The 288,358-nt window shown below is 33.2% G+C and overlaps 1 protein-coding gene across 1 annotated transcript; it reads left to right on the top strand.

Annotated features, from left to right (window-relative positions):
- Positions 1 to 50,526: 50,526 nt before the first annotated feature.
- On the top strand, positions 50,527 to 286,565 carry LOC143909138 (protein O-mannosyl-transferase Tmtc2-like). The gene is made up of 13 exons (XM_077427039.1): positions 50,527 to 50,612; positions 98,977 to 100,087; positions 122,021 to 122,031; positions 153,249 to 153,261; positions 172,023 to 172,670; positions 172,722 to 173,028; positions 216,889 to 217,003; positions 263,799 to 263,884; positions 267,471 to 267,715; positions 268,061 to 268,192; positions 275,892 to 276,015; positions 286,329 to 286,449; positions 286,532 to 286,565. The coding sequence occupies exons 1-13, from the start codon at positions 50,527 to 50,529 to the stop codon at positions 286,563 to 286,565; spliced, it is 3,033 nt and encodes a 1,010-aa protein (XP_077283165.1).
- The last annotated feature ends 1,793 nt before the right edge of the window (positions 286,566 to 288,358 follow it).

Below are 288,358 nucleotides of genomic sequence, written 5' to 3'. Positions count from 1 at the left end.
ATAAACAATTATATATAAATATTAAATTAAATATATATAAAAGGTATTTGAAAAAAATACGAACGCGTGTGGCTCGAACACAGGACCAATACATTAATTTTTATTTTTATTTAATAACTTAATATGCCATAGCCCATGCGATAATATTTCATCGGGCACAACACTAGTAAATAAGATATTGGTACAAAAACATAATTTGTTAAATAAGATAACAGTACAAACATGTAAAACGTAAAACTAGTCTTAGATAAATTTATTTTTATGACCAAATATGTAAGCTTGGGGTGTATGACCATGATTTAAAGGTAATATAATATGTACACCCCAAGCCTTTATATTTGGTCATATAAAGAGATTCTTCTAAGACTAATTTACCCCCTCATTTTTTACTGTTGTCTTGTTTTACTAAAAAAATTACATTTTGTATTATTATCTTATTTTTTATTACAATTTTAATTTTAATTTATCAAGTTGCATTTATACAAATAAATATATTTTAAGAATGGAGCAAAGTTTGACTCAAAATCATGCCGCAATCGGGTAATAGGGCAATGTACTATACATATTTTATTAACATTTGTTTCAATACTTTTTGTTTAAATATTTATTAAAAAAAAAAAATTGTAGCCGTAAAGTTTTTTGGTAACGTCAAAGTAAAGTTATCAACAAACTTCGAGGGCAAGTTTTAATCGTTCGCGCTCGGCGTTTAGCGTCTTTTATCACGTAAATTTTATTAATTTAATTTAACGCACCGTTCCCGGATGCTTCGGATTAAATTGTCCGTAAATCAGGACCGCAACGGCGGCGAAAATTTGTCCTTGTACAGGAGAGACATTATAAACAAAGCGATTAAGGCGACGCCTCGAGACGCCAACGGCAAAAGCGAAACATACATACGAGAACGGGTGTCTGTCGTAAATTTTAAAACCTTACAATTAAGTTTTAAGCCCCCCTTCCCCCTTCGCGAATATTCTTTGCGCTGGGGAAATAGTTGAGAGTGGGTTGGGAGGTCGTAGGGGACGTGGCCAGGGCTTTGGGAGTCCGAAGCCTTAATGGGCCGGAACACTACAGGCTGTAAGTTTAATTACATTTCTTGACCCTTGTGCTGGGAAGGTAAATCACGGATCTCTCTCCCTATCTTACCCCCTACTCCCCTCCCCCCATCTCTTTCACCCAGTCGTTCCACATCCTTGAAAGCGTCTCGCTGTGCATTGTGACTCCATACTGCCCCCCAGAAATACAAGAACCTCTTCACGACAGCCTGTACATTGTTGGATTCACTTCAATATGTAGTAAATCTTGTCCACATACGTACTAGAATAACTTTAAATATACTAAAAGTTTCTAAGTTTAACCAACAATATAACTATATATACATATGTTAATATGTATTACATTAAAAATGTAATTTTTAACCACACATTTTTCAATTTGTTTTTAAATTTTAAAGTAAAATAAAAATTCTACTAATCGATTCTAAATTTTAGTTTAATTGGATTAATTTTTTTCAAATTATCTCCAAAATACACAACATAGCACTCAAATACACACAGACCATAGAAACGTGATAAGTGATAGAGTCTGACTTCAAATCGCAGCATATGTAGCTCAGTGGTTAGCGTATAATGCAAGGCTGTGGAGTTGAAGTCGTGTTGTCGGATATTTGCAAGCAGAATCGGAGTTGAATTCGGAGTCGTAATAAGTGGAAGTAAGAAGAGGTTAGTAAAAAATTAACCAACACTGACTCTTTTTTTTGTTATTATTTTAAATTATTAGTATTACGGAATGTGTCAACTAGATTCTCTAATTTTATTGATGTAAATCCACCAATAATTTTAAAATTAATGATATCTTTATAAAAACCATCAATTTAATTTGCATTATAACTAAGATCGTTATTGTGATTTGTTCTGGCCAAAACCGATGCTTCCTCCGTCTCATACTTTTTTTACCGTCTTTTTTAATTAAATTGATTTTTTTACGTATGAAACTCATACACATATATGTACTATGAATGTACTTACTTTTATTTATACCTATTACACCAATAATTCAATAAATTGGGTTACATGTCAATTTTTACATACATACCTCTTTTACGTTTCACTTACGATTACAATTCAGGAAAAAGTTTGCTTCTTATCCGATCGTTATCATACTTTGCCATATTGCTCATTTTGGCCATCAATATAATTGGTGATGTCTTTAAATTCCTTTATATTTTTAAATTTATTTTTTATTTTTAAATTTATTTATAAAATTATTAATATTATTTATATTTTTAAAATCGCTATTATTTTTACTACTAATAATTTTATACGTTGATAAGGAAAGTCCATCTTACTAAAATCGTTCAAGTTGGAGTCGAAGCCAGAGTCAGAGTCGGTGTCGGAGTCGGTAAATTTTTATCCAACTCTACAGCCCTGACCTTGATTTGATGGTCAGATTTTGGATATATATGTACGTGACTATCAGACTTTTGTTATTGAAACGGTTCCTACCAAATAGGCCAACTACCCTCATTTGTCACCATTATTTGAATTTAATTTCAAATTTATAATAATATTATTGATTTATATATGGAGCATATAAATATGTTAAAATTTGGCCATATGTGTCGTTTTAGGGTAGCAAGTAATGGCACCATAGTATATGTACATATATAATAATATATAAATAAATAAAATAAAAAAGCTCAATTAAAATTTGATTTATGGTTAATATGAATGGATATGCATCGGTGATAATCCTCAGAAACTGGTTTTGACATCTTTGCATTTTTTCGATGTTGGATCGCTTACTGCATCCCCACAGTTGTATACCATATGTCACTATTGGCTTGACGATTGCCTGGTATATCAGTTTTTTGCAGTGTAGGTCTAATTTGGAGTGTCTTCCTATCAGCCAGTGCATTTGTCTTTGTTTCATTCGAATGTGTTCTATTTTTTTTATATGATGCCTCCACGTAAGCCTTGAGTCAAGATGCAGTCCTAAATATTTGGCTGACAAAGCTTGTGGTACTTGGATTCCGTTTATGAAAGCCTGAATGCTGATATTATTTCGTCGCAGTGCAAATGTGACCTGCATTGATTTTAGCTCGTTGAGTTTCATCTTCTATTCCTTGGTCCATTTGCTGATCTTATCCAGTGCACGCTGCAGGCGTTCAAATGCTTCCGCTTGCGACTCGCTCGATGACATAATGACTGTGTCATCTGCAAATATTCCAATGAATGTCTCTTCGCTTGTCGGGATGTCGGCAGTGTATATCAGGTACAGTATAGGCCCTATCACACTTCCCTGTGGTACTCCTGCAGAGGCTGTGAAAAAGTTAGAGAATGCCTCCTCATGAGCAACTCTGAATTTGCGTCCGGATAAGTATGATTCCAGTAATTTGCCAAAATTTCCAGGTAGTGACTTGCTGATTTTGTGGATAAGTCCTTCGTGCCATATCCTGTCGAAGGCCTGTGAGACATCAAGAAATACAGCCGGACAATACTTTTTTTCCTCTAACGATTGTTCTATTTTTTTAATAACACGGTGAACTTGATCGATGGTAGAGTGTTTCAACCTTAACCCAAATTGGAAGTCGGGAACATCGATTAAGGGATTGAGGCTTTTCAATAATAATTTTTCAGCTTAGAGATCGCAGACAACAAAGATATCGGTCTTTGAAAAGAAAAAAAAAAGTGATTACATTTTCCGTCAAATTTTATCCTATTTACAGCCATTGCGTATAATTCAAGGAAAAACAATTTTACCTACAGGTTTTGAAAGAGTTAATATTACTCGTAATAATATTCAATAATCAAATTTGGCTTTTAAGACGTTTCAAACGTATATTCAATAATCAAATTTAGCTTTGTTAAGATTCATATTAGCTCATTAATTTTCGTAAACAAAATTTACTAGATGATTAAATTCGTTAAATGGAAAATTAATATTTTAAGTATTTGTTCTTGGAATAAAAAACAAAGAGACGTTATACATATAGCAATATATATAAATAGGTATATTTACGTAAATTCCAATAAGCATGTTAAATAATACGAGTTTCATATGACGATATTTTACAGCAGTTAAGAGGATAAGGCTGCGGCTATAATCACATTACTAGGTACCAGCTCTCGTACTAAAACACACTGACAAAGAAAAATCTACGAAATACAAAATCCATTAAGGCTTTCGCCCCGGATATGTATTAATGCTGCGCCAACAAAGAGAAACAAACATAAACTATTCATGGTTCGCGTTATACATCTGAAGGATGCTAAAATTCACCCAATCCCGTGAAAGTTTTATAATGATATGATCCAAAAAATTAAACAATATATATGTGCATTTATTTACATGTATGTATTTAAAAAATATATTAAAAATTTATATTAAAAAATGTATATATTAAAGTATTCATCTATACAAAATAGCAAAATAATTTGATATATTTCAATGTTTAAATTTTCAAATAATATCATATATAAATAAAATGTGTGTAAACATATGTTTAAAATATATTAAATGTAGACTTATTTTTATAATACATGAAAATATTTACATACATATGTATGTATGTACATATGTAGATACGATTGAACGACAATTTCGAACTCAATGTCAATATTTTTTGTTCGATCAAACGTGTAGCACACTCACACAAAAAATATAGCTAATTTGAAACTCGAAACAATATGACGTCTCTTTGAAATATGCACGAATTGGAAAATTACCTACATATGTACAAATATACACACAGTATATACATATATAAGCACATATGTGTTCATAAATTTTGTATATAACAGTTGCGAAGCATGGAAAATTGTGCTTCATTTTATGTTCGCAAATATCATTTCAAATATTTTAAATAGTGGAATATTAATTGAAATTGAAACAAATACCCTCGTCGTATAAAATAATAAACGTTTTTTAGAGCGATTCAAATAAAACGATAATACTGTCTGGGAGGAAAATTTTAATAATCCTTTTCATGATATTTTCCATAAAAGTATTGTTTCAGGCTTTAGAGACTTTAGAGATGAAAAATTATTAATAGCATTAATTTTGAAGTTTTAATCGGCTAGTAAAAGTAATATTTTTTGCGTGCTTTATGCAATATTGTATTAAATTTCTAGAAGAATTATGAAATCCTAACGAATTTTCGTTAAAAATCGTTCGTTAGGATACTTATATTATACTGTTATGATCAGAAATCGGGCTTTAAGTCTAGCGGTCATCATAAATTAAATTTAATTAACCGTGGAAGAGCAATAAATGAAGATGAGAAAAAGAAGAAGAAAATAAAAAAAAATGATGAAAGTAAGGAGGTCGCGCTCCCTTGTTTGGCCATCATTAATCAACCGAAAAGAACACTTGTCCAACGCTTAGCACCGTATTACTCGAATCTTTGGAATATTTATCCCATTAATTTTGACGTGGTTCACAAACGGGAAAGACGGGAATAATTAACCCCTACAATGCCGAACCGCTGTTCTGCCATAGTTACTCAATTACTCAATTCTTATCTTATAATAAACTATATCAATACAATTATTTATCAAATACTAATAATCGTATTCTTGACCTAGCTATTAGTAGTTTCCCCTTATATATTTCTCGTGCTGACTCTACGCTAATCCATGAAGATTCTCATCATTTATCCTTTTGCATCTCAATAATTTACAACAAATCTTCACCCTTGAATTATAATTATAATAAAACTTTCCTCTTTAGAAAAGCTGACTATGCTACAATTATTCCAATTTTAAGCGATATCAATTGGAATTCACTTTTGTCCAATTTAAATATTGATTTAGCTTGTAAAAAATTTTACGATACCTTACAAAATATTATTGAATGCCACGTCCCTTTTACTCTTAAATCTAAACGTACCAAATATCCCCCCTGGTTTACATCGTCTCTTATTAAAATAATAAAAGAAAAAAACAAATTCCATAAAAAATTTAAAATTTATTCAAATCCCTTAGATTATCAAAGTTTTTCACTATTAAGAGCTCGAATTAAAAAATATTCTTTAATCTGCTTTAGAAATTATATTTCTCTTATTCAAAATAATATTAAAACTAATCCCAAATCATTTTGGTCATATATAAATTCAAAAAAAAATACCTCCTCTTCATATCCTTCCGTAATGTATTATGGAAATAAGTCGGCTTCACATGGTTCTGAAATCTGTACCATTTTTGCTGACTATTTTGACTCCACTTTCAATAGTGATTCTACCATTAACCTTTCTATCTCTAATACAGATACTTCTTCTTGTAACTTATCTACTTTTCATTTTGACTTATCTACTGTACTCAGTCACATCAACTCTCTCAATGTTAATCTTGGTGCGGGTTGTGATGGTTTGCCTTCTTTTTTCCTTGTTAAATGTGCTGTCCCATTATCTCTTCCCATAACAATCCTTTTCAATCTTTCTATGTCTAACGGTATATTTCCTGACTATTGGAAATTATCTTACATCACCCCTATTTTTAAAAAAGGTGATAAGAATCTTATTGAGAATTACCGTCCTATATCTAAACTATCTGTCATTAGTAAAATCTTTGAAAAAATTATCTATAATTTCCTTTTCTCCAATTTCAAAAACTACATTATACCTGAACAACATGGTTTTTTTAAGGGGAGATCGGTAGAGACTAACCTGCTTAATTTCACTAGTACTCTCACATCTTATATGGACAAACGAATCCAAATAGACGTCGTTTATACGGATTTCTCTAAAGCTTTTGATAAAATCAATCACAACCTTTTACTCAATAAACTTTGGTCCCTCGGAATCCGAGGAAATTTATTTCGTTGGATCTCTTCGTATATACTAAATCGTCACCAAATCATAATTCTCAATGGTTTTAGATCATCACTTAGACATATTCCTTCCGGTGTCCCACAAGGGTCGCATTTAGGTCCCTTATTCTTTTTACTCTATATTAATGATATCTCATACATCTTCAAACATTCCTTTATACTTCTTTACGCTGATGATTTAAAAATTTACAAACCTATATACACCATAGACGATTGTCATAAGATACAAGAAGATCTAGATAGATTCTCTATATATTGTTTAAATAATGATCTTTTTATTAATCTAGAAAAATGCTCTATTTTAAATTTCACTAGAAATAAGTCAATTATTACTAATCAATATCAATTAAATCATTCAATCCTTAACACGTCATCTTCTATTAAGGATCTTGGTGTAATACTCAATAATAAACTAGATTTCTCTGAACATATTTCTTTTATTACCAACAAAGCATTTAAATCTCTTGGATTCCTACTCCGCTCAACAAAACCCTTTAATGATCCTTATGTACTAAAATTACTTTATTTTTCCTTTGTAAGGTCTCACCTTGAATTTGCCTCAATTATCTGGTCACCTTTTTATTTATCCCATATTAATTGTATTGAGAAAGTTCAACTTAAATTTATTAAATCCTTACGCTACCTTTTTCCTACCTATACCCATTCTACTGTTTCCGACATTTTAAAAATCCTTTCTTTTAACAATCTTTCTGTCAGGCGACGACATTCTGATGCTATATTCTTCTTTAAGCTCATAAATGGTTTTCTTGATTGTTCTGATTTACTGAATAAGGTTAATTTCAGAATCCCAGTTCGATACTCTAGACGCGTTGCACTCTTTTCACTTGATCCTTTCAATACTAATTCCCAAAAATATTTTTATCTGCAGCGCGTTTATCGTATGTTTAACGGAGAGCTGAATGAGGTTGATCTGTTTGGTATTTCCCTACATCAATTCAGGTCTAACATCAAGAGAATCTTGACCGATTGATTCATTTTTTCTCCTATTCTATTTTTTCAATATTTCCATTATTTTTATACTTTAGTTTAGTTATGTAATGTGCTATTTAATCATATTATAGCTTTCATTCTTTTCCTTTTCATTTGTTTATTTTGTATTTACCTTTTTCATTTGTTTTTTATATTTGTAAATTTCAATTTCTTCTTATATTCTATCTTATAACCTTTTCCAAATATTTTAATACTATAGTTTAATTATGCAATGTACTACATATTTTGTCATGCCTTTATTCTTTACTTTTTAATTTGTTTTCCTTATATTTATCTTTTTCATTTTTGTAAAAATCTATTATTGGACTCGGATGTTACATATATTATTTATTTACTTTTTGTTTTTTTTTATACCTATCTCTGTACATCCTGTCTGTTGATTTTTCAATTAATAAAATAAAATAAAATAAAATAAAATAGTTGCTAATTCATTCTTACCAGGCGAGCGAGTGCTCACTACAACCTGTTTTATAAATCGTTCAAATCTAAATTCGGACGTTCATTGAGCGAAATAATTCCGCGAATAAACAAAGTCGTGGAAAATGTGATATCGGTCTTTTTCATTTTTAAATATTGTCGGTCCGTTTTTCCCGGCGGTGTAACAATAAAGATCATTTTTAGGTAGCGGTAGGTTCGCAGTTGTATACCTGCCGTTGCGTAGTCTGATTATAGCGCCATTTATCAGTGGAAATTGGAAAACAGGCCGCGGAACGTGTAATTTCGTTATGCGGTCTGGTTTTCCCCATTTTACCCGCACAAGGGAGATTCTCAAAGCTCTCACGAAAATGCCTATAATATTGTAAGACTCAAAGAGTACTCATTACGAGCGCCTCCTATAAAAAAGTATAATCGCCGGAAAATATACATATTTTACGAGGGAAACTAATTTGATATCAATAAGTGCTATATTTCATATATACGAATATAACGTGTGATCCTATGGTTAGAGTGTGAGTTTTTACAAGTTAATTTTAAAACGAATTTGAATTGAATGAAAATTGAAAATCATTATTGAGTCTCAAAGTTTGATTTTTGATTTTTAAATGCTTTTTATTATTACTTAACTATGTTTACAATACATCTTATGTATGTACATATATCTATTTTAATCGCTACTGATCTACTGAATATGTGTCTCAAAGTTTGATTATACGTGGAACACAGTACTGCCCATGTAATACTACCAACCATTTATTCATTTATAATCATTCCTCTGTAATTGAAATTTATTAAAAAAATTTAAAGCCCTATTTGAATGATATTATTAACTCGTTTGAACAAGGCGTCGTCACATAATAATCGTTTTATCACGTTCGAATTTCAATAGTCCAACGATAATCCTTCATATGCAAATTAATATTTGATTTGCATACTGCAATTTTCAACGCAGATTTTTTTTTTGTATTTCAATTTAGACCGTAGACAAAAAAAATCCCAAAATGCTTTTTTCAATTTTATCCCAGAGAAATGCCGATTAATTTGCCTTGTATGTATTATGTGGAAGTAGTTCATCGATTTAAATAAAAACAATGAAGTTTTGTGAATATTAAATTCGTTTAATTTAAATTGATAGTTACAAAATGTTGCAACGCAATGTTGAATTTCGTCTCAAGCCGTTATGCCCAAAAAGCTGAAATATGTCGGAATGAGTATGAGTTAAATCTAACTATTAAAATATGCATCAGGTTAATAAATGTTCTTAGTGGAAATTTAACCATTGTTACAAAAATTTAAGAGAATATTTGAATGAAACAACTTTTAAATAAAACGTACATATTTTATTAAAACTAAGCACTACATGTTTTTAAGATTTTTAAATAGAATACTTTTGAACACAATGTAAAAATCTAGACGCATTTATACGCTTTCTCTAGAAAGCTTTTGCGAATGAGGGATAATAACTCTTGCACCTAGTTTTTTTACTTAAATAAATAATGTATATTTTTATGCGAGTAAATTCTTTTAGTTGGATGAAAAATATTAAATAAAAATTTACATGCAGATAAAATTATGCTTTTTCTGTATAATTTTAACTGTACATGGCACAATATTTGTGAGCTGATATTGAACCACATCCACTTTTCCAATCACTTAAAGATTTAACCGACATACGGAAATTAAAGTAAGCAAATGTTTTCAACATAAAGTTAGAAGATTTTAATCATAAACGAAATCATCAGAATCGACTATAATATCGACGCGATGACAGCCGGCTATCAGATGTGCTTGATCACCCCCCTCTATTTAATTTCACAGGTCATACAGTTGGATGTATTTTTACTTTATCTATGTATGTACGTAGTAACAATAGATGAAGTTTTGTGATCATGCGAAAATTTTGCGAAAAAAAAATGCGAAAACTCAAGATTTTGACTGCTTCGAACTCAGAATCGATCACTGATCATGTTTTGGTGATCTAGAAAAATGTTTGTGTGTGTTAGTATGTATGTCAGTATATTTTGGGGATGTTTTGAACACTTTTTTGTCCTATCGAACTGAAACTTAGTATCGGTTACTGAAATTTTTATCGATACAACCGGAAATGGTACCTCCCCTTATAGGTGTCCTCTTTTTTTAGTTTTTAATTCATTTGTATCTCAAACCGCTAACCGAATCAGACTGATTTTTTTTTATTTTAATATAATTTTCATTGAATATTCTTTTTTTTGTAAACCGCATTTGAATTAAAAATCTAACTCAAATTTTGATAAAAAAAACAGTGTAAACAAACACAAATTTTTATTAACTATGAAACTTGATCAGTGACCAATAAATACTACACTACAGTAATTAAAAACCAGTCAAATACTATCGCAAAACTTCACTTATTGATTTTTTATACACAAAAATTAAAAATTGTTTAACTATAGCTACTTCTATGTACATACATATGTACATATAAGCCAGCAGCATAGCTCGGTCGTTAAGCTTCTGCTTAGCGTCGAGAGGCGTCGGGTTCGATCTCATGAGCTGACCTCGATTGAAAAGAATTTTTATGAGTATATCTGTAGTAGTGCTGGTCAGACCTGGATATTTGTGACTCCAGGTTGATCGTTTGCAAATTTTCTCTGTTTTCATTGTTGAAACGGTTCCCGGTAAAATTGGTCACCACTATTTGAGATTGATTAATGTACAATAAAATGTATATAAAATTCATAGATGTCTCGTTAATTTGCGAGTTTTTCAATGTCTCGTAATTCAGCGACTTGTATAATAAAAAAAAATGCTGCAATGTTTGTTATTGGCCAGGATGGCGCATTGGGGTTACCTGTAAGGCCTTCCTGGTATATATGTAAAAATAAATAAATATAAACATTATGTGCAATGATTTAATTCCGTGCCTTAATTACTGCGTCAAAAAGAAGCGTGAAGTAGTTAATCGTGTAAACGTGCGAAAATAATTATTTTCGCAATTAAAACTACACAAAGCTTTTTAGAGAACTGCACACAGACATTTAGCGTTAAATTGCGAACGCAAATAAATGAAATTGTGCGCAACCGATTCGCATTATTACGCGGCGAGCTTATTCGACGGGTGCGCCGGCGGGAGCTTTCGGCGCGATGATACCCGGGCCGCGTTAATAATATACATTCAAATTACCATTTTGAGGATCCAGAACGTGCCGGTCCACGGGGGGTAATTACGTTCTTAAAATTAGGGGTTGGATTATTTTTCAGCCGACTACCCTGCTCCCCGGCGACCGTTTCTTCGCAGCTTCGTTTCGGCCAGCCTGAGGGAGCCCCGAGTGCCATTTGCAAACCGCAGGAATTTCATTAACAAATAATTTAAACACATCTGCCGTGCTCGCTGTGCCCTCGCACAAACATATATAAAAATATAAATATATTATTTTTTTTTCCAAAACAAATACTAAAATGGCCATTTAAGTGTATAAGAATTGAATATTTCACTGCTCTTTAAAATAAACTGAACCACTTCTTCCACCATTACACTCTTTCGGTTACTTTGATACTGTTGCGTAGGGGTGGGTTCAGGATCCAAATGAAAGGCCAAAGTCGCTTCACGGTAATTATCCACACGTAACCACCGCTCACTCCAGAATAATCTGATCTACCGTGTGTACCTCCTTAAAGGACAAGTTGCACACCACAGCTTCCCCGATACATTTTTGTATCTATTGTCTAGGCACGTAAAAGGTCTACCGTGGTGAGTATTGTTTATGCACGCACTTGCCCGGGTCTGAGAACTCCAGCGTATAATTTGTTCGGGCTCTTACTGAATCCCGCTAGCCCAATCTGTTGTTTATATTGTTCACCCATAAATGCACTTAGACAATAGATACTCTCTCTCTCTCATGTTCCCATATTACAATACTTTACCAACAAACGGGGGCCAGATGTTAATAAAACAGGCAAGCCTTTCTGACATGACACTAGAGGAATGTAATCACTAAATAATACATTAAAAATTACATCGGAATTATGTTTCATATCAACGTGATGACAGCTGGCTATCCAGACTAGACTTCTGCCGCCCTCACTACGTAAATGTTTTAATATTTCAAATATAAATAAAGTTAAAATATAATTTGACGTATGTTTGATAGTCGGTAACATTTTACTACCTCGAATTGGTCATGGAAAGAGTAATATTATTGATACTTACGTAGTTAAAATTTAAATAAAAAATGCGACTTTGCCTGAAGAAAAAGATTTTTGATCATGTGATTTTTGATTTTTGATTTTTGGCATGTGCCATGCCAGTGATGATGTATGGATGTGAAACTGGGGACATTGAACGCCAAGTTCCACTCAAAGAAGTATGGAACGTTTTATGCTTGGCATAACGAGAAAAGCCAGGAAACGGAATACGTGGGTGAGAAGTATTACAAGGGTAGTTGATATGGTGGATAGACTGAAGAGATTGAAATGGCAATGGGCAGGCAGCGTGGCTAGAAGAATGGATGAAAGGTGGACAAAAGAGTGCTAGAATGGTACCCGAGAGAATGCAAAAGGGTAAAAATAAGACTTCGGGGAAGATGGGTGGACGAAATTAGGAAAATGTGTGGGTCGAACATTAACCAAAAACTGGTTCTACCAGTTTTTGATTAATGTTCAACCTTTAATTACAACCGGTAGTACTAAAATATAATAATTTAAATTTCATGTTAAAAACGTTTAGAAGAAACTCATAAGTTTTTTTAATACTACATATCTTTTAAACTTAAATGAAAATGTTTTACAAGGCTATTCTATGTTTCATTTCAATTATATTCGAGATATTGTAAAAGATACATACGATTTTGATGGTAATTTCTAAGAAATTGGTTGAATTAGCCCAAGAGCTGCTTGGAGAATTATTGATATTTAAATATGGGACGAATATTGATAAAAATTAGTTCAGCGAAAAATGATATTAAATTGTATAATTTCCCTTTCGCTATTAACGATATATATAATTTAAAAATCGATAATGTATGATATAACTTAATAAGTATCGTACATAGGGATATTCTCGAACGTTCGTGAAATTATCAATATTAAATGTACATGGTATAAAATATAAAAAGGGATGTAATAATGTGAATTTTTACAAAGAGATGCCGTACGTTGGCGGAAAAATATGGTACATATATGTACCTGTATGTATATACATATATATATATGTGTACGTATGTACATATATACGTATGTGTACATATGAACCTACTACATACGAGTCAATTTCATTATACGATTTTTTGACACTTTTATGAAGAACATAATTGCGCACACTTCAGATTATTATTCCCTTTGCTCAAAAATTCTCTTTTTCGCACAATCAGAAGGTGAAAAAGGATAAAGAGGACATTTTTACAAAAAAGGGTCTCGCGCGTGTCAATTTATTATACAACGATGTCAGAAGTCACACAAATAGAAGCTTTTGTTGTGATATTCTCATGATGCGATACCTTTTAAATTTACACGTGAAAGGAGACAATATCATCGCATATATTTTTTATGAGTAAAAAACGAATGACGCATATGAATCCAGAGATATCAGTTAATATCGTGTAATGCTAGATGTTCTTCTAAATAAAGCTTTGAATGAAAAAAATACGATATTTTTATTCAATTTAGAATATTACTGTGTTTTTTCAAGGTTTTTATTAGTTTCACTTGGATTAAATGAGATTCCTAACCGGTCGAAATTTGGAAGCTGATTTTGAACCACTTCTATGCTTCCGATTGCTTTGATACTTTACCGACATACAAGGGTCAGATGTTAATGAATTTAATCATTAATAATTACTTTAATAACTTTAAATTCATTAATAGGAATCATCTGTCAGATCGACATGATGACAGCTGTCCATCCAGACAGGTTAAATAATTCATATTAAATTTATATTATTAAGAATATGTACATATGTTTTATGTATGTAAATGTACTTGAAATAATTTAAACTCGGCATAAATTTAAGGTACCGAGCAAATATATACATTTAGCGTGTTTCAATACGTTTCGCATAATGCTGAAATTCAGTGTTAAAAACGAGGTATTCGTATCGCATACGCAAAGGGGATGTACAAATGAACCGTAACTAACAATGGATGAAATGTTTCGGTGGCAAAGCGTTTCGCTTAAATATGAACGGCGTCATGTAAAATTTTGTTATGAGTTTAAACATTCTCGTACCTGTTATTATTCTATCCCGGCACATACCTATGGAGTTACACAATGAAATTTTGACCCTTTCGGCGCCATAATACACAGCACCGGTCGAACACGGCACAATGAAAAAATTCCTGGAAGTCGTTTCAGAGTGAAACGCGAAAAAATACCGCAATGAGTATTTAATATGGCAAAATTAGTTACATACAAAAAAATATAGTGAAATGTATGTATGTATGTATATGAAACAGAATAATACTTATTATTATTTATGAATATTAAATAACTTAATTTCTTATAATAGAATGTGGGATAGCACTACGAATACTTTTTCTAGTGTTAATCACTTTGTAATGATAAAACCAGACAGAATATTCACGGCATTTTCATAAGTTTTTTTATCCATCAACATACATACATACATACTACATATGTATATACATAGACTTAATATTGTTTGAGCTTAGCTTTGAGGCATAGGATTTGAATATAAGATATGATATCGTGTTCTACCATATACCGATGAGCTTTTGTATGATTGACCGTTGTGAAAATCTACAGTTTTCAATTTAAAACTATCAAAATTCATATATAAAATCTCATGGATTTTGGTTTTTGGAAGGGATCAAAGAGCTTTTTCGAAAAAGTTCCGTTATTAGCTTTAAAGAATTCAGATGGTAATAAATAAATGGTTTATTTTCAATCCAAATTAGATTCAGAATGATCGTCAGCAAATTAATTGAAATCAAACGTTCGCCATGACATGAGAAATAATTGAATCGAATAACTTCAAACAAATAGGTAGTGAAAACCCTTTTTACGATCCACTAGCTGTCATCACGTAGATTTAACGTGATGTTATTTATGATTTGTGGTTTTTTGAAGAGTGTACATGTTTAAAGGATCAAAAAAATAGTGAAAGAAAAATCGAACAAAATTAAACTACCACTTCCGGTTGACAGATGCTTCATAAATTTTATACATAACTTGATTTTAAGCTTAAACTTTTAGATATGAAATTTCAGTTCAATAAACCAAAAAGTTTCTGAGAAAAACATAAAAAAAATGATTTTTTAGAGTAAAAGTACTACTTCCGGTTCAGTTAAAAATATTCAAAAAATATGAGGTTATAAAATTTATAATTTCTATTACATGTAAAAAAATTGAAGTCCGATTTAATTAGCGGTTTGGGATGTTAAACTGGTCAACATATATTATAAGATGTTAACAGGTAAGATGGCGAAGTTAGGTTTCCGTGAAAATGTCACTCGACTAGTAAATTGAGTTGAAAAGTCACATTTTTGTCTTAAACACATTCTTATTGTATCGTAATACAGTACTCATTACTAGTCACCGGACCCAGAAGGTGCCGCGTATTGTTCAAAGGTTGTAAATGCATTGTTAAAGGTTTGCCGAACCTTTTTTACAAAGGATTTACAACAATGGAACAATGGATAGCACTGTGACTATCCTACCTCTACTCATTACCTCCACTCGTAATCTTTCGTAAATATTTACGCATTATTGAAAGCATTCGTAGAAACATCAGAGCTGTCAAAACTCAATTGTTATATTATAACTGGGGCACATTATAGAAAGTGTATTTATGTTTGTAGAAATATAGCTTACTAGTCGAAAATACACTTCGACTGTGATATATACATACATGCATACATAAACTAGTGTTAAATCATTATAATCTAGGGCGAAACACTCATGTGAACAAATTGCAGTCAATCTCACAGTACCTTAAGGTAAAGATTTTCTTTTACAACTTACACAAAAGACGTCGAATGTATCGTACATAAGCATATGGGCATTGCGTGCACGCGTACAAATGCGACTAAGTGGTTGAAATAGAATGCAAACACGATGAATAATAAATGGTGCGAGTGCGCGCGTATCCCAAAGCAATTATAGGGTTAACACGACACGACGTGCGTGCAGGCGACACGCCGCCACGGACTTATCGCCAAAACACGATCTGTCACACGAATTGGACTCTTTCACATTCAAACCACTGACGAATGACGACTGACTAATGACCCGCGTCCATCGACCTCGCATGCAACGCCCCTGGATCCGTGCACTTGCCCACCAAATGCATCCGGTGACCCTCAACCTCTCAACCCGCCTTCATCTTCTTTCAACATCGAATCGATGAGATTTTTGTACGATATCGGTATTCCTTTTATACATGTTAGGTGTAGCTTTGTATTTAAATTTGTAGTGATTACTTTGAGTAATACTGTTTAATTTTTATGTAGAAATACATCTAAATACATATCGAAATTTTGGAATTTGTAAATAACTTAAGTTGGAAAAGATGATCTGTATCATGAGGAGTTGCACCATTCTAATAGAAGACATCTAATACCGCTGTCTTCAAAGTTCGCAAATGGCGAAATGTATCAAATGCCTATCAAAACAGGCATTAAAATGAATATTTATAACATCAGTGAAATCAGAACAATTGATTTGTACTTTTATTGGACTAAAATCTATATTTGGATTAGCTAACATTGTAGAGCTATTAGCTAATTAGCTAACATAGGGAGTTCAATCGTTCACGGGCTCACTAAAAATTATATTGGAATCTTGTGAAAAGTCGAAGCGATGACAGCTAGCTATCCAAATATGGCTTTCTACAGCCCCTTCCCTACTCACAGCTTCATACTAAACAGTTATTTTAGTTATTGGTTACTGTCGTTGCTATTTTTTGATGTTGATTGGGCGTAGGGCTAGGACTTTCACCTGGAGCTTTTTTATTATCTAATTTTGTACATTTTTATTAAAAAAATAAGCAAAATTGTCAGCAATATCAACTGGCTTAGGATTATTTATTGAAATTATTATTTAAATCTAGGTAATTCTCCAGTCAAAAGTTTAATAAAATAAAGTACAGTTTAAGAACTGTTATTAATTCAAATCTTCATCATCTACAGCCACTCATCCATCATCTCGCCATACACATTTTCTTAATTTCTTCTACCTATTTTCTTTATGGTCTTCCTTCCACCCTTTTACATGCTCTCAGGTACCATTTTTGTCAATCTTTCGTCCATTTTTCTAGCTACGTGACTCACCTATTACCATTCCAGACTCTTAATTCTATCCACTACTCGCTATGTCGAGCAATGGCGCTCCATACTTCTTCGGGTGTATTAGACTTTGTGAGATCTTAGCGTTCAATGTTTAAGTTTTAAATTCATACGTCATCACTTGCAAAACACATTAATCAAAGATTGTTTTTACTTCAGGCAAAGGTCATTTTTTATTTAAAAACGGCGTTCATTCGTTCAAAAGCACTCCATCCTAATTTTATACGTCTCTTTATTTTTTATTCTTATCTACCAGACAGGTCTATTATTTTCGCTAAATATCAATAGTTACATGTTTGTATAATATGTACAAATGTATAAGAATGTAAACGAAATATGTTTTTAATTGGTTTATTAGTATAATATTTGAAGTTGAAGTACCTATGTACATATATCGATTTTTAGGTAATTTTAACTTTTAAATTCTAAAGGAAAAATTTCATATTATACATATGTACATACATATATATATATATATATATATATATATATATATATATATATATATATATATATATATATATATATATATATATATATATATATATATATATATATATATATATATATATATATATATATGTAGGTATAATATCTGTTCCCTAATCGGGGTTGAGTGTTCTCCTCGAGCTTTTAAAGGGAAAGGGGTCCGTATTCCATTACACCTGATGGTTTGTCCATAATGTTGTCCTTGTTATCTGGCAGTGCTCAAAATTCTAAACGGCTTCTTTATCCTTTACTGATTTATGTCAACTTTTGTAAGGAGGGTTGTTCCCCAGTCGTCTTATTGAAACGGCTCGCGCACAATAATGTACAGGTCGGTCGAGAGTATGGGCACTCCTCTCGGAAAATCTCGAGAAAAGAAAAGAAGAGAAGAAAAAAAAACCTCTGCACAAACACGGTACCCTCTTGTCCTTTCGATATTTATCCCGCTGTTATTCGTATATTAGATTTTTGTGAAGGAAAGAAGTCCGAAAACGGAGCCTCCCATTATAATATATGTATTCATGTACGTGAATGAAAAACCTTTTCCTTTAGATACCTACATATACATATGTATAGCTTGTGCATTATAAGAAAAATACTCAATTTTATGAATTTAATTATACAACAGGAAAAATTAATCAAAAGTAAGATCTCAGCTTTACTTTATAATTTCAGTTATTATTTTAATAAATACACAACGTGAAAAATTGCAAGGAAATCCAGTTTCCTTTACAATGCTAATTTGATATTCTTACTTGTCGACGTATTTGATTTATTTGATAAAAATGCGTGTAAGTACTCTGAAAAAAGCACCGAAAAGGAATATAATAAAATACACGGCTATTTAAAATTTACCTTTCGTTCGAATTAAGTGGTATTTTATGATCTTCGCAAAAGATATATGAGAACTGTAAATTTTGTTACCTTGTTATTACGCCATGTATTTTGCGGCTAGGTTGTAACGGGAAGATTACACGTTTATTCTATCGTTGATCTTTCGTGGCCGATTTCAGCTACCGCTGAAAGATTGAATTGAAAGGGAGCGTTACATAGTTTTTCAGATCGCGTGATTTTCATTTACCAACTTTGAATACGTGGCTTAAGGGATTTATATACAAATTTTCATTCGAAAATACAAATCGTCATATATGTATTACAACGCTATAAATTTATTTGCTCCAATGACGATGCATGAACAATTTGTACACGTAAATATGAATGTAAATTTTACAATATTTATTTAATTCAATTAAAAAATGCGTAGACTTGAAACGTCTGGTATATAATATATATGTACGTATTTGTTTTTAGTTAGTATATGATCTTGAATTCAATAGGCACTGATTCCTCTCAAGTACATATTATATGTAGAAATTCAATACATGAATATGAGACGAGAAGTCGTACACTGAAAAGCGAGATAGGGCGTGTGTGGTATCTCCTCTGATTGTTCGGGATTCACCGTTTTTGGGTAATGACGATGACATGGCGTGATGAATAGGGGCAAGATACCACCGAAGAGTTCCGCGAACTCGAATGGGGTGTGCCTTTCGCGTGCTTTGTTTCCTCAAACCTCATTATTGATTGGTTTGATGGTGTGTTGGAGGGCTTTTCCCTTTCCCGCATTATTCAGTTTTACCTAATTGATAGTTTGATGGGCTTTATCGGCCTGTTTTATTGCCCCCGACTAGCGAGAGATAAAAGATAGGAAAATAGTTTCCTACATCAATCGTTTGTTTTTCCACGGATTGCGGTCGTACTAGTGTGCAATTAAAATGATGTACGACTTGCGATGCCCAGCCCACCGTGATGATGGAGGCTTCCGAAACACTCGATCTAAAACTTGCGATACCGAAAAGGAGTTCAAATACAATATATAATTAAATATATGAAGTATATAAATAGAATGGTTGAAATTTTCATTGATAATCAAGAATTTTTTTTTAATACGAGAGCACATTGGAATAAATAATATATATATATATATATATATATATATATATATATATATATATATATATATATATATATATATATATATATATATATATATATATATATATATATATATATATATATATATGCGGCGGTGTCGAACTGGTGAACTCAACAACACAAATATTCTCTTATAGGTATGTATATCTGAGTTTGGTGAGCTAACCGAATACGCCATCGTCTAATTTTGAAATCTTCCTTTTTAATTGAAAATTTTCGTTCTCGCCATATAAAAATACGTAATTATAATATTTTATTTAGCGAGGCTTTGAACCATTTTTTTTGCTTTCAATGAATTATATTTAACGATATTTGAAAAATAAAGTCGCCGCGAGGAGGTGTCGATCTCGGGACCCTCTCGGTGCTTGTGCCCAGGAAAGGCGTTAAAAATACACATAATGTATGTAATGTGCTATCGAGTTGCAATCTATATTATGTGGAACTAGTGGTGTACCCGTTGAAATTTCAACGGGTGGTTTCGGAAACAAATTGATACATGATTTAAAATAAAGTTACGATACGTATAGTCATAATGAATCTGAATCGGAACTAAAACAGAAATCGGTAATCGGAACTGAAACAGGGATCGGTATCCGGAACTGAAAATGGAGTCCGTATCCGAAATAAAAAGGAATCCAGAATCCGGTGGCCCCCCCCGGCGCCCCCCCACCCCCCACCCCCGCTACGTCTTTCTATGCAAAAAACGTCTTTCACCGTTTCACAAAAAAATAATGAATTTAAAAAATACAAAAAACCCCTGTAACGTGACAATATGTAGATACATATGTATACATTTATAATATAAGCAGCTGGCCCTCATTGATAGAGCAAGAAAATTTAAAATGAAAACCTTTCTGAACCAAATAGAAATATAATGGAAATACCTCTGACAAAATCTCCACGCTTTTATAAATTGTGAAAATGTGAAGCTGAAATTGCTTTGCATCCCAGCCAAGTGAATGAGCATTTGATACAAAATCATGGATGTCGGATTTGATGATATGAATGCGAATGGTGGCGTTGGAGATTGAATTCGCGGTTTTTCTTGAAACACTAATGGCTGTTTAGAAACACATTATCGTGCATTTTTCTTCGCGTTTACACTACATTTGACGCGCGGGATTTTCCATGTATTCATGCGGTTCGCGATCTTACAGCGTTGGTACTTGTATTTATGGTAAAAAGTTTATTAGGAATATTTTTCGCAACATTGGTCGACTAATGGCTCGCAATAATAATCTACTGCGCGTATGACCCGCATACACAACCGTACACATAAGTATAAAACGATGGAAACAATTCGTTAGAAATGGAAAATATTGCGCAATATATTATCTTGCGCGAACGTTACGTGAAATTAGTTTGGCTCGACGTTGCTTTTCCGCATTTTAGTTTATCAAACTCATAAGTTTCTCGCTCTAAATGGCAGTTGGAAGTTGAGCGCATATTTCTTCCATAAATATGCATGCATATACACCGGGAAGTGATCCAACATCCACTCAATAAGGTCAATGCACTGCATCGGTTAGTTAAACCATTCTCGTCCGGTGTTGTTTAGGTCAATATAACGCGACACTTCTTTTTGGCCTTCAAAACTATTCCGAAATGACGTTACTCTTGAAGTCATGTTTGCCTACACCGATATACATACATATTTATTTTATTGTACGATATGATCGCAATGCTAGACTTGAAACGAATTTCTCCTAAAGGCTTATGAATAAAAATATGTACATTGGTAATATCTAATTAGGCTGGAGTGAGGCTTATGCAAAAAAATTCTGAAATTAAAGTAAAAAAAAACAACCAGACTTTGAAGGTTAAATTTGATCTCCCTGCGACATTTTAAGGAGTAAAATGAACTCATACATATGTAAATGGATTGTTGAAATTCGCTTATATGTGGGGCTCAAAAGCTTTAAAATATATTTTGTCGACATTGAATTTGACAGTCTGTCTACGATCCTTTATAAGATTTTTTTGGACTCGAATGAAAATAAGATACAAAACTTTTGTGGTTTTGAATTATTATTATTACATTATCTATGTATGTACGTAGCATGAATATTAAAATATTAAAATTATGAATATTTAAAATAATAAAATTAGAATACGAAAATCTAGATTTGGCACATATATTTCCAGCAATGGAAAAACTTTTAGTTTCGGTCGAAGTTGGTTTAATTATAGTTAAAAAGGACGATAACATTTTTTAACGATTTTTTGTATTTGATAACTCCTTATTAAACTCTTCGTTTATCGTCAAACACACAATTGTCTCATCTTCATCAGAATCTATAAGAGTTTGTCCTATCGTGGGATCGTCAAAACAAGAAGGATACACTCGATCCATCTACAAATTGAAGCCAGCAGTTTGGCTTAATGGTAACGTATATGTTTAGTACCATGCGATCACTGGTTCGATCCGCCAAAACTGCTGGTTAGATTTGGGGGTTGGTGACTCCAAATCGATTGTTTCTCTATCAGAGTTTGCCAATTTTTTCTGATCATTGTTGAAACGGTTCCTCTAATTGGAAAATAAATCCTTTTGTCACAAAAAATCTTATGTATTATTGTGTATAATTTAAACATAATAATTATGTGCGTGGTAGACATCATCATTTGATGGTTGTACCTCCTGCTCGCACAGTTCTTTTGGGCTCCTTTACCAAGAGCTATTCGACCTGAATGTGATATTTTCCACCTTGGTGAGCGTAGATTATCGGATATTATTTTAATATATTTATCTGGTAACCTGCGCTCATCATTGTTTTCATAATTTCAATGTGATGTATGAGTGGAATCTTGATCTACTCTCTTCCATTTGAGCCTCGCTATGATTTTATTTTTATTTATATATTGTTTTATTTTATGTTACTTTTTATTTTTATTTCTCCTTATGTACATTTTTATGTAGGTATTATATTTCTTTTGTTAATATGAAACTAAGAATGTGATTTTTGGATTTCATTTTTGCTTTATACACTTTTGTACATTTATTCTTTTTCTTATGTATTATTTTTCTTTTGTTTTCTGTTTTTTATTATTTTTTATTTTTTCATTTTATCATGTTTTTCTGCTTTTACATTTATGCTTTTTATTTTATGTATTTTATTTTTTATTTTTCTGTTTTTCTTAATCAAATGTAGGTCATTGTGGCGCATTAGGTTCTTCCTGTAAAGCCACAATGGTCCAAAACTACTACTATAAATAAATAAATAATGTGAGTAGTACATATTTATATTGAACGCCACTGGTCCAGACGAATTACCCATAATGACCCCTGTCTTATCTGTACGTATTATCACTGTGTGAGTAGATTCAGAGCCCACCATCCTGCATGTGTGTTAAGTGGGTAACGTGGTAAATTTGTACCACGACATGAACGGGTACCTCTGTACTGACGTGCAATTACATCCACTAAGCGAACGTCAGTCACAATAAGCTTTGAATAGAGATCTCCCTAATAGGTAAAACCATTTAACTAATAAACTTGAGAGTTATGAAAAAATACGTATTATCTCAAGGAATATGATTATATATGTTTGTCTTTCGCAGTTGAAACTATGGACGGATCGAAGGCTTGGCGGACATTTGTGACAGTTTTGAGCGAAAATTTTCGGTATTGGTGGGCTAATAGGCAAAAATAGCGAAAGGGGCATTGGTGGATGTAGGGCAGGAAGGGTGTGAGGGCCAATAACAAAAGCTCTCCACATTACCTGGTAATACTCGCCGACAAAAAGGAACGAAACCGCGCTGTCAAAATGAAAGCCCTTCCACTTAACATGACAAAAGTGGTTCAACAAAGGCAGGGCCCACATCTTCGCCGAGGCGGACAAGGGGGTGCTTTCATTATATTAAGAAAAAGCTTGTCGCTTTTTTGTTTTGTTCGCGGGGAAATTAACAGCGTCGTAAAGTATCATTTGTAAAAAACGCGAGCTCTTTTGACGCACGTGCCATTAAAATTTAATAAAAAACATAAATTAAAAGTTCGAAATCAAATTCATAATTTTTATAGGCCTCTGTTGAAAATCCTAAAAGAAAAAAACGAGTGAAAATTTTATTATGGTTGTTTTTTCTAATATGAAAAAGCATCAAGTCGAAAGGAGTGCGTATTAAAATCATTACTATGTATGTATGTATTTATGTACTCCGTTTGAAATAAGAAACATTTTTGGACTTTTTTTTAATTAAAAAGAAAATAGAAAAATATTTAAATAAAGAGTATAAATGCAGCAACTCAAACGTTTATTTAAATATTAATTGAAAAGTGAAAACATTCAAGCCAAAAAACTGTATCAATAACAAGATAATCTTATAAAATTATGTACTAGCTGAATTTTAATGGATGGCGATTTTTCTTAAATAAGCTAATATATAATTTCGAAAGAGACTTTGTATGTAAGTTTTGCTTCGTAGAATCCGTGACGTTAAATTTAATAAAAAAACAAAAACGTGAATCATTTATTTATTTATGTATTATATATTAATTTCGACCATAGGTACCACTACAGGTTGCCCACGGCGACATCTTTGGTCAAACTTGTACATATGTACATAAGTAACAAATAACATCATTACACATAGTATTTATCCACAAAATATGAGTTGAAAGCACTGTGACAAACCTTCCATTAAACTCTTCCACTGCGGAAGCCACTATAATAGCTCAGTCATATGTAGATTTCCTCTTTACAATTTAATATGTTTGTAGATGGAAAATGGTATAAAGTTTTGAGAGGGGACTCTGCGCTTGCTGTCTTATTAATAAGAAGACTACTACCTACTGAAAAAAAAATTTTGGCATTAAGAATAATAAATTAAATTCTAAGTAATAATATTTTTCGTAACAGATAAGTGTCCATTTTGTTTTACTCTCATCGAAAATGATATTGAAAGAAATGGTGGTAACAAATTAGAAATTATAGCGAGAATTTTTTCATTTGAGAAACCTTTATAATATCTGTACTATTTATTCTTGTAGTATGTATAAATGGATACAATTATAGTACCATGTGTTTGTATAGGTACATATGTATGTCGTCAGTTAGATAAATCTTGAATTTTCGGTCCCGTGTGGATCTCAAGGGATCCTCATACTTCAGGTAGAAAATTATTGATCTAAATACATACATACATATTTACAGACATAGTCTTTGTCTTCTCGTAAACGATACTGACCTATACGTGCTACATATATAATAATATATCTATGTGACATTATGACAATATAAATGGCGTAGGCGTTCACTTAGCGCGCTCGATCGCGCGTAACAAATCCCGCGCGAGCTTCTATCTAATCCAGCGAGAGCAAAAATTCACGACCGAAAAGTATGAGATGCTATTCTTTTTTTTTCTCGCAAAATTCGCATTCCCGAACGGGAAAAGTCCCGGTTCGTCAAATCGATGCACGCGTCATTTGGCGCCGAATTGATATCGGGTTTATTGGGCGCCTCGGAAGAGACGTCCATGGTAAAATGTATGGGAGATGATATTTACGATCTCTTACGGCGATTACAATAAACTATCGCGGTAAATATACGCAGCACTTATTTAAAAATAATAAACGATTTTTCAAGCTGACTCTTTTCTATTTGACCTACATATGTATATAAACATAATGAACTGCATCTCATATAAATTAGAGTGGCCCTCGCTTTGTAATGTTAAGTGTTGCAGTATAATTTAGTATATTACATACATACATATGTATATTTTTCATAATCAATTAAAATATTTTTCCTTTTCTGATAAAATTTTCCAAGCCCAGAAACGGACATCCTTTTACCATTATTTCAAGAAAAAAATATGCCAGTTTTCTTTTTTTTTTTTGCTGAAAGCTTTAAAATCTAATTAAGCTCTCTTCAATATGTCATCGTTGCTCATGTGACATGTTATATGTGATGTAACTGAGCTGATCCATAAAATAAATATTATTTAAAATGTCTACTATTTATATAAGTTGTGTAAAATATATACATACATATGTATGTACATATGTACATACATATGTACATATATATATTTACACATTTGCATATAAATTCCTGCATTATAAGAAAAATATTATATATGTTATGTAGAGTATAATAAATATGTACATACATATGTACATATATATGTACATATGTATGTACATATGTATGTACATTAGGTAATTCAAATTTGATTTATGAGAAAAAAATAAAAAGAAAAAACAAAAAGAAAAACATTTAATATAAGAAAAAAAAGCATCCCCTCGAAACGATTTTTAATTATCTCGTGCTCGCCAAATGTTTTCGAAGCATCTTAAGTGTGGTGCACTTATGTATATTATTCTGGGTTTTTGGTACGCGTAATTAAATTTATTGCTCTCGACGGATAAGCTCTCTTTTGGATGCGAGTACTGTGGCAAATGTTCTGCGAAATGTTTGATAATCGTCGTAATAAAAAAATTAAGCAATTTGAATTTCGGAAAATAAATCTAGGTTGAGATAGGTCGTTTCATAATATAAATAGCCAGTGTGTATCAAAACACAATATTGGACAAAACCTAATTCGAACGAGCCGCATTAATTTGTGAAAATGGCAGATAAAATGATAGAAATACCTATAGATAAAATAATTTCGGTGCTAAAATCGAACAAATTTTCATATTACATATCTAATCTATAATTTGTAACTATGTAACTATGTATGTATGTGAGACTTTGTAACTATGTATGTATGTGAGACTTTGTAACTATGTATGTATGTAAGGTTTTTTGGGAACATTGAAAACAAAATAAAATTTCTATGACGACGTAATCGATATAGATTCAAATAAATTAAATAAAAAAACACACGAATGTTTACTAATCTAAGTACAAACAGGCGAAGAGTTTGAATAGAAATTGTATACGGAAATAAAAATTGTGGAAAAAGTATTGCAATATTTGTCCAAAGTATTTCAAAGTTTCCAAAGTATTTTTTAGAGTAGCTATATAACTTGAAAACAGCTCTTTTGCAATATTTTCCGAAAACTAGTTAGGAAGATTCTTGGGTTTGGAATCCACATTCCGTGACAGCTAAACCAGTAGGATTAAGCTCAAGTGATTATGAAAACTCCGATTTGAAACAAAAATACAAAGATCAGCTATTAAATGACTTCTGTGCGAGTTCGTCAGAAGAATACCCCAATATGTCAAAACAAGTTATTTTTGTTTTACTTCCGTTTTTTACATCCTATAATATTGTGCCTGATATCAAGAAAATGCGATTCAAAGACTCAAAATCATCAAAGTCGTTAAGAGCTTTATTTACTATATTTAAAAATAATTATGAAATAAATAATAAGTGTTTTAATAATATAATTTATTTTATATTTACCCAACTTTAAAAATAAGCCAATTGTTCAGTTAATATTTCCGGATTTGTGAAGTGTTCCATTGCGGAAAAAGTTTGGGAAACCTTGTTACAAACCGTTCAACGGATTGAGTCGAACCATATCTGTACATGCATATGTAGTAATTTTACTCTAGTTTTAATGATGCGGACTAACTGGCAGTCACCCGATTCAAAATTCTTTTCATATTGCTAAATTTGTTATGGACTAGCTGAAACCGGCATGCGTTGCAATGCCACAATAACGCATGAAATTCCCGTTCCCGTTCCCGTTGCGTTCCCGTTCCCGTTTCAAGTGATGGTTGGAGCTCAACTAATGTCTCACAAACCAACTGCTAACGTGGTTACCAACGAACACATTTCCTTGACTAGACAATGGCGCTTCAAACTCTTGCGTCGGTAAAATCATAATTATGAATATTATTATTAAGAGGTTTTTTTTCACAATATGCTTCCCGGACATGCATACAACAAATCCTGAAAGTTCCATCGTAATCGTTACGATAAATAACGATGAATAACTTTCATGTAACAACACGAATTTTATATTCGATAAACAACCACAGACATCTATGGTGAGCAATATGGCGAAACCTAAGATATAACAATAACTAAAGGTTCGCAACAGAAAATTGGGAAGGAAACGCCAATTTTGACAGGAACCGTTTCAATGAAAATTTCAGCAAAATTGGCAAATTCTGATAAGAAACGATCGACCTCGACAAACCAAGGTCTGGCCAACAACGAGACGATATATATATATATATATATATATATATATATATATATATATATATATATATATATATATATACATACATAGGTTGCTCTATTGGGTGTCCTATGTATATAGGCCGGCGCGACTTTGGGCCGTTCATTGTTCATTGTTCGCCGTGCATTGTTAATTTTTATGGTGAACTTTTTTTTTGCTTTCTAGCTTTGTGGTTTGCCCTGTTTCTTGGAAAAAGCACGCTTCCGCGCCTATGTATAGTAATAGTGACACTGCGCACCAGTTTTCATTTTTATGGTGAACCTTTTTATTTCTTTGCTCTCTAGCTTTGTAGTTTGCCCTGTTTCCTGGAAAATAGCCCCAGAATACCCTCTTTCCTGGAAAAAGCACGCTAGGCCGCCTGAGACTGGTGATTACTAGAGGTTTTGGGTTTTTTTTCCAGGAAACAGGGCAAACTACAAAGCTAGAGAGCATAAAAAAAGGTTCATCATAAAAATGAACAAAGCACGACGAACAATGAACAATGAACGGCGCAAAGTTGGTCCGCTATTTAGTGATTACTATTGTTGAAAAGTTTGCTGTTTTCCACGATGTAAGTTTTATTTTCAAAGTTAAGGCGATTTTGAATGCGTCATTTTTTCATGTCGTGGAAATTGTCAATGTGAGCCCTCGCCAATGTATGTACTTGTATGTCAAAAAGCAAATTGTATACGGAGATGTGGAAATTGTGAGGTTATGTGGCACGCGACAGGTGAGCGTGGCTCTTGGCGGTAACCACCTGTATGTGTGTGGGGGCGGCGGGGGGTGTTTGAGGATCGGGGCGAGAGGGGGCGGAGGCCGCGTCTGCGCGCTGCGCCCCCGAGTCGAGGGGCGGCGCCCCCCTTGCGCGCTCGGCCAATCGATTAGCGGCAGTCACACGGACTCCCGGCTTAAATACGAACCCTTTTGTGAGCGGCGCGCCAGTTCCGGCGCGGCGCGCTGCCCGCTCACACGCCGCGCAAAACCGCGCGATCGCGCGCGATTCCACACCGATACACGCGCGCCAAAAACACCGCGAACGCGACTTCATCCCAATCAACTTATCAATCTCAAATTATTATCACATCACTTTCCAAGTATTTTCGAATTGATTTTACTTTCTTCTCCTCTCGTTATTTGAAAAACAATTTTTTGAAACATTATCAAAAAATAAATATTTTTATTTATTTTAAATATTTAATTCTAAACTATTTATATATGATTTGGTGAAACATTTTAAAGTTGATCGTTTCATTAAAAATAAATAAATGAACGTAGTGATGTTCTCATCCGGCACGCCGATGACTATCAGGTAATGTCACTTTTGTTTATAAGATTTTGTATTTATTTTAAAATATTAAATTAAAATACACGCATTGAAAATTCGGCCGACGTAAGATTTCAACTATATTATGTATATTTTTATACGTATACAACAACGCAAAATAGTATCTAAGTTGAAAATTTTTAATGTCCCAAAAAAATGTTGGCTTATTGCTAAAATTAAGATGAACGATTCTCTTTCAGGATGTTAGAAAAAAACAATACAAAAGATGCATAAAAAATATGATAACGGTATTTTAAGAATTATAAAAAAATGCTTTAAGGTATTTTCCTGATTCAAACGACGCTTTCCTCACTGATCTTCAAATCAAACACAGCAAAAGGAAATCTCTTGTAATATGGTTTTTTGCGAAGAAATTTTGAACAAAATGAGCTGAATTTAATTCTGTCACATTTTCTTTTGTCTATAAATAATTGTAGATCATATATATGTATATACATATACACCTATGTACATACCTATCAAATAAATAATTTATAAATGTATTACAAAACCATCAACGCTCATACCGTATGTATGTTCTTATAAAAATATACATCTCCTTCATCTATTTGCTAATTTTTGAATGCGAACAAGTCAACACAATATAAGATTTTCTAACATCGATGAAAATGCATGTTTTTTTTTCAGCGTATAAAAAACAGCTTATTGTGGGAGTAAAATAAATCAGATGAATTTGAACGAAATCATCTAGAGTATTTTTAACTATTTTGAATGACCAGGTTTATTTTAAAGTTAATTTTTTTTTTATATACTTACATTACATATACAATATATATATATATTTAAATTCTATTCTAAATCATTTCTAGCTAAAATTCATATAACATTGAAAATGTTAAATGCCGTATGTATATGTATATTAAGCGTTAAGAAAATTGGTAAATGTTTTGAAAATAAATTGGTGTAAGGATTGTTTTGAATTTTGATTTTTGGCAAGCGCTCACCTGATTGATGAGCCAGCGATGGACCGTATAAATCGAAAGGGGACTTTCAACCCCTGCTCTAGCAGGGTTATAAAATTTTGTCTTTCATTCGTGGCAACAAGTAAAATGTATTAGTCACCCGATTGTGCGGCCTCACCGCGAAGGGGGCGGCTTTAAGTTCGCTATTGCGGGGTCGTTTGAGGGTTGGGGGTGGCCACGACCTGCCCTTACATGTTACCATTCTTACAGTTCCGTCGCTAGCACAAAAATTATGGATTTCGTCAAGTGAAAATCGCAGAGATGGAAAATAATTTATCTTAATACGTAACGCTACGAAAATTCACTGGAACGATTTATGCAACGGCTGTTAGTAGGCTACGGCACGTTGAATTTATTTCAATAATAAATATGAGCTTTCATTGAGGCTGAAATTAATTTTCCTTTGCTAAATATAGAATGTGTTCATAAATATTGTATTGATAAATGTTCAAAGTAGAAGCATAACTGAAGTAATCGTAAATTTAATGCTTAATTTTTTGGCTTGTTATTTCTACGTCATTTAGTATGTTTTAATAATTAAATTTAAAAAATTACGTTTTAAAGTATATTAATAGATAAATATATTATCATTTTGGTCTTATATTTTATAATAAAAATCAATTAATTATATGTTAACAGAACATAATATAATATATGTAAGTACCTCATGTTTATTAATTTGAATCAAAATTCTTTATGCGAAGAATTTTCTTTTAAGTATTTCACGAAAGGATGTATTATATCTGTACGTATGCTTTATAAAAACAAAATGTAATTTTGATGAAAAATATTATTTCTGACAATTCATCCTGAGAAAGTATCTGCAATCATTTTGCACATCATGGTTTCATCAATGAGGCAAAAAGAATATCGAAAAATTCATCTTTTAAAAATGAATGAGTCATACCTTATACCTTATATATTGAAATGATTTGTTTTATAATTTTCGCATATGTTTGTATGTATAATCTAGATCATTTTCGAATATGTTAATGTACATATGAATGTATAAATTTCGATTTAAAATGGACTGCTCCAATTAAAACGTGTTAATTGCGATATTAAAAAAATAAAAAATAAAAACAAACGATAGAGAATTCGAAGTCCCAATATTTTTGTTTGAAATCAAGCGGGCTCGCGCCCGGAAAGTAATTAGTCTCGGTGAGTTGGAAAACGTGAAAAATTTGGTTGACCTTTACCGGTAGCGCCGGAAAAGCTCCCTCTCGCATACATCATTTTACAGTCGCACGATCAAAGCGTGTTCACTGGCACTTGACATGCTGATGATTTCGTAATGAATATCAAAGCCTCCACTGACTAGGCACAAGGTCGTAGAGGGGACATGGGGTGGCATGAGAGTGGCAGAGGGCTTTCCTGATCCCTCGCCGGTCGGGATAGAGGAGGGCTGGCCCTTTGAAAACGACCCGCTGATAAAGCGTGCAAATTGTCTGCTCACAAATTGGCTTATTAAAGCCAGTTTTTCTCAATTTGGGGTGATTTCGTTTCAAAGCACGCCGTCATTATAATTTTCGAAGATCCCACTCTATCGCGATTACGCGAAGAGTGGCGCAAAGGTCGTCGGATAATGTGAATATATGCTTTTTTGATCTGTTCGAAAATTGCCTATATAGGAAAATTCTCTTAAGCCGATGTAACACTTTTTTGCACCGAGGAAAATATGATACACTTATACATACATACATACATATATTCATTTTCCATAAATAAAATTTCTGCCCTATTTACATAAATATAATTTTTAGTACAAAGGAATATTTTAATTTAAAATAGATAAAGTATTTACAATGTTAATAAGCAACAACGTAAGTTTGTTAGAAAAGTGTTTTACGTTTTTGATATTTATTTTTCAATACGCTTTTTCCAATTAATTTGCTTATTATTATATACTTGAAATTTGCATCAAGTCAGCTTTCCGTTGAAAATAATAATTATTTGTTTGGTACAAGTATTAAATTTAAAGCATTTAATGAAACTAATTAAAGTGAAGAACATTTTGATTTGTATTGAATTTCAACGCGTTAATTGAGCACGTCTCTCCTTAAGACTATGTACAAGTGAAATTCAATCACTGAACCGATTTGGGTGTTTTATTTTACAATAGATGTTCAAACAAATTTCCTCGTGTATTTTTTATATAAATATCTTTAGAATTAATTTTAAATTTGCATGTTTATTTGAATGAAACGAGTGAAAGATAAAAAAACAAGATTAATTAAATGATTTAAAATTTTATAGTAGATTTTTAGCATAGTTTAATATATCATTATTACATTACAAAAGTTTTGATTTTTATTGTGCCATTTTAAAATGACCTAATGAAAGGTTGTTTCAATTAAGGAGACACTGGCCCGCCTCCGTGACGTGAATAAGAGGAAATTTTCATAGAAATGATAAAACAATTCAACTGGGAGCCGTACAGTCAAGTTAAACATAACTAAAGTGACATTAATTGGTTCAATTGTAATTGAAGTTAATTCACGGTGAAGTTTAACGAACCAAATATATATATATATATATATATATATATATATATATATATATATATATATATATATATATATATATATATATATAAATATAAATATAAATATATATATATATATATATATATATATATATATATATATATATATATATATATATATATATATATATATATATATATTTATATATATATATATATATATATATAAATATATATATGTATGTACATATATACATATATGTATGTATATATTTTATATTGTATGCAATGCGTTGATAAATAAATGTGTGCGAATGTGTCATTGCTTGATTGTTCAATTGAAGCAAATTTCAACAACAGTCATGCGGTTCTAAAAGTTTTGACGCACATTCATATGTTTTTTATTGCGAAAAGATTTTAAATTACTCTGTAGAGACGATTATTTTTTATGGAATACGTGCGAATTAGTTTTGAATACGATTCTATTCAAATATTTTACGGAAAATATACATATTTGTTGTAGGTACTCAAATTTCCATTCGAATCACGCCGCTCTCTTCCAGACTAGAAGTTGGACGATTAAAAAATATTTTCCGCTTTTTTTCCGGACAGGACCGTCATCTTCTTTCTACTCTCCCTCTTTGGAGCACTCTCAAAGTAAAATAAAATAATCGAATCGGAATAAATTACGGATATTGCTGTTCTTCAACGGGGCGTGACCGCTCTCGGTAATATTTCCTGTATTAAGGTGTGTTGAACTGGAATCCTCCCTTCAGATTGATACAAAATCGAATTAAACAGAAAAGAATTAGATCAGCTTAAAATTATTGCATTCCATGGATTTGGCGTAAAGTATAAATATGTTTTCTATTAACTTTCAAACGAAAATCGATTCCGGATTTATCGAATTACTACAAAATATTGCACTCCACGGATTTGGCGTAAAATATTAATTCATTTTTCTATTCATTTTCAATCGAAAATCATTAAATCGATTCCTTATTTACGATATCGACTTGAATTACTACAATACAATTACTATACGTGTTTATTAATTTCATAGCCGTAAATTTACTTATATATAATAGATGGTTACGCATATGCTAAACGATATATAATTACATTCATATACCGATGTGAGAATTTAATATTCATGGAATGAGAACTTCAGTCGGCAATTGGGAAATATTAGCTTAAGCTAAAAATCAACAAAGTTTATTAATTTCTTTCCTTTATGATTAATATAGGTACCATACATAATTATGCAAAATGAATCTAGGTCACATTAAAATACTTTTTGAATAATAATAATATATTATTTTTTCCTTTTTGGTTGGGTTTTTATATTGTAAAAAAAAATATATGAATTTGTGACTGTTGAAATTTGCAAAATTATATCTACCTACATATAAATTTGGTGTGATATATTATCTGTACATATTTATAAATGTACGTACATGAATATTTCTTTATAGAAATATTTTTAATATCGAAAATCGATTTTTAATTGTGCCCATCTAATGCTGGGCAAGTGACTACCCTCCATTCATTCCGGGGATACTCTTCGTACTCTTACTGGGGTGACTGAAATTCCGGAAATTCCATCATTAAAAGCGGAGATAGTCGCGTTCAATGATCGAGGCCGCGCTTTGAGACTTAAGATGGATGGCTTCTAAGAACTTCCTGCCGATAAACGCATACATTTTATAAATTACTTACGCCAAAGAATACCTTTTCACTTTCAATGGGATGTTCTTCTGTATGTTTACATGCGTCTGTATATACAATACTGAATAAACTTGGCATTTGTTTACTTCTGCGTGTTTTGGTACGACTCAACCATCTACGAAACTCATTAGCCGTTTTGTTTAAATGCGCTATGTCGTTCCGTACCAAAAAACAATTAATTGGTGTGTTGCGTATACACGAATACAAATTAATGTATTCATTTCTCGTGCTCGATAAATACGCGGTCTCGTTTATCCGGATAGCGACCGGTTAAGGCGTGCTCAACAATAACGAAACGTTTAATTGAAACGTTCTGCGAGCATTCGAAACGCAAGTGGAAACCCTTTGGACCCTTTCTCATTTCTCAATTACATCCGAGCGACGATAATGTTGTCTAACAGCCATCTACCCCTACCATAAACAATGGCCACTCTCTTCGCGCTTTCTTCACCTTTTTTTCGTTTTTTTTCCTTTCGTTCTTCGTTTTTTTTTTGTTAGGCTAATTTGGCGTGGTCTCGCCTGTCAGGCGACATTACTTCTGGCCATTTCACGCCAAGTTTCCAAGATTAAAAACGTTCAGACATAGACAATGGTCTACGATCCGTCCCCGCGAGAAGATTGGGTCAACCCTCCTTCTCGCATTGTGCGTGTATTTTGTGCGTATATTTTTTCAGAGGGCTTCGGTCAGCTTTGCCTCGGTTTCCCTCGTTCCATTGCCACAATCTCCGAGGAGGATCAGGTAATTTATGTCGAGGAATTTGAAAGTTGTAATTAAAGTTGTATTATCAGGCGGTCGCAGGAAGTTGTACGAAGGCTGTCGGCTCTGCAATATAAAAGAGGAGTGTTGCTCGCACAAAGCCTGCCCGGATGGTGATTAACTGTTTTATAGACTTCATGGAAATTTTTCGCACTAAGCCATTGCTTAGTAACGAAGACCCTACATTTTTTACAAACTATGCCAAGTGCGCTACCAGCCGTTAGGGGTATAAAAGCAAAAAGCAAGATCTATAACATATTAATATTTATACATAAAAGTACAGTTTTTCCAAATAAAAAAATACGATTTTTCGAAAACAATCGTTTTGAATTTAGATTTGAAATTTTTCGTATAAGAATTAATTTGCTTAACCAAAACTGTGACGAAAACTGATTTGTATTTTAATTTGAACTCATTGATTTATTATCTCTTTGAAAGTCTACGTGCCATTTCAAGTCATTTCGATAACCAATTTAGAGCTTTACATTTAGGTACTCTAGCTTTCATTGTGAAAACCTCAACTCAACTCAATATTTACATATGTACATATGCATGTTCATATATAATGCTCGGAGATGTAGAATAGAAAAGATATTTATTAAAAACGGATTTAAAGTTGAACTTGTGGGCGAGCGTTATTTAAAGTGGGCGTATCAAGAAGATAATTTAGTTGAAGTTATGTGAATATATTGGAGGCAAATGAAAAATAATTATAAGATATCGTGTGAAAAAGATTAAGTTATAGGCGTTTAAGCAATTGAAATCTGACAAAACGAGTGGGTAGCAGAAAGTCAAACATATATGGCCATATTGGCACTATTCATATGTCATCGTCTCCAAAATTTTTGCATTCAAACGTCTTTATTACGACTATTTTTCACCATCGAACTATCGGAAGCGATTTAAAATTCTATCGGTGACCAAACCGCGCAAAATGGCACAGTTTCAAACCGATCGGAAGAATGTAGGAATATTGCCTGAACCATTAGCGAAGTGAAACACATAAAAGCCTTGTAAAAATAGATAAAGTAAAAAACAGATGAGTGTCAAAAATGTTTAAATGATTTTTATTTTAATTAAATTAAATATAAAGAACCATTTAGTAATTATAGATGAGCAGAATTTGAGATCGTATTGAAAATATAGGTTAAAGGATTGTAGAAAACATATAAAAGAATAATCTTTGAATATTGAAGATAACTGTATGGTCCTGTTCTGCAACAATCAAAGGAATCTCGTGAATAAGCAAATGAAAAGAAGTATCGCTGACAGAAACGCGGCTAAAATTTCAGTACAAGTAATTACGAATTGTTTTCCTTTGTCTTTGGTAAACGTCCGTGGTCGATTTCAGATGGCAAAAAGTGGGCTTTGAGCAGCTGTATCGAGTTTCATCCGTAGCACGCCGTGGTTCGTTAAGTTGAAGTAAAAGAGAGCCAAGGACAATTAGCCAGAGGGCCCTTTATATTTGGCTTCGGCTCTGGACTGCCACTAGTATTATATTAAGGGAAGCGAAGGTGAGTTTCTGAAGGTATGGAAGACAATCTTATTACGAGTCGATAATGACGCAGTGTTCCATCGCATAAGAAATTGGTCGGTTGGTATCTTAACTAATTGACTTTGCCGTTCAGTGTGATACCCGATACCGAGCTGATAGTGTTGACGTAATCTATTTGTCTTGGGGGGTCTCTTTCGGTTGCCAAGATATAGATGAAAAACACATATGTTTCACATATATTGCTGACACGCTAAAGCATGTATCGGCTATGTTCACCTTCTCAGATATAAATTGGGAAAACATGATAGGCAGTCCCTTCAAATTAGAGTGTATTGTAATGGAAATTATGTACATACTCCGAAAATCTGATGTCAAATTAAGCGTATTTCGTGGAGGCAAATGGAAGAATGCCCTCATTAAGGGGACGAACAATAAGGACTGATTATAATAACAGTGCTATAAGTAATATTATACTATTCTTGGTAGATGCATTTTTTAATAACAAAGTACAAAATATTATATAATAATAATAAATTTTTCATTCTTGACGATGACGAGAATAGTGCAAACTCCATCCTCCATAAAAATAAATATACATATGTATAGATAATACAAAAATTATTAAATTGATTGTTGATTGTTAAATATGCTTTTCTACATTTGTAGAATGTGTTTGGCTATAGATTTCGTTATTTGTAATATCTTTGAAATATTGCTCGAGTATTTATGTACATTGCATGTATAAAAGTGTGCTCATAGGTGTCGCCTTAGGGCAACTTGTTATAGCACCTTTAATAAGATAAATATAAATAAACAAATATTTCACGGCAGATTATGCGATTACATGACAGATTTAGTCTTTAGTCTAGTTTATTGAAAGATATAAATAGGTTATGCCCGGCAAATTGAAGCATCATATGTGAAATTGCTAGTAGCAAAGGAGTGTTGCATATTAATTTCCGAGTTAGATTTTGATAAAATTCTTACTTTATCTATGTACGTAGTAACAATAGATGAAGTTTTGTGATCATGCGAAAATTCGAACTCGAGATTTTGACTGATTTGAACTCAGAATCGATCACGTTTTCATGATCTAGTTCTTCGTTAAAGCGCCAAGAAAACAATCTTTAAAAATAGGGTACCGTTTATCGGGCCAGCAAATAAAAGGAATACCCCTCTCTAAAATAACCCGCACGACAGATTCGGTTTTAGTTCGACAAATCAAACGTCAAATGGGGTGCCAGTAACAAAAATAAATACCGACCCTAACAACCTAGTCTTAAGTGAATAGGGCCAACCATAACTTAACCTAACCCGTAAATAAATAAGTGTTGGCTACTAAGATATAACCATTATTCATTGAAAATTTTCTGAATGAAGTTATGATTTCGCTGAAACGTCAAATTTTATTTTTGTTACTGGCAACCCGTTTGACGTTTGATTTGCCGGGTGAATGCCTATTCTGTCGTGCGAGCTATTTTAGAGATGTTAATTTGACATTAAATGTCTTTGTGACATTTTTCGTGTAATTTATTTTACAGCCGTGCCAAAAATATTATGCGTAGTTTGGCTAAAATATGGAACGAAAGGGATGAAGTTGTCAGTATTCAAAAAATTATCGTGCAAAACCAGATTCTGTCGGGCGCACGAAATTTCGTGAATTTGATTTTGATTTTTAAATGCTTTTTGATATCACTAAATTATGTTCACAATACAACTTATATCTACATATTGTAATAGTTACTGATCTACCGATCATTTTCTATTTTACAATTTTAATTTAATTTTGTTAGTAATCATAGTATTATATTATTCTAATGTACAGCATAATGGGAATAAGCTTATTCTAAATCATATTAACAATTAGATACAACATAACTTCTTATTGAATACTTATCTCGCAGATAAAACCGACTGAGGAGATATACAGTGAAATGTCAGATTTGACATATTTGGCCAAAAATCAATATATATCGTGTATTACATTACATGAAGCTAGACGCCAAATTTGAAATTTATAAATACATATGAGAGTTATAACTATAAATATTTAAATATTAGAAATAACGAGAACCTATAGAGCAAATTTTATAAAATATAGAGTGAATTATAGGCGTTTAAACAATTTAAATCTGAAATAGCATATCAAGGCGAAAAGGTTGAAGATAGATTATGGTAGCCTTACGTACCGTCATAAACGTCAACGTATCCGAGATTCTGGATATTTGTTACGCATTGTATACGATATTTTATCTCCAACGTAATGGCAGACGATACATTTACGTATATTGATGACCAAAATGAGCAATATGGCAAAGTATGAAAACGATCGGATAAGAGATAAAAATGACCACTGACACGAAAGCCATGTGAAACGTAAAGGAAGTATGTAAAAAAGAGCTCAAACACCTATAATGTCGTGAATTTGATTTTTGTCGTTCATCGTTTGTCGAACAAATAACTGATTCTGATGTTGTAAAATATATTATCTCAAATTACATTTGATCTTAGTATCGCTAAAGACGCTGGGCTTAGGCCAATGATATCGTTTGATTAAAGTATACACGTTGGCTAAATGTTTATTTGAAATTCAGCTATTGCTTGCGCTTGAGCTGTAGAAGGGAAATGTTTTGAATTAATTAGAACCAGAATTAAAAATAACAAATGCAAGTTGAGAGACGGCAATGTTTCGGATTTCTCCGCGTATTATTCCGTTCCGATATTCTGTCGGCTCTGCTTTCCTCGAGGGCCGCATCGGCGAACGATAATAAATATTAACGGCGGCCAGGGACGCTCAAGCGGATGTTTGAGGCCCGTAATTTGACCCCGAATTCGGATGCGACGAAAACGAGCGTCGTTAGTGCCATATTCGGTGATAAATGCACGAAAATTCTCTCGTACGCGCCCTTACATACATGTTTACTTATTATATTGCTGTGAAGTGTTACATATATTTCACTTGCAGCCGTATATTTTTATACTTTATTTTTTATACTAAATTTCTTCAATTTTAATCCGTTTAAAAATAAATTTAATGAATAAGATATATGGATTATCTTGTTTCATAATAGGAAACCAAATGATATTTTTTAATACGCCAAATAATATAATGTATTTTAATCACTTAGATAAAAAAATTAGCATGTCTTATTTTTATTTCATTGTTATACTAAACATTGGAAATAAAAATAGTAAATACTTGTTTATCTTTCATCAGTTTTTCAAGGACGTTATTATGATAATGATAGCAAATATTGTACATAAATGAGCTCATACATTACAACCTTTTTGAATAGATTTTCTATAGAAATAGCACAATGTGATTTATTCCATATGTTTATCGAATATAAATGACATCATGATTAAATACGTATTCACATTAGAGCAGTGCTCGGCAACATTTCGGGTGAGTGGAAAAATTATTTGAGTTTTGAAAATTTTACATGGTTAGGAGACAAAAGTTGAAATTTTATATTTTTCGACATACCTATTGGTTATCTGTTCAGTGGTTAATTTGATTTGAAATATTTAGGTCAATTAAAATGCTCTCGTCGGTCATAGACTACCGACCACTTTCTTAGAGTGCTCTTCATTTCAATATAAAATCATGAAATTTATTTCACCGCGTGGTTGATATGGTATTCAGTTGATTTATTGCACACTTTAAGCATAAGTAGTCCACTTTCGACTTAAACCTGAACAAATTTATTTATTTATATTTATTTTACAATAGGGGCCTTGACAGTTGCCTCAAGGTGACACCTATGGCCAAACTTATACATAATACTAAACACATTCTACAGTGTAGGTAAGTATATTTTAATAATCAACAATTTCGATATGAGACGAATTTGCGAGTAACTGGGGAAGGGAGGATGCTGGTTTTTATTGTATTCGTCACAATAATTAAGTAAGACAAATTGGAAAATTAAAATAGAGGCGGTTGATCTGAGCTTAATTCTTGCCGCATCGTAATGGATACTGAGTGAACAATACTTATATTTTATTTTATTTCTCAAAATATACTGAATTCAGGGTCTTCATATTTTTTTTATTCCTCATCAAAGCCTCTGTGATTCGAATTATGCCATACCGAATAAAAATATTGATTAATATCAACAGAAATAATTATTTTCACGGGAAGGCCCTTGTACATGTGCCTGAGAGATGCAAGAGAGATCGCTGTGCTCAACGGTCCATGTAAGAATGATATCCGCCTTGGATGACGACTGCTTCATCCATCATTGTTTTCATTTCTTGTACTTATTTTATATTATTTGACATTTAATATACGATAACATGATTTTTATAGCTAATTTACAATTAGATTTGACCTTAAGATTTTGCATTATTTTAACTTAAAACACACATTTTTAACTGGGCGCTTGGCGTTGGACGCCAACTTAGTGGAGTTGAAGCACAGTAAGGTAAGTTTTAATAACCGTTCAGATCTCACTAGAAATAATGAAAAATAAATAAATGAAATGATTACTTGATTCCGTACTCTATTTGTAAACAATGGCTTTACTGGTGAGCTACGCCGTGGCTAGTAAATAAGTTGATGCTTATAACCAGTGGCGGCTCGTATATGCTCGCTGCGGCGCTGCAGAACCAACAGAAAAATTACGAAAAAATCACATTTGTATACATTTACACTAATGAATATAATGAAAATAGAAAAAATTTGATATTTTATATTTTCATTATTAATGCGTACGTCAAATCTATAAATCTATGTGGTAAATGCGCAGCTCCTATGCACGAGCTGCCATTGTTTATAACCACAAATTATAATGATAATAATAGAATGCAGTATTTTCAAACGAGTCTATTACAATTATTTTTCACCATCGTAATGGCGGATGACACTTTCACTTATATTGATGACCAAACCGAGTAAAATGGCAAAGTATGAAAGCGATCGGATAAGAACCCAAACTTCGTCACACGACAAAATCGATTTCGAATTAAGAAGAGGTTAGTAAAAAGGCAATTGGATTAAAGCATTCTTCACTCCCGATATAAAATCGTGAACTGTGGTACTCAGTTGATTTATTGTACAATATTATTTAGAGGCACATTTTAGAGGAAAAGAATTAAATCTGAACAAATAAGTTGATATTTATAACCCCAAATGAATATAAAGTGTAAGACGATAAAAAGTCAAAAGACAATACAACTGGATTGCGTGCTCCATTCAAACTTCACACTTTAGAAGTATGTAGGAGCGTGCCGAGCCAGCACACACTCGAATTGGGAATACCCAAATCGGTTAGTTTCCTTTTTTTTCCTCGTAGCTTTTTTCTTTTCCCCGGCTCGACTTTTACCTACTTGGTTTTATTTTCTTGGACGACTTTTTTTTCGTTTTCGCCCAACCACCGGTGGTAGCTGGAACGTTTTTATTATCGATGAACACTTCGCGATTGAGCTTCGCACACCCACACCACGCTGCGGTAACTTAGGGACAAATTTTTCCATTACCGCCCTTTTGTTTGCCCAGCAATATTCGTCGCCAGTGCCGAACTGTTGACACTGGCTCGCGAGCGCGCGCCCCGTATTGTGTTCATTTGGCAAATTGAAAACGCCGGATATATATTTCGGGCTGGCCTGTGTCGCCACGATAAAAATGAAAAAGGGCAATATGGGGACGGTCCGTAATTAATACCCCTGTAAATTCGACCCGCGCCCCCACCCACCACACCGTTTACAACCCCCTTCTCACCCCCCGAGTCGACGGTTTTCGTGTTGACAGTTGGACGTCCGAGGTGACGTGGCGTTCGCGTGACGCATCCGTGCGCAAACACGTTTGACCCATTAGCGGGTATCATGGTAACCCTTTGGCGTACAAGATGTCGCGCGATAGCCGCTCGGTTTGCGTGCTGTTGGTTTGATTTGTCATCGAAATCGTCTACATTTGTATCTAGTATTGATTTGTGATATTTATTTATTTATTTTTTACGTTTGCCTCATATTATTAGTGTTGCGTAGGAGGATCCAAATAAAAGGCCAAAGTTGCTTCACAGCATTTATTGGGTGATTAAGGAGATACACGCATAGACAGTGCTCCGTCTAGAATGCCTTGGTATGGCCTAAGTACCTGCTTATACAGTGCAGGACACTCAGTGCATCTTTCTTGACCTATTCTTATAGTCACCTACCAGATATGTAGTCCCACTCTTTCTCAGTCTCGGCACGCAGTCCCACGCTTTCACGCAGTCAGTTCTGGGAAGTGGCTGGGTGCCGTTACCGATCACTAAGTCTATTTGGGAGGGGTCTCCATTGTTACCTGACACTTGATGAAAATTCAACAATGTTTAATAATCTGCACATTATCGTTCTGACGTCTTTAAGAACAATTCTTAGATAATCTTTATGAAGTGTGACAAAACGAAGCATTTTATATAGATACTAGTGTTGTGCCCGTCGATTTTAACGGGTGGTTTCGGAAAGGAATTGAAACTGGAATTAAAATAAAGTTATATGTTATATATACATTTTTATTATAATTTTTTACATACATACATACATATATATCTATAGATATATAAGTATATATAGATATATAAGTATATATATATATATATATATATATATATATATATATATATATATATATATATATATATATATATATATATATCTATATATATATATATATATATATATATATATATATATATATATATATATATATATATATATATATTCACTAGATTTTAATATTTTATCAGATATTGATTTTTCAACTCAAAAATTTTTAATTAATTTGAATTATAAGACTGAAAAGATGCAAAATTAAAACTGACATATTTTAATTTTTGTTTTAGTATTCATTGATGGAAATTATGCGAATCTGAAAAGTTTCGGGACTTATTTTCATTCGAGGAAAATTTGCATGCCGTCGTCACGTCTTAAAATTATTTTAGTTTATAGGCAAAGAAAAAAACCTCTCAATGCAACTTTATCATTAAACTTAAGTTCAACTCTGTTTTAACGTAAAGTGTTTCCTTTCATATATATTCAAGTTCCATTTCCCTCTTTTTTTTGCTTATGAAATTTTCAATTAAAACTTTGGAAACAAAGTTTCCGTCATGCCTTCCGAATGCTCTCGAATATAATGTTCTTTGGTTCAACTACTGCTATGACTTTAAAGTGTTTCTTTTGTCGCTTGCCGGATCTATTTTTTCTGCAATCTTTATGCGAAGCATTTAATTGCTTTGTCGACGCGTATTTTGTTTGAGCGACCGTCCATTTCACCGTATTTTTATAGTGAATTCGAGTGTACAATAATTTCGTTTTTCTGCCCGTTTGTTTTTCTTTTGCTTCGCCATTTATATTTACATTTCGACTCTGGACGAATGCCGATGAAAAAACTGGACTAGGTCGCCGATGTGAGGGTGAAGTTGGGAAACGAGAAGGGCTGAAAAATAACTAATATAATTTTGGAAGTGTGCTGGAGTGAAAAATAAAACGGCGATCGTCCCAAATTTTCGCGAAAATTCGGTTCGAGTTTTATGCGCAAGTTAAGAACAATATTTATTTTTCCAACATGATCGAATGCGGATTCTGCCTTACGGCTTCGGGCAATTGCCGTTTGACTGTATACGAGTTGGGTTCGGGCTACTCGCGTAAATAATATTAGAATTGGTAATAGCGAACATATTCATTTTTTTTGCCTGCATTTTGGAATGCCGACTGTATGAATATATCAAAACCCTCGAATTAAATCTAGAAAAATATCTGACTTTATTCCATTTAAAATTTCATAAAAAAATTTCATTCTTATTTAAGTCTAAGATTTATTTTATTATATCATAAATATCACTCTAAATCATCACTTTTTAATAATGTAAGTTTTTGTTGATGTTTGTTATACAATACGATTATTAAATTAAATACGATATTTGATGTTTGATCCAATCCATTTCGTTCGAAACTCGTACATATTCATCTACATAAACATATGTACATATGTATATACTAACACAAATAAGCTGTAGATGTGATTATACAGGATGTGTACTAAAGTGCGGCGACCTGTTGTCTTTTCCGTGTCGGTAGCGCACGCACGAGCGAATTCGGCAAACTGAAGAGGTGTAAAGTCGGGAAAACCCTTAGTCGCATTTTCCTCCGTCGGGAAAAATCTATTCGTGCCTCACACGGAACGAAAACGAGGATAGAATCCGTATTTGATTTTCTCTGCGCCGATAGTAGCTCATTTTCACGTTCCAGAACGAATCTATCACCGATGAAGCGTTTGAAATCGAAGTCTTCATTTGAAAGTGCCACTTTTATTACTATTCTTGAAAAATCGTTTAATAAAAATACACATGGATAATTAATTGGATACGATCTAATGAATTTTTGAATAATAAATTAAAAAAATTTTGGTAAAGCTATAAACTATTGCTATCTAGAAATTGAACTTCATACAAATTTACACATTAATAAAGGTAATAAATAGCACAAACTTCATTTAAATTAAACTTTTTAATTGCGAGCATATCTTATGAACGGTAAAAAGCTTTCAAATAAAATAAACTTTTTAATTTGAATGAAACTAACATACATTTATGTTATTCAAAAGCTTTTATCTGTTTTTATACGTAGCTAAATTCGTAAAAAAATATATTGAATAATTTAATTTAAATTATTTTTCTCAAACTTGAGTCTATTGGATTTGCCGCTTCCCCCAAGTATATTTAATAAATAAATACCTAAAGTAATATCTTAATTTTTTTTTTAAATTATAAAATATTGGGGCGAAATTTAATGAGAATATGTTCCAAGCTTTTATCTAATGATCTTACCCCGCTTGCCAGACTGCAAAGAGTTTTGATACTTAATATTATATTTTATTTTTGTAAGAGTTAGAGAGCTATCGTCTTACATACCAGAATAGATAAATTATTATTACTTCATATGTTTTGCAATTTCTCTACCAGGCACCATACACCAAACATAAGAACTTTAAACTTTTGACAGTTGTATACAAGCAAAATTTGGCCATAAGACATAAAACAATAGGCTCATGTCAACATTTTAACTTTATTCGATTCTTTATATATAAAGTATTAGTGAATTGAAATTGTGTATGAGAAAGTTTGAAAGCTTGCTATATCAAGTTAACATATATGAGAAAAAGTAGCTGTTATAACTGTTCAACTGTTTAATCTGTGGGCTGAGCAGGGGCAGTAGAAAGGTAAGTATGGATAGCTAGCTGTCATTGATGATTAAATTTATCTAGCTTAATTTCGGAAATATTTGCTTACTTTAATGATAGCTAACTACTGTATGTCGGTAAAATATCAAAGCGATAAGAATGGTTAAAAATCAGCTCACAAATTCCGGATAGTCGTATTCTTATATGCGTATGTATACATATACATATGTATGTATACAAATAATATTTTTGATTATAAAATATAGTTATTTTTTCCGGATTCACTCAGTATTTGTAATAGAAACAGCTTAAACATGGCGAATCTAATAGTAAATATTCATTTGTTTTTTTATTAAATTTATTTGAATCGAAAAAAAATATATCGAATCATCATAGAAACTGTTTTGTTTACGAAGTTCCCAATCAAAGATACGAAGCTTTTTCGAAATTATATATTATACCAGAATCCAATCCAAGGCAAATTTATTTGAATAAAAAAAATATATATATATTGAATCGTCATAGAAATTGATTTGTTTTCGATGTTACGAACCAACATTACATATTTACATACTTACAAAGTCTCTTTCGAAATTATATATTAGATAATATAATGTTTAAGTCAAAAAATTAGTTTATATATTAGCCGTTATATTTGAAAGTGGCGATTGTCCAATTTTCAGTTCCAAAAACACTATTTCTGTTCAAATTAATTCACAAATTGTTATCACTAATTTTAATTCGATGTGTCCAGAATCTCGGAAAAGCAGAGTAAACGTATTACAGGTCACCTGTATTTTTAAATATTGTAAAACGCAAAATAATATAGTTAAGAGGGCTGTACACCCAAAACCTTAATTTTGTTGCCGTTCCTTTCTTCGATATATATATTGAGTGAATGCGACAATATATATCAATATATATATATATATATATATATATATATATATATATATATATATATATATATATATATATATATATATATATATATATATATATATATATATTGAGTGAATGCGACAAATGCGCTTCGACCAGATAAAACGTATTTTAAATTGACAAAATCGAGGTTTCGTATTCTCATATTTTCTCCTCTGAAACTGGACCAATTTTAAAAAAAAATCATCATCGGTATGAGAAAGTTATTTTCTATGTATTTTTTTTAAATCGACCGTTAAATAAGCACGCTGGACTCTTTTCGTGGGTGTAAAAAAGAGGCGATTTTATTGATGTTTGGCGGCTCCTAGCTCCTATAAAAAATAACTAATTAAAAAAATAAAACGATAGATGCAACCCAATAGTGGATATCCATAGCATATTAAAAAATAATTTCTCTAGTGCCATAATTGAGGAAGGGAGAAGTCTAATACGTTTGTATTAACAAGGCGCTGGTGTTCAGCCCTCTTAATGTTTCACGAAATATTTCTCAAAATGAAGAAAAGTAAACTTACAAATGTATGTGCATCATTTCCAACTAAAGTAGTATTATAATATGAACGTATCTGTGAGTCCTTTTCCAAATGTGATTGTATTTTCATCAAAATCCCGTTGAATAGAAGTGGGCATACGTGTGCGAGTGTGTGTGTAATTTTTTGCGGGTTTATGGTAATTTAATGAAGTATTTTATTAGAGACACAGTGGGAGCGGACTGCCAGTGAATTTGCGTTAATTAAAATGTAAATTTCAAGTGTCAAATCCCTCACAAACCCTTATCACTGCGAGGGTGGAGACGCCAGTCGCCATGACGACCGTGACCGGTGGTCGTCGACGACGCTTTCCACTTCCGGTGCTTTGTATGCGGCGTCGCATCCCACACACACACATGTACATATCTACCTTGAAAACAATGCCATAAGATTCAGATACCATAGATCAGGGGTATCCATAATTCGCAATAAAGTCGATCACGATTAACACGGCACAAATCATCATCTAATATATAATTTCGAAAGAGATTTTGTATGTATGTATGTATGTATGTAACTATGTGGGTCTACCTCACGGGACCGAAAGTGAAATGGTCGAAAAAGCAAATATCGGAAGGCAAAGATCGAAAATCGAAAGATCTTAAGTCGAAAAATAAAAAAGGGTGCATGGTAAACGGTACTATGTATATATAATATATATCAGTGGCATGCAGTGAAATTATCTCTCTTTTTGTCACACAGCCCTGTTTAATGTGCGCGCGCAGGATACGGGAGTAAAATCCTGTTCCTCTTGTTCCTGTTGTATCCTGCTCGCACAAATTAAGTGAGGATGTACATACGTCGTGGGGAGAGAGACATTTACCGCACGCCACTGATATCTATACCAACCGATTTTCATATGTATGCATGATAAACGAATATTTTTGACTTTTTCACGGTCACCCCCCATATACATATATCCCATACAAAGCACGTCACGTTCACCACGGCCATTCATATGGCAGAAACGGTCTTTTCAAGAATTCGTAATTTTTTTCATGTTTTGAATTCAAAAGCTGTTAAGAGCTTCCTTGGCCTTTTATTTTTGTTATACATACAAAAAATGTCCGAAATTAAGAATATAAGCAGGCCAAAATTCATATTTTGACGTATTACGCAGATGACCTAATGTAATTCAATATTTAACTACTTTAAGGTATATTCTTCAAAGTTTAGCAGAACTTAATATACATATGTACATATATCGTCGTTATACTGACAGAAAGCTTCAAGTCAAAAATATTGTTTTGAGAAAATCGATTTTTTCAATTTTGTGACCTATGTAAATCATTATTCATTTTTCACCTTAAAATCTCAACAACAGATTCGAAACATCCAATTTTTCACGTTTTCTGCCAGTATACCAACGATATGTACATAATATAAAAAAAATGCATTACAATCTTTGAATAAAGGTTTATTGAATTCAAATTGAAATATTAACTAAAATTTTATTGCGCTCCATTTGTGTACGTCAAAAATCAGTTGATATATTAACTGTCATATTTGAAAGCGGCAGAAGTCCAAATTTCAGTTCCTAAAACGCTATCTCTGTTAGACTTAATTCACAAATTTTTATCACTTCTTTTAATTCGATATGTCTGGAATCTCGGAAAAGCAGAATAAACTTATTATAGGTCACTAGTATTTTTAAAAACCTCCTTTACGTTTTTAAATATTCTAAAAGGCAAAATATTATATTTAATTTTTTGCGAAATATTTTTAGAAGCGAAGAAAAGTGGACATTTCAATTTTAAATGTAACGGCTCATATCTTGTTATTTACTTTTATTTCAGTGAGAGAATTAACACTGTTTTTCTTACCATTATATTGTATCACTTACATCGAGCTTTATTTGATCTTATTTTTACATACCTCTTCTTACTTACTTTGGTCGTGTGGTGAAGTTTGGGTTTTTATCCGACCATTTTCAAATTTTGCCATTTTGTTCGGTTTAGTCATCAATATAAGTGGAAATGACGACCGCCATTACCATGGTGAAAAATAATCGTAAGAGACACATTTGAAAACACTGCATCTTCCCTCACGGTGACGTCTATCGTCCACACTGTCCCATTAGGGTATGGCAGATTGAGCACTTTGCCATACTCATGATCAAAGTTTACGGAGAGAATTGGTGATTTCTTAATTAGGCTTTTAATATATTGTCATAAGGTCTGAAATCACTATGCGTCAACCAAACGATCCAACATTTCACAACATTACGCGACCAAATATTGTTTCTATGAAATTGTATGAGACATAACGCACTGCGCGACAGTCGCATGACGTAGACGACAAAGTTGACTTTCCGACCAACTTTGACGCAAGGTGTCGTTTGCAACGTGTTGCAAGTGTCGTTGAGTAGGGTTTGCCTTGCGACAATTATTCTCCTTCTTCATATAGTGACTTTGAAATAGCATTAAGCCATAATATTTTGGTTTTTCTCGACTGTTCTTCTTCTTCGCATATCAGAGATACTATAATAGCGTAAGTTTCGTCCATCTTGCTCCGAGGTACCAAACGAATGATTGACATAATTTACTGTGTAGTGTCGCATCGCTGTCGTTCAAGTGCGGTTTACCTAATATTGTCGCACGCTGTTGTGAAGTGTCGGATCATTCAGTCGACGCATAGTGGGGTCAGACCTTTAGTTTTATAAACAAAATATAGAAGAGGTTAGTTTTTAAAAAATATTTTTTTATTTAAGTTCAGTTTTAAAAAGTTTTAAGCAAAGGGTTACATAAAAATATTGTTCTTGACCAAAAGTGAATTTACGAGTTATACAACTTTATCGATATGCTTGCATAGATTATTTTATAATGTATTTTTATTTTATTTCAGGTGAACTGTAAAGCTAGAGGATATGAACTGGCCAACGAGGATGTTGAACAAATCCTGTGAAAAGCCATCGAAGTGGTCTTGAGTGTAGGTGCGGTCCGCGGCCGGACGGCGGTCCACGGCCCGCCAAGACCATGGATTGGATAAGCCTGGCCTGCTGTCTGCTAGCATTCCTGTTGTACTATAACACCCTCGACGCAGGATTTGTGTACGATGACAGGTGAGTTTATTCAATCTGAAAACATTCTCACTATGGGAGTGCTTTCACTTACAAAAACAAACTAGCACGACCAAGTCGGGAGTATTTTTTCTCAGTTGCTGGCTAGCATACACTGCTTTACGTTTGGTATCTCATAAATTGAAATTTCAGCTGAAAACGTATCGCTTGAAAGTTAATATTGCCTTGGTGTATTATGCGGTCGCGCGCTCTGAAAGCTTTGTCGACGTGACTTGCGAAAAGCTCTCCAGCTCCAAACTGGCCCTAGCTGTTGAAAGGCTTTTGTATGTACATTCTTCGCTATTCAAATTTACAATGTTGTATTGTACGCGTTTTCGTTCTGTATCAATCGACGGTAATTTGATGCAGTGTTTCGCTATATAGCGATGTTGTTTTAATTCATTCGTTGTTTTTAATGTTGACAGCCGTTAATGGATTTATTACCGATGAAAATGTGGAACACTATTAATTTAACGAAATAAAAGCACTTTATTAGCGTATCAAATAAAATCATTTTATTATAAATATGAGTATATTCATATATGCATGTATATATTCAATTATAAAATTTAAGAAATAAATAAGTCTACTATGCAATACTAGCCATATAATTTATATATATTTTACAGTCCAAATTACAATTCGTTCTTTCATGAAAATACTAGTTTATTATTATAAGTGCTAACAGTCAAAAGCTATCTTCAAATAAACTCACCAAGGTGTCACATGAAACTTTTAACTGTCAAAACTTTAGAGCTTTCAAAACCTTTGAGATGTCAAAACGTCCATGTTGTTAATATTATTCAATTACATAAGAAAAAAAAGTATTTTCCGAATGATTGAAAATAAATTCTAAAAGTATGATTAAGTAATTTTTTGATATTTAAACTTTTATTTTAAATATTGTCATGTCATAAATTGATATAGAACCGTTATATTCTAGTATTATTTTTGACTTTTATGGCTACGTAGGATGACCATACGTCCCGTTTTGGCCGGGACACTCCCGTGTTTTACGTGCTTTAGGTTCGTCCCGTCGTTTTCTGAAAATCATTTGGTTAGTCCCGTTTTATCCGTTCACTGATCCTCAAGATTTTTTTTTTAAAAATCGCTTTGTCCTACTTATTTGAAATAACTATAAAATACAATATTCTATTTTACATATTTCACTTTTTATCTTGTTTCATTTTCTTCTTTTAAAGAAATGTACGTTCTGGTGAAAAAAAAAAATTTTAACAAAAGAAGAAATGAAGAAAGTTATTTTACATTAAATTAAATCACGCTGCGGCGCATGCACATCGCATATTATATATTTTTTATCTCATATATATTTTTCTTGTACACATGAGGTGTACATTCTGAAAAAAAATCCTAAACAATATTAATCCTTATTTTAGGGAAAAATTATAAATTTATTGGACGTGCAACACATTTTTTATAGGGACGGACGGTAATTTTTTTTGCGGAGCGTCCCGTTCAGAATCCTGGAAAATATGGTCACCCTATTTATGGGGGTCAAAAATAAATAAGGCATTGATTTTGACAATAAGTATAAGCCATTTATTTAAATGTAAAATTAGGAAGTAAATAATATGACTTCATTAATTTTAATAGGCTTATAGGAGATGGCTTTTTTCTATTTGGAAAAGCAGTCCCCTGTTTGCTTATTTTAAGATTTTTACTTTACAGTCAAATATTATATGATGAATACTGAAATTGCTAGCATAATGAATCATTTCGTAGTCCTAAATTACTAATGAGCAATTTTGATTTTTTTTCAGTTTCATTATAGCGAATATTTAATACAACGAAACGATCCAATCAGTCGTTAGATGTTTGTAATATTTGAATTTGATTTTGATTATTTTTTTGTATAAAGTTAAGAGCATACTAATAAATATTTGAAAAGGGATACCGATCTTAAATTTTTTCAGAATTAACTTGAAATAATATTTCAATTAAATAAATAACGCATTGATCGCCGTTTAATTAAATTAAATAATTGTACACGAAACATTTTAGTTAGTGGAGAAAGTTCAATGTAGGAGTTGTAGACTTCAAGTTCAATTTGTATCCATGTAATTTAATTATTTTACAGACCTCTCGAAATTCAAACATTTTGTTATGTACATATGTATATATGTATAAGACGATCACGACTATTATATGAATGTCTGAAGATTGCGCCAGACGGAGATTTCAAGTCGACGCAGCAAAGCGCGAAACGCGAAAAATAATAAAAGCGGAACGCTCTCTATGCGAAAATTTATTCGGAAAAGTGCGGAAAAGTGGAAGAGGGGAACCTCGTCCGTCTGTACACGGTTATATGTAGAAATAAATATGTACATATTTATTTTATTTTATTTTATTTTATTAATTGAAAAATTAACAGACAGGATGTACAGAGATAGGTATAAAAAAAACAAAAAGTAAATAAATAATATATGTAACATCCGAGTCCAATAATAGATTTTTACAAAAATGAAAAAGATAAATATAAGGAAAACAAATTAAAAAGTAAAGAATAAAGGCATGACAAAATATGTAGTACATTGCATAATTAAACTATAGTATTAAAATATTTGGAAAAGGTTATAAGATAGAATATAAGAAGAAATTGAAATTTACAAATATAAAACAAATGAAAAAGGTAAATACAAAATAAACAAATGAAAAGGAAAATAATGAAAGCTATAATATGATTAAATAGCACATTACATAACTAAACTAAAGTATAAAAATAATGGAAATATTGGAAAAATAGAATAGGAGAAAAAAAATCAATCGGTCAAGATTCTCTTGATGTTAGACCTGAATTGATGTAGGGAAATACCAAACAGATCAACCTCATTCAGCTCTCCGTTAAACATACGATAAACGCGCTGCAGATAAAAATATTTTTGGGAATTAGTATTGAAAGGATCAAGTGAAAAGAGTGCAACGCGTCTAGAGTATCGAACTGGGATTCTGAAATTAACCTTATTCAGTAAATCAGAACAATCAAGAAAACCATTTATGAGCTTAAAGAAGAATATAGCATCAGAATGTCGTCGCCTGACAGAAAGATTGTTAAAAGAAAGGATTTTTAAAATGTCGGAAACAGTAGAATGGGTATAGGTAGGAAAAAGGTAGCGTAAGGATTTAATAAATTTAAGTTGAACTTTCTCAATACAATTAATATGGGATAAATAAAAAGGTGACCAGATAATTGAGGCAAATTCAAGGTGAGACCTTACAAAGGAAAAATAAAGTAATTTTAGTACATAAGGATCATTAAAGGGTTTTGTTGAGCGGAGTAGGAATCCAAGAGATTTAAATGCTTTGTTGGTAATAAAAGAAATATGTTCAGAGAAATCTAGTTTATTATTGAGTATTACACCAAGATCCTTAATAGAAGATGACGTGTTAAGGATTGAATGATTTAATTGATATTGATTAGTAATAATTGACTTATTTCTAGTGTATATATGTATGTATACATATATATGTATGTATGTGTAGTCATTTGTTCGCGTAGGGCCCCTGCTGAAAAGAGGGTAAGAGCGTCGTCGTCTGAAATTGTAGAGTCATAATGGAAATATGTTGCGGCCGTCGAGATTAGGCTCTGAGGGTGGGTGGATGGGTAGGTGGATGGGTGGGTGGCAAGTCATGGCCCCCAGCGTCGGATGTTATTAATTGTGAAAGTCGGCGCGTAAAGTTGCCTCTAGCCGCTAATATCCTCGGGATAGTTTGTTATTAGTTTTCAGAGGTAAATAGCCGCGGACGTAGCGTCGCGCCACAAACGACATCACTCAACTCAAGATCTACAAATAAATACATTGGATTCAAATTATAGTTACCACATCATATTTAAAAGTTTGAAACTCATGTTCTGTATATGTACATATGTATAATATGTATGTATGTATGATAGAATAAATAAATTTTAATAAAAAAAAAAAAAAAATTTAATTTTTCAAATATCAGTCTATATATTTTTGGTGTACTACATATGTACATACATATGTATGTATATGAATCACATTTATGTATATTGATTCATTTTACTAGTTTGATGCATATATTTTCTTGTAATTTTCGGATGTTGGATAATAATCGAATTTCAAAAAAAAAATTTTTTTTCAAAAGATATAAATCTGTTGAAATATACTTATTTTTCTTCTGAAATTCGAGTATTATGCAACATCCGAAAATGAAAAGAAAATGTCCGCATAAAACAAACTTCTATATAGGTACTAGTAAAATTAATCAGTTTAAATGTGATTTATTTTAAGTCATTTTTACTAAACTCTTCTTAGTTCAGAATCAATTTTGTCGTCTGACGAAGTTTGGGTTCTTATCCGATCGTTTTCAAACTTTGCAATTTGCTTGGTTTGGTCATCAATATAAGTGGAAATCACGTCCGCCATTACCATGGTGAAAAATAATCGTAATAGACACGTTTGAAAATATTGCATCTTCCTTCACGGTGACGTCTATCGTCCACACTGTTCTGATCGTTTTTTTCCCTTTTCGCCCCCTTCTCGCTATGTCGGATTGAGCACTTTGCCATACTCATGATCAAAGTTTACGGAGGGAATTGGTGATTTATTAATTAGGTTTTTTATATATTGTCTTAATTTTATAAACAAAATATAGAAAAGGTTAGTTTTAAAAAAAAAAAAATTTCTTATTTCGGTTTGACACTTTTTCCTACATTCTTCCGATCGGATTGAAACTTTGCCATTTTGCGCGGATAGTTCTTAGTCACTTAGTCACCGATAGAAATTCTAGATTCTTAGTCACCGATAGAAATTTAAATTGCTTCCGCTAGTTAGATGGTGAAAAATAATCGTAATAAACACGTTTAAGAATCCAAAAATTTTGGAGACGACGACAGCTCATGGCTATTAGGCTTTTTTGTTTGACTTTCCTCCCTCCCCAATCTTTTTCTCAGATTTTAATTGTTTAAACTTGTTTAATTGTTTATGCGCGGTATAATATTTGTGATTTTGAACCCCTTCCACACTTTCTCCAATTAAAGTAAACAAATTTCTCCAACGTAACGTTTAAGGAATTTAATCACTAATGAAATCATCAAAGATCCATCAGAATCAACTGTCAGATTTATGCGATGACAGCTGGCTATCAGATGTGCCTGCTCGCCGCCTCTAGTAGTAAACTTCACAGGTTACACAGTTGAAAAGTTTTAAAGGTGAAAATAAAGGGCACTTGTTTTCATTCAGATAGTTTTGCAAATGCAAAAAAATGACGATAACCTCAACCCTTGGATTGTTTTTTGGTGATATTTTATTGACATAAGGTTCACATATTTGAATAAATGTGGGAGAAATAATAAGATCGAACGATTAGCAATGAAATGAAGACACCTCTATCACAACAGAAGTCAACCTTCGCGTCCCGTGCTGCACTTTTGGGCCTGTTCTACCATTACAGTTACTGTTTTCATATAAAAACAGAATTCAAACTATTATATTCATTTTTAATTCACTAATAGATTATTTAATTAACTCGTATCATTTAAAAACAGCAAGTGCGTAGAAAAGTTCAAGATTTAAATTTCACGAAATATTATATAAAATATGGAAATTATTCAGGTAGAAATATTATAGTGTGGGACGAAAACAATAAGATGATAAGTATATTGAAAAATAATGTCCCATTTGAATAGTTGACTGGATAAATCAAACTTTATAGCATTATATATGTATGATACTAGAAAGTAATTTTTTGAAGATAATATTTAATAATTCGAATGATTTACTATTTCCAATTTTTTTTTCTAATACGTATACTTCTATTACTTATAAAGTATTCAAATATAATAGCTATGATATAATATTCTTTTTCTTGGAGTTACCATCGATTTGTACATAAAAGCTTTGACAACATTGGGTTTTATTCCATCTCAAAATACGTATTCACATTTATGCGTTTTACTTTATCTTTCTTTAGCTGCTTTCAGGATACTTCAATACTCTAACGATTTTCAAAAATACATACATATTTACATCCACCACTAAAAATGGTTTTTCAACAGCAGTAAAGGCGATAATCTCTCAGTTATTCCGAATTCCAAAAATGTTAACGAGTTTCATAATTCGGGACAATGTACGCGATTAATATTATCTTCATAGCGTATAAATTTATTAGGGACGTACATAAATGGTAATATTATGGTCGCAATGTGGGCAGTTTGTGGTCGATCGTCCTAGCGTTTGTAGGTACACAAACACGGCTAGACGTGGCGAATTTCCGCAAGAGCTTGGAATGCACGCGAAGCATCTCCACGAAGCATTTACACCCTAACCCCTCCTCCGAAATAATTATAAGCATAGCTCAATATCACTAAAGCATTCAAATGGTGCCCCTTACCCGCCGAATATTTGTATTGTGTAAGATATTTCATAACCACATGCCTTGGGGGTAAGAGGGCCCCGTTTGCTAACCTCTCATCGCGGGCTTGTGGAATTATGTCTGGCCGTACGGACGAAACAATTAATCAATGTCTGGTGGTCGGGGGTGGAAGAAGAGCCAACGGTCGGGCTGGCTCTCTAAATATAGGAATTTTCGGTTCGGAAATAGAAAAATTTCTAAAATAATTGCTCACGTGGACGCGAAACTTGACGAAAATAGTATTTCGAGGCCAAAATAAATGTTTGTCAAGTTTATACATATTTGGCAATTCTAGCATTTTTTTATTGTACTTTATCAAATATGATATATTAAAATAGCTGAAATCATTATATGTTCATATATAATACAGAGATATACTTTCGTGTACGAAAAATGTTACAAAAATTCAACTTTTTTAGCTTGGTTATATTTTACGATATGTACGTGTAATTGTAATTTGTAATTTTAAATCCTCAAAATATATTTATATATGATACAGTTGCTTCACAATAAATTCAGTCAATTCCAGTAAATTTGTATGTAAGTTTTTACCAACAGATGATCCGCTAAATATTCATAGAAACAATAAGTTCTCATCATATGATGTTACTTCGTTGTATTCCGTTTCTTTCATCCACTTTTTGAATATGATTGTCTAGGCTTTCGAGGCGACCTGGTTTTGATGTACATATTTTATTCACAGTATTACTGGTCATGAAATCGTCACGAATAGTAATTTGAGTCGTATTTTTGTTTTAACACATTTTTATATAAAATATAAAAATAAAGTCGTGATTTTTTTTTCATAATTCGTTATAGTAGGTTAGTATTAACGCATTGTTATATCCTAAAGCATTCTGTAAAAAATATGATTTGTCACAAATCAAGTGTCATAATTAATTTATAATTACTGGCGAGCAACGATGAATACTGTATTTTCACCTGTAGAAATATGTATCTACTAGTTTATTTGTGTTCGAATATGAATCTTCTAAAACACCGGAAAAGGCATATTATAACTGGTAATAAACTTTGAAGGTAACATATGAGCCGTTATATTTGAAAGTACAGATATATTTAAAACTAAAACAAAATTTACTTTTAGGTAAAATTAAAAAAATAGCTTTAAAATGCTTTAAAAAAGATTGATCCAATATTCTCCACGGTAGATGTATATACTTTATTTTGTTTAGATATAAATATTAGTGATTAAAATGTAATTGTGGCTTTACGTGTTTTCCAAGTTGATGTACACAAGTATTTATACCGGCACTTGTCAAATGTATGTACATATACATAAGTATGAATGGTTTTAAGTATTTTATCTCATAAATATATGTACATACATACATTAAATATGTTCGTTGTATGATTTATTAAGTTAATTATAAATAATTGCGCAAAAAAAATGAAATATGTAAAAATTTCTTCTTATTTGGAGATGAAAATCATTGAATAAAAAATTAAAAAATTGAAAAATGCGTATATGTTATGAATGTTATTAAAATGTTTGTTTGATGAAAGTCTCAATGAATTTTTTTGATTATGTATATGGGAAACGTAAAATATTATTTTCCTTTTTGAAAAGAAAAATAAGAGTTTTTGGAGTTTGTATTCAATCTAAAAATATTATTTAAACCTAATGAAAACAGAAACTTAATTCAAATAAAAAAAAAACACTCAGAATTGAAATAATTTTAAGATGAGAAACAAAGGAATACATTATTTTAAATAATATTATATATGTAGTTCAAAAAATGTACATATGCATATGTGCATGTGTATTTCAGTCCTGTAAATTGATTTCTGATTACACCATAACATTTTCAATATCGCATACTCATTTTTTTTAAATTATAAGCCGCCCTTTTTTGATTCTTTGACTGATAGGGTTTTAATTGATGATTAAACTTCTTAAAAAGGTCGATTTCTTAAAAAAAAGAAGCAAACGTACACAGAAACCGGCAATACCAGAGCGGGTAATGAATAAAAATTGGATAGTGAATATAAAATTGTGTCGCTGAAAATCCGTGTAATGTCCATACATGTGGGTCAAAAGCGTAATAAGGATTTGTAGAGCGTCCCCAATCGACTTTCCCCAATGAAGGTTCGAATTATTTTTCCCATCCCCACAGCGAGTGGCGGGCGCGTAAGCCTTTTCTTCGGGCGTGATTTGCACGTAGGACATTTCCGATGTAGAAATAAAACCCTGGGGGGTCCGAAGGGTTTTATTGGGATGTAATAAGGGTGCGGCCGGCTCATATTCCCTGGCCGTTCGGTGTGTATTTAATAGCGGTTTGTGCGCACTACAAACGGCCGCTTCGCACGTGGAAAGATAATGGGGCCAACTTTTGTTTACGACCCCTGCAATAGGAACCACCTGATCGTGGATACCGGAAAATTGAACTACCTCAGCCAGCTGAAATAAAGCCATAATACCAAGACCCTTTAATTGTCAGCATACCGAATATTCGGCATAACAAGGTCACGCATCGACGCTACGCAAATACTTACAAGCTGTTCCTATTTAACGATACGCCATTTTTGTATGTTTTATTTATTTTTTGAATAATAACATTTGTCAATCTCACTGATAACCTGAAGATGATAAAATACGAACACGTTTAAATTTAAAATCACAAAAAGGTCCAGTGCACTCAAAAAAATATGAAATGCATAACGAAAAAATATAGAAAACGGAATACGAGGGTGAGTAGTATGTACATATAGCAAAGATAGTTAATGTAATGATGAGAATTAAAATATTAAAATGTCAATGAGCAGGTAGCGTAACTAGAAAATCGGGCGATAGATGGACGAAATAAGTGCTCAAACGGTACCCGAGAGACTGTAAAAGGGTACAAGGAAGGCCACAGAAGAGATGGGTGGATGAAATCAGAAAAATGTGTGGTATTTATCTATACATATACGGCCGCAAGGACCATGAAACCATAATATAATACAATAGAACAGTAATAAAATACAATATTAATATAAGAATAGAAAAATAGGAGTTTTAAACAATGAAGATACCCGAAGTGAATAAATAAATGAAATGAAAACAATAAAATAAAATGCATTTAGCCTTTGTGCATATTAGTGAAATGATAATATAACCATTTTTCAAAATTCTGTTTACTTATATCAAATAGATCAAATTGGCTAAAGTCATTTCCCAGTTTATGAAGTCTGGGTAGTGTTGAATTTTTGTTAAAATTTGTGGCATAATTTTGGTTGTGGAATAAATAGTTGCATCTAGTAAATCTCCCCGGTGTATGAACATTTATGAGGTCCACTAATTCACTACAGTCCATAACGCCGCTGAGAACACTAAACAGACATAATAGATCATTGATTATTCTCCTGTCACAAAGTTTGATCATATTCAATTTCAGGGCCAGATTTAAAAAAAAATTATAATCAATGAATCTCAATCTCAATGGAATCCTTATTACCTGTGAACTAGGGGACCATATTGACGAATTGTATTCATTTTGATTCCTTACTAATGCGAAAAATAATAATTTAATTGTGTTAATATTGTTAAAATGAATTGAATTTCTAATAACAAAGCCTAGGATTTTTGGAGAATTTTTAGTGATATAATTAATATGAGGAAAAATGTAAGTTTTTCGTCGAAAAAAATGCCTAGGTCTTTAATAATGGATTTATATTAAAAATCTTTAAATAGTATGTATGTATGTGTATGTATGGAGATATATCTAAATCTACTGTATCATGGATTCCATGATAAGTTTGGTTAGATAATGTATGAATCTTACTTGTAATGAAAAATCTATTTAACATACCATTTTTAACTATACATATGTATATGTACATACATACTTAGCATACTCAGAAAATGTGCGTTGTATATAAGCATTTCGATTAGTTTCTATTGTATTGTATTGGAAATTCACGTATGTACTTTTGTATGGTTTATACATAAATGTGTTGAAATGTAGATGGTTTGTTTTTGACATGTGTTTGTTTGTCTAAAACACAATTTTTCCCGCCATATTGTAAGTAGCTCTTAAATGCAGGTCGGCCGGGACTATATAGTCCCTTTGTCGCGAGGCAAATAATAAAACCAGAGGGCGGCTGCGATATAGCCCTTGCCTTTATTGTGACTTATGGATTTGGATATGCGGAATTGAATATCGACAAACTGAAAACGAATACAAGCAGGCATACAAATGGGAATATATCGGTGAGGATTACAGGGCGGTGCCGCGAGAAGCACATGCCCCGGGGCGGCCCGGATCCGGATCGCAAATCCGACCGGTCTAGTGGCAGATTATAACTTTACCATTAGGTGCGAAATGGATTTGAAAGGTGTCGGAGTAAAGAAGGTTTATGCGACGAGAAATTCACCCAACCCACCGCCCACCCTTTGGAGGATATTCTACCGCCTTTCAGTGCGAACAGAAAGGGACTTTCCTTACTTTCTTAGACGCTTTCTCGCTTCCCGGCCGCGTACACTCAAGCTCTCTCTCTTTTCCCTACTTTCTTTGCTTTATTCTCTTTTGCAAAGGCATTAGGTGAAATTCAATTTCGCGCCTAGCGATTTTTTTCCCATCTCTGGTCTCTCTTGACACGATTTGAAATTAATGCTAATGGCGCTCGTTCACTTTTGCTCGTTCGCTTCCCTTATTGGAGCTCGTTCAAAGGATATCTCGCAGGTCAATAAATATTCGGAGTCGATATTATTTTTTGGTGCCAAAGCACACTGTTGATCGACGCTTCGTCGATCCAAATCATAATTTATACAACGAGTACCTTATACATACATGAAATCAACCAATTTTCCTAATAAAATATGTCTATTTAATTGCGAATTTAATAGATATATGCACATATTCTGCAATATTTTCACTTCGACATCTTTGGAATCCAATTGAAAGGCTGTTATTTTAAAAGTCAACCATGAAAAACTATGGAAGAAATGAAAGCTTTTATATTTGTCCAATTTTCAGTTCTAAAAACATAATTCCGTTCGAATTCAAAATCATGTATTACAATTTTAGAATAAAGGTTTTTTGAATTCAAATTTAAATTGAAATTTCAATTTTAAACTTTCAATTGGTTTATTCTTGAAACGCCAAAATTAATACATTCATACACATATTAGTCGTTATATTTGATAATGGCAGAAATCCGAATTTCAATTCCAAGAACATTAATTCTGTCTGACTTAATTCACAAATTGTTATTTACTTCTATTAATTCGATATCTCCAAAATCTTGGAAAAGTAGAATAAATGTATTATAGGCCACCAGTTTTTATTTAAATATTATTAAATGCAAAACATTATATTTAATGTTTTGCGAGATATTTCTCGAAATGAAGAAAAGATCGTCAACATGTTTAGGAAGGCTTCGAGGCCATTGGAAGGATTTTTAAAAATAATAAATCATCATAATTATCAATATTTTGTGATTTTAGCTATTCAGCATTTACGGAACAAAATTTGGAGTATAGATGTAAATTTGAAGAAAATATCAAATTCGTATATATGTATGTACTAAATGTGGTTAGATTAATTAGGACTGATGTTTATTGAAGTTTAGTATAGTCCAGCGATCGTAGACAATATGATATATTTTCGTTAATAATAGCTTTCATACGAAATATTTATATGTTTATTTCAATGTTTCGATATAATAATTGGTAGTCATAGTTTAAACGAAGAGACTCCAAACGACAACTGTACTCCAAAGTCTCATTGGAATTAAATTCTGAAAGTATTGATTGGAAGGAGCTGGAAACCCATATCTAATCATCCATCAAAATTGTAATTATCGAACAATGTGCGTAATGCAGAGTCAATTAGGTTAAGAGTCACTTAATGAAATATTAACCACATTTGAGTGGCACACTAGAGCCGGTCCGCTGCGCCGCACGTTGATTTGATTTGGCCGCTCTCTAGGAATGTGCGCGCGTGATAAATGGAAACGGATGACAATTAATATCCTTTGATTAAATTCGCCACGTCTGGTTATGGTATTACGTTTGACGGGCGTTTTAATCAAGACAGATTGTGTCGTTCGGCTCTTGCAGATTTGTGTTGCCGGGGTGGGTTTGAAATATGCACGTGTGTGTGTGCGTGTGTTCGCGAGAGTTCGCGCACGTCGGTATGTGCAAAATAAGACAAAGCCCTCGACAGACAAAGGCCTAATGTGTAGGCATTAGCGATTAGGCAAAAGCCTCGAAAGCAGCTTAGTCGAATGTATGTATGTATGTATGTATATCGGGATTCAATAAGAGCCAAATCTGAAAACGCGCTTATAATATTGGATGTCTTCGCAATGCTCGCGGAAGACGTCTATTAACTTCTCGTTGGGAATTATGTTTGGTGAAATTAATTGCGGTTATGCATAATATAAGGTCTTCATTGGATTCAGATGGATTTTTATTGAAGTTCAATTATGAACATAATCATTGACTTGGTAATGTTAAATTATTCATCTTTATTAATCTAATCTTTGTAAAAATATTATATAATTATTTTATGTTTAAAAATATTTTGTGTTCAGTATTCAATATACGGCACAAAACAAGTAAATTTTCTTACTAAGCAAATTTTATTTGAATTTAAATATAAATATTCAACAGAAACAAAAGACGATCAGTTGAAAGAAAATTTATAAATCCGTTGCGCATTCTATGAAGCACACATATTATGATATACTATCTGCTTGGATTTTAAGGTTCGTTTAAAAATGTTAGCACTTTATTTCATTGGCTTAATATTTGCGAAGTGATTCAAATGCACCCTTAAAAGGAATAAGCTAGTGTCAATATTATTTTTATTACATACCTCCTTTACGTTTCACTTACGATTACAATTCAGGAAAAAGTTTGCCTCTTATCCGATCGTTTTCATACTTTGCCATATTGCTCATTTTGGTCATCAATATAAGTAAATGGATCCTCCGCCATTACGATAGAGATAAAATATCGTTTAAGAAGCGTTTCAAATCTGCCCGGCGAGATACTCGGTGACGTTTACCGTTTGTTTATTAGTTTTAAACATACATAGATGGCGGTAGAAAAAAAAATCATTGGTGTTTTTATTCAAAATAATAATTTTATATACAAATTATAGAAGTGGTATGTTTTTAAAAAACTTTTTTTGAAATGAAAACCTTATTGTACAGGTTCCCATTTTTACTGCGGTTTTTTCTCACATATCCTTCATTATTTTAATTTAATTACTGGTAAGCATGAAATTAAATTGTATTTACATTCCTTTATTCACATATTTCATATTGAATTTTTGCATAATAAATTCGTACCCAATTTTTACATACCTCTTTTACGTTTCACATGGCTTTCGTGTCAGTGGTCATTTTTATCTCTTATCCGATCGTTTTCATACTTTGCCATATTGCTCATTTTGGTCATCAATATACGTAAATGTATCGTCTGCCATTACGTTGGAGATAAAATATCGTATACAATGCGTAACAAATATCCAGAATCTCGGATACGGTGACGTTTATGACGGTACGTAAGGCTACCATATCTATCTTCAACCTTTTCGCCTTGATATGCTATTTCAGATTTTAATTGTTTAAACGCCTTTAATTCACTCTATATTTTATAAAATTTTCTCTATAGGTTCTCGTTATCTCTAATATTTAAATATTTATAGTTTTAACTCTCATATGTATATATCAATTTCAAATTTGGCGTCTAGCTTCTTGTAATGTAATACACGATATATATTGATTTTTGGCCAAATATGTCAAATCTGACATTTCACTGTATATCTCCTCAGTCGGTTTTATCTGCGAGATAAGTATTCAATAAGAAGTTATGTTGTATCTAATTGTTAATATGATTTACAATAAGCTTACATACATTTAGTTTTTTACAATAAGCTTATTAACGTTTTTTAACAGTAAACGGGCATGAACTTATGCAATCATCCAATATTTATAAACATGTCATATATACATAGATTCAACTAATTATTTGAAATTTTAATATTATATTCATTGTGAGGCTTTTTATTTATAATACATGTAATTTATTCCATATAAAAACTAAAACCAAGAATAAAATGAAGCATCCATGCGATCAAGTTAGTGTTCGTTTTAATCTGAAAACGTTAATTCTTTGCGGCGTCAACTATCGTCGAGGCCCTGTGTAAACCGCTTAGCGACAGTTATCCACTCATCCAACTTTCCCATCAATATATACATATATGTACACTCTCTCTCTACCTTGGCAGGGTATTAAAGGGGCTTTAGTTTCTGCACCATGGCGTCGAAGTTACACAATTCTCGCTTTTTGCGTTTATTTTCTGCCGTCTTTTCTGACTAACTACGTAGTACATAACTGTGGAAAAATTACACACACTTGTTTGCGCGTGCGCCAGTAGTTAATGGTTTACGTCTTCTAATCACGGATTAGGTCACGGCTTCTGGTCGAAGGGCAAAATTACAGAGGCTCGATTGAGGGGTGCCCTTAGCTGCGGGGGACCCTTCGGCATCAGACCGCTTTCAGTATCTGTCGGGGGCGCCATTTCGTGCTCGGACCCGGGGGTTGTGTTAATTATGGTCTAAATCAAACAGATTAATCAATCAACGTGATGTTGACTGACAAATCGATTTATAACCGCTGATTTATGAAATCGGCTCTGAACGGCGATGGATCCACTCAAACTTTCCTCCGCACACTTACTTTATAGGATTATAAGAATTCAAATATTTCATATAATAGACGTCGAATATTTTCATTTATGTTATTCATTCAAAAACATTTAGTAAACTTTTTTCGATGGGCAAAAACTAAAATTGATTTTATAATTTCGACTCGCATTAGACGAGTTTGTCTATTCGGTAATGTTTTCAAGTTTTCTTTTTTGTATAATTCCTCAATTTGAAATTCGTAATTTTAAAGGCTATATATATGTTCATACATATAATCAATAGTCGAAATACTTGCATTAAATTTTACTTCAAAAATAATTATAATATGTAAATATTCCATATAAATAAATATTCCAGATTGGCTTTATTTATTTTAAAAACGCGGTGTTGTTTTTTTTTTATAGAAGTTAGTAATTTATTAAAATTATTTTACACTGTAGCAAAAATGTGAGATACAATTTAATTTAAAAACTACAAAATGGAGAAAAAATTTGATAATTATTTTATTTCTTGACTTTTTAAATCATTAAATATTTTACGGAGAAGATTGGTGACGTGACAATTCCGAAAATCATCATCATCATAATTCACAATCCACTGCTGGATGAAATCGTTTCCAACTTCTGTTTGTTTTCCGCAACTTTCATCCATCTCACCCCACACAATTTATCTAATTGTCATTTTAATCTCTTCACTCTGTCCACTATATTCATTACTCTTGTCATACTTCTCACTCACGTATTCTGTTTCCTATCTCTCCTCGTTATGCCTTGTTCAATGTCTAGTTTTATATTCATTCGTCATCATTGGAAAAACATATTTATCGAAAATCTTTTTTATTCAGGCTATGTGGCGTTTTTGATTTAAAAACGGCGTTTATCGTCCACACTGTCCTATTTGTCCCATTTTTTTCCGTTTCACCCCCCTCTCGCTATGGCAGATTGAGAACTTTGCCATACTCATGATCAAAGTTTACGGAGAGAATTGGTGATTTCTTAATTAGGTATTTTATATATTGTCTTAATTTTATAAACAAAATATAGAAGAGGTTAGTTTTTAAAAAACATTTTTTTTGCCCTTAATATAAATAAATTCCGAATATACAGTATCATAAATAGAATGTAACGTATTTGTATTTTTAGATTAATATGACAAGTAATTTAGTTATGTATATGGATATATGGAAATTTTTGTTGACATACTAATGAATTTGAAATATTATACGTTTAATATGTTGCTAGGCGGACAACGTATAATTTGAAGTCGATTATTTTTTCATTCTTCTTTAATTTGACTGTTTGATATTGGAATCATGAATGAAAGATGAACTTTTTCCATATGAATGTTTTTTAGTATTCAGAGGGGCGTGGTTGTGTTAGCGCCCCATTGTTTGGGCAGCTTGGAAACACTCGCCGGTTCACACGACGATCTCGCTTGCTAATATATGCTAAACCCTCGATACTGCCGAGACGGAAAGGACTAGATATTTAGGTTTAAGGTTTCGGAAAATGATGTATGCATAGTGTGTGTACTGTCGTGTAGTGTAATCTTGAGAATGAGATTTGAATGTGCAAATCGCATCGGAGGTTATCAATATCGAGTATACATGTATAATACATGCACACTCGAGTCCATTCTGGCCGCATTCGTTCCGAGGTGAGGGCACGACGACAAAAACATAACCCGACGACGTATATACATACATAAGTGAAGGTAGAAGTGATGAATAGCGACATTGGAAAAGCTTAGGATATTGCAAATTTTGAATGATGGACTGTCCAAAGCAGGTGGTGCTACATTCCACGCTTGTAAGTGTTATAAGATTGATCGATGCCCCATAGTGAGAGCGAGCGTTCTTAGTGCCGCTGAGAGCAATGTCAGGTTCCCTCGGATACCGGAAAATTGAAAAGCCAACATCAATAATCGTATACGTGTGAAAACTCGGGAAAATTTGTTGAAAACTCGCCCGGCCTCGCAGCGGCGGCAAAAGCTCGCGCACAGTAATGGATTAGTTAAACTGCTCACATTCGCTACGAATCACTCAAAAACTTGACGGTCTACTTGTAATATGGACACGGTTTTTGATATTGATGTAATACAAGTGGAGTGGTCTGGATATGTTTATATAAGTGGCGTGGGAGGGAGGGGTGGTTAATTTTTTTTTAAATGTATTGGATATTTGAAAAAGTTTGACATGTTGTGCACACACAAGAGAAATTTCCTTTTTGAATATTTTATATTTTTTAGATAAATTCTTAGTTTGTAAATATTTTTTAGTCTATTCTAATATATAGTGATTCCAGTGCTCATTATCTATTTTACAAATTGCATATATTATTTTAATGTCAATGTTTCAGACATAAATAAATAAGGTTAAGAATGTTAGATGAATTGAAATGGATGAATATTAGAAATAGTCTTTAATTAAGCATCTTAGAATTTGTTTATAAATTAGATAATAATCCATTATCTAGTTATTATAATAATAGTATTGTAAGAAATACAGACATGATTCTTTTATAGAACTAGAAATATAAATAAATAAGTTATCGTTAGGGTTAGTAAGCATGAACTGCAGGAGGTGTTTTTCCACAGGGGTGCACAAATCTATACTTCCCTTCCTGAGGAAATTAGGGGGATGAAATACAAAAGTGTCTTCTTTAAGGATGTTAAGAGATACCTCTGTGAAATATGTATATGTATATCAAATTAAATTTATGTAGAGTGGATGTGTAGAAAGGTTTCCGAGATCGGAGTGAAAGAAGAAGTAGTAGTGGTAGAAGTAGTTTATTCTTCTTTCGACAACGATCCAGCTCCAAATGAACGACGGTCCAAAACCACCCAATATTTATACTCATCATGTACTTTCAACAAAGATAGATCATTGGTCGATGGGCCGCGAGACCTTATTGGTTGTTGTATACGGCTCGTTTATACTCTGAGGTTTTTTTGGCATGAACGCGAGATCAGGTGATGGTAAAGCAGCAGTCTACGAGCACCAATTACCTAATCTGTGTGTTACATCAAGATAAATCAAATTAAATTTAGATTAATTGTTAAGTACGTAGGACATTATATTAGGAGCTATTTATTGTGCTTGTGCTAATTTTTTTGTTCGTGCTTTCTAATCAAAAATTTTCTGAATCAATAAAATAAATAAATAAATAATAGGAAAAAAGTACAAAAACCTATAAAGTAATCGTGTGCATATGTATAGACTTTATCCAGACCCATGAAGCTTTTTTTTAATTATACATACTGAGAGAAATTATAACGATGATTCAAATATATTACGTATTATCTACTACCCAAAGTGGGCTTTGAATGTACATATGTATAAGTATATACATATACCTATATGTATCATCACTTTATTGTTTCAATCAAATTGTTTGAATAAAATTTCTACTTGTGTAATTTTAGGAAAATATTAATTCATTTTAATGTTGATAGAATTCATTGAAGGTGTGGAATGTCCGAGCGTAAAATAATATGAACCGGAAATTGTATTTCGTTGAAAAGCACTTGACGTTTTGAAAGAGTTTCACTCAAACTAACGATCAGCTCGAGAGGGGAGATTATAACTTTTGCCTCGTTTTCCCGTTATTAACTCCGAAACCCGCTCTCATTATATTTGGGATCGATCAGGAAAATAATAAAGGATGAAGGGGGGGCGGGGGTGAGGAAGGAATAGGATGGTATGGAGAAAGGGGTGTAGAAAGTTGCGCCCGATTGAGTCGAGTCCCGCTCACCCACCTTCCCGATACATTTGAATATGACTGAATCGAATGTTCTTGTCAGTACCTAATTATATTTTCGCCGGAAGTTTTGCAACTTTTGATATTTGAATCCTTTTCAAGGGAGAGAAACTTTTTCAAAGAAAATTTCGTTAAATTGGAGGAAAGTTTTCCCGCCCGAGGCTCTGTAATCATCCTGCGAAAGTTGCCGTAGCCCCTTCCCCGCCCCGTCACTCCCCCTTTTCCTCTCGAGTGCGACTCTCGTTTTGCAAATCGCCTCCCACCCACCCCCCGATTTCACCACTAACTCCCCCTACCTCCTGCCCCCCCCCCCACCACCGAAGGATATTTCGATGGGCGGAGAATTTAAACATTATTCGGTATTTATCAAATATTGAAATACTTTCGTGTTTCGTTCAAAAATACAAAACTTTTTCCAATCATTATATTATATATTTAACATTTATATATACGAGTATCTACGTGTGTATGTATATATTTGGTACTATTCGATACGCTATTGTGTCTGTACGTATGTTTATATTTTATAATAGGGGGGGGGGGGGAGGGTGGTGGTTGAGGCTGTTGGCTTCAGTTTGCCACGAGGGCGAGTGAGCAACGCGCGAATTTATTGCCGGTACATGGCACATGAAAAATGTGCATGTGTAATATTTTCGCTGAAATATTATCTGAAGTGAGAGAAGAGTGGAGTGTGTATGGAGACGTTCCGGCTGATATATGCGCCCCCCCCCCTCTATCCTCTCTCTCTCTTTTTCTCTCATCCCCGTCGACCCAGGGGCGTCCTGGTCCCTTGCCAGCTAGGGGCACTTTTACACACTTCTTGTGCGACGGCTTTCACTTCATGCAATGATACAAGATTGCCGCTCTGTTCACACCACGTCGCATTATTTTCGGCTTTTGCTCCCGACGGATTTTGCTCCACTTGATATTTTAACTTTTTAAATAAGTAACATTCGCCAATAGACGTACATATGTATGTATGTAGACAGGCGAAAAATAAAAATAAATTGCAGATAAAATTTATGAAATGCGTTAAATGAAATACATTTAGTGTATGCTATTTTCATACTATATATGTATACAAATGTATATATTTTCTTAATCTATACCAGGAAAACCTAACAGGTAACTTGTTCCTGGCCAGAAACATTGTCCATTTGCTATTATTATTATTCGTATTATACAAAGTAAATACAAGTCAATTAACACCCACAGAGACATACATATATGGTCAAATTTGTAAATTTGTAACATTTTTTTAAAACAATTAAGCGAACTTCAGTAAATACTTATCAATCAATTATAAATTTGCACATTTATAAATTTGCTGATTTATACAGTTCAGCGAAATTTTCTGAAAACTCGAGATTTGCAAGAAAATGGATTTGGAGTCACCAGTCCAAGGTCTGGCCAGCAGAAACCAGTGGGATTTGATCCCGTAACCACTTTGTTCAAAGTTTCATATGCTAACCACTAGTTTATTCTGCTATATGGATGGTTTATTGGATGCTAGAGAGCATTAAAGATGTATTTTATTTCAAAGTTCAAATTAAAATATCAGTTTTGAATTGTTCGTTAACAATATTTTCGTGAATGCATTATAATAATTTATCATTGAAATAATATTTGTATGTAGTATGTAGGTCTTTTAAATACAAAATGTTCTCTATGTGATGAAAATATATGTACATACATACATGTATGTATGGACATATGTATGTATGTATGTAAAATATGGCGTGTCCGGGCATTTCATCGCAAGGACAACTCACTGACAGATTTCATGCAAATATTTTTTATCCACAATATTAATCTTTAATTTTCATGCTGAGTGTATTGTTATTCAAATATATTGAGCAATGATTTATTGAATAATATGTACTCTTTTTTAATAAAATTAATTGAAAACTTTCAACCTTTCTTTTATCAACAAAACAATAAATTATATATTTTGCTCGAAAATTTATTACCGCATAATATAATTAAAAAATAGTTGCATGAAATCTGCCAGAGAGGTGTCCCTGTGGTGAATATCATTATGGTACATAAAAACAGCGAATTTCGGAATTTGGAAACAGCTTCATATCAGATAAGACGTTCTGTATCATGGGGAATCCGTAGAAAATATAAATAAAATGCACTATAAGAAACGATGTTTAAGCAACATAGACAATGGACTGCAGACGTGCTGATACTACGTTTGAAGTATGCGCGACAAAATTTCAGAATTTCATACTTCAGCAATGTGAAAAAACATGCTATGTGAAGTTTTTTTAATGTAAAATTATTCCTTTTATATGCTCAAGTAAATAAAAACAAATAAACTACTAAATATAGCGGCGTTTAAATCTGCTATATACAGCGGCGTAAAACCACGATTTCTATAAACTTTACCGTAATTTTTTTTATTTTTAACAGAACGTAATTTTTTCAACATGAGCTGTTTCCAAATCCGGAAATTTGCTGTTTACCATATTTACATAACCTGCTAATATTATTCCTAAATGTTAAACATATTCTTATAATACATAAATACTTTGGAAAATTATCATCACTTCTAATATAAATGATGGACAGCCAAAACATTTTTATTGACATTTATCATTTGTACATTATGTATATTTATATTGGCATATTTGACAATTTTTTCGATATTCCGTCAGTTGCAAAAAGGCTATTTGACAATACAGCAGGTATATTATTATATTATTATCTATTGTACATTTATTTGAGTCTGCACAGAATGAACGTCTGTGTGTATATGTACATATGTACATACATACATATGTATATGTATAATAGTAGTAATGTTTTGAATTACATAGATCGAAATGTTTTACGATGTATTATATGTATATAGTAAATGGATATTTGCACCGTTTCTGAGAGTGTCGGATGATTTCACGTCACTTTATGTTCATAGGAAATTGATTTTCCTAGACGGTGTCAAACTTGGGGCCGGCTTTCGCGTAATTCATACACTCGGCCATACTCTACGTTTATATGTTTGTTTATCAATATATCAAAGAATCGTCCTAAATGCGAGCTGCTCTCGTATACCACACATCTATACGAGTTTGATATGTCCTAAATGCGTGATCCGAAAACATTTCCAACGAAATCGGCAGCCGTGCGACGAAAACATAAACAATACCATAACGCCGATTTTACGAGCCGCCATTCACTGAGTGCGGAAAAACACGTCCGGGAAAATTATCGTTTCTTTGACCCTTCGAATGTGCGAAAATGATGGGTATGTATTTTATCATTGCATTATTTTTTTTCAAAATCAGAAATAATACCTTCTCCAATACTCTTTTCTTTATCTTAATTTAAATTGTCTTAAGTATGCTCTAAAAATGTGTGGTTTGCAATCATGCAAATGGTATGTGTTTTTGTAGTACATATACAGGCATATAATTGCATAATATCATATTAAAAATCGATGCAAATGGCGTATTGTGGATTTAGGTTGTCTGGAATTTGTTTATTAAGTGTGGTTATTTCAAATTGATAAATTTACTGGCAACACAGACCAACCAAATCGTAGTAAATGCAGTCAGACGTTTTGTTTCAATATTAACTGTCAAATGATACAAACTTTTAATAAATAAATATGATTGATTAAAAATAAAAAATAAAATGTATTTTTTATTACAAATTTACTTTAATGTATTTATAATAAGTTATTCACCTGAGATTTATTTTTAATTATTCACGATTCAATCTAAGCTAACGTTTTTAGGAATAGTAACCACATTCAACTATCTAGTCCACGAAAAAAAAATTATTTCATTTACCGGTAAATATCGATATAACGGTGGAGGAAAAATCATTCAAATCATATGAAATTGAACGGTAAATTGCAATCGCCATTGAATAGAAACTTGAAGAAAAATTAATATGTGTATTTTTTGTTATATGTATGTATGTATATTTATTTTTAAGTGAATATTGCGTATTGAATGATATGAGTCAATTTTTAACATGTATTGTAGTGAAAATCTGACTATTTTCAATCAATATCCCTCACTTTTCGTTAGATTCGAACTTTCTTGCGTCTCGGCGAATGATCGCGAGTTGCCAAACATTAATGGCACAAGTTTTCAGATTTGTTTATGTTTGACTCAGTTTTGTTTATATATAAACAAAACCAAGTCAAACACGATCCGACACCGCACGTCTAATGCAAATGGAAGTAGAACTTTTAAAGCGCGTATACGCGCTTCACATTCAATTGTGAACGGCGGAAAAAAATACATAAAAAAAAAACACTTTTCGACAAATCATACTCTATTCTTTTACGTGTGTGTGTGTGTGTGTATAAAATGTTTTTTTTTCGTGTTACTTCTAGAACGGAAATCCTCTTTGAATAACGATTTTTTCAAAGCTTTTTCATCGGAGACGACGTTTCGCGCGCGTACAAGTCGTTTTTACCGAATATAGTAAATACCTATGTATGTACGTCGCGTTTATATTGGTATATAAACATAGGTTATATGTGTGTACTTATTTGCAATTTTTTGCCAAAAGTATGAGTTTGATATGAAAGAATAATAAAAAATAAATGGTGAAAATATTTTTATGTGAATTTTCATCACATAAAAGTAGGTAAGGGCGAATGGAATGTTGGATATCAGAGTGGTATAACAAAGATATGTGTGTGTGTGTGTGTGTGTGTGTGTGTGTGTGTGTGTGTGTGTGTGTGTGTGTGTGTGTGTGTGTGTGTGAACATTTAAATCATCACTTGCATATGTATGTATTATGGATGTAGTGATGAATGAGGGCATTTTGGCGGGTATTGGGCCGTTTGTCCTCATCGGGGCATTAATCGTGACCGCCATAAAGGGGACTTACCTCAAAGGGCCCGCTGGCCTTACACGGTTTTGTCTCGAAGCTCACCATATCCGCAGGCGGGCCCGCCGTGCTAAAAGGGTCATTGTGATCATTAAATTAACGCGCCCCTATACGGACGCCATTTTTCGAATTAATATCGCCCTTTGTTCTAAAGGCGACGGGTCGCAGCTCGCTCAGACTCGATTCGAATACACGTCATAGCAGAACGGGGTAAAATATCTCATTTTATTGTATCTGTCTGTGTATACCATATTGTATAGAATTCATTGTTTCGACTTGTTTGATATTCGATGCTAATATTAATTAATCGTCTTTTAATACATTCTAAGTGTGTTGAGAATGATCAATCAATTATTAATAAGTTTGCTGTGTAGTTCAAAAATTTTCCTGAAAATGTACACGTGTGTGTACATACATATATACATATGTATGTAGATAAGACTTTTAGTTTTTGTTTATAATTGTAACGTAGTGCTATTTTCTTTTCGATAGCAGGATCATTTTGTTATAATTCTTTTATTTGAGATACATAAGTACATATAACAAGTACGTACATACATAATCATCTTTTATACCTACATATATACATATATGTTATAAGCACAGTATCTATAAAATAATGGCTAGGTAGTAAGTGCTTCGTGATAATTTTTGTATTAATATAGTGAAAATTTTCGGGATAGAAATTTTATACTTTATTTTAAGTGCATACATTTTTAAATATCAAAAAATGTATGTATTTATCATCTTGTGTTTTCTTTTAACAGATTTTCCTATCGTAACCGGGAAAGCGTCTTACAGAAAGTTTGGATTTATTTTTAGTGGTTTCAACATTTGTATTAAGTCGATTCGACATTCAAATAGTAATGGGAAACACACCTAAAAGTGTGGCACGGGATGCGTACGTGGTTTCCATCTTAGATGGGTGTATCTTAATGTTAGTGTTGATTCGTGAGATTTCATTATTTCGACAAGTTTCTACATTTTTAAAAATATTAGAATCGCCGTTATCGACAAAGGATAAATCAACACCAAAAACATTCTAAGGGGTGAGTTTTACAAAGATTTTAATAAAAGTACAGATTTGACGAACCGGCACTTTTTTTTAATGAAAAAAAATATCTAAAAATAAATGAGAGTGTCCTTTCGTCCATTATTCTAGCCACGTGGCCCACCCATTGCTATTTCAATCTATTTACTCTACATATGTATATACACTATGTCCGCTACCCTTGTCATACTTCTCACCCACGTGTTCAGATTTCTGTCTTTCCTCGTTATGGTGAGCATACAGCGTTCCATACTTCTTTGAGTGCCTTGGACTTTGTTTAGCGTCTTAGCGTTCATTGTCTAAGTTTCACATCCATACGTCATCACTGGCAAAATGCATTGATCATAGATCTTTTTCTTCAGACAGAGTGGAATTTTTGATTTATCAACATTCATACATCCAAATGCACTACATTAAAATTTCATACGTCTCTTTATTTCTTCATACACATACATATATCGGTATGTATTTGGGAATAATATTGTATGAATAGCTGAGATGAAATTAGTAAAAAAAAAAATATATGATTCAGTGCAGTTTCTCGTTGCGTAGGTTTATTTTAATCCATACTAAAAAAAATAGAAAAAGAAAAATAGAAACGATGTCGAAATATGAGCTAGGAATCGTTCAAGACAAGACGTTATTTCACGCTTGGCGTCCAAATCCCAAAAGTGATTTAGTGCCCGAGGGGCAGCGTACGCTCCGAGTATTATTCAATTTCACGCGGTTGTGCCGTCATGTCGCGAAAATGCGGGAAAGTCGAGAGATCGCTTCCGGGTCATCTTGGTCCATTGTCAGTACCTGCGGCGACGGGTCGATCTGCGGCCAGATAGTCACCAGGTGATTAATCAATTTGTGAGGGCAGACCACTGCATGGACTGGCCGCCATGTTCGGGCGGGCACAATGGGGCGGTCGACCCACCCACCCACCCACCCGCCTCATCGCAGCACAAAGCACGTGCTCTGGAGCCGATCGATTTCCGGAAGTTTATTTATTGCGGCCGCAGCCGCTTCTCATCGCCGAGTGGACCGGACGCCCCTGCAAAATGCGCGTGAAAAATCGCCACCGGAAACAATACCCGCCATGCGTCTATATTGATTTAAAAAAAAACGCGGAAAAAATACAAGCCGGTTTAAGTTTAATAAATAATTAAAAATTATTAAATTGGATTATTTAAAAAATATTAAATAAATTTGCACGTGCGTAGAATTTTTCGCGGAATTGAAAATAGCAGAGTTAATGTCTTGTTAATTGTTAATTGTTTTGTGTTCTTTTACGGGCCTCATATAGAATTTCACATATTTTAGAGCAACTTTGACTTATTGAAAACTAGTGGTTTCACCCGGCTTCGCTTGGTATTTGTAATATAAACCGCTTAAACATGACTAATCTAATAGTAAAAATTTTATTTTATTTATTTGAATACTCGTTTGTTTTTTTTATTAAATTGAGTGTCACGAACAAAAAAACATATATGTATACTAAGACTCTTTCGAAATTACATGTATACCAGAATCCGGCGCCTTCGCCCCCGGGGACTCCGGATCCTTTGAATCGAAAAAAATCGAATCGGCGCCTATGAATTGTTCTAAATAATATGAGCTATCAACCCTTCACGGCTTTGCACTAACACCCTGTATACACATATATATATATATATATATATATATATATATATATATATATATATATATATATATATATATATATATATATATATATATATATATATATATATATATATATATGTATTATTTGTATTATTTGCTTGTCGTGATTGGTTTCGGTCAGTCCGGATGACAAATTTTGAAACTCTATCTATCTATCTATCTTATGGAATTCATAACTTGAAAATCATATTCGAGAAAGAATATTACGAAATACAAAAACCTTGTAAACATAGAATGAATTCAAGACTATAAACGATATATAATAATAATAATTATTATTTTTAGTTGTTTGTGTATATATATGTTTTGTTTTTGTTATGTCTAATTTATTATTTTGTTTCTTGTCTTTTCTGTTATATTTTTGACCATTGTGGCGCATTAGGAATTCCTGTAATGCTACAACGGTCCAAACTTTAAATAAATAAATAAATAAATTAAAAAAAAAATATATATATATATATATATATATATATATATATATATATATATATATATATATATACATATATAGACTAGATACATTTCTCGCTTAAGTAATTCATAATGAACATTTTTAGAAAGTTAATAACCAATGAACTGAATTTTTATAACAACAAAATCATTGTTATATTCTGGTAATATTCATATATGAAACATGTGAAAATCTTGCTGTGTAATGGAATTCTGTATTGAGGGTTGCCAAGCAATTGACCAATGCGGTTTAAAATAATGAATTCTATTTAAATGCGGCTTAAAATAATAAACTTTTAGTATGGAATGGCTAAGAATTAGACCATGAAGAATTGTGTTATTCCGCTCAAAAGGAACTGTCCATATATCAACAGAATCTTTGTACTAATTCGAATGATTTAGCTATGGGTACGTAGTGATATTCCAAATTCGAATTTATCGACGATTGAATTTAAGTGGGTCATGAACTATACAGTCTTCTATCAATCCTTTTAATTTATTTAAAAGCGGTATTGCGATAATACAATATTTACGGCATTTTCACGAGAAATTTCTTCAAATTTCCCCCATTACAAAGCGTTCGTCTATTGTATCATTCTTGGAATTAAATATTGACCGGATTGACATTGCCGTCAATATCAGATGCTTTGTGCTGTCACCCGATACGTATATATGTATGCAAAATGTGTCTGGTGGAGGGGGGAGGTTGTCTGCCATCGCTCGATTCAACTAAACTGAATATTAAATGCATCAAATACGTTCAATAATACGTTGGAGTACGTGTCTGTGAGGAACATTCCCCAGTGCCGAATATCACCCGGAGACGTTCTGGTATGTTGAATAATAGAGGTGTACTTATATAGGGCTGGCAAGGGGTGTCACTCATTGTACGCAGGTATGTAATTGTACTTATTTGGAATTCAACACATGACATTTAATAAATTAATTTCAATTTGACGTGAAAAAATCGGACGGATGTTTGAAATTTAAGTCGTTTTATGTTGACGCAGTATCTGTCTGTCGGGTTGAGGGTAGGAAATTCTCAATTTAAATGTAAATGTATATAAGAAAATATGTTTACCGTGAAATTTTATTTTTTCCATGCAAATTAAGGACCTTCATTAGAATATTTTGAGGCTTCGCACGTTCCATCCCTAATTAGAAATATATTCCTTAATGTTATATATGTATGTATATTTATTTTTTATTTTGTTTTAATATTTCGTTTCATGTCTCAAATTTTTAACTTGATTATGTTGTGCGTAAAAGTCCGTCAATAGAGAAAGCTTAATTGTGATTATTTTTTACGGTTTCTTTATATAATAGTAATGAGTTAAAGAAAGCAGTATAATTTTTATAATTAAATTTCACTGAAAAATAATCAAAAGTAAAGTTTGAACGTTTATTTTAAAGTTAATTGTTACATAAAGTGCCTTAGAGTTATTTATTATATCAAAATGAAGTTTATTTTAAAATTTATACCTATATTATATACAAAAGGTGTTTCAATATGAGATGAACGATTTTAAAATATTAATTATAGTATATAAATATATATATTAATTATAGTATATACATTGTTTATTTGTGGAATAGCGTCATTCAAATATCTACTCTGATGACTTCTTGACATTTTTAATTATTTACCGCTGAAATTAATACGTTCAGATAAAAGAAAAAAAGTACTGAAATTAAAACCGCCCCTTGAAAATTTAGTGAAATTATCTCATAATATATAAAAATATATATTTTTAAAATTCACTAGATAATTAATTATACGTATTTTATACAATAAATATCACAATCGATAGAAAAAATATCTGAATATTGATTTTAATACTCACTTTGGGCACAGGAATACTAGATTTTGAATGAATGGCTGCAAAAGCAAAAACTCGGTAAAAATTGCACCTTTGTAAACGTTCACGTCTCTTAAATGAAAGCAAGCCAACAAAATTTATTGTCATATTTGATTTTAGTGGGTCAAATATAGTAACGATACATTAGCCTCCGCTTCGAGTAAGAAAAAAACGTGATTTTTTTTGCTCAGTGTATTTGACTATACAATATCGGAATATATTTTATCTTTAACAGGGTCCGAAAAACAGTTTAATGGCGTAAAATCTCATGATCTTTTGTAAGAAAACTGTGTCGTAATTTCTCGAAATTAAATAGCGGGAGAGCTTGGAGAACTTGGGAATTTTACTTGACAAAGTTTGACATTTGAAAGACATTTTGCAATTCAATTCCTTCACCTCTTGATGAGTATTTTATTGAAGTATTTTATTTATATACATAGGTAAAATAGTCTATACTATTTTTTTGTGTCTAATTATTTGACATACGATTAATTGACTATGGTTTGAAGCTTTCGTACATAATTTATATATTCATACATACGTATTTTTAAATCACAAATAGTGAAAATTTTCGAAATATCAACCGAATTTATTATATTTGCACGAAATCACATCATGGAGAATCTATAGGGTGGAATCGTCTCGCCGATCTACTTTGGCAACATTTCGATGCGTTTCTGTTATAATGCAACATTTTATTGGGCATTTTGCGCAATAAAAGGTCCTCTATTCGTTACTAGGGTTTCAACGACCGTTAGCCAGATGGAACGTAGATCGAGGTACTAAGGTACAAGGCACGACCCTCGTTCGGCGAGATCGTAACGCGTTATTATGCGCATAACGTCGAAACAAATTAGGCGAAGTACTCCGGCTACCGGGGCTAACTAACGTCTGCAGGGCGTAGGCGTCGCGACGCTCTCTCCTCTTCATCTTCCCACTCCTCACGTAGTAATTAGACGTCGAGGGCCGTGGTCCCCGTCTTGGGCCACCCTGGACTAATTATGGCTCGTTAACACGGTGAATTTAATCAACTCTGGACAATAATAAGAGGTATGTAAAAATACGCGAACACGCGAACCTACCTCACTGCGAATCGACTGACCCGACTGAATTCGCATAGTAACAATATTTCATTACCGTGAATGTATAAATTAAATATACAATATATAGACAAATAAATGTACAAGAAATGAATATAAATATACAATATAAATATAATATAAATAAATTAAAATATAAAATAAAATTATTATTCAAGAAAAAGTCGTATTTTTAATGGTTTTTGCTTGATTTCAGCTTGTTTATCGCGGGGTATGTTTTTCGAAGTTTTCCATAAAATTTAGCCTCTATCAAATATGTTTTTTAAATTAAAATTATCGAATAATAATAAAAATTATATTTTTTATGATCGAATAAAAACGAATACCATTTCAAAATTGTTAAAGAAAAGACATTTTTTTTTTGATTTTTAAATGCTTTTTATTATTACGAAATTATGTTTACAATACATCTTATATCTATTTTAATAGCTACTGATCTACTGATCATTTTCTATTTTACAATTTAATTTAATTTGGTTAGTAATCACAGTATTATATTATTCTAATGTTAATCTAAAGCATAATAGGAAAAAGAGCTCAAAAACCTATTTACAATCCTTATAAATGTTCATAATACATCTAATACATAATATTAATTAAAGACTCTCTAAAGTCGATGACCTAAAGCAGATTGTGTTTAGGTAATCTGTGTTTATACCTGAAGGGTATAGACTTTTTGTTGTAATCACCGAGACTCTTCACAAGTGTGTTAGTATGGTTATTAGTGATTCTGTCATAGAATCTACTAGTTAGTTTGTTAGTAATGTCTGTAACAAACGGAATATTATATATGGCATGCAGTTTTTTCAGGTTAGTATATATGGGTGTATTATAAATTATTTTTAGGGTATTAAATTATACCATTTCAAAATTGTTAAAGAAAAGACACGAATTTTTTGACTTATATTAAAAATCATTTCCCTTTTTAATTTTAATAGTTTTCACAAAAATTCACGAGGATATCTGATTTGCTATTTTATACTTCCCGTGATGCCGTTATGGGTTTCCCCTGAGCAACACCAATTATATTACGCTTGTACATATATATGTATATAAATTTATAAATAAAAAATTTTAAATCATATTCAAACGATTGTAACAGTGGGTCGATGGTTTTGGCCAATTTGATGAGGTACCGTTTCAACAATGAAATCTGATAAATTGGCAAACTCAAATAGGAAATGATCGACTGAAATGAAATCAAAACGACTCTCAAATATCTAGTACTACAGTTTTAATACTTCCAAATAAATTATTTTCGATCGAGGTCAGTCCAGGGCTTGAAGCCGGAAGCTCTCGTTGGTTGGCATTAACTCAACCACCGAGCTTTAATTTTTGTTCGTTTATGGAATTTTTAATAAAAAAATAATCCAAATTAAAACTTAATTCCAATATGTATTCCACGTGCATTCGTAAATATATACATGTAGGAATGTTTGTATAAAGAGGATAGTTTTTTCCACTTTTGCTTTAGCTCGGATATAATAAAAGTTGCTCGAAATGGAAATGCAGTCTAATAGTAAAAAAATCGTCAAACCACGAAAAGAATCTTTATTAGTTTTTTTATTAATTTTTTTCAATCGAAAGAAAAATATATAATTTAACGACCGACCAATCACAAGCGTCTTTGACCAATTCTGCTAATCAGAAATGACTTTCACGACAGCTAATCAGAAACGAATTATAGACATCGTTTCGGTTTTATATATATGTTTCAGTGATTGATTTTTCAAGTTCATTTTTTTAGTAATCATTGTTTAGCTTATTGCGTAATTCAAAAATAAAATCATAATAATACTCTTATTACATCAATTACATATAAGACGCGTGTTTTTGTTTACGTTTTTGGTGTCTCTGGATTTGGGGAATGATTATTACGTAAACGTAAAAGTTCTTCCTAATTAATTTTAAACGCTTTTTGTGGGATGGAAATTTCGAGCACTTTTGTATGTATGTATATATGTACATATACATATACATTGTATGTATAATGTGTCCGGTTGGGTTTACAGAATCCGTGGACCACCTCCTTTCAGTTCGGTTGACCGTGCGAGGGTTGATGTGCAAACATCTCTTCATTTTTTGAATAAATAGGGTGGCTAGATGCCACTTTTTCGTCCTTTGTTTCACGACCGCGCCAGGAAAGAATTAATTATGAAGAGCCGCGATAAAGGACAATGAGTGCTCATTTTTACTTCACTTTATGCCTGTAAGGAAATAAACCCTTTCTCTTCGGTACCAATGCGTATTTATCGCGCTCCGGTTTTCCTAAAATATCTACAAATAAATTAATGATAAATTTGATACGGAACGAATTTATCGATTGATGGTAATATTGTGTCGTTTATTGCGCTCATAGTTTGCGTTTGCGGGTGGTGACATTTAAAGGTTAAAGTGTCGCTGATTATCAAATAACGAATTTGTTAACGATTTTCACGAAATGTTATACAAACATGCGATTGAATACTGTATTTAAATAAAGTATGACTTATTTGGGTAAAGTTTCTGTCATGATATGAAATATGCACGATAACGTGATATGAATTATATTTTGAAATAGAAGTACGAAATTCGCGGCCATTCAATTCGATTTTCCGGTGCTTTCGCACGAATTCAGATGTACTTTGATAATCTTACAGTAGTAATATTAAAGGCAGTAAGTAGCCAGGCAACCGGCACCGACTCTACATAGTAATAATATGCTAAGTAAATTAGTTCACCATCGGTCTCCGCTGGGATGCACAATGGTTGTCTAACAAGCGACGAGACGCAGTCGAATATAGCACTATCTACCAACTCTCAAATCAGACTTTTTGCAGGGAGGGTAAATTATTCAGAATTGAAAAGATTTCTATGGTGCTCCATGCCAGATTTCCAGAAAATTCAAAATAACCGTCTCGTAGACAGTAATTTAAAAAACGCGTCTACGTAAATCTATTCAAATTATATTCCAATATGTTTTTATTTTGATGTTTTCGATCTATGTAGCAGTAGTTAATATTCCATTGTTATAAATAGTGGATTTTACTGTCTGACAGTGTAAGATAATAGCGTTTCTAATTAAACTAGTGGCCTGTGTGCACATACTTGTGCACTCGGTAAAATATCACAATTCGAATCAAAAGAATATGCCAGTTTATCGCTTTTTGGGCAGCCAAACTAAAGTTTTACGTCTGACTTACATCTGTGAAACATATTTTTTCATAAAGTGATATTAAGCTTCAATTTTGAATCGGTAAATTATAATTTAGACGTATGTTCATATATCAGTCTAATTTAGAACTTTGATACATACATACATGATGTGTTGGGCCCAATTGTAACAGACTGTTACTATCTATGGTGAAACAGAAACAAAAGCTCCACGTTATTAAATCACTGGAGAAGATATGATTCCCAGCACGTTTAGTTAAACATTTTTACCGGTAATTACCACACCATTTATGAAAGTACCACCTATATTGAGCGATAACGATCGGAGACAAAAAAATGAAAACTGTAATATATGGGTATACAGACACACTAGAGAAGGATGATATATAGGCTGAATTTGATAACAGGGAAAAAACAATTGAAAATTAACTCCGAGTCTAAAAACCAACATACAAAACAATTAATAAATAAATAAAAACTCACCAAATTGTGATAAATTGCGCTTTCATTCCTTTTTTCCTTTTTTCATGTCACTAACATTATAATTGATGTCCTCGAAATTTCTAATGTTATATTACCAAACTAGGCTACTAGTGTGTTTTTAATAACAGTTTGTTACAATTGTCCCCGAGTAAAGGTCAGTTGTAACAATTTATCAATCTTAATTTTAACTCCATTATTTTTTTGCATAAGCCATAGAAAATAAATAAATAAAATTATGTGTCCCTGAATATATGATTTTTTAATGTAAATCTAATATTGAAATAAAAAGTAAATCCCAAAGTCAAAATGTTATTTTTGTCCCCGGTCTACCCTATATATGTTTTGATGTAAAATATCTTTTAAAATACATACGTTAAAATTTAGAAATTTTATTTTAAATCGTGTTTAAAAAGTGCAACGTGGATCATACGAATGAGAGAGGGGGGCAAACTGAACGTGGGGTAATATTAACGAAAGTTTTCAAATATTTAATAAAGCAACCCCCCCAATATCTTTTTATTCACGAGATAAAACTTAACTCTCTTTTTTCTAATATTTGTCCAATTTCTTTCGTCGCATCGCATCGGTTAGTTACGAGATATGCCATTTGCATAATTACTTAGAGGCAAGTCAGCCGAAGGTAAACAAATTCCAGTGGGAGCGCAGGGGCGCGCTTTAATATAAATTATTTATTCTTGTACCAACTGTTTCACCCCCTTCAATTTTGTAGTCATAAAGGTGGGGGGGGGGGGGTCGTTCGAGTCTGCTCCCGCCGCTCCAACATCTGTTGCCGACTTGTAACGACTGATTTTTGACAAAGCTCTTTATTAAGTTGGAGAAAAAAAAATGTGTAGGAAATTTCCCATCTCACGTCTCCTCGCCTAGCCTTCAATTTTGCGTCTTAAAACGGCCAATTTGGTACGATAATAAAATATCGCGACAGATGTAACGGCTTCCTCGTGGATCTTCACCTTTTTTTACACGCTAAATTTCATCTGACACATGTGCGTAACGGTCTTGCGCTCCTTCTGTTGTAGCACTTCTTTTTAAGACAAATAATAAATTTTTACAATATCAATCTCGAGACGCGTACATAAAAAATGCCATAATATAATTTTGAGCGCATCTGCCAGTACAATATGCGAATATGGATTTCTTATAACACAAGCGAATTCACTTAAAATTTCCCACATACATATACATATATTACAGTGTGTGTTCAATCGAAACTTTAGAGCCTTCTCAATGTAACGACTTCCGTTCTGGGTTTGAACAAACAGCCGCTGCTCCTCTTCACCACCCCCATCCCTACTTTTCCCTACGCTCGAGTGGTTCGCTTCAAGTGTCCCGTTTCGCAGGCAATGCAACGATCAGTGTTTTTAGTAATTTTAAGGGCTCTCGAATGGAGACGATACAGTTTTATTATGTAAAAGCTCGGCGAGGGCTCTCATCACTAAGGGCCGAAACGGAGAGACTGTGAATTGGGGTGGGATGGGTTATAAGGGGGGGGGGGGTGTACAGTGTGCTTAAGTTACGCAGCGCAGGGTTGAAACGGAAACCTGATGATTTCCCCTGAGGGTGTGCACAGCCCACGCACAACGTCCCGACAAAATGTTTTTTTAATCAATCAAACAAAAGGACCCGTTCCGAGAAACGGGTTTCCTTTATTTAATACATAGTAAATTGTTATTGATTCTATTTCATTTATTACACTCTTCGTCGGTAATAATAATTAATCAAAAGTCAACTTGAAAAAAAACAAAAGCTCGAAGCATCAATAAAGAATTTCATTTTGTATTGTACGTATATATATTATATGTAGGTATAGTTGTGTATTTGTACATGTACGTACTTGCATTGGAGGATGGCGCAATTGCAGTTACTCCACTAGGAAATTAAGCTAAAAGGCAGACAGTTATTCCTTGAGGGATACGGTTGCGTTGTTTGTTTTCTGTGCCTCGTAAAGATTTCCTCTCTTGGCAGTGGCACCTTGGAAAAGTCGCAATTTGAAGGGCTCATTCGGTGAAGATTTCGTGGAAAAGTGCGGAGAAACGTCGCGACATTGGAATCGAAAGTTGGGCACGTTTTACAGATACCTACTCGTAATTTGGCAATTTGGTTTCGTGCCATCACGCGATTTTATAATTTTGTTTGTTTGCCGAAATTCCGTACATTGAACTCCACGGGTGTTAAAGTAATTAAAACGTTTCAATTAAAATAAAATTTATTAGCTGTATTTTCCGCCGCATGAAAATTTGGCGCACGTGTTTGTATGTGTATAGTTTTCATTTCGGTGTTGAATAAAATTATGCAAAACATGTTTTTTAAGGCAATTGCATTTTTTTTTTTTGGTGTGTAAGTGTATTTTTTTGTACTGAAATCGGTATTTCAGTGAAAAAAATAACTGAATGAATATAAATATTTCCTTTGCGAAGAGAGAAGGCTGCATCAACATTTAAATTCGGCACGAAATTAATGTAAAGTTGGCCTTTTCATCGGCTCACGTCAAACAAAAAGCTCCACTCCTCTTGCGACGCAAGCAAATAAGCTTGGCAATAATATTAAAAACATTTCTTTCACTCTCGAACGTTTCGCTCCCGAGAAAACATAAAGAAGCGCACGTTTTATAGATAAAGACGTGGAAATAAAAAATAAAATAAATATAAATGAAAAAAATGAGCGGGAAGAAACGTAATTTATGATGCAAACTTTTTTGGTTTCACTCGCTTTTCTACGTGAAGTAATACGGTCTTCGTCGGTAATACATTAAAATTAAGGCAGTTTTTCCTGGCCGACCATCTTCCGCACACCCCCCTCTCGTGACGTCAAAGTATACAAACAAGTCAGCTTATAACATTTGTTTATCGCATTTTTCCATGGATAGAATTCCTTATATTAATTTGCCGGCGGTGATTTATGACTGGGTGTCGTAAAGTTGCGAGAACATTTGTATACGCGAGAGCTTTTCGCGTAGACTCTCATCAAAAGCTCCACATACATACATACATATGAACACATAAGGAACGAGTCGTTTTCTTTTTGACAGAGTTATAGCCGAGAATTTTATGAAATTTTCAATTGTGAATTTAATTTAAAGTCAAACCAGTTGTGTAACAAAAGCTGGTTGGATTTTGGTTTGTCCCTCATCTCCGGGGTGTGGAATATTAAGTATTTGTTCGAGCTCGAAACGAACGTTCAAACTGGCGTGTTTCAGGCCATGTTTCAACCATTTTTGTAACTATCGATTGAAGGTTTTCATACTGTGTGACTGTCTAGGTCGCAGAATATGCGAGAGGAAAATCCATTTCATATAAAAGTGATAAATGAAGATTAAACACACGCGCACGGAGTTTTTCGCATACGTAGGCGTTGGAATGTATACTATGTATATAAATGTACGTGTATAAAAGTATGAATTTTATATGTTATGGATTCTATACGTGTTACGATTACTTTTTAGTACGTTAATATATCGTGAAACATTTACTAAGCCTTTATTGTAAAATAATAAACCAACATTATATTCTAACGAATGTTAAAAAATCTACTATGCATAGCTACATACATAAATGGAATGATAGGAACGTTTACGATGAGAAAGCGGGAGGGGGTTGCAGAAAAACTGTTCATCTGTTCGTGTGGAATAAGCTCACATGGGATGTGTGTGAGCAGCCGCACAATTGGCCCAGGACGTGACAGGAAGGATGAACTTTGGCAAACTATCTTAAGTCCATGTAGTCAAGCGACCTGCGCCTTGCTAAGGAACTTCCACCCCCTCACCTCTCGACTGAATGAGTGTTCACTTCGTTTGTATGCTCGTGCATACATATGTATGTATGTATATTAGAAGATATATGGGGAAGGACGTGCCGATGGGTCTCTCAGCTTTGGATGTATTCCGAAGTGGGTCACCGAAACTATGTATATTAAAAACTGCGATGAAATTTGCTTCGGAATACTACGTCAAAGTACCGATCGGTGTGTTTGTATTGACTGGAGGCCATTTCAATACAGTTTGAATAGTTTGACTGAGAAAGGACAGTGGCGGGTTGCTGTCCGTTTATCTTTTGCATTGCTCAATTTGCTGGTCTGTGTTCTAGTTGTTGTTGTTTGCTCGAGGCCGTTTCGACGAAATAGGTCATCTTGTATGAAATTCCACAACATTAGTTTTCAGAATTGAGATACTTGATAATTTTGAACTAGGCTTTATACAAAATGTGTCACATGTAAAGTGACAATTTTAGAATAAAAAATAACTTCACATTAATAAGACATTTGTTACTTTTCTTCATGACTTGGCCATGAAATTTGTTACTTCTACACACTGAATGTAAATTTAGTGATGAAAAATAATTAGAAATTGGATGAAAACGAGGCTGAAAAAAGTAGTTTCGAGATCTTTTAGAATTGTTATTACAATTGTATATTATAATGTACATAAAATATAATCATTTTCTTTTATTTGCTTATATCATCATCATAATTTACAGCGATTCACCGTCCACTGCTGGATGAAGGCTTCTCCAACACGCTTCCATTCGTCTCTGTTTTGCGCAAATTTTATCCGTCTCACCCTACACATTTTTACAAACCTCCTTTACGTTTCACATTAAGACGTCTTTTTTATATCTCTTATCTCTTATTCGTACTTCGTCTACCCATGTTCTATGCAGCCTTCCATCCACTCTCTCGGGTACCATTCTAGCACTTCTTTTGTCCGCCTTTAGTCTGTTCTTCTAGATACGTATTAACCCGCCCTATGTCATTTCAATCTCTTCATTGTCCCCACTATATCTATTATCTTTGTCATACTTTTTACCCAAGTATTCCATTTCTTATATCTTCTCATCATGACGAGCATTCAGCATTCCATGTTTCAGTTTAAAATTAATACTTAATGATCAAATTAAATCACAGTAAATATAATTTGTCGGAAAAACGCAGGCGGCGAATAGCTGTGTCGTCAGGCGGCAAAAGCCATGACGTCATAAACCAACTAGTAACGTGGTTACCAACGAACACATTTTCTTGACTACACAATGGAGCTTTAAATTTTCGCGTCGGTAAAATCGTAATTACGAATATTATTATTAAGGGATTTTTTCCCGTTTTTTTTTCACAGTAAGCTTCCCGGACATGCATACAACAAATCCTGAAGGTTCCATCGTAATCGGATGAGTAGTTTAGGAGACTATACGAGACAGACAGACAAACAGAGATTCATTTTTATAAACATAGATATAAAGTTATTAGTCCAGTCCAAATTATAAGTCAAATATACCCCAAAGCATTACTAAGTATGTAGCATTATACAAGGTTTTATTTACATTAAATGTGTAATCAAATACAAATCAAATTACAGATTTAATAAATGTATTATATAATACAATCTGTATTATAAGAAATATCCTTTTAAGGTAGAAACTCCCTTTCCTTAAAATAATATAGGTAACGGGTATCACGATTCATTTCGAAATTAGTACGGCAATAATTCATCGCACGACGATCTTGATAAGGCTTTAGAGTAACTCAGATCGAAAATTTTCTTTAAACAAATCGTCAGCTATGAAAAACATACCTAATTATAATCATAAAAGGTACAACGATGAATATATGTATATGTATATGTATAAATATATATATATATATATATATATATATATATATATATATATATATATATATATATATATATATATATATATATATATATATATATATTTATATATATATATATATATATATATATATATATATATATATATATATATATAAATATATATATATATATATATATATATATATATATATATATATATATATATATATATATATATATATATATATTTGTTGTTGCTAGGTAGCATACTAACTAGCTGGTTCGTTGTTTTGATTGTCCGATATTCGGATGCTTTTTTCGAATATATTATCGATTAATAGTGTCGTGTTTTTGCATTGTGTGTAGTGTTATTGGTGTTGCTTTCATTTTTGATAAAAATTTTGCAATTGTGATTTAAATACAGTGGTTAAACTGATTTCTGAAAATATATATCGATAAATTATTATATACTTAGTACGGTTAAAAATAACAAAAGAAGAAAGAATAAGAAAAAATTGTCATTTGTTATTTTTTTTATTTGAATTTTTACAATGGGCGATTGTTGTAACATGTGGCGTGAACTATGTGTCAATGCAATTGATCGTATTGAGAAAAGATTTTCATCCTTAGAGCAGTTAATACGAGGCTTGAATTCTCCTGTACTTATTAGAAGTGTTGTGCCTTCTCCTTCTGTTTCTCTCGTTGCTGATGCAGCCGTGAAGATGGGCAAAAAGAAAAGAAACAGACGTAAATCTGGTCTGCAAATTAATCATGAAAAACCTGGACAACCCGCATTACCTGACCGACCTTCGGCTGAACAACCTCCACTTAGACGTAAATTTGAGGTGGGAACAGCAGCTTCTGGAATTATTATTTCCGTCAAAAGGAATGTCAATATACATATATGGAAGCTCTCATTGGACACTTCGTGTGACGAGGTTTTGACTCACGGTAGTGCCATCTGTGGATTAAAGGATGGCATTGTGGTTTCCCCTCTTAATGCACGAGGATCTTATACATCCTTTAAGGTATCTGTTCCTGCTTCTGTCGCTGGCCTGTTATTTTCTGCTGGTTCTTGGCCTGCTGGTGTTCATTTTGGTAGATTTAAAGATTGGGGAATGAGCATTAAGAATATAAAATCGAATACTAATACTACTTCTATGTCTGCCACTGACGTTGTTTCATCATTAGAGCTGCGCCCAAGTGTTTCATTTGCTGATGTTTGTACGGGAGCTGCTAGACGTTTGAAGCCTGATATTAAAACTACGTCTGCAAGTATTAGTGAATCTTCTATGGAAACGGTCGCAGTGACGTCGATGTTTGCCTCTTCTCCTACATCTGCCTGCTCAAATGGTCCTGATAGTCGTGATTCTGTTGTGACTGTGTTGGCTTCTTCTTCTGCTTCCTCTTCCGTTTCGTTTCCATTGGCTCAACCTTCGTTGGCTCAATCAAAACTGCCATTTCTTGTCTCAAAGAAAGTCACGCGCCAAACTGGGAGACCGAAAATTGGTAATTTATTACCAAGATGCACGAGGTCTCAGGACAAAGCTGGCTGCGTTTAATTCAGCCGTTTCTACTACATATTTGTGATGATATGGTAGCACTAACGGAAACATGGTTGACTTCATCATTTTTTGATGCTGAACTTTTTGATTCTTCCTGGAGGCTGCATCGTCGCGATAGAGTAGATCGACGTGGTGGTGGTGTATTATTTGCTTGTCGTGATTGGTTTCGGTCAGTCCGGATGACAAATTTTGAAACTCTATCTGGTGAGGACTTATGGAATTCATAACTTGAAAATCATAATCGAGAAAGAATATTACGAAATACAAAAACCTTGTAAACATAGAATGAATTCAAGACGATAAACGATATATAATAATAATAATTATTATTTTTAGTTGTTTGTGTATATATATGTTTTGTTTTTGTTGTGTCTAATTTATTATTTTGTTTCTTGTCTTTTCTGTTATATTTTTGACCATTGTGGCGCATTAGGAATTCCTGTAATGCTACAACGGTCCAAACTTTAAATAAATAAATAAATAAATATATATATATATATATATATATATATATATATATATATATATATATATATATATATATATATATATATATATATATATATATATATATATATATATATATATATATATATATATATATAATATATTTTTAATGAGTATTAAATCAATAAATTCATTGAATGATACATTGTTATAACGGCTCACGTCATTTCGCAAACATTTACATGTACTGATTTTGAATTGTTCGATTATCGGAATCGAATCTATTGATATAATACGCGGAGATTGTAAGGAATTAGTGTTGATGAGTTTGCTCGCTCGTTTATCGCGTATTGTGCGAGAGCATCGTACCGTAAATTTCAATGTAGCAAATTTAAATACTTCAAACTTTAATGCGCGAAATCCGCCATCGTTTGTGCGCGTTATACAGGTTACGTATAACGTAAATAAAAATAAAGCTCCCCGCCTCGCTTTTGTTCGCGTAACCCTACGACCGGGGTGGGTGCGTTTCGCGTAGCTCTCGCATCAAAATATCATCCCCTTGTTCCGTCATTTGTATAATAAAAAAGGGAACCTCCGACAGTCTTTTTTTTTGCGCTGAATAAAAAATAAAGGTGGTAACATTTAGTAATAAAGGGATGTCTCGAGTATCCCCCCGGCACTTTGTCAAGTTTGTGACTTATACTTCGCGGTACGTGCGGCTACCGCACTGGGGTTCTGCTATTGCTATTTCGCTCCACGGCTATGCCGGTCGTTGATATACGTGTATTTAAATATGTATTTAGTCTGCAGTGCTAATTTCATCTCGTTTTAATATTTATTTTTAATTATTATAAAATAATTAAACCGTATTTTTATGGGTTTGTTCAATGTAGCGCATGGTTTGTTGATTCAATCAACTGCTGCAGTTGATTGCTTATGTTCTAGTCATACGGAGAACATAGTTTACTAAGTGCTAAGCGCACACAATAAACTTTTTGGTTGAGGGACTATTGGCCGAATGGACACTTGGCCGGCGGACATTCGGCTGAAAAGACACTTGACCAAAAGGTTATTACACCGATGCATATTTGGCTGAATGAAATTTTTAATTGTTTACATTTATAAAAAATATTAAATTTTAATGAGGTCGAGGAGTTTGTGAATAATGTATTGGTTTTTTTAGTGATTTCATAATCGGCTAAATGTCAGTTCGGTCAAAAGTCCGTCAGATTTATGTCATTTCGGCCTAGTGTTCTTCGGTCAAAAGTCCGCGCATGGAATAAACTGAGTTCACGTTACTATAAATATGTAGCCGCTCAGTCTATAACTTATCGAAATTAGCAGTATTATTGCTTGGTGGTTACATTCATGCTTACCACTGAGAAGTTCCTGGGTTCAAGCCCTGGATTGACCTCGATTGAAAATAATTTATTCGGAGGTATTTTTGTAGTGCTGCTAGTCAGAATTGAATATTTGTGATTTCGGGTTGATTGTTTTCTGTCAGAATTTGCCAATTTAACTGATTTCATTATTAAAACGGCTCCTTAAAAATTGGCAAAACCATTCTACCTACTATTTGTCACCACTATTTGAATATGATTTCAAATTTATAATCTAAAAATTTATATATGTTCAAGTTTAATGGGCGTCGCTTGGGAGGTGTGTCCAAAACAATCGCAAAGTTAAACTAATATAAAACTTGTAAAAAATATATATGTATGTTTACTAGCTGAACCTGGCATGCGTTGCAATGCCACAATAACGCAAAAACGCAGGCAGCGAACGCATTTGAAATTATTGCGTTGCAATTACACTCATTCCCGTTTTTCTCGTTTCCGTTCCCGTTTTTGGGCGATTTTTTTTTCACAGTAGTCTTTCCGGACATGCATACAATAAATAGTGAAAGTTCCATCGGAATCGGTTGTGTTTGAAGGAGCCTATACGAGACACACAGACAAACATTCAATTTTATATATATATATATATATATATATATATATATATATATATATATATATATATATATATATATATATATATATATATATATATATATATATATATATATATATATATATATATATGTATATATATATGTATATATATGTATATATATATATATATATATATATATATATATATATATATATATATATATATATATATATATATTCATATAGATATATTGTACATATAAAAAAATGTTGTCCAATTCTCTGACATATTCGATGAGAAGTCGATCATAGGTGCATAGAATAAAAAAAAGTTCAGTGTACCGATTTATATTGCTTAGTCCACTAATCAAAAATAATTTGTTAGTGTTTTGATATATTTATTATAAATAGTAGTGTTACAGTCTTAAAACCAGCAGCTCTCATTGAATTTTATTTTCATATTTAATTCATAGAAATTATTATGTGAAATGAGAAAAAAATCGTTTTTATTTAACTCGAAAGTTTTCAAAACAAACAAACGGTTTCGCAATAGTATGAGTGGATATATGTACATATGTGTATGTATGTACGTATCTATATCTTTATTGAGACATCTACATATACATGTCTATGCTTATCTTACGAGTTTGATTTATTTTTTGCTAGCCTCATCTAACTTCGTCTTCGATTTTTACGTCTGAATTCGTTTGACGAAATTTGGGTTCTAATCCGATCGTTTTCAAACGTTACCATTTTGCTTGGTTTAGTCATCAATATATGCGGAAATCAAGTCAGCCACTACGATGGTGAAAAATAATCGTAATAGACACGTTTGAAAATACTCAATTATCATTCTTGGTGACGTCTATTTGCAGGATCCACGTCGCCGCATTTTCCACACTGTTCCGATTGTGTTTTCCCTGTGTCTAAACGTCTATAACTTTTCCTTTTTTCACTCTATATTTTATAATTTAGCATGCTTTAAGACCCGTTGAGGATTGTAAAGAACGTATGTATGTATGTATATGTATATATGGACATATATGATGAGTCAATATATGTACTCGATGTTAAAATATTCTAAAATTCTATTATCCAAAAGCAATATCATATTTGAATGGCAATTCGTTTAATCGTGGCTCGGTGACGTGTCTCGCAGCGGTGGATGAAATCAAGGTGTGTATATGTATGTATATATGTATGTAGTTTTGCATATCGCAGTCAAAGTTTTATTGCACGCGCGTTTGCATCCGAATAGTATCTCGGTTATAAAGTGGAATGACATGCACACAAGGGCTAGACTCTAAAAGTGTATATGTAGTGCGCCTGCACACAATATCTGTGTGTCGGAGGGGAGACGAGTATGACAATTTTTTATGTCGTGTCAAGACGAGCCACCGTCGCAGAACTCTAATGGTTTTCTTCTGTTGCGAGGAACCATAAAATGGGAAACGTGCAGTTTCTGGCTTTCTGGTAACGGGAATGCGCGCTCAAGGGGAAACCGAGGAGGCAGTTCCGAAAACATTTGTACACGTATGTACATGTACATATGTATGTATGTTCATAGGCACTATATGTACATTGAAAAACGTACATACATACATATAAATTTGAAATCGATATATTAATTATTTTTCAATATACGTACATATGTATCGTTGTTTTTGCCCTCGGTGCTTGGAGCTATTTTCAAATGTAGCAAAAACATCTAAAAAGCTTTATTTTATACGTGTAATTAACACTATCGCCTCCGTGAACGTTCGCAGCTCCCATCGACTTAGATAACATAAGTACGGCTCGGAGCTTTTCCTTCAGATACGGGCGCGCCGAAAAGCTTTTCATTATCAGGCAATAAAGATTTTCCACTGGCTGTAAATACGCGAGAAAATATTTTTATACTAGGCGGGCAATGATCGCGATAAAACTCGACGGTCTGGGGAATACGTTATCTGCGAACCGACCTCGTGTAATTTGCTAAGTTTCACGTGAGATTTTTCCGACTGTCAATATAGTGAGTGGATTGGTTTATTTTCGTTAGTTTGAATTTGAATTTTACGCCTCTTGTGTGAGAAAATATGTAGACGTAAATATTATTCTCGCAAGTGTACCGCGAAGCGTTTTGTTCAGATCTCGCTCTCCGATTGCCCAGTTAATAATGGAGTCGCAGATTAAGCGTAAGTTTAATGTACATTCGAGAAGTTTGCCGTAAATTTAAACTTTGGTAATTATATCGAAAAACTTCTGAGAACTTCGTTTTATTTATTCACCTGATAAACTTTCGCACCGTTAGAAAACTTACGTGAATTTTCATTATTATACCGTTCGATTCGTCGCGTTTCAAGCTTTCGCGTCTAAATGTTATTATAGCATATTTCGCTACTGGGACAAATCCTTTGCTCTCTATGTAGCTTGATAGAAAAAATGGCTTATAAAATAAAGTATGTAAAATATCGCAGTTCCGAATAGACGCTCTCAGTCCAAAATCAAGCCAAAAAGCCAAAATCAGAGGGTTGAAGACAAAGATCGACTGGTTCGTATGGAGAGACGTCAAACAGTTACCGTTAGCGTTTTGGCCATAGCACGCATAACGTACCGTTTCTCGATATGTTTCGATAAGTGAATGTTTTAGTTTCAAATTAAATCATAGTAATGATAATTTGTCGGAAATCTCTATCTGTGTCAAAACCTCGCAAAATTGCAAGTTTCAAAGCGATCAGAAGAATGTAGGAATTTCGACAAACCGATTGGCGAAGTGAAGCTCATAAAAACCCTGTAATGAATGTATTAAAATATAAAGTTTTTTTAAAATACATTACATATCAGTGTCCACTAAAACTTCACTCTTCCCATCGTAAAGTATTAATTTGTGTGTTTGAGCACTATACAAAAGATTAACTGATTTGGCATAGCTTTTCAACCTTCGTATGTACTCGTAGACATACAAATAAGCCTGTGTAATAGACGTAGAAAAATTTTCACCGTTTATTTATAATATAATATATGTACATACATATATAGTAATCAAATCAGATTCAAGATTACGCAGCTTATTTTAAGTAATTGATTAATTAAATTGAATTTTTTTCAGTAGATTGAATACAGGAACTTACTATCGTAATGTCAAGTATAAGAATATAAATCATATGTTACTATCACTTGGCGTTTATCAACATTTTGTAAACGGATTAGCTCTGCACGCGATCTATATTTAAAAGTACTTTGAAACCATTTTTCAGTCTTTTTTTACGATAAATAAGCTGAAAAAGATATATTTTACGTTGTTATTTCTACAAAAATATAATATGCTCATATTTAAAATGACACAATATGAATTAAATCTGTAATCTCAGTCTGAATCAATACCTTGTGCTTTTGTGTACTCGGCGTAGGTACATCTGGGAAACTTTATCATTTTGACAAAGTTTATCCACATAATACAGCCATTAATATTCATAAATTCAAATCACAATGATAAAGTGCTGTGATACAACGTTTCTGTATAATCTTTTCGTCTGTTTAACAGAAATTCGCAATGGGACAAAGCTTCGCGTCTTTGTCTTGCGATATTGTATTGAAAAATATAAATAATTAGCATTTAAAATGTCATCGTTTTCATAGCATGGATATGGTTTTATTGAAAAAGTTTTTTCATTCATATTAAAAAGAGGGCAGAGACGTCAACTTCACGATTCAAGTCTTGGCTGAATTAAGGGTGTCTAATTGAATTTTAAATAGATTTAGATTTTTTGGCTTGAATTAAGCCTCGGAATGCTGAAATTAATTACGATTCATAATGGAAAATTATGCCGCTGAATTAAATCATCATTATTTTTGAATTATAAAAAGAAAATTTAAATTTAAGTTGAAAAAATTCTTAATCTGATAAAAATATTTCATAATTGAAAACTCTTTCATTTGCATTATATGATTGCCATATATTATTATAGAATTTCCCCTCTGATAAATTTGTATAATGTGTGTGTATTTAGTCCCAACCGTTTGATTAATTTTCAACTAAAACTAATTAACTCGATCAGTAATCGAAATCGAGTTTTAGAACGAGAGCTCGAATGTGGACAAGTTGTGCGAACAAGACAAAAATTAGCCACAGTTAAACTGAAGTTTCGGGCAAAAGCGTTTCCTTTTTTTTGTAGGGCGTCCATTTTATCACCGGACAGTTAATTTAACGGCTCTGATAAGATAGCTGTACCCACTTCATACATCACTAGAGTCGCCGCAGGGTTACGGGTGGTATCTCCCCTTCACTTGCTGGGGGGTTAGAGTTGGAGTAGTTTTACCACCTGTCAGTCGTCAGCTTTTGAACCGGAAGTGCCTCGATAGTACCGCGGCTGATAGTTGTAAATTATTGTATACATAAACGTTTGTATGTATAGTTGATCGGAGTGAAAAATGAAAACCTTTGCCTTGACGATAGACCTTGTTCAATTTTAAACAATGTTCTATGCTTCTTACACGACTAGGCCAGCAGATATTTGGCCGAATGGACACTAGGCAAGTAGAAATTTAGCCGACTGACATTAGGTCGATGTAAATTTGGAAGAGTAAAATTTTTAATTGTTTAAATTTATGGAAAATATTAAATTTTAATGATTTCTGAATAATATATCTGGTTTCAGTGAGTTTTGAGTAATTTTGATACACAAATGTCCATTCCGCTTCAAGTACGCGGACGGAATATTTTACACAGCGTGTACTTTCAATAAAGATAGATTATTGGCCGATGGGTCGCGAGGCCTTATTAGCTGTTGCATACAGCTTATTCATACGTCGAGGTCTTTTTTGGCGTGAAACGCGAAATCAGGTGATCAGCGCTAGTAAAGCAGTGGTCAATGAGCGCCAATCACCTAATATCTCTGTACGTTACAATATTTTAAATATTAAAAATATACATACATGTACATATATACCAAAAATCACTTATGTATTTCGATTTAAATCAATCAATGGTAATATTTTTGATGTCGGTAAAATTTTGAATATAGACGCGATATACTGTATTCGAATTTTTTTATTGAAACAATAAGTGTGAGGTTTATTCCGTATTATTTCTCCCAATTTTAATTCAAAATAATAAATCTTAAGATTTGCTTACACAAAATGGAAGCAAAACAAAATAATAATAAAAGAACACCACTCGGAGATGATTAATTTCAGTTTTTGCGGACGAAATCTCACAACTCGAGCAATTATTTTGTTTGAGTATTCACATCGAGTAAATTAATTTTATGCAAATGGTTTTGAATTTAATTTTTTTTTTTTGTTTCGTTTATAATTGTTTCCTTTTTTATTTGGATAATATTTGCTGGAAAGGCAACGCCTCGAGCAGTTTGGAATAATTTGTTTATTTTTGTTTTCGTTTCAGGCGAGCCATACTGAGTAACCCAGATCTGTTGCCGAGCACTCCCTGGTGGAACCTTTTGGTCAACGACTTTTGGGGTACTCCTTTGACCGACAGCGGATCGCACGGGTCGTATCGGCCTTTGTGCGTGTTCACCTTTCGCCTTAACTACTTGCTGGGAGGCTTTCAGCCCTGGGGCTACCATCTGGTCAACGTGCTGCTCCATTGTTTGGCCACCGCTCTGGTCGTGAGGGTCGCTCGAGCATTACTACCCCCGGCTAGAACCACCCTCGGATCGGCCATTGCAGGTCTCACATTCGCCTCCCACCCAATTCACACGGAGGCTGTGGCTGGGGTTGTAGGAAGAGCAGACTTGGCCGCTTGCAACTTTTATCTGCTAAGTTTTTTAGTGTACGTGGCACACGTGAAGTACCGCGACACGTCTTCGTACAACATCAGCGTGAACCACCTACCCGGCACTTTGAACGGATGCTGTATACCGAGGTGTGTAAGCAGAATTAATGGCATATCATCATGTAAGAAAAGCTACAGAAAGCCCACCAGGCGTACGACGACAACAAATGGGCACGTCGTACCCAACGGCTACCACAGCGACAAAGACGTATTGAGCAACGGAAAAGAATCCTTCATATTAGCAAGCGAGAGGCTCAACTACCACAACATCCTATTTCATCTAATCGACAATATCAAACAGTGCAGCTGGTTCGGAAAAGTCGAAGATTTCAGCGCTTGCGGTGCTATAGTTTGCGCTGTGAAGTTTTTTCTATCGTGCGGCATTAACAGTTGGCAACTCAGGAAGAACCAATACAACGGAGATGTGAATAGTAACAGTTTGATCTGCAGTACATTGGTGAACGGCAGTGCTAATAATAACGTAGTGTATAACGGCAGTGTTGTGAATGGGTCTGTGAAATATAACGGGGACGATGGAAAAGTGTGCTTGGACGGGTTCACCAATTCCGTTCAGAGGGGATGTTGGAGGTGTAAGAGTGGTGGTAGATGGGGTTGGAAGAGGCACGGTGCTCTCGTGGGATGTGTGCTGCTAGCCGTGGCAGCTACTCTCAGCAAGGAGACGGGAGTTACAGCCCTGGCGGCTTGCGCTCTGTACGATCTGGTCCGAGCTGCCCAAGACGCCACCTGGAATAATAAGGTATGTATTTAAAATGAAAACCTTAAATGTAGATGTGCCTAATTCAGTTAATTAATTAGGTTTGACTGAGTGTAAATTGTCACAGAGTGACGCGGGGCTGGAACTTTCGGGGCCGGAAAGGAGACGTTATGGAGTTGAAGGGTGCGAGGAGCCGGACGGGTTAGAGATATGGCGGCAGTGATGCTGCTCGCGTTAAATGAGAAAAGTTTCAGAGCAGTGACGTTTGGTAGACAGGAAACTCACGCCCGGTGAACTTAACGTACGCCGCTCCGGCTCCAGGATTAAAGTCTTTCGGTGTAATTGCACATCCGGTGTGGCGCGACCCAGCCGTCACAGGCCGGTGGACTCTCCCCGACCCGACTTCAAACCGGAAGTGGACGATTTACTTCGATATACCGTGATACCTATCTCGATTCGTATCGATATCGCAATTCGTAATACGTACCCGAAGATAATCCAGCTCCGTTTCCGGCTAGTCTGGCTTTCTGCTTTCATTAAATTTTAATTTCATTCGGGATTGTCATTCAGACGAATTAGCGAAAACTACGCTGTCTCAAAAGTCAGAATTAGTTAAAATTAAAATTTATTATTTTAAGACTGGAGTATTTATTTTATTGTACCTAAATATATATATGTAGATTTCTTTTGGTATAGAATTGTACTATGAATAGCCTTAACATCAAAATGTATTGCATTTAAATTCAAGCAATAATAACACTGAGCAACAAAAGAAAATTCGGATGTCGATCAACCTACGACTTTTTCTGTTTATTTGAGGAATATAAAAAATAAAACTCGATTATGAAACATACATACATACCCGCTATGAGAGCATTTTCGATACAAATAGAGCGCAAATGTAGGAAAATTCTATTTACGGCTGTCGGATTTTGTTAAAAATTTTTACTTTGTCTATGTATGTATTTATTAACAATAAATACGTAATAATAGATACATTTTTATGATCTTTTCCGTCATATCGATAAACAATTCAGTAACCGATACTAAGCTTCAGTTCAATAGGAATAACGGTGTTCAAAAAAATTTACCAAAATACAAGAAAATTTCAGTATAATCCTTGTATCAGTGTGATGAAAATAAAAAAAAATCATTAAATTGAATAAGCCAGAAATGGGATTTTTCCCTCTTAGAAAAGACAAAAATGTTGTGACCACATCATTTTTCCCACACCACTGAACGTATCAAACTAAAGATTTTTATTTGTATTATTTATGTACTAAATTAGATATTGATAAGGTTTTGGTTAGAATTCGTAAGCCAGAAGTAGTAATTTTTTTAAAAAAATATTTCATTATTTTATTTTGATCTAATAAACTGTTTCTATCTTTTTAATATTTCATGCTAAAAATATTTATAGTGATATTAAGTAATAAAAAAATTTTGAACAAAATCCGACATTGGAAGTACGTAGAACTTTTGTCTTGTGTAAGTTTCCCTACATTTGCGCTCAATTTGTATCAAAAATGCTCTCATAGTCGGTATACTTCGGTAATACTTCCGGTAATACTTCCAAATAGACTATTTTCAATCGAGGTTTACCCAGGGCTAAAACCCGGGAACCTCTCAGTGGTTAGCATTAACGTAACCAAAGAGCTATGATGCTGGCTACATACATATTTCACTATAATACTCTCACTACGAAGAATTGCAATCTCACCTAGGCGAGAGGTAAATATCGATACTACCTGATCGGCATCAGATGCTTCTCTCTGAACACGTTTTGACCATTTCCGAAAGATGTCTACAAGTTTGCGAGTGTGTGCAATGCAAAGGCGGCAGCGAGTCGTGGGAGTGGATTCACATTTGACGCCTTTTAAAGCGTTTCGCTCCAGGGCACGTATCCCGGACTTGCACACATGCATACTGGAACGGGAACGCTGGGATGGGGTGGGCTATAATAGTTTCGAGTGCATTACGCGAGTAACCACATTACGAGCCGGCGAATTTGGCTGCGACAAATTCAATTTGGAAGTGAAATGCCGGTGCCGTCCGACGGATTGTTGCGACTGTTTAAAATGGGATTTAATTAGCGGACTGCGCCACGCGACGTAAGGGTTGTTTATCTAGCCGCTTCGGACCGTGTTCAACCCCTTCCTCTCCAGGAAGCCATTAGGTGTGATGAAGTCCCCCTTCCGTCTGTTTCGTTCCTCGGTCAAATGTTGTTAGTGCATTCCAAGGCTGGATTGTTTTGCTTTCTAGTTTGCATCGCTTGTACTATACCATAGTACATATGTATGTACACATATCACAGCTAGTCGGAATTGACATTTTTGAAACACCACTACGTATTTTTACAAGCTTTTTTATTAGTTTCACTTTGTTAGTTCAGTGTTATTCTTGCCCGTTAAAAAATGTGATTTGATTTTGAACCACTTTCACTCTTTAGATTGCTTTGATATCTTACAGACATACACGGGTTAACTTACATTCAGGTACGCCAGTGTCTCCGACATAAAGCTGGAGAGTTTAATTATTAACGAACTCATTAAAATTTACATCGGAATCTTGTTCCACATCGAAGCGATGACAGCTCGCCAACAATACGGGTCTTTCTACCACCCCTTCGCAACTCACAGACTAAGCAGTTATAACTAGTCCTCGGCGGTGGAGCGTGCTTTTTACGAACGTAGCTTTTTATTGGTTTCTTTGTGATACTAATTTTTAACAATAATAATAATATTTTTTTATTCCAGATGATAGGGAGAATATTACAATCCCCATCGTCCATATAAATAATGTATAGATGATACAAATGATCAAATAAATAAATATAATATAATGATTATTATAATGTACATACATTTAATAATATTAAATAAATAATAATATGAAAATAAATTTATGGACGAATAATAATAAGAATATGAAAATATGATATAAATTTATAATAATAGTAATAAGATATGATAAATTTCTTACGCCAGTATTTTTAAAAATATTTTTACCTCAAACGGAAGTTGTATTTTTACATACCTCCTTTACCTTTCACTTACGATTACAATTCAGGAAAAAGTTTGCCTCTTATCCGATCGTTTTCATACTTTGCCATATTGCTAATTTGGTCATCAATATAAGTAAATGGATCCTCCGCCATTACGATGGTGCAAAAATATCGTTTAAGACGCGTTTGAAATTTGAATTTCTGAAAAGTGACTGACGTCTATCCAGTTCTTAGTTTTAAACATAGATGGCGGTAATAAAATAAAATTATTGCTATTTTTATTCAAAATAATAATTTTATATACAAATTATAGAAGAGGTATGATTTTAAAAAACTTTTTTTTTAATTAATTATCTTTACTGGAGAGAATCAAGGTTCTTCAAGTTTTCCTCAGAAACCTTTCAATGTATTGAACTAACATTTCATATTTAATAGACAAAAGAACGGGGATCCGGTACTTGGACAATGCAATAAAACAATTTATATCTCTGTGGTTATACATTCTTATGGTGAGGATGAGAATTCCTACGAATAAATTTTTTTTTAAATTTATTTTCTGTTTTTTTTTTTTTTAATTTTATATTCTCGTAAGTGCAAATGCACTTGCGGGACTTACTGGACCGCCTCCCTGTTTAGTAGTGGTTAATTAAAACGAATATTCTATCTCAAAGTTGATCAATGAAATGCTCACCGTGGAGTTGCACCGTGGAGATGCAGGACATTTTGAAAGCCGTTTTGTATGAAAATTTCATGTAATGCGATCCGGATATCGTGACTCAGTTAACTTTGACCCAGTCTCCAGAAATCTCCAGTGCCTCTTGCCTACCTTGCGATTATTTACAAATGCCTAAGTGTTCCGATGCACCGAGGGGTTGGCTGGGCACCACTTGTATGGGATCGCGTGCTTTCAGGTGCTTTCGTGTTGAAATAGTTAAGTGTTCGAGCGACGCCGTCACTGAAAATATGGGTAAATATTCACAATCGATACTTCAGCACCAGCTCTCGGAATACGAATATGTATTTCCAACCCGTATTATATTTAGATGTATCCGGTATAAGAAATCGCCACGTATATTTATACATATACATATGTATTTATGTAGCTTTCGATATCGTTTATTAATATTAAATAATAACGATTGCTTTTTATATGAATGTTATTGTTTTTTTTTGTTGTATTATAGGTAGCCACTGCTAGCCATTGGGTCACTTCAGCTACTCTGTAAAATAAATGTTTACTTTTCGCTCATTTCATACGACCGGCCGCAAAACAAATACACGTTCATAAATAATGTGTGTCGTTTTTCATGCGACCTTTTGAGCTGTTATTTTAGAAAATGATTGAATTGAACCTTCCAAAAATATAAATAAACAAACTTGATATCGATCGTTGAGGAAATTTCTTATTCGATTATGTAATATTATCACATAATATATTATGTATGTGAGTATGGCAATGTTATGTGATATTAGCGAATTCGGAAATAACGAGTTTTTCCGCCGAGGTTTTTTATGCATCAATAAAAACGCAGTAGTTAGCCCGGAGAAGGATAGGGTGGGGTTGGAAATATAATATTTTTATTACACCACCTTCGGATTTGGCGTAATAAACCAGAAACGGGGAATTCGTACGTGTGTGGGTAAAAAAAAATTTCACGCCTCGCCTTATCTGAGCCATAAAAGAGACGTTATCACCTTCTACAAATTCGTACGCATGCACTTCCATATAATAATACTTTATTAGATTGCTTTAAAAATTAAAATAATTACAGGGTGGCGGAGTGGGGTGGGGGTGGGGGTTTATAATATGTGCGTAAGCGCGTACGGATATGCACACTGCCATAAAGGAGGTATATAAAAGAGGGAATAAAAATCCCTACAAATCCTTCGGAGCTTTTGTCCGGCTCTTTTTAATGGTCCGAATGAATCATCCGAAACGTATTGCCCGCGCAGATTAGTGCCGAATGTTCCGAGTCGTAAAAGTTTAATGCACTGACATCCATTGCTTAAAACCCTCTCCAGACACAAAACGAATGCACGTGTATACTACGTGTACACACGTGGGCGATGGTGGATGGTAGGACGTGAGGGTGTGTGAGATTTAGTGAGTGTGAGTGTGGTGTGAAGGGAGCCATGTGGCCAGCCGGTGACAAATGCGACAAGTGACCCTTGGCTAAAGGGTCCGAGAAAAATGGCATCGAAGCCTCCTTTTTACTGGAAGCCTTGTCCACGCACGAGATTATTTATTAGTGAAATGAATACTCCTCCCCTATATTCCTCTGCATTTTCTTATTGAGGTTCATATCAGTATTGCATGTGTATGTATGATTTATGAAAATTTACAAAATATTTAAAAAGTGACTCTCATGATTTTATTTTTTGAATGAATAATTATTTATTTATTTTTAATCTATACCAGGAAGGCTTAACAGATAACCTCAATGCGCCTTCCTGGTCAGAAACATTGTACATTCGATACAAGTATTATACAAAGCAAATACATATCAATTACCACTCACAGAGACATCAATGGCCATTTGTAAATTTGCATCATTTTTTAACAATATAATATGCTAACCACTAGTATATTCTGCTGGTTATTATGAATCATATTATGAATCTCGGTGTACTGATTTTAAAATAGGTGAAATTTTGTAACCACAATATTTAAAGTGTAATTTTTGCAAGGAATTGATATATGAACCACACCTGAGGCTATTGTCGCTAGCAGTTTTAGTTTCGGTCAATTTATATTGCATTCTCACTTCCCCTCTCCGTACTCCCCCTTTATTAGCGATCGGTGTGATCTCTTGCATTATTATGTACTCTTGCGACTCGCCTGACCGTCCACGTACAAATGAGCATCTGGATGTATATACATATGCCATACAACTGGCAACTTCATTTGTGAATTAAGTCAAACAGAAATAGTGTTTTCGGTACTGAAAATTCGAGTTGAATATTGCATACATACATTGGAATTGGAATTGGTATATTATGTATGTTTAATAAAATTTCTATGAATTCAATTTCAATCAAACGGGCTTTGATGTAGATATATAATATATTAGATGTATATTATACGTGTTTGGTAGACGGAATAAACAGTGCAAATTAATACATTTTGAAAATATTCAATTTAATATTATTTCTTGGAAAATCATAGTATTTTTTGATATCGTGATTTGAATTAATTTTATTTATAAGTTAGCGAAGAAAATAATTTAATTTCGAACGTTTCGAACCTACCCACCATATATGTACATACATATGTTTGTATTTTTCTACCATTACTGGTAACTCAGATATTTGATAAAATATAACAATGTTTTATAACCAAGCATTCTGTGCTAAAACGTTGCTTAATTTAGTATAGTAGTACCATTAAAAAGAATGAAAAATATTAGCCCCGAAATTTATTACATAATATTTATTAAAATTAAAGTCGTTCATTTTAGTCGTGTTTGTACTTAAATATAATCGTTTGCAATTTACTATTTTTAGCAGAGTACATATATGTTTATGTATGTATATTATAAGCCGAGCCAATTTTCTTTCAAACATAAAACTGCACATTGGAGGTGGAAATTTTGCACTATTGGGTACTTTATTTTCATAGCGTACAAAATTTTATGAACTTCAAACGATTTTGAAGTTCATAAAATTTTGATAGATTCTTTATTTACGAGTTTTAATTTAGATTGTTATGACAAAAAAAATACACATTTCTTCCATCTCGATCGAATTTAATTGAATTTGCACTGTTTAATTCGGCGAGTGAATTTTACGATAGCGATTTTATATACGTTTCGCACTAAAAAAAGAATGGATTATTCAGCGTCCATAACATTTTCAATTAGCATAGATAGGTGCTTTGGCATGCCAAGCCATCGTTAGGGTATTTACAAAACGACGACAGCTCACTAGGCCAAAGTCATTAACACCCCATGGTAAAATTGGAATAATTAATATCGAGCTGCGTATGTTTCATAATTAATCAAAATTTTATGAATATATATTCTTTAATATATTCATATTTTTTTAGTGAATTTCTTCGATGCACGGAAGCTGGGTTAGCTGGAAAAAATCCTCACAAACCTAACATGTTTCTTATATTTTGGCGTGTCTGTAGATTTTGCGTAAGGAAATTTCACTTATGTATGTAGTGCGTAGTGTAAAATATATGGTTTTTAATTTGCAATATTAAATAAATACATATATTATTATTGTAAATGGTTATTAAAGTAAAATACATGGTGTACTTCTGGTGTGGCATGTCCGATGATTCTTATAAATCGTTTTCTAAAGCTGTGCCTGAAATTGTTCGGGCACAACTCGCTTGGGTCTAGCTGTCTCTTTTCCAACTTTATTATGCCTTTTTCGAAATTTACGGAAAGTAAACAAGCTCTCGGACGATTACAAAGGTTTTTCAGCGGGCGAAAGAGTCTCGACGATTGCGCCCTGTGCCTGGGTGAAAAAGCTCTTCCTGGAGTGGCGAGCTTCGGCGTCGTAAGAAATTAGCGCTACTGCAATTTCATCCCTCGTAAAGTTTTTTCGCCTCGGACAGATGCCAAGCTTTTCCGCTCCACACACATACATTCATTTCCACGGGAGGGCACGTGCTTTCCTCTGTATGGGATTTAATATGTATCTGACTTACAAGTGCATTTTATAAATTCACACCATCCGATTCAATCGAAATATGAATACTTCATACCGTATACGTATGACATACATATGTATGATGTAGGTTCATTTTCATTCCCCCATCGTTCCTCTATAATCAAAAAATGTAATATGTGTAATTATTATCAAGTAAATTTTGTACTGGCATTTATCGATAATCGACTCATCATTTATGTATCACAAAAATGTGAGGTACATTTTCGATTTTCCATTATTTGATTATCTTAATATATTATATGTATATAATTAAGAGTGCCACTATTTGACGAATTCATTCTTTTTTCTACTGTCCATTATTGATATTGATTTTTTGAAATCTTCTGAAACTAGGTATGGAACAGTCTTAAATGCCTCATTGTTATTTTGTGGCATAAAGAAAAAAGGACACATCTTTAGCCAATTTCATTCTTCGGCAGATTGGAATTTTACATTATAGTGACAGCTCATCTGCTGCAGATTAGAAAAGGAAATCGGAAACTTATTATTAGAATCGCTTTGACGATTAAAATCGTCAAAGCGATGTACATATGTATGTATGTCTGTACATTAGGCCGCGAATTTTGGATTTTCATCGATGGACCTAGTAAAAAATGTATCAAGGGATCGTAAAATCATAAAAAACGTATCAATAATATAATATTAAAAAAAATCTCGAAAAAATTTTCAAAAGTACGCTTTTTCATATATGTATCTCTTTATTTCAAAGATGGTTTCTTTATTTTTGCTATTTAAAAAAATAAACGCTTAATATTCACCTATTGAAGTTTATTTGGGTTGATTATGATAAGTTTTAACTGATTAACGATAATTCAAAGTCACCGTTTCGCTTGAAAGTCGCCATACAAAGCACGCCGCGATTCCAATGGATATTTGTATGGAGGAAGCGCTATTTTTGGAAAATCGTCATTTTTATCATGTTCCCGTGATTATTTTATTTTTAATTTTATTTATTTTATTTTTAAAATAAAAGGAATGAGAGCTTCCTAAGTATATACTTTTAATTTGGACACAAAATATTAAGAAAAAAAATTAAGAATGACGTATTTTGACGTAAAATGTCTTTTTTTTACAAAAATCAATTCAAGATTCGTTGATTACAATTATTTCTCAGGCTTTCATACATTTTAAATACTGTGGACTGACTAAGTAACTATTTATTATATATTTCATCTATTACTATGCGAAAAGTACTATTGCTATGCGAAAGCTTTTTTTGGATTTTAAACAACATATTTTCGTGCCTCAGCTACTTTTAATATTGTATAGTTAGAAAATTAAGTTACACTCATAATTTCTTAATCCAGATCTTTTTCATATTTTTCCATAATATCAAAAAGAATCAGTTATTGTAAAACCAAAGCAAAAGGAGGAGGAGCCTCCTTTCTTTCCCCTTCTCTGGTCAATTTTTATTTTTATTTTTAAATGCTTTTTATTATTACTAAATCATGTTCACAATACATCTTATATCTATTTTAATAGTTACTGATCTCCTGGTCATTTTGTATTTTACAATTTTATTTTATTTTTTGTTAACAATTATAATATTATATTATTCTAATGTTAATGTACAGCATGATTGGAAAAGAGCTCAAAAACCTATTTACAATTCTTATTGCATAGTGTAAAATAGTAAGTTTAATGTGAGAAAGTTTTACTTCTGTTGTGTGTAGTGTGAAGGGTAGATTATTTTGTATCGCGGTTATCGCTTATATGTATATTGTGTATGCATGTATGTGAATTCTAAGGAATGTATGTAGTACCATTTGAAAAGTAGACAGACATATGAGATGTATACAACATTTTCTACGATTCATGCTATGAGCGATTTCTTCCGTTATTTTTTTCATAGAAAAGTGACGTAATATTTAAGTGGCTCTGTGTTAAATAATAAGCGAGCCATAGCAGACAGTATGAAATGGCCGATGGAACAATGGCACCGTTTAGCACGGATAACACACGACCCGGTAAAGCCGAATGGCGAATAAATCGGCGACGGCCACTCGGAACTGCTTCACCGGCGACAAACGGAGGCTCTATAATTTTGGCGTGAGCTCTTTCGAATGACTGGGGTGGTGCCGACCCCGGGTTCAATACTCGCATTACTCTCGCCCCAACGACTGGAGAAAAACCAAATGAAGGCTCTACGGGCGACTCTGGCTCTTGTGCACTCCCGGTCGACGGGTGCACGTGGTTTGGCCCGCGGGGTCCACGTGCTCTCGGGAGTGATGATCCCCCTTTTCCCGGGAGTCCTGGCCCCGGGAGATATATCGGCATATTAAAACGGACGATTTGTTACTGCGCGCACGCTGCACCGACGGAGATATTCAATTTCCATTTCTTATTCTGTCGTGATTCATGTCGAATTGTGTACGATTGATATGTGTTAACCGCAGAATCTTGTGCAAATATGTAATTCGATCAAATTTTCCGTCAATTTTTTGTTCCACGTTCAATTTTATATTCATGTTTTATTAATAACTAGTTGAACCCGGCATGCGTTGCAATTCCAGAATAAGGCATGTAATTCCCGTTCCTGTTCCCATTCCCGTTCCCATTGAATTCCCGAATTTTAATATTTTTTAATCGGTGAATGTGTGTGTGCGTTTGCTGTTTAGGTATGTGTATGTATTTGTGGTTTGTGTGTGTGTGTGCTTATGCACGCATATACATACATACCTGTATGTTTACTTGAGGTGTGCGTGCATTCGCACGGTACATTTCAGGTATTAATTCTTAACGCATGCGCGCTTTATGTGTTCATGCGTTGTTGTTTATTTAGTACTTGGTTATGAACAGTTTGGTTTTTTTTATTAGAGCAGTGATGTGCGGTTGTTCTTGTGCGATATTCATGAACAACCGTTTCGTTCTCCGACGAAAGGGTCTCTTAGACTGTATTCGTTGGGGAGGAGGGGGGTTGTTGGTTTCATGTTTATGGCTTTAAGGGTCAAATTCCTTGACCTTTAAAGCAGGCAAATTGGAACTCGTCTCTTCAACGCTGTGTCGTCATAAACCAACTGGTAACCTGGTTACCAACGAATACATTTCCTTGACTACACTTCCAACTTTCGCGTCCAACTGCTTCCAACTTTTGCGTCGGTAAAATCGTAATTAAGAATATTATTATTAAGAGGTTTTTCCCGTTTTTTTTCACAGTAAGATTCCCGAACATGCATACAACATATACTGAAAGTTATGTTGTATGCATAAATATATATATATATATATATATATATATATATATATATATATATATATATATATATATATATATATATATATATATATATATATATATATATATATATATATATATATATATATATATATATTTATATATACATATATATATTCACTTTAGTTGTATAAGTGTTCTTGGTTTGAATTAAGAACAAATTCTGATGCAAATTCCTCCGGGGCTTCAGGATGCTTTCTAATATTTGCCTACCGTCTGTTGGATAGCCCTGGCGTACAAAATAATATTTTTTATTGCATTATTTTTGGTGTGTTTAATAGAACGACATAAATTTAGATGGTTCATCGGGAAAAAAGGCGATTGTGTGGTGCTGATAGCTCTCAAAGATTAGGAACACGCGAAAGCTCGATTATATGCATCCGTACGTTCGACGTTAAAACTTTGACACAAGTTTTATATATTGCCCTTTAATTACACTTGCTGTAAAGCGAGCTTAATTCGAATTTCACGCGGTTATTTGTCCATTTATTTTTAACGTCGAAAAAAACCTCAACCTTAATTGGTTATTCATTTCATAAAATACTGGGTAATTTCAAATCGGTATTGTATTACGAGAATATTACGGAATGCGGACACGTTCGTTCACTTCGTGCGTCGAAAGGTTCGATCAATAGGGTCAGATAGTATCTCTATAAAATTACATTATTTGCTTCTATCAGAAGTGTATACTAATGTAGCGCAATGATTTATGGCCAAATATAAATCGTTTGATTATGCTCGGCCCCGTTACGTTGTGTGAAAAGAAAACCGAAATATGCCAATCAATATGGAAAATATCATTATTTATGGTAACGATTCATTCACTGCCATTTTCTCTAGAATGTGATCAAATTAAGCTATTTTATGTTTTTATATATATCTAAGTAACTACATTCATATGTACATTGTTTTATTTTTTTGTACTTTTTGAGTTATGTTGTGATTTCGATGATATTTTATTCAGACTCTCATAATATTATGTACGTATTCACCATTTGCCGTTGGCACCGATGCGTGATGTACATTTTGTCAAAATTAATCGACCGGAAGTGACAGGTAACTAGTGAACCATGTTTGACGTTTGCTCATTTTTGCGATGGCTTTTGACTATAATCTCTTTTGCGTGTTCATATAACATTTAGTACGTATAAATATTATGAGTTATATTCGGAATAAAACGAGGTTCTTCCTTTATTTTACGCGCATGTACGAATTGATCTATTTTTTTTCCAACGCCATTTCTGTGCATGAATTCTAAATCGGAGCAATGTCGTTTGAATACTGTAAAAGCTTTCTAAAATTTTGAAAAGGGGCTCCGTAAGGATTCCAAGTGTCACCTTTATCCCATTAGGGTGTGTATTCATAGAGCTTTTGTGTCCATTCAAGAATTCGACTAAATCACCATATCAATATATTTTTTCAAACCAGTATTATTCACTACAAATAGGTACATATATATATATGAAAGTAATGCTGACATTATAAATCTATTCTAAAATACATACCTGACTTTATTTCAATCTACGATTTATATTCCGTTAATTCCTGTTTCATTTGAAACTAAGGAACTACGATCGAAATTTTTGTTTTTACATATTATAAAGTATGTATAGTGGTTCTACTTACCTACATACATATGTATGTATATGTATATACAAGCAATCATCATCATGTATATACAGCCAGCCACCATCCACTGCTGGATGTAGGTCTCCCCAACATACTTTGATTCTTCTTTGTTTTGCGCAAATCCCATCCATTTCACTCCACTCATTTTTTTTAAATTTCGTTCACCAGACTTCCTTTTAAATTCCCTCGGGTACAATTTCAGCATTTCTTTTATCCTTATTTCATCCATTCTTTTAACTATGTAATCCGCCTATTTCCATTTCAATCTCTTCACTCTTTCTACTACATATACATATCTACTACTCTTGTCATAATCAAGTATTCCGTTTCCAATATCTTCTCGTTATGCCGATCATACAGCGTTCCATGCCTCTTTGAGTGACTTATATATACATAGGTACATAATAAGTGTGTACATATCAACGTATATGTTAATGTTTAGCACCGAGAGGTAACCGGGTTCGATTCCCTGCTAATCTGATTTTCAGTTTACCAATATGATTTCATTGTTGAAACGGTTCCTCCATTAAAATTGGCAAAAACCACCCTACCCGCTATGTCAGAAATATCTGAATTTGATTTACATATGAAAAAAAAATTGTACAAATCTAAATCCATGGATGTCTCGTTAATTTCGTGTACTTCAGCCTCTCGAAAAACAGTAATTTATGTAATAAAAAATCATGCAATGTAATTAATTGTCTAGGAAGGCGCATATGGGTTTACCTGTTAGGCCTTCCTGGTATATATCTATGTAAAAAAAATATTGTTTAGGAAAAATGTAGTTCAAATTTCTTTGTAATGTGACGCATTTTGATAAATCCTTTTATCGCATTTCGCATGTTACATTAAATTACGTTACGTTGTTAAAATTTCAATATGTGATATTCAAATAGCATATAACCCATGCAAACTCTTGCCTAAAGCCCAAAAGTTATATCGCGGCACATGTTATATACAGATATATGGTTCCGCGCTCTGGATATTTAATATCGCTACCAAATCCTTTGATATTCGAGATAAAGGCCTCTTTTTCGCGATATTGCCCATTTTCCTTCGCAAAACCACAAAAAATAAATAAACAATGTAGAGTTGACAGACACAGTGCGCTTCCGAATCAATAAAAAAAATTCACAACAAATATGTCCAACATTGGATTGGAAATGGAAGCAAATTTCAGATGTTTTTAATAATAAAAATGTAAATGGCAAGCAGGTCATCTTAAAATGGAGATCGTCAATGTATGATTAATTGAAAATAAGTTTTGAAAATTTGGCAGCGAAAGCATCGCGCAAAAGAGCTAGGACCGGATAAAGTGCGAGAAGATTGCCGTCCAGGCGGATTCAGTATATCATCAATTCATCCGTCATACGTTACGCCGCTCTCTGTTTTCACTTTGTGGAAATCCCATTTCCTGGGCGAAGCTGAAAAGGCGACCATCTATCTGTAATATAAACGATGGAAAAGTTCAGGATATTGACCTCTAAAGTGTCCAACATTTTTAGGCAACAAAAATGTATTCAAATATGTAGGTACATGTACATATGTATACTGGGTATAATTTATAACAAAGGTTTTTATACACATTAAAGCTATTCAAATCAAAGTCCTACTATTATCTAAATAGAATCGTGAATTTTATATTTGCAATAATTATTCATAAAAATTCGCGTTTCTTATTTTGAATCCATCAAAGATAAATTGGTTAACTAATGCCGGCCACACACCATCAAGCCTATCGACAAATTTTCATGATACAATAGATTTAATCAAGTATACTTGGAGGTGTGTGGCTGTTAAAACTCTTTTTAACATACCTCTTCTTAGCTTGTTACCATAATTCCATTACGGGGTTCCTCTGGGTGACACCTATGGTATATAACTTGTAAATATATAAATTTAAAATTAAATTCAAACAGTCGTGATAAATAGTAGGTACGATGGTTTTTGTCAATTTGGCGGGGAACCGTTTCAATAATGAAATCAGATAAATTAGCAAGCTCTGGTAGGAAACCATCGACTTGGAGTCACAAATATCAAAATTTTGACCAGCAGCACTACAGAAATACTTTCGAATAGACTATTTTCAATCGAGGTCAACCCAGGGCTTGAAAACGCAATCACTGAGCTATGCTTCTGGTTAATTTACATGCCAAGTGTAAACTTAAAGCCACACACCTTCAAGTACACTTGATCCAATCTATCGTATTATGCAAACTTGACGACAGACTTGATGGTGCCTGGCCGGTATATATGTACTTAGGTACACTGTATTTATTAATCCTATTTCCGAAATGAATTTAATTTTAAATGTTAAAAGATAAGTCAAAAGTATGATAATGGACATACGATACAAATGGCGAATGCTGTAGGGAGGTTTAAGCTTTTGAAAATATAATGTGAAATATACTTCGCTCAAAGGGGAACGTAAGCTGATACCAAGGGGATGAAAATAAGTTACGAAAAGGCTGACATGTATGAACAAAATTTGCAATTCGACGAATATTAACGTATATAGCTGCTCCATTATCATAAAACAGATCGAAGGCTATTTTTTTACTTATTTTTCTCTATGAGTTGATAAAAATTTAAATTTTTTCCAAAGTTTGGTAACCCTAGTTGTAGGCACTTTTACACGGTGACGCTTTATACTCTCGGTCCGGTTCATATATAACCGATATGATAAAAAAAAATTGGCTCAAAGTTTTGCCGGGGGCCTGTATTCAGTTCCAAACCTCGACTCCGCCCACCGTCGCACGTCGGTCGGTTTTTTCCGGATTTTTTACCCGGTATCAGGCCATCTGTAGTCGGCGTCGGAAACTTTTCGTGGGGAAGTTTTCGATTTTGGGGAGGCTGGGTGTGTCGTGGTGTGGAGGGTGCAGTGGGTGGGTGGATGCGGTGGCTGTAATCCAGCCCCGGTTCTGTCACGTTGCGTGATGATGATGAGGGACGTCACGTGCAAGGTCCAAAAAAGGCGGGTTCTGGACCCGTGTGATTGAAATCCGATGACCCTTTTTTGTCGCTAACCGGCGATCGGATTTGTCTACTCGAATGCCATTATCTTACAGGCACATGTGTCATATCGAATGGGTGCCGCTCATAATTCAAAGCGGCTGGATTATGCGTATTATTAAAAAAATATCGGAAACCCTACCCATGTGTCAAACTATTGGATTCAATCGTGTATTAAGATAAACCGGAAGTGTAATATCTGGTTTTGATTTATATTATAGTTAGTATTTAGTTTTTGCATTAATTTGGTTTTTTTTATTAATACTTGCTTGTATTTTCTCATCTACATATGTATGTATATATGTATATTATTTAAAAATGAATGTCTGTGTGTGTGTCGCGAATAGGCTTCTAAGCCACTGAACCGATTTCGATGGAACTTTCAGGATTTGTTGTATGTATGTCCGGGAAGATTACTGTGAAAAAAAATTGCCCAAAACCGGGAACAGAAACGGGAAAAATGGGAATCAGTCTCATTGCAACGCTATAATTTCAAATTTTTTCGCGTCGCGACCAACCTGTTCGCTGCCTGCGTTTTACTGACAAATGGGAACGGGAACTAGAACGGGAACGGGAACGGAAACGAGAACGGGAACGGGAACGGGAATTGCATGCGTTATTGTGGCATTGCAACGCATCTCAGGTTCAGCTAGTTATTTCATAAAATGTTGACTTCACGATATTGATTTTCAAATATATTACACACCATTCTTTGAATTAGTTGTTATTTATGTTAAAATATCATGCTTACGTCAAAATATGACATTTTGGCTTCCTTATATGTATTTCATAAACTTATTTAATATTTTCAGAATTTTAATGTTTAAATCAAATTTTATTCACCTAAGGAAGCTCTCAACGACTTTTATTTTCAAAATAACGATTGGAACATGAAAAAAATACGATTTTCTGAAAAATACGCGTCTGCTATATAAATGGTCGTATGTAAAAGTTTCTGGTAAAATTCACCAGCTCCATCGATATAAATCTGAAATTTACGTTTTTCGCTTCGACCTATATGCATACTCAACTATATGTATAAAATATTTAAGAAAATAGGTTTGACATTTACGAGAGTTTTATTGTAATTTTATTATTATTATAATTATATAATTTATTTTAAATAATCTTTTCCTGGTAATATAAAGTGTGCATTTTCCGGTATATGTATGTATGTATGTGTATGCACATACATACATACATACAATGTATAAAACAGTGATTTTTGAGCTGAAATTGTATGTATTAGGTTTATGAAAATTTAAATGGTTCATATAAAAATATCGAGTTAATGATGCCGTGAGGGAGATTAACTCGATAACTTGTATTTACAACGCCATTAAAGTCATTATATGTATACTATCAAAATGTGAGTCTAATGGGAAATAAGCACCTGTAAAGTTTTTATGAATTTTCAATGATATAATAATTTACTATTTTACCTATCTAAAATAATTGAAGGTAAGAAAGATATTACATTTACTATGAGCAGACGTTAAAATTAACTCATTATAAGCTATCGTGAATTTTCAATGATAGAATAATTTGCCATTCTGACACCTACATTAATTGTAGGTAAGCTGGTGGCAAGATGATTATTGTGCTTAAATTTCGAGCCTTTTGATTGGTTTAGGACGTTGATATGTATGTATGTATGTACATAGGTAATGTTAGGCTAGGTTTGGTGAAATTATGAAATAGAGCTATGAAATCAGTAATTAAAGAAAATAGATTAATGAGTATTCTACATGAATGAGTATTAGAAATAGTTTAAAAAATGAGTATGTTTTTTTATGTTAATGTTTTTCTTAACACTTGCCGCACTGCGATGGATATCGAGTACCAGAACATATATTTTAGTTTATTCCTCTAAATATACTGAATGCAGTGTCTTAATATTTTATGGATTCCTCACCAAAACCTCTATGATTCCTATTATGTCATTACGAAAAAACAAACATTGATGAATATTAACAGAAATAATTATTTTCGTGGGAAGCTTTTATACACGTACCTCACAGATGCGAGAGAGGGGAATTCAGTAAGCGCCGCACTCAGCGGTCAGTGTGAGAATGATATCTGCCTTAGAATGATGACTCTACAGCCGTTTTTTCTTCAATTCTTCCACGTTTTTTTTATATTAGACATTTAATATATGATAAAATAATTTTATAGCTCTACTAGTGGTGTTATCCGACTTTGATCGGTTCCACTTTTGACAATCTCTTCCGTTTTAGCACGGATATAATAAAAGTAACTTGAAATGGAAATGCAGTCTAGTATAGTGAGAATACCGTCGAACGATGAAAAACAATTTTCATTTGTTTTTTTATTAAATTTATTTGATTAAAAAATGGGATGGGTGGACCAAATTAGGAAAATGTGTGGGGTGAGATGGCTGAGAGTTGCGCAAAACGGAGACCTTCATCCAGCAGTGGTTAGCGGATTTTTTTAACACAGTAAGTCAATTTTTAAACAAAATAAATAATATGTTATATTCTTATGTGCACGTGTTGCAATGAAAAGTGTCGAAATTTTCACGGTAGAAAAAAAATTCCTACGTCATCAGCAACCAGTACATTTTAACTCGCTATTATCATCAACGAATTCATTCATTCGAGAACTTTAAATGGTAAGCACTTTGAAACTATGTATGTATGTAATGCGAAATCGTAAATTTCCTCCTCCGATCGACCACACGGTGGATTCGTGGATGCTGCGCTCGCCCACTCGACAAAGATACGTGCGGCCCATTAACGCCGGCCGTTATTAATTCAATTCGCCGTGTAACGCGACCGGCGGGCCGAATTAAATTTATATGAGCGGCGCCGGCGACGGTTAACGGTTAACGGCCATAACGGCCGGCCCGTTTGTAACGGCTGTTGGCGCGCTTCCACGGCCGCGCGAGAGACGCCGCTTCTTGCGCCGCCACTGCCACTCGTGTTTACTCCTCAAATTTCCATAACCGTATCATAAATTCGCGGCTTTCGGTCCGTTTGCGGGGATATTTTCGGTAATTTACGCCCTTAAAATTCGCACATTTACGCGCTCTGATACCCCAACGTGTGCGCTGACTTCCGTACACCGGCCTAATATACGCCGCAGCCGCAGACTGTGGTGATCTATTTTTAAAGTAGCCGATGATATGTTGTCGGGATGTCTAGGAATTCGTTTACATTGTGTGGATATTTAAGCGGGGAAATGTACACAATTATATATATTTATTTTTCCTCACATATGTACCTACATATGTGATGTGACTATGTCACATACGTCACTAAAATCTCGATTACGGAATGTCTGATACTCGAAAACTCCCCCGCCGAGAGTACGGTCCATCATCCATGTGAACTATCATAATAATAATGAGAATTCGAATGCCAGATATTCCGTATTCGCAATTTTCGTGGCAACGATTGTCGTGTGCGGGATTTTCATATGCAAAATTGTCCTTTTGCCATATAATACTTATGTATATGTACTACTTGGATATTTACTTAAATAATCACACATTTCTCTTATATTACTGCCCATTATAAACTATATATAAAAATAGTTGCATCTTCTACTGATTAAAAACTTTAATAAATTTTGTTATGTTTAAAATAAATATAAGAAGTTCTAATTCGGATCCCTGTGGTACTCCATGAGGGATTTTTATTTTTTATTTATTTTTTACCTTCGCCTACTAATAAATAAAAAAATATCTAAAACAATCTAAAACTGTACTCCTATAGTTTCTACAGTCTCTATAGTTTCAAACGCTTTTTAAACGCCTAAAAAATTATCTCTTACATTCATGTTTAAAACATTCATCACCTCCTTTCAATTTGAAACAGTTTTATAACAATTTATTTACAAATCCATATATACATACTTATGTATATGTGAATTTATTCATTACAGTTTTAGCTTTTTTATGCAAATGAAGCAGGTTTAATTGTGAAACGAAAGTCTTTCGTCTGGTCGTAATGACGACCTTTATTAGTTGTTAAAACGGTTTCCGCTTAGCCTCTGGTCTTTCGATATTCATTCGGTATTTGTGTTTATAATGCTTGAGTACAGGGAAAGGGATGCGAAGTGTCGCGAAATGGTAGTGTGAATTCTCAATTTCTGAAATATTATTATTATATGCTAAGATATTCGAAAATGGTTTTGTTATTCTCGTTACTTTAAGGTTAGTTTTTTTAATTCATTCTGTTTGAAATAAAAGTTGTGTTTTCTCGATTTTGCAAACTATGTAAATACTTTTTCTTTTATTTAATCTCATCAAACTCTCAATTAAACCAAGCCTATATAAGAACATTATAATTCTTAATTTTAAAGAATAGGATTAAATTAATAAAGAAAACAACTTCTAAGAATTTCTATTTTCATATATTGAAAAACTTTAGTTTTTCACGGAATTTTCATGTCAGTTAGGCCACTTAATTTCAGTATTTAGTTTGTGTTAGCATTTTGTCTAATTTTATTTTTATAAATAATATGTACACGAACATTTGAAAACTTTGAGCTCTTAGATTACAAAAGATAAATGGGGATAAATTTAGTGGACTTGGGAATTTCACTATTGTTAGGATAATTTCAGTGCACAATCTCAAAGTTTTCTTTTGAATATTGTGAAATTTATGGAAGCTTTTGTTAAATTATTCAGATTTGAATTTAAATATTATTTCAATACTTAACGCCAAATATTACAGCAATTAAATAATTTATTTATTTATTTATTTATTTATTTATTTTAAACAGACCATTGTGGCATAACAGGAATTCCTAAAGCGCCACAATGGTCAAAAAATATAACACAAAAAAGAAAAAAAACAAAATAACAATTAAACATAAACATAAATACATCTACATACATAAAAAATAGCATTTATAATAACAGTAAAAATATCAAATAAAATATAGCATAAGGAATGCCTTGCACCTACAGCCAGTTTCAATAAATATGTAAGAAACAACTACAAATACAAAACATCCCTGTAAGGCCCAAATGGAAGAGAGTTAATCAAAATTTCACTCATAAATCACAATCAATCATGAAAACAATGATGAGCGCAGACTACCAGATAAATGGGTTAGAGTAATTTCCGACAATTTACGCTCACTAAGGTGGAAAATATCACATTCAGTCTCGGCAGCAACGATTTCATTAAGAAGTCGGATAGCTCTTGGAATAGGAGCCATTCGAAAAAGGACTGTGCGGGCAGGAGGTACAGCCAGCAAATGATGATGTCTACCACGCACATAGTGAATAGGGACATAAAGCCCCAACTGCTCCAGCAACAACGGGCATGACGTATTACCACGTAAGAGCAGGAGAACGAAACGAATTAATGAGAAGTTTCTCCGAAGTTCAAGGGAATTATACCCAAGCATGCCCAAAAGGAAAGGAGTGGGGTAGAGATATGGGTAATACCCATATTCTTTCCTATATAGGAAACGAAGAAATGCTTTTTGCACTTTCTCAATCATCAGATAATGCTAGTAATAATAATCAGATAGACTGTGTTCTTTATATATGTTTTAATAATTCACATTATGAAAATTCTCAGTATTCAGTGTATGTTCTTGTTTTTGCGGCTCTAAGAAAAGTATTTTTCATTTGTTACTCGTTTCACAAATACGCTCTCATCCCCCACGGACATTTCATCTCGGCTCTTTGCGGATGTATCAAATATATAGAATGAAAAACGACGAACGCTCGCTTTATCTCTTCCGTTAGGCGCATCATTATATACAAGGTTTTAATAAAAATGGAGATAAACATAAGCACATACACATACGTACATACAAACATACATATGTTGGAAAATAATTTTAAAAATATCAACTATCCTATTTTATTATAGCTATTTTAGAAATAGCGTTTGTCGTCTCCACATAGAAATACGATACTTCACTGAACTAACCAACGCGACACTGCGCGGAAAATGCGCTTTCAACGGTATTGGAAAATGCTACATATCTATTTTTGTATTCATTTATTTATGAATCTTTATCACTGTATTATTTGTGTGGATAAAGCGCGATCACAGTAAATAAGGCTTATATTTAATAAGCGACGAATAATGTTTATTTGATGATCTTTGAGAATGTATTCATTTTCACGACGCGCAAACATAACATCCAAATTTGAACGGCAAATAAAGGCTACACATAAGCGGAAAAGAAGAACGGACAAAAGCGGAACTTTGCCGAAATGACAATATTTATTATGTACCTTTATACGTTTTCTCTCACCCTGACGGCAGGGTTTTGAGCACTTAATGACGTGTGCGCGAATTGGTATGGCCTTCCTCCTAGTTCTCCCCATTCGACGGGGTGCCTGGAGAATTTCATAGAATTTCAGTGAAAGTCTGTGCGAACGAAGCTGTACTGTCTGTGTGTAATGGGTGTAAAGTGAAATGTTTACTCAGTTTTCCCGTCAAATTGGGCCGTCGCCCGTTATGGGGACCATTTCACGTGGAAAGCGGACAGATTATCCGGTTCGAGTTTATTTTTAATGGCGTTTTCTCCACCATCTCGTCGGAGACACCCCTCCTCCACCCCCCACCCACCCATCCGATTTCTTCCATCCCCAGCCTCCCTTCGCGCTCGGATGTCTTGCCGATATCCGTCGTAGTCGGCGTGTAAACACGACTTTCGATAATTGGATAGGGTTTCTTTTGAGAAAAATTTATTTTTGCGTCGAGGCGTACGTATAAAATTTGTTGACACAATTTGTCGTTATTTAAAAGTCTTTGAAATGCGAGAGCCTGGCGTCAGTTTTTCTCGTATGCTCGATACGTATCCCGAAATAAAATCAACGTTGATTGAAGTTGTATTGCTTGATGTGCTACTAATGCGATCGAATTATTTACAAATACATACATATATTTATTTTTAATTGAAAATTTTCATCTCTAATGTATATTTAGATTCAATATTTTTTCACACAAAAATCAATTGTGTTCTAACTAAGGTTTGTATTTCAAAATTCCGAATCAAAATATTTTATGAAAATGTTTTATAATTTAGTATGTTTATTTTATTAACACTTGGTATAAACATTAAATGTTATACTAGGCTTATTGAAGCAAAAAAGTTTTCAATCCATATGCTATATATTTTACTTTATCTATGTTTGTTCGTAGTAATAATATATGAAGTTTTGTGATCATGCGAAAATTTCGAACTCTGATTTTTTACTGATTTAGAACTCAGAATCGATCACTGATCACGTTTTTATGGTCTAGCAAAAATTGTGTGTAGCGTATTTTAGTATGTGTGTATTTGCATTTTGGAGGCTTAGTACACTAGTTTTTAGAACGGAATTTATTATCATTACGACAAAATTATTTTTCAAATTATTAAATTGACCCGAAGTAGAACCTATCCTTATATGTACCATTTCCCTTATTTTTGATTTATGGATTCAATTACATATCTCCTAACGGAATAGACTTTTAAATGTAATACGGAACGGAAGTTCTTTTAAATGTAATAGAAATGATAAATTTTATACACTAGTATTTTAAAAATATTTTTACCTGCCGGAAGTAGTATAAAAATACTACTTCCGGTAAAACCGGCAGTAGGTTTTTTTATATTTTTTCACATAAACTTATATTGAACTAAAATTTCATATATCTTACATATAAAACACTAATGTTTGCCAGTGCGTGGTCGTTACGTTGGTTGGGTGGTTGTTGGTTGGGTCCGTCGTTGGTTGGGTGGGAACAACACGTTCGATTTTTTTTTGCGCAGGGGGCCCCACCGAAGGGGGCGCACCCCCCATGGGGCCCGGCCGAAGGGAGCGCAGCCTCCATGGGGCCCCTTACGGGGGCACCACTCCTAATAAAATAATTTTAAAAAATTAAAAATATTTTTATATATATTATTTTTTTAATTTTTTTTTTGATTTAAAAAAAAAAAAATATATACCCCGGGCAAAGCCGAGTAATAAAGCTAGTAAACATATAAATTGAGGCAAGTCAACTGGAAGTTGCAGTATATTTCGTTCACATTCCAGCGTTCAGTTGATTACTTTTTGGATGAATTCCTGCCAGATTCTGTTCAATTCAATATATCATAATGAATAGCATGCAAACAATAACATGCATTTTTATTTTGTACTGTATTATTCTCATGATTATGTTGTAACATTTTTTAATTAACTCAAGTATTCTTGAGTGGGTTTGTCTGTTTGATTTGGAGTCGTTATATTTGTAAAGATCCACCCCTACTCCACTACTTGCATTTTAACTGTTGCTTTTGCACACCTTCTCCGAAAACTGGGGGTCAGCCTTTATAAATGGAACGGTCTCTAGCCATCCACAATTCTTCTTTTTGTTCGTGTGTCGTAACCATTCGCGAACTTTCAACCGAATGGACACTTGGCTAACGGACGTTATGCCCATGGACGTTAGGCCGATGGACGTTAGGCCAACGGACGCTTCGCCAAACGGAAATTTGTCCGACAGACAATTAGCTGAACGGACATTTTAGACCGACGGACTTTTCACCGAATGGACACTTGACCGACGGACGTTAGGCCAACGGACGCTTGGCTGAACTGATATAAGACCAACGGACTTTTAGTCGAGCGTAAATTTAGCCAACGGACGCTTGATTGAAAGGACCGTCAACCACTGTAATGTACATATGTATGTACATATGTGACTAACACTACCAACAGAGTTGAGACAAACGTTTGAGTTTAATTACCGAAATATTAAAAAATATGAATTTTAAACTAGATTATTTTGAGTTTTCATCCGGAAATAACACCTTTCCGATGATTTATGCAAATTGTCTCTTCGCGGCCGCAAAAGTAAGTCGGTCACGCGCGTTAACGGACGTTAACGACGCGCCATAACGAGCGCTCAACGGTTAAATGATATAAATTAAGACGTTATTGACTTTGCGGCGATTGTTTTGAGATCGGGCCGCGTTTTAAGCCGCGCCCTTACTCACACCCCACGATTTTCCGGACACCCGGGGGCGTAAGTGGCGCGGTGAAAAATAATGTTCCTAATTTGCCGATAATTAGCGCCGAGCTCGGGGATGGGAAGGGGAGGGGGGTGGTGAAATAGGAGGACGGTGAGAAAAGGCGCGGGCGTTTATATCTCAGCGCGTATATTTTATATACGCGAGGGTCTGAAAAAATTAGACTTGTTAATGAAGTCCCCTGTTCCCGATCCCGGGATGATATCCGCGCGAGTCGCTGTCTTAGAGAGCCGGAATGCAAATTACGCGGGAGCGGTATGCAAATTCGTCTGACACCGCTAAACGTTCCGCCATTCCGCAGCAGCCGGCTGCCAGGCACGGCCGATTTAAAACGTCGAATAAATTTTCATAAATTTCGGCACAGCCCTGTGTGTAGTTGTAGGTGTCGAGAAAAGCTCGCGCCGTAGTGCAGTGTTGGCTTGTGTCGATTAGCACCGGGGTGGGTTACTTTGCCACTGTTGCGGGACCTTGATACCTTCATATTTCCATTTCAAATCGACGCTAATCCACGCTGATAAATATTGACGATTAAATCTTAAAGTTCAAATTTTAGCATAAAAAAATCGTTGGAAATAAATCAGGGGTTTTTAGCATTTTTCGGGCTTGCCTTAATAAAAACGCTCATTTTTACTAAGACTGTATTGTTTTGTTGGAAATTTTGATTGATATTCACGATAAAATTAAATTATTATCCTTATAATAATAAAAAATTATATATTATAAAATATATAAAATTAAAGTACTTGTATCAATTTCTACGTACATATATTGTACAAATATCGTATAGATCATTTTCTTAGTTAAATATTTTTGTAAGGTATTCTATTAACATACATAGCTCTATACTTTTGTATTTGTACTTTGAAATCGATACTTACATAATAAATAGTTACATAATAGTAACCGGATATAATTTATCCAAAACGAGATCTGTTTGCTTTTTTTGGTGATTTAACACGTATTCAATTTTGATTTAAATTTTTTATTCAGTAGAAAGATTTTAAATATGTGTGTTCTAAAATTTAAGATAAGCTTTTAAGTAATCCAAACATTGTTAATAAATTCGAAAAGTACAAAAAGAAATTTTGGCCTTGAAAAAACTATTTTAATTATATTTACATATACATACATTAACCCTTTTGTAATTTAATGTTTTGAATGTAATGTTGACTTTTCATTACTTGATATAATTAATAAACAAGTGAGCAGTTATCATTTATTCAATACTATGTATTTTGAATGGAACAAATTGATTATAGATTACAATTAAATAACATTATTTTTGTAGGGAAGGGGGGGGGGGCTGAATTATAGGCGCAGCCCCTCCTCCAAGCATTTTTTCAAAAGAAAAACGATGTTTATGCATCATACAGCGAATTATCAACAACAAGTTTACGTTTTCATACTTATTTAAGTGTCTTTTTCTTGAAAAAAAAAAATCAATATTATAAGATTAAAACAAAAATTATAAATTAGTTTCAAAAAGTTTTTTTTCTAAATATTAACTATTTTTTAACAGCCCCACAGTCCCCCCTTCCTGACTTTTGAAACATTTTTTACGGGAAAATGTGTGTTCAAAAATTTAAGATGTTTTGAAGTGGGTCGAATATTTATGTTAAGATTAAAATTTAACATTGCTTTTAATATTGCCAATTTATAATTAAATATGTGGAAAATAATATGAAAATTTATAGACATTGTAATTTTAACGTAATTTATACATGCAGTGATGTTTAAATTTAAGAAAATTTGCTGTTTTCATATATATGTACATATGTAGGTATATAAAAGTTTTTCAAATGGATTTCATTAGCTACTAGTTAAAAATCCCTGGCCAAAAGTCAATTTGCGTGATCGTGCCTACGATTTTATGTATACCTAGGTATGCAAACCATTACAATATGTGACGAAAAGTACCAATTATCTAGAAGTAAAATTTGAATTTTACGTTCGAGTTGAAATACATTTTCGTTTCAGTACATTACGATTTAATTGAAAGTCACATTAAGTAATTACATTTCGACATTTAGCAGTAGAATTTTGTTCTTTGGTTATAATTTGGACTGTTGTGACCTCATAAACAATACCTATGTATAAATATACGTCAAATGTTATTGAATTCGTAATATATTTATGTGATATATTTCATAAACATATTTTTTTCCTTTTCACCACTTGGTCTAGTCTAGATCTGAACTGAATAAACTTCTAGAGGTATTACCGGACCAGAAAATATATGACGGCAAATCGCTGCGAGCTCACTCCTATTAACTGAAATTTATTACGTCTTTGTGTAACACCTCCGCCACCAGCAAACACCGCTCATTATCATATTCATTCGGCCAATCTTCGCCGAAATATATAGTTGGCTCCGGACGTAAAAGTTTTCAAAGTGCAAATAGACCAGGAAGCCGCCGCTTCTGTGTCGTACATATTTTACGCTTTATTGCTCAAGCGCTCTTTTTTATTTCTCCGTAGCTTTTTTTTCTGGAGCTTTCACCGCGTAAGCGATTGAATGCTTTTTATAATTTCAAATTTTCAACCCATTCCCGGCGGGTGGTCATATCGTGTCGCGGGAAAATGAGGTCACGTTGTGTAAACGTTTGTCCGGAATGTGATCTACGTGTTTTCCATTTCCTTTTACACGGTTTAGAAACAAAGCAGTTTCATTAATTTATATTTTGTATTTATATTATATATAGGTACAAGAACCATCACTTCCGACGAATCAAAGTGAATATTCAATATACGGGTAAACTTCCTGGGGGTCGTATCGATTGCTTTGTATTTGTCGACAAAGCGAAGATGTGTCAATGGAATGGATTGAATTGTTGAAATAGCTAGGAAGAGATAGCTTGAAAGTAAAATAGCTTTTGGACAAAACTCGTCTTGAACTAATATATGTAGTACAAAGGGTTTGAAAGGAAACTAGAGGGACGAAGACAATTATTCCGTGAACGTGATTGGGTAGAAACGGAATGGAATTTCATATATTCCGTCTTTAATACTAAATAGTAATATTAACTTGACGAAATTTTGCAGATTTACTTCCCATAAGTATATTTTATATCGAAATTGTGTTACAATACCGAAAATTTAAAATAGTATTTAAATAGTATAAAATTTAAGTATGTTCTGGAGTAAAGTCAAAATGTAAGACTCTCAACATCTATGTATGTATATATGTTACACCGAATCCATGAAATTCTCTATTACAAGCATTCGGCAAGAGAATTGCCGAATGCATGAAAAATGCAAGCACGTTGCCCAGTTCACGGATTCCGTAAATTCTTTGCCGAATGCGTGAACTGGACAGCGTGTTATATTTTAACCAAGTGTCAAAGTGACAGCTGAATAAGGATGTTTAATTTACATATTATTTTGTATAATATGACTACATACATATGTTACACTGTTAAAATATTGATCAAAATGTATAAAAATGACATTAATTTATGTATAAGTCATATGAGATGATCGAAACAAATGTATGTAGTCATATTATACATAATAATATGTAAATTAAACTAAATTAAACATCCTCATTCAGCTGTCACTTTGACACTTGTCCACGCTGTCCAGTTCTAAAAAACAACACCGGAGAGCTGCCGTCTATTTGCCGACACCATGCTTTGAACAGACAAATTCTTGGCGAATACACGCATTCGCAAAGGAATTTATGGAATCCGTGAACTGGGCAACACGTTTGCATTTTTCACGCATTCGGCAATTCTCTTGCCGAATGCGTGTAAAAGACAATTTCACGGATTCGGTGTAACATATACATACATACATATGTATGTATAAATAAAATAAAATATTATTTTCTTATCGTTAAATCAATGGATTTATGGAGTATTTTGACGTAAACTTCTCGCATAACAAATTATCAGGAAGAAGTACTTTTAATCTTGAGCATCAAATGAGTGCTTTTCATGTTTTTCCGAAGCTGTTCATTGCATTATATTATTATTATCATATTATTAAATATTTACGGCTTACTCTTATTCGTAACTTTTTAACTGTTTTTAATCCTAACAACAAATTAAAAATTTTATCTTTATATTAATAAAATTGAATAAAATACACCATATCTACATATGTATATGGTAAACTAGACGTGGGACTTCTTCCTTTTAAAAAAATCTAAAAATATTTATACTACCTCAGAGTTGATATTTTAACAAAAATTGAAGAATTCTTAATTTTTACAAAATTTTTATTAGTTTAAGTTACTGTGTGTACATGCGCGATATTTCTGAGGGATTTTTAACCACTTATATTCTTTTGATCACTTTTATACATACATACAAACATATATGTATTATACATATGTACATCAAAGAAATCATCAGAATCGGTTGTCAGATCGACGTGATGACAGATTGCTAACCATTGGGATTTTCATCATAGCTCACAGTTTAAATAGTTGAATAACAGTTATTTAAAATTGGATGCAAATATATGTGCCCATAATTATGAAAGTTGTCTAAGTCAAGAAAAATTTTATTTTTTTTAAATTCAAATTTATCGTTTAATATCGGTCATATTGTAATACGTAATTGATTAAAAAAAAATTTTTTTTTTACTTAGACCACTCACAATTATGGGCACATATTTTGACTAATTTTAATTCAATCGCCCAATTCTGCCCATTTATAATCGACCTTTACACTAATTTTACTACTTCTATACTTTATGCCTTTTGATGAAATAATTTTCTTGGAAAAAAAATGAATGTAAAAATTATTACACTCCAGTTCATGATTTACTAAGATAGCCTTAAAAAGTAAGAAAAACGGAAAGTAAATGTCCGAACTTCCCGGAATAAAGGTGGAGATGAATTTACACCGCAACAAGTATTTTCAGAAGTCGGTGGGTGCTATTGACTGAGCACTTGAAAATAGTAAGAAAGAGAGAGGGATGAAGTAGGGGTGGAGAGAGTGTAGATAGGGTGGGAGGCAGACTTGTGGCACCTGCGTCCAGGGCGAATGAGGGATGGCGAACAGTTTGACGTGAGTCGGCTTCAGTTAACACCGGAGGACGAGTCTTAAATCAAAGGGCCGCCTTTCGTTGGCCCTCTTCGACCCTCTCCAGGAGGCTAATGGCTTCACAGGGAAATATTTCATAATCTCGCGTGGGCTCAAGGGGTGGCAGTCAGTCACGAGCCATTTATGTGTACACCCCAATTCCACCGTGTTGGATTTAAAATTTATGGTGACTAAATCTTCTCCTGACTATTTATTATATCACATCGATGAGAAAATTCCATTTCCGTTACAGTATATATTTGTAGATATGTAATACTGTATATACGGCAACTTTATAACGAGGTTTGAATCCGTAAAGGCACTCACGATAGCAAATTCTACACTTGTGATGCCTGGAACAATGAAAGCTCGTACGAGGATATACAAATGAATATGTATGTATGTATGTAGGTTAATATTATATGCACACTACTTAAAACATGAACTTTCATACTTTGACTGGGAATTCAATTAATCTTAAAATTATGTAGTAAAATGTATATGGTGCAATTTTTAATAGTATAAATATGTATATCTGTGGTATTTGACCTAAATGACAAATATTTTAAATGAAGAATAAATAAGCCGAACCTTGACTTACTTCTGCTTTTAATAATTTTAATGAAAATGAAATAATCATAATTTTCATCGCGTTTAAATGATATTGTTTTTTTATGTGAAATTTTCTTTCTTATGTGATATATTAAGGTCCGTTTATATTATTCAGCACTGCACGTTGACAGCTCGGCACAACACTGCATGGAAAAGACTTCTATTCATACTATACAGCACCGCCAGATTTTGGCACGTTTATATTATATTTGTTTTGAACGAGTGCAAATTAAAATCAGCTTACATATACATATATTATAGAGCGTTACGATATGGTGCAATATTGTTTACGTCGCATTGTCACAGTATAACGTTTCCGAAAATATGCATATGTGCATGAAAGCACTTTCCTTAGTATGGGTGCACTTACCACTATGACGTGACGTCACGTGTGAATATTTCCACAGTTCCCAAAGAAAACTGGTTCTACTTGATATGTTTCGGTGACATGTACTGCTGTATATTACGAATAGATCATGTTGGTTACATTACGAAACGTATGAATGTGTCCATATAGAATGTAGTAAAGAATTTTTTTTATACTACTGTTAATGCAGTTGCTGGCTTGAGCCGTACTGGTATAAACGAAACTTTATATCTAAAAAAACGTTTTTTCAATTCAGGATTGACGCGTTTCAAAAATATCTCTATGGAAAATATTGCGAGGCAATTTATTGAGAAGATTATGAAATTTTATTGTTGTCGGCCTTGGAATAAATCATAAGAACACGAGTTGCTCAGTAGGTCAAACGACTTCTGCAAAACTCAATAATTCTGAAGGATTTTTCATGTTCGTGTACATATATATCGATGCGAATTATGTACACGTCGAAGGATATAAAAAATAAACAGAAACGATATTTATATTTGGTACGAAAACTAATAAAGTAAATTGTTCCAGGTCGCTCTTACAAGTTGAATGAGAGGGATTGCCTTTCATTGTGATTACAAAAGAATGCCGGACGTATTATGATGGAAACTTTTTGGATTTCCCCGCTCGTCTTTTTATATTCCTGTCATAACAATGGAGAGGGTATGGCCATCTTGCTCGAGGTGGCGGAGGAAGCGCGAGAAAATGTAAAGCGCAGATAATTCGCAAACTTTTAATGTCGAAGAAAGTTTTCAAGGCTACAAAACTCGAAAATGTTGCGAGATTATGGAAATATGGATAATTAAACTCGGCTCTCCACGATTACCCGTTTTTACTTCACGCTCACCGCAATCTTCTTTAGCATAATTAAAATGACACACACACACGAAACTGTACGTATATATATGCTTAAAGTTTATGTGATGAAAATTTCCGAAGGAGGAAAATATGGAAAATTTTACACCGTAAATATATTTAATGTAATGAATATCTTATTTCGTTTGAATGCTTTACCACATACATATGTATAGGTAGGTACAACAGTCACTTTTCATTTGAGTATTACTTACTCACAACTGTTACCTCAAAGGGAATTTTACTCAAGTTACTAGGTCTATATGTATGTATATGTACATATTATATAAAATTCATCAGAAGTAATTTGAAGGATTTTTGATCTATAAAATGTTTCTTTTAGATTTTTAATAATACAATTTTTTAACTGTCTCGGTTGCATGCGATAGTATTCACGTTTCACCATATTTACAGAAGACGGTGGGCCATCAATTAGGCTGTAAATGTCGGTGTGCCACCGTACAAAAGACGTGCTCGTGTGTTTTTGAGCTGTTTTTGAATTCATTACGAACGGTTCGAGCTACTCTCGTAAAAATGTCGACCTTATCTCGCCATATTTATTCTTGTGCTACTTCTTTCGGCGTGTGTGCGAGCCCGGAAGTGCAAAAGAGCATTTCCTGACTCACAATTATGCATCGCGCACTTACGTAAGTTATTTCAGTTCTGGGTTGCTTCCAAGCCGAAAAAATCCAACGTTGCTATTAAATATCCGGTGGAATGGAAAAGATCGTAATTCCTGTAATATGCATTTATGTACATATATATGTACGTATGTATCTATGTAAATAAGTATGTTTGTATATATATACAGTTTTTGGTTCACACTTGTGTAGTATGTACGTATGTACATACATATATAGATATATTGAAAATACTAAGAAAATTATTCTTTTTTCGTAATAAATAGTGGATTTCCTAATAAAAAAATATTCATTATTGAATAATTGTACATTTGAAATGTAATTTCTTGGGTTTTATCATATACATATGAATAGGTATACGTTTTTATAAATAGACCTGTCTTTAATTGGTCAACTATTATAAATTGTCAGAAAAAAAACATTTAGCATCAGTTAGTCAGTATTTTATTTATGTAAATGGTCAGTTTATCATGAGTTGGGTATACAATATTTTATTGTAAAAGTATACATATTGAAATGATTTTTGAATCTTAAAACATTGATTTTATAATTTTATAGTAAATATTTTAATTTTCAATAAAAGCATTTACATAAAAATTAATAAATCATCTGACCAAATTCGTTTATTTTTACTGATTATTTCATTTGAAAGCCGTTGACTATTGACTATTATATATGTATAATAATAGTGTAAAAATTTAGTTGCCATATTTATCGTTATAAAAAATAATATGCATTCACTTTTTGATTTATTTTATATATATTTAGTAAAAACTTATATTCATACTATGTAATTTTTTTTTAAATCACAACGAATTATTAAAGGCAACAATTATTATTTAGATATGATTTCATAAATGATTATAGAGATGAATTAGTTAAAGGGTAGAATTATTCCCAGTGCATATATTGAAATCAACCCATTTCATTTGAGTCGTATCTTATTAATTTTCCAAAGCATTTCTTGTTTACTGACATACAGACAGGCGAAACTCAAATATAACAAAAACAACCCTCCCGCCCCCAAAGGGGAGAGTGGTGAAGGCGAGACGTTAATTTTGCAAATTTTCCTCGCGAAATCCCTACGCGTCCATTAAAGTGCATGACGAGTTTTCCGCTATATTTAATTATGACTTAGGCGGGGTATATTCGAGAATTGCACACCCCGTTTTCTGAGCTATTTGGGTAGAGGGCGAGTCTGAAGTTGGGCTGAAGTCGAGGGTGAAGTCGAGGGTGGGTCGGGAACCGAAAGGGCACTCGTTAAGTGAAGATAGTGAAAGTTGACTTAGCCATTATCCGAGAGTGGAGTCGGTCAAAGCGGCTTTCATACGCAACACTGTTTGCTTTGTTACGGTTCTCTTTTTTTATTTATTTATGTTTTTATCGCTAGCCCTTACTCATTTTATTCTTGCGTTTATTTAATTCTCTCGATTTGAGTTATCTTTAACCGAATTTCTTCCGTTAAAATAACGAAAAAAAAATATTGTAAGCGGTTACGTTTTTGCGTAATGAAACATTCTTTTGTAAAACAAAGAGTGGAGGAAAAAATGTATTTGGCTGCGCTACGAAATATTTTCAAAAAGACGTTTTCGCTTTGTTGTGTTTAATATGGAAAAATTTGCGGGGAAACAATTTTAATTTCCCTTTTTTATTTTATTTGTTTTCAACAACATTTATAGGATGCTTTTTAAAATTTTAAATGTTTTAATCAATAACGACAAAATACAATACCATTACATGTAATACATTTTCAAATAATCAGAATTACAAAACAACGCTTTACACATATGTATTATTGATCGTTTACGAGAGTTCTTGAATCCTTTTTTACATATGTACCTCTTTTATACTTCACTTACGATTACAATTCAGGAAAAAAATTGCCTCTTATTACAATTTTATTATTTTATTATTTGTAGATCGAATTTTAATGAAAAAAAAGATAACAATTTTTATGAAAAAATTCACATTGAAAATATATCAAATAAATAGAAAAATAATCTATTGCTTTTGATTTCATCCTGTTTATGAATAAAAAAAAATTGGAAATGAATATAAATTTAATAAAAATATTTGATAATTTACGTATGTATGTATATACATATATAATATTATCCATTACAACCGTAATGGAAATTCGTTTATCCATATTATACACAAACGCAATGGGTTCTATTTATAACTTCTCAATATGTTTTATTAATTGGAATTAATTTCTAATAAAATTGCGGCAAGTTAGTGTTTGTATAAATTATGGATTTAAAAATTTAATGGAAATGATTTACCATGGCGGAAAAATCTTGTTGAAAGTCAGTGGCAAAAGCTATTTTTTTAAAAATGAAAATTTTCGATAAAGTTAATTAAAATAAATTCGGTTTTAAAAATGAATTATTATATACATATTATTTTATTTATAATAGCAATTAATTTTTTGATCAAAAATACTTCCTTTTTTCGGTATGTATATAAATTTTAACATTATATACCTATTCAAATGTACATATATGTACATACAAATATTAACAAACAGGAATTTAATTAAAGGAAATAAGTCTGGCATTATGAAAAAACAAAAGCGAAAATAAATATTTGTGTAAATTTTCAATAAAGACAGAACCGAATGAAAAGAATATATGTATACGCATTTAAATTTAATAAAGCAAAATATATTTTTCCGGATATTTAGATATCATGTTTATTAAATGCTACTTTTCTTCAAAATACGAACGATGTTAGGGCGCGCGCGCGCACTCGCACACAATCCAATAATGTGGTGGATGATAGTACCACAGCTCCGGGTCGAAATTCCCGTATAATACGGGGAACTCCCGAATTTGGAAAGTGGAGGGGCGAAGGGGAGATGCGGTCGGGAACTTCGGGGTGAGGGGTGGGAGACTCTACGGTGGTGATGGGGGCCCATTTATCCCGACGCCCTTATCGCCGGGGGCGCTGAAATCAGTTTGCGGGGGCCGCGGACCTCTCAGCGGGGGTCCTTCCTACAACCGCCCCCTCCCCTCTGTACACCATTCCACCGTCTATTTTAGGCTTTCATTATTTCGCTTGGGAAAGTCAACTCTCTCGTTATTATTATTTACTCCAAGTTGACATTCACTTCTGACGACCAGTTTGCTACCCTCTCCATTGTCATTGTTGCAACCCCGTTTATTTTTAGAGACGAATATAACTATTGTATGTGCCTGTATTTTTATTAAACGCACGCTTTTACTTACTATCAGCCGAACGTGCAACGAAAGTATGTACTTGTCTCAGGACCCTGATTGGACAGGGGTCCTAGCAAATAGGGCCCTTAGCAGGAGCCCTTGAAAAATAGTTGTTAAAATTTTTCTATAACAATCTAAGACGACATCTTGTAAGTTGAATCACCTTCTGAAGAAAAAAAGCGTTCGTTATTTTACAAAATACACCATATTACTGAGAATCTCCTTATTTGCACTTATTGGCCTGAGCTTATTTATAACAGGAGTTTACATACAAATATACATATATACCAGGAAGGCCTAACAGGAAAATCTCAATGCGCCTTCCTGGCCAACTATAAAAAATGCAGCATTTTTATTACACAAGTCACTGAATTACGAGACACTGAAAAACTCGTTTTTAACGAGACATCTATGAATTTAAACTTGTACCTAAATCATACTTAAAAAGTGGTGACATATTAGTTGAATGGTTTTTAAACAATTTAATGGAGGAACCGTTTCAACAATGAAATCAGAAAAATTGGCAAACTTTGATAGGAACCGATCGACTCTGAGTCACAAATATCCAAGTCTGACCAGCAGCATTACAGATAATATATTCAGAATAAATTCTTTTCAATCAAGGTCAACTCACGGGATCGTACCCGGCGACCTCTCGGTGCTAGACAACAGCCCAACCACCGAGCCAAACTGCTGGCTCGGTGGGGCTCTATCGTTCTCACCTTGAACTTGGCGTGCGGATAACGTTTTAATTTAAACAAGTGTTGTGTCCGTTCAGGAATTGATACACGAATTGAAACAGTTATATTCTATAAATAAATATAATGTAAGGTAATTTATAGGCACGCGCATTTATTAAAATAAAATTTTTGATTGCGCGCATTACGCGCTCGCCAATCCAACTCGTTCACCAGTTCGAAATGACGAATGAATGTGTGTCTTCTTGGATGTTTGTATGTGTACGCTCCAGTGCAGTGCATTTGACGCTGACGTAACCCGTTCCAAATCAGGTGCTCAATATCAGGAGCACATGTCAGACACTCAGGTTCCCACTTCCCCGCTACCTTACTTCCCCACGTCTCCTCGACATGATCGGTCGTCACTCCACAGCTCTATGCATAACGTACATATACTCCTGGTATTCTAAAATTTGTTTTTTTTTTAAATCTCCATACTTGTCCATGCACTCGCACATACCCACAAACATACATTGCGTCCGTTTTTATATAATCTAAATATTTTATCAAAATATCATAAACGAAAAAGTCAATTGGCACGCACGTACGCATTTCCGAAAATGAACCAAGCACAGCATTTATCTTCCTTCCGTAACCAACAGGAAATTTTTAGTCCGTAAACAAAGCAACGGTTAATAATCGTTGTGTTTTGTTTATCATAATAATATTTCCGTATTATTTAAATATTAATTTAGCAGCGCTTTGATAAAAAAATAGGTTTGCTTCTAAGAACGAATAATTTTTGCATATTTTATGTAAAATTAGGGAAAGGGTAGGTTTGGAATAAACATATGTACATATATTTGTATTTATATATGAACCCCCAGAAATTTGTAATTCCTCGGGCCCCTACCGAAGTAAATCCACCACTGTGTGTAAATATGTTCTTATTTAATATTTAATGAATTAATGACATGGTGCTATGTATGTACATACATATGTGTATAATATTTAATCGGCCAGCTGAATTAGTGAGTCTTTAGCTAATAATCTTAGGAAATGATCATAAAAGTACATTACATTTAGATCTGTAAGCGGTGATGCATATACATACATATGTATCTAATATCTAATATATTTCATTGTCACGCTTAATTTGAAATTCGTATTGCGACCGCAATATTTGCAGCATGTATCAAAACATATGGGGAGAGGGCCTTAAAAATGCACCTTTTGTAAATTTGAATATTGTTTACAAATAAAATGGATAGAATAATGTCAGTGAAGGAATGAATTAGTATTTATATAATAGCAAATCTCTTTTGTATTATCATAAAAGCAAGAAATCAAGAAATGTATATATGTATATGTATTATACATGCGCTAACACTGCTGAATATCTTTAATTAACACGAATTATGTATCTACATAATAAGCACGAATCCTTCAAAAGAGTTATTTTTCTTAACGGCATGTTTATAAAACAATGCTTTTCATCAACCGAACTCATGAACACGTTATGAAAACCAATACCAATTTAGTATTCAAATTGCGTTACGTTTCCGTTGTTCGTAACACTCACCCTATGGTGTATGTATATTACCAATATATGTATACTTATATACGTATATTTTACAAGCACACTCGAATATTTATAAATGTCACTTGGTACTGAGCGCCTACAAAATTTCGAGAAGACGTTCCTAGGTGGCCCTCTTCGGACTTAATTCAATTTATCTTGAGGAGCGTTTCGCGTGACGGACGACAATGATCGCGGCCCGCCGCAGCCCTGTCATATTTTTTTCCCTTTCTCCCTTGACTGACGAGAAGGGGTGGAAAAGGGACAGACGGTGTGGGTGCAGGGGAGTGAAAGAGTCTTTATGGCGAATTCTGGAATAGCTGGATGCGCCGGGCAATTCCGCCTGAAATATAGTGTCGCCGTTACTGCCGGGCGCAGCCTCCGCGTAAAACATCTCGAGTGGTACAAATTTCAAGAAAGGATACCAGTTAGAGAATGTATACTTATGTGTGTGTGCGAAAAGTTTAAGGTTTTTCCACACGTTTTACGCTTATGCTTTTATCATCGGTGAAAATACATTTTTTTATTGTGTTTATTTCGTGTGCGCGTTGCCGTTAACCGCGTCGTTTAACGCGGATCGCAATAAATGCTCGCATTTCTTCTTCTCCTACGCGTGGCCCACATTTTAGGGGAGGGTGTGTGAAGATTAGGATTTTGTCGGATTTCCAAATCCGGTTCAAAACCGGATGATGTATGGCTGTTCGGCGCTGACGCGAAGATGTATCGGTCGCGTGACCGAAGGACGCTTTATTGAATCTGAAAGCATGCGGTTAGAATTTGCCGTTACATGATATTTTATACAGAAAAATTTGTTTGTTGATGTTCTTCAATTTGTTCATCTTAAATTCTACTTCTGCGCGTATGTTTCACTTAGCTTTTTACACATATTAATTTGAACTGAGTTATTAGTACATGTACGTACCTATAGCCTACAAATTTTCAAATATCTAAATCTATAATCTATATTCAAAATTTGGTAGTAATTATATACATTTCTATTTAACTCACATAAAGTTTAAAGAAAATTTAAATAAATTCTTATTAAATTTACATAAATAAATAACTCCGACTACTGCGTTCTACGAAATTTAATTTCTATTTTATGTCGTTGAAATTAAACTTTTCGTAATATTATATTTGTCTTTTGTATATTATTTGAGTATATTTTGACTGTTTTGAGTTTTGATCAAGACAAAAAAATAAATTTCATGAATATCGACGTAAATAATTTCCTTTGAAGATTTTTTAATAAAAAAATATATCGCCTTTTTTTACGATTGAGTTGGAAATTTCAAAAAATCTATTGTTGAATTTATAATTACAGTGTAATAAGTTATAAAGAAATGTTTTTAGTATTTAAATTTGTTTAAACTTGAAGACAAATTAAAATATCAAAAATGAAAAACTACGCCTTAATCAACCTCATTACAAAAGAAACTTTTTAGTTATGAATACTTTATCTGTACGTAATAACAATAGACAAAGTTTTGTGTTAATGTAAAAAGTTAACCTTGAGATTTTTAGTAATCTGAACTCGGTTTGAATCTGAAAATGGTTATTAAAAACGTCGGTCTGTATTTGGAGATAGTTTAGATACCGTTAGTTCTACGAAACTGAAATTTAGTACCTATCCGCTACTAAAATATTAATCATACGTTTTTCCCAAAATTTTAGGTTTACCAAAAGTGGAACCTCCCCTTTTCCTGTAGTTCATTTTTTAGTACATGTTTTTAGATCTACTCCCGATTTTGACTGAAAATTTTTTACATGTGGAGGTCTTTTTATATCATCCAACAATGCACGACAACAGATCAGCACGGCGGTACACGGAAAATACTACTTCTATTCATACTATACAGCAGCGCACGTTTCGGCACGTCCAAACTTGTTTTGGCCAAGTGCAAGGAAAAATCAGCTGATATATACATTACAGAGCGAAACGGCATGGCGCAATATTGTATCGTCGAGTCATCTATGAATTTTAAACTTGTACATAAATTTTTATTGTACTTTAATCATACTCAAATAGTAGTGACATAGTAGGTAGGATGGTTTTTAGCCAATTTTCAATGGAGGAACCGTTTTAACAAAGAAATCAGAAAAATTGGCAAACTTTGATAGGAAACGATCTACTCTGAGTCAAAAATATCCAAGTCTGACCAGCAGCATTACAGATAATATACATACTCAAAATAAATTCTTTTCAATCGAGGTCAACTCACGGGATCGAACCCGGCGCCTCTCGGTGCTAGGAAAAAGCCCAACCACCGAACCAATCTGCTGGCTTTTATAAAATTATATGGCCGATGCTGTATATTCATTCTATAGCCAAGACGCGCGATTTTAGTGACACTTTCTTGACGTTAATTAACTTAATCAAAGTCATTAAAATAATAAATAATCATCATAATTATCTTATGTCCACACTCATTAAGTTCCATGAAAACACTCATCTTTGAGGTCACACTCTCAGAAAGTTTGAAATAATCTTCCCTACAATGAAAACAATTCTGAACACTATAACATTTTTAAAAACAAGCTAGAAGTCTTACTTAAACTTGAAGATTTTTGTAATTCTTCTTTTCCAATATCTTTTGTACATTATTGTTTTATTTAAGTTATAATGTTACTTATTATTCTGAAGTTTTAAGAAAAAATAATTTCAACAAGAATATTTGTTGATTAGCATTTGATTATTTTTATAAATATTTTAACTACCAATATTAGGATACATATTTTTTAAGTGATGAAAAAAGAGGGGGAGGGGGCGTCATAAAAATTAAACACCACCCTGGTTCTTTTTTATTTAGCACTACACTTGACTTGACAGTCATCGGTGAATACATATGTATGTACATAATATTAAATTAGTTAATCAATCTGTTTCTACAGTTTCTGATTGCTTAAATCAGTTTCAATTTTCAAGATTATATTTTGAAGAATTCAGGTATTTTGAGTTGACCAAATGTGGTACCACCTCTTATTTTTCAACCGTAACACATTTTGATTTTCAATTCAATTTCTTAGTACATACAATTTGCATATAAAACGCCTACCAGCACAGAGGCAGAAGCGTATTACGTGTAGATTTTCAATCAATTCTCGAGCGGAATGCAACTGTATTGTAGATAGTGTTGCGTGAGCGTCTCCGAGGAAGTCGAGCGCATTCGCGCACGCTTGCTCGCCTTGAGCAGGGGTCGTCATCACGTGCCGCGGACGAGAGAGGAATTCGCAACATAAAACTCATCTGTATCATTAATATTTACGAGGGTAATAAAGTAGAAACTTGAAAACGGCGTCTCGGCTACGGCGAACACGTAACGACACAACCCCGTCGCGTAAAACAATGAAGTTAAGCAAAAATAAAAAATAATAAAAACACCGTATTGACTACCGCTGTTCATTGGCATGGAACGTGACGGCGCATTCAGTTGGCAATTTTGTATACACATGTGTAATTACCAGCGAGCTGGTGTGATACATTGAAAACTTTCACGTTGAACGTACAAGTATGTATGAAGTATCCAAAGTGTATGAAGCAATCTTTTCAAAAATATGCAAATTGTATATTTCCTCAATGTTATCAATGGCTTGAGCTCCGTCTGGGCACGTCAACTGGGATGTGTATGTATACATATGTACATAGGTAGATACATCAACGGATGCGATATAAGAAGGGACGTTCCGTGCACTGCCAGAGCTTTCCGTCGTTCGTATAATATACACGTAGAAGAAAATGAAGGAAAAATCGAGCAAAAAGTAACCGTCGCGTGGCGTAATGTTAATAGGGAAATGTACGGGGGACGACAAAAACGTTTTGCATACAGATTATAACTTAATACTCGGCGAACGGGGGGGGGGGTTGTCTCCGGTGAAACATTAGGACCAACCAGCCCGTGGATGTGTAATATAATGTGTAACTCGTCTCGATTTAAACAAGAAGACCAAGCCGAGCCCGGTGGCTGAGGGCTTACCTCAATATCGGTGGCTCGGCTTTATGCAAATTTATTTAACCTGGGTTTTCCGCACCACCACCGCTTTTCCAACCTTATTCATATTGGCCCCGTGCAAAAAATAATCTTAACGTTTCTCTTGCCGATAGTAAAAAAAATGAATAAACTTTAAATTATAACAGCTGTAGGTATTTGAATTTGAAATATAAATATTTAAATTAAAAATGTATTTGAATTTAAAATATAAATATTTAAATTAAAAATGTATTTGAATTTAAAATATGATTATTTAAATTAAACATTTATTTGAATTTCAAAAAAATTACATATATTTAACAAAAACTTTCTTCACTTTTATTTTTTTATGTACTTTTAAAATATCACGTAATAATTTCAAGATACAAACACAAGTCGATGTTATTTAATTTTTAAATTAAGCCCAGGGCTTTGGTTTAATTAAGTCAAGTCGGAGTTTTAAAAACTCGATTGACTCTTTTAGTCCTATAAAATTCCTGACCGTCAGAAATCTGATTTTGAATATAATTTATTAATTAAAATTTATTTGAATCTTTTGGTCGCTTTGATGTTCCACCGACATGCAGGGGTAACATCCAGGTAAGCTAGTGTCTCCGACATGAAGCTTAAAGAGTTTAATCATTAATGAAATCATAAAAATTTAGATTGGAATCTTGTGTCAGATTGAAGCGATGACAGCTACTTATCCAAATCTGGCTTTCTATCGCCACTTTACAACTAAATTTAAGAAGTGGTGAAAGTTACTTTTTTCACTTTGATTTACTCTCATCTCGTATAGACTATATTACAAGTATTTTTTTAACGCTTTGATTGTGGAGAAATGATGCAAATTTAAATTTAATTAAATTTTACTTTACATATGTACAATATGCATATTTATTTTACCTGCAATCTTACATATATCATTATAATAAATCAATGAAAGTAAATTTATTATTTTTTGCTTAATTTAACTTAATGATTTTTTAAAACCATTTTTTTTTATTTGAAAATCGTTCATATTATTTTAATTGCAATTAAAACAATGTTATTAAATATGCAGACAACACAATTTTATTAAAAATTGCTAAAATTGGAATCGTATAATGAGATTCGGAGTCGGTGTGTGGTTAAAACTTTTACTAAATAAATATAAGATTATTTTGTTTTTATTTTTACTTTAACAAGGGATGTAAGTCTTCATAATTTATGTATTCCTTATCAAAACATATATAATTCGAATTATGTAATCACGTAATAAAAACTTTGATCAATATCGATAGAAATAATTATTTTTGCCGGAAGCCCCTTTTACACGTGCCTCAAAGATGCAAGAGAGAGGGGTAATTCAATACGCGCCACGTTCAACGGTCAATGTGATAATGATATCCACCTTCGAATGACGATTTTCAGCCGTTATTATTTTTATTTCTTGCACTTATTTTATATTATTCGACTCTTAATACGTGATGATATAATTTGTATAGCTAATATAAATAATTAACCTCGCAGATTTTGCAACAACTTAACTAAAAACGTACATTTTTAACTGGACGCATGGCGTCAAGCACAGCGACGTATTTTTTACAAACCTCCTTTAAGTTTCACTCACGATTACAATTCAGAGGACAATTTACCTCTTTTCCAATCATTTTCATACTTTGCCATATTGCTTATTTTGGTCATCAATATACGTAAATGTATCCTCTGCCATCACGATGGTGCAAAAATATCGTGTAAGACGCGTTTGAAAACGCTCTCATGAAATAGTGTTTGACGTTTATCCAGCGTTTGCTTAGACTATTCTCACTTTTCGCCATGTCAGATTTCAATTGTTTAAGCGCCCATAACTTTTTCTTTTTTCACTCTATATTTTATAAAATTTGTTTGATATGTTCTCGTTATCTCTAATTTATAAATATTTATAGTTTTAACCCTCATTTGTAAATTTCATAAATTTCAAATTTGGCGTATAGCTTCGTGTAATGGCATATAGCCGCTATGTATCGATTTACGGCCATATGTGTCAGATCGAACATTTTACAGCTAGAACTACATCTCTTCACTGAGCGTTATCTGCGAGATAAGTATTCAATAAGAAGTTATGTTGTATCTTATTGTTAATATCATTTACAATAAGTTTTCCACCAACAAACAAAGCTGGGCCCCATTTGACGCTTAACCCATAACCTCAAATTTCAGTTGTTTCTTCCTCCAAAACAAACTTTCTAACCAATACAGGCTTAATATATGTATGTACACAGATCAAACAGTGATAGCCTAAGTACGTATGTGATGATATAAAAGCGGCCCAAACCTCTTAGTAATATATTTAATTACATTAGTTTAAGCCGGGATCATAATTTTAATTGAAACCCCAATCATTGAAAACTCTTTGATTGAAATATTAATCATGAAATCCCACATATTTGTACATTTGTTGTTGAAATATTGTTTAAATTGCCTTTTTATTTCATTTATATTTTAGTACATTATTTTATTACTACAGTTTTATTAAATACATTTTTTTTTACTTCAGTTTTTTTATTTCATAATTATATATCTTAATTTTATATACAAAACTAAAAGGAGGTTTGTATTTAAAAAAGTTTTTTTTAGCACAGTAAGGTGTTAAAGATACTTACATAAATAAATGCATCTACTGTAGAGTAGATATTTAGTGTTTGTAAAATTGTAATTATCACGAAAAATCACAAAATTTTCGATATTGCATTAAAATGATCCACCCCTGTATTATCTAGTTATCATTTTGTATTTGATTTTTTTACAACTGTTCGAGTTTATTATTATGGAATTTGATACGCAATAAAGAAAAATACGACGTATAAGGAGCAACGTAAGATTTTTATATTGCCCGTATTGCGAAGTATAAATAAAAAAATTGACGATGAATACAATTTTATTACGAATATACAATTTTTTTTTATTAAAAATAAAAGCACAATCTTGTATTTTTTTTATTTATATACATATGTACATACATATGTAATACATAAATATATAAAAAAATATTGGTATACGCCCGCATGCAATTAAACATATGCAGTACGTACGTACTATGTATGTACATATTTGCGACATCGTATTGATCTCTAGTTTTACCGATGGCTTCTCCAATGTTCGCCGAAAGCCTTAGTGCAATCTATATGCAATTTTGCACTTTGGTATGCTGAAGAACAGTTGGTGCATAATCGAGTTGATGGAGCACTCGGAGCAGCGGTAACTCCGTAATGCAATGTAAACATTCTTGGCTTAAATCGTACTTCGAACCATTTTAGCGGAAATAAATAGTTAAATTCACCATCTAATATCATGGTAATTTATCCTCCACATCATTGGAGTTATGGATTTACATTACAGTCAATGTTTCAATATAAGTACATATAGGTATAATATATTCACAATTAAATTATATTTTATACATATGATATATAACGTGATATTTAATCAACAGGAACATACGAGTATGTATATTACACTTTCATTTAATTGTGTAAAGCCAAAGTAATCGGATTGAATCTGATAATTCCATTCTATGAATTTCAATTTGAATGCTCAGAAATGTGGTGGTGCTTTGTAGGGCTTTGATTTCAATTTAGTACGATGGCTGGTATGTGGCTGACGCTAATGCTGAGTTCAGGGGAAGCCAACTTTTTGCTGGTTCAGTCCATAGTTCGTTTGCGAATGAAAGTTCGTTGCGGTCTTAACAGAATGTAGTGCGGCGACAATTATGAGTAATAACCAGAGAGCTTTTCCCGAGAGCTTTTACTCGTTTGACTGGTGCGCTCACCGCGATGGCTAAAAAACAAAAGCTCGCACTACTCTATGTAGATGTGAATAGCATGACGAATATGACCAAGTTGTATTTTTCTCATTTGCAACAAATTTGCATTAAGGTCTACTGGGATTTCCCTTAATATATTCATTTGAAGTTGAGTTTAACATGTGAAAGGAATAAATATAGAAATGTAATTACATTGGGTATTTACAGTTTGTTGTAAATACCCTATGTAAAGCAGTGATTTCAAGTTTAATTATTAATATTTATATTAAGATGAAAGTCTTTGAACATTGATTCCTGGTCTGAGAAAATTCCATAGAAGTAAATACTATACACGTGTAGAATTTTTAGCTTTGATCTTAACTGGCTAATATTTTGTATCGTATTTTCTTTCTCCCTGAAGGTTTTCTTTGTCTCGTGCATTATACATTAAATTCTATTAAAGCATGTTGCATATACTTTTTCAACAAACTTTCCCTTTGTTTATAGAAATTATATGAATTTCAAACGAATGGTCAGATACGTCAATTGCTGCTTCTAATTGGAGTAACTTATTTTCCTTTATCTGAAAACTTAAACAAACAATATAATTTAGCACACCCATTCCAAATTCAACCTTCTTATAAATTTTGACGTAAAACCTGACATTTTGGCTTGCTAATATTGATTAAAGTCGTAAGTTTGTGTTTAAATTAAAGGTATATAGCCAAGGAAGCTCTCATTGAATTTTATTTTTATTAATAATTACGGCAACATGAAAAAAATTAAGATTTTCTGAAAAGAAAACTTCCGCTATACAAATGGGTGTTGTGAGCGTGTCACGCTTTGTATGGGAGTTATGTACTAGTAAATGGCGGTTTTGAATTCTCACCAATCAGTCATAACATAATCGATCTAATTAAACTGTAATAATTTAATATAAAACAATTATTAAAAATGCATCCAGCACAGGATTTTTTTTTCACTCTATATTTTATAAAATTTGCTTTATAGGTTCTCGTTATCTCTAATATATAAATATTTATAGTTTTGTGGAGGCTTGTTGAACCAACGGTCTTTGGTGTTGCCACACCGGTCTTTATGCAGGGTGGCAACACTGTTCAGTGAATCTGATAGAATGACGTTTAACCCATAACCTCAAATCAAAACAAACTTTCTAACCAATACAGGCTTAATATATGTACACAGATCAAACAGTGATAGTTTTATTTTTAGTTATTAGTTATCAGCTGATTTAAAAGTTCTACTCCGGCTATTTTTATTTTAGGTTTAGGTTTGATACAACTAGATTTCCACTAGGACCATTGATGGAAATCCAAAACTCTCGTTTTTCGTTCCAGCCCAATTTACATACATACAAACATAATTAATATATTTACTACCTTAAAATAAAAAAATGAAATAATATTTGATGTGATTATATGTACCTTATTAAATAAGACAACTCTCTTACACAAATAAATAGATTGACAGACATTATTTAATAATAACACATGTTGCTTGGATTGTGTGAGTAAATTACATCACCCATAAGCCAGACGTATTCTATCAGTTGACCCTGTATTAGAGCATGTTAGTACATATGTACATATGTAGGTATGAAGTATTAAAATACATATACATACATATATGTATACGTATATAACTTTGTCGCCTATTGTTTGGGCGTTGTAAGGTGAGCCTGTACGAGATACCAAGCCCAGTAGCATACACAATGGAAATGTCTATTTACATGTTTATCGGTTGGATGTAAATTTATAGAGAGAATGTGGAAAGGAGAGAAAACTATTGAACCGGCGTCCGTGAATAGAATGAAAAATGCAACAGTGCCACACTTAAAAGATTCACTGGCGCTTTCGCAGAGCTTTTTCCAATAACGAGCTTTTTTTTATTTCCTCTAGACCTCCTCTTCTGCGTCTCAAACGCCTGCGTTATTAATAAAAAGGAAATATGTATCTACATATGTTTGCATAGGATAAATATGGGTAAACATTGTTGATGCCAGGTAAAGTATAGGTGGTCGGATAATATGGTTGTACACGATAGTATAGATCTTGTGGCTTGGAAGACTGCGGTATAAAAAGGTCTTAACGTCTCTCTTTCCCATTCGAAGCCTGCCATCGCCGACAAAAAATTGGCCGCTCTCTAAATGGACCTATTAAGAAAAACTATCGGAGAATGTGCTCTGTCAGTTCTTTTTATATTAAATTTCTTATACCTAATGCTTCCATTACATAACCGTTCTGTTTCCTTTTTCGATGAGTTTTTGCATCGAGCCAACATTAACGACATACATATACGCATTTTCTCGTTTATACTTACTAAAGAGTATATCATTAGTTTTTGTATGACAGCATTCGCTCCGACATAAAACCGCACACATTAACCGAATCATATCTATTTATCAATCCAGCCCAATTTTTGATCTTAATTTTTATTTCATTTGTATTTAAATATCTTTTATGTAGATATTTACATATCTATAATATTATACTAAATGTACGAGTATATATTATATAATATTTAAAATATATATAAATAGAAATGTTTTACTACCATTTTCAAATTTTATAAGAGTGAATTCTACTTCTGATTTCAAAATTATTTTTTACTACACATATTGCCATATCTTCTTCCTCGTTTGCTTAATACTTAGCGTAGTGGTTATTAAATTTGTATCATCTGGAATCCGGTGAAAAATCTGCCCCTATTGCTGTCGGTCTTGTGCCAAGTTGAAAGCAGAGTTTAGGGACGATTCCGTCAGTTCTTAAATTTGATTTGATCATCTTATGGGACATCATAAGTAGCGGCTAGTCCATATGGGTTGCGGGCTGCAGCCTCCCAATACAGTAGAAATGCATGCTATTTTTGTCGTCCATATGGGCTGTGGGCTGCAGACCTTCCAGTATAGTACATATTCAAGCTATTTTTGTTTTCATTCGATCACCGGTTTGGTTAACGAGCTACTACAGCCTGAATAATCTCTGCAGCCCCCCCACTATGAAATCTCACGAGCCGCTACTGGAGATCATCCTCTTGTTCGCCTTTCTTGTAGTATCCTAGCGACTCCCAGCTTCTCTAGACTCTCCACATTATTCCTGGCAATATATCCAAAGTTGGAAAGAATCCTTTTCTTACGTGTTGTGGAGAGTCTTGCCAGTTCTTTGAGGATGGAGATGTTCGTGATTCTTGTGGTTCAAGAAATGCGCAGCATCCGCTTTCAGCACATTTCAAAAGCATCTAGCATGTCCCTTCCTCTCTTTTTAGGCGTACATGTCTCAACTCCATACAATGCGATAGGGATCACCGTAGATCGTACCAGACAGACTTTCGTTCTTCTCATTATAGAGCGGTTTTTGTCAAACTGATCATCGCCGTTTTCGCCTTACCTATTCTTCTATACCTCAAAGTACCTAGGTAGATATAATCTTTGATTTTCTCATAGTGTTTCAAAGAATTAGACTTTATGAGAGACTCGAATCTGACAACGAATAGGAATTTTGTTTAGGTGTTCAAATAACGGATTATAGTTTAATTAATTGCAACGATGGTAAATGTTTATAATGTCAAAAAATTACGAGATGGATCATGAATAAGTTTGAATGAGAATGGGATCATGAATAAGTTTTCACTTTAGGTTGACGGATATTTATCAAATTTATTATGTTTTAGGTTAAGATCTTACATTCAAACTTATAGATAAGAAATTTATGTTCGATATACTAACCGGTTTCAAAGAAAAACTTGAGAAAGTCTCAAACTCAAGAGTAAAAGTTACTTTCGTTTAAGGAAAATATTTAAAAATACTATTTTCTGAAACTTTTATGTTCGTTATACCTACATATAATACATATTAAATATCGTCACTGTACATGCCGATTTCCGTACCCCTTACTTTTCACCAAAATTAAATTTATACCAAAATAATTCAATCATAGTCTTGAAACCATTTGATACAAAATGCCTATAGGACTTACTGAAAACTTTGATGTTTGAGGAATTTTTGCTCAATCCATTATAAGAAGATGTATAAAAGAAGTACATTCAACTACCAGTCGGTCAAATATTTGAAAAAAAATTACAACGTAACAATAAACATTTCAATAATTAAGACGAAGTTTCAGTATTTGAATGATACACAAACATATACATAAATGTAATCAAAAATAGAAAATACATCTAGTATTAACAAACATAATAATATCTAGTAATAACAATAAATTTATTTAAAAATAAATTTCATATTATTATATCATCTAATTGAATTAAAATTTCCTTTTCAGGTAAATGGATTCAATCATTCGATAGAAGAAAGTTGAATTTCGGTAAGTCTACCTTATTTTCGAGACCGATAAATGTTCACCATGCTGACGTAGACGATGCCAGTACATGATACGTGTACGTTGGATCTAAAGTTTACAATGGCTCTAGCCGGAGCGAAAAAGGTGAGAGCGATATCGAAAGTTGCCGATTACTTTTTCAATTCACCATCGTCGGAGTCGTTTTTGCACGTCAATACTTTGAGGAATTTTCATTCATATGCATGGGTGTGCCGCGAATAAGCACACATACACACGTTCGGGTCTTCACCTTTGCCGCGGTGAAAAGGTATCGAAAACCTTCAGATTTTCACACAGCCGATCTCTCGGGTGGGGCGCGAACGATAAAATAAAATAGCTCGACCACAAAAATATATGTATCGCGTTAGAATATACAATATATGGGTACATATACATATATATGTATATATAAAAGAGAAAAGAGAGAGATATCTGTTTTCCAAATATAATATTATAACCCGGGGTGCGGTCGATATTGAATGTTTTCATCGTGGCTTTTCCGACGCCGACTCCGGAGACTGCTGGACAAACTAATGTCTTTTTTTGCTGCCTGAACAAACCCGACCTTAAATTTTCGGTGGGAAATGTTCGTTTGTTCTCTCGTGATCCTACGTCATTGTGTATTATTCTCTCTCAATCAAAGACAAGGTGAAACTATTATTCGCAGCAGCTTATTTATACAATAAATTTAGAGTAATTTGATTTCGATTTCGTAATTGATTAACTGCCGAAAATTCTTAAACTTAGATTATTTCAATGATTCTAGTCGAAAAGTCTTTGAAAGTGTTAAATTACACTTTTTCATTGATGTATTATACTTTTCATCAAAAGAAAAATCCTTGAAATGCAACAAAAAGAGCTTTCAATTTGTGCTTTATTTCGTTTTTTCATCATTTATAACTGACAATATGAAGAGAATGAAACTGTAATAAATCTTTTGAGAGTGCGTAAGCGTATCAGAACGTTCGCCAACTCCTATTTTGATTTTAAAAGCATTTATACATGATACATTTATTATGAAATAACAATGTATTAATTTTGAATGTGTATTTAAAATATTCAATTTATTATCCGGTTGTAAATTGTCAATTTCAAAACAATCGTTGTAAGATTCCAAGGTCTCAAATCTGGTAGGGGTATAAGAAATGTGTGGCAGTGGAAATTTTATCGTGCGATTCGCGTGATTTGTACTCTCTGGCATTTCTATCGGATTCAGGTCGATACGGTAACGGAGCGTTTGTCCAAAGGAGGAAAGTATTAGGGCAAGCAAAGGGGCGTGCTGATACAGATTTATCTGGGTAGAAAGATATGGAAGAGCAGGCCCGTGCCGGATGAATTTATTGGTTTCGCAGGGCCGATAGCGCCCCGGAACCAGGGGACAATGGCGGGCCAAGTCAACCTCTCTCTCCTTCTATCTCACCCTTCTACTGCTCTCCATTGTGCGTGCGGTCGGATTTGAATACTAAAATATTGTCATTTTGATATATAAAAAAAATCGCGACCGAACTGATAAGCCTCATGCATAAATGAACGACGTCGTTTCCACGCCTTTTCTCGTATCCAGGCAGGTTTTCCGGGTTCCAATACCAATTTTGCACAAACCGATACGTATGAAATCTTCCCTTTTGAACTATTATTCTCAACTTGTGCTCGAAATTTTCAATAGCTTTTTTATTGTAATGTATAAATAATTCAATTCCGAGACCCAATTCTAGTCCAATTTTTTCCAATATATCTATTAAGTATGTACATATATTTTAACACATTAAATGTTTTTTACTTTATCTATGTACGTAGTAGCAATAGATGAAGTTTTTTTTTGTTATTGTTCATTTATATATATATATATATATATATATATATATATATATATATATATATATATATATATATATATATATATATATATATATATATACATATATATACATATATATATATATATATATATATATATATATATATATATATATATATATATATATATATATATATATATATATATATATATTTATATATATATATATATATATATATATATATATATATATATATATATATATATATATATATGTATATTGGTTTTTATTATAATGTTTTTATTATAAATTCTTTAACAAATCAAAATGAAAAGGTATAATTCATTCATATATATGTAGGTATCACATGTTTATTTAATAGTCAAGGATTTAAGGATCAAGATTACTCGATTATATATTGACATCTTTACAGTGCTTATGCGGAAAAACGGAGACGACTTTACGCTTCTTTTATAACGCCATAATTTTTACGCCTTTCAGCGTAAGTTTTGCCATACGATGGGCCGTATAAAACGTTTTTTGATACCACTTAATAAATACGCTATAAGTTAAATATATACATAAATGAAATACGAAACAGATTTATGTATATTTGATGTATACATATAATATGTTGAACAACCTAAATCGAAGACATTTAAGTGCATACATACATACATACTTATATAAATTTTACACCAATGCATCTAAAAGTCCTACCATATAATCAAATTTTAGAATAGCTTTAAATCTCTTGTCCTAAAAGTGATTTCAAGTTTAAATCGGTCAACTTATATACATACATATATGGGTCACTAGTCTAATGCAAATGTATGTATGCACATTAATATCTTTGCATTTAATTGCCATTTCGACAAGTGTAATCAATCATTTCGCCACTGTGTTCAATTATTGACCGGTGCGATTACTACATATAGTGGGGGTCTGCTTGTGCGACCGGATGCACCGAGAGGCTGGCGTGTTCATCGGCCGGAAATGCATGCGGTCGCAATCAGCGCATGATTGGAAATCGACCATATATTGTGTTGCATCTCTGATGGACCTATTAACTGCGGCGCATGTTAACTGCCAATTTCGCTGCGATTGCGTAGCTATCCAAAAATGGAAACTCTACGTTTTTCACATTTTAATTCCGATTTATAATTTAGACTTACATACGTTCAGTGTGATGATTCAATTGAACTTACATATGTTCAGTGTGTTTTTGCGATCTGTTTTCGATGTAAATACGAGTAACTACTAGTACGAGCTTTTAGCTCGCAATTTCACCGATTTAAAATTCAGCACACTTCCAATTAACCCTTTTAGACGAAAACAAAAAATAGTGTGGCCAGAACACTATCTCAATAAACATCTTTCAATAGAAAAAACTCAATATTAAATAGTATTAACAGTGGGAAAAAATACGTAAAGTAAAACGTAATACGTAAAAAGTGAAAATACGTACTTTTGACTTTTGATTTGAACTGGACGACTACTTAGAGATTTGAAAGCTAAGAAGTACTATAAATGAAAGAAAAAATTCCGGACTATAGATTCCAATATTCATTTTGAACAGGAAATTGACAAATTTTGAGACATCAACCGAACAACACCAAGATTTAGAAAAATCGCGCGATTTAAAAAACACGTATATCTCCGAATCTCGGGCCAATGAACATTTTTTATTACCATATTCGTATTTATTGGACATAGATCTATAAGAAAAGTCATATCTCGTCTCTGAACCAAAAAAAGTCGTCATTTGTCGAACAGTGTAATTAGTAGCATGTAAAATATTAGGATATTCCTATAATATTTTAGTGTTGAAAGTAATATCCAAAATATAATTTTAACGTATTGCAAATAATTTTCAGACTGAAGCCCTTTCCGGTATATTGGAAAAACGAATTTAACTCTCTTAGACCCCCCCCCCCTGTTCCGGCATGAGCCCCTCTCACATTCATTTTCCCGATATTCTAATTAAATTCCTACGCGAAAATACGTTCGTTCGTTCTCGAGTGCCTACTACGTACACATATACGAGTTCTCACTAATCCGTATACATTATTTGATTTGATAGATGCTTTAAACTTGACACGGAATCCCGTTTGAATAGCAACAAGATACGCCTCGCTACTAATTTTGCCAATGAAGTGAAAATCGTGCTCTGGATACCAACGACTTAATAATACCCACTCGGATACGATGAAACGGCGTGTTCTAAAATTTGTGAAGCTCTTCATCGTCGTAATATTAAACGTGTACTCGTAAATTGAAGTTAAATTATCATACCGATTTTTTTCAACGTTCATTCGCTCGCGATAAAATCGAATGTATATAATTTCTAAATGCATTATTTTTTATTTTGATTTTTAACATAGATCAATAGGTAATCGTGTAATGCTTTTAATTGTGTAGTCACAGGTTCAATCCCTGACTGTGCTGCTGGCCATACATTGGATATGTGACTCCAAACTCGATCGTTTCCTGTCAGAGTTTGCCAATATATCTGATTTCAAATTTGCAAGCCTGTCTTATTTCTTGCAAAATTTGTAGCTTGCAGCATCTTGAATTTGCTGATTTATAAAATGCTACAAATTTTTCCACAGATTTCTCTATGGTTGTTTGTAATATAGATGTTTTTAATTGGCCTTGAATAATACTTACAATACTTATGCACAATGTTTGACTATAGATGTCATGTCATAAATGGATGTATACCTGTATAAATAAATAAAATGCTTTGTGTTGTCCATAAATTACATATGTATGTACACATATTCACAATGTGTACATATTACACATGTGCATATATTCACAGTCTTAGATCGAGTGATCATTATTTATGTTACTCATTATTTTTCCCGTTAGTATTTATAGTAAATAGTATCATTCTTTAATATTATTGCATTCAGGATAATAGTAAAAAAGCCTAAAAATTTATAAAAAAATTTAATTTTGTATTAATATATACATATGTACATACTCTTAGTATGTAAGCTGGATTCTGCATATACATATATTATAATTTAATATTCAAATGAAAAAGTTTGAATGATGCCTCGCTTTTATTAGCTTTTATAGCTCCGATTAAAAATTCCAATAGTTGAAAAAAAAAAAGCACTGAAGAATTTGTTCACATTTTTTGGAATTTTCTCATTTTCATATCGACTGGAAAAATGATTAAAGGTTCGTTTATACCAGTACAGCTGAAGCCGGAAACTATGTACATCTAAACAGCAGTACGAATAATATTATTTAGTACATTCTATATGGACACATTCATATGTTCCGTAGTGTAGTAGTGACGTACCGAAACTGCAGTCACCGACACGATCTATTCATTATATACAGTAGTACGTGTCGCCGAAAAGTATCAAGCAGAACCGGTTTTTTTTGTGTACATGCATATTTTCGGAAACGTCATATTGTGACAATATTGACTCGATAAAACGACGCAGACAATATTGTACTTTGTAATGTATGTACATATATGTAAGCCGATTTTACCTCGCACTTGTCCAAAACAAGTATGAACGTGCTGAAAACGAGCTGTGCTGTGTATGAATAGCAGTTATCTTTTCCGTACAGTGTTGTGCCGAGCTGTTGATGTGCAGTGCTGGATAATATTGTAGATTAACATTTCTTTAATACATGCTGTTTTTTACATTGAAATATTTGATTTTGGCTTTTACTTTTTTTATTATACTCACAGCTCGTTCTACATAGTCTGGTTCCATTTGGGCGTCGTGCTTTTAATCGAATACCGAGTATCACCGAAAGAATGTTTCATTTACATTTTCTCCTTTTGCTTTTATTAAATGTTTCACATACTTCGAACGCTTTCGGATGTGGAAAAGCAGACTAGGAAATTGAGTACGCATTTTGTCCCTTGCATCATTCGCATTGTGTAGTAGTTGGTAGATAGTTTCGACACGTTTGACCGACTCGCAAATACATGTACACATACATATGTTTAATGTACATATGTATAACAGTATGTTCGATATAGTTCACTCTTGTATGCCATTTGTATAGATACATATGTAGGAAAATACGACTGAAGAAGTTTCGCTCTAGATCGATTGTTCTCGGTGTGGGGTAACGTAAACAGGGGGGCGGATCTATTTGTGCTTTTGCACCCCCGAGCAGAATGTAAATTAAAGCAGTAAAGTTAGCACATATTTTACAATAGCAGTTTCCCGGGATCAGATGTTTAGATAGCGTGAAACCGTCGAATCAAACTCCGAATGTAATTGCGAATAAGCGGTGATCGTAATTAATGTCTTAACTAACAGTGTGCGTAGGAGGGCACGCGCGTAATGAAGAGATGTGTTATCGAGTGACACGCACCCTGCCACACTAAACAACTACACGATCTATACCAGTGTTTCTCAATTTGGGAATACGACGTACATACTCGGATTTATTACGATAAAGCACAATGTATAAATCGTCTAAATCGACTGTAGTGAATTGTTTTGATGATGGCGTCAGTCAGGGCCGGTACGATGTCCCTCAGGTGAACGATGGAAATTTATCATTTCATTTTCGTAATAAAAATTACAAGAAGGTCTTTCAAAGTATTTTGTATACTAGGATGAATGAATGGAATGTATAATAATTAAATATATTACTTAAAGACTAGGGTCGCCTTTATATCATATCATCCTTTCGCGAGCCAAAGTTTTACGTAATATATTTAATTACATGAATCCACTTGTGTACATCTACATATATATGTATATATAAAAATGAATGTCTGTGTGTGTGTCTCGAATAGGATTCTAAACCACTGAACCGATTGCGATGGAAATTGCAGAATTTGTTGTATGTTTGTCCGGGAAGATTACTGTGAAAAAAAATGGGAACGGAAACGGGAAAATCGGGAATGAGTGTCATTGCAACGCTACAATTTCAAATGTTTTCGAGTCGCGACCAACGTGTTCGCTGGCTGCGTTTTTCCGACAAATGGGAACGGGAACGAGAACGAGAACGGGAACGGGAACGGGAATTGCATCCGTTATTGTGGCATTGCAACGCATGCCGGGTTCAGCTAGTATTATATAATTATATGAATCAAAATCATGATCCTGGTTTATATTAATGTAACTAATCCTCGTCTTTTTGCAGTTTTAAATAATATATTTAATTACGTTAATCTTATATTATAGTTGTATTTGATTCCTCTAATATTGTCATTTAAGCCGGGACTATAACTTTTGTTTTTATATTTATTTTTAATATTTTAGTACTTTTTATATTTATTTTTTTATATTTTAGTAATTTTATATAAATACATTTTTTATATATTGTTTTTTATTTACTTTTTTTTATAAAAAACTAATAATTTCATACGTTGATATGAAAAATTTATCTTACTAAAATCGTTCAAGTTGGAGTTTGGAGTCGAAGTCGAGTCAGAATCGAATCCATTAAATTTGAACTGACTCCACGCCCTGGTATGTAGGGATGCCAAACTATTAAGTATTCGGGTAGTACGAGTAACTACTATTAAATTACTACTCCGAGTATGTACATATATAATATTTTTAAATTAGATGTCGTTTATAACCCCCTCCATTAAATTAATATTAGGCCCTCCCCTAATATTGTACATATGTGTAATATCTTATCGCGTGTTCGCGTGTTCGCGCCAAAACGGCCTCGGCAAATCAGTTAGCTGTATGCAACAGCCAATAGCGTCTCGCGAAGCATTGACCAGCAATAATTCGGTACACGTTGTGTATAAATAGTCAGCGGATTTGTTCCGTGCTTCATTCGAAGCTGGCAAGTCAACGATGGAACAATAAACTCCTTAATGCATCTTTCACTTCGATATTGGAAACCCCTCTTCACGTCCACGAAACAGTTCAATGGGTTTTACCTATATATGCAGATCAGCGTTTCCCAACCTGTGGTACGCGTATCACTTGGTGGTACGCGAAAAAAAATCAGTAATGGTGGACATGCAGGAATGAATGATTTACAATGATAATAATTTGTATATAAAATTATTATTTTGAATAAAAACACCAATAATTTTTTTTTACTATCGCCATCTATGTTTAAAACTAACAAACAAACGTCAACCGTAAACGTCAAATAGAATGTCGGCGGGCAAATTACAAACGCGTCTTACACAATATATTTGCACCATCGTAATGGCGAAAGCTCCATTTACTTATATTGATGACCAAAATGAGCAATATGGCAAAGTATAAAAACGAGCGGATAAGAGATAAAAATGACCACTAACACGAAAGCCATGTGAAACGTAAAGGAGGTATGTAAAAATAGAAATATTTTTTATATCTAATATATAATTTGGAAAGAGACTTTGTAAGTTTGTATCTTTGTTTGGGAACTTCGAAAACAAAATAAAATTTCAATGACGACAATTCAATTGGTTGAATATTATATTTTTTTCGATTAAAATAAATTTAATAAAAAAACAAATGAATATTTACTATTAGATTCTCCATGTTTAAGCTTTTTATAATACAAATACTGAGCGAAGCCGGGTAAAACAACTAGTAATTAATAAACATTATCTTAATTAGTCATCGTTGACGTCAATATGTACAGTCGATTATCGAAAATCTGGCAATCGATACGTTTTCCTGACATCCGGCATGGATTTTGGAGTGCATTTTTAAATTTACCGTGTTCACGCTCCAATAAATATGTAAATTTGACACTTGAGAACAGTTCAATAATAATATTTAATATTCCAGATAAAATTAAAAGTACATATGATTAGAAAATTAGATTTTTGGAATTTATGTATCGAAAATGATCAAACTGAAGTATTTGAAACTTTACATAATTTCTTATCTGAAAAGAAGAGTCGTATGTCTCGGGATAATTGTACGTGAAAAAATAATTGAATATTTAATAGGGCTGAAATCGTCTTTTACGCAGTGCTTCCCCAAACCTTTTAGAAGCAAACAATTTGATTTCAAACCCCTTTGATAATGAACATTTTTGGACAACCACCAATTTATAATTTATACGTATGCGAGTTATAATCTTGATTTTATTTCAATCTTAAAAGCGACATACATATGTATGCATTTTCGTATCTAAACTATTGTTAAAAATCACTCTCACAAACAAGTACATATATGTATGTATATACGAGTACATATATACATATATGATATCAAAAGTTTGTCGTTCAAACTACATATATATTTATAGATGTCAAACAATATATAAACGCTTGAACGTACACACATACATATATACTACATAAATGAATGTACGTTAAGGAATGTTCTAATGAAAGGTATGTTTACTTCTAGCACTTACTCTTAAATTGATTGACGCGTGAGTTGTCGTCGTCGTCGTCGTTTGTGTGATCTTCCCCTTTTCAGTACGTCAAGGACCCAATTAACTCGTCAAACAGTAATTGACCCACGCAATTGCTTCGTTCATTGAATTGAACATCGTCAAACCGCGCCCAGCTCATTTCCGAATGACATGAACCGAGTGTTATACTTCTGGATGTATTCGCTTTTTATATTTCTTTACTATTATCTCAATACATTTGCGTATTTACATATAAGTCGTTTCTATTTTACATAAACACAGTTGCTAGTACAAATCGTTCTGAGAGACTCGCTCAACAAACCTAATGGGGAAATTATCGTTGTTGACCTGAGGGGAAGGGTGGTAGCTCTAACTTCAACTTAAATAAGTGAAAGTTGCATTGTTTATTCGAAAAATTATTTTCAATAATATTGTTTTGTATTTCATGTATGAATAGTTTACAATTAGTAATATTTTTCAATAATTGCAGCTGTGAAATTTAATATTTTCTTATTGATATTATATTTAGGGAAATGAATCGTACATAAGTATAGGTATATTCACATCGTGAATAATTTATACATAATGGATCGTTGAAACAGGATATGATTGACTTTGAAGGATTAACGTCGGACCAATATGAATGATTTATCATTTTATTAACAATGTAGCGAAAAAAGAAAATACAAATGAACTTCACCTTTCGCATTTAATTCAAACATTTGCGAGTTCGTTCCGAAAATGTGAATATACATATGTATGTTTTAAAAATTTCAACACTTAAATTGTGTTAAAATATTGTATTCAAAAATATTATTTGTGATTTATTTTCTTTGAAAACAAATTGCCAAAATTGGAGTGTCTAAGAATATAAAATACAGTCTTACATAAATATCACTCATTATCACGCTCGGAATTGATTCTGCAATATTTTTATTCAGTCTGTCTGAAAAAAATGTGTTTTGTATTCTATCGCATTGTAAATAAACATAACGTATTATTATCGCCATTGTAATAATAAATAGTTAGTAATGAGATTATCCACTTAGCCATCAAATAACTTTCGACGTTCTCGTAAGTTCTTTATAATGGTCAATGATTTATCCTAACGCATTTATGTCTATTGTGCCTTATATATGAAAGCATGTATATATTTTTCGATAGTAAACATAGCGAAAATGTTAAGAAAATGGGTCAATGGGAATGTATTTTCATTGTGGGGGTTTCCTGTTTTTTCCGAAACGCCAACGCATGGTGCAATACTTATATCAAATATATGAATTTTAATTATAGCTCAACTTATAATAGAAAATATTGATTCCATTTAAAATTTAATACCAAAATCATAAAAATTTGATAACATAAGCCCGAATTTAATATCTTATTTGTCAAAAAATATTTTAAGATGAATGTAGTAGTAATAAACCCACATTTATTTCAATTGTCAAAAAAAAAAAGTCAAATGATGAAAATTTCGATAAAATAAGAGAGTGGGATTTTCGTTAATAAAGTAATATTTTATGATAGCGATGATCCAATCGTACGAATTTCTCCCTCGTAATACTAGTCCTCGTATCGAATTACGTATCAACCGCAATCCTGACAGTGAAAATTGGAAATTGGAAGTTCGAAGCGGAGAATTCGACAATATTTCCATATCGATTGATCCATTCACAAAAGTAATCATACCTTTTTCGCGGATTTGCGACGGAAAAGGCGCCCGTCGATGCGAAGTGTTTGTTGCCCTCATCCTATCTTCCTTTGAAATAAAGACACCGCAAGCTGAATGCTTTTCTTGATTGATCTCGATTTTTTCTTCCTTTTTTTTTGAAAGTAATACCCAAAGTCAAATCGAAATTTCTTTCTTCCTTGCGGTAATAATGATACTTATCCACATATAATGTAAGATATAGAATGAAATGAAATTCCCTATCATTTAATTTTTTAAATTAAATTTTTCATGAGATTAGATTTCAAAAGATAATTTCAGTACTATCAAAATTAGTTATAAAAAAATAAAGTGAAAACAAGCGCCTTTGTGTAAGAACAGGGGCGTGAAATTTGAGTCAAGCACTAAAAAAATTTAGAAAAGCTTATTATCGACTTTTATAGTCCAATTTTGTGTGATAATAAATTTATAACAGCCACTCGTTTTATCGATCACAATATAAACTAAGTTATGTATGAAGAGTGAAAAAAAAGAGATATTTAAATATATACATATATTATAAATATAAAGTGAAACATTCAAAATTATTTAAAAGAATCATAAATTGATTGACGGTAATAAATTGCTTTGATAGTGACGTCAGCATCGTGAAGCTGAAACAATGCTGAAACATTTATTTATTTATTAAAAACATAAACAAATAGCATTACAACGTAATTAACGTTATAAAAAAGTTTTTAAAAATAAATGACAATAATAAAATAAACAATGAAGTAAAGCACTGAATAGTGAGATATGGGATATATGTAAATACAAATGTAAAACTAAGAATAATGACCAAATAATAGAAATTTAAAGCAATGGATCTATATGAGGGGGTCAATTGTTATTAAGAAAAAAGCAAGATCTATTTAATAAAAAGAAATTACAGGAGTAATTGGTAGAACAGGAATTAATAAAGGATTACGGAGGGAAAATATTCCAAATTGAAATAGCGTATTGAAAAATTGCATGGAAATAACCCCCCTCCTTTCTATTCACCAGCCCCTCCCTTGCATTGTGTATGCAGTGGATTTTACACAAGATAGATTTTCTTCTATAGTGAGTAATGTACTTTTGATTTTTTGTTCTTTTTTACTTTACCTATGTACGTCGTAACAATAGATGAAGTTTTGTGATCATGCGAAAATTCGAACTCGAGATTTTGACTGATTCGAACTCAGAATCGATCACTGATCCGTTTTCATGATCTCGAAAAAATTTGTGTGTGTCTGTGTATTTTGGGGATTTGAACACCGTTAGTCCTATCGAACTGAAACTTAGTATCGGTTACTGAAATTCTTATCGACACGACGTAAATTTTTAAGTTGACTGGAAACGGTACCTCTCCTTATAGGTGTCCTCTTTTTTTTAAGTTTTTTGAATTCAATTATCTCCCAAACCGCTAACTAAATCGGACTGAATTTTTTTTACATGTAATATAAATAATAATCTTTATAACCTTATATTTTTTAAATATTTTCCTTCGTTCGTAGACGACAAATTCGATTTATTACTTTATCTATGTACGTAGTAACAATAGATAAAGTTTTGTGATCATGCGAAAATTCGAACTCGAGATTTTGACTGATTCGAACTGAGAATCGATTACTGATCACGTTTTCATGATCCGGAAAAAAGTTGGTGTGTGTCTGTGAGTCTGTGTATTTTTTAAATACCGTTAGTCCTATCGAACTGAAACTTAGTATCGGTTACTGAAATTCTTTTTGACACGACATAAATTTTTTTCAAATTTTTAAGTTGACCGGAAATGGTACCTCCCCTTATAGGTGTCCTTTTTTTAAGTTTTTGAATTCAATTATCTCCCAAACCACCAACTCAATCGGACTGAATTTTTTTTACATGTAATAGAAATAATAATCTCTATAACTTTATATTTTTTAAATATTTTTATCCGAACTGGAAGTAGTACTTTTACTATAGAGAATCGAGGTTTTTTTTGTGTTTTTCTCAGAAACCTTTTGGTTAATTGAACTGAAATTTCATATCTAGTTTAAATAGACAGCATTGGATGTGACCCAAATACTTTATTCAATCAATCATGTACACTCATATTAACAGATTACTCCAATCCAATGAGTGTGCTATACAGATTAAGAATTATTATTAATTCTATATAATATGTCATCTATGGTCATTGTACTGTAAGTATTATACAAGGCAAATACAAACAACGATAAAAATCCATAGAGACATTAGCAATCGAGTTTGAATTTTGCGAGAGAGATAGAACAGGGATACAAATTTTTTGGAACTATTTCAATGAAATCAAATAAATTGGAAAACTGATAAACCTTGGAGTCACATATTAAAGGCCTGTCTAGCAGCAAACATCAGGGATAGATCCCGTGATCCCACAATTTAAAGCATTACATGCTGATCATTGATTTATTCTGCTGGTTCTACATGTTATCCGAAAGTTGCAAGTCTGCCCTAATATCGACGAAGTTTGATCGCCCCTGCAACAGAGCGTGTACCGTGGGAGGAATTGGGGGTTGAGCGAAAAATTTAATTATTTTCCATCACGAAACCTCTTCGTGTCACGATTGGTGATGTAGAATTAATTACATCCCCACTACAGTTTTTACATCGTTCGACGTTAATTATTTCCTGTTTCCGACTTAATTATATTGAAATAAACACGTTGGAGTTTTCGATCATGAGCCCAATCTCGACCTGTCTAAACACATCGATTTTCTTGATGGTGAAATAAATTAACATCCCACGTCAACTTCGAAATACGAAACATGATATTTCATACAATCTATGTATGTACAATATATATGCTTATAACTTTGATGTCTACTTGAACAAACGTTCACCGTTTGTCAGTACAATGGACGTGTGCGATGCGAACGGCACGGACGACGTGGTTCTAGCATGTAACCACGTGCCATTAGCACAAGGTTTAGTGCAGACTCGAACTACATCCTCCCTCCTTTCCCCATCCGATAAATTGTGCACCGATCCTGGGTGCGCATTGTATTGACTTAACTAAATCAGGTCTCCGATTTCAGCAATTTCACGGTGCATGTGGCCGTACTGACAGCGCCTGCATTAACTGCAGCTGTCACGGTGAATTTCTCAGCGAAATCGAGATGAGGGGGGGAACACTATCATTTGAGAACAATTCTCAGCTGTTTTCAACACATGTACGTACATATATTGTAGTTGTGAAATTGAATGTGCGATGTATTTTTGCCTGTGATGTAATGTAAGTAGGGTTTGTTCAATCAAATCGTGTCAGTTTTACGAAGATACATACATATGTATGCACAATTGTACTGATGGAAAATAGAATATGTATGTATGTAAATACTGTAAGTATTAGGCGTGACTACTCATGAAGAAATTTATTTGCAGAAAAGTCAGCAAAGTTTTTCGAAATTTATCTAGCAGCAGTTTCTCACAGGCCAAAAATTAGTCTCTTTGTTTATTTATTTATTTATTTGGATCATTGTGGCATTACAGGAATCCCTAATGCGCTACAATGATCAAAAATATAATAGAAAAGAGAAAAAAATATATACGGAATCGTATATAAATAATCATTAAAAACAATAGAATTAATAATAGTAGATACAATAAAAATATCAAATAAACAGAATACATAGTATGGAATGTCTTGCATTTACAGCCAGCACCAATATATAAGAACCAGCCGTAAATACAAAACATCCCTGCGAGACCCAAAAGGAAGAGAGAAGATCAAAACCACTCATACATCACATAAAATTATAAAAATAAGGATGTGCGCATATTAGGTTAAAATATTCTCCGATAATCTACGCTCACTAAGGTGGAAAATATCAAATTTAGGCTCAGCAGCAACGATTTCATTGATAAGTCGGAAAGCATGCTCAAAAGGAAAGGGATGGGGTAGAGATATGGGTAATACCCATACTCTTTCCTATATAGGAAACGAAGAAATGCTTTTTGCACTTTCTTAATCATTAGAGATTAATTTTCTTCATGTGAATTCCACAAAATCGCTTGAAGCAAAATCCACAAAATCGCTTGAATTCCACAAAATCGCTTTATACTCTGGCTTGCTTCTCACAGGCGAGTTGTAAAGCAAGTAAGAAGACGAAAGGTTGGAAAATAGCCTAGCATATTTAAAAAAAAATCCGAGTCGACTTGATATGTTACCCGAGAGCAGGTAATTGCTGCAAGAAAGACATCACGGGAGATGAGTGGATGAAATTAGAAAAATGTATGGAATGAGATGGATAAGAGTTTCCCAAAAAAGAGATGAATGGAAGCTGCTTAGAGAGGCCTATGTACATCCAACAGTAGACGGCGAATGGTTATAAATGATGATTATCATATTTATGATAGTGTTTTTGTTAATACGATTATAAAGTCGTACCTGATAAGGTAATTTTTTATTAAATTAAATATTTTCGGAAATTGCAGTTGTCGTAGTTATGATAGAATTATCTGCTGAAAAATCTCTATAGTGAACATTTTTATTGATTAGTATTATTAGGTAGATTACCATTGTTACTTATAACGTTAAATGAATAATACACGAATGTTTAATATATGTAATTACATATTATGAAGTAATTAAGAAAAAAATTAAACAAGCTCATGTTTTATGTAATATACGTCAGTCGAAGGCATTAATTGCTGAAAGTCTATCGTGATTGAACGGTCTTCGTGGAGTTTCCCCATTTGGCACGCTATGAAAGAATCAATGAATGGCCATATTCAAGCTTTGTATCACCATAATTATCATGAGGGTTTCATAAAGCTCGATCCTATCTCTGCCGTTATTGAGCGAAGTTATTGTCTAAAGTGGCTCACGTTTAGCTTTCTTCACATGCTTACTTGCACACGTGAAATTCACACGACAACCCCCACCCCCCTCCCCGAATAGGTTTATTTATTTAAACCTCTTCTACCACTTTAATGTTTATTGTGTTGCACGCGAGCTTATTACGGTGCGGGGACTCGAACTTCCGATGCGTCGTGCTGCGGCTAATTGCCGCGATTTCCTGTCGGTTTAATCGCGAGCTTTACGTTCACGCCTAAATGATCGATTAATTTCTCGTTTATTACTACCCAAACCATCCCCTACCCTTCATACTATTCCGCCTCTAGTCAAATCCGTCTATTCGAGAAGGATGCGTGTTTGGGGAGTTTCCTGTGCGAGCTAAAGCTCTCCACATTCAGTCAAAATATTCGAGAGGTAAATCCGGATTTATTTTTTTTAAATAAACCAGCTTAAATTAAATGAAAAAAGTGGTTTGAAGGTTTTCAGGAATTATATTGAATTTCAGTATTAAATTTATGTATTGAAAACTAAGCATTCTTTATTATAGGATTAAACTGTATTAAGCTTTTTGTAAGTTCAATGGCGCACTTAAAAGTTATCTGATTAAATTTATTAGAATATTTTATTTAAATACAATTTTATTTTTAATTTACATTGTTGAAAATAAGAAATGATTTAAATTAAAAAGTTTAAGGGTACTTAATTATTATCTACATAAGTGAATTGTTGAATTCAACAGTATTAAGAAGTATTTAATTTAATCTGGGTAGAGAATTATGATTCTACTTCATAAATATTATTTTAATAAAATTTTCTTGGAATTGCTATTATAAGAATATTATTAAAACAATGTATTCTCGAAACAATTATGAGAGAAACAAGAATCAACATCAATACAAATATTTATTAATTACTTATGTACATATGTTGTTGACAAAAAAGAAAACGTTTGAATTAAGCTTCGAAGGGGAAAATTTTCCGAGAATTATCTTATTTTGATGTTCGTATATTGAATCACTTCAAAAACACCTTTTTCTCTCTGATTTTTGCGTCACGTCGCAAAGGTCTCGGCTAATATGAAAAGTAAACTATTTTCTATGTTTGATCTATTGGTTTTGTCTGTAACGGATTTATCGTTCCCTTCGGGCATCGGGCACGATTTCTTGTTTGCACATAGAATATTCGGTGTACACAGAAAATAATCTCTTTATTATTATTTATACGAATAAAGAACACATTACGAGTGAATCGCCGAATCGTGTGTACGCACACAAACTACCTATATTAAATATCAATGTATAAACTCATATTTCGCCATAAATCATTGCTTTGTTCGAACAAATTTCATACTTAACATGTTAACTGTGTAGTTACATATGTCAATATGTACAACTTTTTAAAAAGATTATTTACAATAATTTATACTACACGTAATTTCAATTTAAATAATATTAAATACTATGATAATGTTTGAATTATATTCAAATGAACAATTGCTAGGAACTAAAGTAATTCGTACAACACTTCTATACGAGAGCGATTAAGCTCGTACGTGATTTCCGGCTGGCGAGCGAGCTTTCGACGCATAAAGGAGAGCTTTGTTATTTTCAATCATCAGAACTTCACTTCCTCCACACCGGTCCTTTTTTTGTTCTATAAAGGACAAACTCACCCTTCAAATAAAACACACATATAAGATGTACTAGGAGTACTTTGTATTCTGTAAATATTCCGTGTTTCGCCGCTCGACATTTAAGGGTGTTTCCTGTGAGAAAAGTTCCGGATCGGAAGAGAATTAAATTGATTCTCGTCGGGAAAAGAAAAGCTATCGAAATTCGAATTCAATATTTATTGTTCTGTTGAGCTGGCAATCGAAAATCTTTTAACGATAACAATGGAAAATCGGACGCTAAATAACCATTAACAAAAACCCAATTATATTTGATTATAAAATAAATCTTTTTATCAAGTGGGAACCGAATAGTTTTATGAAATACGATAAGGGATTAAATACATTATTATTAATAAATTCAAATTTTTATTTTATTTTCCAATAACGTAGTACGTGTTGACAAATTATAGCCTTGTTTGTCGAAGTACTATTTTCAGTCAAGATTATTTTTTTTGATAAGAAATCTTAAGCCTATAACAATTTCTAACAAAATGAAGTAAATATTATATGCTTGAATAACAATTGTAATATATTTTTCAATTTTTTCCAATGTTCATTTTTATCTTTCAAATTTTATATTAAAACGTCATTTCAGTTACATATGTATGTTACAAGATAAAGTTATAACCATCGTTTTGCCTTAAGTTGTAGTTGAAAGTACATATGAGTATGTTACACCGAATCCGTGAAATTGTCTATTACACGCATTCGGCAAGAGAATTGCCGAATGCGTGAAAAATGCAAGCACGTTGCCCAGTTCACGGATTCGGCAAATTCTTTGGCGAATGCGTGAACTGGACAGCGTGTTATATTATAACCAAATATCAAAGTGACAGCTGAATAAGGATGTTTAATTTAGTTTAATTTACATATTATTATGATGCTTCTATTCAGTCTATTCAGTCTTCAGAAATTCATACTGAATAGATTTTAATACATAATTAAATTATTAGTTCGAAGCATTTTATTGATATCAAATACAAATAAACGAATGAAAAAAATCAAAATTCATAGTATTGATTCGGACACTGAGCTTTACATTCAAACACATGTAAATATCTATTATATAATGTCTAATAATAGATGTATGGATAGTTGAACGCTATTGAGAGTGAAGTCGAATTGAAGTGGGCTAGGAGCGGTCGCCAAAGCAGCTATCTGAGGGGGATGTTGACAAGCCCTCGATCTGCATGCATCCCCGTAGGATCATTATATTTGTATTTCATGCATGCCAGCCGCGTCTCTCGGGGATGGCCGCCCACCCTTGCCGCCCCCACGTCCTCTCCACGCAATTTTTCCTGCACAAAAGGGGGACCCGAACCGTACACTGATGACGTATTCAGGGCAATAAGAGGGACGTGTGATGCGAATGGCAATTAAGGTCTACTCGGCGGGGGGGTACGTGCCTTTTGGTCCTGGCCATGTGGCCCTGTGTGCTTTGGTTCCGTATCGTCGGTAATTAGGAGTTTTTCGAGCAATTAACGGCGTTTTCCGTGCCGTGAAGCTCTTCGTTCGCCGCCGTTAATTGGCGTTTTCTTTTTTTTTTGCTCACATATCGCGAAAGTGAACCAAAAACATTTTTTTTATTGATATTATTCAACTTGATCCATTGGATAATAAACCAAATATTAGATATTAATATTAAATCTACAGTAGTAAGCTATACTTACTAGTACATAAAAGTGTTGTGCCCGTTGATATTTCATCGGGTGGTTTCGGGATGAAATTGATAATTAAATTGCAGTTATAGGTTGGCGTTGTTGAACAAACATGTTGCTTTGTTCTCTTACTTTGTTAACTAATGGAGCGGTCTATTGTTATTTGAAAAGCACCAACACCTAAGTCTAATAATAATAATAACAAACGATATCTATGAATACGGGTGAAAACACACTGATTGGTATGAGACGTCACGTCCCTGGCTCGTAAACAGTGAGTATTCCCCAAACCAAATTCGGGTGCAGTTGCACGTGCAGAATGCATATGTTTGGAAGGTCGTACGTGTATGCATATCCATATGCAACCGACAAGTTTTTCCTACATTTCTTCAAATATGGGATTCACCATTATCGATCACTATCAAATCAAGCAATTTCAAATACAAGGATAAAATATCACCGAAAACACTCCAAAGGGTGATTTTCAGGACTGTGTACCAAGGATATGGGCTAGGGGGGAGGGGTGCGTTTTAAAAGTATCTAAAAAAATACGTACCACTCAGTGTGTTTTCACCCTATATTATCCTTTTTTAAAGCTTCAATTTTAATGTGTAATGCAATATTTGTACGCATAAAAACGTTTGAAAATCAATTCTTTCTACTCAATCAAAATTCAATATCAATTTCAATTTTTTTTTAATGTATAAAAGCTTCTATATCTTTAAGCAAACTAAAATAGCTCGTTTAAGATACTTGAATGTGCCATCACTTTAGAATGCTCGTTAGATTATAAAAGTATATTGGTTTGATAATATTTATGGTAAATACATACATATATTGTGTTGTCATTATATTAATTCGTTTGTATCACATTGCATGTAAGACAATATTCCATTTAATATTGAGAAGTCAATTTTGTACGACAAAAATATTTAGTATTATTAAATCAACCACGATAAGTAATAGGACAATAGGGGAAGCTTTACGTAACGCACGTGCGTTAAGTTATCGCTTATTTGTGAAAACATTTATGATCTGGAAGAATATTAAATCGAGCGTGGCCGTTAAATTCGGTACAAACAGACAATACGGTTATTTATTCATACGATAAACACACCGGCAGTTACCGTGACTAGCAGGTACACCAGCAGAAGGTATTACATAGGTACTAGTGGTAGTTATTTGAAATTGTTTGCGTAGCTGAGAACCATTTTATGAATAAGTAAAGCGGCAGTCCGAGGTCGGGACCGGTCAAACGTCGGGGATGAAACCCCTGCCATTACATGTATGTTGGCTTTTTAATTAGTAATTAAGCACTCGATGTAAATATAACATATGTATGTATATATGCAAGGGGCGGTCTTACTTTTGATTTGAAATAGGGGTTCAACACCAACGATGTATGTGTGTGTATTTTATATACAATATTATGTGTATCTTATACATATAGAGGAAGATTTCCCTTCCGATGAAGAAATCGAGATGTACCCCGTTTGAATTATTTATGAATGGCTTAGTAATGCGTTATGTGGGTTGGGGCGGGTCTCAAAGGAAGCTCGCTATCCCGGCTTTAAGACCCGGCATCATTTTACAACTCGATCAGAAAGTCCATTAGAATTCTTAAAAGTAGTTTTCTTATTTATTCCATTGAGCGGGTGTATATATTCATTTAAGTTCCGTTGACTGTTCGATCGTTTGGTCGGACGAAATGTTTGGAACTGTTTCGATCCCATTCAAAGTGATTAAATTTCATAGTTCGCTTTGTGCTTTGTTGCTGTGTGTGTGTGTGTGTGTGTGTGTGTGTGTGTGTGTGTGTGTGTGTGTGTGTGTGTGTGTGTGTGTGTGTGTGTGTGTGTGTGTGTGTGCGTGTGTGTGTGTGTGAACTGGTGACAATTTCATGAATATATAGTTTTTTAATGTATTTATGATTTCATAATCTTATATACTGGTTAGTATGTGGAAATTTGTATTTTAAGTTGTGGAAAATATTCAGTGGGATTTCCGTGGAAAGGTCGATTTTTCTTTTTTTTAAAAGCATTTTATTGGCTTCATAATCAAAATCAAAAAAATTATGATCTGATTTTGAACTTTTTCCACTCTTTAAATAGCTTTGATATCTTACCTAGGATTGCAATATTGCAATACTGGTATACCAGTTTACCTGTAAATCAGCAAAGTTTCGCTATCGGTAAATGTCTGTTAATTATAAATTTTACCGTAAACTATTTTATCGCGAATGAGTACATATACAGGCATATTATTACATTAAAAGTTTTAGGCTAGATTAGGTTGTATGAAATTTATTTATTCTCAGTATTAAATGTGGCAATTTCAAATTGATAAATTCACTGGCAACACAGTCTTATTAAATCGTAATAATTGCGATCAGGCGGTTGTTTAAATTATGATTGAAACTTTCAAATGGTCCAAACTTTAAATAAATAAATATGATTTGTTGAAAATGAGAAATAAAAAAAAGTCATCTATTGTTACTACTTACATTATGTTACTACGTAAAATTATGAAATGATCAGTATTATATTAATAAATATCAGTATAAATAGAAAATTCGCCAGAACAAATAGCATTGCCTGTTGGATAGAATTGTCTATCAAGGTTGTACCAATCTTGTGTTGATACCAATCAATGAAACGTAAAGGAGGTATGTAAAAAGTAATACTGGCCATTCGTCCAAATAAAACTTACCATTTAACATTAATACTGACCATTTATGTATAAATACTGAGTTTTTATCATTTATACTGACTATTTTGTATACTTAACGATGGTTACTGGCCATTTAATATAAATACTGACCTTTCATATTTAAATACTGACAAAAATAGACTTAAATACTTATCAGTAAAATACAAGCCTTCACGAAATAGATGACAAAGATTTCAAAGAAATGCAACTGAAAAATAATACTGTAATGTAGAAATTAGGTGATTGGTCGAACAATATTTTATTGAAAAATAAAATTTGAAAAATTTCGCTCCTTTATACCCAATTGGATTGAAACGATCAAATGAAGTGGCATAAAACTAATTATTAACATTTTAAAATATGGTATATTGAATTTAGCCAATCAAACTTTTTAATAATTGCAATTTAATATGTGATTAATAAACTAATTGAAAATAAATCAAATGTTCTGTTAGAACGTTTTTTTTTATTTGAAACAAAAACAATTGAATCTTTAAATAAAAATCAGCAGGCAATTGTTTATATATTTTTTTTGCGATTTCCATACACTTACTGGGTAGTTTATTTGATTTATTCGGTTTATTTTAAGCGAAATGTATTAAAACGTTTATTTTGGTTTTTGTTACAGAGACGGATCGTGAGTTTGGGGATGCTGTTTGCCGCCTTGGTCGCTCTGTTAGCGGCTCGCGTGCCTCTGAGTGCCACTCCTAAGTTCGCGAGGGCCGATAATCCGACAGCTCGAGAGCCTTCAATTGTAACACGCTTTTTAACATTTTTCTATCTACCCGTATTCAATTTTTTGCTACTCGTGTGCCCTTCAACACTGAGCTTCGACTGGTCGATGGACGCCGTGCCGAGAATAACGACACTGTTAGACATCAGGAATCTCCTGACGATAATTTTCTACTTCGCCGTCATCAAGCTGCTATGGCGAAGCGCTTCCATCTTATACAAACAGGGCGAGAACAAGACGAGCACGTCCAGAAAAGACGGAAAGATCAACGGCTACGCATATCCAAAGAACAGGTGCGTGAAGGTGAACAGGAACGGTATCGTTTATCAGCTGAACGGCCTGTGCGGCTACACGAGTGTCGTCAAGAGCGGCAAGGTGATAGTTAGTGGTAGTGCTGTGAATGGCAAGAACGGAATTTGCCCGTGTCCTGTATGCAGACACGTGCTCACCGACCACCATTCGAACTCTTGCAGAGCTGTCAACAACAACAATTCGATGACGCAGCATTCAACGTGCACGTGTTCGGCTTACGTGTCGCCCCACGTGGTCAGACCGCACGTGGAGAAGCCGGTGAGATCGTCGCACGCAAAGAAGAGCTCCCACTCGGCGGTTCTGTTGGCCGCCTCCTTTTTGACTCTGCCCTTCTTGCCCGCTACAAATTTGTTTTTTTACGTGGGGTTCGTGGTAGCCGAGCGCGTGCTCTATTTGCCCAGTGTCGGTTTCAGTTTGCTAGTGGGGTTGGGTGGTGCTCGAGTGGGCGCCAAGCTAGGAAGCAGGGCGCGCACTGCCGCCCTGGGCGCTCTGCTGTTGGCGCTCAGTGCTAGGACACTGGCTCGCAACAGGGACTGGAGTGACGAGGAGAGTCTCTACAGGAGCGCCGTTGGTGTCAACCCTCCCAAAGGTGAGTTTTTTTTTATTAATTTCATATGATTTCGTGATATGTTCATATATGTATTATGGTGATCGAATAAATGTACTCAATAAAGCCGCACTCTCGAGACATTCAAACTTTCAAAATTGCTCAAGAAGAACTAATGCAATAGAATTCCACAAAAAAACATCAAAGAGTATTTGTATGTTATCCAAGGGTGCCAACCATTTTTTGTTGAGTTATATTGCGTAAGTTCTTCTTGAGCGCCTTTGAGAATTAGAATCACTCGAAACTGCGCCGCTATTCAGTGCAATTCTGTGTATTATTCCGGGAACAATATATAGGTATTATATATTAATATACATATGTATATGATGAGACGTAAGTGTTTCCAGAAATTGTAGCATACTCATACCTCTTTATAGACATGCGCTTTAGCGATGTACCCCCAAATTTGACAAAAATAATTAGGATAGATATAGGGTGAAGAAGGGAGTTTGTATGATTTTACATATACAAGTATGATGTGTAATTTCGCTTAAAACTATTGAATATTCAAATGTATAATAAATTTTCTAGCTATTTTTCTTCTTAGAGAGCATTTGAACACAAGTTATGGAAAACTTATTATCGATTCAAAATTGTCGTTTGATTTTTTTAAATATTGGTATATCTACATTATAAAATTTCTTTTGCAATCATTTTTTCATTGATTGTTAGTATAAGATATGTATGTTATTATTACGCTTTCAAGGTGATATAAATAATTATAAATTTCACAGCAAAAATCTTGAGTATATGTATTTTTATTTTTTTTTGCCTAGTAGATAATATGGCCACGTTTTCTATAAAATCATTATATTTGATTTTTAAAATCTTTTTATCGTTCAAAATACATTTAAATACAGACTGGATGGAGCTATCAGCCTGACATACATATGTAAATGATAAAATAATGATTTTAATATCACGTTTGAATGGTTGATTATTAAGAAAATAAATATTATGCATTATGCAATTTTTTTTAAATTGTAAACAAATCAAAACCCGTTTCATATCTCTTTCTAAGTCGGTATCTGTTCATCTGTCCCATTTTTATTTAGAAATGCAATTTACTCTTCATAAATGAGGTTCATATAAATCACCATACATCTTGGGTCTATTTTGATAACGGCTGATACAGCATTTATTATCTCTTTTACAAATTATTTTTCTTGTTAATATTTATAAGATTTATCTTATTATAAAGTTAGTGTTAAAAGCAAAATCGACAATATCTATAATATAAACATTCCTATGATTTTATTTTAAAGACTCAACGAACTATTCAAATGGATTTAATTATATCGAAAAAATATTAAAAATTTTGATTTTTTCTTTATTATAATTATTGTGCTTTAGCGAAAATGACAGATTTTTTACAGTTGTGAAAATGGTGAGCTATGTATTATAGTTTCATTATTTTATATGTACATACAATACTACATCAATGAAAATTGATTGGATTTTTCTATTGTCGTATAGCATTCAAAAAAATATGTAGATACATATGAAATATGTAAATATGAAATTTGACACGTCAGCTGTCAAACGCAGCCCCTTAGAGGGTCCACTGTTAAATAGAAATGAGAGTCGTAATTCGCGCAATAATTCAATTAATTATCGCTCACCGGAAGGAGTTTTCGTTTCATAAGAGGATGGTGGAAAACAACTTTTCTCCCAGAATTGGCTTCAACGGCGCTTTCTGGTGAGAATTGGGAGTGGGAAGAAGGGGAGAGACTTCCTTATTTCATTACCCTCAGACCTTCGTCGGGTAAAGCTAACGGAAAATCACCTATGTACGGAGCGAACATAACTTAAACACGGAGCTAAATTAGTTTTATGAAACTTTTGCCTTCGGCTTACGTTTACGCCACGCCACGCTGTAACGCGCGCGAAATTTCCTCTGTGGCACAGCGACAATTATTACACTATTATTCAATATATTATACTTACATATGTGTGTACGCCCATATATGTACATATTTTTATATATTTTTTAACTTATATACTGCTGGGGAAGTATTGTGAAATTGGCTATTGTGAATTATTCATAAGATCCCGTGAAAGCGTTCCCCGAATCGCGTCGTAGTCGCGTGCGACCACCTCTCTCTCTCGTCCCACCGGTCCGGTCCATTCGGGACTGTTTTGGGGGTGGGTGGGAGGGGAGGGAGAAGTCATAAATCCGAGTGGAAAAACTCACATTGCCCGTTTGGCAACGAACAAATCTCTGTTTAAACTTGAGCAAGATTATGAGTTCAACAAGTAAATTTGACGTTTTCATTTTGCCCGGCAAATTCTCGCTCGTTTGTTATATTGCCTCGTGTTCTCCGCAGACACAAAGCCGAGAGATAGAGCGCCTGCACATCCGCATGAAATTGCATGCAACTGCAACGTCCCAGATGAACACAATAACAGTCGTATAATATATTCCAATTTTGTATGAAATGCACGCGCGCGATGATCGTTGAATTAACTTTTTTTTTCGCAAAGGGTTAAAATTTTGTATGTTTGTATGCATACATATATACGACTAGCACGTTCTCACTGTGAAAGTGTCGAGATGAAAAACAAGCCGTGTATAATGATAATGATCGTAATGGAAATATATATTTAGAAAATACATAAAAATTGACTGAATAAATATTAAAATATGACTGCGGAAAATATTTTCTCGCCTTGTGTTAACATTTATTTATTGTTCATTTTAATTGAATTTTTTGTTTTCTTAGGATTCTTGAAAATATGAAATTTGAAAGACAAAGATATTTTTTAAATTAAATATAAAAAAATAGCTGTTTGTGCTTATAATTGCAAAAACGAAAGGTGTCATTTAGCTGACGGTATCATGTGCTTTAAAAATATTATATTTACATATCTGTTAGTTCACACTTCAACAATTTTGGAATGTATATTTGTGCAACCATTATAGATATTTATTTGCTAGGAATGTATTAACCAAATCGGCTGTTTTTTATTACACTGTTGTCAATTTTACCTAACTAAATGGTTGATACGATTTCAATGTAAAATTGGTTGGGTACCCATCTTTTATTCTCACAAATTCAGTTCGCCTGTATTTGCTGAAAAATATTATTTGGTTTGTTTGTGATTTGTACATATTATTCAACGTGATTTCTAATGTGAAATTAGTCGGGAATTGAAATAAAAAAATTATTCATACGTACAGTATACAGTATATAATTTTTAAATAATTTATCTTATTTTACAATATACAATGTTTTATATTTTTTTCATTCCCTAGTAATGTGAAGAAACATCTATTGTAAAGTTTTTTCAATGTAAAATTATTTCATTTATATTATTTGATTAATTAAAAAAAAAGCAAGAACAGAGCTTAAATTAAAAAAAAGCCTTCGAAAATTGGTAAAATTTATTATTTTCACAAATTTAAATGGCAGTGCCAAAATTTTTATTTTATTTTTTACGAATTTCTCTTGATACAGAACGTCTTTTCCAACTTAAACCGTTTCAAATACCAAAATTCGCTGTATTTGATGTACCCTAATGTATACGTACACGTTTGTCTAGCCATAGTGGCATAATGTTAAAGCCTCTTACTGTTAAAGATAGAATTTATATACATCCGAATCGCATTATGTTAAGAGCAATGTGTAAGTATATAGATGTGTATAGCAGCTTTTTACATCGTTATTATTAAATAGTGACTATAATTTTAAAAGGATTCGTGCAAGTGTCACGTAAAAAATTGAATATTTTTGATTTGTTACCCAGTTTGGCACAAAAACATAATGAAAAGTGACACATCGCCGGGGGTGTGGTGTATGTAAGCAGAAAATTGATAGCGTAATATTACGCTCCCAACACACAATGTGCATAGATATTACAGATACATGTGTGTACTACACAATATGTATGTATTTCTTGTACACACACACACACATACACACAAACGTAGCATAGTAGTCACGTAATAAATTATTTCTTGCACGTTTCAAAGAACTGAAACTTCAGCAAAAGGGGTGCAGCGGCGCACATGTGTATTTCCGTTTCCATTCTTACATGAGGATATTTCAATTTTCGGAAAACTACCACGCTCTGCATTGCGAATCATTTCACACTGTACCAGATTCCGTTCTGTTTTGCGACCGTTTGCGAAAATATTCGCGGCATTTTTAAAAGGAAACGGATAGCAATTTGGCGATTTTGTATTCATTTGGCGGCTACGCTTAGGAAACAGATCTATAAAGCTCGGTACACGGACGCGCGCCATGAATGATAAAGAAGATAGCTTTCTGTCTAATTCTATCATTTCTCATTCTGGCCTTGTTTCGTATTCATTTTTTACCCAGCTTCGGGTAAACATGTGAACTCGTCGGGGGAAATGTATATGAAAAGTTTTCGAAAGCGGAACGGAAAAGTAAGATAAATGCTTATCAACTCCGTGAAGCACATCTAAAAAGTGCTTTCCCTCTTCGTTCGCGGTTGTGCGTTTGCGAAAATAAGCTCGCATACACATTCGCACGTGTACGTATATTTCTTCGATGTTTGTCAATTTTTTACATCCCACCTACGGCCTACGTATGTGTGTATGTATGTGTAATACGCACATATGTATGCACTTAAATACATACCCGTGTCATGGAAGAAACATTTAGAGTATTCAGCATTCAAAGACAACATCGTATTTTTATGAGTGCTTTAAATATAATATGTACATTTGTGTAAACAATGAGGTATGTATTTAAAATTTGTCAATGTATGTATATATGTACCTACATATGTATATTGTGTTTTGGAAATATAAATATATAAATTAAAAAGTCTATGAATATGAAATTGAGATGAAGTCATTCGTTGGGCTTCAAAATATGTTCTAGAAGTATCGTCTAATTGAAGTTATAAATTTTTATTGCAAAGCGTGAGCGATAACGAAGCGTTCGCTTGGAAAGAGAGTATGTCTTCATCATTAAGCGTTCGGTGATTTCACGAGGAAAATTTTTTCCTGAAGTTCTTTATGTTTTTATTTGTCGCGCTCGTTTCTCCTCATTATGCCATTTCTGCTCTCGAAGCACCCACGTACATAGATAAACAAAAATATAGGTACATAGACGTGAGTGTATGTATGTGTGTATAAATAAATGTAAGGAAAACGGAAAAATAATGAGAGGACCAATTTTCGCCTTTGATAGCGACAAAAGCCGACGAAAATTTGTCGTCTCGGCAAATTTGTACGATTTTTTTACGATCTCGTTTGTAAAATAATGGTGTGTAAACTTATGCAGATTCGGCACTTTATTTCCGAGTATTTATTTTCATTTCTCTTGTAACTGTCGCTGTAAAAACAACTTTTCATTTTTGAAAAAAAAATCCCAAGTAATCAATATGTATTGAGTTTGTTTCCGTTTTGTCAGATAAAACTAAAAAAATCCCAAAAATCAAACCCTTCCAAAGATAAATAATTTTTGTATTTAGATCTTGTTTGATTATAATTAATAGAGATTTATATAATTTGACATTGTATATATGTACATACATACATATGTATTGTGATTATTAAACTCGTGAAAAGCTCATATCCAGAAATGTATACACTGAGAATTAATGAAATGCTCATTATCATTTGTAGTAGTGCTTTTAAAATTGAATCAGGCATTTATTTTTTTTAAATTGAAATATAATGAAAAAGCTATGATATATTAGTTTTATATATTTTACAAAATGTATGTCTCATCATCATCATTTACAGCTGTTCACCATACTCCAAGGGTAACCAGCTTTTTTGGGGTTCGGTGCTACGTTTCATCTAAATTTTCATGGCGATCGATTTTTTTGTTGTTGTTTTTTTTTAGTATTCAAAAGTTGAAAATATTCATTTTAATGGGCAAAATAACGTTGAATAACTGCAGAATTTATAAATATAAAATAAACGTCTTTTAAGTATCAGCTTTTTACAAACCTCCTTTACGTTTTTTTGATATTTCAATTTAGTGTAGTTTTGTAATTCAATCAACTGTAATTCTAAATTTCCCACATCCATCGGAAAAATCATTGCAATGGTTGTTGCTTGGAATTTTGACATTATTTTCATTCATATTCAGAAGTTCATATTATAAAAAACTGCCAATTAAAAGCCAGCAAACTTTCTGTTAAATTGATCCAATATTTCTCATTTTAAAACCATTTATTGTTTTCAAGATAGGTTGCACTATTATGCTTTTTCTCAATTAAAAATTTTGTTATTTCAGGTAAAAACTATCTAAATCTCACAAAAACATATCTTTTGCTCAACACCATACATTGTAAATCAGCAAATCTTTATTTTAAATAAATAAATGAATTTGTTCTCTGAAGCCCTTTACATCTAATAGAATTTTCTTTATTTTTTATTTTAAAATTTGGAAATCATATTTATTTTAAAAATCGTAATATTGTGATCGACCAAATATCGCTTCGCGGCCGACTGGTTGGGAACCCTTGCCATTCACTGCTGGATGAAGGCCTGTCCAATACGCTTCTATTTGTCTCTGTTTTGTCCAACTCTCATCCATTTTAATCCACACATTTTTCTAATTTTGTCTACTCATCTTCCTTACAGCCGGGTACCAATCCAGCGCTTCCTTTCCTCCTTTCGTCCATTCTTCTCCTTAATCCGCCCATTACCATTTCAATCTCTTCACACTCTCCACTGTATCCACATCCCTTGTCATACTTCTCACCCACGTATTCCGTTTACTATCTTCCCTCTTTATGACCAGCATATACCGTTCCATACTTCTTCGAGTGCATTGGACTTTGTGTAATATATTGGCGTTCAATGTCCAAGTTATCACATCCACACGTCTCACTGGCAAAACATTGATCGAAGTTCTTTTTCCTCGGGTAAAGTGGCATTTTTTGATTAATGTGTAGTTAAATTTTAAGTATCATATATATATGGGTATATGTAGTGTGATTTCTCTTAATTGATTAACTTCATACATTGGTAAGGAAATACGAACGAAATCATAGCGTTAACGTTTGATAAAGTGGCCCTATAAGTGGAGTCGTAAATAGAAGTAACAGTCGGGAAATGATCTATTTTTTTCTCTAATAAAGAAATATGCGTTGTATAAATGTTGGAGAAAGCTCCTCTCCCCCTTTCCATAAGTCCCGCAAGGCCCCTCTTCTACTGCCAGCAACTAAAGATGAAACTTTCTGACGTCTCTTCCGACTCGTGATGAAGTCCCGGGGGATTCCCTCAGCTTAAGATGATGTATGCTCTCTACCCGCGATCACTGTATCACATTTTTTCCATTTCCCTTTCGCATGACCGGATCTCTCGTATACATACATACATATGTATGTACATCCATACGAACGTACTACATATATCGATTTTAGTATATTATACATATGGTTTTCATCAATCAATTATGAAGAGTGTCTCAAAGTTATATATCAGACGCGTTGCGAAATAAACTCAATTATTTCGTCACTTCAATCGTTTGGGTGGGGGGGGGGGGGAGACTTCAGACGTTTAGACGAGTTTGACGTCAGTTGCCGGTCCCGTGACATTTCAGTTGATTTGAATTGATTTTGCTGCTAAACTTGATAATGTTGCGGTGAACTTCTTCCGAAGGTCTGGACCCACGAGGGTTCCTCTCCCGCCAACACCACCCACCCCGAAACTCTCATCCTACCCTTGTTTATTCTGAAAAATGTTCACGCTGAATTATGATTTATATCCGGGGACGGATCGTGATTTATAACGACAATTTCGCAAGCTTCCCGCTAAAAACAAAATAACACTGGCTAATATAGTAGAATACTCTTTCGTCATACGTGTATTATACATATGTATGTACATACATATCATACATGCAAAGTTCGTTTTAATTAAACTCACCACAAAATCGTAATTTGTCATGAATTTTATATACATAGAACTAATATTAATGGCTGATCTGCATATATTTTATGCTGTAATGTGTGCCATCAATTTTGTTGCTTTTGTAGAATGGGGGAAAGATGGTGTTTGGCCGAGGACCAAGTGCGTCTACGAACACCTATTTTATCATTTTCGTTCGTGAGATCTAATTGCCATAAATCCCATTCAACGGAACGATTTTACATTTTCATTATTCACAAGATGAACCATTTAATTGCACAAAATGCTAGCCAGAAAATTACTCATGTACATACATATGTACAATTCATTTAATCCACCGATTCTAAAGGCTTTTAGATAATTAAATATACTTAAATATTTATTTATTAAAAACAAAAACAGTACTACTATATTTTTTCAAAACATTGACACCAAAAAAAATTCCACATATTTATTTATTTATTCATTAAATATAAGCCCCGATCATAGGTGGCACTACAGGTTGCTCAAGGCGACATCTATGACCAAACTTGTGTACCTAAGTACTAAATACCATAACTACCCACAATGATTAGAAACAAAATATGTATGAGTTGAAAACAATGTGCGACAACCCTTGCCATTCAACTCTTCCACTGCGGAAGCCGCTATAGCTGCTCCGTTATATTTAGATATTCCTCTTCCCAATTCATCGAGCAAAACTAAAGGGTTGATGGCAGTGCGCCTTAATATTGCTGCTGCTTCAATGAATTTAACAAGGAAGGTCGAATGTCCCGGCATTACATCGTTATCGTCATCGCCTGTCTTGCAAAAATGTTGAGATATTTGATGCAAATTTACAATTGCGAAACGCTTAAGATTTTATTCAAACAATTGAATTAATCTTTCACTATCACTTATTTTCAATACAATAATAATATATATATATATATATATATATATATATATATATATATATATATATATATATATATACATATATATATATATAAACGGACACGATGTGTTTGTATGTATGTATGTGGCGGACGCGTGGACAAGTATGGAGATTTAAAAAAAACAAATTTTAGACTGCGAGGAGTATATGTTATGCATAGGGATGTGGCGTGACGACCGTAGAGGAGACGTGGGGAAGTGGGGTAGTGAGAAAGTGGGGAGTGTGGATCGTCTGACATGTGCTCCTGATATTGAGCACACCTGACTTGGAACGGGTGGCGTCAGCGTCAATACAAAATATAACATTTTATTTTATTTTATTCGCGTATCAATTCCTTTCCTATGATATTATTTAAAGATGAAAATCTTTCACATTATGTTTTATTATTATATATGTGCTTAAATTCGTTTTAATTATTATGATAATAGCTTTATGTTTTTGAAAATAGTTAGTACTATTCAAATAATTGTTTTCGAATGTTCTTCTGAGATAGTATCAAATATATCTCGCGAAACGTGTAATAAAAAAAATAAAAAAAGACCGTACGACCGGCTTACGCACACGTCGTGACTGCTTTAACCCATTAAGCCTCATTTTCCTTTGTGGAAAGCGCCGTCGTAGGGATGGGGTTAGTAATATAGCGGGAAACATATGGTTACGTTTTCGTCAACATTTCTGCAGCAGATGGCTATCGCTTATAACAAAGTTAAAGCCATACTTTGTCGTTAATAGCCACTCGAGGCTCGGGCCTTACCCCCCACAACAAATGGCGACTCGTGATATAATACAATATAAATTTATGATTGTTGCACACAAAGAATGTGGAAATATTATATACACATGTGCTCGCGTATATGCGTTATTACAGTGCATACGTATGTACTTGCCGTGTGGAGGTCGATCGCACTCTCATAGATTTATTTCTTAAAGTTTCAAAAGCCATTTAACACCACATTGCCCCCTAATCTAATCCATCCATCGGAAAATTGATGTTTTATGTGGTCTCTCCAACCCCTCCTTTGGGATATGTTTCATCGGTTCTTTTGTCCATTTGATATCTTTCCGGATACTTTCGTCTATCGCATATGTTGTTTGTTCGGACAATCGTCGACTTCTAGATTACGTATTATATTTCATTACGAAATTCCTTATTGAACTGAATCGGTTAAGTTATTGTTGATGTTTGTGTATTTGATATATTGTTTTTTTTGTATTAAATATAGATGGTTTGAATAACTCTTCCGTGTATTAAGAAATATTATATAGTATATGAATTTTACAGGCTGAGAATTTTCTTTGTTTAGTCACGGCTGGCTTAGCAAAATAATTTAAATAAACGACTCTAGACTTGAAAATACACAGAGCAGCTGAAAACGAAGATAAATTATTTAATATGGCGACTTAAGACCTCGTCTACTCTACGGGATACGTAATTAGTCTGTCTAGCGACGGCACACTGCGATACGGTCCTTCGTTGTGCATTTTCAGTCGGAACCCTGAAAATTAAGCCAAGTAGACATTTAGTGTGTTTTTATTTTTTGTCTCTTCTGAACGTTCACGTTCGAAACATCTGTGTCCTTTCGCATTTTGTCGTTTTTCCGGGACGTATTTTTGTGTGTCATCTTTTTTTATTTTATTTTGGTGTTCAAACTTCACGTTTTGTTTCAAAGTAATTTAGCGAAAAGTTGCGGCTTGTACGTGGAGAAGAAATCCCATGGGCATTCTGCTCGAACGGTTCAGGGTCCAAGTTTTCTCCTCCTTTGAAGAAAGTTCCTTGATCAGTGGATCCAGTCACTTGCCCTTTTTCGGTCTATATAATAATCCAGCAGCTGGTTTTTTTTCCATTTCAATGATTTAAGTTTGTTGGATTCTCTGTCAGAAGTTATATTTAATGAAAACACGTCAACTTGGTTTGCCTAAAGTCGGGATTAAATTTTTTGTTGATTATGTGTTTAATTATTTTTATATGTGAATTTGTAAACTTTGTACCATGTGAATATTGTACATTAAAATGTGTAAACAAAAAGTACACTGCTCTACTCGTACCTTTATTATGTAAACAACGCGGAGGATCCCTTTATTTTCCGACGAGAAACTTCTGCCTTTCAGTTATATTTTACACCCGATATAAATTCAGGATCCCATTCCACTTTCTTGGCAAGAACGAGGAAAATAAAGGAGCTCGAGGGGTGAAAAGGAGCCCGGATAGCCGGTCTGCGATGTGAAATTTATAGGAAATAAAATGGACATCGCATTTTTCCACAGCGTCCCAATGACCGTCGCACCATTTTCCTACTTCATAAAACTCTCCTAAACACCGATTCAATATTTGATTAAAGTCTAACTTTTCCAATATGTCGCGTGTGAATAGTTTTCCGACAAAGCCTACATCAAATGCAATCAAAAATTTTTCAACCGAAAAAGCCTCTTGTTTTTCACCGAATCCGTTGCGCAACAGTTCATTTCTGCTAAAAATTTATTGTACAAATCTTTTTCATTTATGCACATATACACATACATACATACATTCATTTACTATAGAATCACGATAGATATTTATGTACGTAGCATTATTTTTAATTAAGTTTATTTCACATATTATATTGTGTACACTCGTTCAATATAAGTCGTAAAACCAAGTTTCTAGGTGGCGGTCATAAATTTCCATCTCAGGCATTTTATATTGTCGCGCTCGACACAGACCTGTGTACAGCGCACTGGTATCAATTTAAAATAAAATTAAGCAGACCATGGAGGTTTTACCACTTGCCGTTTATTTATAGCATCCAAACCATGACGTATAAGAGCATCAATGTTGCGGAATTCTTCTGAAGCATCACTCTATGGCTAAACGAACAAAGATCGAAAATCGAAAGATCTTAAGTCGAAAGATAAAAAAAAGGGTGCATGGTAAACGGTATATACTCACTTAATTTGCGTGGGCAGGATACAACAGGAACAAGAGGAACAGGCTTTTCCTCCCGGCAATACGGGAGGAAAAGCCTGTTCCTCTTGTTCCTGTTGTATCCTGCTCGCGCAAATTAAGTGAGTATGTACCGTTTACCATGCACCCTTTTTTTTATCTTTCGACTTGAGATTTTTCGATTTTCGATCTTTGCCTTCCGATATTTGCGTTTTCGGGCGTTTCGCATTCGGGCCCGTGAGGTAGACCCGTATAGGTATAACCGAAACTAGTATATATTTTTTTAAAATACATCTCATAGCTGTATTTTCAAATTTTTGTAGTCTATTTTTAATTGTTAATTTACTATATTTAATATGGTACCGCAATACATAAAATGTGGTCTGACAATAATTACATTATATGTATATTAAAATTTTATATGACTTGATAATATTTTTCTTAATCTACATATATAATAACTTTTACTTTCTTAACTGATTTTTTTTATAATAAATTCACCATGTTAATTAAAGTCTAACCTATCATATAATATAATACCCAGGTATTTGAATTGGCAAACTCTGATAGGAAAATATCGATTTGGAGTCACAAGTCTGTCCTGCAGCATTACAGATAATTCTCAGAATAGATTATTTTCAATCAAAGTCAACCCATGGGATCGAACCCGCCAGCCTGTTGGTGATTAGAATTAACGCAACCACTAAGCTATGCTGGATTTTTGCTATCGGTTTATTTTTTATTTATTTTTCGTTTTTTTTGTGTGTGGGATTCTCGTGGGAGCAATATTGGATACTCTTGTGAGGAATATTCATAGAATCGTCATACATGCATACATATGTAATTGCTATCTGAGAGTTTTAATCTCAAATTTATTGTGATTTATGAATGCGGCGTATTTTTCTGTCGCAGCTACTGCGTACCCTCGGGAACGGACGTAGTTCTACAACAAAATGGTCTTATTACTAAGAGTAATTAGTAAAGTACATCTCGAATGACGCCGAGTCACATTAGTTCTACGCGTTTCACTAATTTTCTGCAAACAGTCGCTTAGGCGAGTTCTAATTTGAGTCATTCGCTGCCACAAAGTAGCCGCAAATGAAAGCTTCTTTGGTGACCGGAGCTTTTTATGGGCAGACACGCGCGCTGCGAAAGCTCCCGAGAAATATATTATTCTGCGGCAAATTTACATAGCCGTAAAGTTGTCCCGGCGTCGTCCCGTGTCAAAAGCGCCGCGACGCCGTAAAAGCACATCGCACGTGTAATCTCAGAGGCACACATGTACCGAACTTTGAGTTTTGAGTACCCAAGCCAAGTTCACCCCTGGCCTACGGGGGTGGCGATGAAAATTGGACTTGCATCTATGTATCTACCACATACTCGGACGGTGGCATCTTAATGCATAATTAAGCTGAATGCTTTACACGAATTGCGACTTAATGTTTGTGTTCGACAACATTTATGTTAAATTTAATATGGGTATATGAATTATATCTATGAAGTATCAATAGTTACTCAACTTTTATTCTGTATCGACCCTCACGCTTTATTTGAATGTATTTAAAAATATAATAATCTATTTGCGAAGTGAAATTATACATACATGAAAAAATGTGACAGCTGATTTTTTTTTTATTTTAATTATATTTTACCATGATGTCAATACGGTTTCTACCTCTGAGCGATACCTATGATATTGAACTTGTACATAATATACAAAATTATAGATTATAAATTTGAAATCATGTTCAAATAGTGGGTAGGATGGTTTTGCCAATTAGATGAGGAACCGTTTCAACAATAAAATCAGATAAATTATCTTCAATAGAGGTTAGCCCAGGGTTTGAACTTAATAACCTTTCAGCATTAATTTAACCACCGAGCTATACTGCTGGCTATATATGATTATAAATGTTCCACCATGTACAATATGAAGATGCGAATGTGTAAAATGAATGGTTTTACTATAAGTCAGCTATCATCGCGTCGATGAGAGCCAATTCTGATGAAATTTGAATATGATTTCATTAATGATTAAATTCTTCTGGCGCTATGTTGAAAACATTTTTTTTTCTTTAATTGGAACTAACCATCGTATATCGGTAAAATGTCTTAGCGATTTGAAGAAGTGTTGCAAAATCAGCTCAAAAATATTGCACCACGGATTCACGGTATGTTTTTAATTTATGTTTTATGGAGAGTTCTTTAAAGGCTCATTTTCTACTTACAAATGTACTTATTAGCTTAGTATTTCAATTGAAATTCAGAGTGCGACATCCAAGACATCAACAATTGTTTATATTGAATAGAAAATAGTACGACTTTATTCTCAATACAACTAGCATCGCTTAAAGCTTTTGCTAAAAAAACAAAAAAAGAAACCGTTTTATTACAAAGTTGTTTTTCGTATTTGTTATTAATCAATGTTTATTATTTCATACAAAAGTACTCTTTTATTTGTGGTATTTAAATATAATTGCTGAAATTAATTATACATAATTAGATTAATTGTACTTAAATGCTATGATTGGATTTTGATCACTGTTTAATATACTTTATATTATACAATATTGAAGTATTCTAAAATTATAGAGTACGGTTGAGGTGTATTATTTGTTTTCAGAGAGCATCAAAAACTTTGTATAAAAATATTTATATTGTGCAGATACGTATATGTATGTACATATGTATGTATATAATAAACGGTCGTATTGTGAAAAATTGTTCAAACCAATTAGGCGATACTGCCGAGATAATCTTGACTAAGCACTAATTATACCACACCCCCGTAGGTAATATCTCCATTCCGTGTAATAGTTAGTGTGCAATAAATATCCTATATATTAGGTAATTAGTATGTGGTCTTGTAACGGTGATTACACCGTACAAATTTATGCTTACGAATACACACATACACTCAAAAGCACTTAATTAAACCGTGTATTATTAATAAGGCGACTGTTCATAATACATGAACGCCGATGTGAAAATTTTACCACGCGTTCAAATTTGATTGTTTCATTATTTAATGCAACCGCGTCGGAGTTCCCTAAAGCGCAATACCTGTTTTAACAATTTACACAATTTAAACTGTGAAGACAGAACCAAGGCGAGGATCTAACTATCGCTGCTACATTGTATGTAGCAAGGCCTTTGTTGAATTTCAGCACTTACCCTTCCCGCACCTTCGTTGTGTGTTAGTTAATTCGACGATCAGTCGTCCCGTTTAACTAGTAACGTGTACCCAAAACAACCCCTTTCTCAATTGAAACTAAACAAACCCTTTCGGATCGCTAGTTTGTGTTTGACGTCTCTTGCACTCTCAGTCGAGGGCTTTCATTTTCCGAGGGTCATCTATATGTAGTTTGTGTCAAATTGACATATCCCTCTTGTGGTGTTGTGCGAGTATAAATTTAAGGGACACAAAGATCGATGCGTGAAGGAATTCCAATTGTGATTTTTTTATTTAAATTTCCAAGATATCATCTGTGGTATTAAACAGCAACATCTGTGGTATTACACTTGTACATATATATATATATATATATATAAATTTATAGATTATAAGCTTTTGAAACCATATTAAAATAGTGGTGACAGGGTAGGTAGGATGGTTTTTGCCAATTTGATCGAGGAACCATATCAACAATGAAATCAGATAAATTGTTAAACTCTAATAGAAAACGATCGACTCGGAATCACATACATATATCCAAGTCTGACTAGTAGCACTTACAGTTTGTACTCGGAATAAATTCTTTTCAAACGAGGTCAGCTCACGGGATCGAACCCGGCGACCTCTCGGTGCTTAGCATTAACGCAATCACCAAGCTATGCTGCTGGCATGTGATGAACCATATGTGTACGTAAATAGCTCAGTGGTTAGTTTATATCGTTAGAAGTCCCGGGTTTCGCTATTCAGACTCGGTCATGGTATTCAATATCATTCATATGATACTAATGTATTACCAGTATCTATAATTATCATTATATTGCTTTTACGGTCGTAAAATATGACTAAAAGATAACCCATCTACTTTTTTTTTCACTAACTTATATTTGAAAAAAATATATAATGACTATAATTTCATTAAACAAACGATGTGTCTGATATGTTTAGTGATTATCTCAAAATATTCATGTTTTTAAACCATGATAAAGTGATTATATAATGATACAAATCAGTCATAATTTCACGGTTGAATTTTCTTACCACTCAGAACGTCAGCTACTGATACTTCGTTTATAGATATCTAAGTAAAAAAGCTGACACATACGTCGATCTCTATGTGTTTGTCACGCGCGAGAGCGCAATTCTAGAGAAATGTAATGGAAAAGCTTTCGTGCTGTTGATTTTATTACTTCCGTGAGACGCCCCGGGCGGCTGTGATATGATTGACGCGCAAAATAAAAAGAAAATGGCCTGTCGAAGTTTAATTTCTCGTCGTGCCGTGTTTTGCGCAAAACGTTGGCACGAGCAGGTTCAATATTGACAGATTCGCCTGCGCGCAACCCTTGTCAAATTACCGGGAAATTTTTCGCCCCCGGAACCCGGAGATGACATCCGCCAATAAGAGAACGCACACGCAAGAACAAAAGCCGGAAAATTCTCAATAAAATCATCGCCACTTATGTACATGTGTGTATATTATACATACATATATACATGCAAACATACATAAAATGAACATACGACTAAAGAACGCATGAGTTTTTATGTGTGCTTGCTTTTTTACAATTTCCTCTGAATTATACTATTATTTATATTATTTAACCGTCTTGATTATTCAACTGAAATTTAGTTTTTTTTTATTTGCCACAAAGTTTAGCATCATTGCCTGAATATTTGGAAGTTTTTTTTTTCGGAAAGAACGATTATGAATTTTAATTACCGTTTCACGAATAAATACCAAACAAAATTATAAGCTACAAACAAAAAATTTCGTCATCATAAAGAATTTTAATTGAAAAATATTGAATTTTTAATTTCTACTCATCGTTCACTTTTTTCACATGTATGTAAGAGAAAATTCACTGTTCAGTATTCATTGTATTTCAATATTCAATATGTTTTCATCTACTTTGACGAAGTGTAAAGATTCGAATGTTTGCGTAATGAACCATTGATCCATTTTGTGTTGAAATATTGTTTGCATTACTTTCAATATGGCACCACTTTCGTTAGTACGGGTGTAGGTATTTGTCACTATGACGTCACGTCATACGTGATTATTTCCACATTGGCCACAAAAAACCGGTTCTGCTTGATACGTTTTGTGACATGTATGTATATAATGAATAGATCGTGACATGTATTATATACAATGAATACATCATGTCGGTTACTGCTGTTTCGGTACGTCACTGTTACACTACGGAACATACATACATACATATGAATGTGTCCATACAAAATTTATTAAATATTTACATACTGCTTTTTACGTGTAGTTGCTGGATTGAGCTGTACTGGTATAAAATAACCTTAACCCATTTGAACCCACGCGGTCAGTTATGAACTTACACGATGTATGCCAGCGCGGTCATTCACGGCATTTTACAATTTTGCGTCGTAAAATAAAGGGATCACTCAGGCCGGCCGTAAAACCTTTCGTTACGCTTGGTTAGGTGTTGGTGATGAATTTTAAGAAAGTCACACGAAATTAAATCAGTTCCTTTTGGAGTTTTGAGGGAATAAAATCGAGCGCTTTTCGACTTGCAGATATGTCGAAGAGAAAACATACGTAAGTTTTTTATTTTTACATATTTTTTATTTATCTTTATGTTTCTAATACAGTAGGACTTATTGTATAATATGCATAAGAGAAATTGCGTTTATATATCTCATATTCCTGAAAAAAAAAATCAAAAGTCGACGGAGTCGTATATGACTCCTTGGGATAATGACACATATTTTTTTCCAGAGAATGCAATTTTACTACTGCAGAGATACGGGAAGAAATTGATAATTGGGACGAGTCTCAACTTCCGGATTCCACATACATACATATTACCACCCCTGGAAACTGATATTCGGTTAAAGAAAAAAGTAGGGTGGAAATCAATCAACCATTTAGTATAAATATGTATAATAAATATATGGGTGGGGTTGATCAAATGGATAACCATATTTCTAACTATAATACATATAAGTATTAGAGGGAAAAAATGGTACATGCCTATTCTGTTTTGGAACATCGATGTAGCTGTGAATAACGCTTGGATTCTAAGCAAAAGTTTTGGTTGTAAATTTGATAAATTAGGATTTATCAGACAGGTAACAGAGACGTTGTGCAAGTGTTGTGGTCAAAAACGAAAACAATTGGTCCCATTCAGACCCGGCAAAGTTAATCAAAATCAAAAGGAAGTTGGAAGACATTTGATATTGGTCAAACAGAAAAGGAGAAATTGTGGACACTGTAAAAATAAAACGTTTTCCGCCTGTGATAACTGTGAAATTCCATTGCATGACAAATGTTTTGTACCGTATCATAATAATTAATTATTTTGTCTTCATGTATTTTGTTTTTACGACTTTTGAGCCCAAAATCTCGTTTATGACATTTCTTCTTTTAAAAGGGTGCACCCTATTTTTTGTTGACGATGTGTATATGTCACAATATATGTACCTACGTGTGTTTTGTTATGCGATTTAAAAATATCATTTCATCGAAGAGATGCGTGTTTGTTATTTTTAAAATTAATTTTATAAATTTCTTAACAATAAAATTACAAATAACCAGTGAGAAAGTATTATAACTGATTATGTGACTCCATTGTGATTTTTGTTTTATTTTAAAAAACATGTTTCATTAGCCCCAAAGGTCATTCACGACACCACCTTGAAAAAAATGAAAAATGTTGAAAAATCAATTAATTATCCATCCCTATCCTATAAAAAATATTTCCCATGAAATAACTCAAAGATTTTGGAAAATAAACGAAAAAATAGTCCTGGGCACATGGGACATGTGTTTTCACGCGAGCTCTGGGTTCAAATGGGCTAAGTTGTAAATATAAATTAATGTTTTAGTGTGATTTAGTTATTTCCAGCGAATAAACATGATTGTATTGTATTGACTAAAGTCAATTTGAATGCAATTTTCGCCTAGCGCATTTTTCTCTAAGCACAAACCATCAAACGCAAGTTCGCAAGCATACATATATATAAATAATGAAATATAAAAAGAAATGAAATCGACGGGAATAATCGAAGATGTCAGTGCCGCAGACAGCGGCATTGATTTAGAATTCATTTATTTTCATTTCAGCCGTCGGATCTGGCGCACACGCGAATCTCCTCTACCCTCGTTTTTCCTCCGGTCGAAATGGATTGCTTTTCAGCAACTACCCGCCGAGCACTTATTACACGCGAAACGCCCGAAAATAATGAGATTTTCAATTTGGAAGTCGACCTTTAGGACGTCTCCCATTGTCAACGGACCGCTTGATTAATGCCTTCCCCCGCTAGCATGCAAATCCGATCCAAAAATCACGCGTATCGATTTGACCCTCGCGTGTTGGAGCCGTGGGTGAAAAACGACCCACGAAAATATATATCAAAGTCCAAATCGCGACATTTCATTGACACTGCAATTTTCGACGTGAAAAAAATATAAAGTAAAAGCTCAACATTAATTACATATTTATTTGCGCTAAAAGTATTAAAGGGGGGTGGGGGGGGGGAAATCTCGATTCGTGTAGTATGCAGGTTGTGTAACGAATAAAAAGCGTACAACGGAAAATCGCTGCCATAAATCTTGCTGAGTTAGCGCATATCGCGAACTGAACTGTATATGAAATTTTGCATGTTCAAGGAAAACGAACTTTCAGATTTGTATTTGCAATGAGAATTTACAACGAACGTGACGGCTATTTTTGCGAAATCTAAAAATTTTACTTTTAACTTTATCTATAAACGCAGTTTTAAATTGAATTCCAAAATAATTAGGAATAGATTTTTAGTATGACATATAAAATACTCGACAACATATAAAATAAAGTAAAAACATTCAAAACTTGTCATGAACCCATTGATGGATCCTTCTATACATATGTTACAGTGATTTCATACTAGCTGTGAAGTTTACTTTCTGATACTTCTTCATATTCGTTCTTTTTTTCTTCTACCTCCAATAAAATCTCTTTGATATATTCTTCAGTATATAGATATGTAAATGTTTAATTACCTACATTAGAAGGCAAATTTGATGATGTTAGAGTCCAGTGGTTCTCAGGCGAAATTTTACCGTGGCCGCACAGGTGATAATAGTGGTCCCATGGAAATGTCTGGTGGCCGCACCAAATGTAATCAAATAAATTACAGTTACAAAAAAAGTGGATCAATTTATTCATAAAATAAAAGAAATTTTAACATTTTGGTATCTGTTTATTTAATAATAATGCAAATGTAAATTGCTCAATACTCCTTTCTTCCAATGCAAGCCGCATTGCTGCTTCTAAGTTTGCGTCTGTCAGCTCGTTTCTAAATTTGTTTTTAATAAAGTGCATTACACTGAATGATCTTTACAATTGTTGCCAAATCTTTATATAGGTTTGTTTCATTGTCAACGTATATTTCCGACCAAAATTTTTGAACCGAAATATTATTAAAATGGTTATTAAGTATTTGATCATGACTAATTTCTAATAATGCATATTTTACGTTAACCCAGTTAATTTATCTCAATACTGAAAATGATTTTAATCTATTATAGTACTATGAAATTTTCATTTGTCTTCATAATAAAAGGGGAAGATACAAAAGAAACAGTTTTAAAAATATTCAATTCTTCGAACCTTTCATCAAGTTCCAGATTCAGAGATTTAAGACACTATTATTTTAAGTTTTAATTTTAATTTTGAAGTTGTTTCTGACATCTTACATATCTATGAAATCACTAACAGAATATAAAATTGAAAAATTGTCATTTTCAACTTCTGTCACAAGGCATTTTCTCTATAATTTTAGTTTGTCAATGATGAGCATGGTTTCGATAATATTATTGTTACGTTACTTTTTTGTAGTTTTTAAAATATATTTAGTTTTTTTTAAATATTAGTATTATTTACTATTAAGTCGCTGGTGGCCGCAGTAAAATCCACTAGTGGCCGCATGCGGCACCGTGGCCCCACAATTTTTGCAGTTTTTCTCCATACAATTTCATATGGGAACCGTTTGACTCCTGAATGGAATGTCCTATTTTTCATAAATTAGGCAGTTCTAGGTCTTTTCTTCCGATTGGTGCTCTTATGATCTAGCATCCAAGTTGACACCATGTTTTCAATGTCCTGATTTGTGTATTACGCTTTCATCCACTGAGTTGGTGAATTATACATACATACTTCTACATACTAATGAATAAATGAAGGTATATGTACTTTCACTTGATAATACAGACTTATTGTAATACGTATGTAGTTTTAATATATTTAAAAACTCTGTTAGAATATATATGAAATATTTGCACAAATTAATAGTGGTTTTAATGCGTTGTAAATTGGTTGGTGACATGATTTTATTAAATTTTCAATAAAATATTATGTTATATGTATGTATATAATACGAGTGTAATCATTTTTCTGATGTTTATACATACAGTGTACTATATACATATGTAGTATTGAAAATGAGGTTCTTCGTTGTGCCCAACGGTAGAGTTTTACATACAGGGGAGGATTTGCACATCCAACTGCACAATACTGAAGGGGAAACGGAGTAGAAGTTTATCCTGAAAACTTCTCAGACAGGCTGCGGAAGGCTTTGCGAACAAATCTCGCAATATTTGTTGCCTGCGACCGCCGTGCCCAGTGCCGAGAAAAGGCGCTTAGTTTCCACCGAAGCTTTTCCAGTTCGACGCGAACTTAAATTCAAATCAAAGCCTCCTTGATGAAAACCGTTACTTTTAGATGTTCCAACACTGTTAAGATTTTCTCCAGAAAGCCATATTTAAATCCTAAATGTTCCGACTTGAGTCGACAATTGGTCCTCGGGTGAAAACTTTCCCCTCTCACCGGAAACGAAAAATGATTCAAAAACACGCCGAAAGGCTCAGTCTTGCTAATAATAACAGAACGAAAGGGAAGACGACAAATTTTCAGGCTAAGTCTGGAAAATAATTTCTCAGTTCAAATATTGTTGTGTGTCGCTCGAGTTCACTTCACAATTTCAACTCTCACTTAAACGTTTAATATTATATAACGGCTACCTCGTTGAAGTTCATCACATTTCGTGCAAAATTTTAGCACTATTATTAATGAAAGTTATAAAATAATTAAACAAAAAACAATCGCCTTTTATTAATTGCTCGATGACAAATTATTCTTAATCAATTTGTATACCTCAACTATTGTAATATAATATATTATACAGATTTAAAATTAGATAAGAATTAATTCATGTACATATTATATAAAATACGAAAAAGTTTCATTAGCAAAAGTGACAAGTATCGTGCTTAGGTCGAATTTATTATTCCTATAAATATGTGTTTCCCAAACTTATAACATGTTCTTACCCCTTTAAGGACATATATTTTAGCACCCTACCCCCCAATTTTAACAAAAATAACTGGGATATGGGAGGATATTGTGCAACTATTACATCGTATTGTAGTTTAGCTAAGATTACTTAAAAGTATTCAAATCATTCGAAAGACTTGAATATTCAGAACGAAGTCAGTTCAATTAAAAAAAAACCGTTTGTAATCTGCTACACGAGCTGTTCTTCTTTTGAGTTTAAGAGATTATTTTTCAATATTTTAATACTGAAGATGATTTTTGTCCATTCAAATTAAATTCAGAAAATATGTACGTTTCAAAATGTTTTTGTAAGTTTTCCAAATTTTGATGTAAATCTTCTTTACGGACGGTATAGTAATTTTTTTGTTGTATTTGAAGGTGTAACAAAAGTTTGCAACGATGAAACATCGCAGGAAACTAAAATAGCAACGAAAGCTTTCCTCACCTTGATAACTATCTAAGAAACTTACCTGGTGTATGTATGTATAATTAAGCTTTACTTCCGTTATGTTTACTGTAAAATATGTTTTAAAATATTTTTTTATTTTTCTCGTAGTAAACATAGCTTTTATGTCAAGAAGACGTAAAATAGTCAATACCAATTGGTTTCGCATATGAATGCATTTTCCTCATACCAGCTAGCGTACCTCTTCAAACTTTTGGGTACCACCTGCAGTACGCGAAAGCAGTCGGATAAACACTGCTATGAAGCAATTACATACAGACAATTGATATTCAGAAAAAGATTTTTTGAGTGCTAACTCACCTTATATTATATTATATTTTATAATCAGCGCGTAAGAGTATGCCGAAGGTGGCGAGAGAGAGTATCACGAGGCCGAAGGGCCCACTCCCCCGGGTGTAGTATCCTCCGCAGGAGATGAAGTGAAATGTTATTCAAAACATGATTCAGCCGAACCTATTTCGAAAACGACTCCCCAGAGCCTGGACCGGGGTCTTGTTGTGCCTGCGAACACGGTTCAATCAATAAATGTGCGATTAATCTCGCACACATAACCACCGAACCGAACGCTTCCAATATATCTAACTCGTTCGCGTTGACTGCGGTCCAAATGGCGCTACCACAAAACGCACACGTTCGCACTCATTTATATCTACTTTTGTTTATTATATCATATATAATGCTATAAAAGTCCGTCGTTTTATTTAAAATGGCATTAATTAAATTGAGGGTATTTTGACGGGCGTATCTATCTATCGCTTTACGAGAGCAAAATTGATGTTCGGTGAAATAGAATATAAATATTTGTGTATTTCATTTTTGGTCGTGCGTGCGGGGCTTCCGTTTTATCTTCGTATTCAGAAAGGTTTTCCAATTTGAAATATTCATGAATCGTGACCGCGGACCTCAACTTGTGCACCACTTGTTGCCTCGGGTGCTTTTCATCAATGAATTGAATAATCTTCTGCATAAATAATTTTTTTTCGACGATGTTGTTTTTGTTGTTGTAGGCAGAGCGTTGAATAAAATTTCGGTGCTTTCACAATGAGGAAATAATTCAGGCGAATTATATTCGTACATACACATATACATATGTATGTAAAAATATTAATAATTGCCCGAATACCTAGGATTTTCTTTATTATATATTTTATGTAGCTACCATATCTAGTTAAATTTATTTGTATGAAGCTACAATAAAATGAATTAAAAAAACTTTTCCTTTATTATTATCGATAAAAACAACAAAATTGTAATTGAAATGCGTCTTCATTTTGATATTGAAAGCAAAATAATATTATAACCCTCTAAATTAATTTTATGATTGCATATGAAATGTTTAGAAACTTTTAATATGCAGAAAAACTTATTACAATTTAGAATAACTCAACTTGATATATTGTGTAATACAATCAATATGAATATCGACTATGTAACAGAAGTAGATAGACTGATATAAAATTTCAGTTTACATTTAGGCAAATTTTATTTTCACTAGCTAAATTTATAGAAAAACTTGCGTTACTTACATACATATGTGGTATTTAAAATTTGCTTTAATGTGTTAAAAAAATCTACTAGCCAATGCGCTGAACGCCAAGCTTCCAGTTGTAAATGTTTGTTTTAAGTTAAAATATTACTAAATCTGCGAGGTTAATTATAATAATTAGATATAAAAATCAATATCAAAAAGTATTAAACGTCAATAATATAAAATAAATGCAAGACATGAAAAATAAAGCAATTAAAGCAGAGGCGTAATTCCAAGGCAGTTATCATACTCATTTCCACCTATCTCTTGCATCAGTGAGGCACGTGTTTATAGGGGGCTTCCCGCGAAAATATTTGTTTTTTCTTGATATTGAACAATAATTTTTGTTTTATCATGAAATAATTCGAATCATAAAGGTTTTGATGAGAAAAGCATAAAATACGAAGACCCTGCATTCAGAACATTTGGAGAAATAAAATAAAATATAACGCTTTCCATCAAATTGCGGTGATAATATTTTAGTATATTCAATCGAAAAAGTTCAATATCAATGTATGTATATTGAAATTTTTAGTCCAAAAACTTGGGTTTTATTTTTTAACTTTAATTGTACGTAATTGTTCGTAGAACAATTTATTTGAACTTATGTTGTCGGAAACTGAGCACGACGAAGCTTTTCGACGAATAGAGAGCAAACACGCCGGGGTCGTTTCTCTTTTCGCCAGATTAACCGTAACTCCGGTACATAAATAAGCTGGTGGGTGGGGAATGCTCAGTGTGGGTGGGCAGGCGGGTGGGTGGTACGCGTGATAACACGAGACTACACGGGCGATAGAAAATCCTCGCCAATGCATAATTTAGCAAACAGTCGGCGAATTCCGTGGCGGGCAATAACGGCCGGTCGAAAACCACCCTCAAACAAACCACCACCCTTTGACCCCTACCGCCATCGTCCCCACCTTCCACCGCTGCCCTCACCTTCCCTTCCGGAAAATCGGGATGAAAATCCCGGAAAACGCACGGGCAACCGGCGTGACGGATCGTCCTGAACGGCAATTCGCCCCGTGAGTTGCAAGCCTTTATCGGATCTACATCGGAATTCACTTTACCTAAATGATTATTGCCGGAAAACGATTGAATTTCTTTTTCGTATTAATTTCACTAATAAGAAAAGTAGCTTGAACATGCATCAGATTTGGATATGTAATTAAATACTTACCAACAATACTCACATTTGTTACAAAGCAAAAAAAATATCGAATAATCATTCACCCGAATACCTGTATATATAGGCATAATATTAAATATTTGTATATTAATATGTACATACATACATAGGTATATGTTTGTTCGCATATTTGTTTATTTCACAGTTGGTATATATCTCATGATGCTCTAAATATATGGACATACATATCTCATGAAGAGTTTTAGAAGGAATCTGAGATTTTTGAAGAACTTGTTCTTAGTTTCATTCACCGAGCAGGTGAATCGTTTAACATAAAAATAAATATTTATTTATTGAATAGAATTTTTTTGTTGTTATTTCAGACAATATCTGAAAATTTTCTAAGAACCTTCAAAAAGTTTTTTCAAGTATCTTTATTCGGTTGACGGACTATTTATTGGCCGAATGGACACTCAACCGATGTACGCTTGGCCAAACGGACATTAGGCCGACTGACATTTGGCCGAATGAAATTTTCAATTGCTTAAATTTATAAAAAATATTAAAATTTAATACGGTCGATGTGATTTCTGAACAATGTATCATCTGTTTTCAGTGAGTTTTGAGTAATTTAGATACACAATCGGCCGAATGTCCGTTCGGCCAAATGCTCGTTCGGCCAAAAGTCCATCGGCCTTTTGTCCATCGGCCTTTTGTCCATCGACCAAGTGTCCATTCGGCCAAAAGTTCGCGTATGCCTAATTCAATAAATTATAACTTAAATTAATATTTTAATGAAAACAAGGTCTGATATAATTTACGTTCGTCTACATGTTCCATTTACTATTAAAGTGTTTGTGTTATTAAAAACATTTTTTAATAAATTCTTAAAACTACTTCAAGCTTTTCCCATGTTTGCTTTCGATTATATACGCGTATGTGTGTGTATGAATAGGGGGGGGGTTGGTTTTCGGTACGGTGAGCCCACGTTCTGAGATGAATGGGGTGCGAGGGTAACGGACTTATAACGTGTTGATAGCGAGGAGCACAGGGCCGGCTACACCCCTGCCAGGATTACAAATAGCCCTCGTACAGAGCCAGGCGAGGATCTGGGTCACACCACCACATCTCGTATGAATACGATTTTTTTCTTGGCCGTGTTCTCATATTAGTAACCGAAAACACACTGGAATAAATACGAAATGTATACAATTTAATACGTACAATATTTACACGTACATATATAGTATTTTTGTCGATAAATAATTAATTCAGGTGAAGTTACGCGCCAACGACACAAATTGAATAAAAGCGCCATGCTATCAACTTTGTAAATCTAGGAAACTTTTTAATCTCTGCACGGTATACATTCATATATACGTCTGAGAACGAAACAATCCTAATACTTTGGGACTTTTCCACGGGTATTTCGGAATAAAATTCCAGCACGGGTGTCCCGTAGGAACAACATTTACGTGTATAATAGATATATCTTTGTATATATACATATGTTTATATATATATATATATATATATATATATATATATATATATATATATATATATATATATATATATATATATATACATATACATATATAAATACGAGTACATATATATAAGCGAACGAAAAAGGATTTAGGATAATCCTATAAACAATCGCGGATCGCAAGTTTTCCGTGAATATTCATGGCGATTTGAATATAACCAATCCGGTTGCACGCCACTGTAAACTCCTTAAGAGTTATCATATTTCCCCGCCGTGCGAAAATATTCTATTGGGAAAACGAGGGGTTGGAATTAAGTCCCGCCGCCTTCGTTCCTTAAAACACAAAGCCATTGAAAATGAAAGGCTTTGTAGCCGGCGCGAAGATAATGAAGATAATGAGAGATTATATCGAAGGGCTTGGATCGTCATAGTAAATTATGACTTGTAAATAATGAATTGAAACGCTCGCGGCCACCGTCTATATCGATATTCATAAATATTGTTATCATAATGCTTATGAAAGCACTATTCTTTGTCCTTGGAATTCATCATCGACAATGTGCAGGGAAGTGTTAATTAATCATAATTGCGTTTAATGGCGATTGTTTGCGCACAACGGCGCTCGAAATTTATCGACAGCATCAATTATACTTATTGTATTTATCAGTATGATCATCATTATAAAAAGATAATATTTATGTTAAAATTATCTCTATTTTATTTTTATTTTAAACTTTATTTAACGACGTTTAGAATGAACATAATTTAAATACAGGTTAGTTTTTCATCATTCATTGATCAGATGCTCAATTTATTTTCATTCAGTGCGATGTGCGATATTTTCAAATCTTATTGTCTTCTACTTTCATCTCTAGAATGTAAAGGAAAATTGTTTTTCTCATATTGAAATAAAATAAAATATTATAATTTAAATCCAAATAATCAAAAGATGTTTCCATAAAATAATAAATGAATGAAATTTAAATAAAATCATAACAATTTATCTTATAGTCAATTCTTTCTCTTTTGAAAATTTTATGAAACATTGTAAGGATTCCATTACCAGTACTATCGCAACCGGTTCTACTGTTTTTTGTTCAAAATTTTACCTTCGGTGCTACCGGTGGTACCGAAATATAATAATGTAATATGTTATTTGAATTGTTTTAAATTAAGCATGAGTCAACACTCAACATTATTTTTGAGCTACTATTCAAAGTAGACACTAAGTGTATCATAAATTTAAAATCAAAGATTGAGTATGCCAAAAATATTGTATCTGAGACTAATTCCGAATATATAAGTACATACATATACATATATTGATTTATAACTGACTGTTAACAATGAGAAGCCTCGTTGCCTTCCGATTATTTCGAAAATTATTTTAACTTGACAATTATTTGAATACATATTATATTTAAAAGCTAAAACCATCCTTTATTCACAATAAGTATTTAATGCAAGAAGAATGACTAAATTTATTCACTTTTTTTATTTAATTCGCGCGGTGTCATTGACACTCAACACATTGTTTTGTAATCATGAAAGTAATTAATTTAAATGAAAATTTTATTGCACAAATGCTTAAATAAATCAAAACTAATAGATACCAGTACTACCGATAGTGGAAAATTATTTTTCGGTAGAACCAGTAATGACAAATGTCGGTATTTTTGGAATACCTCATTGTTAGGTTATTTGTATATTTCTTGATAAGCTTGAGTAAAATATTCTATAAACACATATTATAAATTGTAATTGAGTATACTGCTCCTCTATAAATATGTATTATATTATTGTTATCAGTTGAGAAATACATTATGCATAAAATATTTTAAATAGAATAGCTATTCTCATCGTGTAAAATGTTGATACCTGGTTTACATATGCAGGTGTATAAACACAATGCACGGTAGAGATTTGACCCAGTTGCAATATCAAATGGAGACCATCTCCGTCGGAGCTTTCCAATTTTCTTTGATTACATATCTGAGGCAGTTAAATAAAAGTTCTCGGAATTCGCCGTTCATTTTCTTATCTTCATCTCTCAGCCAGCCAGTTAGAGCAATGCACTTCAGGATTGGAAATGACAATGTTCTCCGTTTCCACCGGTGATTTCCTCCTCGAATTCTGTACATATGTACATATATGTCGAATGACAAATGCGCCGTACGCCGGTTCGGCCGGTTTATGCGATAAATTTCCGGTCGATTTTTTTCTTGCGGTCCTTTGTTCGAGATAAAATATAGGACGAAGTTCAGCCTCTCGAAGGCTTCTCGGCGGGGGTTTTTTAAAGCCTGCGCCGAATGTGGCACCATAAGTCAGCGTCGGTGTCGAACAAACGACGTTAGCGGGCACTTTGGCTTAGCACGCGTCTTACGTCAGGAGTGGCCACCGGCGAGGGTCCCGAGGGGGTCCAGGACCCTCGTCACTACCTATATTCTCATCCCGTTTTATTCTGGTGTGTGCGTGTGCAAGTGTAGGACTTTGGGGCTGGTACCACGCCCCGGGCGCCAGGTGACCGATGTGTCAGGACAAGGATCTTGCGACGTGCCACGTCCTTTGGAAGCTACATACGTGCTTCGATAGTTTCAAGAAGGCTTCGATGCCAAAAAGAAACATGGAAAGCGTTTGGAGCAAAAAGGATATCAATTGACTTGAATTTAAGTGATTTTACTACCTATTCCCTCTATTCTCAATTTCCCAAAGAGAGTAATCCTAACCCTGTGACTGACCTCGTTTGGCATGACATACATATCTCGAAATCCTACCGTTTCTATTGATCTATGTATGTATGTCTGTAAGATTTGCATATTCTGATTTTCTTGTGACTACAAGACCTAAATAGAAAAAAAAAACTATAAAATAGATCTATTTTTACTCTAATCTAGTGTTTCCCAATCTTTTTTGTGCCAAGCCCCATTTCAATGCCTTAATTATATGTATATATTTTATCGTACCCCATGTAACGTGCTGTCCCTGAGCGACATCTATGGTATTAAACATGCACATATATAAATTTATAGATTATAAATTTTGTCATATTCAAATAGTAGTGACATGGTAGGTAGGATGGTTTTAGTCAATTTGTTGCAGGAACCGTTTCAACGATTAAATCATATGAACTGCCAACCTCTGATAGGAAATTATCGACTTGGAGTCACCTATAACCAAGTCTGACCAGCATCACTACAGATTATACTCGGAATGGATTCTGTTCAATCATGATCAACCCACGGGATTGAACCCGGCAACTTATCGGTGGTTAGCATTAACGCTAGCACTGAACTATGCTGCTGGCTTTGGCTGCTAGCTAGTTGATTAATCCACCTGTATTGATAATTTTCTTGTTCTCAACTTTTCAATAAGTTGTATTTCTACATCCTTAGATATGTCATATATTCTAATACTAATATTATTATTGCTCAATGGCATTTTTTCGACATCTATTTCCGGAAATCCTACCCTACAGTATGATTTAGTGAACGAAATTAGTGATTTGTTAATTGCCCCTCCCCCCCACCCATCACTTTAAAATTGCGTGTCGCGTTGGAAACCACTGCTGTAATCAATTAATGTTTTGGAAAGAAGCGTTTCTTTTTTTTTATTACAAGATTTTTATTAGTTACACTTCGCCGATTGGTCTGACAAATTTCCTACATTTTTCCGATTGTTCTGAAACTCTGCCATTTTGCAAGGTTTGGTCGCCGATAGAGATTTCAATTGGGTTCGCTAAGTTGATGGTGAAATATTATCGTAATAAACACGTTTAAGAATTCAAAAATTCCAAAAAGAATGTGACAGCTCATCCACTGCCAGTAACCTTGTTTGTTTTACTTTCCACCCCCCACTCGTTTTGTTAGATTTTAATTGTTTAAACGCCTATAACTTTATCATTTTCAAACTATATCTTATAAAATTTGCATTATAGGCTTTCATAATCTCTTATATATTTTTACTTTACTAATAGGTGATTTCGAATAAAATCAAATTAATTTTGCTATTTCTAACCAGTATATATGTATATATGTATGTAATTGTACTGCAATATGATTTTTTAATTCAATTTTATATAATAGCGTCGGAAATAGTTAATGCGGACAAAAAGCCGGTAGCATTACCATAAGAAGCGTTGTGGATATATTTCGATAGCTTTCGGCAGCCAAAACATGAAAAGGGCGGGAGGATTCGAGAAGGTTAACCACCAACCGACACTATATTTGACCCTGTCTACAGTTTTTTGTTTCCTTTACACTCCAACATCGTTGAAATTTTGATCCTATGCCATAATTTAAGATTCATTTTAAAAATACCATTTCTATATATGTACATATAAAGTAAAAATAAAATAAAATCTAATATGTGTGTAAAGTCAATGCGTCGCCGCAACTATATATGGAACAAAACGTTCACTCGGTTTTATTTAAAGTAAAACACGACGGCAAATAAGATTGCAATCGTAAAGTCTCTAAAGCTAGACTTATACAGAAGATATAAAAACGACTTTTAAAGCCTTCGGAGTGGGGGCCATCCGCAAAACAATTATCCAAGCTCGTTTGGAGAGATGCTGTAGCCCGTTCAGGATTTTATAGCCTTGAAATTTCACTCTGAATTAAAAATATATATTTAAAAATTATACAACCAACAAATTTGCATATCTTTAATGGAATTAAATTGAAATATTTACACGGCAAAGATACATAACAAATATGTAGATGAAATTAATATTTTTTCACTATCAACAACGTGAGAGAAACATTATTTCACTTCCATTTATTTTAATTAAATAAATAATATCAAACTGACTGGAATTACACAAACCATGCGCGGAATTTTGGCTGAATGGACACTTGGCCGTCGGACGCTTGGCCAAACGGACATTAGGCCGACGAACTTTTGGCTGAAGAGAAATTTGGCCGAATTGACATTTAGCCAAACGGACATTTAGTAGAATGAACATTTGCCCGTACGGAAATTAGGCTGACGGACGTTTGGACGATTTTTAATTGCTTTCATTTCTTTGTATTCAGCAGTGGATTGTGACTAGCTGTGAATAATGATAAGGGTGATGAAAAAAGAGATAAATAAAAAATATCGTTGTATACAATTATTTTAATTATAATATAATTGCTTTGTTAAAAATAAAAATAAAACAAAAATTCAATGCTGATGCAAATATACTTGTGGTGCCGCTACGCCTTAAAAAGTGTCTTTAACCTACCCCTTTAAAGTGCTTTAAACATCGTTTTTATCGTCTACTTTTTTATTAAATACAAATATTATTTTCAAATAATTTTGTATTTTGATCGATTTTGAAAAAAAAAACACTTTTTTATGTCAAACGTTAAAAATTAATAATTGTGTATCGAAACGATTCAAAACTCACTAACAATAGATACATTATTCTGACAATCACTTCAATTTATCATAATATATTTATATTTTTGATGAATTTAAGCAATTAAAAATTTTATTCGGTTAAATGTCCATCGGTCTAATGTCCGTTCGGCCAAACGTTCGTCGATCTAATGTCCGTTCGGCCAAGCGTACATCGGTTGAGTGTCCATTCGGCCAATAAATAGTCCGTCAACCGAATAAAGATACTTGAAAAAACTTTGGAAGGATAGAAGATATAACTAATGAATTTAAATTGAAACTTATTTTGAAATTAAAAATTTTCATTCCTTATCCATAGAATATTTACTTTAAATATCTACATATACGAAATATCTATTGTTTCAATCTGTTATGAATTTTAAATCATGTACGAATGTTTTATAGCTTATCGAAATAGTTCTCAATATATCATCAAATTAAAGTTGGACAAATACTGCTCTTTATCTTCGTTTTTTTACAGTTCGAAAAATATCGGCTTATCCTTTACTGCAGCAGCAACGACCCGACACACCTTTTATGCTGTGTTTATTCGCTGATTTAATGCTGCACGGAAATTTCACGTTACTCCCAGCAGAGGTGTGACGAAATATTCGCGAGGATTTTATTCAAATTAAATTCAATCCTACATTTCGAGATCGTGCATTTTACGGCGGCTTTTCACAACTGGCAACCGTTTAATAGCAACAATTCCCAGAGTCGAGTAAATCCTGCAGGAGTGAGTTGTACCGTTTAAACGGTTGGACCGCGTTACGGGAGAAAGAAAGATGGGGGCTGGGCACAAAATGGAGAATATTCGCTTCCTGGTTGGTGAAATAATGAGTCCTAGTGCTCAACACTTTGAGTCGGTTATGACGACGAGCAAAATTTCCATTGTAATTGTCCTTTGTTGGCCAGTGTCGGTGCAGTCGAAGCGGAGGCTTTATTTTTACTGCCTCCATTTCCTCATGGAGGCTTTGAATCGCGACCGCCGAAAACTATGAAACAATAGAGCGGAGCCGGAAAGCCGCAGGAAAATGGGGAATTTTCATTAATTTGTTTTGCGCATTAAACGGACGCCGTGGCGCACAATGACTGCGGAGTCGCAAATTACTCCTCCATTTTTACCGCAATTTTTACTTTATTTTTTTATGACCACAAATAATCCTCGTAGACTATCTGAAATAAAAGAAAAGAGTTGATAAACCTATCCTGAATATTCGTTTAAATTAACGACGTATAATGTTGTTACGCGTGCTTTATCTTTCAGATACATGCGTGTTACTAATATCTAACTTTCTGTATAAATCCCCCGTGGAAAGTCGTGCTAATTGGTTTTCAAACGTTCAGATTTCAAAAAATTATAATTTTACGTGTCTTTCTTCAGACAAGTCTTTAAACTCCGATAGCATTATATCTGTAACGTAATTTAAAAGCTTTCAGTTTATGTTATTTTATATCTTTACATTACAAATGTTAAAGAATTAAATTATTTGGCTTTCTTTGAACTTGTAAAACATTCTATATTCAACTTAATTTTTCTACTCGAAGTAACAACACTGATTGTAAAATATTATAACTTACGAGGGACGCAGGAAGTTGACTGTCACATATCAACGACTCGACGAAATTTGTAAAACAGCAAAACTGTCGTCAGTATAAATGGTTATTTGGAATTGTATTTCATATAAAATACCACTGAAACATATGTATGTACATATATACGTATAGGTACATATGTACATATCAGGATTTACTTAATTGTTTAAAAATGTAAGGGGTGGGGGGGGGGGGCGCCAATTTAGTCAATCTGCCTAGGGAGCCATATACCCTCGGGCCGGGACTGTTTGTGTGTATGAACATTTACAAGATACAGTGCTGTTCATTTTAGTATTGAATTATCACGTATTTATTCTATAAATATATACATCATATACTTTGTCAGATGTGTATTTGTCAAGGCATCTCTACAACGCTTCGTTGCATTTCTACTCTTGATTATATTCATTCTAATGATAATGAAAACATCAGCCTTCATACTTCGTTTCTTTTTTTAATACATTCTATATATGTATTATTTATACACCGTTATGTGCCGAAGATGTCAAAATTAAAATAATAATTGCCTAGTTTAAAATTTGATTTCTATAACTCATTTGTACGTATCTACATATACATATGTAAATGATTTATTATAAGAAAATTTAATAGTATGTTTTATGCTTTTTGTGTATTACATTATACTTTTAAATAATCGTTTATTATTGTGAAAAATAACTACATACATATAAACATATCATAAAAAAATATATTTACGATGGTGCCATTAGGGGTTTTGTCCCAAGGCAACACTTATGGCCAAATATTGTACCTATTTAAGTACTTTATATAAATTTGTAACATTTTTATTATAACTTCGTAATTTTTTTCAAATAATGGTGACCAATGAGGGCACGTTGCCAATAATTTGTTTGGAACCGTTTCAACAACGAAATCAAATAAATTGGCAAACTCTGATAGGAAACGATTGATGTGGAGTTACATATATCCTAGGTCTGTCCAGCAACACCCGGCCAGTGATTGAACCTATGATCCTTCAATTGATAGCATTATACACCGAGGTATGTTGCTGGTTATATGTATGCACATAATTAATTCAACAATAGCGTATGTATGTATGTAATACATTAACCATCGACCATTCGAGAGATAAAAAAATGATTGATGGTTTAAATTTTTCGCACGCACGCCACTGGCGCAGCTTTTCTAATTATTTTTTCCGCTCAGTACGCAATTATTAAATTAAATTTTGAAGAATACAGTTCAGCAGTTCATATCGCGCGGGCGCTCGCGCTATTCGATTTCTTGTTTGATCTCGAAGCACATTACGTCTCCCGTTCGGGTGCTCGCTATACGTGAAATTTTAATTAGTACGAGGGTGTTGCTCGTGTCGTTGGATACGTTAATTGGAAAATCTCCCCCGGTAGTCGCACCGACGAGAACACTTCTCGTTTTCCAAGACTTGGGTCTACGAGGGGGTCTACGAATTGGACGAGCAAACAAAACAAACCGGCAGCTATTACGACGAAAGCATTAGTATCTAATTTATTGGGTATATTTATTTACGTTTGAGCTTTGCTTTGATTAAAGCATTAATTATTTGTGGGATGGGGTCGGAAAAGAGACACTAGGGGGCTCCGAGCCAGCGGAACACTAACGCGTATGCGACTTAACATTTATTAAGCTTGAAATAAATCCCTTCGGTACTTATCCAGCGCGCAAATATTAACGTTGCGATTTTTAAAACTGTATACAAACCAAAGCGATGGGGATTTATGACAAGAGCCTTTTGACTCCATCGACTTGGCGCTTTAAAGTTTTCATTGCGGAATTCATCACGTTAGGGAGTTTGCCGTACATAAGTGCCTCATACACGCTCACGAGAATATGGTATGAGGATCTCCGTGATTTTATCTCCATTTAACCCCAACCCTTAGCCCTACCCCCGCTCATTAAAGACGAAGTTGTTCCTCGCGCATAATTTATAGCCAGTCAAAAAGCGGGCGAGCGTTGACAGATATTTAGGATGTGTCTTCGACTACCCAATTTATCTACGTCTACGTTTGAGAACGCTCGAAATGAGAGAGATTTTCGATTGGATTCATCACATGTGAAGAATCCATTTGAAGATCTCTTTTAACACGTCGAGTTGTATATACGCTTATTGGCGTGTACTTAAGAAATCACTACTGATCTAATAACACAGTTAAATAAACAGAAAATCAACCTTCAATCTGTTATATTAATAACCGGATTTTGCATTTTAATCAATATAATAATAGAAGAATTGGTTTTTCATTTACTAATAGATTATATATTGATGATGTTCGTAGACCAGACATTGATTTTTTTTTGGCCAAAAAATAACCTATACGTTACGGCTGTCATTTGACGCAGAGAGTGTTGGAAAGAGATGTTCTGCAGCGTCCACACTCCTCATTGGAAGACCAATAGAGTATATGTGGAGTATCAACAAAAATATATGTACATAGGATCAAGACTGTTTTATGCCAGGCAAGCCTACGGTGTCATTAGCAGAGTGGAATTACTGATTGTGCTGCGCATTAAAGAATTAGACTGCTCTTAATTAAGTGACAAAACATAAATTTCTAGAACTCTAAAAAGCATAAAATAAAATAATTGTAATAAAAAAGGTTTTAAAAAACAAGTTTTATTAGTGTTGAATAATTTCATTCTCATTAAAACTAATTTGAACACACTAATAGATTAAATAAAGTAATATATTGGTGAAATTTGTAGCCAGACTATTGAGGTGCTTTCGCTAAATCAAAGCTTATACACATGTAGCTGTCACTTTTATACGACTGTCAAAATTCGTCTGGATGGATTGGATTGGATGGATTGCGATTTATAACTCCAATAGCAGTCCAACGCCATATTAATTCGGTATCACAGCGCTTTCGCAGAGATAGAAGAATGCGATGTTATAATTACATTTAATCATGTATTCTAGTTAGTTTAATATGAGTTCTGGAATACTTAAAAGCATGAAATAAGTTTTTATTAGTGTTAAATATAAAAAAAAAACAAATACGATAGCTTCAATGTCAGTCAATTGACTGACTTGTTATTTTAATTTCATTGCGAAATTATTTAGTAGATACTTGCTCTTTCTTGTCTTTGTCTTTGATTTGAAATTAAAATGCGTCGTCGTAATTAGTCATTGTCGTAATAAGCCATTTATTTACCCAGCAAAAAGAGATATAATCAGCCTGACAAACTATATTATTTTCACTCAAACGTCAACACTTATATTTAATACGAATTTATGACTTTGAACTAGTGCATATCATGCCAAGCGGAAAAACAAAGCGAAACTTAATAGAAACGAAACGCAGCCAGATTCTTGCCAAAACAATTTTGATATAATTGAATAAATTGTTAAAATGCCATGAAACTTTCAACACGCACGTGTCAACATTAGTATGGCATGCACGCACAACATGCATTTTTGCGTGCGATGCAATTGTTACAAACACTTAAAAGAATCGCATGACGCATTTAAAAAATCCAACACATCACATACTCCAACATTATTATAATGCGTTATATTTTAAATTTTAATAGAACGATAAATTTAATTACAACGCCTAAATAGGTCATCAAAACATACCCCATGCTGTGTTTTAAATATTAAATTGATATTAAGCACACACACACACACATTGGCTCAAAATAATTCAGTAAAGTTTTACGCCATGTATTAAATGCTTATCGTCGTACATTCGTTTCGGCACGGGGGAGTGGAGGAGGTTTTCCCCAATAAAGCCTCAATTTAGCGTCAGTCGTCCCCAGTTAGTCGCACTCACTCGTTTATCCCATTCATAAATAAATAACGGCCTACAGGACCCCAACTTTGAAATTTCAAGTTAAATTAACCGAGCTTTGGGACGGTCTGGCTCTCCGGGAAACGGCGACGATTTAAGTCCTCAAATCCTTCCTCGCCTGGAGGGAAAGTTGGTTGGTAGATGTGCGTACCAAAACGCTCACGCTCTTGTGTACCAAACTGCTTCTAATGAAATCGTTCGTATTCACTCCCAATATTGTTTGCATACATTATGTCAAAGGAATGGATTATTTTCGTGCACGTATATATGTATATGTATAATGAGATGCAGAATGAAGGTTGCCATTTCGATGCGAAGCTTCGGTATGAAAAGTATGATGTTTAATTATACGAAAATAGATGTGCGTTTAATTATACTGTCGGTAATATTTCATCGGATCTCATTATAATATATCGATTGTGTTTTTAATCCGTGATATATTAGATTCGGTGCTTTTATTGTCGGCGAAATTTAATGAATTCCCGTTTGATTTTATCGGAAAAATATTCTCCGGAATTTACAAAGAATTTAATATTCTATCGAAGTAATTAATTGGCGCATACCGAAATTATAGGCGAATATTTAACTTTGAATACGCTAAAAAATTTCATATATGTAAAATACATACATATACAAACATTTATATATATGTACATTCAATTTTATTTTGTTTTAATTGCCGTGCTAAAGAGTGTAATTTGAATTGCGTTAGATAAATATCATCCATGAAATGGCTTTTCATGTAAAATATACACAGTATGTGAGTGAAAATACCTCTTTTCAATGGCTTATTGTATATATCTCCTAAAATAACAAAATTATAACGTATCGTTAATTTGCATATATTTTCTCGAATCATTTATTTATGTTTTTAAAGAAAATAAAATTCAAAATAAGCATAAAAAATACAATTTCGGACAAAAAGCAGGACAATTTAATATAGTACAATTATTAATTCGTTTTATCTCAGTTATTATTTAATTTTACAAAAAAAATATTTATCGCTAGAGTCGGGTGCTATATTTTATTAATTCAATTAGCACCTGCCTTGCTGGGTTAAAAAAATCCACTATCCACTGTGCTGGACGCCAAGCGTCCAGTTAAAAATATATGTTTTAAGGTAAAAAAAATACAAAATCTACGGTGATAATTAGTGTAATTAGCAATCAAAATAATTTTAACGTGAATAAATTGTCGAATGAAAAAAGTAAGAAGAGGTTAGTAAAAAATAACGGCTGAATCAGAACCGTCATTCCAAGGCAGATATCATTCTCACACAGACCGTTGAACGTGGCGCGTACTGAATTCCTCCTCTCTCTCATATCTGTGAGGCACATGTAAAAGGTGCTTCCTGCGAAAATAATTATTTCTGATGATATTGATCATGTTTTTATTTCGTAATGACATAATTCGAATCATATAGATTTTGATGTGGAATACTCACAAAAAATATGAAGACCCTACCCTGCATTTAGCATATTTGGAGAAACAAAATATTATATTATATAAGTCCTGGTCACTCCTTATCCATCACAGTGCGGCAAGTGTCAATAAAGACGTAAATATTTTTTTAGTGGTAGTACTTGAAATATTGTAGTTAGATACATATCATCATCATAATTATCATTTACAGACATTCACTATCCACTTGAAACACGTTTCAATTCGTCTGCTTTTCTCAACTCTCATCCATCTTACCCCACACATTTTACTAATTTCATCTACCCATCTTATTTACGGTCATCCTATCGGCCTTTTACATTCTCTCAGGTACCATTGCAGCACTTATTCTATCCACCTTTCGGCCATAATTCTAGCTACGTTACCTGCCCATTGCCATTTCAATTTCTTCACTATCTCTATTATATCCACTACCCTTGTCATACCTCTCACCCACGTATTACGTTTGATATATCTTCTCGTTATGCCAAGCATAAAATGTTCCATACTTTTTTGATTCGTACATAGGCAATATTTATTTATTTATTTATTTAATAGTTTTGGACCATTGTGGCATTACAGGAAGAACCTAATGCGCCACAATGGCCCACATGTGAAAAATATATAAAAACATGATATAAAAACAAGTAAACTGTAAATAAAGGAAAAAAGCAAAAGCAGAAAACATATTAAAATAAAATAATAAAAAAAGTAACAAAAGGAAAATAAAACATCATTCAGAGAGAAAAATAACAAAAGTGTAAAAATCAAAAATAAAATCCATAAATCCCATTCTTTGTTTACACTGAAAAAAATTAAAATAGTATATAAAAATGTACAAAGGAGAAAGAAAAAGTAAAATAAAATAAAACAAAATATGAATAAAAAATAAAATTACAGCGAGGCCCAAATGGAAGAGAGTAGATTAAGATTCCACTCATACATCACATTCAAATTAAGAAAGTAATGATGAGCGCAGGTTACCAGATAAATATGTTAAAATAATATCCGATAATCTACGCTCCCCAAGGTGGAAAATATCATATTCAGGGACAGCAGCAACGATTTCATTGAGAAGTCGAATAGCTCTTGGAATAGGAGCCATTCGAAAAAGAACTGTGCGAGCAGCAGGTACAACCATCAAATGATGATGTCTACCACGCACATAATTATTAGGGACATAAAGTCCCAACTGTTCCAGCAACAATGGGCATGACGTATTACCACGCAATAGCTGGAGAACGAAACGAATTAACGAGAAGTTTCTCCGAAGTTCAAGGGAATTATACCCAAGCATGTCCAAAAGTAAAGGAGTAGGATAGAGATATGGGTAGTACCCATACTCTTTCTTATAAAAAAAACGAAGAAATGCTTTTTGTACTTTTTCGATAATAAGAGAGTAGTTTGCTTCATGCGGATTCCACACAATTGCATTATACTCTAGCTTACTTCTAACAAGCGAGTTGAAAAGCAAGCGAGAAGACAAGGGGTTGGAGAATAATCTAGCATATCTCAAGACAAATCCAAGTCGACGAAAGGAAACGTCAGCGACTGTCTTGATGTGGTTGTGAAAGGTGAATTGAGGATCAAAAGTGATACCCAAGTCGACCATAGATTCCACACGCTTCAACAATACGGATCCAATGGAATATCCGTGACAATAGAGCGAATTCGCACGTCCATAACTCATAATGGCACATTTACTAGTATTCAGTTCAAGCCCTTAACAGGAACTGAACTCTAAAACAGCGTTAATATCCGCTTGAAGGAGAGAGGCTTGCCTCTCATCCTTAACAGCAAAGAATAATTTAACGTCGTCTGCAAACAAGAGACATGAAGCATTGCGTAGTACTTTAAGGAGGTTATTAATAACTATAGTAAATAATAAAGGGCCTAAGGTGGACCCCTGAGTTTATACTTAGTTTATATTTATACTTATGTATATTCCAAAATAAGTGTTTTGGAGTTTTTCAGAAAACATGCTATAATTGCGTGCAAATGAGTAGCGATGATCGGTTATATAATATTAAGATTTGGCTATTTGTGATAATATCATATTGCATGAAAAATATAACAAAGCCCGAATGTTAAATTTAATAATTATGTAAAAATTGTTTTTGGCTTCGTAGTCGGAGAAATTTTTACTTGTTTTTGATGTCTGGAAAACTGAGCCTCTAATGAGAATAAAATGAGTTGCGCACTCATTAGAATATATTAAATCAAATTTTATTTCTTCTCCTTTGGTAAATGAGAATATTCTCCGCAAATTTGAAAGTAAAATTGCGGAACCTTTGTAGGGTTTTGCGCCGTACGTAAAACCCCGATACGCACAACAACATCGCTTGTTACTGCGCAAATGGAGGTCCGCACCCAATACGCCTTTTATGCCAGGACGGGGCATCTTGTGCCCGGTTCTAAAAGCCGGATTTCTCCGTACCGGGCATCGATCGGGCCAGGTTCCCTCATTATCGACCCGAGCTGCAATCCCTTCTTCGTCTAGAGATTTTATCGTTGCGACCCTTTTGTCCGTTTACGAGTCCCGAGGGCCCCTCTAGGAGCGACTCCAGTTACTGACCTCCTGCACTCTGGTCGACTATGTAGAGGAAGAGGGAAGCTTAGGGGAAGGGGAACGTCGTCGTTACCGTGTTTTACCTACTCCGTTCTCGGGTACCCGTTAAGCTTCACGATAAAGTGCAACATTTTGCGAGAGCTTTGCCAGATTTATCCCCACCCATAACCGATTCACAAAAGACCTCTCGAAGTGACCTAATCAAACCAAAGGAAGGTGACGCTTTTACGATCTTCGGAATCACGGTTCTTGTTGACAGATTTGACGAGTTTTCAATCTCCTAAAGTACCCGTATATTACACCTGTATTTAAGAATTTATTTATTCAATCGAAACTATTTTTATTACAAGCTGCTTATTGGCTTCACTTTGTTAATTCAGTGACATTCCTACCCGTCAAAAAATTGTGATCTGATTTTAAACCACTTCCACTCTTCAGGTCTTTTTGATATCTTACCGACATACGGGATTTAGCTAACATTGAATTAAGCTAATGTCTCTGACATGAAGCTAGATAAGTTTAATCATCAATGAACTCACTAAAAATGACATCGGAATCTTGTGTCAGATTGAAACGATGACAGCTACATGACTATCTAAACGCGTCTTTCTACCGCCCCATTACAACTCGCAGGATAAACAGTTAAACAGCTATTATAATAGCTACTTTTTTCACTCTCATTTACTCCTATCTCCCATAAACTTAATACTTTATAAGCTTCAATATCTTTTGACGTACGTTTTCAATTCACTAATAGATTAAATAAAGTAACAAAATGGTGAAATTATTACGATATTTTTCAAAATATTGATACCAAAAAGTTTTTGCGTATGTATTTATTTATTTATCCATTATATACTAACCCCGACCACAGTTGTCACTACAGGTTACCTTAGGTGACACCTTTGATCAAACTCAGTACCAAATAACATCTTTTAACATAATAATTATACACAAAAAATCAGTTGAAAACACTCTTGACAACCCTTGCCACTCAACTCTTCCGCTGAGGAAAGCCGCTATAATATTGTAGTTCCGTCATATTTAGACGTTCCTCTTCCCAATTCATAAGCAAAATATATTATAATTAGGTATTTTTGAATTATTGAAGTCCAATGAGAATGATCATTTAATTTGGGATCATTTAAGTCCAATGAATGGGTAACCTGACGGAGACTGGGACCATTATCTAATACGCCTAATAATTTGATAATGCAGAATCAACCTGGTTTTGTTATTTTTTTTTTTTTTTACATGTATATATACTAGGAAGGCCTTACAGGTAACCCCAATGCGCCTTCCTGGCCAATTACAAGCATTGCAGCATTTTTTTTTATTATACAAGTCGCTGAATTACGAGACACTGAAAAACTCGCAAATTAACGAGACATCTATGAATTATACATAAATTTTATTGTACATTCATCAATCTCAAATAATGCTGACATAGTAGGTAGGAAGGATATTTAGCCAATTTTACTGGGAACCGTTTCAACAATGAAATCAGAGAAAATTGGCAAACTCTGAAAGGAAACGATTGGCCTGGAGTTACAAATATCCAAGTCTGACCAGCAGCACTACAGATATATTCAGAAAAATTCTTTTCAATCAAGGTCAGCTCATGGGATCGAACCCGGCGCCTCTCGATGCTAAGCAGAAGCTTAATGACCGAGCTATGCTGCTGGCTTCCTTATGATTACTTGAAATCAATATATATGTATAGATGTAATGTAATCATCGCATATATCGACTGAAAGCACACAATTTGCCTACATGGTTTTATTTAGTGAAGTCAAATAAAAAAGAATATATGTATTTTTGAAATTCAATATGAAAAGGGTGTTTTATTATCTACATAAATATGCTCTTTGTTGATCCATTTTTATCCACACATTGTTACATTTTAAATAATCCATCAGTCGGCGAATGAAAAATAAATGTTTTTTTCACAAAAAGGCTCAAGGAGACCTCACCCGTCCTTTGCATGTCAATTTTCTTGACAACAAAGCGACGAGGGTGCATCGTTGCTAGTTAACATTCATCACATTTTTGTAAAAAAAAAATACACAAACTCATCATTTTTATTCGTACGATGTATATATGTATGTAGTTGTATTATATGTATGTATGTTAGAAACGATTAAGCGGCGATTAAACAGTTGAGAAGTTAAAGATACATGGTGATTTAATTGATTTGTTTGTCTTGTCCTCAGCTTTCGGCAACTTGGGCAGCGTGCTGAGCAGTTTGGGTCGTCTTCAGGAAGCCGAAGCAGCCTTTCACGAAGCCTTAAGGCATAGGCCTAACATGGCCGATGTCCACTACAACTTGTAAGTTAACGTTTGACTTGACGCCTCTAGCTCTGCAGGGCAAACTTTGACTACATTAAAATCAGCCGTCTCCAATCCGTTGAGAGCTCAAGTGGTGCTCGAAAGATATATCTCTCTATACATACCTTCAAAATGTATATTTATGTACTTACGCTAGTCGGTGGGTTCGTCATTCATCGCTGAGGAGCCATTGTTTGAGCGTCCTTTCAGCGTGCCCATCCAAGTGTGGGTAAGCTCATCATTTGAGACATATCTGATGTGCGGGTCCTTTATGTTCGATGAAATTTCTGCCCTTCCACTCGAGCTCATCCACCGAGAAGGACCTTTCAACGAATTACCCTGATATTTCCCAGTTAGAGATACGCGTTTGAATCGGATGCAGTTTATAAGAAAAATGCTTCCGTTTTGTGAGTTTCTCTACGATTTTTTTATTTATTTTTTTAATTCACGCTTTATCTGTTGGACAATGCAAAAGCACTATGTGGTCAAATATAGCGCAGTATCGAAAGCTTTCCGGTTCTTGACTTACATTCATTCAGACTTACATTCATTCAGAAACAGTTTTGTGCAACAAAAGCCAGGTTTCCATTCTTAGCGTTAATTTTATACTTTCATTTTAGCTTCCATTCAAGATTTGATGTACGTACTATTGAGAACTATTGGGTGTGATCCACTTGATTTTATCTACATAGTTGAAAAATATCATAGATATTATTATATCAATTCAAAAGTATGTACAAATTTATATTTGACACGAATAAATTACAAAATCGAAAATACAATCAGTGCTTTACATAATTTTTTATTATAAATTTGATTAATTGTGTTGAATGAAATGGAAATTTGCAAATTTGTTTACCAAAAATCATATTTGAATCTAATTGGTGCTTCACACCTATTGAACAGTATTCAGAGGTAAGTGGAGTCAGGTCGTGGTACAAGAAAACACGCAGGCAGGTTCCAAGTCTTTATTGCTGCTCGTCCGGTGGAGGTCAGGATCGCACCAAACTTATAAATACTCAGCGCTCAGCGCATACACGTATTACATGTGTATAGTCATTGGTCAAGGAGTCTGGTGCAGCCATTGGCCGCAACGCCCGACTCTTTACACTATAATTAAAAATTATTTCCTCTTTTATTTATTTACATGTATGTATTTGGAGTGGGTGCTAATATACATATGTACATATACATATGTGTGTAAATGAAGGTATAGCATATGTATTTGAAAAATATTTTTTTTCGAAATTTTAATTGTCTCTACATTTTTTTCTTCTAATTGAATGTCAATAATACCACTTGACGATACGAATGCCACAACGGGTACGGAATCCAACTAATGAACGATCCAGAATGCAGCTGCTATTGTACAAAGGCTTTGCACTGGTGCATTGTTTAAAAAACAGAGCTTTTATCGAGTACCTTTGTCTCTGTGTACCCGTATCTCTCGTGTTGTATAACTGTGTATATCGTAATAAAAGCGCTTCACGTCCAAAGCTCCTAAATTAAGAGTTAAATGCTAATGGAAATACTATTTATTTGGAAGTTTTATGTACATACATATATCAAAAATAATCATAATTACATAGATATTTTATAAAATATTATTAATTAAACGTACTTGTTTTCCTGAAATTTGGTCTGTACATCTCTTTTTAACTTTTCTGGAAGAAATAACTACATTGACAAAAAAATTAATCAATTTTAATGAAAGCTGATTCACTGTTATTAATTACATATTAAATTGAAAATGACGTTTTATTAGAAAATATGTACTGATTTTTTTTATACATTTAATAAAGAGTGGACGTTTAAAAAGAATTAAAAAAAAACAGAGACAGCGTAGATTTGTCTGCTGTATTAAGCCCTTTCTCCGTGGACGACCGCTATAGGCGTCATGCATGTTGCGCAGATGGCGTGATTCGCTATTTAAAAAATACTTGAATAAACATTACAATATAAATATTTATTTATATTTATGGTCGAAAATTCGATTTACGAATTTGCTAAAAAAAGTGCCGCGAAAGTTGAAAGTCTTGTATGTTTACTTTATGAACATCGTTAGAATTAGCAATATGTAGTTTCACTTATTGCGTTCATTGACCAATCCTCTTAAAAATTTTAGACATAATTTTAATCAAGCCGAGTAATCAAAATTCATATGGCATTTTGCGTTGCTACTGCTATTATTATACATTCATATCTATACTTGCGAATATGTGTATTTCTACGTAATTAATAAATAAAAAAATACCAACTCGGCTTTGTACGGCAATAATTTTATTGGATATTTTTTTGAACTAGTAGAATGGTCAACGTTAAGGTTTGCTTCAAGTCGAAAGCTCTAGCAATCGCTTGAGACTTGCACTAATGAATAGTTATTTGTTCGCAATTGAGGCCACGTCACAGAATGACGTCGGTTCGAAATCCAATTACACCGGTAATTTGATTGTTGAATTGGAACAATTATGATCGTTGTGGGGGTGGGGTTACTGGTGGCAGTATGGGGTCGTCCGGGGAATAACGAGTGGCGGAAAACACGCAACACTGGCAGACGATAATTGTTATTTTAATAATAGCCGTTAACTCCGTCAGACTATTAAATGTCTACTTTGAAATTGTTTGCGCGTTTTATTCGACCTCGGACGGGGATATCGAGCTAAGCTCGTCTCCCTTTTTCCTTCGTCTCGTGGCTTTTTAAGTCGAATTAGGCGAAAATATGTTATATAACAAATAAAACTCTTTTTGAGACTCTGAAATGACATAAGTTTTAAGAGTTCTTACCCAAATGTTATACAGGTTACTGTACGTACATACATATATGAATATATATATATATATATATATATATATATATATATATATATATATATATATATATATATATATATATATATATATATATATATATATATATATACTATTCATAAGAAGGACGATAAATCTTGTGTAAGGAACTACAGACCAATAACTATCTTGTCAGCGCCAGTCAAAATGTTTGAGGTAATATTACACAGATACATTTTTAATCACTTTCAAAGTACGCTCATTGATCAGCAGCATGGCTTTCGTCCGGCCAGATCAGCTATTACCAATTTGTTATGTTTCTCTAATGACATAACCAGCACTTTGGATTGTAATAATCAAATGGATGTAATATATACTGATTTTGAGAAGGCGTTTGATAAAGTTGATCATAAAATTTTGGTTAGTAAATTAAGTTTTATTGGATTTACTTATAATCTTGTTGGTCTTTTTATTTCTTATTTACAGGATCGACGTCAATTCGTTAAGTTTGGGAGTTGCTTTTCTTATGAGTATGTTGCCACTACTGGGATTCCCCAAGGATCAAATCTTGGCCCTTTATTATTCCTAATATTTATCAACGATATTCAATCTTCTATTCACCATTCTAAATTTTTATTATATGCGGATGAATTAAAAATCTATTAGAGAATAATTGATTTACCTGACGCTCTTTATTTGCAAGAGGATTTGAATTCTATTTATGAATGGGCTAATGTTAATAAACTTCCCTTCAATATCCTAAAGTGTCGGGTCATTTCTTACTCTCGTTCTCGTTCTCCTATTAAATATCCGTATAAATTTCATGATTCTCTTCTTCAGAGAGAATTATTTATATCTGATCTGGGAATAGTCTTCGAAAATAGTTGGAGTTTCAACATTCACATTGAGAATATCTGTGATAGGGCAACAAAAATCCTTGGATTCGTAATCCGTAATTCGTCCGAACTAGGGCTCACTGCCATTCGTCTCTTATATTGTACATTAGTTCGCAGTGTGCTCGAGTTTGGCTCCATTATATGGTCTCCCTATCAACTTCGTTACTCTCTAATGTTGGAACGACTCCAAAGGAAATTCCTTAGATTTTTATATCTGAAGACATTTGGATTTTATCCATATCTGTTCCCTAGTGCCTTTGTCTTGGGATCTTTGGGTTTCAACTCCCTGGCAAAGAGAAGAGATTTATTTCTTGGGAAACATTTCGTAAAATTACTTAGAGGAGAGATTCACAATCCCACTATCCTGGAGAAACTAAAATTCTGGGCCCCGGAAAATCGTAGAGTTTTAAGAAAACATGATATATTTTTGCCAATTAGGGCTAAATCAAACGTGCTCATGAACTCCCCCCTCTCGACAGCTGTTCGACTCCTTAACTTACTGGCACATTACTTGGACCTATTCGATGCCAGTTATGTTGAGTTGGTGGAACACATCCTAAATAGCACGATATAAATTTTTCAATCTTATTTCTTTGTTTTTATTTTGTGTACATATTTTTTACTTGATTTTTATTATTTTTTTATGATGTTTTTTTTTTGTAATTTTTATGATTTTTATTATTTGTATTAAAATCACATTGACGCTTTGGGGCAACCTGTCAAGTCTCTGTGGTATTGATTTTTTAAAATAAAATAAATATATATATATATATATATATATATATATATATATATATATATATATATATATATATATATTTATATATATATATATATATATATATATATATATATATATATATATATATATATATATATATATATATATATATATATATATATATATATATATATATACAGTCGTATGACAACGAATTACTAACACCCGCGTATTTACCCTATTTTGTGTACCTGCGCCGTCTTAAGTAACATTTTGGGTTGGTTTTTTTTGTAGACCATTCATTGTATCCTATTCTATGTATTTAGAGAAGGATAGGATGAGTAGTGTTTATACAAATAGTTTAAAAACCGAACAAGTGCAAATACACAGTTTGGCTTTGAAATTCGTTTGGTGTAGACGTGTGCTTTCACTGGGAGAAAAGTTAGTTTTGAAGAGATTTTTGCTTTCCTGTATATTATCGATATCATTGAAGTAAGTTAAAGTGTTTAAATTTTTTAAATGTGACTTAATTATTTGTTTAAATTGCTTGTGAAAAAAACCCCTTTCCTTTTTAGATGGGAAGAAATAAAGATTTATCTATGGAGAAAATCGCCAATATTTCCACATTATTAAATACTGGGAAGTATTCTATACGATATATTGCTAAAGATTAGGGGGTTAGAGTTTTCAGTGTGCATAAAATTAGCACCCAACTAAAAAGAGGTGAAAATCCTACGGTCACCAAGCGTAAGAATTGTTGTGGCACTCGAAAATACGGTCCTCGAGTCGATCGATATATTATAAATACTGTTGAGAAGGATCGGTTTGCCACAAATAAAAAAATCCAGACAAATTTACGGGAGCGGAACCGAAATATCGACTCGGACAATACAACGCCGTTTCGCAGACGCGGGGATGAATGGCAGACAACTACTTAAAAAAACGCTTTTGACGCCAAAAATGAAGAAAGCCAGGCTCAATTTGGCTAATGAGCATCGCCACTTCACCCTCGACGATTGGAAAGGGGTAATTTAATTGAAATTAAATTATTTGTCTAATTTTTTTTGAATGAATTGAATTAATCGATGTTTTTAACATTTTTAAGGTTCACTTCTCTGACGAGTCGTCAATTCAATTGATGACACCGACTCACCAATACGTACGTAGGCGAGTCGGCAAGCGGTATAATGAGTCCTGTGTCATAAAAAATGTGAAACACCCGCTGTCACTCATGATTTGGGGCTCAATTAGAGCGGAAGGTCGGGTGCCATTGTATTTTGTAGAAGGGATGATGAATGCTTCGCAATATATAACGGTATTGCGATACACCCTATTGCACTCTATACAAAACAAAATTGACAAAAGGGATCGCCTGCACTTAATGCAATATTTTTGCACCCTGCCATAAAGCCAAAATTGTGAAAAAAATCATGTCCAACCACAATTTACCGCTCCTTCACTGGCCCGGTAATTCTCCCGATCTAAATCCTAAAGAAAATGTCCGGCATACCCTTAAAATGAAATTAAATAAGCTCCAATGTACCAATAAAAATATCCTAAAACAAAACATAATTTCTGTGTGGCAGGGAGATCCTGAGATAAAGTCAACCATTGCGTCTTGTATCGAGAGTATGCCCAAAAGAATAGCATCGTGTCTCCGAAATAAGGGTGGACATACAAAATATTAATAATATATATATATGTTGTATTAATATTGTAAATAAACTATGTATAATCATTATAAACACATCTTTGTTTTAATTTTACGAACCTACTCTTCAATATATAGCTCTAAACATAGAATTTGCAAAATCCGCATGGTGTTAGTAATTCGCTGTCATGGGACTGTATATATATATATATATATATATATATATATATATATATATATTTATTTATATATATATATATATATATATATATATATATATATATATATATATATATATATATATATATATTTTATTTTTATTTTATTTTATTTTATATAGGAAACCATATATAGGTCCCTTATTACTCTTTTTACTCTATATTAATGATATCTCATACATCTTCAAACATTCCTTTATACTTCTTTACGCTGATGATTTAAAAATTTACAAACCTATATACACCATAGACGATTGTCATAAGATACAAGAAGATCTAGATAGATTCTCTATATATTGTTTAAATAATGATCTTTTTATTAATCTAGAAAAATGCTCTATTTTAAATTTCACTAGAAATAAGTCAATTATTACTAATCAATATCAATTAAATCATTCAATCCTTAACACGTCATCTTCTATTAAAGATCTTGATGTAATACTCAATAATAAACTAGATTTCTCTGAACATATTTCTTTTATTACCAACAAAGCATCTAAATCTCTTGGATTCCTACTCAGCTCAACAAAACCCTTTAATGATCCTTATGTACTAAAATTACTTTATTTTTCCTTTGTAAGGTTTCACCTTGAATTTGCCTCAATTATCTGGTCACCTTTTTATTTATCCCATATTAATTGTATTGAGAAAGTTCAACTTAAATTTATTAAATCCTTACGCTACCTTTTTCCTACCTATACCCATTCTACTGTTTCCGACATTTTAAAAATCCTTTCTTTTAACAATCTTTCTGTCAGGCGACGACATACTGATGCTATATTCTTCTTTAAGCTCATAAATGGTTTCCTTGATTGTTCTGATTTACTGAATAAGGTTAATTTCAGAATCCCAGTTCGATACTCTAGACGCGTTGCACTCTTTTCACTTGATCCTTTCAATACTAATTCCCAAAAATATTTTTATCTGCAGCGCGTTTATCGTATGTTTAACGGAGAGCTGAATGAGGTTGATCTGTTTGGTATTTCCCTACATCAATTCAGGTCTAACATCAAGAGAATCTTGACCGATTGATTCATTTTTTCTCCTATTCTATTTTTCCAATATTTCCATTATTTTTATACTTTAGTTTAGTTATGTAATGTGCTATTTAATCATATTATAGCTTTCATTCTTTTCCTTTTCATTTGTTTATTTTGTATTTACCTTTTTCATTTGTTTTATATTTGTAAATTTCAATTTCTTCTTATATTCTATCTTATAACCTTTTCCAAATATTTTAATACTATAGTTTAATTATGCAATGTACTACATATTTTGTCATGTCTTTATTCTTTACTTTTTAATTTGTTTTCCTTATATTTATCTTTTTCATTTTTGTAAAAATCTATTATTGGACTCGGATGTTACATATATTATTTATTTACTTTTTGTTTTTTTTTATACCTATCTCTGTACATCCTGTCTGTTGATTTTTCAATTAATAAAATAAAATAAAATTAAATAAAAATAAAATAAAATTAAATAAAAATAAAATATATATATATATATATATATATATATATATATATATACATATATGTATATATATATATATATATATATATATATATATATATATATATATATATAATATATATATATATATATATATATATATATATATATATATATATATATATATATATATATATATATATATATATATATATATATATATATATAAATAAATATATATATATATATATATATATATATATATATATATATATATATATATATATTTATTTTATTTTAAAAAATCAATACCACAGAGACTTGACAGGTTGCCCCAAAGCGTCAATGTGATTTTAATACAAATAATAAAAATCATAAAAATTACAAAAAAAAACATCATAAAAAAAATAATAAAAATCATAAATAAAAAAAACATAAGAAAATAATAAAAATCATAAATAAAAAAAAAAACATCATAAAAAAATAATAAAAATCAAGTAAAAAATATGTACACAAAATAAAAACAAAGAAATAAGATTGAAAAATTTATATCGTGCTATTTAGGATGTGTTCCACCAACTCAACATAACTGGCATCGAATAGGTCCAAGTAATGTGCCAGTAAGTTAAGGAGTCGAACAGCTGTCGAGAGGGGGGAGTTCATGAGCACGTTTGATTTAGCCCTAATTGGCAAAAATATATCATGTTTTCTTAAAACTCTACGATTTTCCGGGGCCCAGAATTTTAGTTTCTCCAGGATAGTGGGATTGTAAATCTCTCCTCTAAGTAATTTTACGAAATGTTTCCCAAGAAATAAATCTCTTCTCTTTGCCAGGGAGTTGAAACCCAAAGATCCCAAGACAAAGGCACTAGGGAACAGATATGGATAAAATCCAAATGTCTTCAGATATAAAAATCTAAGGAATTTCCTTTGGAGTCGTTCCAACATTAGAGAGTAACGAAGTTGATAGGGAGACCATATAATGGAGCCAAACTCGAGCACACTGCGAACTAATGTACAATATAAGAGACGAATGGCAGTGAGCCCTAGTTCGGACGAATTACGGATTACGAATCCAAGGATTTTTGTTGCCCTATCACAGATATTCTCAATGTGAATGTTGAAACTCCAACTATTTTCGAAGACTATTCCCAGATCAGATATAAATAATTCTCTCTGAAGAAGAGAATCATGAAATTTATACGGATATTTAATAGGAGAACGAGAACGAGAGTAAGAAATGACCCGACACTTTAGGATATTGAAGGGAAGTTTATTAACATTAGCCCATTCATAAATAGAATTCAAATCCTCTTGCAAATAAAGAGCGTCAGGTAAATCAATTATTCTCTTATAGATTTTTAAGTCATCCGCATATAATAAAAATTTAGAATGGTGAATAGAAGATTGAATATCGTTGATTAATATTAGGAATAATAAAGGGCCAAGATTTGATCCTTGGGGAATCCCAGTAGTGGCAACATACTCATAAGAAAAGCAACTCCCAAACTTAACGAATTGACGTCGATCCTGTAAATAAGAAATAAAAAGACCAACAAGATTATAAGTAAATCCAATAAAACTTAATTTACTAACCAAAATTTTATGATCAACTTTATCAGCCGCCTTCTCAAAATCAGTATATATTACATCCATTTGATTATTACAATCCAAAGTGCTGGTTATGTCATTAGAGAAACATAACAAATTGGTAATAGCTGATCTGGCCGGACGAAAGCCATGCTGCTGATCAATGAGCGTACTTTGAAAGTGATTAAAAATGTATCTGTGTAATATTACCTCAAACATTTTGACTGGCGCTGACAAGATAGTTATTGGTCTGTAGTTCCTTACACAAGATTTATCGTCCTTCTTATGAATAGGAGTTACTTTAGAGCATTTCCATAAATTGGGGAATGAAGAGTTCCTTAGAATTAAATTAAAAATGAATTTTAAGGGTTCTAAGAGACTAACCTCACATCCTTTTAGGATGTTATTAGGGATGGAGTCAGGACCGGAAGAATAAATATTTTTTAACTTTAGAAAGCCATATTTCAGATCGGAAGAGTCAAGATGATTATACGCTAAAGTGGGGAAAGTAAATTCCGAGTCATTGGTAGGTTCCATGGAATCAGTAGGATTATTGAAAACTGATTTAAAAAAGTCGGCAAATCCATTAGCAATGTTTTGATCACCCTCTAACAATCCAGAATCATTGTACATAATGGTCGACTTTACACGATTTACACGTTTAGAATTGATGAAGTTCCAGAATTTCTTAGGGTTTTTAACTATGGAACTTTCACAATCAGCTACATAAACATTATATGCATTATTAATTAATTTCTTAATTTCCGTACGTAAAATACGGAAATTATTTAAGATAAGAGGATTGCTCGATTTCTTCCAGAGTTTATGTGTTTGATATTTACTTTTTAAGAGATTAATAATTTCTTTAGTAAACCAAGGCGGATAAATCCTTTTACTCGTCACTTATCCTTTCAACCGAAAACAATCATTAAAAATAGAATATATAATGTCATAGAAATTAGAGAGGGCCAAATTAACATCTTTGCACTCATAAACTCGCTCCCATTGACAATTACAAAGAATATCATTTAAATATTTGAAATCAACATTTGTAAATAACCATCCATTTAGGACAGAGGTATTAGACAGTTATTTATTAAACAAAGTGAGGAATAAGTTATAGTTAATTTTAAATGAATATCAAGAGCAGGATGATAGCTGTCTTCAGGAACCAAGGAATCAACTGAATTTGAAATAATAATATTCTGACAATCTAAATTTGTTAATAGAAAATCCAACATGGAATTATTAAAATAGTTTCGAATAGTATTAATTTGTTTTAAGTTGAATAAAGATATAAAAAATTAAGGTCATCAGGAAAACAGTTAGAAGAATTCAGATTAAAATCTCCAGATATAAAAATGCGACCATTACTTAAATGTGAATAATTAGATATAATTAAATCAAAAAATCGCTTATAAATATTTGGTGGAGATCTTGGTGGAAAATAAATAGTACATATGTATATAAAAAAAGGAATGTTAACAAATCTTAGTTTCAGCCATACACATTCATGAATGTCCTCAAGATGACTAAGTCTTTCAACCGAAATAATATTTGTATTTTTAACTGCTAGAAGAACACCACCACCTCTGGCAGATCTATCATGGCGATATATATTGAAACTGCTGTCAAGTACTTCGGCATCATGTACAGATGAGTTTAGCCATGTTTCAGTAATAGCAAGGACGTCAATAGATCTAGAAGCGGCGTTGTTGTAGAATTCCTTGAGTTTTGTATTTAAACCCCGCACATTTTGATAATAAAGTTTAATGTTACGGGTCACGGGTTTGGGCAATCGGTTTCGAAGAGATTTTTTTGAGAAATAACCATTCTCTTATGCCAGTACCCATAGGCCAAAATTCAGGATTGATAATTATATTAAAAGTTTCAGTATCTACACTAATTTTAAATGACGAGCACATGTCAGTTTTAGCAACCTGAGAAACGTTGATTCTTTTATTTTTAATTTTATTTAATATGAACTGTTTCACAGTATCACAAGTGCAGTTATTTGCCAAATTAAAAACGTGTACATTCTTCAATTTCGGAATAGTGGCCACCTGTAAAGTTTTATCAGGTGCTCCAGATCCACGAGTATATATATATATATATATATATATATATATATATATATATATATATATATATATATATATATATATATATATATATATATATATATATATATATATATATATATATGAACATACGTCCGCTTATCGGCCAAAGAAACTACAACTAAAGTGAATTTTCCGTTGAACAAAGCGAATAGCATGAATTTTTCGGCATTCAGAAAAAAATCTTATCTTCTAGCTCGTTATGTGGAAACGTCGACATCTTCTAGTCGAAGCGAGCGCTTTCATAAAATGTTGAAAATGTGATAAAATATTGAAATTTGTATAAACATGCATGGATAGAACTAAGCATGTTAATAATTGAAGCTTCCAGCCGAATAAAAATATATATTATATTTTACAAGAGAGCCAAATAACAAAAGTCCCAAGCGTCCCATAGTAATTGCCTTAGTGTGTCCATTGGACGTTTACTATGGGACGAACGTATAAGTCTTATAAGTGTTTTATTATAAATAAATAAAGTAATTATTCAATAAAGAAAATAGTAGGAGAATATTAACCTTTTTATTTTATAATTGAGTTAATAAAATTTTAAAAGGAAATTTTTGGAACCATCTTTTTCGGATTAGAATTAAAATATATCATATTTTACTGCCGTTCAAATTTATTAATCAGATCATTAACTTCTAAAAGCTATCTTATTGAAAGAACTGTAACCATTTTGTTGATGCATAACGGTTCTTTGTATTTGATTTTAATGTGATTCATTTAAATATGCATTGTTTTGATTATTATTTTACTATGACAAAGCCGCGGGAAAAGACATGTACAATATATTATATTTATGTTCGTTATGAGAACCTTGAGTGAGATTATTGAATTTTATTAAATATTTTATCTTATATTTCGTATTTTCAATTCGTTGATTAATTGTCAATTAACTGGAAACTTGATTATTTTCAATTAATAATATCCTGCGGCCTTCATAGTTCTCTGACTGTAAAATATTTATAAAATATGTACAGAATACCATTTTTGAATTACATATTTCGTTTTGATGATACATATTTAAATCTACATACATATACTAAAATAACATATTTAGCTGCTAGAAAAAAGTACCTAATTTTATATAATAGAGAACTTATTTTGTACTTACTTTTATATATAAAAAAATGTTAGTTGAAGTGTATCTTCCAGTTGTAATATATTTTGACTAGTTGAAATATATTTCGTCTAACCCACGTTAGTTGATTCATATGGAAAATTACATTTTAACTGGTCAAGATATATTACAACTGAAAATACAGTTCAATTGTAAGTTGGTACCAGGTTAGATAAAGACGTTGGGTTTTCGTGAAAACGTCACTCGATTAGTAAATTGAGTTGGAAAGTCACATTTTTGTTTTGTGCACATTCTTAGAGCTATCATAATACGTTACCTTTATTCACAATACCTTATTGAACTTTTTAGCTTTAGTAAAAACATCAGAGCTGTCAAAACTCAACTGTTACATTACAGCTAGCGCAAAATGTTGAAAATGTATTTGCGCTTGTAGAGATATAATTTATTAGTTGAATTGTAGTCGAATATAGTTGACTTGCACGTCAGTTGGAATATATTACAACTGGAAATACACTTCGGTTGTAACACGATTATTAAATTAGTATACGAAAATATTTTTGTATATATGAATCTGAAGCTGAAGCTTTATAAAATATAACAGACTCGTCCTACTATCTTTCATTCCATAATGGTCACCCATTTTCATTATTATGTTTTGATGAACAAAAAAATGGCATTTTTCAACTCGCAACGGAAAAGAGTAAATTTTTGCATTTTATGCGACCGTAATAAAATTCTCATTGTAACAAACGCTCATTGGAACGGAAGCGTTTTCATAAAACAACGCTGCATTATATCTATTGTGGGGCTGTTAAAAGGGACTTTTCGAAGGACGAACAGGGTGAGGGAATGGTCGAATTGTGCGACATGGGGAGAGGGCTATATAGTACGAGGAGGGTGGGCAGCGAGTTTGCCCTTTTCATGGATGGGTATTATTGGGAAAGGACGAAATAGGATCCTGTCGGTGTGGACGGAGAACGCTCATTTGCATAGCAAACTTGGACCATCGCTTGGGAATTAAAAGATTTCCCTGATATGAACCGGGGAGGCCGGCAGGGAGAGGTCTTTTGTCATAAATCATCGGTCGACGCGCGTATATTATGCGTGACTATCGACTAAATCAATTAATCAGCCCACCCGCTGACATAACTTAGCGATTCAACCCAATTATTGATTATTCAGTACAATTCAATTTTTAATCGTATCAGATATATCATTGATAAGATACTCACTATAAAAAGTATCCTTTGTTGCTAATCGCATATAGAATTTCCTTATCTAAATCAAAATATCTCCAGCTGTCTATGTATATGCATATTATATGTACGTAGAATATGGTTTTATAATACGAAGCGGGTGAAATGGTATAAAGGTTGGGTATCATGACTGGTTTTATCATTTTCGAAACGATATAATTAATTCCCATAGTCCATTAGCTTTACATGTCTGACTCGTCGTTATCGTGTATTTAATCTGCATAAAAACCATATTAATAGTTCGACGAATAATACTGATATCTTCTTTAATTCGCAGTATAAAAAGCTTAACGCTATATAAATACATCAGTCCAGTCACGAAAGCATCAAGTCTTGGATTTCGGTGTTGTATCAATGTTATTGCTTAGATCTAATGTAAGATTAATTGCACTTTTTTATTTTATTACAAGGTTTATATTAGATTTACTTCGCCAAACAGTCTGAAAATATTCCAACATACTTCCGATCGGTTTGAATCTTGCCATTTTGCAAGGTTTGGTCCCCGACAGGGATATCAATTCTGTCCACTAACTACGTCGATAGTGAAATGTATATTCATATTAAACATATTTAAAATTTCAAAAAATCTTGACTCGATCACGTTCGGGTGATTGGCCATGCATGTTGTACTTTCCGCCCCCCATTTGTTTTGTCAGATTTGAATTGTTTAAATGCCTATAACTTTATTTTTTTTCATTATATTATAAAATTTGCAGTATAGGCTCTCATTATCTCTCATATATATTTTTACTTCAATAATAGGTAATGACTGATAGAAATATGTTTGTTCTTTGGCCAAGACGCGCGATTGTAGTTTGACGTTTCTCTTTCCGATCATATGGGTCGCTTTTATATCATATCATATCTTAACAAAATTACTTCATTGGATTCATCTACATATGTATATCACCAAAAGAACACAAAGCAATTTTGGACAAAGCGAGATGCCGTATGACGTATCGATTTCGTTCGATAGACATCGGCAAACATTTTATTCAATTTTATCCAGGATATTTACATGCTGAATTGGACCAAACATTAGTTTTAGTGCTAAAGTATTTTTAGTATTAAGTTAAAACATTGTATAAAAAAGAGTTTTTTAAAAACAAGGTTTATATTATTGTATTTAAAAATGTTTCAAATCGCCATTACGAGTTACGTACGTGCCAGTGATATTAAGTTTACACGTCTTAAAAGTGTAACACACTTCATAACTTACCCCGTTCACGGACTTAATCTCTCGTTTTCTCTTCCTAAGTTTATTCTACACGGCAGTGGCTCATATGTATTGCTAACGAAATTTCCAAACAACGTTATAAGCGCAGATTAGCCAACTAAATCATCATGGGGGGGTTTGGTTACGTGCTCGAAATTAACAAGATAAGATAGACCCACGCACAAAGGCGGTATAGTAAAAGTTAAATCGTTTAATAATTAATACAATACCACAGTGAGATTTAATTATATATGTGTATATTGTGCTAGTTTGATACACTGTCGTGGTGTTGATCACGTGACGTGTCGGTCACTCGGGCGCTCGCACGTCACAAATCGACCGCGAAATTCGGAAATAAGCCGTGAACGCGCCTGCAAATCCCGGCCGTCCCTCGTACCCGTTTATCCGGAACGATTTACCACCGATTTTCCGATAAATCTCGCGTTTCAGAAGCTGACGATTCCCGCGCGCATTACTTTTTAATGAGCGCCCCGAAATCGGACACACCGCCTCCAGTTTTGTAGCGTATCGTACATTATCAATGTAAACGTGGTAGGGATATATCCTTCCTATGTTCTCACTCATCCATTATTTCCGGAATTTATTATTGTTTGTTTGTTTCATTGATTATTTACATACATATATGAACTGGTGAAAAAGGATACATAGTTTTGATTCTTTTGAAGAGATATTTTACTTTTTTACAAACCTCCTTTACGTTTCACTTACGATTTCAATTCAGGAAAAAATCTGCCACTTATCCGATCGCTTTCATACTTTGCTATGTTGCTCATTTTAGTCATCAATATAAGTAAATGGATCCTCCGCCATTACGATAGAGATAAAATATCAAATTTGAAATCTGGGTGACGTCTATGTAGTCTTTAGTTTTATACATAGATGGCGGTAGTAAAATAAAATTATTGGTATTTTTATTCAAAATAAAGATTTATATTTTGAGAAGTGTGATAAGGGTTGTGGATATAGTGGGTAGAGTGAAGAGATTGAAATGGCAATTGGTGGGCCAGGTGGCTAGAAGAATGGGTGAAATGTGGACAAAAGAAATGTTAGAATGGTACCCAAGAGAGTGTAAAAGGATAAAAGTAAGACCGCAAGGAAGATGGGTAGACGATATTAAGAAAATGTGTAGAGTGAGATGGTTGAGAGTTGCGCAAAACAAAGACGAGTGGAAGCTTGTTAGAGAGGCCTTCATCCAGCAATGGATGGCGAATGGCTGTAGATGATGGTGATGATGACATAGGGATTTAAATTAATAAAACCTCACATGGGATGTTTCTTCATATTGCTAAGATATGAAAAATAAAGTAAAAATCTGAAACTTTGTCGCGCGTACCTCAAACGCCAGTTTCAGTGCGTCTTCAGTGAATTATCGATGTACCTTAAAGCTTTGTTTCTTATGTCTACCTTTGAAAAAATACGATATTATGAAATAATTTTTAATCGATTTTGGATAAAAAATTTGGAAATCGAGCATATTATCCTATAAGTTTAATTATATATTTTCCCAGATATTATTTGGATCATATAATATTATTTCATAAAATACATTACATGTGCCTGGCGAGTTACTAAATTTATTTCATTTTAATTATAACACATATCTATCCTCAATATTCTTACTTCTTAAAATAATGTTTGTGTTTTATTAAATTATATATTTTATGTGATTTTAAATACCAAAGAATTTAAAATATTCTAGAATTGTACATACATTGTATGTACATATGTATGTTACAAATTTTATAGAGAATATAAATCCAAATTACAAAATAAAATCCAAAGTATTTGTGAATTCTTTAAAAACTGTCAAATTTATGTATTAAAGTTGGTGTACATACGTATATTAAAATTATTCAAATTTACTTTAATATAATATGTCTTGAAGTTTTATTTAAAAGGTAATTAAAACTTCTACCTAGGTAAATTTTATAATTTACAATTTTTTCTTATCTTAATCTGTTTTACTTTGCATTGTTACTGTATAAAATACAGTGAATTGCTGCTACATTAATGACTATAAGCATAAACATGAAAGAATATCTTTTTATTTTAAATAATTTCAAATGTAAAGAAATCGGTTGTTGAAGTTCAGAATAGTTAATGCTAAATCAATTATAAAATTAACTACTTATAAAATAAATCTTTTTAACAACAAACTGTGTATTCAATGTTTTTAATTTTTATCTCTGTATAGTTTATACATAGTAACAATAGATGAAGTTTTGTGATCATGCCAAAATTGGACCTTGAGATTTTGACAATCAATCGATCACTAATTACGTTTTCATGACTTAGAAAAAGTGTGTATGTTTAGTGTGTGTGTCTGTTTATTTTGGAGTATTTGGAGATTTGGAGAATATAATTATACTGAAAATTAGCATGGGTTACTGAAATGTTTATCGTAAAGATGTAAAATTTATTGGGAATTTTTATGTCAAATTTCGAATGTTTTGAAATCAAACATTCGTAAAAAAACTAATATTTGTTGGCTTTCAAACTGTTATTGATAGGTTTGCGTCAAATAAAATTGTAAGTTTTTCCTTCAATAACGACTCGTTTCAAAAACATAAGAATTTGTAAACGACGAAATTTTCTCATCATTCGGCCGGTTGGAGTGTTTTGAAAATTGAGCTTTTTTGTTGTGCAAAAACTCACCAGCCCAGGGGGAAAATGATTGCGACGTGGTCGTTCGACCAGCTCGACGAAAGCACACAATACGCCCGTATGCAAATACTGCGAGAGAGTAATTTCGTGATTTTGTCAGAGACAGATTGACGTTCGGACACGGGGAGTCCTTTGTCATACACGCTTCATATTCAAATTTATGCCAGCCATGTTTGGACGAGTCATTTTCAAGGGTCTCGGTCCTCTCGCGGTGCCACTTGACGGGACGCCAGCTCTCTCCCATCGAACACAAATCCATGAGAATGTGTGGAGCACCAATCGTAAAAGCAACCTCAAACCATACGAGCCGACTATCGGTCACACTATGTACATATATACATTACTTATATATTACTAGCTGTATTACCCAGCTTCACTCGGTATTTGTAATATAAATCACTTAAACATGACTAATCTAATAGTAAACAATTTATTAAATTTATTTGAATAGTTTTATTTTATATAAATTTATTTGAATACTCATTTTTTTTTTTTTATTAAATTTACTGTCACGAACAAACAAACATATATGTATACGAAATTATATATATATATACCAGAATCCGGCGCCTGCGCTCCCGCGTCTGCGCCCCCTAGGTCTTCGCCCCCAGCGCGAAAGCGGCTTCGCCCTCGGCGCCTTTGCCCCTGGGGACTTTGAATTCTTTGAATCGAAAAAAATCGAATTATTTGTTCAATGACGTCACGAATTTACGACCCAACGAACGAAGGTTACATACATACAAAGTCTCTTTCCAAATTATACATATATTAGATTATGCTATTCAAAGAATTATAATAAGTAAAAAAAATAATCAGATTAGTTGTAAATGGAAATTACGGTAAATTCGATTTTTAAATACATATGTACATACATACATATAAATGAACTTTAATTTAATTTAATAATCCCCACTCTTACTTTTTACGAGCTTTTTATTTGTTTCTATTGGTTAGTTGGGTGAAATTCATAAAAGTCTGAATTCATAAACGTGTCAGCTGATTTTGAACCATTTACACTCGTCCAATCTCTTTGATATTTTATCGACATATGGGGGTTGGTTCTCGTTAAAGTAAGCAAATGTCTCCGACATTTAATCATTTAAAAATAGCATCAAAATCGTGAGTCACATCAACGTAACGGTAGTCAGCTATCCAAACATGGCTTTCTTCCGCCTCTAGTTAACATCACAGTTTACGGTGACCGGAAAAATGCACTCGAGATAGTTGCACTCTCAAAACATCCAAACTTTCAAAGATGCTCAATAAGAACTAACGCAATAGAATTCCTCAAAAAAGTGTCAATGGGTATTTGTATGTTATCCGAGGGTGCTAAACTTTTTATGTGGAATTATATTGCGTAAGTTCTTTTTGAGCGCCTTTGAAAATTATGACTTTTTTAAACTGCGCTACTATTCAGTGCAATTTAGTGCATCTTTCCGTGAACTACAGTTTACATATATGTATATGAATGTACATATGTATTGAGCAGTTATACAGTTTCTTCTTTCATACTATCTCATATAAATATTTTTCTCGTATACTTTAACAGAGCATATGCCATTGACAATAAGTTTCTAAGCATTTGTTTGATTTTATGAATCCTATATATTTTTCATTAATTTATGGTTTATAGTTATACTTCTATTGAATATTTCAGTAATTAAATTAATTTGATTAAAAAATAAGAGTGAATTTAGTCAACCCTTGCATAGTTTTGCTCTATATGATATATTTGATAGTTGATGTGGGGATTTTCTTTGTGGTCTAAGGTGCGGTACCGGTCGGTCGCTCTCGGTGATAAATCAATTTTTAGGAAAGTTGCCTGTGACTTTACTTATGGGGCGGAAAAATTGGAAATTAATGAAAAACTGGATACGGCCCGTTTGGGCAGCACGTAATACACTGGCCCTTTGTGGCCGGTTCGGTTTGCGAAATCGCTTTATCGGCCAATAAAAATATGTGACCCGCCGGTAAAAAAAAGTCGCCTGTTTACTTTGTTGGTATATTATACCACTATTTATAAGTATATCTCCAATTTTTCTCTTTCGCTTTTCCGGTTTATGTTTTCATTCAAAGCGTACGGGTCATTTGGGGTTACTTTTGCCACTAAAATAAAAAGGACAATATTTTGGAATAACGATATCGCCATTTTGTTTAGTCAGTACGATGCAAATTCACAGCACACATAAACTTAAGGCATAAAAATTATATCGCCAAAACTTTGACAATTGTTCATGTACTGTGTATTTTTTATGGCATTTGTTTGCTTTCAAAAATCAACTCTGACGCAATTGATCCTATTCTTTATTAAATACAATATCTACTTCTAATTTTATACAGCATATTTAGCTTAAAATTGAGCAACATTATGATTTATGCTCAACGTATGGATACATCATGTATTAAAATTTTAATCAAAGCTTACATGTATAGCGTTCAAATCACGAGTAAAGGTTTGTTTAGATATACCAGTACAGCTGAAGCAGGCAATTGCATATAAGCAGCAATGCGAAAAATATTCTTTAGTACATTCTATATGGGTACATATGTACATATATTCCGTAATGTTTAATTAAATACGTAGTCCGTATCCGAAACAGCAGTTAATGACACGATCTATCCGTATTATACAGCAGTACATGTCACCGAACGAATGAAACTGGTTTTCTTTGGCCAATATTTACGCATGATGGAACATCATAGTGGCGAGTGCACAGGTACTAACGAAAGTGTTGCCATATGCGTATTAATATTTTTAGAATCGTCATATTGTGAGAATATTGACTCGATGATACGACGCAAGCAATATTACGATGTATCGTCACGCTCTGTAATTTATTTATTTGTTTATATTATTTTTAACATATTAGCCACAGTGACATTACAGCGAGCTCCAATGCGTCACTGTAATGTATGTACATATATGTAAGTTGATTTTGCCTTGCTGTCGTCCAAAACAAGTATGAACGTGCCGAAAACGTGCGGTGCTGTACAGTATGAATAAAAGTAGTCTTTTCCCTGCAGTACTGCGCAAAGCTGTTGACGTGCAGTGCGGGATTAATATAAACGAACCTTTAAAGGTTATAATTTATTTAAGGTTATAATTTTGATAGTGAATATTGAAGTACATCGTCCACATTTTCGCACGGTTAAATATTTACGTGACTTTTATGTGACTTTGATATAATTAGTATATACATACTTCAACGGTTGTACACATTACATCAGATAAAGTTTCAATAATGTATTGTGAAATTCTGATTGCAAAGCGTCAGTTCACTATTTCAGTGCTCGCTTTGCCTAACATTAGCTACACATTCATATTAACATACTTGTGTGCAAATTTTCTCCATAGCAGTTACCTACTTCTTCATACATCAAAAGGGCGTGTCGCTCACACACACCCTTCTCGATTAGCGCACTCGTACGCGACCCGCTTAATGACTCAAACTCGAATATGCTAAATTCGAATTTGAGGATATCCACTTCTCTTTCTATTTCTCTCAAGAATTAATGTAGGAAGTCGGGGTTTCCTCGCAAAAAGCTCACTTCGCAGCTTCCGCGAGCCACGCGCTGTGACGAGACTCATTAGTGCGTGCGCGCACGACTTCGAGATCGGCTCGCACACGCGCACTAATGGCTAAAATAATATCGTCTGGGTGAAATATGAACCTGCTCCTTCCCTTTCCCGATCCCGAAACCAGGGGCGTTAAATCACGCCAAAGTTTACCGTCTGAGTTGTCTTAGGTTTCGCGGTCGATCGCGGCCTCCCAGGAGGAGGCTTTCACCCCTCCTCCTGCTCCAGTGCAGAATCCCAGCGCAAAACCCTAATAAGCCCCCGGGGAGGATGTGTATGTGTAAATCAGCGCACCGAGATTATAACGCAACCTATTATTAAGGCTGTATACGCTTTTATCGGAACCATTATGCTGATGGAGACGAAAACGACGAGAAGAGCCGATCCGGTCTTTATATGTATGTATGTTCATATATGTACATTTGTATGCTTGTATATTCTTATAAATATGTATACATAGGTCGGCAAAGGTATATTATGCTATCAAAGCACAGATCTTTTCAGGAACGTAAGTCGAAATAAAATATTGGCTATTGGTTTGTGCAAGACTTTAATATTCAAAAGGAAATGGATTTGATAAATTTATGGAAAAATGCAAGAGGAATTTTCATCTACTTAAATGTTGATGGTATGCTTAATATATTTTTGGTGCCAATCAAATTTCATGCTATTATGGCACTTTTATTCAAATAAGCAGTTCAAAAATTCATCGTTTATAGTCTTAAGAAAGGTTAAGCGTTTTTAAATTAGTTTTTATTATTTCATAAATTGAATGAAGGTGAATTATTACTCTGAGCAACAAAAAAAATCGCGTTTTTTACTTAATCAATCTTTACTAAATTTGATCAATCAATCAATCTTTACTAAATTTGACTTACTGAATTTGAATGTGACAACAATTTTTGTTAGATAAAAGTATTGAGATAAAAAATCAATCCTTATAAACGTGGTTAAGTGAAAAAATTAGCTAAATAAGCTCATTCTTTTACGGAAAAAAAGTTTATTTTTGACATTTAAAATTCGCTAGATAATTATATATATATATATATATATATATATATATATATATATATATATATATATATATATATATATATATATATATATATATATATATATATATATATATATATATATATATATATATATATATATATATATATATATATATATATATATATATATATTTGACATTTTTTTTTTAAAGCAATTAAAAATCACAATCAGTAGAAAAACACAACTGACTATATTTCAATACTCATTTTTGGCACAGCAAAACTAGATTTTGATTTTAAGACTGCAAAAGCCAAATTTTTTTTAAAAATTGCACTTTTTTAAACGCTTATATCTCATGAACGAAAAGAAATCAACCAAAATCATTGTCATATTCCAATTCAATGGAATATGACAATGAAATTTAATAATGATTGAATTGCCTCCACTCCGTTATTTTTTTTTGTTGCTCAGTGGTATTTTATGATATACATATAATATTATATAATAAAATATAAATTTTTAAATTCTTTTAGATAGTTGGGTAGATGTGACTCGCGTAAAGCTGTAGTTGTTGTGAAAAATGTTGTAATATATTTTATGACTTTATAGGTCAGAAAAGTATGAAAGCTTTTTATAATGTGTCGAACAAAAGAGCACAATGGCTTGTAAAGTTATAAGAGACGGCAATTTCAGATTTGAAAACACGGAAAATGTAAAAAAAAATCACACGACCAACTTGTGAGCTGCTCTTTGTAATATTACTTTTATGAAATTCAAAATACCAAGACGGAATACGACGTAATTTTATCGCTGATATTATGAGAGTGTTTTAAAATTTGGGGCGTTAGTCGCCGAAATTTTCCTATTAAATATTAATTACGCCTTCAAAATATTATGTCGTTGCATTATTCAACAAAGAAATAGCGAGTGTTAATAAACAAAATTACCGTAAGCGTACGCGTCATTATAAAATTATTAGCTCGTATTTTATCAAATCAATTTAGCATATTGCACCATGTGTGCTGTTTCATTATAATTAAAATTGTTCTAGTTCAAGGTTGCCGTATGAAAACTTTTCATAACAAATCTTAATTCCGTGCAACACCATACGATTTAATCTGCACAAAAATCGAAGGAAACTCAGCGCTAACCACCTTGGCCAGTTTCGCGTGCGCCACACACCAAATTAATTTAAAGCAAGGGTTGAGAAATCAAATCAAACCCTCCAAAGCTTCAGAAAATGTGGATTTTGTGGAAAACAATGAAGCTTGTTTATTTGATTGCGTTTCGTCGTCATTTCTCAGGTTGGCGCTTGCGGCACGCGATCTTAAACCACGATATAGGCCTATGATAATTTTTCAGTTTTGTTTCAAACGCGATAAGAAGCCTCATTTTAAAAGCGATAAATTAGTTTTTAAAGAGTATTAGCTGTGGAGTGTTGCGTTAAATTTAATCGCAGTTTCGTTTAATTTTATATCTACCTGTAACTGCACAGTGTACACGAACGTTTTTCATTTGGAATAGTACCTACCAGGTAAAAAAAATTTTTTTCGTATCTGTTTGTGACGGCATATAAACATTATATAGCTTGTTGAAATTTTTTGATTGAAAAAGCTGTAAAATGACTAATTATAACGTTTAAAAAGCTTTTTTGCGACTTTATTGTTTGCGGTAGCGCCTCGGGCATACAAATGAGTTATTACAAAGGCCGGCGCCACTCATATAGACGTAACTCACTTTGTAATTTTATAATTAATTTTGTGGGGGTCGGGGGTGAGGTTAGGTAATTCTTTTCAATTGAATAGAACTTTCGGTAAGTTCTTTAGGATTTGGGGCGATTAAAGAGTAATAACAATGGCCCGATTCGGCCGTCTCATCTGTTCGCAATATTCTCTTATTAAATTTCCCCGTTGATTGAAATAAATGAGGTCGCACTTGAATTTCACATTATCACCGGAGTTTTCTATTTTGATAATTGCCTTTTAAAATTAACCCTCGTTTCGATAGCCTAATTCGTTTTCCGGTAATGAAACAATTGAATACCTTAATTTAAGCGTATAATGCCGGAGCCTTAGAGGAAATATTTTTATTTTATAGAACAACTCGAAATTGTATACGTGCCGAAATACTTTCGCATTATGAGAAAGGTAATCAATAATCAAATGATAAAATTCCATTCGTTTTTCGAAAAATTCCAATGAAAAAAATTCTTCAACTGTGTGCCAAATGCTTCGAGAGCTGTTCAATCAAACATATATTAATATTATTTTAATTTAATATGCCCATGAATATCATATTTCATCAAAAGCTTCTTTATTTACATTTTCGTTTTAATATTATTATATGTATGTATATGTTTAATTATGCATATATCTTAAATGTATGTATTTAATAGTACACAGTAGTGATTGGAAACCGGCGGCTTCGGATCCTCTTGGCACGAAAAAGTGCCGCTCTCAACATGATACTCTTTATGTAATGTTGAAAATATAAAACGCTCTTCAAACTTATTTTGTTTTTGACTTCAAGATGAAAATATTATGTGCATATATTTATCTTTATACACACATACATAAATATGTACATATATACCAGGAAGGCCGAATAGGTAAACCCAACGCGCCTTCTTAGACTATCACGTGTTTATTACAATACAGTCAATATTATACAACACAATAGGTTCATCTATGGAAAAACTACTATAATCAAACAAATTTCATATGCGAAAAATAAATTTTAAATTATATTCAAATTAGGAGAGGTTGCCAATTTCTTTGGAACCGTTTCAAAAATTAAATCACATAAATTGGCAAACTTCAATGTCTGGCCAGCAACACTGGCCCGGGGATTGAACCGGTGACCCCTCATTTGAAAGCATTATACGCTATGTTGCGATATGAGTTAACTTTATCAGTATTTCTGCCATCACATCTTTATTATGTTTTGTGTTCTCGGTTATATTATTATTCATATTTCAGATGTATCGTATTGTAACGTGGAAATAATGTGGTCGGTTTTCATCTACCACTGACTTACAGCACTGGTTGCCGGATCACACGTTCGCTCCTAAAATATCTCGGCGTATTAGAAAGCTGTATACAGTAACCAATAAGGTCTCGTGACTCGTCGACCAATGATCTCTCTGTGCTGAGAGTACAAGCTGTCTATAAATATTCGGCAGATTTGTTCCATGCGTCATTTAGAGCTTGCTGATCGACGGTTAAGCATACATAAAACTACGTCTACCACTACTCACTGCGTATTTTTCTCCGATCTCGGAAACCCTTCTACAAGCCCACGCCACAGTATTTTAAAAATCAAATAAAATTTAAATGATTCAACTGAGATATTGCAATTTTATACAATAAGTCAAGAAATATTTTTCTAATAGAATCAGTAGAATTTTATATACAATATGATTTAAAGCTAATTCATTCAGCTCCTCTGAACTTTCCAGTTGTTTGAGTCACTGTTCGAAAAAGGCTGCCGACCACTGGTTATATATCGATCAGCATTTATTCAGGTCTGCGTCGAAGAATTCAGTCGTAAAAATGAATCGTGTTTCGAGCACTCTTTTAAAATATCCGCGAGTTTTACGATTCGTCATCACGACACAGAGGGAATTCGTTTCAAGTCAGTTTTTCTGGATTTCCGTGCTGAGCGGCTATTTCAGATCGCAAAAGCATCGTGCGACATTGCACGTGAAAACTGTCGAAGAAAGAAAATAGAAAAACACACTTATATAAAGTTTCAGTTTTAATTAAATAACTTTCGACACACGGACAACGCCAATCTAGTTTACAGTTAGCGTTCATTTTCGACAACAACTCACTTTTCGGATTGAATCTGTATTTTTCTATATACAACGCATGTATACGCTCCACACCTCTATAGATACACTTTATATGTTTATATTTTGTTTACTGTATCGGAATTGGCGATAAATATTCTGCGCGTTTTACTGAAAAACGATGTCGAAAAAGCCGTCCAAGTTTTCCCTGTCAGAGTTTTCACGGGGAAGTTGCTTATTTATGTGTGCGATTTTGTGCAGTTAACACCGAAACACTTCAGGGTTGGTTTTTATTTGAGAGCGTTGTTTTTTTAGCACGGAAACGGACTCCAGAAAACGGATATTTTCCTTTTTTTGTATTCGTTTATGTAAATATATGTGTTTAATTTTATAAAACCAAGATTTTTTCGCATCCTAAATAATTAATTATGCTATATAGTGCATATGCTCCTATGTATGTATATATATATATGTATATGAAATGTGTTTCAACTTGCTTTGACTACTTTGATGCACTGTATGTGTATATATTACATGTATAAAGTTTCCATTCGACTATATTTTCACCGGTTAGAGCTTTCAGTTACCTCAGAGTGTTCCGGAATATATGTATACTCTGCAGAACGAACTTCGTCCTCCATAGCATTGTGATCCTGATAAAGTGGCCATGGCGACGGATTCCCGTATCAGATTCCTAGCCCGACTCTCCCGCCAACTACCATGAATAATCTTTTGGCCTTTGAAACGCGAGCGGTTTATTATTTATGCCCCGGTGGGGCTCACATGTCTGGAAAGTTTGAGAAGCGTTCTGTTAGCGCACGCGCATACGAAATGTGACCACGCAACCCAACGCTCCTTTGACGGTGATGACCCTGTAGCGATTATCTGAAGATCATTGTAATATAAAGCTCCTCTTCAGTTGTTTAAATCAGCTTTAAAACATCTTCTTTCATAGGCAAATTTTTTGTCAATTTTTTACCCTATTTTTATTGTACATATTATATGTAGCTATATATTATGGTAATAACAAAAATATCAAATGATCAATATATGTAGCTTTATTCGGTACAGAAAATTTAATGTGGCCATATTTGTAGAGGAATTGAAGCGTGCAGTTTGTAATGAACTAATTTACTGTGAAGCATCTGTTAATTTTATCCTCCCGAAATAATACTACAATTTATGTGGAAATTTAATACCGCTCGCTAATTGATCTGAATGCATGCGAATAAAATGCAAACGCTATGTTTGTATATATACATATGTATATGAAAAATAGGTTTTTATCTAAAATGCATAAATGGATATATAAAAGCCATCTCCATAAAAGAAATAAAATGTGGGAAAAGGTCTCGAATATTTTTTTATCGCTTCTATAACAGCGACACATGCTCATTCCGTTGCCAAAATACTTTTTATCGAATTGCATCTAATCAGATTTTTGTTATTAGTGAGTTTGTCGAATAATAAAACAATAAATATTTAATTATGTTTTCGTAGGTATTATCGAAGCTAAAAAGATATTGGTATGATTACATTTTTTATGCGACTAGCCATAAATCCGCATCCGTTTTATATCCGTGTTTGTATGGTAGATTGCCGTTATAAAAGTGACCTTTGGTTTTCGCAAATAATGAAAAAGACAAAATCGAAAATGAAAAGATGAGAAAAAAGGCGGGAAAATCGTTATATATGATTGGGAGCGTAAATCGTAAAATTCTCCACATCACACGTCATATTTGGGTGCGATATGTGTATTCGTAAAACAAACGACTTATTTTATAGCGGCTATACAGAACCTTGTCATAACTCTGAACGATAAAATCACAGCATCAAGTAGGGGAGCTTGACTTTTCAATTTCTAAATATTGTTAGAATTATTTTTTTATTATAATATTTAAATGAACCACTCGCTTTCGGGAAATTACTGCAGCTATGTAGTTCTGAGCTAGTTATTCAATAGCCGAAGTCAGCGTGGAAAGTCGAATTGTTGGCAGGTTAGGTAATTTATTGGTGAATAACGTGTCTGAAATATTGAAGTGGAGGCCCTACCAATGGCACCTCATTAAACTAGGCACCATGGGGGTGCACGAAGCCTCACCATAAAACACTCAATACTGAGTAATGGTCATTTGAAATAGATATCCATCAAAGTTGATTGAACGCTTCTTATCTAGTAAACCATTATACAATGGTATATGTATGTATTTATGTATGTATGGTATATGTATGTATTTATTCGAAATATCTATGTATATGAAAAGATCATATTACGATTGTGTGCTGTACGTACATATGCTGGTTTTGCCAAATTTTAATATATGGATCAACATGTTTTTTTGAAGGGGTGATTGATTGTTCAAAGGAATACGACTGAATTTATTATTCTCTTAATACGTAAAGGCTTAGCTTTTTATGTTCTTCTTTTTTTTATATTTCAATGTCGGGATACAAAATAGGGGCACATTCTCCATTACATCATGTAGGCCGAGGGGCTTGATTTCCCTAGTTGATTGCGATTCGTCAAGATCGGACAGGTTTCTCTCAATTTTCTTATCTCTCCTATTCCCCCGACACAAAATTTGATGTCTGCAAGCAAATCCTAAATTTATCTTTATTTCCAGGGAAGAAATTTTATTTCGCCGATACGGAAACGTACGAGCGTCTATCTATTTATATTATCCAATACATCCCCTCACATCTACTATACGAATATTTGTATATACATGTATGTATAAAATAACTTTTACGTACAAAAATGAAAAATTCTTTCAAGTTTATCTTCACCCAAGGTGAATATTATTGATATATAAATAAATATTGTATGTATTATATGTACATTTGTGAGAAACACATTCTCCATACATACATATGTACATATAATGTAGAATGCATATTTTAATTTCTACAAATTTGTGAGACTCTGAAGGGAGGAGGGTGCTGATTTTATTGGATCCGTCAGAACAATTAAGCTTGATAAATCGGCAAATTCTAGCAGGATTGGTAGATCTAGGTTTAAATAAGCACCTTTATAAATCTCGCCAGCAGCGTATATAATTAAATTATTACCGGATTCCAGCCTGGATTTGAACCCACCATCTTCTCAACTGGTAAAAATTGATTTAACCAGTGAGCTACGCTCTGAATTTATATATGTACGTATATTTTGGAGAAAATTGTGCACTATAGCGATAGAAAATCGCATCTAAAATAATACGGGAAAAATAAAATTTTCGCTTTATAAGCGTTGTATGCGAGTAAATTTTGTACGCTGATAAAAAATTCATCGGATCCGCAGTCTGCGGCCAATTTCCCATGCCGAGGCAATGAGGGTCGGTCTATTTTATTTATATTAATAGGGATAAGGGATGTAAGTGGAGGCTAGTGATTTTGACCTCACGTCAAGACTAAACCTAACAGAAGCTGGAGAGACATAAACATAAAACGGAGCCGTTAAGATCTAAAGGGATTTGATATAATTAACGATGTTAACAAAGTCCCTTCGAATTTCAAGTAATTTCAAACTCTTTCAACCTCGAATGATATGACTGACTATTCAAACTATATGTACATACGTACATTAAACATAAGATTTGAAAAATGTTTTCAATCCACATTCATGATCCGGATTATTAAATTTATAAACATACTTTTTCATGGCTGAAATTAAGATTTTTAATACTAAAGTTTCAATGTAAATAACCTACTTACTTAACGATATATGCATCGATATAAATGTCTACACATGTATCTGAAATTTGTATCAATTATCGATATTCGACAATAGACGACAATTCCACTTGATATTAGACACATGTATCGAGACAGACACGTTGATATTTGCGACGTGTAACGATACATCGTACATACATACATATATAGGGGCATTAAGAAATTTGTGTACTACTAAAGTTGCAGGATTATCGTGTTGAAAAATTAAATTACCATAAGACGATGCAAATTATCTATACATAATTTAAAATGTTTTGACATAATGAATACAAATGGATTATTAATGGAGTCATTAAATAATTTCCTTCTTATATGGCCAAAAACTTTAAGTTGTTGTTTATTTTTACAAGGCTATTCTTAGTTTCATTTCGCCTATTGGTCTGACACTCTTCCTACATTCTTCCGATTGGCTTGAAACTTTGCCATTTTACGCGGTTTTGGGCACCAATAGAAATTCAAATTTATATATGTATATATGTATACATATATATTTTTTTTTACTTTTTTTTGTATTACAGACTTAGATAACACAAATGATAAAAGACATTTTAAATTTTACCCGTCGTTTTTTTTTTTAATTATCGCCCCAACAACGTCCAAATTTGAAACTCAAACGAATAACTGTTAACCGACAATCGCGTGCTTTCCGACTTACGAACCAGTGTGATAAAGGCAATTTCGTCTTATCGTACAGTTCTTCAGAAGCCATCGCACATTCGAAGCAACGGGGAGCTGGAATTATAGAAGAAGGGGGTGGGGGTGGGGGCAGATGGAAAAACTAAAGTCTCTCGTTGTATAGTCGTCGATCCCCTAATAGAAACCACTTTGGTAAACGGGTTGGCATGCCGAAGAGACATTACAGATACACCGATTAAGTATTCACACCGACATTCTCGCGATCTGATCGCCCGTTCTATGGAGGGTGGCTGAAACTCACTTTATTGGCTGTTGAGTCGACCCGTTTCCCCATCGAAACGTCTATTCATTTCACGCCTCTCTATTTTTAAGCCAAATCGTGTATTTTTATTTCTTTTTTCGTTGCTGTACGCCTACGATCTGATTTGTCTGCTACGTGCACGCGTCTGTATCGTCACGCCAACGTACGAAAGCTAGTATGTATATGTACTTTGAAATGGAGTTAAACTTTTTTTGACCCCACAATGGAATGGTTGGTGTAAATGCAAACTCCAAATTAAAACTTTGAATTGGCTCTCTGCATATACAGTTTCATTTTTCACGCTTAAAAAAGTTGTATATACGTGTTCAAATACTCTTACAAATAAGTACTGTCAAACAAATTACGTATATGCTACATTGATTTCATACAGTGAAAGTATATATACTTTCACTGGTGATTTAGGGAATTCATATTCCGAATACTTTACATTAGCTTCTATTAATGTTATTTCTTCTTCTTCTAACTCCAACACTAGTTTGTCGATATCGTCTTCAGTGGGTAAATGTTTAATTACATCAGAAGGCAAAATTTGATGATGTTGACCCACTTTTGCAGTTTATCCAAATACAGCTTCATTTGGGGACCGTTTAATTTCTGAATGGAATGCCCTATTTTCCATAAATTTTACAATCCTCAGTCCTTTCTTTTAATTGGATTTGTTATGATACTGAACTCAAGTTGACAACATGTTTACGATATCCTGGTTTGTGTCATATGCTTTCATCAACTTATTTAGTGAAAATATAATTAAACTAGAAAATACAGGTTCTCCGTAACATATATAATACATATGTGTTTAAATACATAATTAATATAAATAGGTTTTAAAATACAAAGAAATTTAGATTGACTAATTTTTAAAATCATACATATCAGCGATTTGAGGTTTTTTTCAATAAAAACGTATTACTATATTCTTTAAATATAATATATGTATGTATGTTTATAAGATTTCAATTTACAATTCGGTTCATGCAAATCGACAAGTAATTGAAAAAGTTATTTCAATCCATATTTATCTACATATATGTACGAATGTATATTAACATTGACCTTTTATTTATTTGTTATTATTTTTAAAAACCTTTTATTGGTTTTTTTACATAAATTTTACCATAAATCATCAACCGATATAACAAATAGCGATTTGAGATTGATACAATTTAAACAAACCTTAAAATTGTTTCATTTATTTTATTTTATAATTTTATTTTCGATTTAATTTGTCCTAGAAATCGAAATGATTTTCCACTTAACTATTACAAAAATATATTCATATTCAACAAAATAGTTTATCAACTCCGTTTTACATTTGTTGAAAAATTTCCCTCATATCTTACGCTATTTTTTTTTGGTTGTATTATAAAATATAATAAGCTTTTCTTTAACATCTAAGTAAATTATTTAACCGCACGAATTGAATGATGATTGTCGTTTAAAAACTAATTTTTAAATGTTATGTGAAACGTAGCGATTTATTGCGTGAAGAGTATTTGACGCTGAGCAGATAGACTTTGTGCCACGCAAACGTTAAATGAATTTTTTTTTGGAAATTATTAACTTGATTGTCGCTTTTCCGACAATTTATTTTTTGAGCGACATTTCCTTTCATTCGTTCAAATTTTAAAGTAACGTAATTATAACGTTACCGCGTAACATACGCCTACACATGTCAACCTAACGAAACCGCACTTCTTGCGTTAACATTAATGCCATTATTTCAATAAAAACTTAATTGAAAAATTTTACAAAAATCTTTAACATATTTCAACCATATATATTTATACGACTGGCGTATTCGAAAGAATAATAATTGCAGACGTATACGAGTATACATTATATGTACGAGTACATATTGAAAAAAAAGAACGATTGTCGGCAAATAATTGCCTATGAGCCATTTCCACATGTATTTACGACATAAATAATGTTACAAAATTACGGTGTGGTTAGCCACATGGCTGAACAAAGGAAAATGGAAACCGCGCCCGCAACCTGCCTTATCATTAATACTTTTCATTTAGGTCAACGTTTCGAAATACAATATATCTGATATCAGTATCGAAAAGGTTCAACCAGTTATTTGTATCGAGTGCTAAAATACGCCTTATTAAAGTAATACTAGCAATTCAAGTGCACCATAAATTTAAATTGGCAGTTACAAAAATATATGTATAATAATATATTTCAGTCGGAGTGAGATTTAATTTGCATCCAATCCAACGGACTAAGCCAGCAAGTTCTACCTCATTTTAATACAGCCGCAAATGTAAATAGTTTTATTTGAAATATACGTACATACCTACATATGTATATTACATACTTCTAATATATTTATACATATATTACTACATTTATTTTACATATATTTATATACATAATATATTATAAGTCTTCAATCGGTGTTTCGCTGATCATCATCATCATCATTCACAGCCGTTCGCCATCCTCTGCTGTATTAAGGCCTCTCTAACTCTCATCCATCTCAACACACTTTTTTCTGATTTCACTTATCCATCTCCCCTGTGGCTTTCCGTTTACATTCTCTCGGGTACCATTCGAGAACTTCTTTCGTCCATTTCGACCGTTTTTCTAACTACGTGACCTGCCCATTTGGGGATTCAAATCTATTTACTCTCATCAATACAACATACCCCTTTGTCATACTTCTTTAATACAGCTACGAATATTATTTTATTGATATCACAATGATCATTCGCCATTCAATGCTAGAAAAATGATTCTATAGCACGTTTCACATTCGTTTATATCTGATTAATTTACATACATAGATCCATTTAACTTCTTCAGCTCATCATGTTTGTAGTCTTCCTTATACATTTTTATACAATCCTGGATAGCATTCGAACACTTATTTTTTATATCGCCTTATGTGCGGTTTTACAATTTTTCAAAACATTTATTGCAGTGTAGTTCAATACTTGATAGGCTTATTTTTTATCGAATAGTGAACCTAAATTAAATATAAAATACTTCCTTCAAATACAAAATAAAATAATACCTTCAAATTTTGTATTTGAAACTATTTACCTTCACGATCGTAATGAAATTGATAACTATACATACAAATCTATGCAAATGGAATATTCAAATGGCATATTGGTTATCGTTTGCATTATAGTCACAACATATCTCAATGTTTCAATCACTATTTACCAGTAGAGAAGGTCGTAGGTTTAAATTCCGGCCAGAATCAAATAGAATTTGCCAATTTATCTAACTTAATTGTTGTGCCGGATTCAATAAATTCAGCATTTCCTGCCATTCAGATACTCGCAAATTCGTCGCATATTGAATTTTTTAATATAATATTTAACCCTTATCCGGATAAAGTCCGACGGATCCACTCCCCTCATAAAATTTAAATAATTCAGTTTTAGAAAAAATAGGTTGTTATCCTTCCACTACTCACTCCACTAATTATTTTATTTATTTATTGTAATAAAAAGAGCTTAAAGCTTATATGTTCGTCAAAAAATATATAAAACAAATTCAACTCAACCGGATACAAGAGTCTATTGGGCAATTTACTATTGAATTATTCATTTTATTATTAAAAATTCTTATGTATTTAATTTCATTCAATGATAAAAATAGTAAATATAAATGGGGAAAAAATACAAAATTATTTCTGTTTCAGATATTTGGGATAAAATTAACATTAGATAATATTTTATATCAAAAGATAACCTTATATTCGATCATTAATTCATTCCATTCATCTATGTAATTATGAATCAGAATGAGTATTTGAATGTCTTTTTCAACAATTTTTCATCGAAAAACCGATAATAATATAAAATTTAGTTATTTTAAGTATACAATTTTACCACCAAAAGACGGCATGACACCAGCGAGCCCCGCCTATTGATTATCACTGTTCTAACGTAAAACGTTATTTTAATTGATGTAAATAAATTATTTTTATTTTTAATCAAAATAATATCCGTATAATATAGAACTAAGTCCACTAACGTACTTATCTTTTCCAAAGTGCCATTTATTATTTTTGATCAAAATATATTATATTTAATAAAAAAAATTGTATTATTACTTTTATAATCAATCACCCTTCATATAAAACCATAATAAATAATAAAAATATTTAAAAATCCGACCGATATATATGCAAGTTAGGTCCGACGGACTCACCGTGTTAGAAAATTGTAGTATCCGTACTAGGGTTAAATAAAATATGGTTACCCACATTGTACATAAATATGTGAAATTTGTTTTTCGAAAAATTTATCGTATATCAAATTAAGATGACTTGTATTGTAGTGTTTAGTACTTATGTACAAAAATTAGACCATAGGCGTCGTCTTTGGACAACCTGTCAGATCACCTATGGTAGGAATGTATTTATGATGAATGATTTTAAGGTGTAATGTTTGCTAAGGGTTAAATTTTAATAATTTGCGTGATTGTTCGTTTGCGGTGTATCCGTAGTAATTCAAAACTTGGGTCGCGAGGCTTAATGAAGAAAGCTCGGAAGACGTCTAGAAAGTTTTGAATAGAAATGTTAGTTGACTGTGTAACTTATTAAGCGACGAAGTAAATTTTCAATACAAATTTAAATTATATGCAATTCCGACTCGAACAACTTATTGAAGAGTGGGTTGTCAGCTCAAAGCCGTGCCTAATATTATATTACAATAGTTTGTCAGAGTTTCGTTCGATTATGTAGTCCAGATTTTCCGTGCGTATTATGCGATACATATTGCGAGATTTTATCGGATTTTCTCGTAAAGCAAACGCGGCAAGATCGTTTCCGAAGGATATTGAATATAGCGTAACAAATAGATTTATGCGTTCCAATTAGAAGGCGTTAAATTAATAAGACAGATGGTCTCTTCTGCGTTAACCAACCCCCTCCGTCTGCCTTTAATTAAACTGCCGATCCTCATTCTACGTTTCGATGTTGCTAGAGTAACGGTACACGTTCCGGTTCGTGCCCGCCATGCTTATTGGAAGACGGTTTGGTTGATTATTTTTCAGCTTGGGAAATTGAACGGTAACTAAGCGTTAACCGAAGACAATTTCAGTCGCAGAGAATCGGACTTCTTCTGCCGATGTCTTCCGGTCAAACTTTCTGTAATACATACTCGTATATGACTCGTCCAATCAGCGTTTGTCCAATATTTCCGGATATCGGTGTCTGTGCGTCAGATTGACGCAATATATCTGTTCGAGATGCCGACGGGAGGTTGGTGGCATTGTGCGAAAACTATTGTGCCTGTGAGAACAAGTAAATAATAAATCCATTTTTGTTGTCGTCTCGCTTGCACGACGTTGCGGCTTTCCAGTGCGAATGAGAGGGACGCGCGATCGTAGTCGTGTTCCTGACACATCATTACGGTGTGACCCGGGAGAGAATGGCCCAGGCTCTGACACTCGTTGCCAAGGAATTGGATTTCCTCGGATTAGAGACAAATCGCCTCCCCGTTCCATCCTGCGACTGCCCTCTGTTTTTCACACACTTCCTTTCCCCCTATATTTTTCAGCATTCTTTTTTCATAACGATTTACCGCTCTTCATATTCAGCGACTTTTTCATTTTTACTTTCATGACTTTTAATCTTACCGCTTGACATTTAAGCTACTGAAATTCATACAACGTATATTGTTGATATACACCGACATGTGGGTGAACAAAGTGGAATCGCAACTTCGAGCTAAAGCAACAATATTATTTATCCTTTATATTTTTTCTCCTCATGCCCGACATTGCAAAATTTATATGACAAAGTTTATATGAAATGTATGGATAAAATAACTGTTCAATTGTTCAACCGGTGGGGTATCACGTCGTCATAACGTATCAGTCATAACGTCGATCTGACAGATGATTTTAATGTAATTTTCAATGATTAAATTCCTCTATGTTAAAAAGTGAAAAGGTATTTGAAAATCTTACATATATGTACATACATATGAGTGTTATAAATGTTTAACCATGTAAAATTTGAAGATGCGATTGTGTGTCATGATTTTTTTCATGTCAGTCGTCAATTCAGTGAGTCGTTGTCGGACAGTTGATTCTGATGAAATTTTAACGATTTCGTTAATTATTACATTGATATTTGATTACTTTAGTGACAGTTAACGCTTTTATGTCAAATATATATATATATATATATATATATATATATATATATATATATATATATATATATATATATATATATATGCCAGCAGCATAGCTCGATCGTTAAGCTTCTGCTTAGCGTTGAGAGGCGCCGGGGTTCGATACCTGGCCCGGGCCTCGAATGAAAATGTATTTTTCAGAGTATGCTGTTGGTCAGACCTGGATTTGTGACTCCAGGTTGATCGTTTCCTATCAGAGTTTGCCAATTTTCTCTGATTTCATTGTTGAAACGGTTCCCGGAAAAAAAATTGGCTAAAAATTCTTCCTACCTACTATGTCACCACTATTTGATGTATGATTAATGTACAATAAAATTTATGTACAATTCATAGATGTCTCGTTAATTTGCGAGTTTTTCAGTGTCTCGTAATTCAACGACTTGTAATAAAAAATGCTGCATTTTTAATTGTAATTGTAATTTGTAATTGGCCAGGAAGGCGCATTGGGATTTACCTGTAAGGCCTTCCTGGTATATATGTAAAATAAAAAAAATAAATAAATAAATATATATATATATATATATATATATATATATATATATATATATATATATATATATATATATATATATATATATATATATATCTGTGAAGGTGTATGTGGAGGTGGTTCAAAATCAGCTCACAAATGTCGGATAGTCTAGAATTTGTGGTTTCTGATTTCCGGGATTTTACAATTCCCAAGACAAGGGACAAGTTCGGGATCGATTTCGGGAGATATGTATGATGTATAAATATTTTTTTGCCAGTTCAATTTTCTTTTTTTTAATATAAAATTTATTTATTTAAAACGAGTACACACTGGAAAAAAATAATAAAAATAAATTTATTTGAAATAGTTTCTTAAGAATACTTAAATATTTAAATGATAATCTGTAAGCCTATTTCTAGATTTAGAAGAAATATTTCTAGCAATTTCAAAAAAACTATTTCAGTTTTGGTTGAAGTTGGTTTTATAATTAAAAGGGTCCAAAACTTTTTTTAACTGTTTGTTTTTTGTCCTGTCGGCAATATATTTTCATTTCTATTTTAAAGTTGAGGTTATTTTTATTTACGTTATTTTGTATTTTTCTTTAATAATTCCTTATTTAATCAAAAAAATATGTGAAATTTAATTAATTCTTGCATTGGTAAACACACAGTTGTCTCATCTTCGTCAGAATCTAAAAAAATTTCCTTCAGTACAAAATTGACAAAACAAGAAAAATACATTCGATTCATAATAGTTTCATAGTAGGGTATACATTTGCATTTATTCAACCATTTAAATAACGTTTTGATTGGAATATTTTTTCCAGTATTCAAGATGAGAATTCCCGTAACATGGCACATCAAAAATTTCGTTAGTTTCCGAGAATTCCTGTCTCGGGTTAACCCAGACAGAAACCTCAGTCAGGATTTTCATCTAACTAACTGAGTGAAACTAATAAGCTTAAATTTATAAATTTTTTAGTCACAGATTATGAATATTTAATATATGTATGTATATGTTTATGTAATTATAATAAATATATAATATGTAGTCACATTCAGTCAAAGCTAAATAATATAATATAAATTTTAAATTATATTTTTGAATATATGTAGATTGTTTTCTTGTACATGAACGACATTCTTTAGCGTACGAGAAATAATTTAATAAAATCTTGATGCGAACAAGATATTAAATTTTTACGATAAAGTCTGAAATTCCAACGTATCGTTCATAACGACACGCATAGTTATAGGCCAATAAAACTGTTAGCATAAAAGTACCGTGGGCGTGCATTGTTGTACGTAGAGATGCCCATCAGAACAGTAAGACCACCAATGAATATTTTTATTTTACGGAGGCTTCAATTTCGAAAATGGCACTTTTCCTCCGCGAAAACGAGAAGGGGTGGAAATCTAGCTTTTTCGTGTAGATGCTCATACATATGTACATACGTATAGTATATGAAACTAACACATGTTTCGGTGGCGTAACGTGAATAATGTACAAACAAGCCACGCTGGTCTGCGAACTCGTAACTTGGCTTAGTCGCATGCGAGGGTGGGCCACAGATACCGAGCCTCTGCCAAGCGTTGGGCTTAATTTTATTTGGCCTTAATCCCCGCAAAGTCTAGAGATATTTATGGTTGAAAACTGCAAGATCTTCACCGCACGCCACGCGCCTGTTTTATTTTTTTTATATCGAAACCGCAAAAGCTGCCTATGTCTCAACATTGATATTTGCATCGAATTTTTGATAGCTTATAAAGTGCATATACATACGTACATATATGTAATTATGGATTTTTTCGTGTTCCGTTTCGTTTTCCGTGCAATAAGTTATTTGGACATATATTTAATACGTTCAAACAAACTTTTTCGACCATTGGGGCGCATTAGGTACTCCTGTAATGTCACAATGGTCCAAACTTAAACTTAAATATAATAATAAACTTTGCAAAATAATTAAAATTTCGAAACATTTAAGTTTTTCATGAAACAACCAGGAACATAACTCGGTGGTTAGCGTATGATTCTAACAACTGAGAGGTCGCGGGGTCAAGCCCTGATTCAGTGTTACTGGTTAGACTTTAGATATATGTTTGTGACTCCAAGTCAATCATTTCCTATCAGAGTTTGCCAAATTATCTGATTTCATTGTTGAAACGGTTCCTATCAAATTGGCCATCTACTCTCATTTATCACAATTATAAATGTGAAATAAAATTCTAATAATAATAGGGGGGTTAGTTAACATTAGCATGATACATTAGCTAACATTAAGTAAGCTAATGTATCTGACATGAATCTAGAGGAGTTTAGTCATCAAAGAAATCATTATAAATTGCATCGGAATCTTGTGTCAGATTGAAGCGATGACAGTTAGCTGTAGCTGCAGCTGGCTTTTTACCGACCGTTCATAACTCACAGGCTTAACAGATAAACAGTTTTAACAGCTACTTTTTGCACTATGATTTACTCTCATCTCATATAAACTTAATATTATACTTTCTCACATACGTATTCAATTCACTCACATATTAAATAAAGTAATATATAGGTCAAATTCGTGGCCCAATTGTTGAAGTGTTTTGGCCATTGAAGTATTTTGTTCACTCAAATTTATAATTTTTCTGTTTTTACATGTTAGAAAGAAAAAGGTTTAAGTTTCTGCTGCATATAATAATATGCACATTCTGTCGTCACAAAATAATGGTTAAATCAATGACATTCATTTGGATTCATCTCGGAAAATTTTATTTGAATTTGAGTTCAAATTGACATAAGAATTATGCATGGAAATATCCATTCGGTTTTCGCGGCATAATTTTGTTTTCGTTCCAGCGGTTCGCTTTTGTGATCAATTTCATATTAGGGATTGATTCAACATCGGTGATTTTGATGGAATTCCTCGATTATTATATTATTGCACGTTACGGACGAACGGTTATTAATATAATTCGTATATTGTCAAATTTAGCAGAACGGCAAATTTTCCTCGCGCATTAGCTGCGCGTTAAACGAAACGGACGAAAATTTGTCTTTGTGTGCCGTAATTTAATTGATTTACTATCGAAAGTTTTTCACGCGACGCAAAACTTAACGCATTAAAGTGACTTACTATGATACGGCTTTGCGCGTGCGATATTTATTATATTACATACATACATACATACATACATACCGAGTTTTTCTTTAATATCTAATATATAAATTTGGATTCCGCACTCACACAAATTCCCGTAAATTATGAATTTTGAGTGTTTTGTCGGGTTGGCTTCAGCTCGTTTCGGCGTCGGTCTGTAAATATTTGATTGCCAGCTGAAATACGGGCGGTTGTTCTTCAACGGCCGCTTCAGCTACATTTTTCATTATTATTCTTATCGTAACTATTGCAATTTACGGGGAAAAACTCATACAAAGCCTGAAAAGCTCCAGCGTAATACAGAAAATGTAGACATGCCTTATTATATGGCCAGCGAACGCTCTTAATAAATCACAACCACTTTGGTATGCAGAACTACGACCGCAGGATAAGACAATGGTTCGTCGTACAAAAAGAATACATAAACCTCCATAATCTCGTAAAAAAATGATAGGCTTCCCTTTTTTTAAAACCACATAAATGACTTTTTGTATTTGTACTGTTTATTTCTACGCCGAATACAGTCGATGAATCATGAAATCCCGTCGTTTCAAAATTTACTATTTAGGGTCTGTTTATATCACCCAACATTAGACGTAAGCAACACGGCACAACAGTGCACGGAAAAGACTACTTCTATTCAAACTATACAGCACCGCTCATTTTCGGCACGTTCATTTTGTTTTGGACGAGTGCAAGACAAAATCGGCTTGCATATATGTACATATGTACATTTCGGAGCGCGATGATGCGGCTCAATACTATTTTCGAGTTAATATTGACGTTTCCTTAAATACTCATATGCACATGGCAACACTTTTGATAGAACTGGTGCACTCGCCACTATGACGTCCCGCCATGCTTGAATATTTCCACAATGGTCAAATAAAACCGGTTCTTTTTGATACGTTTCAGTTGTATATACTGCTGCTTAATATTTTATTTTTACATCCATATACATATATAATAGAAATGGCAATGGGCGGGCCACGTGGCTAGGAGAATGAACGAAAGGTGGACAAAATAAGTGATTGAATGGTACCCGAGAGAATGAAAAAGGGTAAAAGGAAGACCGCAGGGAAGATGGGTGGACGAAATTAGGAAAATGTGCGGGGTGAGATGGATGAGAGTTGCGCAAAACAAAGACGATTGGAAGCGTGTTGGAGAGGCCTTCATCTAGCAGTGGATGGTGAATAATGATGTTGATGATGATATATACCAGGAAGACCTAACAGGTAAACCCAAATGTGCTTTCTTGGTCAATTACAAACATCGATATACAATTTTTAGAATTATTTTAACAAAGCATCATAGATACATCATTGATAAACTTACATTTTCGGAGCATTTTTTTAATATAAATCATCAAATTTCAAGATACTGTAAAATTTCGCGAGACATTTATGGACATTTTTATACATATGCAGCATTTTTATACGAATCAGTGAAATTCGTGATGCTGAAAACTCGAAAATTGCAAGAATTGGGAAACTCCCAATTTTTTTAAACCGTTTCCATGAAAATCAGATAATTTGGCAATCAAATCAAACTGGAGTCACAAAACAAGGTCTAGCCAGCAGCAACCAGTGAGACTCCAACTCGTGACCACTTTGTTAAAAAGCATATATGCCTATCACTAGTCCATGCTGCTGTTTATATTATATGAATAGATCGTGTCGGTTGTTGCTGTTTCGTATACATTGCGGAACATATGAATGCTGGCACTAAATAATATTTTTCGTAATGCTGTTTACGTGCAGTTGCCGGTTTGAGTTGTGCTGGTATAAACGAGCCTTTAACCGTTTCGGTTAATGCAACCGATTCCGGCTATTGTGGCACGTGGCCCTTTAAATCCGACCCCTTCTCGTACGATATTAATTCTGCCTGCTATCTAACATCTTAATTTGAAAACTTGGCCGATTAGGAACCGAACAACATTACCTGCGCCAATACGTGAAGAGCCGATTTTCTATCGAGTAAGTAATTGCACTTGTTCGTTCCCAAACTTCGGAATAAGCTAACAGGGGGTGTCAGTGTACTTTAGGTGTCTAATCAAGATCGCACTATTCCCATTGAACTTATGTGAGAATATGCAAACGTTATTATCTGACTACGACTAGTTAATTTATATATACATATATACCTACCCGGAATTATGTATATCTGTTGAAATACTGTTTTTGTTTCAAAACTTCCAAATTGCTGCATGCATTGAACTATAAAGCGGACGATTAAATTTATACAACTGTTGTTTTGTTATTAAATTATAATTTAAACGTCAGATTGAACGTTCTTGTAAGTTCTATTCTCATGTTTCTTTAAATATCATTTGATTGTTCTCGATGATATTGGATGTGAATTATAAATTAGAGTAAATACGTTAAATAAATAGTATGTATAGTGATTGATTAGGAACTATACCAATTAATCATCATTAAAAACTTGTGTGTAAATGTGTCGTGTTTTTTCAATAATCGATAGATAAATTATTGAACATTTCAAACCACGTAACTTGAGTGTTTACATGATGTTATTTTTTAACACAAGCAACACCAATACATAAATATATCGATGCTATATTTTTTCCCACTTACAAATACTGTTCATTTGTAAAATCTTATAGCGTATCTTATTATCTTATTTACATATTTGAAATCGGTCTTTAAATATTTGTTATATTTATGTACCTACATACTATTACGTTCCGGGTTTTTTTATACTTTTAAAAAGTTGATTAAGATGATGATGATTCAGTCAAAATTCCAATTCATATATTTTTTTAATTTAATTAAAGTTGAATACAGTTTGTGAGAATTAAAAGAGATTCATTTTACACTAAATCTCGTTGTAAATATTGTATTTTTAATATAAATATACATTATTAGTCTTATCACTTAATGTATATTCATTCGGAAAACAAATTGATCTTGAATTTGATATTGGAACGACGAACTTGAGAAGTGCGTAGAAGAACTGATTGACTAATAGAAATTAACTGTTTATTAAGAGCTTGGGCTCAGACTGACTGACTTTCGTTCTGCGGTACGGGCTGTTTTACCCGGCTTCGCTCAGTATTTTTAATACAAACAGCTTAAACATGGCGAATCTAATAGTAAATATTCATTTTTTATTAAATTTATTTGAATCGAAGAAAAAAATATCGAATCGTCGTCATAGAAACTTTGTTTTGTTTTCGATGTTCCCAACCAAAAATACTTACAAACATACATACAAAGTCTCTTTCGAAATTATATATTTGATATTTGTCAATGTTAATGTTTATTTATCGCACATTTATAGTTTGGCTATTTCCATATATTATCCTTTTACTAAATTAGATTGAGGCGGGAAATAACGGTGCAGAATACGTAAAATACATACATATTATTTATGAGATAAATTGAGTTAAAATGGTTATATAATAGATTACTATTATTAAGCTAAGCAGCATATCTCTGTGGTAGCATTAAGCACCGAGAGGTCACTGGGTTCTAGCTTAACTCGATTGAAAAGAGTTTATTCTGAGTACAATCTATAGTGCTGCTAGCCAGACTTGTATATTTGTGGTTCCGTATCGATCGTATTCTATCAGAGTTTGCCCATTTATTTATTTCATTACAGAAAAGGTGACTCCATTAAATTGACAAAAACCATCATACCCGCTATGTTTAATATCATAGATGTCGCACAGGAGCAAAACCCGTTATAACATTATTGAAATTAAATTAAATAAAAATTATAAACTTAAGTTTAATTTGTGAGTTTAATACCTTTACCATAACCGTATTTATCAGCCAAACTCAAGTGGGTAGTATTCAATAGAAATATGTACTTCAATATCTAACTGTAGAGTTGGAAATTTCCGCGAAACACACTCACACACCCACATCGTCAGCGACAAATTCAGAGATGCTATTACGATAAAGCAAATTAAGTTCGACGCCTGGTTCTACAACCTGCCATAGTCTGGAACACATGTGAAGTCTCCCTCGTGGTGAACTTATACGGCGAGCGTAGTACATAATAGTCGGGCTTTTGTACGAGATGGCGAAAATGCGATAAAGATTTGTTAAGACCTGTAATATTATATCAACGAATCCGATTAACCGATAATTTAACACTTCCAATGGAAACTCACGCACAACGATTGCCATTAAAATTTGCTTAAAACTCTCGTTTCATTCATATTCGAGCAGTATCTATCATGAAACTTCTCGATTGAGAAAAATTGCAATTGACTTCAAAATTTTGGACTTTAAAGTATAACATTTAATCATATATTTTTCTTATATGTACAATTGAAATATTTCTTGTTATAATTTCACTGATTTTTTTCTGAACATATCTAAACATTGGATCAGTATCTCTAATTCGTCGATAGTCGTTAAACAACTCCGCAGTTCATAAACGGTTCCTCCGGTCGGTTTTAATTGAGACGTGCTGTCTTTGTCAGAGATTCGACATAAGTCGACCGGGAAATCGGTTTATTTTATTTTTCTTTCGGAGCACAGAAGATGCCGCCGAGAAATCGCAAGCCATTGTATTCGAATTCAATTGCTGAAAGTGTCTTAGATATTTTAAAAGTCACGTTGTAGTTGAACGACTTCTGTTCATTTATAATTTCCAACAATGATTTGAGATCATTCAAAATCAAATAAAGCTATATAATATATTGTTAATTTGTAATTAAACTTTGCGACATTCATTTGACGCTGCACTGAACTGTCTAGATGAAATGCTGTGGTTTGGAATACGACGTCATCACGGTTTCGGATTGTGGTTTTACTTCAGGTCGATCTCTTCTTCCCACGTATAAATGTATTTTGTGTACTTTTAACGAGACATTCAATTTGCAACAAGTTTAAGCAAGGATTATATGTGAAAGGAAAAACTTTTATTCAAATACATGTTGTATATTGAAACAGTTTGATAAATGAAATATTCAATTTTTGTTCATATATGTAGAAGCTAAAGCAATAGAAGAAATTTTATTTTATGCTATTTATATGTATAAATATATTTTATTCGTTCAAATATTATAAACAATATACTAATATAGCATGTCAATTTGGATACGGTGATGTTTATTTCGTCGTGAAAATTTGATTGATACGTGAACGATTTGTCCAATCAAATCTCGCCGGCACGGTCCAGCGGATAAACACACTTTTACCGGAAACGGAAAACCGGGGAAAAATAACATTCACATACATACAGGCACATATAAACATACATATATACGAATGAAGCTTTGATAGCAAGCGGCCTTCAGACGATGACCAGAGAAACGAGTGGGGCCAGACGAAAACAAAAGGGGAAAAGCTCGCATATAGCAGGAAAAATCCATACGCGGGTAATTTAGCGCACGTAACGCTCAATCCAGACCAACGCAGGCTGCAAGTTGAGGAGCGAAAGGGATGCCATCTATGGAGGTTTCCAGACACGTCCACCATCAAATATAACATCTCCCTTCTCGGCAACGCAAAAAATATCATTGCTTTATTACGAACAACGTACACACAGACGAATAAAAAAAGTTACGTAATATCGGCAAAGAAAACCCTATATAAAGTTCGCGTTGTCCCCGTAGGATGAAAATTGAGAAACAGACAGACCAAGCACTACCCCGGTGGTCCGCGTGCAATCGGTGGGGGTGGTTTTTATGATCGCAGATATGAAGGGATTCAAAATTGAGTTTTCCGAGGGATGTAGATTGCCCTTCGCTTTCGTACACGCGCTGGACACAAACGAAGTCTCGGAACGAGGATACATAAAAACGAAGATAGGTAAATTAGGTACCTTTCTTCATACCAGAAAAAGGAAAATGCCATAAAAATACAATATTTCCAGTTTATTATTACAACTACCTTTCCATCCGAAATTATATTACCCGTAATAACATATTAAATATGAATTTTCAATCATTATTTGGGTTAAATCTTCGCCATCGGATAATACAGTAATTTATATGCGTGTACGTTTGTGTGTCGTTAAATTCGTTTGCTACATTTACGTAATGTCACTATAAATCACACGTTTTTATTTGTTTGACCTCTCGATTATTGGATTTTGCATGATTTATACGACGTCCGCTTCGGGAATATGATGGCTTTTCGCTTTTATCCTTTTTAATTGCGAAACTGAAGCTAGGATCGGAAAAAACCCCGTAAATAATAATGCTGCATCGATGCAAAATGAACGCGCAAAATGTAGCCTAGCAAAAATATTATATTTATTTCGAATGTCCATTTGATTGAAAAATTTATTGTTTGTCTACAGAGGTGTACTGCTTCAGGGGAGAGGACAATATGAAGAAGCTATTCAGAGTTTCGAGAGAGCCATCCACTTCAGACCATCTTTGGCATGTAAGTATCGACTTCTGTCATTTATTACATTCTTCTAGATTCTAAAATGTTTACCCTAAATTCTTTAGTTGAAATTTTTTCACTTGAATTTGAAACGGCTATACGATGCCAATTAAGTCATCAAGAGTGGGAAAGATCTCGAGCAGTAATATAATACGCAAGTCGCAAGTTAATTAAAGTTTATTCGGTTTATTGTGAACCAATCAAACAATCTAAAGGTTGTGCAGACTCTTTTAGGTCGAAAATGATCCTTAAGACTATCGCCGTAATGAGCATCTACGACCCCGTAGGCGGTAGAAGTGACAGCGAGATAAACAGAAACAAAAAGAGAGACAGAAGAAAGGGGCATTAATGCTAAACGAAAAGTTATGTTATCCTCAGATAGCTGCGCTACATTACCCTCCCTTCCCCTAGGGCTACACCACCCGTCCGCCCCATTTTTACAAGCAAATCCTATATAGTAGGGCGGCTAGATTAAGAACAAAATGTCTAGACTGATTTTTTCTTCTTGCACGGTTCAGTAAAAGCGTTAATTTGATCCATAAATATACAATTGTATTATCCATCTCATTGCCAAAGAGTCTTTCTGTGTACTATACCTACTTGCTATTTAATGGTATTTCCGCAATAAACTTTTCCAGTGCATAACTTCTCGGACAAATCATAAAAAGTGTCGTTAGTTATTCGAAAACTTGTTTGTGTGACGTACAATTTTTTTTGTTTATTGAGATACAACAATGTGTTTGTCGCTCATTTCCTCGCGAACTTTTCCACGAGAGTTGTTTCGCATTATCACTGGTCGATGATAAAGGCACGGTCCGTTACAGAAACAACTTTTTCCTCCTTTTTGGCCATTTCATTCGTCGAGAGAAAAAGATTTTTGCAACATTTTACAAACGCGACGATGAAGCGCAAAACGAAAAAAATGTATAGAAGGCCATCATGGAAAGAAACAACGACTTTTAAAAAAAAAAAAACGTAAGTCTCTCAAGGAAATTTTAAAATTGTCTTCTAAAATAGCCGCATTGAATGATGTACGTTTTGGAAACCTGACGAATATTAAACGGAAGCTGATGCTTGGATTTTTGAAAGAGCCATTTGTGCGTAAAAGTGCAGAAAAATACACTGGACCATTATTATTCCCTTCAACGATTCCCTCTGAAGCGAATCTACTGAAACAGGCCGTCTGAGGAGGGGTGGGAAGAAACCATCGCCTTTATTCGTAGCAACTTTGCACATTCTCTCCAAGAAATATTTTTAAAACTGGCCAAAGTCGTGCGCTTCCCCGGGAAAACTTTGCCGCAGTTCTCTTATCCACCTACCCTTAATTCTCTCTCTTTCTCTCGCTATACTGTTATATTTTTTGAAACTGTACATCTTGAGAAAAATATGGAAAATGTAAGGCTTTAAACTTTGCACAGTCGCAAGTGCTCGGTCATTAACCTAATTAAAATTGAAGTGTGTATAATATTTTAGTGATACCAAACCCAAAGTGTGTGGTGTTGAAATTTTTGAGTGCGCTGATATTGCTTTTGACATATTGAGACGTTTCATCCGGTAAAATTAGGAACAAACTTCATCTTTCGGCACACGTGATGTTTCCCAAAGCAAATAAGGGAAAGTTTTTGCGATTCTTTACGCGAAAACTTCACCAATGTTCAATTTGGAAATTTTACACGGAAAATTTGAGCAAATATCCACTGCACGGAGTGAAAAGTTTGAGAACGTCACGGAGTAAAAAAATACGCCCGCGGAAGAAATCTAATAATTTTGAAAAACTTCGAAAATTAAACCACTTTGTCAGGGGGAGAAGTCTTGACGAAATCTCGAAAAATTCGAAGTCAACCGCTCGCAGCTACGAAGCATCATCGAATTTCTCACACGAAAAGTTCTAACACAATTTACGTATGGATAATACTTCAAGTGTGTGAATTTATTGAGTTTATATAATGTTATAATATATTATACATACGTATATATTATATTTTATTTTAATAAACATATACCAGTATCTTCACAGGTTACCCCAGTATGACACTATGGCCAGATAATAAATATATATACATAAACAAGAATATACATATGTACACTTATGTATATATGAGCCGCTTTATTTGAAAATGGCATAAGTTCACTTTTTTTCATATGGAGAAAAATATCGCAAAACACTAAATATGATGTTTTGCGTTTAACAATATTTAAAAATATGGGGCCCTGTAATACGTTCATTCTGCTTTTCCGAGATTCTGGACATATCAAATTAAAAGAAGCTGCAACAATTTGTGAATTATTTCAAACAGAAATAGTGTTTTTGGAACTGAAAATTGGACTTCCGCCACTTTCAAATATAACGGGTGGACATTCTTCAAGTTGTTATGGCCACTCCCAACCATTATATATTATATGTATGTATAAATAGAGGGCTATCGGCGGTGGATCATTATCGCTTAGTATAGCAGTGTTCATTTAACACTAGCTTGGTGATGTGCTAATCACCACACACTACCGGCAGTCCCTCTTCATATTGGATTTAATAAAAAGGAAAGTACAATCAAAGGAAAGGAATGATCATTATTTACAACCACCATTCACACATTTCTCCAACGGAATTCACGTACAAAAAGCATATATTTTGAATTTTTGATTTGCTTATATTTAATTCACATGCTACTCAAAATATTTAAAGAAACAAAAAAATAAAGAAGAAAATAAAAAACGGTGAAAATTAAAAATTAAACAAAATTCGATTGGTTTAAATTAAACTAAAAGTGATAAAATATGTATGTATCTTCAACTAGAATTTATATATTTCTATAAATGAAAAATACATACATACATATGTACAGAGATGAATATAACATTCATCTTTAAATAATTCTTTAGATGTTGTGCTCTATCCTAAATCCAATGTTTCATCTCTTTCTATGTTGTCAATTTATTTCTGCCTATTTCCATTTATATTTTACAATATTTTTTATCAGTTTCATAATTTACATCATTTTTATCAGAAGCTTCGAGCCTCTACATCAAATATATAATTTCGAAAGAGACTTTGAAAGTATGTAAGAAAATATGTAATGTTGGTTCGTAAATCCTTGACGTCATCGAACAAATGAATATTCAAATAGATTTAAATAAAATAAAACTATTCAAATAAATTTAATAAAATGTTTACTATTAGATTGGCTATGTTTAAGAGGTTTATATTACAAATACCGAGCGAAGCCGGGTAAAAACACTAGTATTCTATATTTAATCTATGTATGTATTTAATTACAACATCGTATATAAATCGAGTGCCTTTGCTTATCTATCATAATTGGTATCTCCAAAATATGCATTAACATTTAATCTCACTTAATGAGGAGTTAAATATTTTTAGCTAACACATAAGTTATAATAGATAATTTCAGGGTAAATCTTGAGATTTTAAATGTAATAATGACAAACGGAATCAAATTCAATTCGTTTAGTACAATCTTTGGTAGTTTTAACATTTGATCCATATTTTCAAAGACCGTCTTTCAAAAACTAGGCATCCTATTGTTAATCCGATCAAATATTACTATATTAACATGTGTTACAGTGGCGTACGTGAACATGGGCATGTCCCTGGCAGCTACAGGGCGGTGCGCGGCTGCAGGCAGCATCTTAGCCAGGGGCGCTCGTCTCGAAGGAGCAGGGGTACGAGATGCGCGCTCGCACGCCGCTGCACGTGCAGCAGCACTCCAGCAATTGGGCGCCCTGCACGCAGCACAGGAGCGTCCAAGGCGAGCCCTCCAGGCATACCACGCGGCCATCAAAGCCGCCCCTCCTGACTATCATCCACAGGTAATCACAGCGACGCCATTTAGATAAAATCACACACACACACATATGTACAAACATACACCTAATATCAACAATTGTCTAAGAGACGCCCACCAAAACTTGCTAATTACTTGGAAGTTTGCAAAGTTCGCAGAACTTCCGCCGGTCGAGAAGGTTGCAAACGCAATTCAAATATTTAACTAGTGTCGTAATCAAACATTTCAAACTTAGTATAGACATGCCTTTGAATCAACGCTATACACAACATCGCTTATACTAGTACTCACATACATATACTATTTACAAATAATAATATGACGAACCTTAGTCTAGATTTACAATACTTAGATTTATTTTCAATCGCAGAAGCTGTACGCTTTGATGAGCGAATCACTATCAAGACTTCAAAAGTGGGCTGAAGCTGAACGATACCGAAGGGCGGCATTAGCAGCGGCCCCCTATAGTAAAACTACCCCTGTTCATGGACTAAGACCAGCGGTAAGAATCGAAACATTTCTTTCATACTCATATGATCTTTGTATTTATGTATAAAAGACTAAGATCCGGGCCGCACCGGGTGACGAAAACAACTTGGTCATTGATTCTGTTGCGCGACCAGATCAAATGTACGCAGTTGTATGGATTATGCCACACCGGGTAGCTCACTGGCTGCCCAAGCCATAAAATCACCCAACCAGTGATACAGGTTGCCAGCGTTCAGTCTGGTCACGGTGATTTTATTGGTTGGTGACAGCAACCTCTCTTAAAATGTGCAGCGTTATAATTCCACACACAGTGATTAGTCGCCGGCGACTAAATAGGGAACAACTATGAACACGTGTGACTGTATCGTCACATATTGAAAGCACACTGAAGAGAACGACACAGCACGTCTTCGTGGCTTCCAGCCAAGGAAGGTCGTTCCCATTTCATTGTTAATTCGAACGGCCTTATTAGTTTCTTCTATATTTCTTAAAATATGGAAATAACCGTTATCGATCATTGTCAAGCCTATGTCAATACAAAGATAAAATATCGCTGAAAAAATTCCAGAGGGTGATTTTTGGGACTGCGTGCCTCAGGAATGGTGCTTGTGTTTTTTCTGCACGTGCCGCGTGCCTCTCAGTGTATTTTAACATTATCGGTATCAGTATACATATTTGTGGTTGCTTTTTGCTGCCCAAGTTGAGTGACCACGAACAACTACATTTGGGCAACAAATTAGCCAGCAGCATAGCTCGATCGTTAAGCTTCTGTCTAATACCGAGAGGCGCCGGATTTGATCCCATGAGCTGACCTCGATTGAAAATAATTTTTTTGCGTATATCTGTTGTGCTGCTGGTGAGACCTGGATATTTGTGACTCCAGGTCGATCGTTTTGTATAATTTTCTCTGATTTCATTGTTGAAACAATTCCCGATTAAAAATTGGCAAAAAACCTTCCTCCTACTACTATTTGAGTATGATTAATGTACAATAAAATTGATATACAATTCATATATGTCTCGTAAATTTGCGAGTTTTCAGTGTCTTGTAATTCAGCGACTTTTATTATAAAAATGCTGTATGTTTGCCAGGAAGGCGCATTGTGATTTACCAGTAAGGCCTTCCTGGTATAAAATGTAATAAAAAAAAAGTTGCTTAAAAGACCAAGTTGCTTGAAAGTCACCCAGTGTGGTCCGGCTCTAAGAGTCAATCCGTACAACTGTACGTACGTCACAGTGATAGTGTGCATGCGCAGCCTGTCAACTGACAGTTCCTTTGTAAGAATGCGTGCACTAATAAATATTATGAAGTATTTTTATATGAATATTTTATTTTCAATGTGAATCGAGTATTGGAATTGAAATATTATTAATCTCTTCTTCGATTCTTACTATAATTGGATGTTGAAAATTTATTTATATTCGCACTTTATTTAATTTCGTTATCCAATTTCCGAGAAGTTGGATAATGCAAATCGAACGAGCTTACAAATTAAGCACACGTGCCTTCGTTATGTACGCCGGCAAGGAATTTATTAAGTGCTATTATTGCTTTTAAACGAGAAATTGATGCGAAGGCTCATTTTTAAGCGACTATCACAACGAAAGCAAATCGTATATATTATATGTATGTGTATATATTATATGTATATATTATATGTTTATATATTATATGTATGTGTATGTATTCTTACATTCCCGTATTTTTAGATTATTAATTTTGCATTTAAAGGCATTAAACATCGAAATTTTATCTCAATACGGCTGTTCTCGTTTGATTGAAAATTATATTTAAAGCAACTATTTATTGCTCGGGTTGAATTGTAAATAGCGACGTGTTTGCCTTATTAAATACTTTTAAATTCAGAAAAAATTCTAATGAAAATACTTTCTTCAACAAAATATTCAAGTATATAACGAAATAACTTGTTTCGTCGAAAACTTTTTAACTATTTCATTTACGGAACAAATTTTAATTTTATAACAGTTATGAAATACTTGTATTTACAATAAGTACATTTACAAATATCTATCGAACCCATTACAACTCAACCCGACATTTTCAACCATTCATACAATATTTAGCGTAATGATTTCACTAATTTTTGAAAACTGTGCAATTTTTTTCATTTTATTAGGCTTTGGCGATTTTGATTATTATTTTCATGTTGACGCATTCATAAGACACGATGCAAATATATTTATATATATTATAAATGTGGCTTAATCATAATTTACCAGCAGCTAAAGAGATAAGAATCAGGCTTTGTGAGAACTTACCAAAGTGATTCAGAATGGCAATGATTTGTTGCGTATTATCTTCAAGCACCAGGACTTGAGTGTTTCAAAAATATATTTAAATAAATTATTGAAAAATCATAATATATATTGATAAACATATCGATAAACCTAATGGGAAAATTGTGTCGTATGAAATAAACGTGAAATAAAGAAAATCATCTATTTACAAACCACTTTTATTTGAACAATGCCCTGATTCTTAAGCGAATCTATTTATCTCGACGAAACTTTCGAAAAAGTGGGTTTTTTTCACACATGTTTTCAGAACATATTCGATTTTTTTACAATAAAAAAAAAGCTCAATATTCAACTATTGCAGTCTAATTGGGTCGGTTATGATAAGTTTTGACTGAATTCACAGTCACCGTTTTACAAGAAATGCGTTTTACCATACAGAGAGTGCCCAGCTTTTTTCATGTTCCTGTGATTATTTTAAAAACAAAAGACTTTTGAGAGCTTTCTTGGGTATATTCTTATAATTTGAACACAAAAAATGTTGAAAAAAATTATGAATGTTCAGAAATATAAGCAGGCCAAAATATCATATTTTTATCCATTATGTCATTTACTCGAAACACTAAATTTAACTTTTTAAAACTTGCCTTTGTGTAATAGAAAACCATTATGCTGGATGCCAACTGTCCAGTTAAAAATGTGGCTTAATTTAAAATAATTCAAAATCTGCGAAGTTAATTATTGTAATTATGTAGCTATAAAAATCATTTTATCATGTATTAAATGTCGAATAATATAAAAAAATTCCAAGAAATGAAAAAAATAGCTGCTGAAGCTAGGCCGTCATTCCATGGCAGATATCATCCTCAAACTGGGCGTTGAGAGTGGCGCGTTCTGAATTCTCCCTCGCATCTGTGTGGCAAGTAAACAAGGGACTTTTCGCGAAAATAATTATTTCTGTTGATATTGATCAATGTTTTTATTTCGTAATGACATATGTAATTCGAACCATAGAGGTTTTGATGACGGATGTATAAAATACGAAGACCCTACATTCAATATACATATTTGGAGAAATAAAATAAAATATTAAAATGATATTAAATCAATATAATTATAATGATCCATCATAAACTCAAATTAAAACTCAAAAAATATTAACTAAATCCACTTATTTTTATGAATAAAGGTCTATAAAGCCTAAAAAGACCTATAAAGCTTAGATATGAGCCGTTATAATGGCATGGCATGAAATTTCGAGAAACATCTCGCAAAATATTAAATAAAATGTTTAACAATATTTAAAAATACTGGTGGCCCGCCATTAGTTCTGCTTTACCTGGGATTCTGGACATATCGAATTAAAATAAGTGACAACAATTTGTGAATTATGTAAGTTAAACAGAAGTAGTGTTTTTGGAACTGGAAATTGGTCTTCCGTCACTTTCAAATATATGTATATGGATTTACATACAAAAAGCATATACTCTTTTTTGACTAAGATATACTGGAAAATAGAATTGCGAAAATTTGGTAAGTAGAATCCTAAACGTAAATTAATTTGGGCTTATAAATTAGAAAATACAATGTTTACATGAATAATTCAACAGATCCAAACTAAATCCATTCTGTTAGCAATGCCGCATTCCGTGCTAATATTAATGTAGATCGAATCGATACCATAAAAAGTATGTGTTTCTATTTTCGTATGATGTAACTGTGTGACTATAATGAAAAATAGGCATGATGTGACAAATGCGCGTTAGAAAAAGGCATAAACCGCCTATTGCAAAGTCGCATAATGAGATATTTTCGGTATAATAGGTGATCGCGTATCGTTTCCCATACATATTCGCCGTTCGCATTTATCATTAGTCGACATCAAAGAATAACAGCTTTAAAAACTGTAGCAATTTCGGGCTAATGTCGCGTTATTACAGCTGTCGTCGAGTTTCGTGAGACCATTACGTGAACAAAAATTCATTTACGCCACAAACATAATACACACATACCTAGGGGAGGGGGGTGGAAATCGTCGTTAATTTCAAGCAATAGAAATGAGCCCGAATTGATTTCGGAATAAAAGGAAGCCAGAGTGCGGGTAGGGAAACGTATGAAAATTTAAATCACGTAATCGGGAAACGCTATTTTAAATCGCACATCCCCGTATGCTCGTTCGCAATTCACCATTGTTTCGAATGATCACGTAGCGAGACCGCGCAGCCAGAACTCTTTAATTTCCTGAACACGAAATATCTTTCCGCTGAAACATCTGAAAGCGTTCTGTTGCGCGATATACGAACTCGAACATTGTCGTTATTAAGGTTTCAGTTTTATGACCGAATTACACACACGTTCGTTTATATATACATGTGTGTAAAAGCTCGCATGGCGTCGCGTTGCCTAACAAATGTAATTTCCGAACGCCTATTTTATATCCGATACACGCGCGGTTTCCGGCTCCTCGCTCCACTATGTATGTAATGAAAGCTTTCGATATTGTTCGCGACTCGTTTCTACATATTATGTATATTATATCAGTGGGTATGTGCTTTATACATCTAATGTATCAAAGTCTCTTTGAGCGTCGTTTCAGTTATCGATTTGGATAAAGTTGAAAATGTTCGAAAACGTAAATTCATACTTTAATTTTGTATAAGAAAACTCTTACGTAACTTGAATTGACTCGTACTGAAAATTTCGAACGAAATTTTCCGGCCAAAAGTAACTTTTAGGTACGTCAAAGTCTGTTTATTACCATCGCACATAACTGTATAATATTTCACTTCAATGTTTATAAACAATTATAATAAAACCATAAAAGTGAAGTGCGTGTGAAGTTTTCGAGTAGTATCATTATTAATGTTAGCCGGAAAGTTTTATATCAATAAATTTTATTATAATACGATTACTAGAAAGTATATCATTCGATATTTGAGTAGAAATATTTATTCAATTTAATGTAATTCAACTAACCAGCGACGTGGACTGGTGATTAGCATACTATGCTTTCGAGCAGAGTGGTCACGGGTTCGAGTTCTACTAGAGTCTTGCTGGCCAGATCTTGGTTTGTGACTCCAGGTTGATGGTTTCTTATCAGACCTTGCCATTTTTTATGATTTTTATTGAAACGCTTCCTGTAAAAATTGGCATCTCCTTCCCTATCTCTCTTGCTAATCTCAAGTTTTTCAGAGTCTTGAAATTCACCAATTTAATTACAAAATGCTGCAAAAAATTCTCGATATATGTCACTGTGGATGTTTGTATGAATTCGCATTGTATAATTGACTGTGTTGTGTGTGTATAATTGCACTCGTCGTTTTGTTGCAATGTGTAAAGGCGAGTGTTCTATTAAAATAAAAAAATCGACTTTGTAAAAAAATTACTAACAATTTTGAGATAAATTTAATTTTCACTTAAAATATACGTTTTTAACTTTTTTCGTAAATTTCATTACGGGATTACCCCAAAGCTACACCTATGGCCAACATACATACATATGTATGTACTTTAAATTGATAATATTATTATGAATTTAAAATTGAATTAAATTAATGGTGAAATGCAAACTTTGGCAGGAAATAATCGATTTCGAGTCACATATGTATGTACATATGTATATCGAAGGTCTGGCCAGCAGCACTGGATAAGGCCCGTGACGAACCAATTGTTAGAATTATACGCTTAATATAATACTGAGCTATGTTGCTGGTTTAGTTGAATTATGTAAACTTGATTAATACAAATCTTATTAATTATATTGATATATAATATTCATGTAATCTTGTTTTTGTTTTCCATGAAGTGTTTTATAATTATTCAATACGCGAAAAATAAATAATATTCTTTTAAAGTAAAGAAAATTCGTTGAGTAAAAACGCCCAAAAGCGTAGATTTCATACATTCATGTTTTTCAATATTCAAATTAATATTTTGATATGTACTCGAGCGTAGCAAAAGGCGCATTTTCCCAAACTGATTTTTAGTAGCATTTTGCATAATTTATGCTTCAAAAAGTCGTTATTATTATTAAATTCGTCAGTTTTATGCTGAAAAAGTACGCTTAAGTAAATTCTGAAGTTTATTAAATATTATTTTTTCATTTTAATTCACAGCGTTACTTCTTTTTTATGTGATGTATTTTTTATTATTTTTAAAATAGAAATAAAAGCAGGTTGGATCTTTTAATCAAATCTTTGTAAAAATGTCTATATAAAAGGCATATAATTAAACGCAAGGAAAGCTCGGCGGTCGTGCGGCACGAAAATATATGAATTAGTTTCTTTCATTACAAGAACCGTAGAAGGAAATTGGTGTATTTTTCAAGCGTCCCAATTTATAACCGAGCAACAATAGAACCTCTATTTGTATTTGGATACAGGGAATATATTACATACCATCAATTTCCATCAAGTTTTCCACAGTATTAGTGAAAAGGTCGCAATTTATTCGAGAGCCGAATTAAAAAAAAGGAGATTACGTCGGACGAGTGGTTTACGTGCACGCACCTACCCGTTGCTAATACCTGAAAACGTTCATTTTTTTCGCATAGAATTTTATTAAAGTAAAACGTAGATTTCGACTTCTGAAGACGGACCATATATCACTCCAGCTTTTTATGATTTAATGTCGCTGATAAAAAAGAACTTCAATTTTGTTGAAAATCTTGAGTTGAGAGCCAAATATGTACTTTAAAGTAGAAATAATTTGGAAAGGCGAAACGTGACTTCATTAAAAGTACATTAGACGTAGTAGGTAATGTGTATCTTTCTGAGGAAACTGTTTCTTTGGGAGAAAATGAAGCTTTATGAAAAAACTTAAAACTTTTGCACATACACGAAATCATAATAAATTTTAAGGCTTTGTACTTAATTTCGAAGTATCTGAAAGAAAGAATATATAAAATAGTACGTAAAACTCAAATACGAGTTCCAATTCTGCAGTCAAAGGAAATTACGACATTGTTACTATCGAAGCTGGAAGTGTCTACTTAAGCCTTCCGCCTGATGATGGGAAAAATGCCCAAGGGAGAAAAATTATTCGTAATTTACGTTCATTATCATAACAGCTTTAAGATTAGCATCGCTCTCGTTAGGAAAAACAAATAGACACCATTTCCGTATTATGCTGATAATAAATATAATTACGAGATCTCATGTTATGCTATTTCTTTATGCCCTCTTCTTCGTCACGATACTTTTTATGTAACTTAAAATATCGATCGAAAAACTGAACATCATATTCATTTAAGTTACGAACGTATCGTGACATGACACGATAGAGGATAATTTGCGTTAGAAAATGACACATAAACTTGTTCAGTCATTATGACTAAAATGTGTGCAGCATAAAAAAGTAGTAGCGATAAAAGTTACTTCATAATAAACGTAATGTATTAGTTTTATTTTACAAATTTGCATACACTAATGTTTTTTATTTGATTTTTGTCATTTCAGAGAGGGAGAGTGAAGCTTGCAGAAGTTCGTTATAGAAGATCACTACTTTCGATAGGCGGATTCTTGGAAAAGTCCAAACGATCGAGAAGAGACTTTTTATGGCATTCCAAAAGACTTTTGTTAGGTAAGCTTTAAATTATTTATATCAAATACCATTGTATCCATCGTCATGCTACCACTATATTATAGTCTTCGGGGGGAAATAGATTTAATTTAATGGAAATTCAATTTCTATAACGTTGCAGCGAAAAGTGTCGCTCTTCTACGTCCACGTTAGTATATGCGAAACTTTGTGTTTATATCTTTTGTTTGCGATTGTTGTCGTGTCGTTTGTTTTTGACCTCTTACGAAAAGCTCTCGTTTGAGTGCTTTCTTTATTGTCTCGATATCGCCGTGCTGACGGATCGATAGGGCCATACGAAAACTTGGAATGGCTCGCTTCAGACAATTTGCATCATCAATTCGCGGAATGGCCATCTCACGAGAACACACTACCCAACTGCAATAAAATGCGAAAACTTTAAATTTTCACAGACTACCTTCCCCCCAGGTCGCACATACGTTCTCTCGACCAATCTTCTCAGTGGTGGTGCGCGATAGATGGTTCGCTCCTTTTATACATGTATCTAAATAATATTTTTTTCTCCGTTTTTCACCCGTATTCAACCCCTCTCGCGGGGCACGTGATTTAACGCGGATACGTACGATCCGGTCACGATGAGAAAACTTTTCCGGGTAAGAAAAAGTTATGGTGGATGCGGCGGCCAACGCGTACAAGTCTTATAGGCTAAAGCAACCAATCACGGTGTAAACTTTCGTAGCGACCTAATACTCCCTTAAGTCCTCCTTAATTGAGATAAGTTCCTTATTGGTATCGTTCCGGCAGGAGGGCCACACACAACAAATGAGGAGACGAACGCTATCTGCTCTCACCAGACACGAATTTTCCGTTTTTGTATATATTTTTTTAGCCTCTGCCTTCCATAATCACAATTTGGCCAAAAGAGCTTTGTATTATATAGATAAAAAATATTTAATTTATTTTAATGATACCATACCATGTAAAAAGGCTCTTAAAAATAATTTTATTGCAGCTCAGTAGTATAAATTTAAACTCCTATTACATTTTTTTAATCTGTTGTTCTTTTGGTTCATTAAAATTGAATGTCAGACATTGAAGTAAGTGTTGGGAAATTCTTTTAAGTAACTTTAAGCTTTGTGAAAGCTCTTCAGTTGGGATTGTTAGAGAAGCCTCGCGCTAATGCGGAGGATTTCGACGGCGTTACACAGCATGGTGGATTTATTATTGCTCTTTGTCTAGTGTCACAATTACAACTGATTTGTTGTGCCACTGACCATTTGACCATTATTGTCAAAATGGCAATTGCCCGTTGAAAACCTTCCCATTTGTGGGTCGAAGCGAGACAGCAACTATGTACGTATGTGATGGGTACGAAAGTGTATCGAAAAATTTACAAACGTTTCTTCGTTTACATAGCAACGGTAATAAATTCGCTTCGTAACGAAGCCTTTGAAAAATCGAATTATTTAAAAAGCGACCGTTGAGTAACGACCAAATTTTCTCTCGTAAATAGTTACAATTTATCCGCCGGAAAAACATCGCTTTGTTGTAACGGCGCGCGAGAGGTACCTCCCCGCCGTACGGATCGAATCTATTCCATTAGACACGACAATAAATGTCTTTCTGGTCGGACGAGCTTAATGTTTTCACGATAATGAAATTTTGCTTTGTTCATGGTTAATGATGACGCTCCGGAGAGTTCCATCTTCAAAAGATAATGAAAATCGGACGAGTCAATGCTTGAGTGCATTCTGAAAAAAAATTAAATCAATTCATAAAAGCTTTCTTTCATGTCAAAAAATTACTCGATAACCGCATTTGAAGAGGGAATGTTTTCATTCGTTTCATGTTGTTTATAAAAATAAAATTCTTGTATTTTTATGTAATCATATAACATACATGTATAATATATATGTAGATAAACATATGTACATACATATTGAAAATAAGTCAATGGCCTATTTACCTACATCTAATAAAATAATTCACTAAATTCTCTAATCAAGACAAAGTTTTTTAATGTTTGTAAATCAAATTTACAACTCGACAACTTGATATCTGAAATAGATAATTAATTACATAAACTGAGCAACTAAAAAATCACGGTTTTGATTTGATTTTTAAATTCTTTTTATTATTACGAGATTATGTTCACAATACATCTTATATCTATTTTAATAGCTACTGATCTACTGATAATTTTCTATTTTACAGTTTGGTTAGTAATCATAGTATTATATTATTCTAATGTTAATCTACAGCATAATAGGAAAAAGAGCTCAAAAACCTATTTAAAATCCTTATAAATGCTCATAATACATCTAATACATAATATTAATTAAAGACTCACTAAAGTCGATGACCTAAAGCAGATTGTGTTTAGGTAATCTGTGTTTATACCTGAAGGGTATATATAGACATTTTGTTGTAATCACCGAGACTCTTCACAAGTGTGTCAGTATGGTTATTATTGTTTCTTTCATAGAATCTACTGGTTAGTTTGTTAGTAATGTCTGTAACAAATGGAATATTGTATATGGCATGCAGTTTTTTCAAGTTAGTATATATGGGTGTATTATAAATTATTTTTAGGGATTTATTTTGTATTACTTGGAGCTTGGAAAGGTTAGTATTCGAGGCGCTATTCCATACAGGTGAAGCCATAGGTTAATAATGGTAATATGAGCGCGCGATATAATTTTATTTTATTTTGAGTTGATAAAGAACTATGGCGATTAAATATTGGATATATTGAGGATATACCCCGCATCGCCTTGCATTTCGCTCCCTCAATGTGAGGTGCCCATCTCATTCTTTTATCGAACGTTATGTCCTAAATATTTTATTACTGACTGCCATTTCAGACTTTCTCCAGAGGGGTTTTCAGATCTGAAGTAGGCTTATGTTTTCTAACACTAACGAATATGGCGTCTCTTTTGGTTTGATTAATTTGAATTTTCCACTTAGTGAAGTGTTCAGTCATTGTTTTAATTGCAAATTCAAGATTTTTAAGAATAGTGTCTGGTTTTTTGCTACTTGTGAAGCAAGCGGTATCATCTGCATATAGAGCTATGTGACAGTTTTTTGGAATAGGTATGTCATTTATATATATGGAGAACAAGAGTACGGTTTTGAGTAACTAGAATGTAGACTAATCAATCTGTATTATAAGTTTGACATAATTAATTCAAAGATGATAATATTTTTTACTTTATCTATGTTTTTAGTTTGCTCTTGTTAATTATCGTTATCGTTTAAATATATTTCAGTAATTATCGTTCAAATATATTTCAGTAATTATCGTTTAAATATATTATAATTATCGTTTAAATATATTTCAGTTTTTTGCCTTTAGCTGTCTACTCATAATCTAGTATTGATTCGCCCAAATTTAGTATAAAAATCAGGTCTTTTTCAATTCAATGTGATAAAAAAAAAAATTTTCCAATTCAATGAGATAGAAAAGTGATCTTTATAAACGTGGGGAAATGAAAAACTGGCGAAATAAACCCATAATATCACGGGAAAAAAGAGACGTTATATTCCAAATTGGCGTTAGTCCACTTAACTTCATATCGAGATATGTCACGCAAAACATTAAATATAATGTTTTGCGTTTAACAATATTTAAAAATACTGGTGGTCTGTAATACGATTATTCCGCTTTTCCAAAATGATGGACATATCGAATAAAATAAATTAATACTAATTTGTTAATTAAGTCAAACAGAAATATTGTTTTTGGAACTGAAAATTGGACTTTGGCTCAAATTAGTAAAAAATATATATTGTATAATATGTATGTGTGTATATATATATTTTTTTTCTTTTAAAGTTAATTATTTATAAGGATTTTAAAGCAATAAACATCACAATAAATACATCTGACTATTGATTCCAATACTGAATTTGTGAAGATATTTTAATTAAGTATAATATGATATGAGTGGAATATTATACATTTAGTTTAATGTTCAAATAAATAAAACGAAATGGCTATTATCGAAGGAAATGTAAACGTAGTATGTCAAAGATTTATTGCATACAAACATATACATATGTACATAGATGTATAAGAAAGTACGTATACGTGTTATTTTATGCCGAAATTGGTAAAAAATATTTGTTTGTCAGCATCGCTCGAAATTGCTCGTTTTATTACTCACGAAACAATTTTCTTCCTATGAAAGCGAAAAAAAGCTTTTCTCTTTTCGTTCAGTCGGTTAAATTGTTGTTCGAACGGAAAACTGTTTAGATAAATTGGTTAACAGTTTGAACTGGCGACATTTTTGCGCGGAAACACTTTTCGCTTTTAAAGTGCTCTATTCGTTTTGCGGCTTTCCTTTTAAAACTTGTTATAAAACAAATTCAAACCCATACTTATATATATTATGTATATATGTATCTATCAACATTTGTGATAGTTAACTGTAGTTTACAATTTAATTTTCTTTTCTTTTAAATATATGAGCCGTTATATTTGGAAGTGGTGGAAGTCTAAGTCTAAAAACACTACTCCTGTTTGACTTAATTGACAAACTGCTATCACTTATTTTAATTCGATATGTCCAGAATCTCGGATAAAGCAGAATAAACGTATCACAGGCCAACAATATTTTTAAATATTGTTTAATGCTTTGCAAAATATTTCTCGAAATTAAGAAATGTGTAGGCTCATATGTATGCACATTTATATTCTACAGTCATACCAACTCCACATTTAACAAAAATTTAAAGCCCTCGTTTAACGAACAAGTATCACGATGGTCAAAATTAAAAAAAAAAAGCAGCACCGACCAAAAGAGCGAACTTTTCATTAAAAACATTTCACTCGAGCTTCAAATAAATTTAAAAAAAAAACCATCGCAATGAATTGTGAGCAACACCTGTACACGTGGCCGAGATTGGGGACTTTGTGGAGTTTCACTTAAAAGCCGGATGCGTTGCCGCCGCGATGTGATTTATCGGCGAAAACTTTTATGATTTTGCGTAGATTGTGCCCGCAAAACGAGGGGGCGCCAACAGTCAGGCGGTGGCCGGGGGGCGGCGCGTCGTAAATCAAGCCCTACGGTAAACACACGCATACCGCGACACTGTTGAGCTGCGGAATGCCCTTGCAAATACCATGCTCATATGGTCTCCTATGCTAAATTTGATTGTTGACTTCGCAAATTGATCTCGAGCCACGAACGTACATTATAACCGAGAAGATTTGTTGAAATAAGGAGCAATTCTGAAACTATTCTTCAGGTTGCAGAACGCAGTATATATACATACATATATACATGACTGACAAACTTATGAGGACTATTTTTTTAAAATGCAAAAATACCATGTGTGCCTATAAAAACGTTATAGGCCCGGTGAGGACAATTAACATTTTTTACATATTTTAACTTTATTTATGTACGAAGTAATAATAGATGAAGTTTTGGGATCATGCGAAAATTTTAACTCGAGATTTTGACTGCTTCCAACCTCAGAATCGATCACTGATTACGCTTTCATGATATGTAAAAATGTGTGGGGGTGTGTTTGTGTGTCTGTTCCGTTACTATGTGTGTCTGTGTATTTTTTGAACAGCGTTAGTTCTATCTAACTGAAACTAGTCCTATCGAACTGATCGGTTTTTGAAATGATAATAATCATTACAATTATTTTCAAATTTTTGCTCACCGCTCAATGAATCAAACATTTTTTTTACATGTAATAATTTTACATATAAATTTTATACACCCATATTTTTAAAATATTTTTTTGCTATTAGTGTTTAAGTGAAATTGTCTACATATAATTACTCGCATAAACACTAATAGCAAAAAAATATTTTAAAAATATGGGTGTATAAAATTTATATGTAAAATTATTACATGTAAAAAAAATGTTTGATTCATTGAGCGGTGAGCAAAAATTTGAAAATAATTGTAATGATTATTATCATTTCAAAAACCGATTAGTGAAATTGTCTACATATAATTACTCGCATAATGTCATCAAGAAAGTACACACATTTTTCAATAGAAATTTCATGTCCAATAATAATAATAATAACTCAAATGGTGCAACATTATATAAGGTACAGACTTACATACATATACATATAATATGTACATATTTACAACCCGTTTCTGGACAAAGGACTTGTATTCCTGCATTACTTATACGTAGTTTAAATATATACAGGAATGAAATACATTAAATAATACAGTATATACCAATAGTGCAGTGAACCAATCAGGTCAGTTATAGTATACACAAAAGCACAAACTGACAAACGAACTAGTTTGTTCATGCACAAACTTATAGTCATAAATGTTAGTATTCTCGATTGTTTATCCCATCTTCTTTGTATATACGCTTACCCTGGGTTGCAATATAATATATTTATCTACATATATATTAAAACGGACGGGATATATGTATGTTTGTTTGTGACTTTATGTATGTATGTATGGTCGAGTGCATCAACAAGTATGGAGATTTCAAAAAAGCAAATTTTTGAATACCAGGGATATATAATGTGTACATATGTTATGCGTAGGGATGTGGCGTGACAAACGATCGTGTCGAGGAGACGCGGGATAACGTGGAAGTGAGGACTTGAGCGTCAGACATATGCTCCTGGTATTGATCGCCTGAGTTGGAACGGGTGACGTCAGCGTCAGATGCGCGGGAGCGTACACACAAACACACCCATTCACGAAGACACACACATTCACTCATCATTTCGATGCGGGCGAACGGCGGGCATCGATGAGCGCTCAAACTATTAATACGCGCGCGCGCCTATAAATTACCTTACACTATTTTATATACATATATATAAATTATTTTTATATACATATATAAATTGGCAAACTCTGATACGAAAGGATCTACTTGGAGTCACCAATATCTAAGTCTGACCGGCAGTATTAAAGATTAGCACGGAATCGAACCCGGTAACCTCTCGGTGCTAAACATAAACGCAACCACCGAGCCATACTTCTGGCTCTTGAACTAAAACCGATAGTTCGTGTATAAACAAACTAGTATGATCATGAATGCACTGAAGTGAACACTTGGACTGTACTATATACAATTATACAAGATTCAAAAATAGTTATCTTGGAAGTTTATCCAAATACAATAATTCTATTGACGCATTTATTCATTAGGTGTATCTGTATGAAAAATTTTAATCTTGATTTAATTCAGATATTCATTTTATAATGAAAGCATTTTCCCAGCTATACATTTTGATTTAAATGTTTGTATGTATATGTATAGGTATAAAGGTACGCACCAAAAGACGCCCCATTGCACGTAACTTCCTCCTTTGAGCCATTGCACCTGAGGGCGAACTGAGACAGGCGAACAACGGCATGCGAGAAGCTCTATTGTGTAACGCGAAAGCCTCCTCTCCCAGTTGGCTCCAGAATTCCCGTAATAGATGTAAAACGGGAGGATTTCAGTTACATCGCACCGGATTTGAGACACAAACTCCAAATAGAAATTTCCACTAAATCCCCGCTTGAATTATCTCAGTTTTATTCGCCGCGCGCAAAAGATACCGACAAAATCGACACCCTCCACTTCAACCCTCGTACATTACATAATAAACTAGGAAAAGAATCTCGCAAGAAATAAAATACGGATTCCGTCGGAAAATTCGCGAAGATTGCGTGAATGAAATTTTCACATCACGTACCAACTGATCATAATAATTACCTTGTTTGAATTTGTGTAAAATTATAGCCTCTTTATATTAAAATTTACTTAAATCATTACAAGCTATTTTTACTTGGCATATTATAAATATTTATATATTATACATAATATCTACATACATAAATTATTATATATATATATATAAAGACGGTAATCTGTGTGTGTGTGTGTGTCCTAACTAACCGAACAAAATTAATCGATAAAAAGCCTAAACTTTGTATAAATTCATTCGCGGTATCGAACCGGTCACCTATCAAACACAAATATTCTCTATATAGGTATATTCAAGTTGGGAGTTAACCGATTACGCCATGGTCCAATTTCAAATTGTCCTTTTTTTTAAACATTAATTGAAAATTTTAATTTTCGCCATTTAAAAATACGTTATTATAATAATTTTATTTAGCGAGTTTTTGAACCATTTTTTGTTTTGTTTTAATATTAAGCAATTACATATATTTTTTAATTATATTTTGACGATATTCGTAAAATAAAATTGATTTCATTTTTCGCGGGCATGCGGCGGGTATTGATCCTGGATCCCATTAATTCTAAGGTGTTGGTGCAATCACGCGCGAATCAATCCGAAAGCACCCGTTGAAATTTCAACGGGAATAAAACTAGTCTAATATATATGTATACATAATTTCGTTAAGTCGTTTTACTAATTTAATACTTATACCATTATGATTACGCAGAGTTTTTAAATGGAAAATAACGAGGAAAAACATAAGCTACTTATGTATACATATAATGCCCTATGACTCAAACAACAGACTCTAATTGTACAAAATGGGGTGGAATATAACATGCAAGCAAATTTCGGACAGAAAATATTTTTGGAATGTCGGAATTTTCATTCAAGTAAAAATAAATAATGCAAAAAATAATACATGAAGAATATAAAAACATAAATTGCATAATTTTTTTACGAAATTCATCTCATCCCACATATGTATTTCAAATAATTTCATCCACACATCTCCCGTGTAGCCTTCCTTGCACCTTTTTATATTACCTCGGGTATCAAAATAACGTCCCACGTTCATTTTCGATAGGAATTAGAAGCTGGAAAGTCTAATTTTAAATAAATCAATTATTATTCACTTATATTATATAAATATAAAATGCTGACATTATTAACATCATCATGTTTTTCCAAATTTTTCCATCATTGAAAAGATCAACCGGCTGCTGAATTAATTTGATCGGGATCGCGTATTGAAGCTCTCTATCTTCCTCTTGTTACCACCACACCATCAATCACGACAAATCGCTTGAAAAGACCTTACTCTCTTCTTGAAGAATTCTTAAAAAATAAAAATAAACTTTATAGTAAATACTTCGGGCTAACACATGATAAGTTGAAGGAATACTATCTGGTTCTTCATTTTCGTTTCTTGGGATTTGTTCCGAATAGCGAGCTGACCCAATCAACTTGCATTCCAAATAAGCATAATTCACTGTTTTCATGCTCCTGAAGTTTCATATAATCAATGTTTAAGGCTTCACAATAGTAAAAATTGCATATTTACATACATTCATCAAAAAAGTCTTCATAAATGTATTCAATATATGTATGTAGTTCAAATGTACACATATGTATTTGCATGCTTTACATTTAAATCCGATCCAATATAATTTTTAGATACACCTTTATGAGGTGAAAGCACTTACTCTGTACTAAACCAGCAAAGTTTATTACTGGCATAAGATTTTTTTTAATAATAACATCTGTTGATTTCCTTATAATAAACAGACAAGAAAGAATGTCTCGTTCTCTATTTAGCAATATAAATAAATAAAATAGAATGCACAAACAGAAAAATATATATGTGAGATTCTAATATTGTTTCGAGTGTATTTGGTTTATTATTACAGCGAACGACCTCGTATATATTTACGACCCCCAAAACCAATATAAGCATTAGTGATTAGCACGAATAAATGTCGAGCATTATTATAAGCGCGTTCACTTTTACGTTACGTTTTTAGAGATTTCGGTCGCCACGGTACATCGACTTATGCGATACATTTTTTTATCACCACACTGGTGATGGGGAGGAAGAGGGGTCCAGAGGCCATAATGCGATTTGGGTCATGAAAAGCCATGAAAGCATTACAAGCATCAGTTTATGCGTCGTAACGTTGCGAACAAACGAGCGGGACATTCGCACACATGCACAATGTGTATTGCATACACGTATTTATATATTTCCTGGCAGGGTCGGATCCGGCAATTAGGTGTGCACACGGCGAGCCGTTACGCGACAAAAGCCCTCGACTGGAAAAATTATGATCGACCGTTAACGAGTTAAGTGCCAGTCGGCCTGGTAAGCAGAAACCTCTCTCCTGCACCAGATCAAGACGAATGGCCGATTTATACTTTTCGGAAATGTACCATAAACACTTAGTTGCCACCCCCTTCGCTCTGTTTGGGGTTTCCATTTTTTTATCAGCGTGTGTAACGCGTTTTTTATATACGCTGGCGTTGTAATGATATATTTGAGGGGTGTAAATAACAGCGAGTTCGGCCCTTATCGCTCGCCTCTCGTAATAGGCTGTCCTTAAAATGAAAATAGCTAGCTGCATTTGATTATATCTTAATTAACTTACACGTATTGATGTTTTCGTTTATTTTTCAGGAGATTTAATCAAAGCGCAGAGTCACAATATCAAACTGGCCAAGAGAGAGGTGTTCAAAGAAGAACAAGCTAGGATTTATTCGGCGTTTGGAGAGCTTGATATGCTCATATCGAATTGCAGGTAAAATATTTTAAATTTTATACAGAACTCGGTGAAAAAATGTATAAATATAATTGTACATGTATTATTTGTGTTTTTTCAGAACTATGGAGGCTCCAAAATCGTGTTGTACGTAATGAGAGGGCCGGGACGCCAAATGACGCATCTGTAACCGAATTATGTCTGGCGTCTTATGAATATATATTTTTTATTTCGCCGTTTATTAAAAAAGAAAATATATAAACACATATATATGTATGTATAATATATTATAATTGTTTAAAAAGTTCACATTGCGAAATTTTTAAATATTGCAAACATAAGTATGATGGATTTGTTGTGTCAACTTTGGTTTTCTCTTCAATATACATATAAATGTATGATAATTATTTTTAAAATAAAGATTTTATAAGATACACTCGACTTGATGGCTTCCATGTGTATTATAAATACAATTAAAAGTTGAGTCTTGATTTAAAACAAATGAGACATTATAAAGTGCCTCAATAATTGATATATACTCATATAAATCATAAACATTATACAATACTTATTAGTTGTTTTTTAAACTTTTGTTATTTAAAAGATTGATTTTAATTGCAATTATTCTTCTCAAGAAGTTTTTATAAAAATAGAGATTATTTTATTTTAAATATTTCCTACTATCTCAAAGTGCCTACAAATATTTCATAAAATATTTTCATTCAATTGCCAGTCTAATATTATTTTTACTGTTTAATTATTATTGTATTTAAACTATTAGAATAATGCGGCAAATTCAAAGGTTTCCCCAACGAAATTACATTTAATTTTCTTGTTAAATTCTATAGATAAAAATCATATCGCTTTTACTAGTAGTTAGAATAGTTTGTTATGCATCAAATCAATTGTAAATATTATTAAGGATATTTGAAATGTGTCAACTTTGATATGGTAAAACATTCGAAACGAATGAAAGCTTTTATTTATTATGTATTTCAAAATGTACGTTTTATTTATTTCGAAATTATTTCTTTAAGATTGTAATAAAAATACTTGGGAAAAAGATGCTGGGACCATCAAATATAGAGCTTTTATGTCAATTTTTTTCATTGAAATTTGGTTGATCCATCGTCAATTCTTCAGTATTTGATTTCCATTCAGTAATTAATTTGGTGTCGATTATTTTTCAATATCAAAATTTGAAGAAATGTTTAAAAAAATGTGTACTGAAATATTTGAAAATACTATTCTAAAATAAGCTTTGTAATAACGCATACTGATTATCATTGGCTTGTAAAAAGTGCAGTATTAATGTAAAAAAAATATTAACATTTAAGTAATTGCTGATAGCGATAATACATTATTTTATAAAAATAAATATCAGTATATCAAAAACAAAATGTATATACACAAAAGATGTCATATTTTATTATATAATCGATATTTGATAAATCGCAAAAATCATTTATTTTTATTTATTAAAGTACTGTATACATATACAAATAATATTTGACATAGTATTTGTATGTGTACACGTGAAATTTTCCAATCGTGACAGATAATAACATATAATTATAAGCTGAAGTTCCGTGTAGTTAGTTAAAATTATTAAAAAAATATATATACATTATATTTATTTATTTAAACAAAGTATCCAAAGTATTAAATTTTCAGCTTCAAAATGAAATCTGTTGAATTCTTTCAGGGATTTTGTAATTTTCCTTTTTAATTAATTTTATATTCGAACATCAAAATGATATTAAAACATTTGAAATGGAAATAAAAATTCGTAATGACCTGTCAGTTTTCAACAGATCAAGAAGAAAACGAAAAGAGAACTGTAAAGCTCTCGATAGCTTACGGTTATGCTTGTAATTGCAAATCTCAAATAATAAATATTTGATAATTTACATATTAGACTTATAAAGAATGTTTATTTCCCTGTGTA

Source organism: Arctopsyche grandis, chromosome 3, assembly GCF_051622035.1.
Source record: "Arctopsyche grandis isolate Sample6627 chromosome 3, ASM5162203v2, whole genome shotgun sequence".
Taxonomy (NCBI): domain Eukaryota; kingdom Metazoa; phylum Arthropoda; class Insecta; order Trichoptera; family Hydropsychidae; genus Arctopsyche; species Arctopsyche grandis.
Note: the sequence above shows the minus strand (reverse complement) of the source record. Positions and strands in the feature narration are given on the sequence as shown.

Coding starts and splice junctions, on each gene's coding strand:
- LOC143909138 (XM_077427039.1), top strand. CDS start 50,527: ATGGATTGGATAAGCCTGGCCTGCTGTCTGCTAGCATTCCTGTTGTAC. Junction 217,004..263,798: donor GCCGATGTCCACTACAACTT/GTAAGTTAACGT, acceptor GTTTGTCTACAG/AGGTGTACTGCTTCAGGGGA. Junction 268,193..275,891: donor TTCATGGACTAAGACCAGCG/GTAAGAATCGAA, acceptor TTGTCATTTCAG/AGAGGGAGAGTGAAGCTTGC.